Source organism: Mesoplodon densirostris, chromosome 9 (genome assembly GCF_025265405.1).
Source record: "Mesoplodon densirostris isolate mMesDen1 chromosome 9, mMesDen1 primary haplotype, whole genome shotgun sequence".
NCBI lineage: Eukaryota > Metazoa > Chordata > Mammalia > Artiodactyla > Ziphiidae > Mesoplodon > Mesoplodon densirostris.
This window is the reverse complement of record NC_082669.1, coordinates 99,736,618-99,953,616: the sequence shown is the minus strand read 5'-3', so window position 1 is coordinate 99,953,616 and position 216,999 is coordinate 99,736,618. Positions and strand designations below refer to the sequence as shown.

Below are 216,999 nucleotides of genomic sequence, written 5' to 3'. Positions count from 1 at the left end.
AGCAGCCCTGTGAGGCACACTCCAAGGTTCCCAGGCTGGATGAAAGAGACGTGGGTGGTGTTTCTGAGAGAAACAGGGAAGATGGAGGGAGAGCCGTTTTTAAGGGAAGGAGCATCCCGAGTTTCCTATGTCTCTAGTGCAGCGGTTCTCAAACTTGAGTGGACGTCAGACACACGTGCGGGGGCTTTTAAAACACAGACGACTGGGCCTCCCCTCCCCCCATCACCTTCTGATTCTGTAGGGCTGGACTGGGGTCTGAGAATTTGCATTTCTATCAAATTCCCAGGTGACTCTGCAGCTGCTGGTCTGGGACCGGCTCTGTGAGAACAGAGCTTTTGGCCCCTAGCTCTGCGTTAAAAGCACCACGGGAGATTTTCTTTAATGCTCAAGTCAGAGCCCTACCCAAACCACCTGAATCCGATCCAGCTGAAAGATCTCTCCCAGAGGGTTTTCCCTCCACCTACACAGTAGATTCAGACAGCACCTCTGGGGACACCGCAGGTCTGAAGTGCTGCTGTATTTGAGCGGCAGCGTATTAGCAATTCTTTGGTTTTCGTTTATGAATTTCCCCCGTTTTGTCTCTAATGCCCTCCTTTTTCCCTCAGGAAAGGCCTCAGCTTTCCCTCTTTCCCTGACAGGTGTACTAACCTGGCCAGAATTGCCCAATCCTCCCCAAGGATCAACGTGAAGTATTTCAAACTAGGTTCTTTCACAATAGACACTTGTCACTTTGCTTTTTCTAGCTCTTATTCCAGAAATATCTATCCTGCATTTCCTGTGGGTGGACCATGCCTGCTCACAGCAGGCCTGCTCACCTGCTTAGCAGGTGCTACCCCTCCCCCTCCTCCCTGCTGCTACGTGACCTCCTCCTGCCACAGCCCTGCTTTCACCCCACTCTTTAGACGACATCTGTCTTCTCTCCCAATAGGACTATTTGCGGCTCTGCGGGAGCTAAGAGAAGATCTGTGTCCTTTCTCTCAATATGGTAGTGGGAAGATGCAGGAACAGAAGGTGTGTGTGTAAATATGGGTCTGAAATTCCACATAATTACATAATAGAGAGGTATTGCCAAGGTAAATTAATAAGGAAACAGTTGGATGATGTTTACCAACAAAACCAATTTGGGGTGTGTTAGTCTCTGCTTTTGCTTTGTCGAATGAGCCACGAATTAGCAGAATGCACATCAAAACAGGCACCCTCTTCGTGGAAGTGACCGAATTATTCTGCCTGCTTGGTCAGGCTACCTAGAAGCTAGGAGAATTGCCTGGGAGCTGCATGGGAACCTCTCTGCCCACGAGCTTCTTTGCTGAACATCTTCCCATCGGTCTGTCTCTTTTTCATGCATGTCCTGTCCTCCCATCTGTCCTGCTCCCTCTGCTACTTTCACAGCCGTGGAAGAGCAAGGCCAGGTTCTCATCTCAAACCCACAATCCTAATGTCTGCCTGAAATTCACAGCCCATTACATAAAACACCTAGATGGCAACACTGAGATTCAAGTCACACTAATTGTCAGTATCATGCAGACACCTCTCCTTCTCCCAACAAGTTTTGTAAATTGGCCAAGCCAGTTTGAATCTGAGACAGGACTTGGGCTCCAAGCTGAGGTCAGGGGAGCCAAGCATGGCATAGTCCATTAGGAAACACTCTGGGACACCCATGAAGTGAGAGGCTCAGGGACAGGGGCTGGGAGAGGAGGGTGGATGAGGAAAGTGCCTGGGGAGCTCGCCACTTGGTGACCCAGGACGTCAGACCCCAGTCAAGACCACAGGAGGCAGTGTCTGTGTGAGGACTCCGGGTCAGATCTCTTTTGGGCATGAATCACCATCTTTGGAAAAGTCTGGAAAACCACAATCTTTGGAAAAACCAAACGGAGACTCCAGGCACCTAGTCTAACCTTCCACCTTCATAGCATCCCTGGAAGCTGTTGGTCTCTGCTTGAATTCCCCCAATTCTGGGGAGCTCAGTTCCGGCAAAGCCACCCTCCTCTTGTTACACAGCTTCAGAACCTGTGTCTAATTTCCCCACCTGTACTAGGACTCCCACATCTGTTCTTTTATCGGATGGTGACAACCATCCTGGGGTTTAGGCAGGGCCAGAGAATGCCCGCTTGACCAAGCATTTACTTTCCAGCTTGGTCAGGTTCAGTGAACTTTGGCAAAGACAAGACTAGAAATCGGGCCATGTGCCCCCTGGGCCAACAGTGCTTTCAGCACACGGCTCCGCCATCATGTTGAGAGCAGTTGGAGTCCAGTTTCCTGAATCTGGCGTGAACTCACCATCCAAACTTCCCAACAAACCTGAGTGGGAACGTGAGAGCTGGAACCCTGTGCTCCAGGCTTCCCCCTTCACGGAGAACAGACCGATTGCCCAGGCCATGGCCTGAGTGGATGGAGAAGTGAGCTGAGGGTCAGAAGGAAGCCTGCTCTTCACAATGCTATGGAGAGAGATGGACTCAGAGACTACTTTCCTCTTAGATGATGTGTCTGTAGTGAAGGGATGACACATCGTGACGTTGCAGTGCTCCATCCAGGACAGACAGGGAGGGGTGGTGGTGCGGGGGGAGGGAGGCATTCAAGCCACACGAACAATCCAGTAGAAACACTATCCACAGGGGGCTGGACAGAGAGATGAAAGCTGGACCACACCAACAGACAGGGGGCGAAGACTTTGCTCCTGGAGAAGAGAGAGAGCACAGGACCTGGAGGCTCCCATTTTGCCCTCGCCTCCTGCATCCCAGCTGCCTTCGAGACTGGGTCCCAAATGTCATAACTCCCATTTACACCTGCTTTTGGCAGAAAAAGCTATACATCCTATGTCTGTCATCACTGAACCTAGTATTTGCTAACATTTAACACAATTATAAGGAAGGTCTGGAAAATCCACAGAGCTTGAGTTCTAGGGTTCCTGAAACAGGTAAGATGGCTTCAATTACATAATTAGAGAAAAGCAATTATGATGGGATTTGGGGACCCAATCCAGGGTCTGGGGACATAATTCATAAATCTGTAATAGGTGTTATTATTCGAAAGAAGAAGGATGTAAAATAGCTAAACATTTGGACAAACCTAAGGAACCCCGACTTATTCCTCCATCTTGAAAACTTTTCCAGAAGCTCTAAGCAGTCCAGTGGGCAGTAACTTTTCCTCAGCCCGTTCAGCAGAAGCATTTTTTCTTGGCGGCCAGCCCTGTGGTGGTGTGGAATGACTTACACAAGAAGGGAATGATAAGATGCCTCCAAGGTGGGTGGTCAAACATATCCCAAAAGGACATCATTGGCCCAATGCTGGAAGGGGTCCAGAATACCACATATTGGAAGGACTGGATATGAAAAATCCATGCCTTGTCCTCCAACAAAATGGCACCTCCTCAGAAGATTAACCAAGTGACCCATCATGTTCTTTGCAGACGTTCAAAGCACTTCGGCTGAAGTAGAATGTCCATTTTTCACAGGAAGCTGATCAGGTGCCATGTTACTCATGCAGGAGCATTGAGGATCTCCATCCTTTCCCCCCAAGAAAGGGAGTGGGAATGTGGAGAAATGTTATATTCTACTTCCACTCCTTTTGTGACCCTCCTACTCGTTTTGAAACCTGTCTCTAAGAACAGTGCTGTCTTTACTGAGACCTAACCCACAGAATGCAACACAGGGCAAAAAGACATGTTTTTGCATGTACTTATGGAGAAAACAAAGGAAATTTTCTTCCTTATGTTTTGTCTGAAGTTCTTAAAAATCTAGCTTGAATATGTATTACTTTTGAAATGGAAAAAAAATCTTCTAGAAAAACTTCTGATTTGGGCTGCAAACATCTGATAGGAGGATAACTTCATGGAAGGTGTTTATTCCATCTGAGTCTGAGAAGCTCACCCTGGCAGCGTGGGGTCCATATCACCTCCCTGTGCTCGTGCATATTTGCTCAGTAGGAATTCAGCCTTGGCCACAAAGTGTACAACATTTCAACTTAATTATCTTTGCTTCAGAAAGAGCTTCCATCTAGCCTTTTATGGTGTGATGGAAAAAGAGAGCTCTTTTTAACATTCCTATACACTGTGGCTTTTCAAGGATGGTGATTAGAAATACACATAAGACACTGAATTTCCACCTGTGGAAGACAATTCTATGGCAGGAATTCCAGTTGTGTCAAGGCCAGCACTTGAAAACCTTGACTTTGGGGGCTGGAAGCCACTGAGCTCCAGACTTATGACCATTCCCGTGTCTCAACCACCTGTTCTTGTCACGTTCCTGTAATTTACGAAATGCAATTGCTCTAAAGGGTACAGGCCAGGAAGTGCAGGATTGAAATAGTCCACCTGGCCAGACACTGTTGTGTGGACTAATGTAAGGCTTTGCTCATTTTAAAGGGGATATTTCTCATTCATGATAGAGAACTTTCCATGCCCTCTGAAGTAATATAAAGCAGTCAATCCTGCTTGAAATGCTCAGAAAATGTCCCTCACCAAAGGTCATTTGCTGTTTCCATCTTCAGGGTTAACTATTCCTGTGGTTCTTGTCAGAGTGAAAAAGTCCTTTTCCTTTTTTCTTCTTTCCCTTATTTTTTTCTTTTAACAATTAGTTCTCGAGTCTATAGACCACGCCTAGATTTTCCTTCTGGAAGTGAGTTCCATAGTTCCAAGAGCCTCAGTCATGCCAGGGAATCACATCTAGTCCAGAATCATCAAGAACAGGGAGATCCAATCTCCTAAGATGCTGATCTTTTCAAAGACTGGCGAAAAGAGCCTGCCCATGCCATTCTCTTCTCCTCTGATGGCGCTCATTTGGCTGCCAGACAAGCTGTGGGGCACAGCTCTCTTTTGACACATCAGCTCAGAACAGGCACCACTGTCACCTGCAACATACCGTTTGCTCGTGAATCTTAGACTCTTTGGAAACATCTGTCCACCACAGATGGGACTCATTATCCAAGGTGACAAAGAGTGACGTATGTGCAGAGTATATATAGATTTGTGCCCCTCATAGGCAAGAAATAATGTTTCACCTGTAAAAGGAGATATTAAGAAATCTCAATATCCTGTAGGCTGAATCCAGTCGAAAAGCTTGTTCTTTCAAATTCTACTTACTTGCATTAGAGTTAAATCTGAGTGAGCTCAGTCTTTTGATTTTGCTTTTCAGACTGATGTGTGTGTGTGTGTAGAGATAGAATCATAAAGACACCAAACTTTTCTTTAGGGAGACAGTGAAATCGACATAGGTTTCAGAAACACCTAATTCCTTGAAGCGGACCCAGATAACTGGTGTAGTTTGGGTGTGTGTGGTAGTGTTGGGTTTCACTCTGTTATGATTTGCTTTTAAATATTTATTTGTGAAATATAAATCTTGCTAAGATTGAAATCTGTTAGGGAGAAGTGACTACTGCTTTTGCTGCTGCTTAATGGAACCGTTGAATCTTCTTGGAAAACAGAAAGATTCCTTTATATAAACAAGTCATTCTAATGAAGTATAAAATCACAATTCTAGAAAATGCACTGCTACCCCTCCTCAGGCTGGAGCTACGTTCTACAGATGTGTCACTCTAGATTACAGTCTATGTGTTTAATCGGCTACAAAAAATATGCATGACTCTAAAAATGCTGAGAGATTAGAGTCTATCTCATTAAAATGCCAAGCATTCGGTTGAAAAACTGAAAAAAATATCATCAGTACCATCAGGACATTTACAGATTCCTTTTCCATTGATCCATCCCCGTGGCTAATACACTACCTGTTAACGTAAAAAATGCTCAGCCCCTGTTCCATTCTGTCTTCCTGGTGGACTGGTCTGATTTTCTGTCAGAATGATGATTTAGAATGTTAATTTTCATTCAGTAAAAAAAAGACTAAATCTGAGCTTTGAAGTCTGCAGAACATCAAACGTGTACAAGTGCTTTGAATGACCACTTTCCCACAAGTGATGAATTGGCTGGCACCCTATAGGCATGAGCTGTGATGGGCAAGGGCATGGGGACCCCATGTCTGGGGACTTGTTGGGAGAGCACACCCTTTCCTACCTCTAATGTATGTGGGTAAACTATTCCTACCTGTAAATGTTCTCATCCACTCGGTCAGCTAATCCAATCAACAAGCATTGTTTTCACTGAGACCTGGAACACTGTTCCATCGGCAGCCAAAGGCCTTTCCCATAGTAGATGGGAAGGGATATGGATGAGGATAGGATGGTACCAATAGGAAAGGCATCATCAATTATTTAAACGATAGGTTACTGAGTGTCTAGTACGTATCAGGCACTGTACTGGGATTACAAAGACACAGCCTCTGCCCTTGAGACGCTCACAGACTAGGAGGGGAGACAGGCGTATAAATAGACTCAATGTGGAAAGAACAATGATGGAGACAAAAAAGAGGCACGCTGGGCTTCGTTGGTGGCGCAGTGGTTGACAGTCCGCCTGCCGATGCAGGGGACACGGGTTCGTGCCCCGGTCTGGGAAGATCCCACATGCCGCAGAGCGGCTGGGCCCGTGAGCTGTGGCCGCTGAGCCTGCGCGTCTGGAGCCTGTGCTCCGCAGCGGGAGAGGCCACAACAGTGAGAGGCCCGCATACCACAAAAAAAAAAAAAAAAAAGAGGCACATTCCCAGCATGAGCAGAGCTGACTCCTAATAACCCTTGACCAGATGTCAGTGGGGCGGAGGGATCTCTGGGAAAGGGGTCAGTGGTGCCCTGGAGCTGGTTCGAACCAGCTCACGAGGACCAATCGTTAAATGTTCAATCTTGCAAGCTGGTTGTGAAATGTGATCATTATTAACATTTAAATTATATTCTTTTACAATTAAATAAATCACATTAAAAGCAAGGTAACAAATACTAAAAATATATTACTCCCTAATTATTTTCCTACATTTTACTATTATCTATGCCTTGAGGTTTTTAGGGCTATTGTACGTATATGGTGGAAATACTAATGGTTGCTACTTTTCCCAACTTCACGTCATGTTAGTTTTTTTTTTAAATATTTACTGATGTATTTATTTTTGGCTGCACTGGGTCTTAGTTGTGGCGGCATGTGGGATCTTTTTGTTGCAGCATGTGGGCTTCTCTCTAGTTGCGACGCGAGGGCTTAGCTGCCCTGCGGCATGTGGGATCTTGGTTCCCCGACCAGGAATTGAACCCTTGTACCCTGCATTGGTAGACGGATTCTTAACCACTGGACCACCAGGAAAGTCCCACGTCATGTTAGTCTGAAATCTGCCGTGGTGGTAGTATTTACACCAGAAGAGTCACAAATGCTATAGATCAGGGATGATTTGCTCCCCAGAAGGCTATTTACCAGCAGGCAAGGACAAGGCCACAGAAGATAAAGGCAGGGACCTCCAAGCTGTGCAGAGATCTGGGAACAGAACGCAGCAGGGAGCAGGGATCAAGGAGGCCAAATCCCCTGTGACCTTGCAGGCCACCTTGAAGAGCTGGGGCTGGAGGCTTCAAAGGACTTTGGGAGGGGGTGATCATCCTCGCAAAAGTGGGGAGTGTTGTCTGGCTGGAGCCCGGCCGAACTAGAGTCTGCTGCGCTAGATGGACTCGCTCACCGTGCAGGAGGCACATTCTGTGAGAAAAGGTGACTAGTGCAGCTTCTGACATGCTGAGTTTGCGATGTCTGGTCTTTGAGAACCAGGGGAGAATATCCAGCAGACAACTGGCTGTTTAAAGGAAGCTTCAGAGGCATCCGGGCTGGGGCCCTTGGCTGGACACCATCGACGTGGGGATAATAGTGAAATCTTTAGGGCGTGTGAGCTCACCAAGGAGAGTGTCTAGAGTGGAAAGATCAGCAGGCAGAGGATGCAGCAAAGAGGAGAAGCAAGGTGCATATGGAAAAGGAGTGTAGGGAGAGGCTCATCCAGAGAATCTCTTTTGAGAACCAAGCATAATGGAAGGCAGAGGAGAAGAGTGTCTCAATAAGTAGGAGAGGGACTTCCCTGGTGGCACAGTAGTTACGAATCCACCTGCCAATGCAGGGGACATGGGTTTGAGCCCTGGTCCGGGAAGATCCCACATGCCGCGGAGCAAGTAAGCCCGTGTGCTGCAACTACTGAGCCTGCGCTCTAGAGCCCGTGAGCCACAACTACTGAAGCCCACGCGCCTAGAGCCCGTGCTCTGCAACAAGAGAAACCACTGCAATGAGAAGCCCATGCACCACAGTGAAGAGTAGCCTCTGCTCGCTGCAACTAGAGAAAGCCCACGCACAGCAACGAAGACCCAACACAGCCAAAAAATAATAATAATAATAAATTAAATAAATAAATAATAAAGATTCTATTAACTTGCAAAAAAAAAAAAAAGCAGGAGAGAGGGAGAAAAAGAAGAAGGAGGGGGAGACCTGGAAAGAGGGGAGCAGAACACAGGCAGTCAACCCCCAGCCCCCAGAAACCACTGAGAGGACCCCGAGATTCTTTTAAATAAAAAGAAGGAAATCTTGCTTCCTGCCAGAGAAGCACTAAAATCTTCTATGTAATTGTCAAAAAAAATCTAGGGATTTGTTCTACATATTAAGGCAAAGGGGAACCAAAATGAGAAGGAAGACCTAAAATTAGACTCACCAGAAAGTGATGTGTGTCAGCAGATGGCAGGGCACAGACCCTCCTGGTGCTGGAGCTGAGTTATGGTGTCAGGGAGAAGCCGCTGGAGAAGGACACATCCTTCTATCCCATGACCTGCAAAATTTGTGTCCCGGGCCCAGGAACGAGGCTTGGCCACCCCAAAAGGGAAGCCCTTGGGCAGCTGGGCTCCTCCCAGAGGTGGCAGGGACCCTCCCTAAATCCATCTGAGAAAGTGGACCTGGTGATTTCAGCCAACACTGCTGGAGGATGTGACCACAGGTTGACCCATGAGCTGGACCAGGGCAATGGGAGGCTCCTTACCACCTCCTCTGTCCTTGGAATGTTTTGTCCACTGTTCCCACACTAAGAGCTGTTTCAAGGATGCAGCCTTGAGACAGTAAGGTGTTGTTGAAACCATCTGGACTGAATATGTAAATGAGCCCCGTTAAGGTTTCTCTATAAACTTGAGATTGTGGTGGGCTGGTGTGGAGACGTACTCGTCCTGCAGAGCCCAAGACAAGCCTTGCGGGTAAGTTCCTTTGTTTATTCACCCTGCTACCTACCAATCTGCTTCTTTCTTCAGTCTCTCTTTGCCCTCCATGTACCAGAAACAACAGACACAGAAAAGAAACAGGCATAAATGAAGAAAATATACAGAAGTGAGGCAATATAAAATAAAAGTTAAGCACGTGGATTCCTGAACCAAACTCTTTGGGTTTGAATCCTGGTTCTACTAATTATTTGCTTGGATAATTTACTTCACTGAGCCTCAGTTTCCTCATCTATAAAAGGGGGATAATGATGAAATACACCTCATGGAGTTATTGTGAGGATTAAATAAGGAAATACAGGTGAATGTCCAGAACAAGTCCTGGTATATAGTTAGAGCTATCAATGATTATGATTGCCTGAACTCAGGTGTGGTGACTGTGGAGATGCAAAGGGGGAGATGGGTGAACGCACTGGGGGGAAATCTGCAGGGCTTGGTGATGGATGGTTTAAGGGAGAGGGGGGAGTACAGGATGATCCACAAGTTTCTGGCGTGAAACCTCGCTCCCCGCTGGAGAAGATGCAGTTGGAGGGTGCCCAGAAATGAGCAGATAAGACATATAATGAGTTGGTGGGGCAGGCTAGGCTTGCGGCCAGGGCAACTGGGAAAACTCCTGGGCTCTCAGATCGGATCCAGATGAAAGCAGTGTTGAGAAAGTTGTTCTAGGACGTGTGTGCTGTGAATAAAAGGAGTGGAGAGGGAGGCCAGTAAATAAGGACCTGGGCTTAATTCAGGGCAGTGAGAATGGTGAGGAGGGACTGAGAGATTTTGAAGAAATATTTAGCAGCCCATGGAGATAAAGAAGAGAGAATCAAAGGTGCAATGAGAGATGAATGGTGCCAATGTTCCAGAAAAGGACAGGTGGAGAGATGAGGCTACTTCTTTTTTTTTTAAATAAATTTATTTATTTTATTTTATTTATTTTTGGCTGCTTTGGGTCTTTGTTGCTGTGTGAGGGCTTTCTCTAGTTGCGGCGAGTGGAGCCTACTCTTCATTGTGGTGCGTAGTCTTCTCATTACGGTGGCTTCTCTCGCTGTGGTGCACGGGCTCTAGGCATGTGGGCTTCAGTAGTTGTGACACGCAGGCTCAGTAGTTGTGGCTTGCAGGCTCTGGAGCACAGCCTCAGTAGTTGTGGCGCACGGGCTTAATTGTTCCGTGGCATGTGGGATCTTCCCGGACCAGGGATTGAACCCGTGTCCCCTGCATTGGCAGGTGGATTCTTAACCACTGTGCCACCAGGGAAGTCCAAGGCTGTTCCTGATAATGTTTTTGAATGACGACAGGGCTCTCAGACAGAAATGTCCACTAGACAATAGATATAGTTACAGACTTGGAACTAGGATCTAAGGTCCAGACTGGTTGCCAAATGAGCTGCATGCTAGGTAATTGAGGGTGATTCTATCTTTCACATGTGGATTCACAATCTTCCAAAAACAAGAATATAGCAACACACACTTAACATTCAATTGGCATTCACTAGTCAAACTGCACTCAACATACCTAATCTTTGAAAATTCTGAAGTTTCCTTTAGGTTCTTGACATGCTTCAGGGTTACCATTAGGAACATTAATTATGGTTGGTTTGAAACAACTTTATTTGAAAGAGAACTACCATGGTTTGGGGAAATCCTCTTTGAACCTCGATATATAAAATGTACAAAGACACTGACCTCCCACATTGAGGGTTCCTATTCTCACACCTCTCAAAATTTACAGATTCTTTTTCAGTGTTAGAACAACTGAAGAACATTTTATGTTCTGCCTTTGCTTTCCCCACGTATCTCAGAAGCCATATGGTAGGCAGCTAATAATGTGGTTTGCAGACCAATATACCTGGCTGCCCCTGTTCACAGCACACGGAAAACTTGGCCCACCCACTCAGTCTCCCTGGTCTCTCCCTGGTTTTCCTCCCCTGCTGACAATTCGCTTCTCCCCCTCTGCTAGCTTCCATTTCTTATCTTCCTCCCCTTTAATGCCTTTTTCTCTTCCTGCTTCAGCAACTTCTTCCTTTCCCTCTGGCTCACTTGTCTTCTCAGTTTGCCTGCTCATCCATCTTCTTCCCTACAGAGCTCAGAGATTCAGAGCAGCACTTGCTGGAATCGCATTGTCTGAGCAATGACTGCCCTCCCTGACTTCTGTCTGTTAAAAAAAAAAAAAAAATCCTCATCATCCAAGCTTCATGACTGCCTGGATTCCAGATAAACTAAGATTTATTGTGTGTATACAATGGCGACCCTAGGCTACACACTTTGAAAGCACATCACGAATGATTGAGAAGAGTTGAAGCAAGTAGTCTCTTTGTTTTATCTGGAAAACATTATTTTTATAATTATTGAAGGAAATAATAAGCAGAATCAAATTAATGCTTCGCACGGCCAGAACCATGGTTGAGGTCAAAAAGAGTCACTGAGAGGGCAGCGTGACCCTTCTTGGAATGCTTGACTACTGTGTCCACTGTCTCCTCCATTGTGAGTGGCCCCAGGGGACTGCAGAGCAACCCACTGACCATGTGGGAGCCTTCATTTGCTGACCCTTGACTTAACTCTTCTCTCTTTCCCTCCATTCCTCCAAAGGCCAAACAGCAAACAAGAAGGTCAAGAGCTGGGAGATTTGTTTAGAATAGAAAAGGATGGCCAAGGAGAGGGAAAAAACTTTCATAATGGATTACTTTCTACCCAACCAGCTGAATCGCTACATGCTTAACTTTATTTGTTAAGATGGACAGAACACTAGGACTTTGGAATGGTTCATTCCTTCAATTCGAGCTTTTTAAAAACCAAACAAGATGATACTATGTAAGAATCAATGTGGGGTAAATGGCTAATACTGTGGCCAGCATCCTTGGCTGACCTCAGAATAATCAATTCAGGCATAAACAGCCTCGGGGGAGAAGTTTCCTGGGTCAGTCACCCCTAACTATGTTCCTTCAAAGTTGAGAACGAGACACTGAATTTGGCCCTTTACTTACTAAACTGATGTTCTGTGGCTCCAGATATTCATTTTGTTCCAGATAGATATGGCTTTTCCTCAAAGCTTCTGTTAGGAATAGAGACACAGACCAAGAAAAAAGAACTCTTTTAAATAACTACCATGTCTTGGTGGAGTTTCTTTCTGCTTATGTCTAAGACTCACTAGTTACATGCTAATAGTATTTTTCACATTGAAATGTGTGTGTTAAATATTGAATTTTTCATTGACATTAGGATTGGGCTGAGTCTATAATATGAGAACACATCTTACTAATTCGGTTAGTTCATTTAAAAATCCTGGATATTGTGTCGACATGATGTCAAGCAACAAGTTTAACTGAGTTTAACATCAATAGATACAACCTTTGAAAACCTAAAATACACGCATTGCATTAGGAGTTGCCTATTCTTTATCCCAATAGTCATTAGAGGCTACAGTCAAAATCTGAAACTCTTTGTTAAAAAAAATTAATAGACTTTATTTTTAGGACAGTTTTAGAAGTTTAGAAATTTTACAGATAAATAAGGAGAAAATACAGAGAGTTCCTATTATTACCCCCTCCCCGGTTTCCTCTATTATTAACATCTTACCTTAGTGTAGTACATTGTACAATTGACAAGCCAATATTGGTACATTATTATAAACTAAAGTCCACAGTTTATACTAGGGTTCACCCTTTGTGTTTGTACATTCTGTGGGTTTTGACAAATGTGTAGTGACATGTATGCACCATTATAGTATCAGACAGAATAGATTCACTGCCCTAAAAATCCCCTGTGCTCTACTTTTTCATCCTTCCCTCCCCCTGTATCCCTGGAAACCACTGATCTATTTAATGTCTCCATAGGCTTGCCTACTCGAGAATGTCATATAGTTGGAATTATATAGCATGTGGCCTTTTCAGACTGGCTTCTTTCATTTAGCAATGTGCATTTAAGTTTCTTGCATGTCTTTCTGTGGCTTGATATCTCATTTGGTTTAATCACTGAATGATATTCCATTGTATGGATGTACCACAGTTTGTTTATCCATTCTGTTTTGTATTATTATATACCTCCCATGTGCTCTATATTCTACCTAGTTCTAAGAGGGTTACCAAAAATTTCTAAAATAGCTTTACTTTCAAGTTTAGTCTCATTATGACAATAAGACATACATTAGACAAAATAATATAAAAGTATATTTGAAAGCATTGAAGTATATGGTTTGCACCAAACAAATGTGTTCTATAAAGTGATGTTTTCAGAGAACCATGAGTCTCTTGAAATTAGGAACACTTTTTGTGTATATGTGTATATGCGTTCATCAGATTCTCAAAGGGATACGTTACACCTCCTCCCAATAGTAACAAGCATTGCAGATGTGAGGAGGGTGCAAATAATCACCACTGGCACTTACAGATGGAGAAGAGCTTGTGAAGGTGGTAGGGCCTGATCTAAAAACTGAAGGGTGATGGTAGGACCTGGTCTGGTGGAGCAAGCAGCATATAGCAAGAGTAGAAGTAGAAAAGCCAGATGGGGCTGTGAAATAGGGAGGAAGAATAGATCTACTTTGAACTGTGAAGGGATGAGAAGTAAGATTGGCTAAGAAAGAGAAGTCCTTCAGAGTCCAGGAGTTACCTAATTTGGGATTTTAAGCTGTAAAATGTCATGTTCACTCCAAATAGAAAGTGTCCCATGCCAACTGTTACTTGGCACACAACACAAACGTGAGATATCCAGAAGAATACAGCTTCCTGCTTCCCTTTGCCACATCTGTGGGGAGAAATTCCCCTGTAGAAGGGCTTTAGATTAGCAAGTTCATATGAAACCATGAACCCTGATCAGGAAGGAAGGGTAGAGGGGAAAGGAGGGATGGTTCCCTTCTGATAAGTCAGCTTCATCTCAGCACTTGACTCTGAAAAAACTTTGCTCATTTTCACCTCTACAGCATGGACGAGAAAATGCTCTGCAAACTGTAAAGCACTTTTAAATGTTCCCGCTATTACGCTGTCCCATCTCGTGTGAAATATGTTTCCTTTTCTTCTCTGCTTTTCTAAATCAAATCTATCCCTAAATGTATGGCTCAAAATTTAAGCCTTTCTTGACTATTTCAGCAGACTGTGATCTTTCCATCCCTTAAAAGTCAATAGAATGTATAATATGAATCTTTCATTTGGCCAGTATCACATACCGCCTGGATATTATTTGTTCATTTCTTCTGGGTTTCTGTTTTGTCTTGCACTACAAGCTTGTGAGACAGAGGTGTTCACTGATGTATGCCACGCACTAAAACAGTGTCTGGCACATAGTAGGTGTTCAATAAATACTTTTAAAATGTACCAATGACTAATAGGATACCTGCAGGCATGTTTTATGCTATTTTTCTTCCTCAAGAAGTGTTAACTTAGGCCATCCACCTGGTAGATAACCATTCGATTACATATGTAGAAACTGGTGATCTGATCTGAACATCTTGCCTAGTTAGCCATGAATTAGGCAGGCTGCAGGCAAACAGCCGACATGACCCTTCTTGGTGTAAGTCAGATAATGTTGCATCAAACATTCACATCGGTCCTCTTTTCCTTTACTGTTTTGCCTTATTTCTTATTTATGGTCTCTTATCTGAGCCTCAAATAATACCAAATGATGCTTACAATTTAAAAAGTGCATTTTCCAAGACACCCCTTTTGGAGGAAAGGAGTGACGGTAATCCTTTCTCTCTTCCCTCATTCATTCTTTGCAGCAGACTTGACCTAGTAGCCAAAGCCCTGGCTCAGAGCAAACTTGGCTCCTATGACTGTGTAAATAGATGAGGTACCTGACCTCTCTCACTGCCCCACATCCCTGGTGGCTGAAGCGGACCAGCTAACCATTCATCCAACTTTGTTTCATGGAATTCCTGAAAGATAACCACCTACGTGGCTATCACTGTTTTCATTTGTTTGTTTTGTCGATAAACTATACGTAGATGCTGGGCTAAGTTCTCTAGTAAATTGGCCTAAAAAATAGCGTCTTCAACCTCCGGGAACTGCAGAGAGAATAAAGACGAGAGTGGGTGATAACACAGGCCAGAAACCAACCACCAAACAGATCATGGGTGAGGCTGGCTGGCTCTTTGGTCTCATAGGGATTGTATCTCTGCAGAAACTTGTGGAGCCGCGGTCCAGGTCTCAGCCTTGTGGTTTTGGTAACTCTATTTTTTCAGTTTACCAAACAGTCATCAGGATCTGATGAGTTGATGCTTTCTAACCAAACCACAAACTAGCTTTGTTTTTTCTCCCAAATCACAGCACGAGTGTATTAGAGTGAGAGATCTACAGTCCAAATATTTAGGTCCAGGGCACTTACCTTCTGATATACACAAAACTGGAAAATGACATTTCTAAAGAAGAGATAGCTTGCTAAGCATGGAATCAGAGTCTTGGGCTGCACTTGCTGTGGAGAATAGCATAGGCTGATACACACACCAGCCCTTCTTGGCTTTGGAAACTGCCTTCCCAGGGAAAAGAATATTATAATGTGGAGACACACAGACACACTCTTCCTCTTCACTTTTTTTTTCTAAATTTCATGAGAACTACCACCCATTTACGTATGTCGTTATAAAATACATCTTTGTTTAGCATCTTTAAATCATACTTTAAATTGTTTTACTTCCAAAGTATGCAATCATTCCAAGAGATGGAACAAAAAACCCACTCCAAAAATGAGTAAAGAAAAAGTTAATAATCTCACATCTCCATTCCTGACCCTTGTCATACTAGATGTGGAAAGACTGGGGTTATCAGCCTTCTGCACCTTTCACCAGGATCATACTAAGACACACAGCACAGTTAGGGATTTCCAAATTCTTCCTATACATGTGGGCTTATATGAGGCACCTTACTCTGAAACCTACTCTTCTCACTTGATATGTTGATGAATATAACTCAAACACATTATCTTTTGGTAGCTGCATCATATCCTCTGGTTTGGGGAGATTTGCCCGGTGTCCTGCTTCAGTCAAGTCTAGTCTTTGGCCACTACAATAACAATAAAGAATTAAATAATAAATTGTTAAATACTTCTGTGCCCATATTGTTAGATATTGATATTTTTGCTTCTATAAACGGTATTCCCCAAATTGGGAATGCCTTTTTTAAAGAAATGGTAGTTCCAGTTCTATAAGCTGTTTTTCATGAATTGCAGTGAATTTCGATGATCATTTCTTAATGACACAAAGATAAGGACCTTATATTTATCAGAAAAATCTATTTCCTCATTACATGAAGGGGCTGTTAAACAACCCCGTGGGGTATGGATTCTCATAAGACTTCTGCCACTTTGAGAGAAAGTCCCTGATTTAAGCATTTTGCCCTTTTCATAGCATCTGAGAATGCCTGAGCTGGCCTAGCCCAGTGGGCACTTAATAAATATTCACTGAGCGTTGAATACATGAAGGTCATCTGGTTCAAGTTTCTCATTTCACAGATGGGGCAATCGAAGCCTAAAGGGCTAACTGAGGCACAGGTAGGGTGAAAGGGAGGAAAAAGTCCAAGCGATCTAAGTTGCAAAGCGATTCAGGAGCTTGGAGTAGGGAGGAGAGGACTTTGGGAGGTGGCTGCCATGTGTACGGGATACACACATGCAAAGGTCGAGACGCAAGAAGACTTACAGAGTTTGTGCATTTAGAACATAATTCTTCTCTGAAGTTCTCTTGAGCGACAGTAGCCAGGGTTTAAACTTACCTTTCTTACTGTGATGATTTCTTGAGGCTGAACCTATGTTTCTTTGAACATGACCCAGTGCAGAACTGGGCCCTTGGCGGTTCAGGGACTGTATGGTGTTCCTATAACTTGCTCTCCTTCTCTTGGAGAAGATCCGTTTCCCAGCCCACTCTTGTTAGGTAGAGCCACGTGACTGAGTTGTAGCCCTTGGAGTGAGGATGGAAGACAGGGACACCACCCCTAGGCCTGGCCCACAAAAACCTCCCATTGGGACTCCCCATTCTCTCCTGTCTGCCAGCTGGAAGCAAAGGGCTCTGAGGTCCCACACACCAGTGGGGGAAGCCTCGGTCCCTGCATCACTGCACGAAAGGTCGCCTGCTGAACACCCACTCTGGACTGTTAGGAGAAATCAACTTCCATTGTGTTAGGCCATTGTTAGCTTTGATCTGTTACAGCAGATGTGTGACGTAACCGAGGCCATGGCTTCCCCTGTACGTATTAGGGTTTCGGTTTGTTGTTTGTTTGGGTTTTTTAAAATGAATAACCATATAGGAAATCCAGAACCTGTCTCAATCAATAGTGCCATCACTGTTACCCATTCTGTTAACATCCACTAACTCATACAAATTTCATATAGAGACCTAAACCTCCCACCTTATCCATGAGAATGAATGCACAGGAGCAAGGGGAAAAATGGTCTGACATTAAAAATTTTCCTTACTACCATGTAACTTAGTTTAGTCTGATCACAGTGCAAACTTGATTTCTTTTCTCCAGAAGTTTAAGGAATCATGTCTCTTTTTGGAGCACTTTTTGTCAATTGCTCTTGCCTGAGAGGTTTTGTTGTCTTGACAGGAGGGGAGATTTTCTAAATAATTATTTCAGTTTTTCTTGCTTTAAAAGTAGGATAAAAGATGAATAGAAAACAGTTGGGGAGGAAAAAGAAAGGAGGATGAAAGGAAATTAGCAGGACTTGAATTGTTCCAGTTGTCAAAAATCATCAGCATGCTGTTAGTGGTTGTAGTAGAAGTGGGGGACGTTTGAACACTTCATTCAACCATGAACCCCAAAGGATCCCCCTGGTCCCTACTTGCATTTTAAATTAAAGCTCCACTGACTCTGTAGCTAAGACAAATTATTTAGTAAGCCTAAGATCTTGATGCAGCTGTTTGGGATAGAATGATTGCCACGTGGTCACAGGTATGTGGGATAAAGGGGAAGTTATTTTAGAGAGATATGTACACTTGATGTTGAGGAGGAAATGATGGAACATATAAACAGATGCCTTGGCATTTCACCCATGGGCCTAACTAACCATACTGTTCAGATGACGAAGCAGCAGTTAAAGCTCAGTGTCAGTCGAAGGAGGAATTGACCTAGAACTACACATACAGACCTAAAAATACTCTAGAAAAAAATACTCTAGATAAAAATACTCTTACAGGATACAGTGAGCTGAGACCATAGTAAAAAGATCAACAAATCCTAGTCACTCGGTTGGCCATTTCATTAATAAAGAGATACTAAAAGGATAGGCATTTTCTGTAATTTGTCAAATTATTACAAAGCAGACCAAAAGGTGAGTCTGTGTGTCTGGGGTGTGGGTGTGCTAAACCCGGTCAGAATGACACACCATCACCCCAAGGACCATCATTCAGCATATAGGCAGGTGTCATGCATAGAGAGCTGGGGAGAGGGGTTAAGTCGTCTTCTGATAATAGTTTACAAGGTAGGATTGACCTGGACTCAAAACCTTATAGCTTTTGTTTCCCAACCCTTCCTTTCCGTTTTTCACTCTCTACCAACTTGGACTCCTGCTGGAAAATATTCAGTGCTTCTCCATTGCTTATAGAAATAGAGTCGAACATCTCTGCTTGGCACTAAAGGCTGTCCCCAGTGCAGGCCCAATGTAACTGTCTACATGTGTGTTGTATTCAGTCTTGCCTAACCTCTGTCCCCTGCTGGGCAGGGCACTCTCCATTCAATGCACTACGTTCATCCCTCCATTCTCATCCCTGAGCCTTTTCTCCCCGTTTCTTCTCTTCCCTCCAGTCCAATCCTATGGTGCTCTGGGCACAGCTCAGCATTCTAAGCCCCACCCCACCCCCATGGGTCTGGCTGCTCCTTTTCCAAGGGCAGGTGCACAGGACCATGTGCTTGGCTTGATGCTCTGCTGACACTGTCCTGAAATTCTCAATAATTTCTGAACCAGGGGCTCACATTTTCAACTTGCACTGGGCTCCACAAATTATGTCACCAGGCCTGTGGGTGGGAACTATTTGTGTGGGCAACTCCAACACATGACCTTGTGTTTTGATTTAATTAAAGTGAAGACAGAGCTTTCACACACCCAGAGCACTTTACGTGTACAAAACAATTTTACGCGCATCACCTCATCTAAACCACCAGGCAAACCCAGGGGCTGAGGAGACTGAGTTCCAGCAGCAGCTGTGGGGCTTCAGGCATTTCTGAATTGATGTGAAGCATTTTGGGGTTTTCCTTTTAATTTATGTTCATATTTTCCAGCTCCTCTTTCTCTGTAATGGTTGTAATAATAAAAGTTCAGAGTAGCCTGCATGTTCACCGCTCTGGTGTGGCTTAACCGCCTCCTGTACGAGTTTCCTTTAGCTGCTGTAACAAAGTACCCAAGACTCAGTGGCTTAAACACCAGAAATGTATTGTCTCATAGTTCTAGAAGCAAGAAGTCTGACATCAAGGTGTCTACAGGCCATGTTCCCTCTGAAACCTGGAGGGGAATACTTCCTCGCCTTTTCCTAGCTCCTGGTGGTTCTCTGGCAATCTTCGGCATTCCTTGACTCATGGATGCACCCCTCCAATTCGCTGTCTCCACATGGCCTTCTCCCTGTGTCTCTGCCTTCACACGGCCATCTTCTTATAAGGACACCAGTTATATTGGAGTACAGCCCACACTACTGCACTATGACCTTATCTTAATTGAACTAATTACATCTGCAATGGCCCAATTTCCAAATAAGCTCACATTCTGATGGTTAGGACGTCAATATGTCTTTTTTTTTTTTTTGGTGGGGGACACAATTTAACCCGTAACACTCCCCCTTCCTCCCCATATGACTAGTCATTAAGGCCTATAGATTCCAGCTCTGGAATGTCTCTTTTTTTTTTTTTTTTTTTTTTGTGGTACCTTGGCCTCTCACTGTTGTGGCCTCTGCTGTCCGGACGCGCAGGCTCAGTGGCCGAACACGGGTTCGTGCCCTGGTCTGGGAGGATCCCACATGCCGTTTGTGCCCCGGTCCGGGAGGATCCCACATGCCGCGGAGCGGCTGGGCCCCTGAGCCATGGCCACTGAGCCTGCGTGTCCGGAGCCTGTGCTCCGCAACGGGAGAGGCCACACAGTGAGAGGCCCGCGTACCAAAACAAACAAAAAAAAGTTTAAGAACACCGGGTAAGGGAAATGGGGTTCAGTGAATGACAGCGGGGGTTGGGGGACAAGGTGGGCAGGGTTGGTCTCATACCTAATGCCCTGTTGAGCCCATTTCTAGCACATGTTCTCCAGGCATGGCCCTGGCTTTGCCCAAAGTTCAGACTCAGGTGCCCAGTGATGTATTCTTGTTACTCACCAGCCTATTTTCCTGAAGAAAGAACTCTGACCCCTCCCTGCTGCTCACCACCTTCCCCTCTCAGTGGTTATTTAACCCAGAATTTAATGTTCAGGAGTTAGAATCAGCAAAATAGTGTTGAAAGAACACAAGGAAATTTAAGAATATTAAAAAGAAATCTTACTTTTTGTTTTTGTTCTGCCTTCTATTGAAACATCCAACTCAACCAGACAAACTAGCTCAAATCAGCCAGGCAGTATATGTCTCCTCAAGAAAAGATAAGCAAATCAGCAGTTTCTGAATGTTGATTAAGTGTATCACCCACAGCAAACAGAACGTGAGCTGAAGATACTGCCATATTTCAAAAGAAATTCTTTAAAAATTCAAATTTATCTCACATGTACAGTGAAAGTCCTCAGAATTCTATGACAAAAGAAGCTTTTTTTTAAAAGAAAAAAACTAGGGCCTCCCTGGTGGCCCAATGGCTGAGAGTCCACCTGCCGATGCAGGGGACACGGGTTCGTGCCCCAGTCCGGGAAGATCCCACATGCCGCGGAGCGGCTGAACCTGAGAGTCATGGCCGCTGAGCCTGCGCATCCGGAGCCTGTGCTCCGCAACGGGAGAGGCCACAACAGTGAGAGGCCCGCGTACCTCAAAAAAAAAAAAAAAAAAAAAAAAAAAACCTCCCTCCTCTCATTTAACAAGATTCTTGGAAATTAGTGGTTCCAAGTCAGTTCATCTCCAGGATGTCAGGACTCTGGGGTAGCACCTAATCCTAGAGAAAATTACACAGCCTCTTGAAGGATTAGGTGTTCCCCTTCTGAGTTCCATCCTTTAAACTCTTAGCTTCTCATACCAGTGGCTGCCCCAGACCAGTGGCTGTTGAACTTCCCTATTATAACTGTATTCTCTAGGGGGTGAATTTAAAATGCAGATTCCCAGGCACTGCCCTCAGAGATTCCTGAGTCAGTAGGTTTGGGGTTCCCCCTGAGGAATCTGCATCTTTAGAAAGTCCCTGTGTGGTTTTGATGCAAGTGACCCAAGGACCACACTTTGAGAAACACCACCATGTATATATAACCTCTCCCTGTGTGATCTCCCTGCTCCCATGGGATTAGCCACCCATGATATACTGACGACTCAAAAATTTTTTTATCCCCCAGCCCTCTACACCCACTTGGCAACTGAGCATTCCTATCTGAATATCTCATAGGAACCTTAAACTCACCAGTTCAAAATTGAGCTCATTTTCTCCCCACACCTGGCACATATAGAATATGTACCCACATTCCTTGACTTGGCTTCCCTCCCTGACCACTGCTCTTTGTGTTTAGCAGTATTCTGACTTCTTACAGATCCTGGACACACATGCCTTTCTACATACTGTCCCCAAGCCAGAATTCATGCTGCTGGGCACAGACACCCATCTCCCCCTCTTCCTATAAACACACTCCTTGCCATTTGTCCCTCTGTGCCAGCTTTTGACCATGTGCATCTTTTAATTGTTGTACTCACCATACTGTATTGTACACTCTACCTGGTAGTTTTGAACTGGAGCTCCCTGAAAAGGGGTTCTGTGGCTTATTCCCTTTTTACTCCCAGCTCCTGCTATAGACTCTAACACATAGTAAGCAATCACTGAACATTTGATGAACGGAATTTCTTGGTGCAAAGAAAGAAAAAAAGGGAAAGAAAAAAAGAAAGAAAGAAAGAAAGAAAAGAAGGAAGGAAGGAAGAAAGAAAGGAAGAGAAAGGGAGAGAGAGTGAAAGGGAGAGAGAGAGAAAGAGAGAGAGAGAAACAAAGGAAGAAAGAGAGAAAGGAAGGAAGGAAGAAAGGGCGAGAGAAGGAATGACCAGGAGAGTTGAAGGGAAATTTTAGAAGTGCATTGTTATGAAAAGGGAGGGGATTGATTCAAGAACAATGAAGGGATTAACAGCATCTAACTAATGTTTTTCTAGAGATCAACCAGGGGAGGAGCTGGAAAAGGGCACTGGATTTGGCATCGAAGCGTTCAGGGCAACATCAGAGCAAAGAGCTAGCCCTGACAGCCCTCTGCCATTCCAGTCAGTCTCCCTCTGGGGGCTGCCACAGAGGGGCAGGCTCTTTCATGCCGGGGGAGGAAACTTTATGATACAAACTGTGCACAGCACAGAAATGCTCAATCCCACTGATGAATCACTGAGCTAGGTTTAACTTGGCTTAACAGGACCCTCGGGCTTTTAAAGGAGCTCTTCCTGTGTCTGCCCTCCTTTCTGCATCCAGTCTTGAGCTAGAGGCTTCTCTCTGTGCCGTGTCTGCCTAGTTTATCCAAGTTCAGCCTGGACTGCAGGTCAGGCAAACCAAGCTATTACCCATCTTCCCTCATCACAGAAATTTCCCTGCAGGGCTGGATTGCTTCTTTTTCTCCTGCAGATCCACCCTAATCTGCCATTCCTGAAACCTCCAACAAAATCACCCTATCTTCTGTGTGTCTACATCATAGCTTGTTTTATATTCACAGGCTGATTGTGGTTTTGGGTTTTTTTGTGAGTTTGTTTGTTTGTTTGTTTCTATAACTCTTTTCTGCTGAATGCCATTCCTGCCTCTCTTTACCCTTCCTGTATCCCCGTTCAGGTGTCTGATCATTTTTCTGGGAGCAGAAGCAGAAAATGAATGGTTTCCCTATTCCCCTGATTTTGCTGGTGTAATTCCTCCAAGGCTGCCATTTCCACAAACAGATTCCCTTCACCCTGCCAAGCCTCACTGTACCCTTTGCCCTTAAAGCCATAGCTCCTGTTTTTCCTGATTTGAATGCAGTGTCCAGCCTTTCACATCCTCTGTGGTATAATGCCCTGCCCCTGAAGCTTTTGTTTAAGGAGTCCTGGTGTTATCAAACACCAGTTCCATGCAAAATGTATCATTTCAGACGATCGAAGGTTTAAAGCAGAAATAGGAAGTAATTTCTTAAGAATAACTAAAACAAATATAGGCCTGCATTGTGACTTGTTAAGAAACAGAATCATAAGAAAGGGGAAAGGAGAGAGAGAAGAAATAATGTGCGGAAGAGGTAGAAAGATACAGAGGAAAAGAAGATGAGACAGATACATTGTCAAAGAGAGAGAGGAAAACACACAAAGAGCAAAACGCCAAAAAAGAGGTGAGATCTGGAAAGACGAATCCTGAAAAGTGAACTGCCTCCCGCTGGCCACATCCTCAAAGACAAAGCCACAGCCTCTGACCCAGAAATAAGGCTCAGGAAGGCAAATGAGGGCAACACACACCAAGTCTGAATGAGGTGCAACCTGCAGGGGCAGCAGACGGTGAGCACGCTGAGAGTGAGAGCAAGACATGCACACCTGAATGTATACACCACAAAGAAAAATATCTCCATCTTGTGGCCTTGAGGATATTGTGATGCTGTGCATTTTCACAACTGCAGGCATAAATGAAGAAAAGACCCTTTGTTACTTGTCCCGTGAGCAAAATGAATTTGAAACGAGGTCCAAGCTCCCCCATGTTTACTCTACTGATCCCTGAGAAAGATATTACTCATGCCATTTTGTAGAAAGCAGATTTAGAAGAGGTAACTGCTGTAGGTGGTTACTAAATCCTTTCCAGTTCTCTTGCCTTTATTATGTTTCTCACAGCATACCGAAGTTGAATGGTCTTTCGGCAACCTAGAGTTCTACGTAGTGTAAATTACTGGATTTGTTAAGTGAGCTAACATTTGTAAACATCTTAGAACACTGTCTAGGTGCTAATGTGTTTATTAAATAAATAAGATACAATGCATACGATCTCTAGGCCAAATGTGCTAGCCCCTGGGCCCATCTCATGTCTCACCCCGGGACTTTGGTCATGCTCTGGGTCTGGAATGCTCTCTAGTGCCCTCTTCTGGCGCCTCCCTGACCCTCCTCCCTTCTTCCCATCTCTCCCTATCAAACACTACGCATTCTTTGGAGGCTGAATTTAAGAACCCTATACGTGCCACATATTTAGTCTTAGTAAAGGCACTAATGTAACTCTTGTGGCTCAGTCCTTTGGATGCTCCCCACCCGCGTCTTGTGTGACCCCTGATTCGCACGCAGCACTGCTGACCTCACCTCCCTTTGCAATGGTCTCTGCCCTAGGATGTCAAGGGACCATCCATCCAGGTTTTCCTCCTCCTTCCCTTTCTCTCCTGTTCTTTTCCCTCTTCCCATCTTTCAAATACTGGTGCCCCCTGGGACTCCGTGCCAGATTCTCTCCCTTCCCGCTCTCCCTCAGTGGAGTTTCGCTGTTGGGTTTATATCCCCCTCTCAGGGAAGGGAGACAGGCAAGCAGATTCAATCTGTCAAATCATGAAAACGCATCTAAATTCATTAAATAACATTTCCCATCTATACGATGCCAAGTACGCTAGCTCAGTGGAACGTTTTCTACTGAAGTTGTGCATCACATGGGTCAGCTTTGGTCACCGTGATCTGAAGAGCAGGTGGGGGGGGGCTTGTCTGTTGGGCTCCATCTTCCTCTTCTTTCATGGGACTCCATTTCCACACCCAAGACGGTTCCCTTCCGGTGGGAAGGAGGCCACCCTCAAGATGTTTTCAGTTGACGCAAGTGATCTTTCTTCATTTGAATTTGCCTTCTAGTGGGGTGTATTCATTTGCTTGGGCTGCCATACTAAAGTACCACAAACCGTGTGGCTTTAACAACCAAAATTAATTTTGTCACAGTTCTGGAGTCTCTGAGATCAAAGCGTAGACAGGGTTGGTTTCTTCTAAGTCCTCTTTGCTTGGCTTGCAGAGGGCCTCCTTCTCCCTGTGTCTTCATATGGTCTTTCCTCTGGTGTCTCTGTCTTAATTCTCTTTTTATAAGGACCCCAGCAATATTGGATTAACGCCCACCTGAATGACCTCCTTTTAACTTAATGACCTCTTTAAAGAGCCCCATCTCCAAATACAGTCACATTCTGAGGTACCGGCGGTTAGGGTTTCAACATATGAATTTTGGGAGGACAGAGGAGGTGTTCCAGAGAGTGAGACCGCCTAGAATCACTCATGGCTAGACAGCAGGGGGGACGAAGTTAGAGGCAGCTACAACACATGAATCAGTGCAAGACCTGAGCCGAGGGACATCCAAACAAGTATGCCATGGACCTTGCCCCAAGATGCTGCCCACCCAGTTGTGGGGACAGGGTGCCAATACAGAAAAGGAGAGTCAGCCATCTAGACTGGAGTGTGCTGAGTCCAACAGAGTGTGTGTGATGGGCAGGAGAAAGAAAAGATAAAAAATCAGTTGGATTTTGGTCACAGGGAGGTTTTCGTGATAATAAAATCCACCCTTCATGGAACTCTACTATCTGCTAGCCCTCTGTACCAACTCTGTCTCTAATCTAATCCCACCCCAGGGGCTGTAGGGAGGACTGTACGAAATAAGTTACACCAAGCTCTTGGTGTTGTGTTTGACATGAGGGAGCATGCTATAAATGGTAGCTATTATTCATCGAACAAATATTTTTGCAGTACCTACCATGTGTCAGGCAGTGTGCTCATTGCTGGAGATATCACGTCAACCAAGATGGCCTCTGCCCCCACTGAGCTTACAGTTTAGAGATGCATTATCCAGTATGGTAGCCACTAGCCATATGTTGGCTATGAAAATCAATTAAAATGAAAAATTCAGTTCCTCAGTCACATCAGCCACATTTAATGCACTCCACAGCCACAAATGGTTACATTCCCAGCACTGCATAAAATTCTATTAGATAGCGCTGGAAAGGGGACGAGAGATTATACCTGTATGGTAAAGGTCATGATAGAGACTTGCAGGTACAAGGGAAGAATATTATTATTATTACTACTCTCATTATAATCAAGATGCCGAAACTGAAGATCAGAGAGGTTAAATAATTTGATCAAGTTCACACAGCTACTAAGTGGAAGAGCTGGGATGGGAACCAGGTCTGTCTTAATCTCACGCTACCTCAGGCCATTTTGTGGAGGAAATGAGTCAGGCACAGGTGGAATCTGGTTAAAGAGAGAAGATGGAGAAGGCATCCTCGGTGGGAAAACAGCAGCTTGGACAAAGGCACAAAGGCACAGCTGGGCAAGGTTGGGAGAGGACCACGAGTAAACCAGTCTGGCTGGAGAGGCAGGGACTTGCTGAACTCATGTGCTTAGAAAGGTAAGTCGGAGCCTGCCTGCCTTGATTCAGAGCCAAGGAGCTAGGAAACTCAGCCCTACGTGCACAGGTTGACTCCTTGAAGGTTGTTAGCAGGAACATGGCATGGTCAAAACTGTATGTTTTGAAGGTGGAAGTGTTCAGGGTGAACTGGGCTGAGGACCAGTAAAGGATGGCAGGGGGATAGAAAAAAGGGAATGAATGAATGGTATGAAGCAAAGAACACCAGAGTGGGAGCCAAGAGCTTAACCCTAAGATTGACTGATTGATTTATTTTTGTTTTCTCCCTTTAAAAAAAAAATTTTATTGGAGTATAGTTGCTTTACAATGTTGTGTTAGTTTCTACTGTACGGCAAAAAATCAGCTATGCGTATACATATATCTCCTCGTTTTTCATTTCCTTCCTATTTAGGTCACCGCAGAGCATTGAGTAGAGTTCCCTGTGCTATACAGTAGGTTCTCATTTGTTTTCTATTTTATACATAGTATCAATAGTGTATATATGTCAATCCCAATCTCCCAATTCATCCCACCCCAGCCCTTTCCCCTTGGTATCCATATGTTTATTCTTTACATCTGTGTCTCTATTTCTGCTTTGTAAATAAGATTGCCTATACCAATTTTTTCAGATTCCACATATATGCATTAATATATGACATTTGTTTTTCCTCTTTCTTACTTACTTCACTCTGTATGACAGTCTCTAAGTCCATCCACATCTCTGCAAATGACCCAATTTCGTTCCTTTTTATGGCTGAGTAATATTCCATTGTATATACGTACCACATCTTCCTTATCCATTCCTCTGTCAATGGACATTTAGGTTGCTTCTGTGTCTTGGCTATCGTAAATAGTGCTGCAATGAACACTGGGGTGCATATATCTTTTCGGACTATGGTTTTCTCCAGATAAATGCCCAGGAGTGGGATTGCTGGATCATATGGTAGTTCTATTTTTAGTTTTTTAAGGAATCTCCATACTGAACTCTAAGATTTAATACTGTGTTAACACTGGGCAATATACTTCATTTCCCTGGGCCTCATCCTTTCAATTCTAAAAGGGCATGGCTGGCCCACATGATCTCCGAGACCCCCTTTAGCAATGGTAATCTAGGATTCTGCAAATGTGGGTGACATTAGGCTAAGAGAAGCAGTGTAAAGTGTAGCACTGAATATAGGGGCAAGGAAGACGGCAGAGTCAAAGGTCATCCTGAGACAAAGGGGGAATGATGTGCTACTAACAAAACGAGGTAAGTGTGTGAAAGGGCTTGTCTTTGGGGTTTTTTTGGGGGGGTGACAGGGTATGGAGGTTGGAAAGGATAAGAGGTAGTGGGAAAATAATGGGTTTGTTCATTATTTTATATGCCCCAAATACAGATTTCAAACTTTTGACCTATGACCCACAGCAGGAAATACAACTTGTATCCTGGTCCTGCACAGTTGTCCAGTATATATAACCGAAACAAAAGGTTTATGAAATAAACAGGTACTCTTACTAAGGGCAATGGGTCTAATCTTTTCTATTCTAGTACACTTCATGTTTTTAAAAAGCTGCTTGCCATCCACTGAATATCTTTTATGATCAATCTATGTGTCACTGACTAAGAGGAGGCTCCAGTCTTCTTAAGTTGGGGGCGATGGCAGGGCATCCCATCACAGAATCCAAGAAGAAGCTGCAGCAGTGAACTGGCGAGGCTTCGGACTGGGGAGAGTCTGGAGCGTGTTTAGTTGAAGCCCCGTTCGGAGAGAGGGTTGAGGCAGGTAGAGGGAACCACCCGTCCAGGTTATGGGGGTTGGGGGGGGTGCCCTCAGGACACCATAGGCGTGAGAACCGGGCGGAAACCTGATTCCCGCAGGAATCCAGCGACCACCCGGGGGCTGCATTTCTTAAGCGTGCTCGGAATGGCTTCTGCATCTGACCTCATTTGGATTTCAAAAGCTCCTCCGCTTACTCATCCTCCCCCCGAGGACGGCGTGCGCCCACTCCTCCATTCATTCATCGCACACCGATCTCAGGGAGCGCCAACCAGGTGCGAGAAGGGCGAGCCGCTGCCGGCCGGGGCTCCCCTTCTGGTCTGTTCTCCCTCCCGCCCAGCTCGCGCGCACACACAAAGTTCTGGCTGCTACCCCTGCGGACCGGCTCCCCTTTGCCAATCAGAGCTGAAGCGTGTGCACACCGGGCCGCGCCGAGTCTCCCTGGTCTCGCCGAGCCTCCCTGGCCTCGCCCGCTCCTGCCCTCGGCTCGGCCTTCCCCGCCTCGCATCCGTGCCATCGGCGCTCGATTGCGCGCGGAATCCGCTCTCCGGGCTCGCTCGCTTGCTCGCTCGCTCGCTCGCGCTCGGCCGCCGCTCCCGCCTCCGCCCCCCGCCCCTCCCCCGGCTCCTCCCGCCCCTCCTCCGCCTCCCGTGCAACTTTTGCCGAAGCCCCCACACACAGCCATGCTGAGCTGAGCCCCGGCCGGGGACTGGCCGCGCGCTGCCCGCCCCGGCTCCCGCCCCACCGCGGACCCGCTCGGGGGCCGCGGCCGCTCGGCCCTCGGCCTCGGCCGCTGCGCCCGTCCGCCCGTCCGCCCCGGAGCCCCGCGCAGGGCCCGGGCCGCGGCGGCGGCGGCGGCGGCGGCGCCCGGCCCCCTCCCCCGGCGCCGGCCAAGTGAGGCGGTGATGCGGGCGCTGGCGGCCCCGGCTGCGCGGAGAGCGGAGACACAGGCTCAAGATGGCAGATTCCGACTGAGGCTGGGGGGGCCGAGCTCGCGCGCCGCGTTCCCTTCTCCGTTGCCATGAATCGCGGACACCCCGGCCCCGATGGCCCCCGTGTACGAAGGTAAGCGGCGCCGGCCCGCCGACCCCGCTCGCCCCGCGCCGCCTCGCTGCCGCGGCCCCCGCAGCTTTGTTCTGCCCGCCGCCCCTTGCCGGGCAGCCCCCGGGCCCGCAGCCCCCGGGCGCCCGGCCTCCGCGCCCCACCCCCGGGGCTCGAACCGGCTGCCCGCCCCCTCTACGCCGCCCCCACCCTCGCCCAGCAAACGGCCGGGATCCGGAATCGAACAGATCTTATTTCCAGGGTGGAGAAAGAGGCGCGGGGGGGGGGGGTGTTGGTGGGTGTGAGGGTGGGCTCCTGGCCGAAGAAAAGAAATTAGGAGGGGGCGCCGGGGAAAAGACAGACCCATGACGGTGCTCTTTATTTATTTGGAATAAATAAAGGTGATACGGTGTAGCTTTCCTCCTCCCCCCCTCCCCCAAAGAAAATTACCTTTAAGATGATGTGCTTTCCACTCTCTGTCCTCGCAGCTCCCTTCCCATTTCCCTCCACTCCCACCCCACGCTCCTTTATTCTTCGCGAGTCTCTGATTTTGGGGGGCTGTCGGGTCGGAATGTACGGGGCTAGGTGATGAGAGGGGGTAGAGAGGAAAAGTCCATTTCAGACCCAGGCAGAACAATGCAGTAGGCTAAAATCTCCCCGCATTAGCGTGTGTAAGGGAAAAATGTAGTTTAGGTTTTCAAGTCGGGGAGGCAGCCAAGACGTCTGTTCGTCTCGATCGGTCTGGGTAAACCTGCGTCGTGCACCTTCACCTGGCGTCGGGTCCTTTTTCTGATCTGTCTTTAGGAAGAAAGAAAGGAACGGAAGGCACGAGCGCTCCGTTTTCCCCTGCACTCCCTCTCTCTTTCGTTTCTCTTCAGTCAGTTCTGTCAGCTTCCAGGCAGAAATCAAACTGAAATCAACTAAGTTTTTACACTTCGGTGTGTTTTTTGTGTGCTTGTAGTAGGAGGAATTTTGAAGCAAAGGGTGCCTGATTTTTTTCAGTCATTTTCGTCGTGAAAATGTTTTCTCGTGCAATCACTGAAGTAGCAGCCTTTACATACTTTTAGCGTCAATCTATCCGGCTTTCTTTCGGTTTTGTTCAGATATTCTGTGGATGAAATAGCAAATGAGAGGGGCAAGGGTTTGTGGGGGAACAGAGAGGAGGGGCGAGGAGATTTTAATCCTCTGTAAATCCGGAGAGCTGTCCTGGCGAGTGAGACAGGGAATGCATTAATAGTTTTATCTCTGTTATAAAGGCAGATTTAAAAAAACTTATCTGAAAAGAAAATCTGTTATTAGTTCCAGGGCTCCAAATGAATTAGGTTTCTGGGTGGAATAAAGTTACCAGTCAGGTCCTGGATAACGAGGCTGTAAATAACCTATGGACTGTAAATATTTTTTTTCAGACTCTCTTAGAAACAAAGGGGCCTGTTTAGAAGGCAACAGAGAGATGTTATTCCAGGGGCTTTCCTCTTTGATTCTGAAGAACACAAGGTCCATTTAACCATTCAACAAAACAAAACGAAATTTCTGATCACTCCACCACGCAGAAAAAAGCGAGCCGGTGGCTCTGTGAACACGCTAGGAGGACCCAGTCGGGCGTTCATTGTTTGTCTGTGTCTCTGGGAGGGGGCTACAGTCAATGCTTCCACTGTCTGTGGAGTGTTAAAATGAAACAATTTTCTCTTTATTAAGTACCTCTTTTGAGACTCCCTCTGCTGGACACTCCGGGTGAGCACTGGAGAAAGAACTTGGCATTGAATTCAGAACTATAGTAAAGGGCTGCTTTCCCTTTTCACAAGGGGCTGGGTATGTGGGTTGGGATGTATTTAGTCAACTTTGTGGAAAGCCATCCTGGGAACTGTGCTGTTCTCCTCCTGTCCCTTGCGTTCTAAATCCATATGGAATGTAGGCCATACCCCTGAGGCCAAGACTTGGCACTCCTGTTCTTCCAACAGTGCTCTCCTAGTGCTTGATACCAGATAAAGACCTGTGGGTGTGTAAGATCTTGTGGTGTAAGAATCATCACCAATCTCAAAGGTCTCAGGAGCTCACTTTTAAAATTTGCAAGCCTGCCGTCTGTGTCCCAGGTGACCTGCGTGGTCACCCCGTCCACCCTGGGTTTCCCTCAGTCTTGTCTGTGTGCTCTCTTAATTATTCCTGTGCTTTGTGCCCTTTGATTCTGAGACAGTTTCTGCATACCTTTGTAATTCTTCTCCTAGTCTTCTCACCCCTCCTCAAGCAGTCCCAGCTTCACTCTGCACAAGCTTAGGTCTGGGTCTTTTTGGAAAGAGACTGTTGGTCATGCTCTAAAACAGACAGGTGACCTCTATAATCAGGCATTGTATTGCGGAACCCACATTCCCGTCCTGCTCTGAGTGCCTCTAAGACTCCAGTGACCTCCTTTTTCCCTCCTTGGTGACGTCTGCTTGATTTAGCGAACCTGATTTTTACCGTATCCCCATCAGAGCACATGGACTCCTTGCGTGTATCCTGGAGGAGCAGGGCTTTTCCTGTGGAATTCTCCAAGAAGAGTGATTTCTAATAGTTTTTAAGCTACTGAAAGATTGAACATGGGGTTCTCAGGAGAAGGATAATGACAGGTGAGGCATTTCAGCTGGAATTCAGGGGTGTACTCATTTGTTTAAATGGGATGCAGTTGCCCCAAGCTGGGATTTGGTGTGAAGACCCGAGTGCATTAGTGGAGCATTCTGAGCTGCCAGGTTTTTAGAGAGAAATGCTCTGTTGGAAAGAGGGTATGTTTGATAATACAAATTAATGGGTAGGAAAGTATAATCAGTCTTCTGTGACTTGCTTTTAAGGATAGGTTTATAAATAGCACATTTGTTTTCAATGGCTTGGTACTGATCAAGGTAAACTTCTTTAAAAAGGTTTATTTTCTTTAGAAGGTTAAACATTCGCCTTGCAATTATGTTTACTCCATCAACTTGCTTAGCAAGGCTTTTTCCAATATGTAGTGCAAAGGCCAACCACAAAGGTCTATAGTGCCGTAGGTTCTGAATTAGAGGACCCTAAATCCCACGTTAATTGTGTTCCACTGTCCCTGGGCTGTACCATGTCCACTAGTGTTGGCTTATACAGTCAGAGTTCCCAAAACTGTAGCACTGAAGTCTATCATCAGATGGGCCTGAAGACACCTACCAAGAAGTGGATTCTGAATCATCTTCCATTAAAAGAATTTGATGACACATGTTCAAAAATATCTTTTCCTGTGTTTATGTTTTATATTTTTAAAATGAGGAAGTATAAATATTGTTTTCATTCTTACCACACTTGAGGAGTGAATCAAGGCTCATTAATTTTATCCCTGATCCTGGACAGTGTGGTACGATACTTGAATCAGAGAAACCTGGGGTTTGAATCTAGCTATATGGCTTTGGGGCATGTTACTTAACTTCTCTGAGCTTTTTTTTTTAAAGCCTTGTTCGATTGTGCCGGGGCTCCATTAGAAGCGAGTACAGGTAAAGCGCCTGGCTGTAGTAGGCATTTTCTCAGTGCATGTTAAATCCCTCTAGCTTTTGAGCTGCTTACAGGCATGATGACTCCAGGGAAAGAATAACCCACAAATAGTTTAGAAAACCAATAATAGCAACATTCCAATTATTGATCTCCTGCTATTCCTTTTCCAGTTTGGGCACCAGCAACAATAAACCCCCTATGGCCACAGAAGAAAGAGCCTTTTTTGACCCCCTCTGTGACTTTTCTAGATTCTTTATTCCCACTGAGCTTCTGCTGGTTTCAGGTAGAGGATTTCTCTTCTCTAGTGGCACATTTTATTCCACTTTAAAAATGAGGCAACAAGCCGTTAGAACAGAGTTTCAGGGGCTGCAGCTGTGCCTCTGGGAAACTATCCCAAAGTATGAAAGATAATCTTTGCCCTTAATCAGGATGCATTCGTAACCCAGGCAGCAGGCCAGGAGAGGGAGCGCCCAGAGGTGGCTTCCCTACCAAGGGCTCCTCAGAGGGGAGGCACCCGCCCCACCATGAGCCAGGCTCTGGATCAGTGCACCAAACAGTTTTCCTACAGAAGAAAATTGGGTGCTTTATGCAAGTTGCAGATGCTCATATTCTTCATATTTTATTTTATTTTAATTTATTTATTATTATTATTTTATTTTATTTATTTATTGGCTGCGTTGGGTCTTCGTTGCTGCGCGCGGGCTTTCTCTAGTTGAGGTGAGTGGGGGCTACTCTTCGTTGCTGCACGCTGGCTTCTCATCGTGGTGGCTTCTCTTGTTGTGGAGCACGGGCTCTAGGCGCTCTGGCTTCAGTAGCTGTGGCATGCAGGCTCTAGAGCTCAGGCTCAGTAGTTGTGGCACATGGATTCAGTAGTTGTGGCCCGTGGGTTCAGTAGTTGTGGCTCGTAGGCTCTAGAGCACAGGCTCAGTAGTTATGGCGCACAGGCTTAGTTGCTCCGCAGCATGTGGGATCTTCCCAGACCAGGGCTCGAACCCGTGTCCCCTGCATTGGCAGGCGGATTCTTAACCACTGCGCCACCGGGGAAGTCCCTGTGTTTTATTTTTTATGTTTCTTTATTTCTCTCTTCCTTCCTCCCGTAGAGACCAATCTTAAAGGAACCGCCTTTGAGGTGTATATGGAACAAAGTAGTGACAATCAGGAGGGTATGATACATGAACATTTTTATTGTTCTCTGAACGTGTCATTTGCCAATGCTTTCTGGTGGTCTTACGATGACAATTCAAGCTCTTCGGGTTGCTATCAAAGGCGAGGTTCAGAATAATGCCAGCAGATGTCATATAACCTCTGATGGAGTGTGAACTTGAAAGGCCCAAACTCATAATAGTTCCATTTTGTATGGCAATACCCTATTGGGGGTGGGGGAGGGATTGGAGGTAGAGAAAGAAAATGGAAAACCTGGAATATAGAAAGGTCTTTTTTTTCCTCTAAAAGAAACCAAGATGCCTGAAGTTAATGGCAGTAATTGCGACTTACACCCCACTTAGTTTGTGGCACACGCTCTACCCACATTGACTCGGTTGTCCTCCTAACAGCCACAAAATAGGCACCGTCACGCCCACTTTACAGGCAGGGCATGTCTTTAAAACATCCATTTCACAAACGTTTATGCAGGGTCCCTGTCCTCGAGTTCAGGGTGCATGGGAAGTGAAAGTCAAAACTAAACATGAGCTCACCGGACCGTGGTCTGACTCAAGATGGAATGCCTTTAATGTGTGTGTGTGCGTGCACGCACCCTTGCATCGGTTCTTAATTCTTAGGTGCTCATGTTTCTTGAGTTATAAAGGGAAGACCCCACTTCTCTATTTTCTCTTGAAATATTTTCTGTATTTGGAATCAAAAAAGTATTTCTGAATGTAGAAAATAGCTATTACAAATTTCCTTAGAAATATCCCTGGAAATTACCATCTCTCATTTGCAGAAGAGTCCATCTTCCTCTTTCATTCCTTACATCTTATATCTTTGTAAACATATTACACTTCTGATTTGCACATGCTGCTCAGAGACTTTCTGTTTTTGGCATTTGGCATTACCAGCTCCGTTGCCAATGGACCCATTCATCTTACGTGGCTGTCGGAGAATTAATTCCTGGCTTTGCTGCCTGGCTGAGATCTTTAATTCCAGGTAGTTTTGTGGTACTTATTGGTGGGGATATAGATCGGGTGGTCACTCAGCAGATCCCTCAGGGAAGGAAGTTGTAGAAAAAGAAAACCTAGCTCCACCTGTTGGGAGCGTGGAGCCCAGAGCAGGAAAGGACCTTGGGAGAATTTAGTCTGACAAACAGAATGCAGCTGACATAAGTCATAAAAAAAAAAAAGTTGAACTACTCTCAAAAGAAGAGGAGAGAGTGCACAGAAGAATCTTGACGATTCGGTGTAATATTCGGTGTAATTCATCCAGGTTTAGAAAGGACAGTTCATCAAATTCTTTAGAGGTTCTGAGTCAACGAAAGCCATACCTGTTTTTCCAGGTTCTCTACGAGTAAGTGAGGTGTTCATGAGAGTGGCTACAAGTCAGACTTGCAGCCCGTATTCCTCTGTCTTTGGTCTAGAGCCAATGGAAAAGGCAAAAGATATGATGGGCAAAGCCATTCAACTTGTGATTTTCTGATGGGTAACTTTGCCATTAGAAAGTAAGCTAGTGAAATAGTTGCCAATAAAAAAAAAAAGCAGCAACCTTTTTTTTTTAACATCTTTATTGGAGTATAATTGCTTTACAGTGGTGTGTTAGTTTCTGCTTTATAACAAAGTGAATCACTTATACATATACATATGTCCCCATATCTCTTCCCTCTTGCGTCTCCCTCCCACCCTCCCTATCCCACCCTCTAGGTGGTCACAAAGCACCGAGCTGATCTCCCTGTGCTATGCGGCTGCTTCCCACTAGCTATCTACCTTACATTTGGTAGTGTATATATGTCCATGCCACTCTCTCACTTTGTCACAGCTTACCCTTCCCCCTCCCCGTATCCTCAAGTCCATTCTCTAGTAGGTCTGTGTCTTTATTCCCGTCTTGCCCCTAGGTTCTTCATGACCATTTTTTTTTTTAGATTCCATATATATGTGTTAGCATATGGTATTTGTTTTTCTCTTTCTGACTTACTTCACTCTGTATGACAGACTCTATGTCCATCCAACTCACTACAAATAGTTCAACTTCGTTTCTTTTTATGGCTGAGTAATATTCCATTGTATATATGTGTCACATATTCTTTATCCATTCATCTGTCGATGGACACTTAGGTTGCTTCCACATCCTGGCTATTGTAAATAGAGCTGCAATGAACATTTTGGTACACAACTCTTTTTGAATTATGGTTTTCTCGGGGTATATGCCCAGTAGTGGGATTGCTGGGTCGTATGGTAGTTCTATTTTTAGTTTTTTAAGGAACCTCCATACTGTTCTCCATAGTGGCTATATCAATTTACATTCCCACCAACAGTGCAAGAGTGTTCCCTTTTCTCCACACCCTCTCCAGCATTTATTGTTTGTAGCTTTTTTGATGATGGCCATTCTGACCCGTGTAAGATGATACCTCATTGTAGTTTTGATTTGCATTTCTCTAATGGTTAATGATGTTGAGCATTCTTTCATGTGTTTGTTGGCAATCTGTATATCTTCTCTGGAGAAATGTGTATTTAGGTCTTCTGCCCATTTTTGGACTGGGTTGTTTGTTTTTTTGATATTGAGCTGCATGAGCTGCTTGTAAATTTTGGATATTAATCCTTTGTCAGTTGCTTCATTTGCAAATATTTTCTCCCATTCTGAGGGTTCTCTTTTCGTCTTGTTTATGGTTTCCTTAGCAGCAAACCTGTAAAACTGCAAAATAATTTTGTGGTTTTACAGCCACTTATTTCTAAACATGGCATTTAAGAGATTTGTAGTGTTCTTGAAAGTGGCCTGTTTTAGCAATTCTTGCCTAACTTATTTTGCTCTAGTAGGTTCTGATTAATTAAATGCCACCGTGTTTAAGTAGAATTCAGATTGATTGACTCTTGCATGTGCTAATGCTGTAGACTTTATAAAACCTTCATTGTCACAGAAAGAATACAGTTTAATCTATGAGTGGACAAGGGCATTTCCCCCCAGGTTGTGCTGTCCATCCTCAGTGAAAGATCACTGTAGAACCTGCCATAACATTGGGTTATGACACTTTGGATTCACAGAGTGACAGATTGCATTCTGATGAAATAAGGTTTTTTCCCCCCTATATTTTTACCATTTTCCTCTAGATCAATATTACCCTTTTGATTCAACCTATGGAATGGTTATTCACAATATAAAATGATTTTCCAAGGGCTCATCATAAGAAAAGTGATCCATCATGCCAGTTCTGTATAGAACTTCTAGTTTCATAGCATTAAGGAAGCGAATTTTAATGATATGTGTGTCTGGAATCCTTTTAAAAGTCACATGGTAAGGCAATTTGGAAAACTCTGGTTCATTGCTTGTTATGGAAGTTTGATCCTTTTTCCCCTAATGAAGAATTTACAGAGCTCTGACAAAAAGCAGCGTGTAAGTTCTTAAAATTGTGCAGAAAGGCAGCAAGTTACACCCTCCCGAGTTCTGTGTCACTGCACCTACTCCACCAGCATCCAGGCTGATAGCAGGAGCTTCTGCAGGAAGGTGAATTTCAGGGGGACTCATAATGGGGGCGGGGATTGGGGGGGGCACATGCCCCTGAGGCAGGTGCATTTGAAGTTCCTGCCTGTGAAGCACAGTGTGATCACTGTTATTCATTAAGGACGACCTGCACCATCAGGAAAAGATTAATCAGTATTCATTATGTTCTGTTAACTGAGACGGGGAGTTTCTCTAACGTATTACAGAAATGTTTCCATAAGAAAAGGGTTAAAATAAAGAAACTCTTTCGTTTAATTAGACCATGACTTACTCCCCCGAAAGGATTTAAGGCCTCTTAAAGGGTTAAGTTTACTGGAAGAGGGAAAATTAATTTATATAGATCAATTCTGTGGATCGGCCTATTTCCAAAGACGTTGGATAAGTGAGGTTTTCCTATCCAGAGCGACAACAGAAACAGTCAAAGCTCTTGTGCTGGTGTCACCAGGTGAACAAGCAGAGTGCATAATGGAATTCATTTGCAGGGTCGTTTTTGCTTGGCCGGAGGGGTAAGCACAAAACAGTCCAGCAGCCGATAACGGTCAGCGTTTGGGATCCGTTGTTGAAAGGCTTAAAACGGGTTCTACTTCGAGAGATGTTTTGTGGTGTGGAAAAGGGAACCAATGTAATCAAAACGACACTTGAACAAGGTCATTTTTTTCCTGGCCTGGATGTCATAGCGGGGATGAAGCAGCAGAGGGTGAGCCACGCGGTGCGGGGGTGGGAGGGGGGAGGCGAGCCCGCCGCGGTGATGGCGGTGGGCTGTTGCTGAGGTCACACGAGACGGCGTGGCGGAGCACCTGGCCACGTGCCTGATCCGGGCATTCAGTAAATATTTGCTCCTTTCCAGTTTCCTCCCCACCCCTCACGGCCGTGATCTAGGACCAGGGAAGCTTGCTGGTGTTAGCAGTACCATGATACGTAGAGTCTGCCCGCTATATCCACAGCCTGCACATCCATGGAGTCAACCAACCATAGATTGAACATATTTGGGGGAAAAATCCAGAAAGTTCCAAAAAGCAAAGCTGGAATTTGCCGTGCACCCGTCAACTATCTACGTAGCATTTACATTGTATTAGATATTACAAGTAATCTAGAGATGATTTACAGTAAACAAGCAGATGCGTGTAGGTTATGTGCAAATACTGCACCGTCTTATGTAAAGGACTTGAGCATACTAGGCGTTTGGTATCCACAGCGGTCCTGGAACCAGCACTCCTCAGACACCGAAGGACGACCGATTCTGTTTTTCTCAAGACTCTCTTCTTTTGGTAGGCTCTCTTACGTTCTGCCCTGGGATCACAGTATCTCAGGATCTTACTGGGTCAGTCTTCACACACTCGTATCAACCTTTGACATTTGAGGAAACTGAGGCCCAGAGCACTGAAGAGGCTGCCTCAACATTGCCTTGAGAGTCACTCCGGCCGTGGGCGCAGAAACTCCAGGACAGTGCCCACTGAGTGGGGCTTCACTGGGCCGCACTGCCGGTGGGAGCTCCATGGTGTGCTTCCCACGAGGCTGTCACAGCTGCGAACCTTCTCCCAGACCTGGGGGAGGTCCTGGGCCTGGTCCTCCTGGGTGCCCTGCCGCCCACGGTCCCTCCCCGAGCCCATCCCTGGGGGGCTGTTTCCCACTGTCCCGAGCAAAGTAAGGCCACATGCCCTCAGCTCTGGTTTTTTCTGTTAGGAAGTTGTTCCTTATGTTTCCCTGAGAAAGTTCGCAGCTTGTCACCATGAACTACTTATTAACAACAACAACAAAAAAAATCACAGAAGAGAAATCGGTACAATTGTGATGAGTTTCACAGAACCTCAGAGCACTTTTCAGTCATTAAGTGGCTTTAAAAAAAAAAAAAAAATGCTGGGACTTCCCTGGCAGTCCTGGGGTTAAGACTCCACGCTTTCACTGCAGAGGGACCAGGTTCGATCCCTGGTAGGAAAACTAAGATCCCACAAGCTGCGCTGCACAGCCAAAAATAAAAAGTAATTAATTTTTTAAAAATGCTGATTTCCCAGGGTAGAGCTTTGAGTCATTCTTTCTCTTTGATGTGACCAAAACTTGAACCCCATCCCTGTTGTCAGGCATGCCTTTCTGACCCCACAGAGGATCCTGTTGGGGTCCCTTCCGTCTTGCGCTTCCCACCTCCTTTGGAAGCTCTTCCATCCCAGTGAGTAACCCTTCATAGTATTTGAACACACAGACTTTCACACGAAGGGATGGCTTGACTTGACATTGCTGAATCCCAGGGTGACGGTGCAGGGCAACCTGCAGCCCGCTGATTCCTGGTTTGTATGTCCAACCTACGACCACCTCCACCTCCCCGCGGACCTAGGGGTGCCTCCTGGCCACCTGCTCGGCCCCTGTGTGCACCCCACAGGCCCTGCCAGGGGAAGGCCGGCCTACAAGTGGGTGCGAGGCCTTTTGGACGGGGATTACCAGGGTCCCAGGGATCCGGAACATGGTCTGGAAGAGGACAGGGGCCCAGCTGGTGACCCTGGGGACACCTCTCCCCTTGGGGAGGGGTGTGGCTGGGGTCTTGAAAGTATGGGGCTCAGGGCTGGAGACTCTGTTGCCCTGTTCTCAGGGCAGTGCTGATAAGGGGACTTATTGCTGTACAAACTTGGGCAACAAAGGCACCTCAAAATGTTTCCTGTTGACACAAGTCATGGCTGGTGATTGCTTCACTGGATGTTCTGCTCCCTTCTGTCCCTCCTCAGCCTTGATGTTGTGCTACAGTTGCTCCATAAAGCATGGTTGATGCAAGTGCCCATTTCCCGTTGCTGCCTAAGGAAAGCCCGGGAACCAGTATGTTGTTCCCACAGTGAAACGTGACAGAGAGCCTGGTCAGTCCAGCAGCTCTTCCGTTTTGTCTGTTTCAGCCCTTGACGTTCGCTGCCTCTCCCACTTCTGTCCTCCCTTGACGTCATCTCACCTCCCTGCTTTCACCTGCTTACTATTCCCCACTCACCTACCCACAGTGAGCCCGGCTTCTTACCTGCCTGCTCATCGTTTGACTCTGTGTATCTTGGCTGTGTCTCTGCCTTGTCATACTCGTAGGTCGTCAGGGTCCAAGTGCAGGTACACTGGGGCTCACTTTGGGGAGTATTTGTGCAGGGGGCTGTTTTGGAGAAGCGCTTCTCCAGCTTTGGAAACCGTCAGTCACCAGGAGGGCTTCTTAAAACAAATCGCTGGGCGCCATGCTCAGAGTTTCTCTTTCAGTAGGTCTGGGGTGGGGCTGGAGAATTTGCATTTCTAATTGAGAGCCCCTATTTTAGAGGACTGCATTCAGAATGAGAAATCAGTGTATATTTAAAATCAGATGTAGTTGCTTTGATGAAAACTTTCCTTGGGCATGTGGGAGTCGGAGACCTGGCCAGGGTATTAATTGCTGGTGGCTGAGCCGGCCTCGAGCCTCCAGCCTTTCTGCCTCAGCTCCGGGAGAGCTGAGGCCCCATCTCCTCCAGGGCCCGTCCATGCAGGGGCTACTTTCTCTTGTTCTCTCTCCAGAGCCGGCCAGTCTGTAGTTCATCCAGTTTGGCCTGGGGCCTCAGAGTAGAATGGGCAGTTATCATTCTCACGGTAATAATCTATTATTATTAATCGACATAAAGAGCTCTGTGATTGTCTCCATTTACGGAAGAGGAAATCGAGGCTTAGAGATATTAAAGGACCTGTCCAAAGTCTCCTGAGCCAGGCCCTGAGCCCTCCTGACGCCGGAGCATGCTCTTGTCTTGACCGGCCAGCCGGCCGGCCGTCCAGCTCCTCACGGGGCAGTTGGAGTGGTCGGTGCAACATGCAGCACGGGAGAGCCACAATTAACTCGAGTAGGAAGGATCCGGGATCCTTCCCTGGAGCAGCTTAGCCACGGCGGGGGGCTGGCGGTGCTGGAGCGTTGATGTTGCCAGACACACATCCTCCCACCCCACGCTCACCCCCGCTCTGCTGTCCCATCCACCTCTTCTCCATCCATTAGGGACAAACGAGATGGTGAGTGTAAAGCACTTAGTCCGGGAGCCGGCATGTAGGAGGGTATATAGTAAGGGGCAGCCACGCCATGAACCCATTTGAGCAGCTAAACCAGATATCTGAGAATAATCTGCCTGAGACCTCTAAGAAAAAAAGTTATGAAAAGGTGGTAACAGCTCATACTTATCAAGCCCTTGGTATTGCCAGTTCTGGTCTAAGGTTTCAGTTATATGAATTCATTGAATGCTGTAGTAATGCTGCAGGGTAGGTTCTGCCCAGCTGTGTTACGCTGCGGAGGCCCTGGAAGGTTCGGCCGCTCACAGGCGGCTGAGCTGAGGTTGCCCCCCGGCAGCCTGGATCCAGAGCTCCCACCCCTGCCCACCAGGCTCTAGCTGCAAAGCGGAAAGTCTTCCCAATCCCTTCCTTGATAAGAGAGCGAAACTGGTAAATCCGCTGGTTCCGCTCCCAATGTAAAATGTTCTTTGTTTCAATCAGAATCTGAACAAGTGTTTTAAAATTTGAGAAGCTGATTTCTGTTGGTCTTCTTGAAAGATAAGGTGGCCGGCGTAGAACAGTCAGGTCTGAAAGGTAAGAGCAGAGGAAGGGCCAGCTTTGCCATGTGTTAAACCAAACCATACAGGTTCAGATTCAGCACGAAACTTGACAGATCCATCAGTGGGCAGAGTAGGTGTGCCAGACTTAAGATCCTGTCGTCTGTGAGCATTTAATAGATGATGAAGGAGGTTCCACGAAGCGGTGGGGCAAGGAAACCTGATTTAACAAATGGGAATGGGACCACGTGATAGCAGTTTGAAAAATCGCAACGGGTATTATCACCTCACAACATTATACCAAGATAAATTCTATGTGATTAAAATGTTAAATTCAACAAAAGTCTGCTGAGCACATTAAGTATGCCAGAGACTGTTCTAGGTGCCAGAGGTGCAGCAACGAACAAAACAGATGTACACCCCTGCCCTGAAGCAGCCTGCATTTTAATGGATAAAGGTAAATTTATCAATGGATTAAAAAAATCCGTTTTTTAAGAAAGCTTGAAGGAAACAGAAGTGGATATTTATTAAACCTCTGGAGGGGTTGAAATTTCTAAGCTTAGAATCTGTTGAAGAAATCGCAGAGGAGAATATCGGTAGTTTTATTAGTGTAGCATTCCCCAAACGTAAGGTTGTTTCTGGTTTTTCTACCATGAATCATTTCTCAGTGTCATTCAGTGTACCATTAAGAGCTGTCTGAATTTTAGGATCGGTTCTTCAAAGAAGCATTACTAGGTCAAGGGGTGTGAACATTTATCCAGTTCTAGTCATAGACCACTGGATTAGTTTCCTCCCCTAAGTGTTTTTATATTAAACAAATCAAACCACCTAGGTAAGATTTAAATTCACCTGCTGTTGATTCAGGAAGGCACACAGTTCCTCCTGCTCGGGGGTCAGGTGGGGGGCACATACCACTCCCAAGGGCTTTCAAACACCATCGTCTCTGTATGTCAGTGACTCCCAAAGCTGTGCCTTTACCTAGACTTCTTTTCTGAGCTCCAAAGTCATAAAGCCAACAATCTACACGACATCTCTATTTGGATGTCTCACAAGCATCTCAAACTTAACATGTACAAAGAAAAAAAATCTTGGTCAACCACCTGAAATATGTGCTTCTCCCAGAAACCTTTATTTCCATAAATGGCATCTCCTTCCACCCAGTCGTTCACATCAGAAACCTGAGTGTCATCCTCGACTTCGTTTCATTTCATATTTAATCCATCACCGAATTTTATTGATTTTTGCTTCCCAAATATAGCCATTCTTGTTTTTCGCTATAGTTATGTTCTATAAAGTCACCGCAGAGGCTGGATTAGGGGATGATGGACCACCACTCCTAGGATTAGCTTCCTGCGAGCCTCTGCTCATATTTTCACCAACTGATCAGTACATAACCTTGTTTTATGTGTGTTTTTGTTTAAAGACACCTTATTTAATATATATCGTTGATTGATTAGCATTGAATCACAGCCCACAGCACTGTAACTCATGCCCGAATGAAGCTTACCTAACATGCATTTTTCTATGAGACACGTCACAGCTTCCTTGCACTTAGGAACACTAGACAGCCCTTCATCACTATGCTTGGGGGTCATTTAAAAATCCCCAGCAAAAAAGTACCAAAAAATGTGAAAAACGTGGTACTAAATAGACCACGGAAAGTAGGCTTGCTTATAGTATAAGAGCTGAAGCAAGAAGGCAGAGCCTGACCTCTTTTGACCTCAACTGGGAACACAGGCATCAAGCATCGTGCAGCCCAGGTTTTTCCTGGCAGCGTGCGCGTGCCCAGGGATAACTGTGAAAGCACCTGCTGAGGATTGGTTTTGAAGTTACAAATAAATTTTAGCAAGGTGGTGAATTCGCAGATACGGAATCCACAGATAAATACAATCTGCCTTGTATGGTGAACCTGTTTCTCTCTCCACTGCCATCCGCTAGTCCATCGGTCAGCAGGCGTTCTGTAAAGGGCCACATAGTAGATCTATTTTAGGCTTTGCAGGCCAAATGGTCTCTGTCACAGCTACTCAGTTCTACTGTGGTAGTGAAGGCAGCTGTAGACCAGACGTAAATGAGTAGGTGGGGCTGTGTTCCAGTAAAGCTTTACTTACACAAACAGGCTTTGGGCTGAATTCAGCCTTCAGGCTATAGTTTGGACCCTTGCAGCCTAGTCTAACCCACCTCTGTATATCGTCTGCACTACCTGCCTGAGCTGTCCCCACCCCGCCCCCCATCCATTCTTGAGCCTCCAGCCGGTTTCCATGTGGATTTTAAGTGTAACAGATCTGATCACTCTCCTACTTCAGATGGCCAACCGCTTCCCATCACACTTCTAGTAAAATCCCAAATCCTGAGTAACACGGCGACAGCACGGCCCCTGCTGATTTCTGCAATCTCACTTTAGGTCAGTCTTCCCCTTTGTCCCCTTCGTGACTGTCCCTTGCTGCTTCCTGCTTCAGCACCTTTGCACACAGTCTCCCTGCTTGGAATGCTCGTCTGCCCTCTGCCTGGCCAGCACCTGCTCACTCTGCAGTCACAACTGAAATGTCACTTCCTCCTGTAAATTAGATGCCCCTGTTCTGATCGCAGGGCACGCCGCTCTTTTCTCTCGTGACACTTCGGGTGTTCAGGTGTCTGTGTGTTCGGGTGTATTTGTTTTCCACCTGCCTGCCCCATTGGACTGCAGGCTTCGGGAAGATGGGCCGAGTCTGTCATTTCTGTCTTCTCTGCTCGTGTCACCTTCACATGCATTGTAGACACTTTCCAAGACTTGTTAACTCAGCACATGATTGTACAGCACACTTTTGTTCGTACAGATCTTTGTATGATGCTGCAATATAGAAACCTGCAAAAGTCACCCTTTTAGAGCCTCTAGTATATCTTCTCAGTTTGAGAGTGATGATTAAAGAGAAAAGAAATCCTGATAAGTGAGTTTCTAAATGGGTGTGAATGTGTCTTTATTGTCAGAGGGTGATTCTCCATCAGGTACACCTAGTCCAGGGCTTTCTCCCTGGGACTTGAGTGCTGTGTTCAGTCCTGCTGGTCTCCCTTTTCTCCTAAAGAGTTTTTTGAACTTTGCTGGTAACGTTTTTCACACAGGGAAGTGGAGGTGAAGCGTGCTTGAGGAGCCATTTAGGTACCCCTTTTAAAAACTGACTTTCGTTTCTTATCTTAAACCATCACCTCATCCCTCTGAGACCTTAACTGGTATTAGTTTTTTCCTACAGCATTGCCATCATCTGAGGAAGAAAATCTTTGATTTGTCAGAGAATCATCCAAGTAACAAAGCTGCAAATTGAAGAACATCCCAAGAATCCTGTGTGCTCTCAGTGGACAGACCACTTAGCATATTTTAGGAAGATCATGCATCATTTCTTAGATGGTCTTTTGTAGATTAGCAGTGATGAAATATAAAGACTTATTTAACTACTTTTATTTTTTCAAGAGATGTATTATAGAAACACCACTTGTGCATTACAAAAATTAGAAGATAAAGGCAAGCAAAACATACACACACCCTTTCTCTTTCCTTTCTCCAGAGATTACCACTGTTATCCTTGTAGGTCTTTTTCTGTGCATATATATGTACGCATACTTTTTTCTTTAACACCAAAATGATGTAGTACTGTTTTGTAATCTGATTTTTTCAATGAACAATTTACAGCCTTTATTTCAGTAAACTTTATTTCCTTTAGTTCCTTGTCCATATTCAGATTTCCAATATTGGCCTTCAAATGTCCTTTGAAGCCAGTTTGTTGAAATCAATATCTAATCACAGACCACGCACTGCATCTGGTTGTAACTTTCTTTTCATCTCCCAACCTGGCAGTCTCTCTCTAAAGAAATAGGCCAGTTGCCCATAGAAGCTATCACCTTCTAGATGTGTGGGGCTGCTTCCTTAGGGTGGTGCCGAGCTTGATTCTTCATCTCCTTTATTTCCTGTGTCTTAGGGGCTCAATGAATTCAGGTTCATCATTTTGGGCTAGAACACCCTAGAGTTGATTGTGGGTGCTTGCTTCACCTTCCAGGGACCCACTGTTAGTGAAGCTCAGATTGACCCCTGGATGAGGGTTATGGCAGCCTGAACCCTTCCCTGTCCAGTTCCATTTTCCCCCTTGAGACCAAAAAGTGATCTGTGAGGTATAACTTTGGCATACAGACCATTTACCGAATGGTTTTAGCACCAAATGATAATTCTTACCTGAACTCATACATTTCATTAGGTTTTGTAAAATGATGTTTTCCTAATTCTTTCCTAATTCTTATATAAAGTAGAGTTTTTCCTCTTCAACTGGGGCCAACTGGTTACCCCGAAATAATAGTTCTCACTGGAAAAGCAGGATCTTTGCTAACACTCACCCTTTAATGATTAATTTTCAAATTAAGGAGTTGCATAGTAGCCATTTCAAATAGTGAGAAATGAGTTTTTTCTGCCTTTTCTTTTTTATCATTAAGTAGTCGTGGATTTTTATTGATTTGGTATGTTTTGATCATTAATCTTTTTGTTACAACTTTAGGCAGTGAGGCCCCCTCAGCTAGCTCCTGTGACCTCTTGACAGGACCTCACAATCGTGAAAAGCTTTCTTGCTAAATGGTACAGAGGCCCCAGGCTCATCTTGGACTTTGTAGTGGTATTGGACAATGGTGTTAGGGACCACGATCTGGGCATTAGAGGTGGTTATTACTACAGAGGTGACTTTTTTCTAGAGAGTTTCAGTGGACAGACCTAGAAAGTACATGTTGTTAAAAACGAAGAGTTCAGACACATGTTTAGTTTTAATTACCCTGAGCATTCGCTTACTTCCCTCAATTTTATCATCATAACTCCTTTCTTTTCTATAAAAAAATCTTTATTTCTTCTATAACCTATAAATATAAGAATAAAGTTTCAAAACACCAACATTTATATTATTACAAATGCTGAAACTACAAAAGAAACTTTAACACATCTTTGTAATTTTGTCTTCTCTTTAGCATGCATGCAACTAAGGATATACAGTTGACCCTTGAACAGTGCAGGGGTTAGGGGTACCAGCCTACACCCCCTGCACAGTCACAAATTCACATACAGCTTTTGACTTCCCCAGAGCTTAACTACTAATAGCCTGCTGTTGACTGGAAGCCTTACCAACAATATAAACGTTGACTAACACACATTTTGTATGTTACATGTATATCTGCATATATCTTATGCATTCATGACGTACCTAACTTTTTCTTGATTTTTTTTTGTGGATATTTCTAGGGCTACACAGTTCATCTGCAGGTTTTTTCAAATTATTGCAAATCTCTAAAAAAAAAAAATTCCAGTATTTTTACTGAAAAAACTCACATAGGTCAAACCTGTGTTGTTCAAGGGTCAACTGTATAATTAAAAGCTGCGTTCTAGGGCCTCCCTGGTGGCGCAGTGGTTGAGAGTCCGCCTGCCGATGCAGGGGACACGGGTTCGTGCCCCGGTCTGGGAGGATCCCACATGCCGCGGAGCGGCTGGGCCCGTGAGCCATGGCCGCTGGGCCTGTGCGTCCGGAGCCTGTGCTCCGCAACGGGAGAGGCCACAACAGTGAGAGGCCCGCATACCGCAAAAAGAAAAAAAAAAAAAAAAAAAAAAAAAGCTGCGTTCTAAAATTTCTAAAAATAAATTCTTCTTCAGTGTGACTGTGTCACCAGTTTGACGTATGGTTAGGTTCATATCTTTCAGTTTCTTTTCAGTTTAAGAAATTTTTTAATTTAGCTTTTTTTGAGAGAGGTGATGCGTTTATATGACCGCAACGTCAAAACTACACCAATGTTAAACGTAGATGACAGGTATATAGGAATTTGTTAAGTTATTCTTTCTACGTTTCTTTTTTGTTTGAAAGTTAAAATAATTAACCTTAAACCATACAGGGACTTACCTGGTGGCGCAGTCGTTAAGAATCCACCTGCCAATGCAGGGGACATGGGTTTGAGCCCTGGTCCAGGAAGATCCCACATGCCATGGAGCAACTAAGCTCATGCGCCACAACTACTGAACCTGCTCTCTAGAGTCCACGAGCTACAACTAGTGAGCCCGTGGGTCGCAACTACTGAAGCCCGTGTGCCTAGAGCCCATGCTCTGCAACAAGAGAAGCCACCACAATGAGAAGCCTGCGCACCGCAACGAAGAGTAACCCGCTCACCACAACTAGAGAAAGCCCACGGCCGCAGCTAGAGAAAGCCCATGGCCACAACTAGAGAAAGCCCACGTGCAGCAATGAAGACCGAACACAGCCAAAAAGAAATTAATTAATTAATTTTTTAAAATTTATAAATTTAAACCATATAGAAAGATATACACAATAAAGTCTTTACTTTGTTCCCTCATAGATAGCCATTTTTATTAGTGTCTTGACCCTCTTTGAGTCTTTCATTTTGCATATTCAAATTGTGTGTGTGTGTGTGTGTGTGTGTGTGTACACTCTTACTCATTTATACAAAAGGTAACATACAATATATATTGTTCTACATCTTAACTTTTTCTCTTAACAATGTATTCTGGAGCTCTCTCTATAGTAGTACATAGAGATTATCCTCAGGCTTTTTTACAGCCACAGAGTACCTATTTTGTTGACATACCACGTTTATGGAACATTAACATAATCTTGGATTGTATCCAATCCTCTGCTATTTACAAACCATCTGTAGCATGTCACCTTATAAACTTGTCATTTCATACTCATGCAGGTGCATCTGTAGGATAGAATCCTGTAAGTGGGATTGTATGGTCAAAGGATAAATACATCTGTAACTTTTAAAAGGTATTGACAAATTCCTCCAGTTAGGATTTGTACCATGTTTCACTAAAACAAGCATTCTACGAATGTGCCTGTTTCCCTAGAGCAGAGCCCATAGAATCTGTTGGGAAACTTTTGTATTTTTGCTGGTAGGTGAGAAATGGTATTTCAATGTAGTTTTCATTTATATTTCTTTTATTATAAGTGAGGTTGAGCATCTTTTCATTTGTTTAAATGTCATTTGATATTTATTTTATGCAAACTGTGTTTTGAACTTTATACGTTTTCCTACTATATTGGTCTTTTTCTTCTTTATTTCTAAGGGCTCTTTATATATTTTTTGTGATATAAGTTGCAAATATTTTTTCCCAGTTGGTCATATATGTTTTTTGTATGTGTGTATTTATTTATTTATCTTGAATTTTTGAATTTTATTTTATTTTTTTTATACAGCAGGTTCTTACTAGTCATCAGTTTTATACACATCAGTGTATACATGTCAATCCCAATCGTCCAATTCATCACACCCCCACCCCCAGCCCCCCACCGCTTTCCCCCCGTGGTGTCCATACGTTTGTTCTCTACATTTGTGTCTCAATTTCTGCCCTGCAAACCAGTTCATCTGTACCATTTTTCTAGGTTCCACATATATGCGTTAGTATATGATATTTGTTTTTCTCTTTCTGACTTACTTCACTCTGTATGATAGTCTCTAGATCCATCCACGTCTCAACAAATTACCCAATTTCGTTCCTTTTTATGGTTGAGTAATATTCCATTGTATATATATATTCTACATCTTCTTTATCCATTCATCTGTCAGTGGGCATTTAGGTTGCTTCCATGACCTGGCTGTTGTAAATAGTGCTGCAATGAACATTGTGGTGCATGTGTCTTTTTGAATTATGTTTTTCTCTGGGTATATGCCCAGTAGTGGGATTGCTGGATCATATGGTAATTCTATTTTTAGTTTTCGAAGGAACCTCCTTACTGTTCTCCATAGTGGCTGTATCAGTTTACATTCCCACCAACAGTGCAAGAGGGTTCCCTTTTCTCCACACCCTCTCCAGCATTTGTTGTTTGTAGATTTTCTGATGATGCCCATTCTAACTGGTGTGAGGTGATACCTCATTGTAGTTTTGATTTGCATTTCTCTAATAATTAGTGATGTTGAGTAGCTTTTCATGTGCTTCTTGGCCATCTGTATGTCTTCTTTGGAGAAATGTCTGTTTAGGTCTTCTGCCCATTTTTGGATTGGGTTGTTTGTTTTTTTAATATTGAGCTGCAAGAGTTGTTTATATATTTTGGAGATTAATCCTTTGTCTGTTGATTCGATTGCAGATACCTTCTCCCATTCTGAGGGTAGTCTTTTTGTCTTGTTTATGGTTTCCTTTGCTGTGCAAAAGCTTTGAAGTTTCATTAGGTTCCATTTGTTTATTTTTGTTTTTATTTCCATTACTCTAGGAGGTGGATCAAAAAAGATCTTGCTGTGATTTATGTCAAAGAGTGTTCTTCCTATGTTTTCCTCTAAGAGTTTTATAGTGTCTAGTCTTACATTTAGGTCTCAAATCCATTTTGAGTTTATTTTTGTGTATGGTGTTAGGGAGTGTTCTAACTTCATTCTTTTACATGTACCTGTCCAGTTTTCCCAGCACCACTTATTGAAGAGACTGTCTTTTATCCATTTTATATCCTTGTCTCTTTGTCATAGATTAGTTGACCATAGGTGCATGGTCCATAGGTGCTCTGGGCTTTCTATCTTGTTCCATTGATCTATGTTTCTGTTTTTGTGCCAGTACCATATTGTCTTGATTACTGTAGCTTTGTAGTATAGTCCGAAGTCAGGGAGTCTGGTTCCTCCAGCTCCATTTTTTTTCCCTCAAGACTGCTTTGGCTACTTGGGGTCTTTTGTGTCTCCATACAGATTTCAAGATTTTTTGTTCTAGTTCCATGAAAAGATGCCATTGGTACTTTGATAGGGATTGCAATGAATCTGTAGATTGCTTTGGGTAGTATAGTCATTTTCACAATATTGATTCTTCCAATCCAAGAACATGGTATATCTCTCCATCTGTTTGTATCATCTTTAATTTCTTTCATCGGTGTCTTATAGTTTTCTGCATACAGGTCTTTTGTCTCCCTAGGTAGGTTTATTCCAAGGTATTTTATTCTTTTTGTTGCAATAGTAAATGGTAGTGTTTCTTTAATTTCTCTTTCAGATTTTTTTATTTTTTTTGCGGTACGCAGGCCTCCCACTGTTGTGGCCTCTCCCATTGTGGAGCACAGGCTCCGGACGCGCAGGCTCAGCGGCCATGGCTCACGGGCCCAGCTGCTTCGGGGCACGAACCCGTGCCCCCTGCATCGGCAGGCGGACTCTCAACCACTGCGCCACCAGGGAAGCCCCCATCTCTTTCAGATTTTTCGTCGTTAGTGTATAGGAATGCAAGAGGTTGCTGTGCATTAATTTTGTATCCTGCAACTTTACCAGATTAATTGACTAGCTCTAGTAGTTTTCTAGTGGTATCTTTAAGATTCTCTATGTATAGTATCATGTCATCTGCAAACAGTGACAGTTTTACTTCTTCTTTTCCAATTTGTATTCCTTTTATTTCTTTTTCTTCTCTGATTGCCGTGGCTAGAACTTCCAAAGCCATGTGGAATAACAGTGGTGAGAGTGGACATCCTTGTATTGTTCCTGGTATTAGAGGAAATGCTTTCAGTTTTTCACCATTGAGAATGATGTTTGCTGTGGGTTTGTTGTATATGGCCTTTATTATGTTGAGATAGCTTCTCTCTATGCCCACTCTCTGGAGAGTTTTTATCATAAGTGAGTGTTGAATTTTGTCAGAAGCTTTTTCTGCATCTATTGAGATGATCATATGGTTTTCATTCTTCAATTTGTTAGTACGGTGTATCACATTGATTGATTTGTGTATATTGAAGAATCCTTGCATCCTTAGGATAAATCCCACTTTATCATGGTGTATGATCCTTTTAATGTGTTGTTGGATTCTGTTACTAGTATTTTGTTGAGGATTTTTGTGTCTATATTCATCGGTGATATTGGTCTGTAATTTTCTTTTTTTGTAGTATCTTTGTCTGGTTTTGGTATCAGGGTGATGGTGGCCTCACAGAATGAGTTTGGGAGTGTTCCTTCCTCCGCAATCTTTTGGAAAAGTTTGAGAGGGTTGGGTGTTAGCTCTTCTCTAAACGTTTGATAGAATTCACCTGTGAAGCCATCTGGTCCTGGACTTTTGTTTGTTGGAAGATTTTTAATCATAGTTTCAATTTCATTACTTGTGATTGGTCTGTTCATATTTTCTATTTCTTCCTGGCTCAGTCTTGGAAGGTTCTACCTTTCTAAGAATTTGTCCATTTCTTCCAGGTTGTCCATTTTATTGGCATAGAGTTGCTTGTAGTAGTCTCTTAGGATGCTTTGTATTTCTGCGGTGTCTGTTGTAACTTCTCCTTTTTCATTTCTAATTTTATTGATTTGAGTCCTCTCCCTCTTTTTCTTGATGAGTCTGCCAAATGGTTTATCAGTTTTGTTTATCTTCTCAAAGAACCAGCTTTTAGTTTTTACTGATCTTTGCTATTGTTTTCTTTGTTTCTGTTTCATTTATTTCTGCTCTGATCTTTATGATTTCTTTCTTTCTCCTAACTTTGGGTTTTGTTTGTTCTTCTTTCTCTAGTTCCTTTAAGTGTAAGTTTAGATTGTTTATTTGAGATTTTTCTTGTTTCTTGAGGTAGGCTTGTATAGCTATAAACTTCCCTCTTAGAACTGCTTTTGCTGCATCCCATAGGTTTTGGATCATCGTGTTTTCATTGTCATTTGTCTCTAGATATTTTTTGAGTTCCTCTTCGATTTCTTCAGTGACTTCTTGGTTATTTAGTAACGTATTGTTTAGCCTCCATGTGTTTGTGTTTTTTACGTTTTTTCCCCTGTGATTCATTTCTAATCTCATAGCATTGTGGTCAGAAAAGATGGTTGATATGATTTCAGTTTTCTTAAATTTACTGAGGCTTGATTTGTGACCCAAGATGTGATCTATCCTGGAGAATGTTCCATGTGCACTTGAGAAGAAAGTGTAATCTTCTGTTTTTGGATGGAATGTCCTATAAATATCAGTTAAATCTATCTGGTCTATTGTGTCATTTAAAACTTCTGTTTCCTTATTTATTTTCATTTTGGATGATCTGTCCCTTGGTGTAAGGGAGGTGTTAAAGTCTCCCACTATTATTGTGTTACTGTCGATTTCCTCTTTTATAGCTATTAGCAGTTGCCTTATGTATTGAGATGCTCCTAGGTTGGGTGCATATATATTTATAATTGTTATATCTTCTTCTTGGATTGATCCCTTGATCATTATGTAGTGTCCTTCCTTGTCTCTTGTAACATTCTTTATTTTAAAGTCTATTTTATCTGATATGAGTATTGCTACTCCAGCTTTCTTTCGATTTCCATTTGCATGGAATATCTTTTTTCCATCCCCTCATTTTCAGTCTGTATGTGTCCCTAGGTCTGAAGTGGGTCTCTTGTAGACAGCATATAGATGGGTCTTGTTTTTGTATCCATTCAGCAAGCCTGTGTCTTTTGGTTGGAGCATTTAATCCATTCACGTTTAAGGTAATTATCGATATGTATGTTCCTATGACCATTTTCTTAATTGTTTTGGGTTTGTTTTTGTAGGTCTTTTTCTTCTCTTGTGTTTCCCACTTAGAGAAGTTCCTTTAACGTTTGTTGTAGAGCTGGTTTGGTGGTGCTGAATTCTCTTAGCTTTTGCTTGTCTGTAAAGCTTTTGATTTCTCCATCGAATCTGAATGAAATCCTTGCTGGGTAGAGTAATCTTGGTTGTAGGTTCTTCCCTTTCATCACTTTAAGTATATCATGCCACTCCCTTCTGGCTTGTAGAGTTTCTGCTGAGAAATCAGCTGTTAACCTTATGGGAGTTCCCTTGTATGTTATTTGTCATTTTTCCCTTGCAGCTTTCAATAATTTTTCTTTGTCTTTAATTTTTGCCAGTTTGATTACTATGTGTCTCAGCGTGTTTCTCCTTGGATTTATCCTGTATGGGACTCTCTGTACTTCCTGGACTTGGGTGGCTGTTTCCTTTCCCATGTTAGGGAAGTTTTCGACTATAATCTCTTCAAGTATTTTCTCTGGTCCTTTCTCTCTCTCTTCTCCTTCTGGGACCCCTATAATGAGAATGTTGTTGTGTTTAATGTTGTCCCAGAGGTCTCTTAGGCTGTCTTCATTTCTTTTCATTCTTTTTTCTTTAGTCTGTTATGCAGCAGTGAATTCCACCATTTTGTCTTCCAGGTCACTTATCCGTTCTTCTGCCTCAGTTATTCTGCTATTGATTCCTTCTAGTGTATTTTTCATTTCAATTATTGTATTGTTCATCTCTGTTTGTTTGTTCTTTAATTCTTCTAGGTCTTTGTTAAACATTTCTTGCACATTCTCGATCTTTGCCTCTATTCTTTTTCCAAGGTCCTGGATCATCTTCACTATTATTCTGAATTCTTTTTCTGGAAGGTTGCCTATCTCCACTTCATTTAGTTGTTGTTTTTCTCGGGTTTTGTCTTGTTCCTTCATCTGGTACATAGCCCTCTGCCTTTTCATCTTGTCTTTCTGTGAATGTGGTTTTTGTTCCACAGGGTGCAGGATTTTAGTTCTTCTTGCTTGGTCATATATGTTTTGATTCACTGATGGTGGTGTCTTTTGCCCTTCAAAAGTCTTTTTAATTTTATGTAATCACTTTTACCTTTTTGTTTATGGCTTCTGTATTTTGAGTCAGAGTTAGAAAGACATTTCCTATTTCAGGTTTTAAGTTCCCTCTGGTACTTCTGTAATTTTATTTTTCCACTTACATCTTGGTTCATTTGGTGTTTATACTAGGGTATGTTCTGAGATTTTGGTGCCAACTTTATATTTTTCCAATATTCAGTTGTCCAAACACCATTTATTAAAAAGTTTATATTTTTTCCACAGTATCATGATGTCTACTTTATCATATATTAAATTCCTGTAGGCCCAGGGGTCTATTTCCAGATTCTGTATTTTTCCACTGGTCGATCTGTTGTTAATTATTGAGGTTTATATTGTCTTTTAATATCTGAAAGGACTAGTTCTCCCTCATTGCTATTTCTTTTCAGAGTTTTCCTGGCTATTCCCCCTGTTTGTTTTTCCATATGAACTTTGGAATCAGCATGTCTTGTTTTCAGAAGAAATCTGTTGGTATTTCCATTGGGATCACATTAAATTTATAAATTGCTTGGGGTATTAACATCTTTATAAGGTGTTGAGTCTTATCTAAGATCATGTTTTCCTTCCATGTGTTCTTTTTTTGGTGTGTACTTTAGTAATGTTTAAAGTTTACTGTATATAGTTTATATATATCTTAAGTTTATGCTTATAGTTTTTCATTGTCTTCTAATTGGTTGTTGTTTGCATGTATGAAGATTGTTGATTTTCATATATATTTTTAGCAGCCTTATTGAGCTGTAATTCACCATTTAAAGGGTACAGTTCAGTGGTTTTTAGGATATACACAGCATTGTGCAGTCATCACCCCTATCTAATTTTATAACATTTTCCTCACCCCAGAAAGAAACTCTGTGCCCATTAGTAGTTATTCCCCAGTCCCATCTTCCCCTCATTCCTTGGAGACCACTAATGTATTAATACTTTCTGTTATGGAATTTCATATAGATGAAATCATACAACACATGGTCTTTTGCAACTGGCTTCTTTCATTTAGCATAACATTTTCAAGTTCTTCCATGTTGTAGCCTGTGTCCATCTTTTTTTTTATCATAGCCATCCTTGTGGATGTGAAGTGGTATCTCATTGTGGCTTTGATTTGCTGATTTCTTTACGTATTTAGTTTCCTTTTGCCACCACCCACTCTAGTGAGACTTCATGAGGGCAGGGAGTGGGCTTTCAGTTCTTATTGAATGAATGATTGGATCTATTATATTTCTAGACCACCTCTACTTTTGAAAATTACTGTGTGGTTTAGCACACATAAATTAATTATTTTACCCTAGGCAGAATATAATTAGAGAGTGGTTTTTTTTTTTTCCCACTAGGAGAGAAGGTCATGTGTTATATCCAACAGCCCTGTAAAAACAATTTTGTGTGATATATGGTTTGTGATGGCCAATGCTACCTTCTCTTACATTAGAATGAATGACTGAGAGTTGCTGGAACATATGTCTAGGAGACTCATTATCTTTGCAGGAGGATGATTTTAAGCCCTAGATTCTATTGTTGTTGGAGACTCCTTGGTAAGATATATAAGATAAACATGAGAAATTAGGTAAAGGTGTTCTGAGCCTGGGAACAGGGAGTTTTGAGTGAGGTAGATCAGCTCAGGTATATTTAAGAAGTCCTAAGCTTACCGGGGGGCTGTGTTCCAGAATTTCTTTTATAAGGTGGTTGTGTGGACACAAATCACATTTAACAATAGAAAAAAGTGGTATTAGTTAAGATCAGGGTCTCAAGCAAGCCTTAAAGAACATTAAAGAGAGCGTGGCTGATGTGTGGGTGGGGGCAGGGCATATGTGGGAAATCTCCATGCCTTCTGCTCAATTTTGCTGTGAACCTAAAACTGCTGTAAAAAATAAAGTATTATAAAAATTTTGAAAAAATAGCGTAGCTGAAATACATATATTTTGTAGGAAAAGAAATAATTTAATGTCAGAAAAATAAGATTGAATAAGAAATTATTTGTCTTTAATGTCAGTGTATGAAGAAAGATATTTTAATAGCAGAAATAGGTGAGATCTTGTGTGTGTGTGTATGTGTGTGTGTGTGTGTGTGTGTGTGTGTGTGTGTGTTTGCAGGAGACTTTTGATCACCATCCAAGGCTGACAATACTGGATTTTTATATTGCTCCAATTTTGTTCAAAAGATGTGACTTTTAACAAGATTATTACTCTCATATTATTATTAGGCATGTTTGGGTTGAGGGTAGGAGAAAGAGAGAGATTGATAAGTTCACTGATTCCTTCATTTAGATAGATTTTCCTAAAGTACCTGAACCTGAGGAACAGGGATGGTAGAATATTGTTCTAAAGCATCTGCATTTGCTGTACGAAAAGATTCATCTGAAAGGCACTGGTTGAGAATTGAAATGTACGAGATAGAAGCCGTACCTGAAGGGGAGATGGATCAAAAAAGGTAGCTGTGGACCCACCTGGAACCAGTGATTTGAGGAGCTACAGAGAGCAGAGTTAATCAGACTGTCAGGAAGAACGTTTTAATGCCCAGATCTCTCTACAAATGGACAGTCCTGGGGATCAGAGACTCCTTTCGTGCTGGAGGTGTTCAAGATGAGCACCTTTTGACGGGACTGCTGGGGAATAGGATCCAGTTTAAGATGGACAGTTGGGCTAAGGGACCTTTAAAATTCCTTCTGAGAGAGACGGTATAGTCCTGATATAGAGGACTGTAGAGAGAAGCTATACACTCCTGATAGGAGGGAATGTGTCTGAAGTGTGTGGGTCCAGCCCTTCTCATGACCTCCACCAAACCTGATGCATCGGTTCTCTTCTCCAGCAGCGCACATGAAGCTTCAGCTGGGCATTTCCTTGACCCAAGGCCAGGTGACAGCACCGAGCACCTCCCGATCACGCTCCTTCTGTCAGGAGAGACTTAAAACTGTTTTTCTTTAAATGGTTCTGAAATGAAAGGACAGGGCCTGGTGTGCCGTGCCCTCTTTCCAGCCCTCAGTTCAGGCCTGACCTGCAGCTTTTCCCCACCTTCTAAGGGTGTAGACGCAGAGATAACCAGGACGCGACCCTGAACTGGAGCAGGGAGCACGGCCCCGAGCGGTTCTGGCTCCGGCGTGGCGCCCGCCTCTGAAGTCCAGTTGAAGCCCAGCAGCCCGGGCTGCTGCCCTCCTGCTCCTTGGTTATTCAGTGCAACCTTTAGTCTAGGAAACGTGCCAGTCTTCCTTTCCAAGAATCATATCTCCCTAAATGGGGCAATCTGCTTTAAATGCCTTCTCGGCTGGCGCCTTCCCCATCCTACGATCGGCACAATTAAAGCAACAGTTTCACCTTTTTAACTGCCTGTACTGTGCTAGATTGGGTGGGTCGCTGTGGGCGTGTGTGTGTGTGTGTGTGTGTGTGTGTGTGTGTTCCTGCCTGCCCGTGCGTACATGCCCATGTGCACCAACACGTCATCCTTCCACCCTCAAAATGGTCATTTTCAGAAGTGCTAAGAGTCACAGATAAGCCCTGCATTTGCATTTTCCCTATTGTGCTCAACCTAAAAAAAAATTTTTTTTTAAAGCAGGCTGGCTACTGTGATGCACAGGCTTTTTGTATCTCGCTGGGAAGACCTTCTGCTGAGCTGAGAGATACCCTTCTCTCTGCATGGTCCCAAGTCGGAATTTGCTCTCTCACTCATGACATTGGGCATCTTTCTTCAGGCTCTCCCCTTTCTCCTCCTGCACTCACCGTTCACCGTCCGAGGGAGAGTTGGGGCTGCTCTCAGCATGATGTGAAGAAGCCTCCTGTGGTTGCTCTGCGTTCTCTCTGATTCCCAGCTCAGCTAACAAGCCAGCCCCTGTTCAGCTGAGCTCCTTTGGAACCTGGTTTTTATTACCTGCCACTCGGCTTGAACCAGAGGCTTCTATCAGGGCATGCCGGTGACTGCTTTGCTACCCCTCTGTGCCATGAAGGCAGCCAGTTATTTACCAGCACTTCACCCTCAGAAGTCAACCTTTCAGCACCATTTGAGGCCCACTGGGTGTAGAGCCCTGTGTTAAGTGGTTCAGCTGGGAACAGAAGACACCACCTTACCTTCTGGGTCACCTAAAGAGGGATAGAAGAACCTTGGGGCAGACCCCCACCAGTGCTCTCCCAGTAACGTAGATGGAGACACCCTCCTGTGGGACATGGACTTGGAGTTGACTTCCTGGTCGTGGGGACAAACCTGTACTCACTTCTGCCTTGTTTGTCACCTAGGTCCCCGTGTGATTAAATCAGCTGTGCAGACGTTCAGCCTCTAGCAGTGGCATTGGACTCATGTTGTAAGTTAAGTAATTTTCAGCCTGGCGAGTCTGGCGAAGTAAAACCCCTCACATTTCAGCCGAGCAGGTGTGGCCAGTACCCCACGTGTTTCAGCAGAGTTTACTGTTTTGTTTTGGTTTGGTTTTTTCTGCCGTAAGGAAATACAGGTTAGTGAGAAGTAGGATTTGCTTTGCAGAAGATGACTTTGGAGAATCATTTCCTCCAAAGCAAAAGCCTAAAGGTGTGAGCACTGAGGGGCTATTGGGTGTAGTGGTCCTGACCCCAAGGAGTTAGCTTTGAGTGCCTTCAGGAAGATTTCTGGCTTTTCGGCGGTTCAGAAGGGCAGTGGACGTGGTTTGGTGCAGAAGGGAGAGAGGTGAGTGTGGAAGTGAGAAAATCACATGCAGACTCCACACCAGGGGAAGGACAGGAAGGGTCTGGCAGTGGGGATTACTGGATTACTGGAATATATAGGAATGTTACTTTGTTCTGCTGTGTGCGAGGCCATCTGGGGAGTGGGGAAGAGCTGTGTGAGGCTCTACATCTCAGGTGTCTCTGGGGCAGCAGTATGGCGTCCTCGGGACCGCTAGGGGAGCAAAGACTCAGGGTGGGAAGCGACTGACACCTGGGGGCAGAGGACGCAGGGCGATGGCGAGGAAGGAGACACAGCCCCTGCCCAACCAAAGGAAGACGCATTTCTGCAGGAGGGGGCGGGCGCGTGGGTGGGTTGGAGAACATTTAAAATATTGGAATGTTTCCGAGCGTGTGTGTGTGTGTGTGTGCCGCCCACGGGTGTCTGGTGTGGAAAAGATAGAAAAGGCAGCGTTACTGGTGACCTGAGAGCAGTTGATTTAAACGTGGGGGCAGTGGTACCTGGTCCAGAGAACGCACAGAGTGTACTTCCCGGCGGGGTACTAGGTTCCCCTGGCCTCCACCATCCCTTTCCTCTGTTTTCCTTTTGTGGAAGATCGAGAGCTGTTCCTCTGTTGGTGGTGGGGAATTTGGTGCTTGTGTAGAGATCCTGAGAGCGCTGATCAGAGGTGACCCTTTAGGGCTCCCTATGTTCCCGGGAGAATCTGGAGAGCTGCGTTTGGAGCAGCATCCTCAGGAGCGTCTCAGCCCTTAGGGCGTCTGCCTCCTTGAGCCCTTTGTCGTTTCTCACTCATCCCAGTATCTCCCAGTGGGTGTGCTTTAGTATCCAACACTTGGTGATGGTAAAAATTAGTATGTTTGGTTGGCCCAGGAGAAATCCATGTTTGTTCATCCATTCACCCATCCATCCATCTGTCTGCGATTCTAGCCGCACCGATAAGCCACTCATCAAACAAGGAGGCTTCCCCATGGCCCCCAGGTGTTCTCCTCTCCCTTCTTACAGGTAGAACCAGGTGTGTGCCCCGCCCAGATCCCTGACTGGCAGGCACAGGAAATGATCAACTTAGACTCATCAGGATTGGATTCTGAGTCACGAGGGGGAAGGTGGGAGGTGGTTGGCGGTGGTGACGGTTGGGGGCATGGGGCTGGTGACGTCCGAACCAGATCCGGGCTTTGCCAGAGGAAAAAGTGGAAGTGGCTGTTAGGAAGGCAACTTACAGTGTCTGCTTCAACATGTTAATTTTTTTTAATGTTTTGTTCTGATTGTGTCACTTTTTTTTTTTTTTTTAACTAAAGCATTCTCTAAATTTGACTATACTTACTATGGTAATTATTTCAATTGAGTTCTATCCAATTAATTATTTATACCTCATCCTGATCTGTAAATTCTGATTGGTTTTATAGTATAATAAAAACATAGACTATAATAACCCATACAATACAAAAAAGAATTTAAGAACAGGACCAGGAAAAATGCAAATCAATATAGAAGCTCAAAGCCAGGAGGAAAAAAGAATCACAGATGTGCCAACAATGAGACCCTTGCATTGCTTTAGCTGAGCCTCACATTATCTCTGAGCTTCATAGGATCAAAGAGAAGTGGTCACTTCAGTAATTCTTGCTGCCAGACAAGGAAGACATACCACGTCCTCAAGAGAAGCAAAGAGTTTTTTGTCTTTTAAACTCAATTTTGCATGTGAACTTTTATCTGGGAAGAACTGAGTGGTATCACAATCGGGCTGTTCCACATCCCCACAGCAGACAGACAGCTGAGCTCTTACGGCTCTTTCTCACATCGGTCCTCTGCGGAAGCGTGAGGCATAACATCAGAATGCGACTCAGCAAATGGAATTCTAGCCTTCTGGTGTGGTGTGATGCAGTGCCCCAAACAACCAGTGGAAATGCTGCTCTGGGTGTCCATCAGACAGTCTTTACAACCATTACTTCTTTTAACTGGTGTGTGTGTGTGTGTGTGTGTGTATGAATAGGTATATATGTATACGTGTGTATATACATATATAAAGTACTATATATATATATATATATATATATATATATGAAGAGATAGTTTGAGGTTATATTCCATCGCCTACCATGTTGTTTTCTAGCTCACTGATTGAGGCTTTAGGAATCGACCTTGTAAGGTTGACATCTTTTGTAGAAATTAAGGATTCTATTTGAAACACTCACGGAGGAGAGTTCTATTTTTGTAAATAGGATAATTAGGTGGAAAACTGTGCTAATCTCTATCTTTATTTAACTACTCCCAAGGACGAAGCCTAGCAGTTAAAACCATGAGGTTATAACCAAGAAACTACCATTCACCCAGGGTCAGTGTCATCTGTATACAGGCTAAGTAGATAAAAAGAGTGGGGACGTCAAGAGCCATACCACGCAGTCTCATCCTGTTGTCTCAGGTGTGTGAATGAAGGGTGGGAATGAGTAGGGAGACTGAAGCAGGCTGTGCGGTGAGGGGTGGGGTACGGAGAGGCACCACCCCTAAGTGCCAGGAGTGTTCTGTAGTGAGTAGGAGGTTACAGAGGAGGGAGGGTTTGGGGAGGTGGCAAATGAGATAATAATGGTGTCCTGACAGAGGTGACATTTATTCTAACTGACGTTTGATGATCTTTTACCCTTGTGCAGGTGTGAGGAGTGGTGGCTGGCAGCACGGCGTGGATTGTTACACAGTGTGTTCAGTCCCACGGAAGAGAGTAGGGGTGGGATGCAGAAGGGACAAGCATTTATAGAGCTCCCACTGTGTACCAGACCTATCATGAAATGGCTAGGGGCGTGGCTTTGCCATCAGAGAGACCTAGCTCTAGGCTCTAAGTCTAAGTTTGCGCATTCAAACATGGGGATAGGGACTTCCCTGGTGGTGCAGTGGTTGAGAGTCTGCCTGCTGATGCAGGGGATGCGGGTTCGTGCCCCGGTCCGGGAGGATCCTGCGTGCCGCGGAGCGGCTGGGCCTGTGAGCCATGGCGGCTGAGCCTGCGCGTCCGGAGCCTGTGCTCCGCGGCGGGAGAGGCCACAACAGTGAGAGGCCCGCGTACCGCAAAAACAAAACAAAAACAAAAATGGGGATAATGGCGGCACCTTACCCCACAGACCGGTTGGGAGGCATCATGAATACATCGCCAGTATTCAGTAAAAGTCGTTATTAGAATGATGGCCATCAGCAGGTCTTTCTCAACATAATATGAGGTGGGTCTCGTGCTCCCCCTTTTACAGATGGCTAAACTGAGGCTTAAGGAGGTAATTACCTTGTCCAAGATCTTTCTTCTCATAAGTATTGAGGCTGGGATTCAAACCAGGTTTTCTAGCACTAAAGCCTGTTTTTCTCTGCTCCAGGCTGTCCGGATTTGTAGATAACCCTCTTGTATCTTGTAACTCAGATGTGTGGGCTGTGAACCAAAGCGCCTTTCTGGGTCCGTGTGCTGGTGGGTGACTTTCTGTCCCTTATGATCACATTTGATGAGCTCGGACAGTGATTTGTATGACGACTGTGAAAAGCAGCCCTGTGTTAACGAGTCTGAGTGAGGAGAGATTTTTCTGCATCTGTGTTTGTCACACTGCCTGGAGATCATACCTGTACAGTGAGGTGGCTTGACGGAAGGAACGTAGAGGGACCTCCCAGCACTGACTTTAGGACCACGAGAGTTGTGACAGTCTTCCTCGAGCACTTCTGGCAAAGTCCACGTTTTGGTTTTTGCTCTTGGACCTGATTAAATCTAGTATCGTGAGCTTGAATTGCCTCGATGGATAATGGGAACAGTGTTACGTAGTACGAGCTTCGGCCTGGCTCGCCACCTGCCCCCACAAAGCTCAGTAGCCAGTAGCTCCTTACGGGTTGTCTCATATTAATAGAATAAGGGAAAACAGTGTGCCAGGAGGAGTGCTTTTCCTTGGAGGCTTGAGGGCCCATGATGGGTTGAGTTGTGTCCCCTTCAAGTTTATATGTTGAAGTCTTAGCCTCCAGCACCTCAGAATGTAACTTCATTTGGATATAGGGTCACAGCAGATGTAATTAATATGAGTTCCTACTGGAATGGGGGGACCCTAATCCTATATGACTGGTATCCTTGTAAAAAGGGGGAGATTTGGACACAGACATGCATGCAGGTACTTCATGTGAACATAAAGGCAGAGATCGGGGTGATGCATGTACAATCCAAGGAGCACCAAAGGTTTCCAGAAACCACCAGAAGCTAGGAGGGGGGCCTGGGACAGATTCTTTCTCAGAGACTCAGAAGGAGCCAGCCCTGCTGACACCTTGATCTTGAACATGTAGTCCAGATGATAAATTTCTGTTGTTTGAAGCCACCCAGTTTCTGGCACTGTGTCCCAGCAGCTCTAGCAAGCTAATACAGGGCCCGTGGAGAAATAGTGACTTATAAACTCCAGAAGAGGAATGAGAATCACTCATGTGCTTTGGTTAATGTTTCCATCGGAGAGTGGGAGCTGGATGTAAGGCTATGAGGTCAGGAAGTAGAAAGAAGAGAAGCACAGACAAGCAGACCACCTTCTGAAGAATGTGAGTGTTTGTTGTATGAGGGACATTGCTCTGAGGTGACCTTTTGCCTTGCTGGGTTTTTTTTTTTAAGGAAAGCAATTTGTCCATTAGGGTTGGAAATATATTTTCTTCAAGACCACAAGGTGATGGTTTAAAAAAAAAAAAAGTCCACCTCTAAGTTTAAATTTCACCGTGTAGAACTGCTTTGTCTAAAGAACCTTCTGTACTGATTATAGTGTTCCAGATCCACGCCATCCACCCTGGGAGCCACGTGCTGCATGTGTAGCTGTTTGGCACTTGAAATGTGGCTAGTGTGGCTAAGGAACTGAATTTTTAGTTTTTAAAATTTTAATTTAAGTTTCCACTCGTGGCTAGTGAACAGTTGGACAGTGCGGATCCAGAACATAAGGGCAGCGGTGGGAAAGGACCCAGAGGAGAAGACTGAGGTGTGGGCTCTTTACTGAGGCTCAGGGGACGGTTGGGTTAACGGGTCACCGTGGGTTTGCTGGTGCCCCTGAGCGTGGCCTTGTCCTCAGCTAATGGAGCACTGGTGGCAATAAAAGTGAACTAATGCAAGCAGACGTTTCTAGGTGCTTTGCTAAAAAGATGCTTAATACAGGGCTTTCTTTTTGGAGCCCAAATCGTCTTAGACGGTTCAGTACTCAGTAGAGAGGCGGGGCAGATGAACGAACAGAAGAGGAGGGGTCCAGACGGGCCGAGAAGTTGCTTTCAGGTTGTGTGTGCTGACCCTCGACCTGTCCTGAGGGACCCGTCGTCGCAGATTAGGAAGCCAAGGATGCCCAGGTTAGACCGCCTTCTCTGACGGCAGAAGGTTGCGCCTGGAGTATTTTGTGCTCGATTTGCTGTGTGTGGATGCCCAGGAGGAGCTCCTGGAGCCCAGCCCCCCCACCCCCCCACCCCTCTGCACTGACGGCCGCTGCATGGAGCGTGTGGCCAGAGGATGCTGGTTTGGAGAGAGTGCAGGTGGGAGGTTTCAGAACCTAAAATGGAGCCAGAGCCGGGCGTTCTCAGATGCAGTTTCACACCGAACAAGAACGGGTCCCCACGCCTGTGTTGGCCAGCCCTGGACAAATGACTGTTGTCATTGCTCACCACTGGCTTTGGCTCAGGGCCCCATATAATTTTAAAATTGCTCCTTTTTCCAACTCTGCTTAGCTATCATTTTGATTTCACAGAGAAGCAAACGGTTCATCAAGTCTTGTGATTTTTCTAAACCCTGAGTCAAAGGAGGGGCGTCATGCGGAGACGCTTTATGTCAGGATGGTGCCTGCCTCTCGCCCTGCCCCCTTCACTCCAGCAGACGGGACTCTTAACAGTGTAGGGGCTGCCGTGGAAGGAAGGGGCGGGCTCTCCTGACTGAGCAGTGAGCTGCTGGACGTTCAGCCGGCACGTCTGGGCCTTAGAGGGCAGGGGTTTTCGTTGGAGAAGAGGTTAAGGAGAGAAACGGGGTTGAGGGAAAGCTGCTTGTCAACCGCGCAGTCGGTAGCTTGTACCATGTGCGCGGCCTCGTGCTCCGGGGCTTGGGGGCGGCAGTAGGTAGTGCTCGCTCGTCGTGGCTCACGCCCACACAGACGGTGTGACAGTGCCCGCCGAAGCACACGCCTGCTTTTCGCCAAGAACTCATCAGCTCATCGCAGACGGGATTAAACAAAGCAACAAAAGAGATCAAGGGATGCAAGGTAAGATGTGATGAGCACCGGCAGCGAGACACAAAGAAAAAACCCTGAGGTCCCGAATGACCAGGGATGCTTGATTCGATCTGGTCTTTGAAGGATGGCCTTGATTCGGACGGGCGGCGGGGAGCCCGAGGTCGCTGCAGGCGCGAGGCTCGGCTGGGGACAGTGGGTGTCTACTTTGGTCCAGCCGGCGCAAGTTATAGGTCACAGGTTTTTCCATTTGAATGTAATGATTTGACTGTAGTAGCCATCAGCACATGGAGAGTTCGGGGGACCACACGGAAATAGTTAGTAATTTACAGGTTCAGGCAGTGGCCCCGCTGTCTTGGTGTGCCTTTCCGTTCCAGCAGAATACACGCAAAGAGCGGCATCTGCTCCGCTCTTCCCGGCTCTGTCGTTTATTTAATAACCTCTCTGTGACCTATTCATGTGAGGTCACCCATCTCCTCTTTTTCTGTGTTGCAGTCATCTTGGCCGCCACTTGCTGGGAAGGGCTCAGCTAGTCGTGGATGGGATTGGCCTCTCAATTCAGTGAGCATTTATTGAGTCTGGGACAGGGCTTGCGGTGAGCACACGTGGGCGGAGGTGGGCCCTAGTGCCCAGTGGGTGGGGACGTAGAGCCAGGGGACCCCAGGCAAGCCCCAGGGGTGTGTGAAAGGCAAGCAGCGTAGTTCGCTTGGGCCACAGGGAGAATGGTGATGATCGTATAGTCATGGGAGAAAGGGAAGACAGAAGGAAGAGCAGGTTTGTGGGATGGAGAACAGGGCTGTGAGCTTGATTGGGGACATTTTAACTTTGAGACAGGACATCCCCATGGAGCCATTAAGCAGGCATTGAAAAGACCCCCAACTTAGAGCATTCGAGACCCCATGGTTGCAGCAGCAATTCCTTTGGCTTCAGCTTTCCTCCCCTTCCCTTCTCAAGTGGCTCCCCATAGTGTCACTTCAGACTAGGGGGGAGGAAGTTTCTTAAGTCTCCAGTGCTTTATCCTCACACTTAAATGCTAAATCCAGAACTCCCTGTTCCTGCTAAGTAGTTCAAAAGCTCTGAGGGATCCTTGGAACAGTTGCACCCTAGTGGGACTTTTCAGAGCACTCCTGGGGTTGGGAGAGAAATTTCAGGGTAACCGTAGAATAGTGTTGAGCTATAACCGGCTTGAGTGATCTTCTGGCTGGGATACGGGTGTGAGGCCAGCATGTTTGAAGGTTGCTGAATACCTGTTGACCTGTGTGCCCCGACTGGGTGAACTCCAGCTACCTTTTCATTCCTGGCTAATTGCAGCGAACAATACGCCAGCTCGTCTTCTGTAAAAGGAGAGGGGTGAACGTTCCCACCAGCCTTGCTCCCTTGGTTGGGCAGGTCAGTTGACTGCCTTGAAGCCCTACTTATTCATCTGTAAAATGAAGGGACTTGGCGAGATGCCCCGTAATGTGACTTCCAACACTAGCATTTTATGTCGGTCAGTGATTCTTTGTCCAGGGAGTGCTATTTTTTCCATAGGAACCGTTCTGCAGTTGCCAGTTAGCTTATCATCTTGGCAAGAAGCAGCATGATGAGGTGGCCAGAATGTGGCCTCTGGAGCCAGTGACCCAAGTTTAGACCCCATCACCCCGTCACCTGGCTAGCTGGGCACTTTTTGGCAATTAGCTCTTCCTCGCCAGTCCTCAAGTTTCCTCACCTGCAAAAAGTGAATGATAGCACACTTCAGCTTCACTGGGTGTTAATATGTATCAAGCATTTACCCTTGTGCCTGTTTTTCAGCTTTATTGAGATGTAATTCACATACCAGAAGGTTTATCCTTTTGAAATACAACTCAGTTTTTAGTCTGTTCACAGAGTTGTGCATCGATCACTACTCTCTGATTCCAGAACATTTTCCTCACCCCCAGAAAGAAATCCCAGCCCCATTAGCAATCAGTCCCCATTCTCCCTTCCCCCTGGTCCTTGGCAACCGCTCTCCGCTTTCTGTCTCTATGGATCTGCCTGTCCTGGACATTTCATATGAATGGAATTCTAGGACATGTGGGCTTTTGTGTCTGGCTTCTTTTGCCTAGCATAATGTTTTCACATTTTGTTCACGTTGTAGCAAGTATCAACACTTCATTCCTTTTTATTGCCAAGCAGTAGTCCATTGTGTAGATGCACCATATTTTGTTTATCCATTGATCACTTGGTGGACATGGGGTTGTTTCCACTTCCTGGCTATTCTGAGTAATGCTGTGAACGTTGGCGTACAAGCTTTTGTGTGGACATGTGTTTTCCCTTCTCTAGGTATCTCACTGTGGTTTCTATTTGCGTTTCTCTAACAACTAATTACGATGAGCGCTGTTCAAGAGCTTATTGGCCATTTGTGTGTCTCCTTTAGAAAAGTGTCTACTCAGATTCTTTGCTCATTAAAAAAATTGAGTTATTTGTCTTTTCATTGTGGAGTTGTAAGACTTCTCAATATATTTTAGATACTGTGCCTGGCTTTTAAATAGGCATGCAGTCAATGTTAATCACTCTTACCAGGTTTCTTACAGAAATCTGTAACCTTTTAGGTGACATCTAGAACTAACTGCCCAGATATTGAATGCCCAGTATCCTGAGTCTTAACGCCTACCCTTATGTCTTGTCACGAGCTCTTCTAAGCACCAAGCTCTCATCGTAGAGCCCACATTTGGAACCTAGAGCAGCAGGGGTAGCGAGGGTCTGGAAGGGAGCTCTGGCAGATTCTGTAGGGCAGTGGCTATTTCTAAGTCCTGGTTTTTTTCTAGATGGAGAACTTAGGGGGTAATTGTACAGCTTTTTTAGTTTCTGCAGCACCAGGGTATCCTCCATCCTGCCCCCATGCTCTGGGCACCTGGATGTCGGGGCTGAAGACCCCATGGAGGTATACCTGAGAACATCATCTTCCTTCCACAGTGCCGCTGCCACGATGAGTAATGTATTTTCCAAGAGTGATCTGGCAATTTTAAGTCATATATAAAAATGTCCCAGGACGTCCCTGGTGGCCCAGTGGTTAAGAATCCACCTGCCAATGCAGGGGACACCAGTTTGATCCCTGGTCTGGGAAGATCCCACAAGCCCCGGAGCAACTAAGCCCGTGTGCCACAACTACTGAGCCTGCTCTCTAGAGCCCGCGAGCCACAACTACTGAACCCACACGTCGCAACTACTGAAGGCTGCATGCCTAGAGCCCATGCTCCGCAACAAGAGAAGCCACTGCAATGAGAAGCCTGCACACTGCAGTGAAGAGTAGCCTCCTCTCACCACAACTAGAGAAAGCCCACACACAGCAACGAAGACCCAGCGCAGCCAAAAAATTAAAAAAAAAAAAAAAAGTCCCAAGGAAAATCATGGGTTTATTTTAAGGAGAAGGGAGTTTTATGGGGAACCCTTGAAGCTGCCAAGAGGACCTGGAAATTATTCTCTGTTCTGAGAACTGTACTCAGCATCCCCGAGCCATGTTCTGTACTTGCTGCCCCTTTGCCTTTGCAGCCATCATCCCCTCTCTCCATCCCCCCAACCTGACACTTATAACCGTCCCTTTTCTGCCAGTTCAAATCCAGGTCATCCCTCAAGGCCCAGCGGGGTTTCCTGCCCCTCCCAGAAGCCTCTCGGGGCCTCTATAGTTGGGGCCCCTTCTCCCTGCACACCGGGGGAAGGGAGCCTCCAGAGAAGTGAAGGCCTTGGCAGTCTGGCCTGGACTGTCCTCTAGAGAGCCAGCGCCACCAATTTGTGAAACTGCCGAACCACACATGTGCCCTGACAACTTAGCCTTTCCTTCAATGTGGATTTGAAGTGTCGTGGACAGACATTATTGATTCCTCCTCTTAAGTCAGTCAGGACAGTTTTAAATCTCTTTAATACCCAGCAAATTTGCTTTGGAGGCCAAAGCCAGTCCAGTTGCATTTGGATGATGGTTACTTATTTTTAAAGGGTAGGAGGTCCCTCCAGACATGCACGTCCATTATTGTGCAGCCATCTGTCTCCTTTTGCTTCTCTGATGAACATTTGGACCTGCCTCTACCTGGCTGCCATCTTCTTGATGTCACAGAAAAGCACATTCTACCCTCAGAACGTGTGTTGTCTACTTGGAAGGGTAAGATAAACCAGAAAATTATTGACTGTTAGAGCTAGAAGATTCCTTGGAGATGATCCAATCCAGTATTTACCAATCTCCCATCTTGACCAAAAACCATTAAATGCTTTATGTGGAAAAGAAAAAGTTGTCCTTTGATAAATAACTTTGGGCTGTGGCGCATATTGTGTGGCCCTCTTGGAGATTCAGTGTGCACTGGTGCATTAAAGGCTCTGAGAAGTCTTGCAGTAAAGACAACAGCTTAATTTTATTTAACCCAGCCTTTCTTAAACTGTTTTGGTCTCAGATTTTGTTCTTTTTTTTCATAACAGATATTAACAGTTCCCAGGTCACAAAGCACACTTTGGGAAATGTTGCCTCGTTCACACGAGGAAACCTGCGTTCAGAAATATTAAGTGACTTACTCAAAGTTAACACAAAGCCAGACTTGAAACCAACCTTTCTAACTCCTACTCCATTGCTCTTTTTACGAATATTAACCATATCATGCTCGAAAGGGGGTGTATGATGTTTAAAACGTTGTCACTTATGTTATTAATGAAAACCACACAGGCTTTAGGGTATAGTGACATGCATGTGAACACTGGCTCTGTCCTTTTGCTAGCTTATGACCTTTGTCAGCTAAGCCTGTGAGTCTGAGTCTCTTTCTTCTTCTGTAAAGAGAAGGTAACGATAACGGCCTCACAGTGTCGGTGTGAGGATGAGGTGAGATAGTAATGTAAAGCTCGAGTCTATGTTCTTATTGGTTTCCTCAGACTTTTCTCCTTAGATCAGGTGTGGGACCCACTTATCTATGATATTAAAAGGCTAGGCATATTATAGACACCACGAAATTAATAATGGTGATCGTAATGGATATTTATTGAATGCTGACTTAAAGAGTGAAGGCACATGGGATAGGAGTAGTTACCTATGGAAATTCAGAGCTGTATTGAACTGCTACCTATTCATGGAACTGAGGAGAAACTGTTGGAGGGATGGACTAGATCATGTAGATTGCATGGGGCCTGGTGGGCAGACTCTGTCCAAGTAGGAGCCATTCAGGATCTCAAGCCACCTGCCTTCCCTTTTTCCATCCCCACAACACAAAAATGTGGTTGAGGTATCTTTTTTTTTTTTTTTTTGCATTACGCAGGCCTCCCACTGCTGTGGCCTCTCCCGTTGCGGAGCACAGGCTCCGGACGCACAGGCCCAGTGGCCATGGCTCACGGGCCCAGCCGCTCCGCGGCATGTGGGATCCTCCCGGACCGGGGCATGAACCTGCATCCCCTGCATCGGCAGGCGGACTCTCAACCACTGCGCCACCAGGGAAGCCCGAGGTATCTTTTAAAATAGATAGCAGGGACTTCCCTGGTGGCGCAGTGGTTAAGAATCCGCCGGCCAATGCAAGGGACACGAGTTCGAGCCCTGGTCCGGGAAGATCCCACATGCCGCAGAGCAACTAAGCCTGTGCGCCACAACTACTGAGCCTGTGCTCTAGAGCCTATGAGCCACAACTACTGAAGCCCACGCACCTAGAGCCTGTGCTCCGCAACAAGAGAAGCCACCACAATGAGAAGCCCACACACCACGACGAAGAGTAGCCCCCACGTGCCGCAACTAGAGAAAGCCCGCGCACAGCAACGAAGACCCAACACAGCCAAAATAAATGAATTAATTAATTAATCAATTAATAAAATAAAATCGGTAACCATTTTCCTTTGGAATACCATTTATTTAAAACATTTGGCAGCAAAGTTTGTCCAAGGTGGGAAAGGTAAAGGACAAGTGACACGTTGCAAGAGAATGGGACGGTGCAGGGCCCAGAGTTCAGGATGGCAGAAGGGACCCAGGGGCTCCCCAGAGCTGTGACGGAGCCACAGAAATCATCCTCACCTCAGCAGCCCATCACCCCAACCTCAAAACTTGCTGGTGTGGCTTCGGAATTTGCACTTCTGCCTAGGAATTTAGTCCGGTGCCCTAACATGAAGCTCAGGCATTTGTCTACCACCAGCTTGGCGGGGGCCACAGGCCTATTACTGAGCCTCCAGTTGCATCGGTGGGGGCCTGGCTGCTTTCCTGGGCTTCTGTCTTAGCCTTCACCCTGGAATGTGTCAGGACTCACAGGCCCCGAAGGCCCTGTCTCTTTGACATCGCCCCCCCGCCCGCCCCGTCTGATTGCTCTCTGGATCCCTGGTGGCCCTCACTCTCTTCACGTCTTTCTCTCTGCCAGTTTCTCAGTGGGCGGTTGTAGGAGCTCAGTCTGCGGGTGACAGTAAATCACTCTCCCTGGGCTTTGACCGGTAGCAAGACAGCCTCGCCATGGTGAGGGGACCGGCGGAGAGAGTGCCAGCTTGCGTCCTGCTGCAGCTGCTCTATGCACAGAGAGCCTCTTCATCTGGCACCAGCGCGAGACGTGCCAGCCTCGCCTCCCATGCCAGGTGCTGGCTCGGCCTCTGGACGGTACGAGGCTAAGCGTGCTGCTGGCACCGAGCGAGTCACAGCTTCTCTAATTTATTTACCTCGAATCAAACAAACCCGGACTCCTGCTTTGAATGGAGACTGTGCTGTTTCACAGGATGACAGAGGGCAGCCGTGTCTGTGGAATTGCCTTCCGTGGGCTTTAACCGGGACCACTGTCTGCCATGACTCTCGGGGACTTCGGAGTCCACTTTGGAAAACAGTGTGGCACTTCCTCAAAAGGCTAAACCTGGAGTTACCACACGACCCAGCAGTTCCACTCCTAGGTCTACACCCAAGAGAATTGTGGATGTTTTTCCACACAGACTCTTGCACGTGAGTTCTCAGCAGCATTGTTCATAAAGATAGCCAGAAACGAGAAACAACCCAAATGTCCACCAGCTGATGAATGGATAAACGAATGTGCTATATCCGTTCAGTGGAACATTTGGCAGTAAAAAGGAATGAAATGCTGATACACACTACAACATGGGTGCACTTTTAACAATTAGGTTAAGAGAAAGAAACCAGACACAAAAGGCCACATATTGTATGATATTATTTATATGAATTGTCCAAGATGGGTAAATCCACGGAGACAGAAAGTCGATTGGCTGTTACCGGGGACTGGGGAAGAGGGAACTGGAGGGACTGCTAATGGGTGTAGGATTTCTGTTGAGGGGGTGAGACCGTTTTGGGATTAGATAGTGATGATGATCACCCAACTCTGAATATACTCCAAACCACTGGACTGTATGTTTTAAAAGGATGACTTTATGGTATGTGGATTATCGGTCACTAAAGCTGTTATTTAAAACACTGCTCTGAACTTGCCGCTGCAGTCAAGTCTTCTGTGGACATAGACGTATAGGCTCGGAACCCAGTGCAAAGAGAGGAGAAGCCCTGATCCTGCCCCTGGGGAGAAGCACCAGGTGGTGGGTGCGGATGAGCCATGCTGTGAGGACACATCAAGGGTTGTCTGGGATCCACGACATCTGTTCAGAATTTTGGGATGCCCTGAACTTCCTGCTTCCAGCCCCCTACCTGAAAATAAGTTCCAGTTGGACCCTGTTAGGTTTCAGTGATTAATGAATAAATGTTCACCCTCATATATTGAAAAAACATTTTATTTGGAAATAATTGTAAACTTACTGAAAATTTGCAAAAATAAAAATAATACAAAGCATAGCCCCCGTACCTTCACCCAGTTGCACCAGTTATCCTTTTGCACCATTTGCTTTATCATCTGCCTTCACTCGCGTGCTCCCTCCCTCTCACTTCTACTCTGTGGTCGCACGTGTGTGTGTACGTACGTATCTAGATACACATAAATGCTACTTTTTCTGAGTGATTTGAGCATAAGTTATAAATGTCATGGCCCCTGATTTCTGCACCATCCAATACGGTAGCCATTAGCCACAAAGGACCATTTAAATTAAAAGTAAATAAAATGTAAAAGTCAGTTCCTCGGTCATACCAGCCACACTTTCAAGTGTTCAGTAGCCACCTGTGGTTAGTGGCTACTGTGTGGGACAGAAAGAGTTACGGGCATTTCCAGCGTCGCGCAGAGTTTGAGTGAACAGCACTGGCTCCCCCGCCCTCCTCGCGTGTGTTCTGTGTCCTGAGAACAGGACGCCATGCGGTTCCCAACTCAGGAAGACTTAGCCCTGATTCAGAACTCCCACGTAACCCGCGGTTCGTACTCCAGTTTTGTCACGTGACCCAGTGATGTTCTCATTCCTTTTGGAATGAGGTCTTCAGTCTTGTTTGTGGCCCACATCAGCTTGGCTTGTGCTCAGGGAAAAGCACGTGGATTGTGTATAGGCGGTTAAGCTTTGAGTCGGGGGTTCCTTCACTGTGGCCCTTCTTTTCGCAAACTTGAACCCTTTCTCTAAGTCATGTGCTGGGGCCGGCTCGCGTTCCCTTAGCTCAGGAGTGACTTGGTGTCTTCGTCACTGGCTGAATAACTCAAGGTGCAGCTCCCCATCTCACCCCCCCATTCTGCACTGACATTTGGTGTCTGAGCAGGTGCGACTCTGCTCTTAAAGCAGCAGGAAAGATTTCCTGTGAGAAGAAGGAAAGCGACCTCCCCGGCAACCACGGTCTTTTGCTTTGTTCTGATAACTTTCCCCAAATTTTAGCCTGCAACCAAAGAAAGGCTCATCTTGTTCCCCTTCATTTTCTGTGTCGTGGCTGAGTGGTGATCCCATGGCTCTGAATCGCTTTGCGGGGCCCAGGACCAATGGGGCGTGGCACCTTCCTGCCTGACTCCTCGTGGAGTGGAGGCCAGATGGTCACAGCCCGGGCTGCCCAGCCCACATTCCCAGGTGCTACCAACCCTGGCCCATCGTCAGCTCACTTTCCTCCAGTCCAGGGAAAAATGGACTGTGGTGATTTGCAACCATACTTTGGACGAAATGCAGGGAAGACAAAGAAATTGCAGAGTGGTTTCTAGTTCTGAGCTAACTGGTGTTAGAGCTTTTCCTCCAAGGAATTCCTGGTGACTTCCTGGAATTTTACTGCAGGGGTAAGTGTGGAAAACAGATTCCTGGGCTGCTGACTTCACTTCCATGGGGCACTACCCCCATGACTCTTAACATACGGAGGGGAGTAAAAGCTGGGAAACAAGAAATCCACAGGCTTATTCGTTTACCTTTCTTATATTTCCATTTGCCCCTTAGAATGTATTCTCATACCGTCTCCCACCTTTTATTTTGATTCAGCATTTCTTAGAAAAATATTTAGCAAAGTAAGAGTCACTGAAGAACTCAGTGGGAATCTTATATGAGCCATATAGCTTGAGCCAAGAAAGAAAGAAGAAATGGATTCATGCAGAGAGAGTGGAAATGGAGCTGAAAGCTTCATTTTCTGCTTAACTAAAAAAGAATGCAAAGGGCTTGAGTGGCAGGGCCAGGACCACACGGCGTCAGCTGAGGGCTGTGAGGTGCAGCGTGAGCAGTGCAGTTTCTGTCCTTCGCCGCCTTTTGAGAGCTGCCTTAGAACAAACTTGCAGCACCGGGTCCCCTCAGCCCCTCTGGAGGAGTAAACAGGGCGCATCTGATGCTGGTGAAGGAGCCAGAGCACTTCCGCTGCCTCTGGCCGTCAGCAGGAGAACACACATTCGGATGTTCTCCGCTCACATCTTCTGTGTAAGATGAGGTGCCCTAACTGGCCGAGTTGTTCTGATCGATCCATGGGCTTCTATAAGGGTTTCCGTGTGTTCTCACTCAGGGCCGTAGGTGCCCAAGCCTAAGGACTACGATTCTGTGTTCTCTGAGAGTGTTCCCAGCTTCAGCTGAGGCCAGCATCACAAGTCAGTAACTCGTAGGCTCAGCCTAAACGCTGATTAGTTTCAGGTCACCTCTGGCTTGCGAAATACATGCACCGAGAATCGGGCAGGCTGGGGGTTAGGGGGGCAGTCTTTGCCAGCGAGTACCTCTTGCATTCTGCTGTCTGGGTTCCCTGGGGGAGCACTGCAGCCACCCGGTCCCTGGTGTGTCTGAGCTCTTTCTGGCAGCAGAGTCGCCGTGCCCCGCAAGCCCCTTTGTTCCCAGGGCCCACCGCCCAGCCGGCCTGGCCGTGCGCACCACGCCGTGCCTCCCTCTGCCACGCCAAGAAAGGGACCAGCCTTCCCCTCGATCTGTCACCGTGATCTACACGATATCCCAGACTCCTCTCCTGCCCTGTCTTCCCCTTTAGTTGCCCAGGTCTTTAGTTGACCCTTCATCTCCTGTCTGTGACCTTGCTTTAGTTCCCACTGACGCCACGTTTCCTCCAGGATCTTCTCTCCCAGATGCACCTCCAAGGTGAGCAGGTTACCTCTAGGTTTCTGCCACAAGTCCATTTTCCATCCAGAAGCCCTGCTAACCCTATCCTCCCCCCGCCCCCACCAAACACCCCTGAGACTCCTCACCACCTCCCAGCTACAGGCAAAGCCTGGTGCCGAAGGCCCTCCGCATCTGACTCCAGTCTTTCCAAGTTCATTTGCACTCTCTCTGCAGGAGCCCTCGCTGCAGTCAGACCCTTTCTGTTTCCTTGTGTTCCCTTTAAACAGCTTCTGTCCTGCTTTATCTTAAGTTATCTTATTTTTATATTGTACCTGCAAACTACCCCAGGTCCTGTGGGGAGTACATGGCTTATAAAATTTATATAAAACCAGGTCTCGGGCTTCCCAGGTGGTGCAGTGGTTAAGAATCCGCCTGCCAATGCAGGGAACACGGGTTCGAGCCCTGGTCTGGGAAAATCCCACATGCTGCGGAGCACCTAAGCCCATGCGCCACAACTACTGAACCTGCGCTCTAGAGCCCATGAGCCACAACTACTGAGCCCACGAGCCACAACTACTGAGCCCACGTGCCACAACTACTGAAGCCCATGCACCTAGAGCCTGTGCTCCGCAACAAGACACTGCGATGAGAAGCCCTCTCACCACAATGAAGGGTAGGTAGCCTCCGCTCGCTGCAACTAGAGAAAGCCCGCACGCAGCAACAAAGACCCAACCCAGCCAAAAATAAAGAAAAAAATAAGTAAAATAAATAAAAATTAATTAATTAAAAAAAACCAAACAGGTCTCATCTTATTCCCTAAGCCCGCTGTGTGTCCCCTGGCCTCTGTGCTTCATTTGCCCCCTTCTTCCTCTTGGGGTGCTCCCCTGTGCCCCACTCTCCCTCTGACCCCTGCAGTCAGTCGGTAACCGTTACGCCGGCCTTATATGGTCAGTTATCCTTTCCCATGTCACCCATCTCGTCTTGTTGGTCTCTTGAAAAGCAGTGGTACTGTTTTTCACGACGCCTGTAGCCTTCCTACAGCACTTGGGGTGGTGCTTGGGCATAGCAGGCCCTCAGCTGATATTTCTGGCTGACCACCACGGCCTCTAGAATCCTCAGCTTGGCAGATTTGGAAATGTGACTTCATAAATTCGTCAAGGATTATGACGTTCAGAAGGACGGATTCCTACTAACCGATGTTATGGAACAGGGATTCCCCAGCCCCTGGGCCACGGACCGCTACCGGTCTGCGATCTGTTAGGAACTGGGCCGCACAGCAGGAGGTGAGCAGCGGGCGGGCGAGCGAAGCTTCATCTGTATTTACAGCCGCTCCCCATCGCTCGCTTCACCGCCTGAGCTCCGCCTCCTTCTTGTCAGTGTTATGGTGAGTTGCATAATTATTTCATTATCTATTACAACGTAATAATAATAAAAGTAAAGCGCGCAATAAGTGTAAGATGCTTGAATCATCCTGAAACGATCTCCTGCCCCTCCTCCCCCCCGCCCCGCCCTGCATCCGTGGAAGAATTGTCTTCCACGAAACCAGACCCTGGTGCCAAGTTGGGACCGCAGTTACGGAAGACGATTAATCTGAATTATTTAAAGAAAGATAACCCTAGACATGCATATACAAGGGCATTTCCTCCTTAGAAGGTGCTTCCTGGGGTCCCTGTTAGAAATCAGAGATTGCTTTACTAAGCATAGAATTTGAGCAGAATGCATTACGTGCTTTTATGGATACCTATAAATTATGAAAACATTCTCTGCTTCAGGGATATTTCTCTCTAAAGAACCTGTATCCGGCATCTAGGTTCAAATACCTTCTTTCCCCGCTAAACAATGAAAAATCTCAGACTCTTTTTTTATAGACTTCGCTGAGACAGCTATCACTTATCATTGTAACATCAGCCCTCTTTATTTTGGTATGTTCGGCATGTTTGGTATAGTTCCCAAATTTATATATATTCTGGCTATTTATATTTTAGGTTCATCATTTTTGAGTCACAAATAAGATGGCATCTTAAATCCTGGTTTGTAGTTTTGAGAATTCCTTCTTTTAGGATCTGCAGATCTCTATTTATAAGACAGTACAGCGTAACACCCCTACTAGGGGAATGACAGATGCTGTGCGTACCTCAATTCTAGGCATCTCAATCCAAAATCCCATATAAGTAAGGAGTCCAGAATAGTGTTTGTTCTGCCATTAATGAATCAGTGGTACCCTGGGTGTGTGAGAAATGCTATTTTTAAACCCATTGCTGACTTCAGTGATAAAGAGGGTACAGACTGTGCCTTGCCAGGCTTGCGAGCTTCCCATGAGTAATACTCATGGTTATTATGACGTCGGAACTTGACTATTCCTTACCAAGAACATAACCGTTGCATCATGCAACTGGGGGCAGGGTGTGAAAAGTCCATTTTTCCCAGAGAACACGGCAGCACAGGGCATCAGCTGGTTCTCCCACGAGGGCACGTAAGCCTAAATTCTGTGGTGCCAAACTCCTGTTTGGGTTTGGAGAGCAGCTTCCCGTTTTTGTCACTGCAAAGTCATTTGCCTCAGAGTTTCCAAACCAAACGAGAAGCATTTGTGATGGGTGATCCTATACCTTCCACTTGTTCAGGAAAGTTATTGGGTGGGGATTAATGCATGTACACCTGAAGTCACTTAAGAGCTGTAAGGGTCAGAGCTGTTCCATCATTTGACCCACTGATCTCAGGAAACCTTTTCACAAAGCCCGGAAGTGATGCTAAAATATGGAAGCCAGGGACTGAACTATTTAGAATTTTTTAAGTTGTCTCTAAAAAATGTGGGCTCTGATTTTGGTGGGTGAGGATGCCGAGCGTCAAAAGGTAATTACAGTCAACCTCATTAATTCAGGCTCATTAGGGATAGGAGCATTAAGGAAGGTTATGGGGCTGGTTAGGATGGGCTAAGTTATACTGTGGCAGCAAATACCCCCCCCCACATCTTAGGGACTTAAAATAACAAAGGTTTGCTCCACCATCTTGCTGCCTGTGCCCCTTGAGTCAGCTGGGGTCTCCGCTCCTTCTGACCCTCATTCCATCCTTCCACCCACCCCGGGATCATCTCTGGTTACGTTCCCAAGGAGAAGTGGGACCAAGTAGGCAAACTGCACACTGGCTGTAAAAAGCTTCTGCCCAGAAACGACACTTGTCACTCCCTTTTTATTGGCCAAGTTTAACCATATGGCCAAGACTAATTCCAAGTTGCTTGGCTTTAGCCACTTGGGTTATAACACAACAGATTTTCAAAATGCAGGGCTCAGAACAATTTATTGGGATGTAGAAGAAAATATTAGAATATGTATATTTTATCTCATCCTTTTAAGTTCTCTATTTTTGTGTTTTTAATAAGAGTAAAGTAGAACATATATAATTTATTAAACATAATTATCACATGTATTAGAGTCTTCAGTTTTTTTACTGATTGTCAATCAGAAATGCTTGGGTCATAGTTTATACAGTAGATACATATGTGCAATGAGTACACTGCATAGAAACTGGGTCCCGTTTATGACCAGGAGTAGTGCTTTTTTTTTTTAGTTTTTTAAAATTGAAGTATAGTTGGTTTACAGTGTTTCAGGTGTACAGCAGAGTGATTCAGTTATACATAAATATGTATATATATTTATGTATTTTTCAGATTCTTTTCCATTGTAGGTTATTACAAGATATTGAATATAGTTCCCTGTGCTATACAGTAGGTCCTTGTTTATCCATTTGGTATATAGTAGTGTGCCGGAGTAGTGCTTTTGATTAAAATGTTACACAGAAAAGAAGGACATACGCTTTTAAAGTAAAGTAGGTAAAATATAGAGTCTGTATCTGAATCTTCTGAATCCCTCCACGTTTCCCCGGTGTCCTCTTCAGAATCGTTGGAAGTTGCTTCCTCCTGTCCAAACCTGCCTTCCCTCCAGGAATAGCATTTGAGATAGGTGACAAATGAGCTCTCGTCCCATTTCATTGTCTTTTCTGTCTTTCCTCGTCCGGCCATTCAGAAATAGGGTACCGAGGCCCTCGTCCGGCCAGGCGTGGTGCTGAGGGGACCCCTGGTACCCTGTGAACTTGGTTCATCTCAAGCAGCCGGCGTGTTGGCCGTGCTGCTTGTCAGATGGGCCTCGGCGAGCCAGCTGACCTCCCCCTCCCCCTCTGTCACCGGACACTTACGTAGAGCTCACCCTGGACCAGGCACTGCTCTAAGCGCATGACAGACACTCATTCCCTTCACACCAGGACCCTATGAGATACTGTCTCCATTTCAGAGAGGAGGAAACTGGGGTGCCAAGGCTGCATCACTTGCTGAGACTCTCTCAGCCTGCAAGGGGCAGAGCCCACATCTGACACAGTGGCTGGGAACTCAGGAACGATCCGAATTGAGCCCTTGGAGCACAAACCACTGTTAAGTTGGGACCAGCTATGTCACCAGCTGCCATCCTCTGTGCCCCAGAGCAGGACACGTGAGAGCTTTCTGCCGCCTTCGCTGTGCTCCGGGGGAGGGAAGCAAGACCCGGTATCATCAGAGTGGGCACCTCCCCTCAGGCCGTGTGCCAGTGGCCAGCACTGTGGGGTTGCTGGGTCACAGCAACACCAGGACTGGTTTGATGACAGTGACTCACAGCATAAAAATGTCCTCGCAGCGGCCCAAAGAGCCTGCTTTAATTTGCACGGCTTAGAACGGGCTATTGGTTGTCCTGCCAAGGGATCCCTGTGCCAGCTGGTTTTTATATCTGCAACATCCACACACAAATACATGCCTAAATATTGTGAATAATGCCATGTAGCATTTTTCTTGTGCTTCATAGTTTACAAAACACATTGCAGTGTTCCTTAATTATTCTGCATGTGCTCACAATACCATTTCACTTGCATTCTGTGTTCTCCCTTTCTTCCCGTCTTGTATTTCTTTCCCCTTTTCCTCCTCCCCAACCTTACTCCCTCCCAGCATCCCAGCCTGCTTTTCCCCCATCCCTCCGGCTTTTCTTTATGTCTTTCCGCCCCCCTTCCTCCCTTTACACCATCGGGCGGCGCTTCCTCCTTCCTCTACCTTTTCCCAAATTCATCGCTAGTTGAGTTTCATCAGACGTCAGTGAAAGGCAACTGAGAGTGATGAAAAACTTCTCCGAGGAGCAAAGGAGCTGTAACGTAGAGTTACTGTTGTAAACAGCAGTCACCATTTAAATCAAGTAGGAAGGATTATATTACTGTGCTTTTAAGAGGAGGGATGAAAGAATATTGTCTCTGAAGAGAACCCAGGAAAAAGAGCTCTGTGCACTTGGCCTCATGGGCATCCCTGGGTCTGTATGACATCTTCACAAAGTTTTCTTTGCAGGTAGGTAGCAGCCCACGAGAGAAATGTTCAAAGAAATACATAAACATGAGTACAAGAGGCAGCGACAGGTGTTGCACTGAAATCAGGACGCAGGTGGTGGTCTCTTGTCCTGGTTTGTCTGTACAACAGCAAGAAGCTGAGGTTTAGAGAGGGCAGGTCCAAGGAAGTGCTGGCCGGGACTCCTTAACTGTTGCCGTAGCTGGTGAGAACAGACTGAACTTTTCTGTGCCTTCCAGAGAAGTCACATGTTGATCACGAAGAACAAATATACTTGCATAAAGAGAAGAGGTGTTTAGCAACCCCCTTCCAGGACTCGGACTTCAGATGGGGGCGTGTGAGGCTGAGGATGCTCCTCCTGTCTTTCAAGTGGGAGGCTGCGAAGACAGGCTGTCAGGGCAGACTGCTGTTCGGCCAGCGTGACTCTGCAATTGTTAGAAATACTTTATCGTAGCTTGAGTACAAACATGTTTTTTCAATGAAATATATCCTGAGTTACATCACAAAGAGTATAGTTTCCTAGGGCTCCGGTAATAAAGTACCACAAACCGGGTGACCTAAAACAACAGGTATTTATTCTCTCAGTTCTGGAGCCTGTAAGTCTGAAACCAAAATGTCAGCAGGGCCATGCTCCGGCTGAGACTCAAGGCAGAACCCTCCCTCGCCTCTTCCTAGCTTCTGGTGGCCCCCAGCCATCCTCAGCGTTCCTTGGCTTTTGCAGCTATGTCACTCCAGGCTCTGTCTCCGTCCTGATGAGGCATTCATTCTCTCTGTGTGTCTGTGTCCTTCCTCCTTTTCTTATAAGGACACCCGTCGTATTGGGTTAGAACTCACACTACGGCCTCATCTTAACTTGATGACACCTGCAAAGAGTCTCTTTCCAGATAAGGTCACATTCACAGGTACTAGGGGTTAGGACTCCAGCCTACCTCTTGAGGGGTCACTTCTTAATAGAATTTACCCAGAGTAACAGAGTAATAGATTTACATAATGTGTCGGTGTAAAAGAACGTTGACAGTGGCTCAGTAATAAGAACACCAAAATGGAAAAGAGTAAAGTAGGTTTTCAGTTCCGATTCTGAGTGCGCCAAGCATTGCTGTAGGAGAAGCTAATTAAATTCACAAGACAGATGAGTTGTGGGCTGGGCATAGGATGGGTAAGGTTAAATAAAACACATAATTTGGTAAGGGGAATCTAAGAATAACTACTTTTTTTTTGCCTAAAAGAGAAAACAAGCCTACCAGATGTTTAGTCTTGATTTGGACCTCATAAACCATTTCTGAAGGGTAGAAAAATTCAATCTGAGGCTTACCCTAGCATCGCCAGACACGTAGCTAACCCCTCAATACCTGCCCCCCACTCCAGCTCACCGCTTTCTTGAGGTATTCAGTCCGGGGACACAGTGCTTTTGTAAAGACTTGTTGTGACTCAAACACCTGAAAATTAATGCTGCTGAGACTTTAACTGCCTCATTTAGAACATTTCAGGGACAATGTGAGCAGCCTGCTAGATCTTTGAAAAATGTGTATTTCAATGAAATTCTGGGTTAAACCCAGAAGTACAGCTGATTTTGTTTTTACGGTTTGTGGGTGTGTTACCTTTTTCATCCCACCAGATGTGTTTAAATGTTATCTTCTTGAGATCCTCAGTTGGAAAGAAGATGCAAAGTTGAAAAATGTAAGCCTCTACCACCTTTGGACTAAAAGGACAACATGGGTAGCAGAAGGGAAGTAGAGTGTGTCTGAGAAAAGACCCATCCGAGGCTCTATTAAGGCGAGAGTGGCCCTGAAGAAGGAAAGTTCCTCATCCTCGCCCAGCCCTCAACTGATTTGCCTCTCGAGTGTACCCATGTCTCCTTCAGAACTGTTTGGAGCACTCAGAATCTGAGCTAGGAACTTAGTTTACTTTCCCATTTTGGTGTTATTAATATGTGACTTTCAATTCTCTTTTATACCAGAATGACTACTATTATCCCTCGATATACATTGCAGAGACATTCCTGCATGGCCTTTTCCGGAAGCACTGCATAAGTAACGTAAACTTATGCAGAATTTAATTTGAAATAATCACTTTGCTTTTGCTTGTATAATATTTGACTAATTGAAATCCCCTCCAGGGTCCATTGAGGCAAGATATAGGGAAATTACAACATGGAATGTCTTATCTCCAAGGAGGGAAAAACAGAGAGAGTTCTTTTAAAATATGACAATATATCCTGAGACAGTTATGCGTTAGTAAAATGCATTTGATTTCCTTAAACCTTCTGTTAAGGGTTGAATTGTCTCCCTAACCGCCTTGCCTGTAAAAACGCATGTTTAACTCTTAACTCCATTACCTCAGAATGTGACCTTATTTGAGGAAGGGTCTTTACAGAGGTAGTCAAGTTACAGATTATTAGGGTGGGCCCTAACCCAATATGATTGGTGTCCTTAAAAAGGGGAAATGTGGACCTAGAGATATGCACAAAGGGAAGACAGCCCCCTGCAAACCATGGAGAGGCCTGGAGCACATCCTTCCCTCAGGGTCCTCAGAAGGAACCAATCCTGCCAACACCCTGATTTTGGACTTCCAGCCTCCAGAACTGCAAGACAACAAATTTCTGTTGTTTAAGCCCCCCAGTCTGTGGTGCTATGTTATGGCCATCCTAGCAAATACATACACCTATGTTGAGAAGTTTTTTTTTTTTAATAATTAACATTCTTAATTAATGCAATTATTGCTTGAAAACAGAGTTTTTGAGGTTTTTTTTTTTTTATACACTTGTTTTCCTTTCATTGATTCTCCAGTTTCCTGGAGAAAGAAACTGAAAAGCATGTTTGTTTTATCGGTATCATTCTTTTTTTTCACCAGAATTATCTTGGATTGGTAATTTTCAGATTGCTTATGAACACTTGGTAACATGGCCTCTAGATAATCAATTTATAGGCTACATTTACTTACCCGCTGCAGTGAAAGGCTGGCACATCCATAGTGATTTATGGCTTAGTCCCAGGCAATGAGGAGAGTCACAGGAAGGGGAATTTGAGAGAGGCTTGACTCTGTTATAGGTGAGGTTAGCGACTTTCAGAAAGAGAAAATAAGTCTGAACATGGATAAGGGCTGATTTGGACAAGTAATGAGCCAGTAGGTAGATAGATATGTGGAGAATTTGCAAATGGTAGGAAAAGGATGTTTTCTCAACTGGAGAAACACAGCTTATGGTAGAATTTGCAGATTCAAGGCAGATGACGTAAAAGATTTTGAAAGTCCTTAAGAGAATCATATTTCTTGGGAAAGCAAGGGGCATAACATGGTGCACTGGTTCTTTTCCCAGGGGAGTGCCCCTTCTCTCTCTCTCTCTCTCTCTCTCTCTCTCTCTCTCTCTCCTCCTGACCCTGTGGGAAAAGAGGGCTGGTGGCTTATTCCTAGCCAGGCCCAGTAGCGCTTTCTCTGTTTTCATTCTCCTGGATCAATCCCTTAATTGGTTTTGTTTTTTTTTCATCGTTTTGTACTTGACTTCTTCACTGTGACTCATACTGTCCTCCTCATACTGTTTGACAACATCTGTGCCCCCGAGGATTACTTTATTTGCCATCTGCTCTACTTTCTACACCATTTCTCCTGGGAAACAGCTTTACCCACATGGATTCCATTTTCATCTAGGTGTTGTTGGCGGCCCTCAGGTCAACGACCCCTCACCCATTCTCCCATCCTGGTTTTTCTGTTGGTACATACAGCACGTCGTCTCCTCTCTGTTGTCACTAATGCCTTCCGTGAAATCTCTCCAACATTGAGCTCTTCCTTGGGACTTCCCTGGTGGCACGGTGGTTAAGAATCCGCCTGCCAGTGCAGGGGACACGGGTTCGAGCCCTGGTCCAGGAAGATCCCACATGCTGCAGAGCAGCTAAGCCCGTGCGCCACAACTACTGAAGCCCGCGCGCCTAGAGCCCGTGCTCTGCAACAACAGAAGCCACTGCAATGAGAAGCCCGCGCAGCGCAACGAAGAGTAGCCCCCGCTTGCCGCGACTAGAGAAAAGCCCGCGTGCAGTAATGAAGACCCAACACAGCCAAAAATAAATGTTAATAAGATAATTAATTAATTAATTAATTTTTTAAAAATTGAGCTCTTCCCGCTCACTTGGCTCTCGTCTTCAGCAACATCGTTCCTTTCCCAGTCTCTTTGGGATGTGCTCCTTTGATGTCAGTCTTTTTCCCTTTCCATATTTTTGTCACTCTGCCCTACTGATCTTTGTTTAGCCATATTTTTGACTCCACCCCTTTGTCCCTGGTCTTATGCATGGGCTGGTTCAGGGTCACCTTGCCCTCTCCCCGCTCCGATTCCTCCTGTGCAAGCTTAGCCCATCTTATTGATTTCCATTGTCTTTTCAAAATGGTTTATCTTCATTCAGGATTCAGCTCAGCAAATGGGAACTAGATGCTTGATTGTCAGTGGCCAGCGGCTCCTGACACTGTAACTTTGGTAAATTAAGCACTTCCCTGCCTCAGAGTTTCAGTATGAATAGCTGCACAGTGAAGGTTTCAACTTGGATCTCTTGTCAGTGCTTGTAATTCATCTTGTTCAAAACCCATTCCATTATCCCATCCCCCAAGAGAAACAACACTTTAAGACCACCTCCCATCTTCCATGTCATGGTCTGTGGAACCCCCACTCCTTTCAGGCCCCCAGACATATTCGATTGCTCCCTCGCCTTTGCCCTTGTGTCCCGTCTGTCCGTGCGTCTTGCCCCTCTTCTCTGCACAGTCTTACGTTTCTGCTCCTTGCTTTCTGTTTTCTCAGGCAGGGTCCTTAGTCCAGGTCCTCCTCACCTCCCCGCTGGACTGCTAGGGCAGCCCCGGTCAGCTCACCCAAGACCGGTGCTCTCTCCACTGCGCCACTGTACATCAGAGAGGTGAAGTTTACCTCTTTCAGGAGGTACATTTATTTTATTTGAACAGTTTTGAGTGGTTGTATTTCCCAAATGTCATCATAACCAGAGGATAGAGAAATGCAGGTGACTTGGGAGTGCTGTCGTGGGGTCCATTGTTTTACCAGGTGGCGTGCAGTCTGTGTGCCCCGTACTTTAGATCAGTCTCCTCTCACACACCAGCTTTCATTCTGCCTTGGCTGTTTTGGTACCTGTCTCCTTATTTGGTGCTTTAACTCCGAGACCCTAAAGCATGAAGGAGAAGGGTTAACAGCACAGATTTGGTAGTCAGGCAGACCTTAGTTCAAATCCCAGCCCTGCTGGTAGTAGCAAGGTGAGCTTGGACAAACTGTGTCATCTCCCTGCACTCCACTTACCCATCTGTAAAATGGGAAATGCACCTGACCTTACGGTTGTAGGGTGTGTGCACCTGGAGTCTGACACAGAGAGCAAACCCAGTAACGACAGTCCCTCTACGACTTGTTAATTGAGTGTTAGATGACAGTCAGTATAAAGTGAGTGGCTTTAGTGGTAGGGCTTCACACCAGCCTTTTCAGTATTTAAAAATTACTTCTAGAAGATTGAAATTATCAGAAGAGGACAATTCTGGGTAAGTAGGCTGTTGGTGCACACAGTGTAGACTGGTAGTTACGTTGGGGGTGAGCATTTGTTAATGTATTAAATGTTCCTAAGTCGTCTCCAAGCAAAGCTTCAGCTTCCTGAGGGCAGAGACCACAGTGCTGGCTGCAGGCCCCCAACGCCCAGTTAGCAGGAGCTGGAACACTGTCCTTATGCCCTTCAAAAGATATAACATCTTTCTAGTCGCAGCTCAAGTCTTACTTACCTCCCCTGTAAACCCTTGCCTAACCACAGCCCATAGTGATTCCTGCCTCTGAACTCCTGTTGCATTTACTTTGTCAAGTTGCTTATGTTGCCCAGAATTGCCAGTTGTCCTTTTTACTTTGCACTGAACTTGGCACCCCCATGAGATTTTCAGCTCCTTTAGCACAGTGCCGATGTCTTAGATGTCTTGTGCTTCCTTTTGTCCCCAACTCCAGTCTTTTTATATAGAGGGCCCTTAATGGAATCAGTAGTATTGTGATTGTCATTATTGATAAAGAATTCTGTAGAGCTTGTGGTTGATCCTAAACTGTGCTCTGGTGGAATATACTACACATTTAACATTACACAACTAGCAGATAAATAGACTTTGATGGAAAATGATATACAAGCCCCATAGACATTTAGGATACACTGTTTTGGAAATGTATTATTTAGAAATGGGCTAACCTGAAATTATCTTTGTACTACTTGTGAAATATATAAACTTGACAAGCAGGATTACTGTCATTAAAATTTTATGAATATTGTTACATATATCAATGAAGAAATTTTTTCTATTACTTTTCAACCCCTGAGGCATCTAATTATGGTAATCAATGATTATACAGATTAACCCTTTTTAGGCATTTTTAATGTCCATTCAGATGTGTATTTCTAACATTCATATATTTTTTGAAATATTCTATAATGTTATTATACCTTATGTACATAATGTGATATGTAAGAGATATAGCAGTCAGCTGGGTATGGGAATTAATCTGTCCTTTGAGTTCTGGATTACAAAAAAAAGAAAGATCTGTAGCTTCTATCAAATACTTACTATTTGGTAGAAATGTGTGGCCAAAGAACTATAGGAAGTGGGGAAGTTGGCACCTCCTAAACTAAGGTGTTCTTTTTCTTTTTTTGGTCATACTGTGCAGCTTGCCAGGATCTTAGTTCCCTGGCCAGGGATGGAACCCATGCCCACAGTAATGGAAGCATGGAGCCCTAACCACTGGACTGCCAGGGAATTCCCAAACTAAGGTGTTCATGATTCTGTTCTCTTTAATAATATAACTGGATTCTGAGTGGTGATCTGCAACACCAAAATTAAACTTTACATACTGATAAAGATGGTGCCACTATTTCACTTATAGTTCCTTCTCTCGAGCTTTGATAGAGTCCAGTGAAATTGAATTCAGCTTAATTATTTTTTTAATCATAGTTGAACCCTCACTCATCCCTGTAGTATCAGCAGAGTCTGATCTTCCAGTAGATAATTTTAGGATGGTGAAATGGAAAGGAAATGTACTCAGATGTGAAGCAACTTTTCAGTTCATCTAATTGTGAAATATAAAATTATGAAGAAACTAGGCAAATATGTGGAAAAAATGAACTAAATGAGCCAATCCTTTAACAAATGACCTTTTAAAAATTCTTGTGACTTAAGAGCTCAGGAAGATCACGAAGATTTTTAACTATCCTTTTTTTTTTAAGGTGGAAAAAATTATTCTTAACCCTAGAAAAATAAATTTCTCTTTAAACTATTAAGACAAAGCGGCACATAGAATTATCCAGATTTGAACTTCTGGGGTCAAGTTCTGGTTTTTCCACTTATTATAGGAGCCTGAACCCATCACTTGACTTCCTAGTTTTCAAACTAGGAGCCTCGTAAGAATGAAAGTGGAGAGGGTGCTCTTACTAATTCATTTGGAATAACAAGGGTAATTCCGGATTGTCCCAAAGTCAGATGTACGTTTACCCTGTTCGTAAAATATCCTGCCCAGAGCCTGGTACTTCCTGGGTGCTCAAGATTTTAAAATCTGGAGAATCATGAGACTCCTGAGTAATAGGGTTTGAATTCAAGTGTGATAACATTTTATGGACGTAAATGGCAGCTCTAATAAAGAGTAGAAGGCAAATGTTTTAAAAATATTATTTTGAAATGCAGACTTTTGTGCGTATCTTTTTAAAAATGCAAAGTGAGCATGTGAATAAAATGGCTAAAAGAGGGCCCAGTGCTTTCACTGCCTTTAGCAGCGTCAGAAATGCACCCTGGGTAGCTGGGACCTGGATTTGTTTGGGGCATGAAAGAAGCAGTCTTTCATCTTTGTGGTAATAAGAAATGACTTCTTACAAATAATGGAGTTTAATTCTGCTAACTATAGGATGTATTTTAGTGCCTATTTTATAGGAGCTGTATTTCATTTGCCATATGCAAGGAAGGACATATTACATACAGTTGTGTAGTACCAGTTGACTTAAATTTTAATAAATTAGTTTTTAAATGCTTTTTACTGGTCACTTTTATAACATCTGCACAAACTTGTATCAGTAACATTAAAAAGCATGCAAGGCCCTGATGAATATCTAATATTCAGTGTTTATAATTTTGACCTTCTTATGAGACAGGTGGTAACAGTGATGTGCCTTTTAGAAAGTTTAGTTCTAAATTGTGGTGACTCACTGTGCTTTCACATGAGTGACAATGCGGCAGTCATGTCAGGAGTTATTTTGGGAGGCTCCTCGGGCTTTTGTGGAACGGCCTGGGTCTCGTGGCGCCCTCTAGGGAGCAGGTGTGAGTTTTGCAGATTTATCTTACAGTGATTTCCCTGGTGCCTCACTCCCCATGGGCTCAAAACCTGCCCTCACACCCATATGGTAATAGCCTCCCAGTCTCCCAAGGAAGGTGGAGAAAAATTCACTTTCTCTTCCAAGAACCAAATAGGAAGGGCAGAGATGACTTAAAAAGTGATTGAAATGGTGCCATAGGATCAAACTGAAAATGCCCATTAAACCCCCTGCCTTTTCTGAGCAGAAAATTGACAGATAAGGAGGGCAGCAGGCCTTGAAGAGCACAGAGGTCAACACAGAAAGAAATGAGAGGAAACAGCTCTTCCTAGAGTGGAAAACACAAAGGTCCTCGCCTTCCTTGGCCCCAGCCTTGGGGATCTGAATAAATAGAATGCAAAGGGTGTAGAATGCAAAGGGTGTCACCGGAATCTCCATGAATCAGGAGAACTTGTTCCAGAAAAACACTCTCAAGGAGACATGTTTGGCGATAAGTTTGGTTATTCCTGTAGGATTGTTTCAAGACTAAGCTACGCAACTATCAGCCACGGTTTATCACTTATAAGATAGTTTAGAGATTTAAAAATAAGTAACAGTAGTAGTAGTAATAATAATTGCTATTATTTTTATTATTGAAGACTTTCTTTACCTGTATTTTCTTTGAGCAGTTTGCTTCGCAGAACAAAATGGCCTCTGCTACAGAATAAAGGTAATAAGACTGTAATGGCAAACTTCCAGCTCTAAGATAAATAAGTTCTGGGATGTAATGTACAGCCTGCGACTGTAGTCAACAACGGGGTATTGTGTACTTGAAAGCTGCTAAGAGAGTAGATCTTAAATGTTCTCACCACACACACACACACACACACACACACACACAAAGGTAATTTGGTGATGGAGGTGGTAACTAACCTTATTATGATCATCATTTTGCACCATATATGCGTATCAAATCATCACGTTGTACACATTAAACTGCCATGATTTTATATGTGTTATATCTCAGTCAAGCTGGAGGGGGAAATAAGGCTGTATCGGGAATTGCTAATCTAGTTCTTAGAAGAGTGGCTGCTGACCTTATAAAAGAGCAGCAGTGGCCACACCAGGCCAGGCCAGAGTCTGCAGCAGGCGGTGCGGCGAAGGGTGTCTCTAGCCATGCAGGTCTCCTCTCTGATCCCGCGAATCTGTCACCAGAGGTACCCAGTGACAGTTTCCACAATTTTATGACCCTTGGCTGTCATCCCAGTAGCAAATAAGTCATAAGCCATTCTCTTCCCCTCTGTAAAATTCCACTGCTACACCCTGGCCTTTCCACCAAGATTTTTCTGAAGCAGTGAAAACAGAGAATAGAGCTACATCTCCTTTATGTAACATCAGCATATTTCTTCTGCCACCTCTGACCCCTCGCTGCCCCCCTCCCTGTCCTCATGCCACAAAGCACTGAGGATGGAGCAGTAAGGGACGAGCTCGATACCAAAGAAGAAAGGAAATGCTTATTGCTCTGCCTTTTCAGTGGATACGTTACTAAAAGCTGAGGGATTGGTCATTTCTATATTGTATAAAATATCTAGAACAATGTGGTTATTTAATACGGATAAATATAGAAAAGCTATTTTCTGTGTTATTATAGAATTAAGGGGAGATTGACTTGAACAGAAAGTACCATAGGAAGAAACAGGTAAAGTGTGAATTCTGAATGAGCAAACCAAAATAGTCTCTGTCAGGCAGAAGGCTGTCTACAGAAGTATAGTCATATTACACAAGTAGATACTGGAGTTCAGGAACCAAACAAGAAAGGAAGCTTCTGTCAGATCTGTGGGATCAGGGTCAAGGTAGGGTTCAGAGCAGGTGCTGGGTGTTAAGACAGGTTGAGGTTGCCCTTCAACCTGAGGATGAAGTGCAGACAGAACATGACTGCTGACCCCAGGACAGGAGCTGCCTGGACTCTGCCTTAGTGTGGGTGGAAAAGTATTGGCAGGTTTTTCTTTATTCTCCAGAGTGAGGCCAGGTTCCATAGGTGCTTGTGACTGGTAATTGCTCTATAGCTAGAAAACTAAGCTCTCCTCGAAGCCTGATCAGTTAGAGTGCTTTATTCCATCAACTGAGTGCCTCCCATAGGTAACAAACCCGGCTTAATGCTAGGGGGAGAAAAGAAGTATAACCTGTAGCTCGCGCCTTCTGAATATAGCCTGGTTATGGAAACATGACTTAAACGTATAAAAAGTTATATAGCACAAAAGGTAAGTAATTCAATTCAAGACAAGAGATTCCGCAAGGCAGAAATGCAGTTTGTGGGCAAATGGGCAGTGCACATGGTAAGTGCCTTAGGAATGGAGAGTTGGGAATATCAGTGTAGGTTAGAGTTGTCTGGGAAGAGGAGGCACCTGAATTGTCTTATCTTCGGATAAGCCGAGAGAAGAGGTGAAGGCATGTCGGACGGGGGAATTGTGTAAGAGCATGGAGGTAGGAACTGTAAGAGACATTCTAGAAACAGTGAGTAGAACAGCTTAATTAAAATTGAGGGTTCAGGAAGGTTAATAGTTGGAGGTGAAGCCAACAAAGCAGTTGAAATAAAAATGTGAAGGTGTTAAGAGTCCTCACATTTATCTTCTAGACACTAAGGAATCATTGAAAGTTTCTGGACAGAGACGTGACATGCTTAGAAATGTTCTAGGAAGATAATCTGGTGGCTGAATATGGGCAAATTAGAGGAAGAAAGAGTGCTCAGGTAGACCAGATGTCTGTGCTTGCTTTTGTCTACTGGAGAGTCATAAATGCTTTAACTATGGAAGAGGCAGCAAGAACAGAAACAAAGAGATGGTTACAAGAGACATTTTGAAGGACAGAGAAATGAGACTCCAAATCTTCTTGTCCATCCATGGAGGCAAAGAAGAATCCTCAAAGGTTTGGAACCAAGTGACTAGAAGAATGTTTTATGAACAGCCATGGGGACATTATCATGGAGGGTGAAATGGCTAGATTTTTAGGAAAAGGTAAGGAGTTCATCTTTGGAAGATCATCCTTGATTTTGTAGCAGGAGGTAGAAATACGTCACTGGAAGGCACGAGGGAGCATTTCGCCTGTGATGAACGTGTCGGGGTCGCCTGCATAGAGGTGACAGCTTCGATCCAGAGAGAACAGAGTCCAAACATTGGAGACGCCCACATTTTAAAGGAGGAAGAGGAAGAGGAACCAGCCAGCACACAATGTGCAGTCAGACGCGGGATAGGGAGGTTACAGATTCACACAGCCCAGATAAGAGCATCAAGAAGGAAGTCGTGGTCAGCAGTATCAGATTGGTCAGTTGCCGAGAGGTCAAAGAGATTAGCGGCTGAAAAAAGGCCATTGGATTAGGCAATTAGGAGGTCGTTTACCTTTAAGAACAGAGTCCTGTAGTGTGTGTATGTGTTGGGGGAGATGGATTAAGGAGTGAGCCTTGAAGAAAAGGGAGCATAAACGATTGATTACAGGTGAGAAGAAGGAAAGTATCGAAAAGGAAGAATACGGCTGTTACTCCTCTCACCTTCCAAGTTGGGAGTTTCCATGTGCAGCTGTGAAGGCAGAAGAGAAAGATTGTCACTGATCCTTTTGGCAAAACTTTATTAAGTACCTACTAAGGACTTGGATCCAATTAACAGGGAGAAATTGAAAGCCATCAGAGTGGACAGCGGAGGGAGCATAGCATTCAAGAGAAAACGAGAGAGGCTGAATCGTGAGAATAGGGGGAACTTTTAGTGTTGGAACAGAGAGACACCTCTTCCTCTGAGACCAGAAAGATGGAAGAGAGGATGGAGGATGGATGCAAATTCAGGAGTGTTTTGAAATGAAGAGAATAAAGATGGACAGCAAGGCTGCTGGCCTCAGGCTTCTGGACAGAGTGGAAGGTGGGTTGTTGCTGAGAGAGAGGGTGGACTAGGGTGATGGGTGACGAGGAGAAAAGGAAAATGTTAAATAACCCCCCTAGGTAATGCCAGGGTGTCAGAGAGACACGAACACTGGGATCGCGAAACACCAACGGCGCTTGATAGAAACCCCACTTTCCTTATGCTTTTATAGGAAATGTTTCTCAACTGCAGCTTAGAAGATGGGCAGTGTTTCTGCTTTTACCTGTAAGGACTTATCCTTCCTCATCACCTTGTTACTTTTCCTTAATTCACTTTTATGAATTTTTGTTTGTTTCCACTATCACCATAATTATAAATTGTACAGCCATTCCAGAGTTATGGTCTTACAGATTTCTGAGGTTATCTAAATTGTGGGTGAGGTTTTGATATGAAGTAGTATTACTTTCTAGATAAATGTATTGATAGATAAAAGCAGGAACGCTGAGTGAATAGAGCCCATGAATTGTGCTGTCCACTCCTCCCCTCCAAAAAAAAGCTGATAAAATGATTCAGACAATCTAAATGAAAACGTCGGACCAACTGCTGGTTGATTCAACCCTACAGAATTATTTAAGGTGACTGAGATGCCAGGGGGTAATTATGGTTCATCCAGAAGCCAGCAGATCACGAGTGACTCTGTGATCGGACCTGTATGGAAGCTGTTTCCTCAGATGAGTAAGCCTGACAGTCTTAGGGCCTGTGACAGAGAGGAGCTGGCCACGTGAGACAACTAAGTACATGACAGCTGGGCCACCTGATACAGTCTTCAGTTTTAATAGGATTGCAGCCCAGTGAGAACTGAGGAAGAATTTGTTTCTATCACAAACGATATTTATTAAAAAAAAACCACTACATAATGAACTAAGTTCTGGTATTCTAATTGTGTCTCTGAGTCTTGACTGTATTCCCACCCTTCAAGCCTCCCACCCTCCTGATGGTGGCGGGCACAACACTGGAACCCCTGGAGCCCGCAGACCGAGCGACCAGCCGGTGCTTCTGGGTGGAATAGATTCACTTTTCCGACGTCGTTTCGAAGTGAGAAGACAGTATACACTCTAGGACCCACGCCGCCGGTCAGCCTGAAGTGGCTCTGCCGCGTTCATCCGAGTAAGGGTGACTAAGCTATTTCTTTTTGCCTTTCACTTTCTCACAGGTATGGCCTCACATGTGCACGTTTTCTCCCCTCACACCCTTCAATCAAGTGCCTTCTGTAGCGTGAAGAAACTGAAAGTAGAGCCGGGTTCCAACTGGGACATGACCGGGTACGGCTCCCACAGCAAAGTGTACGGCCAGAGCAAGAACGCGCCACCATCCCAGCCAGCCGCCGCGACCGTCAGCGCTTCCCTGCCCATCCCAAACCCCAGCCTACCGTACGAGCAGACCATCATCTTCCCAGGAAGCACCGGGCACATCGTCGTGACATCAGCAGGTAGCACTTCCGTCACGGGGCCAGTCCTCGGCGGGCCGCACAACCTCATGCGTCGCAGCACTGTGAGTCTTCTGGATACCTACCAAAAATGCGGACTCAAGCGGAAGAGTGAGGAGCTCGAGAACACAAGCAGCGTGCAGCTCGTCGACGAGCACCCACCCATGATCCAGAATAACGCCAGCGGGGCCACTGTACCCACTGCCACCACCTCGACCGCCACTTCCAAAAACAGTGGCTCCAACAGCGAGGGGGATTATCAGCTGGTCCAGCATGAGGTGCTGTGCTCCATGACCAACACGTACGAGGTCTTAGAGTTCCTGGGCCGAGGGACGTTTGGGCAAGTGGTCAAGTGCTGGAAACGGGGCACCAACGAGATTGTGGCCATCAAGATCCTGAAGAACCACCCGTCATACGCCCGCCAAGGTCAGATCGAAGTGAGCATCCTGGCCCGCCTGAGCACAGAGAGCGCCGACGACTACAACTTCGTCCGTGCCTACGAGTGCTTCCAGCACAAGAACCACACGTGCTTGGTCTTTGAGATGCTGGAGCAGAACCTCTATGACTTTCTGAAGCAGAACAAGTTCAGCCCCTTGCCCCTCAAATACATTCGCCCGGTCCTCCAGCAGGTTGCCACAGCCCTGATGAAGCTGAAGAGCCTAGGTCTCATCCACGCCGACCTCAAACCAGAAAACATCATGCTGGTGGATCCAGCTAGACAGCCGTACAGAGTCAAGGTCATCGACTTCGGCTCAGCCAGTCACGTGTCCAAGGCTGTGTGCTCCACCTACTTGCAGTCCAGATATTACAGGTAAGGCCGTTTGCCCCGAGACAGGAGATGCTGAGTGCCCAGCGGCATTCACAGAGCACGTGCAGTGTTGGTCACTGCCTGGGAGGTAAGATTGCTGCCCTCAAGTGATCATGATGTAGTCGGGAAATTTAGGACATGTGCACATTGAAATGATGATTAGAAGCCGTGTAAGAATGGAGCCAAGTGTAGAGGTTCAGAGTTGGGAGGGATTCCCGGGGGGCTGTGGGCAAAGAGCAAAGGCATGGTCGGGGGGTCAGGTTGTCACAGATGGGTGGAATCCAGACACGGGTGAAGGAGCGAGAGGGACACGCATTATGAAGTCACTCTGGCAAGAATGCGCAAGACTCGCGCTGCAGACCAGGAGGACGCCTGCCTGGCAGAACAGAGAATCCGTGGGTGGTGGAAAATCTGATTGCAAGGATAGGTTGGGACCAGGATGTTGGGGTCTTAGATACCAGATGAAGGGGTTGCAACTGTGTCCATAAACATGGAGCAAGTGCGGAAACATTTCAACAACAGAGGGTGGGTGATAGGATGAAAGCGATGCTCTGAGAGGCTGGCTCTGTGTCCGTGTGGAAAGGGGATGGGAGGAGGGAGGGTCTGTAGCCTAGGGACCAGTCAGCGGGCTCCGGTGGTGGGAGAACTTTGGGGTCAGGAAGATGAAGGATTGTAGCACCCTTGGTGGGAAAGTGTGACGCTTTCATTCCTTCACTCGTTCAACAAGGATTTATTTCACCTCTAACATGAGCCGGTCACAGCACTGGGGACCGGGACACAGCCAGGAGAGCAGAGGCAAGGCCCTCGCCATCCTGGAGTCTGTGGCATACTGCTTCCCACCCTTGGCTCCATGTCAAAATCACCGGTGTGTGGAGCGGGCTTTAAAAAATAACCTGATTTAGGTCCCAGTCCCCACACACTGAATCGTCGACATCTCTGGGGGTGGCGTCCTACATGGGTGTTTGTCACAGCTCTCCTGGGGCTCCCAGTGCGCAGCCAGGGTTAGGAATCGCTGCTCTGGTGGGACCCAGATGAGAGCACTGGCTCTGGGGTCAGGAAAGCCTCAACCCTCCGCTCGCTGAGCTGTGCGACTGGGCTGGTTGCCTCGTTTCTCTAACCCCTTTGTCCCTGACCCCTAACCTGGGAGAGTCCGGGCAGCAGCCGTGTTGGGGCTGTTGGATGACGGAGCCGGGACGCAGCTGGGTCCTTGGCTCCGTATCTGGCGCGCCGTCAGTGCACAGGGCTTGGTTGGAAATGGGAAGCGAGTGAATCTGTTCTGGGGAGATGGTGATGGGCCGTGTCTGCGGGGATGTTGAACGGCCTGGTGAAAATGGAAGTTGGCAAAATACGAAACTAAAACGCCCATGAGAAGATGGGGCTGACAACACATTTAAGAGGTTGACACGTGCGCAGTAGAACCAGGATCCCACGACTCCTCCGTGCCCGAGCCCTGCTGGCCCGACCCCTGAGTGAGCACGTGCTTTCCCCACACCTCCTTCCCGGCCACGGAGAAAGGCGGGGAATGTGCTTGAGCCGCGTCAGCACAGTGGGCCCGTCACACGTTCTGAGGCATACCCGTCCCCCCCACACCTTGTTTGCCGATTTGCTCACCCCTCCGGCCGGCCGGCCCTCAGCCCGTAGGTCTCTGACCTTGACCTCGTACCCCTTCTGCTGGGAGGTCTGTGGCCACAGGCCACACATCCACACTGCCCCCTCACCTCCCTCATCTCAGTCCCGAATTAGACAAGTCTCTAAGCCCCTCCACCCGTGCTGTCCTCCCCCCAACCCGCCTGCCCTGAGCATCCAGGGAGGAGCCTCGCATCTGCGTCCTTGCTGGGCTCCGGGAGGGGTGGATCTGTACTGCTCACCCGGTTCCTCTCCGCTCACCAGCTTCTTAGACCTCTGCGGTCTGCTGTCAGGCCCGCAGCCCCGGGGCCAGGCAGAGGGGGAGGCTGTGAGCCCAGGGCTGTGGCCACCGAGGAAGGGGAGCCTGGGCCTGAAGGTGGAGGGAGCAGGCCCTGTGGACCCCCGGGAGAGGGTGAAGGAAGACGCTGGCTAGGGGCTGGAACCACAGGCGTGCTCTCGACAAAGTGCCCTTCTCTGAACGCAAGCTCTGGTCATCTAGGGTCACCAGCCCATCCGAGGGATAGCCAGTGCCTTGGCCAGCCCCCCGCCGCCGCTGTCACTCTACACTTGGGGGTGCCAGTTCAGCATGCCAGGCCGCTCCTTCCTAGGTCTTGGCCTGAATTTAGGGTGAACTGCAGTGAAGTCAAGGCTGCTCGGGCTTTTATTATTTTGTTAACTTGATGCCGTTTAATGGACGATACTGGCTTTATTCATGTTTTCTAAAACTTGAGCGGAGCAACTTGTAAAAAGGCTTTTAAAAATTCTATTTAAAAGGCAATGCAGGGGCTTCCCTGGTGGCGCAGTGGTTAAGAATCTGCCTGCTGGGCTTCCCTGGTGGCGCAGTGGTTGAGAGTCCGCCTGCCGATGCAGGGGACACGGGTTCGTGCCCTGGTCCGGGAAGGTCCCACATGCCGCGGAGTGGCTAGGCCCATGAGCCGTGGCCGCCGAGCCTGCGCTCCGCCATGGGAGAGGCCACAACAGTGAGAGGCCCGCGTACCACAAAAATAAAAGGCAATGCATACTTACAGCCAAACTTGATGCACTGGGTAAGCTGACTTCGGGACTCTTGGCCTCACTCGTGTTCTCACCTTCCTGTGCCTACGTGACACGTGGCACCCCTCTCGCAGCAGACAGACTCTCCAGGCTTCCTGCGCTTTCATGTCGGCCCTGGTGCCCAGGTACGGGGGACCCCAGCGCAGGAGCTCTGGGCGGCAGGAGAAACCGCCCCGCCGGGTGTGGAAGGCTCATGTGCCGTGAGTCCAGGGCTCTCCTTAGGCCCCCTCTCCGTCTTCCACTTCCGGCCCCGGTGCCCCCATTTGCCTTGGAAGGCCCTCCCTCTGGTTGTGATGTGACCCCTTTCTTTAGACCTCATGTGACTGTTGCATAAATTTCTGAGCAGGACCCCTTCCTCCTGTGGTCGGTTTGACCAAAAAGGGCGAGTGTCCTTCGGGTCCTCCTGGTGGCCCCCCCTGTGCCCAGCTCTGCTTTCAAGGGCACAGTCAACATGAAAGCCAGCCCAGTGTTTCTGCCTGAAGTGATGCTTCATCTCTAAATTGGTCACAGCGTCCTGTTCCTCCCCCGGGTCTCGTCTGAACCCCGGAGTAGTTTGCTACCACACACGGCAGTTTGAGGGTTTGAGGGCAGCCTCCAGCCCGGTCGGCATCAATCCTTGCCGTGGGACAGCCAGCTCCCGGCCACATTGGTCCAGTCGATTTTCCTGATTGTGTTGCGTCTTACAGGGGAGAGGAGGTGGGTGGAGAAGGCTCCTCAGTGGTCCGTTGTTATCTGAGAAGGTCGGCGTTTTCAGCTGCGTCGTGAGAGACTCTGTTTGAGCCACCTGACGTAGAGGAGTCATCACCCTGTGGATCCAGCCTTCGGCAGGGCCTGGGTCCCCCAGGCCCCCTGTATCTGAGCTGGGCCATCATCCCCTGGCGACCTCACTTTCAAAGAGGAGGACATTTAATGTCCTGCCCTGTTTTTAAATGGACAGTATTAAATGTCTCAACCCACCGTTGTCCCCGCCTAGTGATGTGGAAACAGTCTGATGTAAAGAGGTGTTCCTGTCCTCGTGGGGGGGGGGGGATGTACCTGGAAAAGTAGGTGTGTCTCGGGGAGCAAACGGTTTCCCCCGGCTATTAGGCGCGTGCTTGGTCGAGGCCGGGCATATTGCCGTAGGTATCCTGTGAAGCAAGCCTGACCGTGTGTTTTTCAGGAAGCAAAGGCTGCTTTTTTCATTGTTTAACCCTGATGCGTGGGTAGCCCCGTCCAACCTGACCTTCCAACTCAAAGGTCAGTTACCTAGTTAAACCATCAAACCACGCTGGTCACAGGCTTTATTGTGCATAAGAATCACTCGGAGAGCGTGTTAAGAACACAGTACCACCACGGCCCTGCCCCAGACCCACTGCACCCCGGTCTCCAGAGGGGTGTCCCTGGAGAAAGTCCTCGCCCTGCACGTACCCCAAGACTCGCCACGGGGAATCAGAGGTGAGCTTGTGCAGGTTGTTGGAGGCCCACTGAGAGAGAAAGGGGTCCTTAATGGTGTCTCCTTTGAAGTGTTCACACCCTAAGAGATGGAACTGAAGCAGATCCTGTGCACTTCTGTGAACGTACCTTGGAAGTCCCTGCCATTTCCCTACAGCAGCCCTGCCTTATCCTCCAGGTTACGTTCCAAGACCCCCAGTGGATGTCCCTGAAACTGAGGATAGTAAAGAATCCTATGTACACTGTGTTTTTTCCTATGCATACATACCGGTATGCATAGGAAATTTACAAATTAGACACAGTAAGAGATTAACATTGATAACTAATAATACAGTAGAACAGTTACAACAATATACTGTAATAAAAGTTATGTGAATGTGGTGTCTCTCAAAATATCTTATTGTACAAATTCAGTGCCTTTTCCATCTTAACCAAGCCCTATCACACACTGTGGCCGTAACTTGCAGTTTGAGGTGCGAACAGCAAAACTAGCACGCATTTCTTTTTTCCTTCTTCACAATTTAATGGATAGAAGATTCATTCTTCATTCTTACCGTAGATCTTAGCAACCTCAGCATACTTTCTTTTTCTTTCCTTATTAAATGGAGAACTTTCACCTTTTCACTTAGAGGAAGCACTTTACAGGCTTCTCTTTGGAGCATCTGGATCGCCAGCATCCGTGTTCTTGCCATTTGGGGCCATTATTAAATAAAATAAGGGCTACTTGAACACAAGCACCACGGTGCCCTTCCCGTCCTGCGTGGGATAGAACGGGACTTTGTGAGACTTTATCACGCTCCTCAGAACAGCAGGCAATTTAAAACTTAAGAATGGTTTGTTTCTGGAATTTTTCACTTAATATTTTTAGATCGCGGCTGACTGTGATTAAGGGGGGACTACTGCATTTGATTCTACATTGATGCCAGTTATTTTTTTGGAGCAAGCAATAAATTGATGCTGGGGTATTTCCACTGTCAGTGTGACCAGCAAACTGAAAACAAGACTAAATATTAAGCTCTACTCAGGAAAAACAAACAAAAAGACGTGCCATTCAGGCAGGAAATAGTGATTAAAATGTGTGGATTTTTTTGTTTCTGCTCCGGTTATTCAAAATGCTCTTGTCTAGACTTAATTTGAAACACTTAAGACCATTACCAGGACCAAAGAAAAAGGGTGGAGCGTGCATAAAAATTTAGGACATGAAGGCCAGTAATCTACTCTTTCAGAATAATGTAACCTTTTTTGCCTGGTTCTTTTGGTTTCAGACACTATCTTCAAATTGATTCCATGGTTGTTTTAGGTCGGGGGGAGATAAATTTTAATTCCGTTCAATTCATCAAACATTCATTGGGTGCATACTGTGTGTCCTGTGATGTACTGACGGGTAGGAGATAAGGCGCAAGATTTCTAATCTGGAGGAGTTTATGGTTTCTCGGAGGAGATTAAAAGACACAAATTGCCTAGAGTGTATTTCTGATACTTTGATATTACAAATGTTTGATCACTCATCAGATATTCATTGAGACTCTAGGGAACCGGTGATGAGAAAAACCAGTTAAAGAGATTCAAAGTCAGTGAAAGATTTTGCGAGATGGGTTAATAGGGAGGGTTTTTAGAGAATAGGCTATATTGAAGTACTCTTGAGGTCCATCTTAAAGGAAATGTGAGATGGGGATGGGGGGAGCCTGAGAGGCACAGAGATTGGAATTAATAAGGGAAGATGCGGGGAGAGGGCATGACAGTGACACCTGCAAGGAGTTGAAGGCTTGGGCTGGCAAGTAAGGATTAGATGAGGGAGGCCTGACCGTGGAGAATTTTGATGGAGGCTTGAGGGGCTTGGACTTAACAAAGGAGTAATTCAGTGAAGTTAAGGATATTAGTGAAGTTATCAGTTGAAACGGGGGCAAAAAGTTGGGGAGCACCCAGAGGCTAGGAGATAATAGTAGTTTTTCATAAATAAAGGGAAGAGGCCCTAGATTATAATGGGGATCCCCTCCCCATCCCCCGCCATTAGCCAGTATAAATGTGAACACTTTTAATGCTTTTAAATTCTGGTACTGTGATTGCAGAGTTGGCTTAGAGGGAATAGGTTTTGTTCCTTTGTTTTGTTTTGCTGTCTTTTGTTTCTGGACTTTGCTTTCCCTGAGGCACAGTTGTGAAGCTCTGGCCTCCAGAACCGGGTTTCAAGTCCCACCACTGCTATCAAGTAATAGCCTCTGGAAGGAGAGTTAAGAGACCGTAGCTCCAGTCCTGGCCCCATCCATCCCCAGCTGACTGTGTTCCACTGAGTCAGTATATTGGTAGAATGTCAACTGTGGGCCATCCACACCCCCACGTCTGGATCTCATTATGACCGGGGCCTGTGCTTAGTCCATGGCCAGGGGACAGTGTTCTCTCCTGTGGGCTGACCTTGGCCTCATTGACTCACGCCGGGGACCCTCCATCATCTCCTCCCCATCAGCAGGGAACACGGCATCTTCCAAAATGTCTTTAGCTAAGTCGCTTCAAAAAAGGGGCATAGGGCTTCCCTGGTGGCGCAGTGGTTGAGAGTCCGCCTGCCGATGCAGGGGACACAGGTTCGTGCCCTGGGCGGGAAGATCCCACCTGCCGTGGAGCGGCTGGGCCCGTGAGCCATGGCCGCTGAGCCTGCGCGTCCGGAGCCTGTGCTCCGCAACAGGAGAGGCCACAACACTGAGAGGCCCGCGTACTGCAAAAGAAAAAAAAAAGGAGGCGTAACTTAATAAAGTCATAAAAATAGTTTCCAAAATTGCGTAGCTTGTGCAAATTCCTGACTAGAAGTTAGGTTTGATTGAAAATAAGAGCTCTGAAAGCATCTGCATTGCAGGCATTAGCTTTTTAAGTTAATTTGTTTTTTATTACTAGTAGGTACAACAGGAAAGGGTTCTAGTTAACCCTTGAGAATATTGAGTGAAATATTCAACCCACTGACAGTCTCATTCACCAAGATGAGGGAGGTGGTTATAAATATGTAAAAGCTTTTAGAGGTGCAGTGTCTTTTCTGAGGGGAAGTAATCAATAAGTTATCTGGGCTATTAGGTTATCTTTAGTTTTCCCTTACTTATCTCTAGGACCTTGAGTTGTGTGGTGAAATAATTTGAAATCGAATTGTTTTTTAGTATGAAATAATTAAAGGGAGAACCTCTCTGTGTATTTGAGTGTATCTCTGCCCTGGTGTTCCAGTCCTGCCTACATACACGCACGTGCACAGTCACACGAATAAACCCAGATAACACAATATAAGCCCATGCATGACATACGCACAGCTAGGTGGGCTTGCAAGCACCTTGGTGACAGAAGCTAATGCTCAGCTGTAGCAAAGATGCTGATGTACATAGATGCCTGCCACATGGAGGGAGACACGCAACAGACATGCGTATACACGCAAGGACACACACACAACTTCAAAGACATTGAAAAACCATGTACTTTCACAGACCACATGAACCAACCAGAGCAACCCCAGAGGTCAAGGGCCCAGGTGCAGAAGCAGTGTTGATGCCCCAGAAACTTGGCCCAGTTTTCTGCCTTGCTGCAGAATTGCCATCGACATGTCCCCAAACCTGAGGACAGGAGGGCTGGAACCACTCTTGAGCTCAAGGTATAAACCAGTTGTTTTCAAAGGGTGATCCAAGGACCCTTCTGCCAAAGTATCACCCAGGTCCTTGTTAAAAATGGAGATTCCTGGGTTGCAAAAGAAATCTAAGGAACAGGCTCTCTGGGGGGTGGAGCCAGATGACAGATTTAAGCAAGCTCTGGGGCGAATTCTTTTTTTAAAGCCACTGTATTGAGGTATGATTGACATACAAAAAGCTGTACATATTTAATGTGTACAGCTTGGTGAGTTTGGAGGTAAAACCATCACCACAGTTTATGCCTTAAACAGATCCATCACCTCCAGGAGTTTCTTCCTGCTTTAGTTATTTATTTACATTTTTTAAATTATTATTTTGTCCCTTAAGAACTGTTGCCAGAGGTGGCTTGGATCCCAGAGTCGGTTGCCCCACAGAGGGGGTTACCACCTGCCCCGTCAAAATGGGAGAAGTGGGGTGCCGTGGGCAACCTGGCACGGGGCTATTGCCCCTTTACCTGGGTGGCTGAGAGCCCCGCCGAGGGGCCCAGTTGTTAGATTCCTTGTGGTCCAACCCCTTACGCCTCAGTGGTGGTGACAGTGAAGATCCAAAAATCATTGGTGCGTGCGACAGGAGGGGTTACTGGGTGGTCTGGTGAACTGGCAGGTGGGTGGTTGGGAGAGGAAGCAGATGGACAGAGGAGACATGAACACACGTGACTTTTTGCATAATTTGCAGTCAACGGAGCACTTACCACTTAGTAGCTACTGAACTCTCCCTGTAGCCACAGCTGGGTTTGGAGCTATAATCCTCATTTATGCATCGAACAAGTAATTTTTTGAATTCCGAAGATGTGCCAGACACTGTGCTTTGTGCTGAGGTTTCAAGAAATGAGTAGGAGTGCCCTCAGCTATGCAGCTCTGCCCCCGAATCTGTCATGGAATGAGCTGTCCCTGGGGAGCCAGCGGTGGGCGTGCCAGGCTCCACTGTCCTCGTCTACCCTGGTGTCGACGTCTCTCCTTGAGCCGAGAAGGCAGAGCATGTTGCCTTTGAATCACTTTGCCCAGTCTCCCTGGGCCGCTTGTATTATATGTTCTGAGTCCTGAGTGCCCTCCCCAGTGAATGGGCCCCCTCCCCCCTGCCCTTGGCCTCCCCCGGCTGCGGGTCTCTGCATCACAGCTGGGACAGATCGGGCCAGCCTTTCCCCACCGCCTCACCAGCTCCCCAGAGGAGGAGGGAGCACCCAGCCACAGCCTCGCCAGGGCAGCTCGAGCCTGGCGTTCCCTTTCTTCCTTGGCCCCATTGGCCTCTGGCTCACTGGGTCTTAAAGCCAGGTGGAGGAGCAGGGCCCTTGGTGATGAGTACTGGGCTGTGGCCCTCATTCCTGGGCAGAGATGGAGATGGTGACATTGTAGAAGCAATTTGCCGTAGGTGAGGTGTCCCCAAAGCAGAGCCTGAGGCAGGGCTTGGGTGCAACATGTCTGTTTGGGAGAAAACCTCAGGAGGCAGGAGGAAGGGAATGGGGTGGGGGGATCCCAGGAGGAGTTAGGGGGTGGCTACGTTCTCCCTCCAAGGGGCCTGCTGTAGGCCTCAGGGACTGTGCCCCAGGATGGGGGAGGCTGGGGCTCTAGGCCCTTTGAGACCGAGGGCCCTCAAGGGTATTGACTCTCCTGTGCCTTTGTTTGGGCCGAGCTTGTTCGAGGACTGGGGGGGCTTGAGGAGACTCGGGAGACTGCGAGGCAGAACAGACCACATGACTGTGGCCGAGATCAGCGGGAACGTGACACGAGCCCAGAAGGACCCAAAGTATGAGCACCAGCCCTGTGCTCGGGGATCCGCTCTGTCCTCCCCACCGATGACCTGTGTGTCGTTTTTACATGGAAAGGGAATACAGGGGAAATGTCTTCGTAGGCAGATTTAAGTATTGCAGGCTAAGAATTCAGAGTTGAACTCCAAATTTTGGTCTTGGGGGGAGTTGGGAGATCTGAATGAAACGCTAAAAAAAAAAAAAAAAAAAAAAGAATCTTGCCTCCACCCCACTCTCCTTTTTATCTGGCCAGCCTGCCCACTAGAGGTGGGAGATGGAGGCTCTGTGAGAGAGAAGATAACCTGAGCAGGGGGAGGTGCCTGAAGCGTGAGTTTGTCAGAACCGTGGGGTGAGGTGGAGGCGGGTTACTGTCTGCTGGTGCTCGTAGCTGTTGTAGGTGTGTTCCCCAAGGCGCCTTTGTTGAATGAGCGAGTGACTGGCCGATTGAATGGATGAACGGATGAATGGATGGATGGATGGATGGATGGTATCAGTGGCCTCATATGTTTATAGCTCAACTCACACTGTCACAGCAGAAACACCCACGTGCCCAGCTTCTTGTAGTCCTTCCTACAGTCCTTTCACTGTTGCCCTAAACCTCAGGCCCATGGCATCCAGCATCTCCAAACCCTGGATCATACGGGCCCCCTTTGTCAGCCTTTTGGGGAGCAGACACATCTCATCAAAAATGTTCATTCCGTCAACCTGTGAGATTTCAATTTAAAACCTGAAGACAGCTGACTCAGCTTTTAACAGATTAGTTCCCTGAAATCAGCCAACATCTGTCATGTCCCATTACACCTTTACAGAGAATTAGAAATGACTTCCCGGTATGAAGAAAGGGCCGAGCCCGGCAAGACCTGACTAGGGAACCTTGCACGTGTGGAGACAGCCCTGTCCTCTGGGCCGCTAACCCCTTATCTGCTTTTCTGTTTCTGAGATGTTAACGGACATGCTGGTCGTGTGCCCCATGACTTTGTCTTCATACTTAGGAACTGAATGAACAAAGATCTCCCACAGAGGATAAAGCTCCTGACACACTACTCAGCGTGTGCCTGGCACGTGGCAAGCGCTCAGCCCATGTTAGCTGCTATTATTACTTTTACTGCCACGACTGTTATCATCGTTATCATTATTCTTATCGTCATCACTCTATTGGCAGAGATCTGGATTTGAATTCCACATCTGCTCCTTTATAGCTGTGTGACCTCAGGCAAGTTCCCAAACCTCTCTGAGGCTCATTGTTCTTTCTCTTATGAGGGAAGTACGACAGCAGTTCCCGAGGTTGTTCTAAGGACTAAGCGAGGTGGCTGTGGGGCGTGCTCCCCTGGGTGCACCTCGCCTCTGCTGTAAGTAACCATCACGCTCTCCCCTGGGCCCCCTTCCCGGTGTATGTGCCTCTGGCTTAACATTTATTTTATTTGGCCTGGTATCATTGTAGGCTATTGACATCCCCAGTATTCCCGAGCTCCTTGGGATCACGTGTCGTTTCTTTTGCATCTCTGTGGACACGTGGAGGCCCAGCATGTACTTCACATCCAGTAGGTGCTAACGGAGTGTGTTTGGTGGGTTTCCTCTGGTGTCGGGACGGGACAGTGTCCAGTGCTGTGGTGAAGGGGTTAGCGCTTGAGGAGAGGAGCATCCTCTCTTCCTCTGAGTCAGGAGGGGGACACGGGTGCAGCATCCTTGACCGGAGGGCACGGGCCCGGCCCTCTCCTGCCGCTGCTCGTGTACCTGCAGTGAAGCTGTGGATCCTGCACTTGGGCTGGGCACACAGGCCTCACGGCAGTGGGGAGCGGGCATGGGAAGCCTCAAGAGGTTACAGTGCGTTTGCCACCTGCCGTGCTTCCCGTATCCACTGTCCGTCTCCGCCGACATCAGAAGGGTCCAGGAGCCAAGACTGGAGCGATGGGCGGGGCTCTGCTCAAGGACTCCCTGAAGGTGTGCGTGCGTGTGCGTGCTGGGTGTGTGAGTGTGTGTTGGTATGTACTATACGTGTGGTGTGTGTGTTGGATGTGTGAATGTGTGTTAGGGTGTGTCGTATATGTGAGATGTGTTGGTATCTGGGGGGGTTTGTGTTGACTGTGTGTGTTGGGGTGTGTGTGTTGTATACGTGGGGTGTGTGCATTGTATGTGTGGCATATATGTTAGTGTGTATTGTATATGTGGTGTGTGTTGCTCTGTGGGGAGAGTGTGGGTGTGTAAGTTCAGTGGCAGCAGGTAGGCTGGTCCCTAGGGTTCCCCGTATTTGGAGCCCCTTCTGATCCTGCTTCGTGTGACTGGGGAAGTGTACTCCCCAGTCACAACCTTCTTTATGTAATTATTGACTCTAAAAATCAAAGTTGTTTGGCCAGAACATGGGGGTAAACAGTTGGTGCCGCTTCTTTGTCATCCACTGACCACCAGTGAAGGGTTTCTAGTCCTCTTCTCTTTGTCAATTAGAACTTATATTGGCAAAAATGAACTAAGTGTGAACCCCCAGAACAGAAATAGCTCTGGCCCTGAGAGTCAGATGTTCTCACTGTGAAAGGTGAATATTCACCCCGCCGAGCGGCAGGGAGGTCTTCGGGAGGTGGCGCTGCTCTGCGTCCTGACTGCCGTGGTGGTAACAGGCTAAAACTCCCAGAACTTACATCCGAAAATTAAATTTAAAAAATTCCAAGTGAAAATTTAGAATCCATTTACCCTTAAAGATCTCTAAGAAACTGGTGGTAATATGAAACCCTGCAACTTTATCTTGCCTAGTTTTTCTTCCTGTTTTTGTTGTGTTGTGTTTGGGTAAAAGAGATACCTTTGTTCATCCTGGAACAGGATGGCCAGCAGGGCAACAATCATTTCTGGAAACTGCTGGGCCAGGGAACTATGAAAACAACTCTGGGGAATAAACAGCTGTTGATGACGGAAGCATTTCTCTCCCCCAGTTTCTTTACTTTACATCTGCCGTTTCATGTATAGGTCATGGACTTGCCCTCTAAAAGTGAAGGACAGTGACCGCTAGAAACAGAGAAGTGAGGGACTGTTCCCCCTGAAATGCCGGAGTCCAGGAGGAAGATGATGTCTGTGGAATTTGGTCATCCAGCCTTACTGTGCCTACAGCGCCCTGCCCTTGGCTCTTACATTATCATGGCCATGGCCAGCAAACCCAGCTGTGAAACAACATCGTTTTCGATAAAATAGCTTTCCTAAAACCAGCTTTTCCCAACTGCAGGCCTCTCATCTGTGGGGACATTCATGCTTATTACAGAGAAGTGGCTGGTTTTGTAGGAAAGGTCTTTTATCCCCTCTAAAGAGAGGGCACCTGCGTGCCATCTTGGATGCAGTGGGTTCTATTGTCTGCATTCTGAGTGATGGGCCTTGGAGAGGGGCTTCTGTCCCCAGCGGTGATCCCAGGCGTGATGAGGCCAGTTCCCTAGAGCACGGCCTGGGCCACGCACCCCAGTAACTGGGCCGTGACCCAAGGCCACATGCTGGGCACAGAGCCACGTTCCTTCCGTTCCCTCCCCACTGACAGGAACTTTTCACTTGTTTCCTTGGAAGAAACAAGCCCACAGCATGTAAATGTCGTTGCATGGTGTCCTCTGCAGCTCAGAGCGGCCGGTTGAAGACAGGGGTTTTCTGTGACTCTCCTGGCAATGAGAGGTCCGTGCGTTTGCAGATCTGAGCTCGTGGCCACCCCACCCGTTTCCCATGCCCCGTGATGCCACCCAGGCTGCTCTCTACATTAGAGTTCCGAGGAGAACTGGGGCCTCCTTCCTTGCTCTTCCACATGCCCTTTTCCTTCTCAGAAGACAGCCCCTTCTCCCTCCAGCTCCCTCCTTGATTCCATCTTCCCTCCTCTGTTGCCTGCTCTGGCTCCCACATCCCAGTTCCCAGCCCGGAATTCGGAGTCCTGTTCCAAGGCCCCAGCCTCGCCCTCAGCACCCGTGTGAGCCCACAGTGTTCCCAGGATGCCTCCCCTGCCCGCCGCTGCACCCAGGCCCCAGAACCCAGCCCTGTCCGGCTCCTGTGGTGGAGCCCAAGTGCCAGATTTGCCACAGACAGAAATGTTTTCTTCCTCTGGAGACATTCGGACGTTGTATAATCTGGCATGTTATGCACTTGTCCCTTTGACCTCCAAGGAAATTATGCACTTCCTGGGGCCAGAGTCTGGCGCTTAGACCCTGTGAAAGAACCAGGGCTGATGTTATCAACCCACTTTACAGTGACCTGAAATGACCAGCCACCACTGGCATCGTCTAGGGAGGTGACGCGGAGACAGAGACCCGGGTCTCAGTGTCCCACCAACCGTGTGACTCAGGTGAATCTCCTAACCTCCCTGACGTGCCATCTCCTTAGCTGGACCAGGTGACGTAACACACCAGGGCCGTGGGCACCTTGAAGGTCTATGTGAGTTCGCCCCACTGTACTTAGCCTCACGTAGCCCCTCCGAGCCTTGGGCACAGTGGAGACTGTAAATAGGTTACTATGTCTAACCATGCCCAGCCTTTCCTTTCTATTCTGCCTTTTCCTTCTTCTTCTCTTCCCCTACCTGTGTCCCCAAGGTTCTCCCACACTAATCCAGGTGGACACAGCAGTGGTGGGACGTCTCCAGGCACCAAGGCACCACCATACGTAGACTCTGGGGACACAGTTCAGCGAGAGCTCGGTTCTTAGAAGGTTGCCAGTTAATTGCTTTGCTGCCCCTGCAAGAAATGTATTCATGTGTGGCTCTCAATTTGGGGCCATGCGGACCCAAATGAGGTTACTGCTGGCGCTGACAGAAACAGTAAGATTGAAGATAGATTTTTCTCTGAAAATGAGCCATTAGAATTTTTTTTCCAGCTTTTCCTGTTCATATTCTGTGTCATGGTTTGTATAGAAAGACCCATATCCTCATCTCGTTGCTTTACTTTACAAGCTCTCTTCAGCAGGCGATGTCAGACACCTGTGTGCATGACACTGCAGATGCTGTGGGTACCGCGGGCCCCCTACCCCCACCTCTGGGGAATGTGCCACAGCTCCTCCGTAAAGAGCATCTCTTAGGAACACACCCATTTGGACGCAAGTCTCAGGAACACGAAGCCACCGAAGAAATCAGCAGAAGTGCCGAGTGGGGCAGACCCTGTCGGAGGGGGGAATTCACCGTTCGTATTTGCCTGGGCCTTTGGTTACGATGGTGACTCGCATTTTCTGTGTTCCAGGAATTTTAGGTGACGGTTAGCATAGCTCCGAGGGTAGCTCGGGCAGCGTTGTTGTCCCCGTCTCACTGTGCGGTCAGTGCCTTGTCGGGGGTCACCCACGTGTTGGTGACCAGCCCCACGAGTGCAGCCTGCATGTCCCACTCTGCCCAGGCCATTCCTGCCCTGGTGGAGGGCCCCGGGCCAAGACACCTAGAACAATGTCGGATGCAGAGGCACAGCCTCTAGCTCCCGTGCACAGGCCCCGGCCGCACGCAGGCCCGGGAATGTGTTTGGTCTGAGCAGGCTCCCGTCCACCCTCCTGCCCTCCCCACCCTCATACAGACTGGCGGCCTGTCCTCTGCAGGGGGGGGGGCACGGAGCCATGATTCGTTTTCCCGTCACGTTGGGAGTCTGTGCTTGGTTCCGCACGCACACTGGGATTTGCATACTGCTTGGTTTTGTTTGTTGCTCCCTCCCTGTCCGGGTGGTAGCGAAAGGTGGTGTCCTTGACTCGAAGAAACGGACGGCATCTACGCCAGCTCGGAAATGAACGAGTCCGGGTGGGAGAGCCCACGGGGCAGGCGCGCGGCCACAGTGCGCATGCGCGTCCTCCAGGGCGTGCTGCAACCACGCACCTCGGCCCTCGGTGCGTTCGGGGACCCGTCAGCCTCGGCCCCAAGAGCCTACACCCCCCAAATGTAAATAGGATGGATGCAGGCAGCGGCAGTGCCAGGTAGAGAGCAGTTGATCTGTCAACGCGCTGAAGTTCAAGTGCTGTGGAGGACCGCGCCCGGGCGTGGGGCGCAGGGACCCGCACTCCAGGCCCTGCCCGGCCCTCGGACGGCAGGGTGTGCCCGAGTGTCACACTGACCTGCGCCTTGATGAAGCGTCCCTCCGCACAGAAATCTACCTTCTTGCTGTGGAAGGAAGGCACACGCAGCGTAGGCGCGGTGGAGGTGTCCAGGCACTGCGGGGGACGCGGGGAGGGACCTTGTACACACTCATGTGATCCCTCCTTCCATCTAGCAAGCCAGGCTCACCGCACTTAAATACTTAGTTTTGCCCGCACAGCGTGAGAATTGCTGGGTTTGTTTTGCCACAGAAATTGAACATTTCTAACGAAACACGACAACGTCGCCTTTCTTAGCAGGTGGGAGGGGGTTCTTCTGCAGGAGATTTGCTCCCTGCCGCCCTTGGGAAATGTAGGGCTCTGCTGGCGAGGCAGGTTGAGGATCCCAGCTCTTCGTTTCCTTCCCAGGACGCTTGCTGCCCAAGCTACCCTGAAGTAACAGAGCAGAGTACCCCTCAGTACATGAGGCGGCCGTTGGATGGAAGCCAGGGGTTATTGTGTTTCTTATTTATTATACCCATCCTTCAGGGTCTTACTCAGGCTCCATTTCTCTATTCATCTTTCTTTGGCCACTTTGCTCTCCGTGCATCTCTCCCTTGTCTGCTATAAATTCTTGTTGCATTTAAAAATCTGTATTTTATGCCTCCTTGCACTTGATGGAACTTTTGGACTTAGATTTGTTTTGTAATTGTGTCCTGAGTGTTAGTCCTGGGCAACTACCTAGATTGTAAACGTCCTGGGTGTCCGTTCTGGTGATTAACATATTCTCCATACTTGGTGGGGGGGTGGGGGGGGTGTTGAGGATTAGAGATTTCACAAGGACTGTTAAAGGAAAGCTGTTACATAAATCCCCTAAGCCTTTCATGAGCTGCAAAGGTCAGCATTAATAAAAAATCATTTCAGGAATTTTTTTTCATAAATTAGATATGTTTAAAAGAACTTTCTCAGGAACCTTCATACATTCCTGGTGGGTATGTAAAATGGTGCAGCCACTATGGAAAAGTTCAGCGGTTCCTCAGAATTTTAAATGTAGAATTACCAGATGATACTCACAGTTCCACTCCAAAGAAGTTAAAAACAGGTACTCAGACAAATACTTGTACGTCTATAGCAGCATTATTCACAATAGACCAAAGGTGGAAACCACCCAGATGTCCAGCAGTGGATGAATGTGGTATATCCTTACAACGGAATATTAGTCAGCTATGAAGAGGAAGGAACTTCCGACACACCCTGCCACATGGGTGTACATCCAAAACACCGTGCTCAGTGCAAGGAGCCAGACACAAGAGGCCTCATGTTGTGTGATTCTTTTTATATGACGGGACAGATAAACCCATAAAGACATAATGCAGGTTGGTGGCTGACAGGGCAGGGAGCGGGGAGGAATGGGTGAAACTGCTGAAAGGGCAAGAGGGTTTTCTTTGGAGTGATGGAAATGTTTTGGAACTGGGTAGAGGTAGTGGTCACACAGTATCGTAAATATACTAAATACCACAGAATGGTAAATTTTATGTTTTGTGAATTTCACCTCAATAAATTACTTTTTAAAAAGGAAAAAAAAACTTTTTCAGGCTAAAAAGTTGGAGTGGGATGAGATTTTACTGGGAACTGAGATTTAGGCCCTTTTTGGTTTATTTGTACGTGGGACCCAACATTGTTAAAAATGCCAGCTTGAATATGAGTAGCTTTGAGAACTGTATTTGTGCAGTAACTATGGAGCTGATTTTAAAATCCTTACAAAAGCAGATTTTTTAGGATCATTTGTACTTTTCTGGTGCTAGGCTGAAACACTAAAGAACATTTTGTTTTGTTTTTTCCTTGACTTGGGAAGAAAAGGAACAGCTTTATCTTCACTCTCTTTGAGGGCCCCAGGCACCAAGTGTGCAAAAGTGGAGGTTGGTGCTGTTCTGAGGAACATGATCTTACCTGCAGAGCAGGTGCAGTGTGGATGGTGAGCCGGGGGTGGCTCTCGCTCTCTCCCTCTGTCTTATAAGGGAGACTAACCTTGGTCTAAAAAAAAAAAAAACACCTTTGTTTATGACATTTTTAGTATTCTTAAAGTATATGGTATTGCTGGTTTTAGAGCAGGCAAACCTGAAATAAAATTCTAGTTCTGCGCCTTACTATGTCCTTGGGCAGGTTATTTAACCTTCCTAATCCCTACATTTGGGACAACAACCCTGTTTTAGAAAAGTGAGGATTAAATGAAATCCACGCATGCAAGGCCTGGCCCGTGGAAATGCATGGAAATGTCAACCTCTCTGAAGAAGAAAATGCTGAGAGTATGTCCCCTGGGGAGTGTGGACCCCAGGGAGACGCAAGTGCTTTCCTTTCATCCTTGCCTCCCCCTGGCCCTTTCTGCCCTTCCTCACCTCTGTGCCCGTTGTGTGTCACACCCTTTCTTGGCCCTGCCATTTAGAGGATGTACAAAGTACCTGGGTTTTGTTTTCACATTAACTGTCTTCCCTAATCAGTAAAGACTCTGCGTTTCACCCTCCCCCACCCCTGGATTGCCGCGTAGATAATTAGATTTTATTCTCGCAGGCCTTTAGGTGAAAAAGGAATTTGCATATTACCACATGTAGATTTACGTATTTGCTTTTTTCCCCCTACTCTCCATAAAACCAACCAAAGTTCCACAAACATTATCTTATCCATGGCTTTCCAGGTACCTGCTCCTTGCCTTGGTGTCTGCTGGTCTGCAATGCACTTTCCCCTTCTGGCCAGTTCTCCCAGAACTGTCGTAAACATTCATAATACGTCTGCTCTTCTCCAAATCTTGACTTGCAGCTTTTCGTTCCCCCTTCATTCAGGAAACGTTTATTGGATACCTGTCATAAGCCAGGCAGTGTGCCATGATGAATCAGAAGTAGACCCCTCTCTCAAGGAGAATCCAGTAAGGAAAATTAGAAATCACTGTGATCAAAGTTAAGCTGTCTTAAGTGGGGTAAGATTTCATTAAACTCTATTTTTACCGCCATTTTATTCCCCAGTCATGCTTCCCCATGATTTGGGGCAATTTGTCCAAACCATCTTTTATGGGGGATACTTAGTGACTATTTGTACATCTCCCTTCCCTACAGTTTTCTCTTGAGTGTACATTCTTTGCCCTCTTGGGAGTTTGTATTGGTTGTAACAAACTTGCCGTCCTGTAAATTGTCCAGTAGAACAGCTCTGATTTGTTCTGGTTCTTTGCTTTCCTCTGGCCCCCTTGGAAAACTTTCTAATGTCCTCAAGCTCAGCTAGATCCATTTCTGTGTCATGCGTACAGAAGTTTTCCTCCTGGTAGCACTGACGTCAGGTAACTGGGTTGACATCATCAGTCCCATTTCATGGATGGGGTGGCCCCAGGAGGTGGTGTGGTGAACCCCCCAAGGCCACCCAGCTGGCCGGTGATGAAAGGTGGCTTCCGACCTCTCGATGGCTGTGCAGTTGTATTTAGGCCTCACCCTTGGCTCTAGAGCTGCCCGCTGTGATGGTCCCTTTGACGACAAGGACCGCTGTTCCCGGAGAACTGGCTGCCAGCAGCCTCCCCCTCTAATGCTAGAACACATGTGGCTGCTGGCCCACCAGTGGGAGACAGTGTGAATATTCATAAACTGTATGTCACTTTTAATTACTTTCTCCTTGGGTTTTCATGGAGATGGTGTTGGTGAGGGAAGCCCATGCGCTGAGCTGAAGACGGGCATTTTGTTTTCTTGACGAATTGGCGAAGTCGCGGCCAGAGGAGGGCGTGTTGAGGAGCAGCTAGCCAGGAGAAGCTGGCTTCTAAAATGGGGTGACCCTGGGAAGTTTTTTTTTTTTTTTTTTTTGCGGTACGCGGGCCTCTCACTGTTGTGGCCTCTCCTGCTGCGGAGCACAGGCTCCGGACGCGCAGGCTCAGCAGCCATGGCTCACGGGCCCAGCCGCTTTGCAGCATGTGGGATCTTTCCAGACCGGGGCATGAACCCATGTCCCCTGCATCGGCAGGCGGACTCTCAGCCACTGCGCCATCAGGGAAGCCCGACCCTGGGAATTTTTATATTGTGACCGTCATCTGAGGCAGATAAGTACCACCGTTCAGCAGTTTTGCAGGGAATTTCTCATGTGGCTGCGGCAGCATCTCACCCCATAAATGATTCCCAGGCACTTGCCCCGGGTTTACATGGGACCATCGCCCTCCTCCCAGCCCTCCTCCCCCACCTTCCTCCACTCATCAGCATCCTTCCACCAACTCAAAGCGGACACCGCTTCCCCCATCCCTCACGTTTCACCATCTTTCTCTGTTCTCGTGTGACCATGGACAGCACTGGAATGTACAGGAGTGATCGGGCCGGCAGGTGACGGTAGTCTTGTCCAGACCGCTGAACCCTGGCCCGTGGCCCTTTGAGACTCAGGTAGACCAGGACGGTGTGCCCACGTGTCTCCAGAGACAGGAGGTGGTCCTGCGCTGCAAGAATGTGCCTTTGGTCCTGCCCTGGGGGAGGGCACCCCCCGGAGCTCCGAGCCGAGTGTGGCTGGGATGTCACGGTCAGTCCACGTTATCTCTGTGGTGGAGAGGAGGGTGTTGCTCGCTGGGCTGGGTGACAGAACCTCACTCTTGCCCTACATCTGGTGTCTGGTGGCACTGTGAGTGCACGTGTGTCTGGGCAGGGCAAACTGTGTGAGAGCTGTGAGGGCGCGGATTTTACTGAATACATCTCTTTCATGAGTCAGGAAAATGAAGTGAATTTCTGCTAACTCGAAGTTAAACAGTCAGTGTCAGCCAGGTCAAAAGAGAAACTTGAGAAACCCAAAGTACTGAGTTGTGCAGAGCACCTAGACTTAACCATTCTTGATTATTTATTGAATAGGAGAAAAACTATTGATTATTTATTGAATAGGAGAAAAACTATTGATTATTTATTGAATAGGAGAAAAACTATTGATTATTTATTGAATAGGAGAAAAACTATTGATTATTTATTGAATAGGAAAAAAACTATGTTCCTGCTTCTTCAGTTCCAGATTTTTTTTCTCAGTTTAGAACGAATTATTGGTTTTTTTAAATAATTTATTTATTTTATTTATCTTAGGCTGCGTTGGGTCTTCGTTGGTGCGTGTGGGCCTTCTCCAGTTGTGGAGAGTGTGGGCTACCCTTCGTTGCGGTGCGCATGCTTATTGTGATGGCTTCTCTTGTTGCGGAGCACGGGCTCTAGGCTCACGGGCTTCAGTCGTTGCGGCACACGGGCTCAGTAGTTGTGGCACACGGGCTTAGTTGCTCCGCGGCATGTGGGATCTTCCCGGACCAGGGTTTGAACCCGTGTCTCCTGCACTGGCAGGCAGATTCTTAACCACTGCGCCACCAGGGAAGTCCCAAGACTGCACTTTTTTTTTTTTTTTTTTTTGCGGTATGCGGGCCTCTCACTGTTGTGGCCTCCCCCGTCACGGAGCACAGGCTCCGGACGCGCAGGCTCCGGACGCACAGGCTCAGCGGCCATGGCTCACGGGCCCAGCCGCTCCGCGGCATATGGGATCCTCCCAGACCGGGGCACGAACCCGCATCCCCTGCATCGGCAGGCGGACTCTCAACCACTTGCGCCACCAGGGAGGCCCAAGACTGCACTTTTTATGCACATAAAAGTTGCTTGTTTTTTGGTTGGATTATCACTCCTTTCATGTATTCAATTTGCAGCAAGTATTCATTAAATGCTTACTGCATGCTGCATACTGTGCTTTAGTGCTCTAATGAATGCAGATTTTTTTCAGAAATGCTCACACGAGTCACACAATACTGAAGACTAAAGAATATCCTGTGTGTATAAGTTTTCCAGGTGACTGAAACTTACCCATTTCAACACCATACTTAAAAATGTTTTCATTTTCTGGACAGAAATCTAACAAGAAGACATCAAAGCACCCACTGCCGTCTGATATGGAGTAGAAGACAAAGGGGGAAAGGCCCCGACATTTAATAAGCACCTGCTAAAGGCCAGGGGCCTACATTTAATTCTCATGACAACCGTTATTATCCCCATTTAGTAGATGAGAAAATTGAGTGTCAGGAAACCAATGGCCAGTGTCACAAGGCTAGTAACTAGGGCTGCTGGGATTGGGACCAGAGCATCAGACTCCCAAACACAGGTTCCTCCCACCCAAGGGTGCTCTCCCCTCAGCTGAGCCTTTTCTGAATCCCTCAGGGTTATCATTATGATGTGATGAAATGTGCTCAACTACAGAGATGCACTTATGTATTCTATGTAGATGTTTCATTCTCTTTGCTCCAGAGTTAAAAGGCTCCCGTTAGCTCTATTCATTGAGTTCTTAAGATAATAACTAGAGCTGCCATTTATTAAGTGCCCATTATGTGCTGGAAACTTTACGTACATCATCTCTTTTCTGCACAACTCTTGCAGCTAGTTATCATCGCCGTTTTATAGATGAGGAAACAGGCTCAGAGAGGTTAAGAAAACTGCCCGTGATTGTGTAACCACTAAGCCATAGAGCCTCCCAGGGTTCAGTCATCTCCGCTCACTGCCGTCAGTGTGCCGAGCCTTCCCCGCTTCCAGTGCGATGTTCTAATCCATTCATGACTGCAGAGTCAAGTAGCCACCTTGTTAAAGGTAATGAAAAAATACTGACGCAGGAACCAAAGGACCTGGATTCTGGCCTCAAGGCCGGATGTGTGACCTTGAGAAAGTCATTAACTCCTGGGATTTCAGAGCTGGAGGCCCATAGTTTCTGCTTCCCTGCCTGGGCCTTGGTCACAAATGTAGGGGGACTCTCTATGCTCCCCCACATAGTGTGTGTACACTAGTTATGTTTGGTACAGGTGCACAGGACTTTTTTTTTTTTTTTTTTTTTGAGGCATACAGACGTTCTTGTGATGAATATATTGAAGAGAATTACTTGGCTGTCATTACTTGGCTTTTTGGCATTTTGTATTATCTCAGTGGGAAGATAGTAAGAAAAGTAAAATTACTATCACGTGGCTCTTACTGCCCCCCCACACCCATTTTGCAGAAAAAGACAGAGTTCTCCTGAATGTCTGGGGCCACAGTCCCCACCGCGGGGAGAGTACCCGCCCTGTACCCCTTAGCAGGATTGCTGTGCATGTTCAGGATGTGGAACATTGCAGGGGGCACCGAGCCAGGCCCATGGCTGTGCCCTTGCCCAGTGGCGTTTGTGTGAAGCAGGCTCTTGGGGAGGGCCTGACCCCCTCGCCATGCGGCGCGTGCAAGCCTCACGTGTGGACTCCAGGACACCTGTCTGTGGCGCTCTAAGGCCTTTTGGAGTTCACTTCCAGTTTCTGGATTATGTTCTAGGTCGTCGTTGAAGCCAAATACGTGAGCTCCAAATGTTACTACATTTATATATCTCAACTAAAAAGAAAATACTGTTTCAGATACTTTATGGTTTGAGATTGCATCCGACTGGCATTGCTCTGAGCACTAGTTTTTTTTTGTTTTTTTTTAAAGTAGATTTTATGCCTGTCGGTACATTTTACCTTTCTTAAGTTTTATTTTTGAATAGAGAATTTTCTGGAAACTTCTTTTTATACAACCGGGTTGTGATAGTTTCAGTACCTTCCCTGAAAGGAGACATAAGTGTACCACATGCATATTTCTATTCCAAAGAATATCTGGATTTCTTTCATAGGACACAGTTCTTAATTTATTGCTTGTTTTTAATATATAAATATAATTGTATACTTTACAGAGCACGATCTTGTGTACAATTCCCTTTACTCATCAGAACAGCTCCGTTTCATTATCCCCACTTACACATGTGGAAGCTGAGAACCTACCTTGCCCCAGGACACAGAGCCAGAAAGGAGGCAAGCCAACGGTCCCCAGCCCCAGCCTGCTCCTCCGACACCCAGGCTTTCATGTTAGTCCAGTTTCTCATGCATAAATTGTGTTCCATACAGTGGTGCCAGGTCAGAGTTTAAATGATTCCAAGCAACATATTACTATGAGGGGCGAAAAAGATCTCTAAAGAGCAAGCCTCAGTTACATTGGATATCTAGTGTGTTGTCTTATAAAAAGAGAACGTTAAGTTCGTTGGCACTCTCTCCGCAGACCTGGACGCTGAAGTTTGTTAATGCTGATGGTAAAGGGCTCATCCGAGTGCTAAATGACCAGCAACTGCCATGTTGCTGGATGCTCAGTTTTATCAGCAGTGATGCCAGATGTTTGCACGATAGAAACTATAGAACTCTAGGGGCTCTGCAGCTCACCCCATATATATCCAATAGTGGACGGTGATAGCAAGGAGGGGAATTTGCTTTTGTCTAAAGAGAACCTTTCCCACAGAGTCCCAGCACCGGGGCGCCAAAAGCCATCTGACAATTGTGTAATCCCACCTCCTTCGGTGTAGGTCCCACTCAGCACATTTACGTCTAAAACATACTAGGTTTAGGTTTAGGGTTCAGGCCCCCGGCCAGGGGCTGAATAGGAGTAGCTGGAAGGGCTGCACGGCCGAGTTTGGCCGGGATCAGACCCCAGGTTGGGAGGGGACTCGGCATCCATCAAGGGCCCGAGTGTGTGTGTGGGACCACAGCCCAGCTCCCCTGACGCCGTGTCCTGTGCTTATGACACTAAACACAGGCAGGCGTTTCCACGTTGGTGTGGTCCCTGCTCCTTTAACCGGCCAACGTGCACTCTGGTGCTCCAGAGGCCCGCCGGGCACGCCTCCTCCAAACACTTGCCCTGCTGGCCCTTTGAAATCTGTTGTCTTTGCTGCTTCCTGTCCTCGGGTCCCTGACAGTGGACCCCCATGTGCCCCTGCGCCCCATGCCACCTTTGTCTCTGACCCCATCAGGGAAGCTCTGTGTCTCTCAGGGTTACTGACTCATTTGTCCCGACCCTTTCCTCCTCCTCCTCTTTTTTTGATTTCAAGTTAGGTACCTCTAGACCCCAGTTAGTCTCTAGCAAAGTTCAAGCCATGACATTGGAGTTCTGAGCCACGTGGTTCAGTGGAAGTCAGGCGTCACCCTCAGACCACCCTTGGACCAGCGGGACATGGGGGACAGGCAGGGATGGGCAGGTCTGTAGCGGGGGAGCTCCGGTCTGGGCTCATTAGGTGGGAACATTTCTGAACAGCTCCCCTGTAGCAGGCAGAGTCCTGGGCACCTTCAGCAGTTCCGGGAATACATGTAAATGTCGTTGTCTGAAAATAATTTGGGACCATTTCACAGGCAATATTTATTTTCATTCCAGAACGGATAGCAAGTTGATTCTTCTCATAAGAGAAGATGTGACATAAATAACTTCAAGGTGATGCACTTGTACTGGCTAAACCTTAATCATGAGAACTTCAGGGTTCTGTTCTGTGCATGAACTTCATTGTGGTGATTGGATTAGGCAGCCCCATGAACACTAGCAAAATGGGGCCACTTCTCTCTGATTGCCTGGGCCCGACTTGGTCAGTGTTCACCTGTAGCAGAGCAGGCCTCCCTGACAGAAGTCCCTTATTTCCCCAGCTCTTGGGGAGGAGACCACAGGGTCCACGGCTACATTCACACCCTGGGCAAATTTGGCACTCAAAAGGCACCTCCTGGCTATAACAGGATTAATCTTTAGCTATTGCTCTGAGTCACCAACTGGCAATTACGTTTTTTTCATTTTGAGAATTTCTCTTCATATGCCTTGCAAATACTGGGGTTTGACTTACAATGATACCTGAAGACATGAACTTAATAAAACTAGAAGTAAAAGTATATTTTAATACACGAAAACTCCTGAAAGTACCCCAAAGTCTTGTGTGTTAACGGTCCTTTTCACCAACTTTTTTCAAGTTCTATACTGGTAACATTAAATATACACATAAGCAGAACTCACCTTGTAGTGAACGTTAATATTTTTAAGTTGGTTCTCCGGGTCTCGGTTGGATGGGAGGTAAGAAGAGGGAAAATGGGTCTTCCCTGGTGGCGCAGTGGTTGAGAGTCCGCCTGCCGATGCGGGGGGCACGGGTTCGTGCCCCGGTCCGGGAGGATCCCACGTGCCGTGGGGTGGCTGGGCCCGTGGGCCATGGCAGCTGAGCCTGCACGTCCGGAGCCTGTGCTCCGTGGCGGGAGAGGCCACAGCAGTGAGAGGCCCGTGTACCGCAAAAAAAAAAAAAGAGGGAAAATGATTGTACATGGAAATTCATCTCTGATGTTAAAAAAAAATAGTAGTCAACGGAGACATACAAGTGATAGGCAAATATTATCTCATACCACATTATTCAGGGAAAGATTTGATGCCAAAATTGTAGGCTGTAGTAGAAAATAAGTAGAAGACCAGCCCTCTGAGATATGTACCTGTAGCTGGGAGCAGACCCCCCAGCACAGCCCTTGGAAGAGACCCCGACGGCACCCGTCAGCTCCCACCTTCTGGTTCTTGACATCTGACCCAGACTCTAGAGGTGGGAGAGTAAGAAGCCAGTTCTCCCAGACCTTCCTGCGTCTTCCAGTCTCGGGCTGCCCTCCACTGCTTCTGACATTCAGAGGTCAGGTCATCACTTCCTCGACACACCCAGTTGGCGGCAGCGGCCAGAGAGGAGCCAGAGAGGATGAATGTGGAGACGTCTGAGGGACCTGTAGAGCCAGGAGAGCATCCGGAGGATGAGCGTCATCCGTGCCAGACCCACACGGCCAAGTAGGAGCAAGACCTCCCCAGGCCGGGTCCGGTCAGGCTTCAGGGAGAGCGGGAGGGACTCAGCGTGCGCGGGTGTGCACACGCGGTGGGCGCTGGACTTGTCCCTGCAGGCCCAGTGGGACGTTTGTGTCTGTCTGCCAGCCTTGGCTGCACCTGGCAGTGGGTTGGGCTGACAGGAACCCGTGTGCTGGAGAACAAGGCCAGACTTACCCTCGGGTGTGCTCAGACTCAGCTGTTCAGAGCATGGCTAGGAAGGGCCCTAGCTGGCTTCTCCTCAGAGATCTTTGCCTCTCTGCGGGAAATCTTGTTTCATCTCGTATCTAGATTGTTCTCCCATCCACCCATCCATCCACCAGCCCCAAAACTGTCTCAGAATATTATTGAGTACAAAGCTGGGCTGTTTGGGCCAGAATTGTGTTTAGTTTGGAGCAGGAGGAACTGATAATGAGACCCGCTCCGTACTGCTTGATGTTTGCAAGTTTAGGCATCCAAGGAACTAGTATTTCCTCCCAAGTGCTGGCCTCCTGGTCCTGGCAAGGGTGCCTGGTGGTGGACCTGACACACGGAACGGGGGGGATTGAGACAAAGCTTGGAGATAAGTTATCACCCACGCTCTTTGTTAAAATTAAAACCGAAATTCTTAAATAACGTCAGATGTCCTGTGTTCAGCACATTTGTCTGTTTTCTTCACCAATGTGCTCCATATCCCAAGTACCTAACAACGCCTGGCACGTTATAAAAATTCAATAACTATGTTGTCGAATGTTACAAATTAATTTTTTTAAGTGGTAGGCATTTAGAGTTTTGAAAAATACGTAAAATTCCATCACTGACCACTGATCTTTAATCCTTATCATTGACAGCTTGATTAAACCCTAGATGAGTGGATATGCCTTTAGACACCTGCTCCGTCTTCTGTGGAATGGCCCCAGGGCTTTGGATGTTCTGGCCTCAGAAGCTGTCTTAGGCAGCGGCTCTTTCCCCCGTCATTTACACGGAGCCCTGTTTCACCTTGTGACGGGTACCCATGGCCTAGTAAAGGAATTGTTTCATAGGCCAGATGGCCGTAGTTTGCTTTCCTACTGGAAAAGAGGGAAGAACTTTTCTCTTTATATATTTATTGATTTTTTAATTTTAAACTTCCCACCCCAGCTGTTTAGTATCATTATCTGAGTTTTGTAAGAGCCAAAGTTGGGTTATAATTATTGATATTTCCTTTGCAGAGGCTCTAACTCAGGATCTGTTGTAAACTTGTCTCAAGAGGGCTGTTTGTTTGGATTTTGAAAGAACACATATATTTTACTATAGAACATTATTTTTTTAAGTGTTAACCAAAGTGTTACGTTTTTAAATAGAGCTAAACCTGAGTTTCTTTATGGTCATTCTTGATACTCACCAGGTTGCCATGCCCCAGCCTGCACCAGGTGGAGAGCCAGGTGGAGAACCAGGTGGAGCCCAGCCCAGGGCGGGTCCAGAGAAGATGTACCCTCATTCCTTAAAGTTTCCCAACCACTAACCTTGGCATTAATTCAGAAACAAGAATACTTTCTACTGAGGTCTTGAAATGATACTGTATCAGTGACATGGATGGTTGAAAATGTTTACAATGTTTACATATTTAAAAACATTTAAAAATAATCTTTGTGGACTTCCCCGGTGGTTCAGTGGTTAAGATTCCACCTGCCAATGCAGGGGACATGGGCTCGAGCCCTGATCCAGGAAGATGCCACATGCCACGGAGCAACTAAGCTCATGGGCCACAACTTACTGAGCCTGCACTCCACAACTACTGAAACCCTTGTGCCTACAACCCGTGCTCCGCGACAAGAGAAGCCACTGTGATGAGAAGCCCGGACACTGCAACAAAGAGTAGCCCCCCGCTCGCCGCAACTAGAGAAAGCCCACACGCAGCAATGAAGACCCAATGCAGCCAAAAATAAATAACTTAATAAATTAATTTAAAAAATAATAATAATCTTTGTAGGGAATGCCCTGGCACTCCAGTGGATAGGACTCGGCACTTTCACTGCAGGGGTCCCGGGTTCAGTCCCTGGTCGGGAACTAAGAATCCTGCAAGCCGTGCCGCACAGCCAAAAATAATAATAATAATAATTTTTGTGCACCCATGTTCATAGCAGTATAATTCACAATAGCCGAAAGGGGCAAGCAACCCAAGTGTCCATAGACGGATGAATAGACAAACAAAATGTGATATACCTATACAGCGGAATATTATTCAGCCTTAAAAAGGAAAGAAATTTTGACACGTGCTACAACTGGATGAATCTTGAGGACATTACACTAAGTGGAATAAGCCAGTCACAGAAGGACAAATATTGTATGATTCCTCTTACATGAGGTACTGAGAGTACCAAATTCATACAGACAGAAAGAATGGTGGTTGCCAGGGGCAGGGAAAAGGGGAGGGTAGGTTGTTATTATTTAATGGGCACAGAGTTTCAGGTTTACAAGATGAAAAGAGTTCTGGAAATGGATGGTGATGGTGATTGCACAGCATTGTGAAAGTAGTTAATGTCACTTGCCTTACACTAAAAATATACATACATACATGTTTATGTGTGGGGGGTAGATATAAAAATATACATACACACATGTTTATGTGTGTAGATATAAAAAATATACATACATGTTTATGTGTGTGGGTAGATAGATACAAAAATATACATACATATATGTTTATGTGTGTGTGTTTGGATAGATAGATAGATATCCGTCCTCAGATTCTGAGCCTATTAAGTATTTCACAACCATTCTCTAAAGCATCTACAGCCTTCAAAATCACAGGAGGGAAAAAAGAAATGTATCTGTGTTTGTTGTGAGCAGCCCAATAGAGTCCCATGTAGAAAGAAACCGAGGCCTCCAGCCAACAGCCAGAGAGTGACTGAGGCTTCCTGCCAGTAGCCATGTAGGTGAGCTTAGAAGCAGATCATCTTAATCACAGCCTCATGAGACACCCTGAACCAAGCCACACAGCTAAGCCGCTACTGTATCTCTGACCTATGGAAATTATGAGATAATGACTGTTATTTTAAGCCACTGAGTTTTGTGGTGATCTGTCACCCTGCACCAGATAGCTCGTGCAGCGTCTTACAGTATTTTTATCTCGATACATGTAGCATATGCGTGTATAGGAAACACATGAGCGTGATGTGCTCACAGTGGCCGTAGTCCAGACTCTGAGTTTGAAAGCCAGGCCCCCCTGGGTAATGCTCAATATCACACAAACAGCAAGGTTTTGTTCAGTAATTAGCGAATGACCTTATTGAAGGGATGGTGTGTGAGTGGTGAACATGCTTTGTCTCTAAGGGGAGAGGTGCGTTCTCCATCCACCACCAGAAAGTCTTGTCCTGCTGCTGTGTTGCTCCCCTGAGGCCTGGACCTCTCCTGCCACCTGCTCCCCATCTGGGGCCTCTACTGTCCTACAGATACAGATGGGGGACAAGGGCCGGAGGGGTCTGAGGAGAGTCTTTGGAAAGCACACAACTCAGAGTGGAGAGCTGGGGCCGGCAGGCAGGCTCCTGACTTCAGTCGTCTGGCACACTTCGCCCCTTCCATCAGAAGAAGGAGGAACGTGGGTTCTCAGTGCAATACTTTGGGAAGGTTGCTGTCGACCCTGAGCCTGAGATTTACTATTAGGTACATTTGAATCAGCCGTAGACATGCACGGAGCATTTGCCGTGTACAAGCCAGGGTGCCAGTTGCATCAGAGAGCACAGTTCCTGCTATTGAGGACTGTTCGTGCCTGTGCGGGCCGAGGTTGAGCACATTCATTACTGCCCTGCCCCCCAAAAGGACCCAGAGGAGGGTGGGTGATGAGGGAAAGCTTCCCGTCAGAGGTGGCATCCAAGCTGGGCCCTAAGGAGCCAAGAACTGCCATCTCCGTCCTGGTGCCTGGATAGAACCCTTCGTCCGGACCCTTTACTGCACATACATGCTTATAGGTCTGACTACCACTACTCACGTGTGAGTTTCTTTTTGTTTGTTTGTTTGTTTGTTTTTTTGCAGTACGCGGGCCTCTCACCGTTGTGGCCTCTCCCGTTGCGGAGCACAGGCTCCGGATGCGCAGGCCCAGCGGCCATGGCTCACGGGCCCAGTCGCTCCACGGCACGTGGGATCTTCCCGGACCGGGGCACGAACCCATGTCCCCTGCATCGGCAGGCGGACTCTCAACCACCGCGCCACCAGGGAAGCCCAAGTGTGAGTTTCTTGAGGAAACTCAGCTAGAGATGCGTGTTATTTAGTGTCTCTGGTGCCAGGCACAATGCTTGACTTGCTGTAGGCCTCAGGGGATCTTTATGAATGAATGAACAGATGAAAAAGGGAGTGAGTGAATGTACGTGGTGGTGATTGATGAGACTGGCAAGGTAGCTTGGACTGAATTATCAGGGCCTGGGATGCCCTGAATATTGAGCTGGTAATTGGCAGTCAAGAGTGTTTTCCTTCTAGGGTGGAAGCAATGTGGCCTGCAATGAGCAGCACCAAGGAAAGTTGGAAGCTGGGGCAGTGGCCACGTCGGTGTGTTACCACGAGCCCAGCATCACCCAGGGTCTGTACCAAAAGTGGCACAAGCTGTGGGCCAGCAACAGAGGTGGCAAATTAAGGGAAGGAACCAGACTTGAAGAATGCAGTTGTGATTCCTGGGCTAGAAAGAACAAAACCCACTCAGGCCAAGCAGCTGTGGGCTAACACAACTCCCACTCCACAGGGAGGCTGTCCTGCAAGCGAGGCCCCGGGTCACCGGGCAAAGACCTATGGGGGGATTCTGGCTCGGAGAACTTGAGGCCTTCCACTCCCAGGAGCGGTGGGTGCTGCAGTGGACTCGGCTTGGCCAGCAGAGAGTCCAGGCTGCATTCTGAGACTTTTCTTAAAGAAAACCTTTTGTCCCTGGGGTACCGGGACATGTCATGTGAGAATCTTTAAATGTGCTTCCTGGGAGGGGCTGCGGCATCCTTAATTTTCATTTAGAGCAAACAGCTTAGTTTGGGTTCACAGAAAATGTGACTTTTTTCCTACGTGGCATTTAGCAATCGCTGGAGATAATTTTCCATGGTCGCCTCTTGATCGTCCAGGCCGAAGGGAGGAGGAGATGGGAGGGTGGGTGGAGCATTGGGGCTCAGTGTGTAAAACAGCAGATAATCCAGACATGGGCTGTGGAAGTGGATTTGTGCTTCTGTTTATATAGAGGGATTATATCTGGCGTTCTGAAAATTCACCACAAACTTTTGAAATCAACTTTTAATAAGGACAACTCAGAAGGACCCAAAAAGCAGGGTTTCTTCCTCCCTCCTCCCGACTCGCCCCCATCCGGTCCCCAGTCCTCACTTCGGATAGCAGTGGGCTTGCGTTATCAAAACAGGCCAAGAAAGAGAACGATTAAAAGCCAAAGTCCGAGAAAACATCGCAAGTTTAGTTTTCAAGTTGGTTATGGGATGTGGCAATGAAGACATTGACCCAATTAAAACGTCAGAGGCCTGCATTTAATGGCCTCTCCTGTACGTTTATATTAGGAGAGGTGTGTTACCAGCTCCCCGGAAGTGCATAGTCTACCCGAAATAGAGATTGAAGAGTGGCTTTATCATATAGTGAGTCAACATCAGCCAAGAGAAGGATGAATATAGCATCATGATATTCTCCACGGGAAATTCACGAGCAGGTACCCCGGGACAGGGGGTGCTGTGTAACCCAGGGGCCCTGTGGTCTAAGCAGAGTCCTCGTGACAGGCGGGAGACACAGCCCGTGGAAACGGCCTTAAAAGGACACGCAGAGCCGCCATCGGTGGCTGTCCTCCGAGCTTTATCAGGTGCCGTGTTCTGAACCCGGGGTGGGGGGGCTGTGCACTTCTGTCCTGGCTGGGAAGTTCAGCAAGCACATGTAAACGTACACACACCCACGGATGTGAGAAAGATTCCGTCTTCTGAAGACTCTTGGCCGATCTTAATATCAAGTTAAAAATGGTTTGCCACACTTGAGGCATTCTTCAAGCCAGTTTTGGATATAGACTCTGATAATTCTGTTACTGGGGACATTCAGTACCCATGTCTGTCACGGTCTAGACTTTTCAAAACAACCCCTTGCCGCCACAAAAGCCTTCATAAAGCAGCATCCCCAAAACACCCAAGGCACCCTGTGAGGCAGGATTTTAAGTCAGCAAGATAAACTCAGTATTGGGTACCTGAGCCAGAGGCTGCTCCCTCCCAGGTGCCCCAGGTCAGGGCTCTCCTTCTGAAGGCCCCATGCCCACCAGAGCTGTCAGGGCAGCAGCTAAGCTGGGGTGTAATGAGCTTCCCAGCTGGGAGGAGGCTTCGTGGAGTCGGGTCCTTGGGAAGCAGTCTGGATCCAACACAAACAATTCTGGGGCAGAGAGGACCTTCCCTGGGACCTGCATCCAGAGTGGTTTGAAAACACAAGACTGAAAGAGTCTTGGGGAGGGGGAGGGGTGCTTTTCAGAGATCAGTTTGCCTTAGAAAATTCTATGTTCACCCTTGCTTTCCAGCCTTCATACCCTGTACACACGGTCCCTCGGCATCATCTGCAGAGAACTTTGCACCTCCAGGGTTCTGGCTTTGGGGACCGAGAGAGACTAGTGTCTGTCTCAAAATGTTTCTTGATAAAGGCGTCCTAGGTGTTAAATATTTACTTTAAGCGGAAGGTTCTATCTCTGAGAGGTTAAAGAACAAATGAAATTTCATGCAGAGCCTTTTACTAGTCAGGGTATGAATGTCTTGAGGCTTTTCTTTTTTTGGCGCTGCAGCAGCCAGCTAACAAAGTACATTCCTGAGATGAGCTGACAAGAGTGCAGAAATGAAGAAATAAACAAAAAGCCAGGTTAATTTCAAGCTTCAGTAGGAATACAAAAAGAAATAGTAACATTTGCTGAATGACAAATATTGAAACGGCTAGGAATTTTCAATGCTTCTAGCGAGGTTTTGTAAGCTCTCATGGAATTTTCTCCCAGTCGAGTATAGCACATTTATAACTGGCAGTGCCCCGTGAAGGTGTTTTGATAGGAGGTTTAGTTTAAAGGTGGTCCCTCCAAGCATATGACGTTCCTAATATGATTCCATAGCCCCATTTGCGCTTCTCTAATCTACTCGGAGTGGCCACGTCTCCTCAGGGTAATCTTTGCAAGTACATGTCCACAAAATAAGAGTCACTTCGCCAGCTAGAAGGATGGTCACAGAGCTGTTGTGTTGTTGTTTGACACATGTGTAAAAAAATACGTATGTCAGCCTCCAGCTCCTACTTAGTTCCGGTTTCTTTTATGGTCCTGTTCTTTGGAAATCGGTCCCCTCACCTTAACATTGTATTATATTTATTGAAAAATATTAAAGTTCTAAAATTTTTTATTATTTTTTTAAAATTTATTAAAATTCTTTTCAGCCTTACTGAGATATAATTGACGTATAGCATTGCTTAAATCTGAGGTATACAACGGATTCAATACACCTTTTTTTAATTAATCTTTATCATAGTACAGTTGATTTACACTGTTGTGTTAGTTTCTGCTGTACAGCAAAGTGAATCAGTTATACATGTACATATATCCACTCTTTTTTAGGTTCTTTTCCCATATACGTCATTACAGAATATTGAGTAGAGTTCCCTGTGCTATACAGTAGGTTCTTATTTAAAGTTCTAAAATTTGTATGCGTGTGTCAGGTAGACATAAGGCACTATTAATTTAAATTTTAATTAATTTATTTTAATTCACTTTATGAACTGTTTTTTGAGTACCCACTGTGTGCAAGGAACCGTGTGAGGTGTCTTCTCCGGAGGGGCCTCACCTCCAGGGTGTAGATGCGGAAGCGTGAGGTGTTTCATTGTAGAGAGCAGGTGCTGTGGCAGGTCCGAGGCAGGGGAGCTTCATCCGGCTCCTCCATGCTGCTGAGATCATCCTCCCCTGTCTGTCATCCCTACTAGACTCTAACACTCCCACGCGGGACCAGCCTTCCACTCTGCATACTTGGCGCTGAGCACACAGTGTGCGGCCACAAATGTCTGCTGAAGAGGCTGGTTGGGGGAGCAGACAGGTGTAACGGTGGAGGGGGCTTTGAGGCAGGCAGAAGAGCGTGTGGGATGTTGACAGCCAGTAATGAGTGTGAGGGGACTCCGTGGAAGGAGGTTGGTCTCTCGGCTGGAAGGCCCAAGGAGGACGGCCAAGGGCTCAGCATGGCTGGGCCCAGCCTTGGGATGTCTACAGAAGGGTCAGCAAACCACGGCCCACAAGGCAGCGCCATCCACTCATTGCCAGGTGTCTGTGGCTACTCTTACGCCAGGCCGGCCAAGGTGAATAGTTGCAACAGTGTGGCCTGAAAGCCAAAATTATTTGTCACCTGTCCGTTTGCAGAAGGAGATTGCTGGCCTCTACTCAGACGAAGGAACCAGGATGAATACAGTTACCTTAGGACCATATTTTAGGGTGACAGCCTGTACTTGGTCCTCCAGAGCAGGGGACTGACCTGATGGGAGGTGTAGTTTGGGAACGTTGCTGTGGGAGTGATTCATACTGGGGAAGGAACTGGGTGTAGGAAAACCACCGAGGAGGAGCGTACCACAGCCATCTGTTGAGGCTTCATTGAAAGAAGTAGGTTGTTTTGAGTCTCATCAGAGAGTTGGCTTGTCACACTTTGTCCCTGGACTGGAAACCCTTGCCTTCTCCTAGCTCTTAGCACTAGCTTGAGGGTCCACCTCAGAGCTCCTTCCAGAAAACTCAAGTCAACCCCACCCAGCTGGCCAGGCCCTGACTTTTCATGTTGTTTGTTGGTAGGTGTGTGTCCCGTCTCACAAGCTGTCCACACCCTGGGGCCAGGGACTTCAGCCCGCCACACCTCTCTCAGTGGTTAGCTGGTATTTTTAACATAGCTTCAGTCACTTTGAAATGTTTGGTGATGATACAGTCACTGAGCAGGGTGTGTTGCTGGAGAAAACGTACCCTACCTCGTTCCCATAAATTAGTCAGAAAGCACCAGGCTAATGAGTGTAGGAGCGAGCATCTGTCCGTCGGATGAACCAACACCCATCTGAGAAAGCAGTTAAACCCACATCAGTCATTTTGGTACAATAAAACTAAAATTAGACACGGCACAAATACAGAAAAGACGAGAGCACATATCCCAGTGTTAGTTTGAAGACTGATAGAGGCAGACGCTAAGGCACCTGGATTCCAAGGACAATTCAGTTCGATGGTTCTTACAGAGAAGAGCCTGGATGGATGGAGGGAAGGTGATGGCCAGGGCTGGAGTCCCAAGTTCATATCCTGCACTTCTTTCTCGTCTTGACTCTAAGCCCTATCAAGCGTATGAAAAGCGAAAGTTGTAGACATACAAATCCAGTTTTACTTAGTAATATTCATTAATGACTGAAATCAAGGGAGAATCTCCTACTTAATGAAGTAATTAATTTGCTCTGGTAATTGAGGTTGAAAACAGAAGACTAATTGATGAGTATGATTACCGTGTTCCTTTTTCTTCCTCTCATGGAAAGGAGCAGGATTCGGTCCATGCCAGGTTTGATACTCGGGACCAGACTAGGTCAGTCTGCCTGGGATCTGCTTTTTACTGTTCTGTTCTAGCCGGTCTGGCTCCCCTCTCTGTTCCCCTGTTGCTACTTTATCCACAGGCAAAGGCCCTCTCTCTACCGCGTTCCCTCCAACCCCTTCCTTGCTCAGGCTCAGCTCACACCTCGCTCCCTGGATGGATTCGGGCTGTCTTGTCCTTATGGATCTCTCCTTTGTTTAAGTCACCATTTTACCTAATCAATACCAAGCAGTTTCTCGTTTAATTTTTCTTGCTGCTTTCTATGTGGCATAACGGAAGAGGATTAAAAGATGAAAAACAAAAATCTCCCCTCACTTTGCATAGTGTGAAATCTGACCTCACTGAACCCATAAGCCACCGTCAGCACAGCTCTGAGGGACGGACGAGGGGGTGTCGGGGAAGACACCTTATAAACTGTGAAGGGCCACACAATTTTGGTTATCGGCATCACTGTTATTTTTGGCTATATATAGCTTCTTTACTACGTTTATACCGAAGATCCCAAAACCGAAAGACAGCAGGTGTTTGAGCACCACCCTCTATGAATGGGCTTTACCCGGTGCCAGACAATGTGCTGGAAATAAACATTTAAAAAATAGACTTCTTTAGGGTACCTACTGCCCTTGCAGGTAGAAGCACAGCAAAGACCCACTTGAAACAGTGAGAGGGAATTCGAATGCAAACACCTGGGGCCACCGCCCGGCCAGCATCTCCACCCGACCCCCAGCCCGCCCAGAGCCTCACACAGGTAGCCCCACAGACCTCAGTCCCCAGGGGCTCCCGCAACCTCATCTTCCTCCATTTCGTCTTATAAAAAGAAGCAGACGATGCTGGGCTGCTGCTCGGGGAGGGGGGATTTGGCAGTGTGCTCAGAGCACTGGTGGCTGACTGACTTTTCCTCTGTGAGGGAGAGAGAGAACTAACAGAATATGAATGAGAGCGAGAGTACATCACTGTCAAGGTCACGAGACTGCCACCACTCCCTTCATTGGCTGCCAACCAACATGCTCCTTCTGTTTCTTCCCGACTGACACTCTTTTCAGTCTCTGGCATTGTCAGCTCATCCTTTGCCCACTCTTCACCTCTACCCGGGCCTCAGAGCAGGTGGGGTGACTCTGTAGGTCTCTAATGTCATTTACTGGCCATCCTCTCCCCCAACCTCCCCTCCCCCCCTTTATTTTTTCCATAAAAATGTTCTAACCACTGCTTTTCTAATCACCCCTGTTCTATCCACTAGGACTTTCTGTTCTAGACAGATTTATGGCTGTTAAAATATTTGTCTTAATTGTTGCAGGTGGTAATTTTGCCTTCTAGGCTTTGTTCCAACTTGCGTTAATTTTTTTGCAAGGAGGATACTGACTATGTTATAAAATACTAAATCATACCATGTCTGAGGATAGTAAAAGTGTAAATTCTTTATAATAGGAGTTAAAGATGAGGTAGTCATGTAGAGGACAACCCACAATGACTAAATAAATCATGATTCTGGTTTAATGATCTTAATTGACCCCAGAATTAATAAAAATTAATAATAATTACTTTTATTTTTTTAAGTGCTTATGTTCTGAAGTCAGGACTTGAACGGACCTTTCTACAGTAATTAATGACTAGTTGATATGACATATTTAAAACTTTCCCAGTTATTCTTATAAACCTGACTGGTCTTCCATATCAAAGATATTGTATAATTTCATGCCAACTTAAATAAATGTAACGTATTTTCAAATCACTAAGTCAACAGCTAATCAATTCTATTAACATGCCGTGTATTATATGAGGTAAAATGTAAATTCCATGAGGGCAGGGAGGTTTGCAGTGGGTGTGTCTATTTTATTCACTGTATTATCTCTAGCATCTAAAACAGTGCCCAGCATGCGTTGTGCTCACTAGATAAATATTGAATGAATGAATGAATGAATGAGCTGTAGACAAACTATAAGAAATTAATAAAAATTGTTTTACAAAAATCCAGAACAATGTATTATAATGTTAAAATTCAAATGTGTCATTTTTTTTTTTTTTTTTTTTTTGCGGTACGCGGGCCTCTCACTGTTGTGGCCTCTCCCGTTGCGGGGCACAGGCTCCGGACGCGCAGGCTCAGCGGCCATGGCTCATGGGCCCAGCCGCTCCGCGGCATGTGGGATCTTCCCAGACTGGGGCACGAACCCGTGTCCCCTGCATCGGCAGGCGAACTCTCAACCACTGCGCCACCAGGGAAGCCCCTCAAATGTGTCATTTTAAACTAGATCTATAAATGCAAGCATACCCTGATTTATTGCACTTCACAGATATTACAGTTTTTACAAATTGAAGGTTTGTGACAACGCTGCATTGTCAGATAATGGTTAGCATTTTTTTAGCAATAAAGTACTTTTCTTAAGCACAATAGACCACAGTATAATGTAAAAATAACTTTTATATACACTGGGAAATGAAAAATTCGTGTGACTCACTTTATTGCTGTGTTCTGGAATCAAACCTGAAATATCTCTGAGGTCTGCCTACAGTGAACAAATGGGAATAATTAAAATAGTCTGCGTTGCCCATCTGAACTATAGCACTCAAAGCTCAGAGTCTGGCAAAGCCCGTTTCTAATAAATACATTGAAGTCACTTCATTACAACTTTACTCACAACTGAAAGCACTGTAAGGGAGTCCAATCCATTTGGGCATACAGATCGTATAAATAGTTCTCAATCAGCTTTGATTTTCTGATCTGCATTCAGCACTCTTTTTTTTTAACATCTTTATTAGAGTATAATTGCTTTACAGTGGTGTGTTAGTTTCTGCTTTATAACAAAGTGAATCAGCTATACATATACATATATCCCCATATCTCCTCCCTCTTGCTTCTCCCTCCCACCCTCCCTATCCCACCCCTCTAGGTTGTCACAAAGCACCAAGCTGATCTCCCTGTGCTATGCAGCTGCTTCCCACTAGCTATCTGTTTTACATTTGGTAGTGTATATATGTCCATGCCACTCTCTCACTTTGTCACAGCTTACCCTTCCCCCTCCCCGTGTCCTCAAGTCCATTCTCTACGTCTGCGTCTTTATTCCTGTCCTGCCCCTAGGTTCTTCAGAACCACTTTTTTTTTTTTTAGATTCCATATATATGTGTTAGCATACAGTATTTGTTTTTCTCTTTCTGACTTCACTCTGTATGACAGACTCTAGGTCCATCCACCTCACTACAAATAACTCAATTTCGTTTCTTTTTATGGCTGAGTAATATTCCATTGTATATATGTGCCACATCTTCTTTATCCATTCATCTGTCGATGGACACTTAGGTTGCTTCCACGTCCTGGCTATTGTAAATAGAGCTGCAATGAACATTTTGGTAAATGACTCTTTTTGAATTATGGTTTTCTCAGGGTATATGCCCAGTAGTGGGATTGCTGGATCATATGGTAGTTCTCTTTTTTAGTTTTTTAAGGAACCTCCATACTGTTCTCCATAGTGGCTGTACCAATTTTAGAGACTGGCATAAAGATGGGTTCAGAGCAATCACAATATTAGAGAAAATGTCACATTCGCAGTTCTTTTCAAGTCTATAAATACAAAGTTAACCAGTGTGGTTTTCTATAGACCTGTCTTGGGTATAATTACTGTTTCTTTTAGTTATTCTACCTTTTACTCTTACAGCCTTCTATTGTGTTTGATGTGCCAATTTCACTTCACCAAATTCCAGTTGTAATACTTCGTTTTCAAGTATTATGAAAATATCTTAATGTTCTTTCTGTCACAAATTACTCCTTTGGTTCACTGTTCCAAATTGTGGGTTTTAAGAATGTTGCTTTTCAAGTTATCATCAAAGCCAGAAGATACTTAAACTTGGCTGAAAACAATCCGATTTGAGTATCAGGAGTGAGCGGTGCAGCTCCCCCTCCACTGCCCACTACGGGAATGATCAGTCATGACATCATGTCGCTCCTGCCCCCTGAGAGTCCAGAATCTTAATCAGGGTGCAGACCTGGGGGACCCTTTCACTCTGCACCCCTCCACCAGTTGTGCGGGGAGAGATGTCCACTGAAGGAAGAACAGCTTCTTGTATGACTTCTGAACCTTCTCAGGCCAGCCTCTCAAACCCATTATGAGAGTTGAAAATGTTAGCGTTTACCGTATCAGTTCTCACTTGCCCAGTGTCTGAAAGTAATTTGAGGGTAATTTAAACCAAATCTTTTAGTAGAGCTAGTAAAAAATACATTTAACCTGTTAACTGTGCCGCATTTTGCTCTGTCTTGGAATCTCCATAAATAAAAGATTAAAATGATGGGCATTGCAAGACATAAATAAAGCTTAATTATCCCAGTTTAAGATTCAGCCAGGTGCGCCTGTGCCTGGCTCTTGTGCTGACCTCATTGCCGTATGACTGCTGTCAATAGCTCTTTATATTTCATCCGTTTCCTCTAAAAGCCACACTGACACATTTATAATGTTTGTAGATTATTTTTTTCCATCATAGTTGATGTAGTTTCACATTATTGAAGTCTTTTTTGAGATATAATCTATTTGGTTAGCCTAGGCTTTAGTGCTTGTCTACTTAATTTTTGTGTGTGTGTGAGTGTGGTAGTATCGTTGCTCGTGAAACAATTCAGTGACATCTAGGAATTTCCCAGTGCATTTATGTGGTTTCAGGTCATCCCTCCATTTGCCAAATATCATCTGTGTAAGAACCATACTCATCAGATAATTTATGGAGAACCTTTTATAGTCTTGTTTTCTCATTCACAAATGAGTCTTGAAAAGCTGGATTTAAGAAGACAATTTTTAAGATCTTTCCCTGTTACAAAAGAAAAAAATGGGCTTATTAATGGTACCGCTGTCTTTAATTATGTGAAGTCAGTGTAGCTATCTCCCCTGCCAGATCACCAGCTCCTCAAAGTGAGAGATCAGGGCTTCTGTTTATGGTTCATCCTTTTAAATGACTTAACAGCAGGCTGAGTACACAGTGACCCACTGGCCTAGGGGATAGACTGTGACCTCCTAAGTGGGAGGAGGGCTCTGAGATTCTTCCAGAAAGGTGGCTCCCTAGTCAGAATGATAAACCTCCATTATTTAAAGTAGTTGTTAGCTAAAGGGATTAATTAACCCAAAGGAAGGGATTTTAAGGCCATGTTCTTGGTTTTGTTTTTGATAAGAAAATTGAATTGGCCCTTCTGTAAATTCTGCACCTCACATTAGAAAGCACAGGTTAGGTTGATCCTGCCACTTCATGAATTCTTCCATGGTCTGTTATTTTCAAAATATCTTGACAGTTGAAAGGCATATAGACAAAAGCCAATCAGTGTAAATAGTTACATTTAGAGGAATAAAAGATAGTCATCAGTCCTTTTTTTTTTTTTTGCTGTATGCGGGCCTCTCACTGTTGTGGCCTCTCCCGTTGCAGAGCACAGGCTCCGGACGCGCAGGCTCAGCGGCCATGGCTCACGGGCCCAGCCGCTCCGCGGCATGTGGGATCTTCCCAGACCGGGGCATGAACCCGCGTCTGCATCAGCAGGCGGACTGTAAACCACTGCGCCACCAGAGAAGCTCCATCAGTCCTTTTTTACTTCACCATTTTTAACCACTTGGATTCAAAGCTGGATTTTGTCTCAATGAAATAGAACAGCTAATATCCAATCAAATGTGCAATTTTAACATTAGCCAGACAGTCCCAGAAAATCTGAATTAACATTTGTAATTTTAATCACAAAATTAATGGCATTAAACTCTAATAGAATTGATTTCATTTATTAATTTCTTCTAGTCAATCTAGAAGAAATAAATGTGATAAAGCACACTTATCAGTGCTTTACGTGAGTGATGTCTCACCAGACACCCAGTTAAATAAAAAGTAAATCATGTCTGTTTCCCACAACATGTAGCATTAATCAGACTTACTTGGTTAATAGTAAGTTATCTAACTATTGTTGCATAAGATAGTGTTAATTTTAATTTATGTGTAAATAAATGCTCTCTTCTGTCCTACCTAAAAGATAACCCAGGTAAAATAGAAAGTATTCACAACTTATTACATATGAAACCTGATTGTTCTGTGTGTAAAGGAGATTAACCAATATGTTTTGTACATTGTACAAATGTACAAACTTTTTCCAGGATATATGGCTTTTTTTGTCAGAGCTTTCCCTTTGTTATTGTTTTTCTTATTACAAAAGCCAGCAAGTCAGTGCCGTTTCTGAAATGGCAGCCACTATTTTAGGACCCTGCAGCAGTGACTCAACACAAGAGGTAGATCAAAAATTATAAAATTGAATTTAAAACTATATGTTTGTACAGTCCTACTAAAGATCAACTTGGCAAATTATAACAGCAGCCATAAATATATTTATATCCTTTCACCTGATAATCTCATTCCTTAAAATTACAAATAATTGATTTTTAAAAACTGTATGCATATATATAATTATCCAACTTTTTTTCTAAAAATTGACTATTAGGGACAACAGAATCAGCAAATGAGCAATGAAGAATAAAAGTTTGAAAATGGAATATTAATAGTTGGGTGGAGTCTGGGTTATAAGTATAAAGATCAAAAGTATACAAGAGTAATTACAAACTATCAGTGACAAAAGAAAGCGAAATTGTACGTGGACTGTGATTACAACTATATAAAAAATTGTAAGTGACAAACTTGTGTGTGAGTGGCAATACAGATTTTTTTTAATATAGTTTTTTAATATTGTTACAAGGTTGTTGAATACACTTCCTAGCATGTTTTTGTTCCGTACCACTTTAAGGAGGAATTGAAAGGATCAGTCAAAATGACTGCAGGTCATAGCATCAAAAACAAGGTGTCTCATGGTGCCATTTAGCAGATGACTGTATCTATTTGTGGCATCCTCAAAGAATGACTGCACTTTCTAGGAGTCCTTTACCAACTCCCAGAGAGTCACTTACACTGTGGGACAGTTCCTTCTGAGTGTCTTATCTGTCTAGTTAAAACTTCAAGGAAGAAGATGATATTTGCCAGTCCATAAAATGACATTTGGTCACCTGACCTTTGACTTTTAAGAAGTGCCAGAGGGGGTAATAAGATTTAAAGAGGTGGATAAGCGTATACAGTGAATTCCTTTCAATTAAAATCAGACATCTTTATAATGTTACAAAAAAAAATAAGAAGAAGTGCCAGAGTATCCTTAATGGTTCCAGTGAGGCTTGGGTTTTCTGTGACATAGTGACAGCCCATCTCACAAGGGTACACCTTGGCCAGCCCCCTCTCAAGTCTCAGAAGGCCCAAACTCATGGTCAGTGAGTTGCAGGTTAAAGATAGCTTGGCATTCCTATCCCATTTAAAACTCTGATTTACCTAGTACTCATCTTGACCTTTTTAATTAAAGGAGGGGAAGCCCAAAGGGTAAAATATTTGCTCTTCACGTAGACCAATGAATAATTTTGAAAAATTGCAGCGTCCAGAAACATGCTCACCTCTATCCTTTTCTAGATGTCCTTTTGATTGTGCATTATTGCTAGCCCTCGTAGAAACTGGCTTCTGGCTACTAATGGTCACTGCCCATCAGCAGAGTCTATCGAGTAGTTGCCATATCGAAACCACCATCTGGGCATCTCAGTGTATAGATCTGCTTACTGGCTTACTGATTTTTTTTTTGGCTGCATTGGGTCTTCGTTGCTGGGCGCGGGCTTTCTCTAGTTGTGGTGAGTGGGGGCCACTCTGTTGCAGTTCATTGGCTTCTCCTGTTGCAGAGCATGGGGCTCTAGGCACACGGGCTTCAGTAGTTGTGGCGCGCAGGCTCAGGAGTTGTGGCGTACGGGCTTAGTTGCTCCGCGGCATGTGGGGTCTTCCCAGACCAGGGCTCGAACCCGTGTCCCCTGCATTGGCAGGCAGATTCTTAACCACTGTGCCACCAGGGGAGCCCTGACTTACTGATTTTAAAGAGCTTACAGTCTCGTTGGAAACAGAACAACTGAAGAACGTTCTCAAAGCTCAAAATGAACAGGTCTCACCGTAAGCATTTGCACTGAAATCCCAGTCCTGGGTGATCCTCAGATGAGCAGCAGGGTCAGATTAGCTGAGCCCTGGGTGTCCCAGCTGGGGTGACTATATATGTAAGGGAAAGTTAAGTACCAGGTACTAATTTAACAGGGGATGAGTTTGGTAATGTAGTGAGAATAAAGGGCAGTTGTAGATTTCTGGAAAGTGGGTAATGGAATAATAATTGTGACTAGGGGGCGAATTGATGGATGAATGTGACCAGGCAGAAGAGCTGGGTCAGTGCCTGCATAGCTTGGGTGTCTGCTGAGAAAATGGGGAAGACACAGCAATGTTAGATCTTTTACAGAAAAGGAATCTGCTGGGTTTCGTAAAGTATTGAATGTGAGATAAGGAGAAGGAAGGGTAACCAAGGGAAAGGAATTTTAAGCATTTGGAAACCGTTGTTGTGTTGGTGTTGATGACAGGCTGGGGAAAGAGTACCTATAATAAGACAGAAGAGGGATTCCGAGCTGCCTGTTTGGTGTGTTGTCTCCATCCGGTATCAGCAGAATGTTCATCTGGACAATTAAGGTATAGAATTCAGGAGCAGTTAGGAGCAAAGATTAGATTTGTCAGTCTTGTGTGCTTTGGACGAGTTTGCACTCAGAAGGAAGACGCAGTTGAAAGTCAAGAGGAGGATTAAGTCTGTGGTGGAGAGGGGAAAAGGGACAGCAGAGAAATAGGGCCATAGTGTGGCCTCAGACGCACATCACTGCCGCCGCAGAGACCATCAGAGGGGACGCTCCGTGGCCTCCACAGGAATGTCCTAACACAGCAGCGCAGGCAGAAGCCATGCTGTAGGGATGAGGGAGAGAGTTTTCAGGGGAAAAAACTTACTGGAGTAGTTGAGAAAGGAGGACAAGAAAAATGCAGATGACAGGGGGAAAAGGAAGATGAAAGCAGGGTGATTACTACCCCCGTGAGGGTCTTTTCAGTTAGGGGAAGCCTGGGTGTTTAGGCATGAAGCGGGGGTGGCAGTGAAGCCAGTGACCAAGTGTGAGGAGAGAAAGTCCCCATGGGAGCAGCCTCTTGGAGAGAGACCCAGGCACCACTTCATTCTGCTGGTGACAGTGGCTGGACGAAGCACTCTCAAAACAAAGGTGGGCTTGAGGGCACCTGGAGATAGAGTGTAGGAGGTTTCTGGGCTAGTTACTTCTTATCAGCTACTCTGTCGCTAGTTTCCAGGGTTGGAAGGTGGAAAGTGCTAGTCTCTCAAGGTTAAATTGTACCCCCGAGTCTAACTGAATTTAGCTTTCACATGTTTTCTGTTTGTTTGTTTCTAATGTCTCATGAACCCAGTTTTACCTGTAGCTGTTATTTAAAGTTTGGCCCCTAATGCTTATAAATAGCACTATTTAAAGCTCAATAAAGCCCCCCTCCATTCGCAGTGAACTCTACGGTTTTCACCCCCTAGCTGAGGGTACTAGTAATAACACCGGCAGCCAAGGGCCGTGTGGCTCTTTCTAAAGAACTTGCTCTGTAGTCTCGTATCTGAGCCTCGGGCAGTTGAGGAGCATGGGGTGTGTCCTCCAGCTCCTATGGCAGCGCAGTCGCTCAGGCCCAGGTCCTGGGGCCCTCCAGCTACACGTGCTGCTGCTGCATCTCTGGGTGTAAACTCCCTGCTGAGCTAAAGGGAGAGCTCGGCCTGGTGGTCTCCAGTCCAGTCTTCCAGGTTGTAAAGGCCATTCTTCTATGACTCCACAGCTGTAAACATTCAAATGAATATTATATAAAGAAGGCAAAGGTCAGTGCGGACCAGAATTGAGAGGAAAGCTTCGTGGAGGAAGGGGCTTAAGGTGCACCTTGTAGAGCAGGTAGGAATGAGCAGGGCAGAAGGCAGGGAGAGTTTACAGGCTGAGGATGGTGGAAGCAGGACTTAGCGTGGCCAGCAGTGGACAGACAAGAGGCGCCAGGCATAGAGCCGAAGGGGGGCGGTGGCCAGGTGGGGGGGCGGAGGGCGACATAAAGAAAGTGGCATTTTAGGAAACTTGGTTTGGCTGTAACACACAAGAGAGTAAGCTAGAGAGATCTGTGGGAACCTGGGTGAGAACCTGGGTGGTAAACCTGTTGTTAATTCCCAGGAAGATCCTAAAAGGGATTAACTGGAAAGTGGTTTATAAGCAGCTATGGAACCATCATAAGGTCCCCGTTATTTTCTTCGTAACGTTTCTGGAGGGATAGATCCGCAGGGGAGTGGGGTGGATAATAGGCAAATCCTTACCTTTATATAGTGCTTTTCTGCTAAAAGTACATTCTAAATTTCAGTGCAGCATTTGACAGGTGTTTGAAACTCTAGGAGCAAGATGAAGAAATATGGACTGGACAGTGGTAGCGTTGGTGGATTTTAGCTGGTGGGAGGAACAAGCTCAAAGATCGTGGGTTAAAGAATTGTTCAGTTCAGAAGGAGGTCTTTTACAGCTGCTGCAGAATTCTGTCAAAGTGAGTGAATTGGATGAAGACGTAAACGGCTTGTTTATCAAATTTGTGGGTAACACAAACTGTGGAAGAATAACTACATTACTGGAAAATTGGAAAAGATCTCAGTAGGATAGAAGCATGAGCCAAGCTCACCATATAACATTTAGTAAGAATAATATAGTCATAGCATGGTTTTTTTTTTTATTAGTTTCTGCTTTATAACAAAGTGAATCAGTCATACATATACATCTGTTCCCACATAGCATGGTGTTTTTAAAAATCAACTAATGGGGGCTTCCCTGGTGGTGCAGTGGTTGAGAGTCCGCCTGCTGATGCAGGGGACATGGGTTCGTGCCCCTGTCCGGGAAGATCCCACATGCCACGGAGCGGCTGGGCCTGTGAGCCATGGCCGCTGAGCCTGCGTGTCCGGAGCCTGTGCTCTGCAACGGGAGAGGCCACAACAGTGAGAGGCCCGCGTACCGCAAAAAAAATAATAAATAAATAAAAATCAATTAATGGAAGAAACCTGAATTAGTTGTGGAATATATTAAAAGACTTTGGGATGCAGGGTTGGCCGGGTTGGGGGGCTTTGGGAAAGACCGTTGTGTAAGGATGAGTCGTCGGTATAGGATGGCTGTCAAAAGAGTTAATGCAACCTTAGGACAGAGTAAGAGAAACGTAGTGTTTAGAACAAGGGAGATGATAGGGATATGATTCTCATTGAATCATATTTGGGTCATGTTACGTACAGAACATTTTCTTTTCATTTTATTGTGGGGGGCCAGTTTTACTTTTGATGTGAAGGATGGTGATTGAAGAATCTGAGGATGTTTGTTTAGTAAGGAGAAGAAACACCTCCGGGTTTATGGTAACCGTCTAAATATGTAGAGGGTTGCCATGTTGAAGACACCACCCAGACAGGTAGATTTATCCTGCACTCTTCCAATGGGCACACTTACGGGATTCTAGGGTGAGCAGATTTGGACTCAGTGAGCAGCTCATCAGTGGAGGATTAGACAGAGCTTTGATGAATAGTTGCCAGGGATTCTGTAGAAGAGACTCTTATTGGTTGTAGGGTTATACTCCATGGTTTCTAATGTGTTATCCAGTGGTGTGCAGGTGGCTTATACCAGCTTTCAGGGGCTAGTGGTTAAATAATGAGGAATTTTGCAAGCCAGGAGTTCAACTGTTGGTGGCTTGAAGTCAGCCATGGGGGCAGTTTTTACACCACAGAAGTCCACAAATATTACAGATGACCTACTCCACCCCCACCCAGTGCCAGCGTACCAGCACACCCCAGGATTGTCCCAAATAGAGTGTCTGTTAGGGGCTTCCCTGGTGGCGCAGTGGATAAGAACCTGCCTGCCAACACAGGGGACACAGGTTCGAGCCCTGGTCTGGGAAGATCCCACATGCCGTGGAGCAGCTAAGCCTGTGTGCCACAACTACTGAGCCTGCATTCTAGAGCCCGAGAGCCACAACTACTGAGCCTGCACTCTAGAGCCCGAGAGCCACAACTACTGAGCCCACGCGCCCTAGAGCCCACGAGCCACAACTACTGAGCCTGCACTCTAGAGCCCGAGAGCCACAACTACTGAGCCCACGCGCCCTAGAGCCCACGAGCCACAACTACTGAGCCTGTGTGCCACAACTACTGAAGACCGTGTGCCTAGAGCCCATGCTCCATAAGAGAAGCCACCGCAATGAGAAGCCCAAGCACCACAACGAAGAGTAGCCCCCGTGAGCAGCAACAAAGATCCAACGCAGCCAAAGATAAATAAATAAATAAATAAATAATTTTTTAATTTAAAAAAAAAGAAGGGCTTCCCTGGTGGCGCAGTGGTTGAGAGTCCGCCTGCCGATGCAGGGGACACGGGTTCGTGCCCCGATCCCGGAGGATCCCACATGCCACGGAGCGGCTGGGCCCGCGAGCCATGGCCGCGGAGCCTGTGTGTCCGGAGCCTGTGCTCCGCAACGGGAGAGGCCACAGCAGTGAGAGGCCCGCGTACAGCAAAAAAAAAAAAAAATTAAAAAAAAATTAAAAAATAAAAATAATAAATAAAAAAAATAAAAAAGAGTGTCTGTTAGAAGCCATGAGCCTGCGGAATGTGAGACAGCAAATCGGAGAAGGGAACGTCAACGTTTATGTTCTTTGGACTTTTCAGATTCTGTTTCCTTCCATTGTACACAGCTCCCCTTGTTGGTGCTCAAGCCACTTCCTATCTCCTGCCAAGATCTGAGGGCTGGGAGTTTCTCTGTCACCGGATCTGCCAGGGAAACTCAGATACCTTCTGTTTCTTGGAATAATTCTTTGCTTGTTAAATATCTAGACTGGCTAGCCCTGGGCACGAGGCAGCCCCACTCCGTTCTCAGCACCAGCCTAAAGAACTGTGAGTCACAAACGAGTTCAGCCATCGAAACAGGACTTGGAAACACCTGGGCTGTGGAGGACAAGTGATCACAGGTGCAAGGTCCAACTCACAAGTGTAACAAAGCCCTGGAAGCCATATGGCAACAGCAGACCTCAGATCAGCCTCTGTCCCCGTGGCTTGTGGGCAGAGAGCAAACAATGATTTTAATTCTGTTTCTCTTACTTCTTTTTACAGAAAGGATTTGAAGAAAGTCTGAATCGTGTGTAAGGGAAAAACACATGTCCTGTGGTAGACATAACAGCAAAGTCAGCTGTGGTCACGCCAATGATACTATTTGAGTGTGTTCTGAAGTTCTAAGTCAAAAAATTTTTACTTTTCTCATACGTCTACGATGTCCCACTTGAAGCCCCCAATGCTTTTCTTTTTCCCCCAATGCTGCCTTCTCCCCACTCCCACCCGTTATTGGTTCCCCAGGAGACAGACAGTAGCACCCAGGAATGGTTAGGCTGTACACGGGGGATGGCCCTTCCGGAAACATTCATATGGCCAGCCAGCGAACAGCTTGTATTTGATAAAAAGTTGTTTTGCCAAATAAAACTATCCAAAGGTGATTTTTGAGCTGTGGAGCAAGCGACTCTGAATCCCAATATCCAAATTATAAATAAGGGAGTTGAAGTATAGGGGTTGCTCTTACCATTCAGTAATGTGTTGTGAAGCTGTAAAGAGGTCTGTTTTAGGAGTGACAAAACCCGTGAAGATGAGCTATATCCCCGAATGGAGATGGAGTGTGAAGAGGGATCAGAGAGAACTGAATAAAGGAATAAAGGCAAGACAGGAAGGGCAGGAAAGAGATGGAATGCAGCTGTAGCACCACAAGGTTACAGGCTAGGGACCCACCCTTAGAAAGGTGTAGGCCAAGGACAGGGAATGAAGAGAAAACGGGTTCCTACTTCAGAAGCTGTAGGATGACAGGAGGTGGTGACTTGATGATCATTTTAACCGCAGGCCGGGCCTGGGACCCTAGGAGCCCAGGGAAGAGCGTCACTCTAGACTTAGAGAAGCCCCAGCCTGGGCTTGGAGCTCTGCCGAGCCCTGGGCTCAGGGCCTGGAGAACCTTGCAAAAGGATGGACTCGAAAAGGATGGTTTAAGACTTGCAATAAGTACAGAAAGAACTGAATGCCGTGCCGTTGTGCCCGTGGAAATCTTCAGCTGCGTGAAATGCATACCTGAGTGCAGAGTAGAGAGTTTGGTTTGAATGGCCTGATGGCGATGCAAGTCAGGGAGAAGGTGAGGAAAAGGGATGCTCCCAGGAAAGACGTAGGGCAGCGAGGGAAATGTGGACACAGGGGTGTAGAAAATCGACTGAGTTCCTTAAGGTGGGGCTCTTGAGTAAAGAAAGTCCCTCCTGCCCCCTTGCCCTTGGCGGCAGCAAAGAAACAGGGACCCTGTTGGTTTTGGTCAACCACATGCTGTTGGCCTCACTGAGAAACATATCCACTGGTCAGCATCTCACCTTCTCCAGCCAGGGCTTCAGGGCAGAATGAAGCCCTGCCGCCCTAGACGTCCACTGTGTGTAAAGAGTCAGCTTCTCCCCTGGACACCTGGGGTGCTGCCTAGAAAGGGGACAGTGATCATTTTCGGTCTTCTGTGGTTCAGGTGGAGAACCCTCCTTGAGGAAGACTGGCAGTGCCTGGCCTTCTGATATAAAATCATCAGGTATTTTAGCAACCTACTGGGGTCCTGCCTAAAGAGGACAGCAGAAAGCAGCTGGCCTAGTGGGCACTCGGGACGGGGAATGTACAAAGCAAGGTCTTACCCACCTTTGAAGCATTTCCCAACTTTGCTGTACCCATCAGAACCCCAACTGTCCCCTCTCTTTACCCAAAATGAAGTCTTTTATTTTTATTTATTTATTTATTTATTTTGCGGTACGCGGGCCTCTCACTGTTGTGGCCTTTCCCGTTGCGGAGCACAGGCTCCGGACGCGCAGGCTCAGCGGCCATGGCTCACGGACCCAGCCGCTCCACGGCACGTGGGATCTTCCCGGACCGGGTCATGAACCCGTGTCCCCTGCATCGGCAGGTGGACTCTCAACCACTGCACCACCAGGGAAGCTCTAAAGTCTTTTGTTAGTAAACCAAATCTATGCTTCCAAAGGCTCACCCCTGTCAAAACTTTTAGCATTTGGTTCCAGTCGTGTTGGTATTAAGTTAGTTTCTATGAAGGAAATTTTGGTTTTGCCTTCCCATTATCTCATGGAAATTTTTCCATGAAAATAACTTAGTGGGATTGAAAATTCTTGGCTCATCATCCCATAACAGCTTTGCCATTTCTATAGTGTACATTGAATAATTGAGTGAGTGAGCGAACTGAGCTTACGGTTAACAGTCTTTCACGTATATTGACGCTCTGTTGATCTTTACCCCAATATATAAGGTGACCAGGTAGGAATTATTCTTACCATCTTCCATTTGAGAAAACTTAGGCTCATAACAATGAAGAGACTCAACCAGGAAAACAAAGTACGTACATGGCAAAGTTGGGTGTAGAACCCAGGTCTCCCGATCCCTGATCCAGAACTTTTAAAGGGAATCTAGAAGAATGCTGGCCAGGTGCATGGTGTGAGACAAAATAAGACAACCAGGGGCTTCCCTGGTGGCGCAGTGGTTGAGAGTCTGCCTGCTGATGCAGGGGACACGGGTTCATGCCCCGGTCCGGGAAGATCCCACATGCCATGGAGCGGCTAGGCCCGTGAGCCATGGCCGCTGAGCCTGCGCATCCGGAGCCTGTGCTCCGCAATGGGAGAGGCCACAACAGTGAGAGGCCCACGTACCGTTGTGTCTTGGTGAGCACCTAGTATATAACACTGTTCTGGCCTGGGTGTCCAGGAACAGAAGATGCCATGGTCTCCCATCAAGAAGCTAGCAGCTTCATGGGAGGGCTCAAACTGCTACACCTACAAACAATTAGGTTTAATGGAAGGTGAGTGAAGGGAGAGAAGAAAGTTCTGGAATGCACCAAAAAAGTTCCTGGGGGAAGAAATGAAACTGAATCTCGGGCAGAGATAGGACTGCATAACCATACACCAACAAGAGCAAGGGTCTAGCAAGCAGGGCATTCTGGCCAGGGGTCATTTGGGTGCAGGCAGACTGTGCAGGTCCTGTCGTATCTAGAGATGAGCTAAAGGTGAGGTCTGAAAGCTCCACAGAGGTCAGGCCCGAGAGTTCGGACCAGTAAAGTGAAAAATTGAGTAGATGAGGTCTGAAGGGACATTTGGGTCAACTCGACCCACTGTAAACAGCGTGATCATGAGCTGTCATGGCAAAGCAAACATTGTCTAAAGAAGGCTTGGGGCTGATGTAATGCCTCCTGTGGAGAGACCGTGGCAAGGGGGCGCAGAGAGCAGTCTGGGGCTCCTGATGGGGCAAGCCTGGAGGAACGGCCAATAAAGGGGGTGGAGCTGAACCCCGAGGATGTTTCAGATTTGAATCGGAGAGGGGAAGGCCTTTCAGTTGGAGAAGGCAACACGCACAAAAGTATGGAGTAAGAAGGGAAGATTCTGGCCTGAAAGAAGAAGTTATGAATTGAACAGAGACAGGATGGGGTAAAGAGACGGGAATGGCTGCTCAGGGGCTGGGAAGCACTTAGAATTTGGATTGCATGTGATAAGCAAATTGGTTCTGGAGGAAGGAAGTTGGTATGATGAAAGCGGTTCTGGGAAAACAAGTCTGGCAGCATCTTCGATGGGATTGGAAGGGAGAAAGATTAGAGGCAAACCAGCCAGGAGACTCTGTCAGACATCTGGATAAAGCCACGGGGGTCGTGGCACTGAGAAGGAAGAGGAAAAGGTGACTGAGGAACAAAGAAAGCAGAAACTTGCGACTTAAGGGAAGATGCCATGGGCAGAGATGACTTGAGGGTCCTAATTTTGGAAATGAAAAAATAATGGTTCTACTGGGATAAATGGGGTGGTCTGGAAAGGAACCCCATTTCGAAGGGGGAAGGTGATAGTTCAGTTTGAGGCATCCAAATAGAGATACTTCCGTCTTTGAGAATATGGACCTAGAGGCCGAGAGGTTGGGGCCGGGGATGCATCTGTCTGACGGCCAGTGCCGGACAGTGAACCACAGTGGACGAGTCCCACAGGAGGGGATGGGGGTCCAGAGTGAAGAAGAGAGAGAAGGAAGAGGAAGGCAGCAAAGGAAAGAGAAGAGCGATGGGAGAAATCAGTGGAGAGCCAGCAAAGCACGTTATAAATGTGAACGGACTTCCGAAGAGTCGAAGGTTATCAGGGTCTGTTATCAAAGAAAGACGAGGCTAAGGGTGGGAACTGAGGAGAAGGCCAGCGGGTGTGCGCAGAGGGAGGTCAGGGCTGGTATGAGAGCAGTCTCCCTAGTTTCCTTAGGGTGGGCCTCCCCGGAAATTATCTGCCGGGCTCCACACTCCCTGCCCCCAGCCTTCTCAGCTCTGACTGGTTCTCTGGGGGCCTGTCAGGAGAATGCTCTTGCTCTAAAATCTTAATCATAAGCTATTAATAGTTATGTTTCTAAACTACAGATCTAATGATACATCTTAAGTTGGATGGGTGAGTTACCTGGGCAGAGGAGGAAGGTCTCGTGGGCTCTAGGTCGGTGGGGAGAAGAGTGTGCCGAAGAAAGGGAGGGCGGCGCAGGCAGTGCTGCTAACAGGGAAGAAGGAGGGACTTCCCTGGTGGTCCAGTGGTTAAGACCCCGAGCTTCCACCGCAGGGGGCGCAGGTTCCATCCCTGGTCCGGGAACTAAGATCCCACGTGCGTCGCAGCGCGGCCAAAAACGAAAAGTAAAAAAAAAAAAAAAAAAAAAAAAAAAGGAGAGAAGGGAAAGGAGAAAAGAAAGAGGGAGCGAGCACGTCTGAACCCGAAGCAAAAACTTTGCAGCCCGGGATGAGGTGCGGCGGCTACAGCAGGAGACAGACGGCCTTGCAGGTCCCTCGTTCCTGCATCTCCAGGAACCCAGGAACTGGCCGCCACCTCCGGTGGAAGGCCTCTCCCACCTCGTCTCCCCGCGAAGCTCCGCTAACCTCCTCTGCACTGCGGCTTACAGCTTACCTGATGGTACATCTTCCCTTTGTTCCAGAGGGAAGATTGACATTTGCTTATCGATCATAAATTGCTTCATCTGCTCTTGATTTGTTTGCCTTCTCAGTACTTCCGTCCGCTCTTTCCCCGGTTTGCATTTATCATGAAGGTGCTCCCTCAACCAAGTGTGGTTATTGCCGTTGACTCTGCACTTTGTGGGCGCCTGGAATTCAGTCACTTGCTCACAGCCCTCAGCTCCAGCCTTAGACCCTCATTCCCAGGGACACTTTCTGCTCGTGGTGGGTTCTCTCTGCAGTCATACAGCCCTTTGTGCAAATGCGTGATCTTCCGCTGATCTGTGTTGCCTGTGCCTGTGTAACTGTGTGGGATCAGAAGGAAAGCAGAATTGAATCCTAGAACCGTGATGTTGGCGAGGACTTGAGAAACCGCCCCATCCCGGCTCCCGCTCACAAGGAGCCCCTTCAACAGCCTTTGTTTAACTTATTAAATAAATAGCTTTTCTCTTGATTTAAACTGTTCCCAAAATAAATATTGGGTGGGTGATCCAAGGAGTGGTTTGAGAGTTGATACTACCAGGAATATCGAGACGAGCGTGCTTTCTGCAAAAACAGAACCTCGCTGAATTTGTGAGAATCTGAGTCTCACTTGCTGCCACATCCCCTCCGTGGAGACGGCGCTGGTGCTTTCGTGGGGTGGGGGGCGGAGGGGACCAGATGACAGGCTCAGTGAAGCCCTAGTCCAGAACAGACCCACCCCTTCCTAAATGCCCGAAGCAGCTCCAAAGATGTGAACGATGTTTACCTTGAAGAGCTGCATTCGTGCAGCAGCCGCTTTTCTGTGTGTCCCGTACCATTAAGCCCACGTGAACACGGGCCCCGTCAGGTCTCTGCGCCGTTGGGACCCCCGTTTTGCCTCTTTGTCACCCGACATGCTGGGCCGCACGTGCGTAAAACCGTCTCGGGTTGTTACAGACGCAGTCTTCGGGGTGGGGAGTGGCGTGGTTTGCCTCTTGCCTCCCCACCTTTGAGAGGGAAGAAACACTGCCCAGGTGGAAAAGCCTTGCTAACGCGACAGAACACTTGGCAATGTGCATCACGCGGGGCCGGGGGTCCTGGGCTGTGCTCCCCGAGGCCGTGTGGCTCACTTCCTTTGTCACTTCTCAGCTCTCAGTGGCATCTCCAACAGGAGACCTTGGCCTCCTTCCAAGGTCGGTGTGTCAGGCGTTTACGGTATGTGCTAGGAGCGTGGGAGTCCCATCAGATCTCTAATCCCACCATCCATCTTACAGCGTCTAATAAGCCTCAGTACCACCTTTCCCAGTTACTCATATTTAGAGACAAACACCCTTGTGTCTGTACTTTCTGAGTAAAGGGATCAAAGAATAGCTTATTGTCTTACCTCAGGGCTGGGGCCCCAGAAATGCAGAGTTAGTGTTTGCTGCCCTGGTATCTTTTGCCCGTTACTCACGCCGGCCTAGCCCATCATGTCCCTTGCTTGTCCTCTTGGACGTTCCTTGTGTCCTCCTGCCTCTGCGCCGTCGCTTATAGTTTTCCAGTCTGCAGGCCCCCTGCCTTCTCTGGACCCTCTCAAGTCAGCTGAACGTCTCCCCACCCCTAGCGGTCATAGTTAAATCCTACCTTCTTGTGTTCTTCCACGTTCTTCCCAGCCTGGAGTGAGTCACTGAAGTCCCCTAGAGTGTAAGCCCCGTGAGGGCGAGACCACCTTTTTTGTTTATTGCCAAATACTCAGCGCCCAGGACAGAGCAGATGCTTAGTAAGTTTTGTGGAGTGAAAGACAGTGATTGCTGTCTGTAAACTTGGTGGCCATCTCACATATATCCCTTCTGTCTGTATTCATCCTTCTCTACACGTCCACCAGATGCTAAGCTTCTTGAGAACGGAATCCATGACTTTGTATCACCCTGTAGCAGAGTCTGGAACACGCCAGGAGCTCAGTAAATACTGGCGATTGCGTTTACGACATAATCACTCAGTCATATTTCCTGAGCGTGGGGCGGGGTGGGGGTGGGGAGGCAGGCAGAGTGTCTTTCTCTTGCTCTTATATAAAGCCATCCTGAGCCGCTTTCTGAGCCAGTCCAAGGGCCCCTGTCCTCCCACCCAGCACTTGAGTGTTTAAGAAGGACATTCTTAAGAGCATGATGTCGTTATCATTTCATTCCTCTTCCGGTAAATTAGCGAAGGACTGTATAGAATTGTTCAAGAATCAGTTATCCAGGGGTTGGCTAGTTAATTCCTGAGTAAGCCACTCTGAAAACTGATCATAATCCTATTTCAATTGGAGAGTTGGGCGAGGGCCAAAAAAGGGTATATTATTGTATCTTGTAGGAGGGAAGAATCCGGCAGAGAGTCACTGAGTCATGGCGCCAGAGCCTTCCTTTCTTCTGTTATTGTACATTATTGTTATAGTAGAAAGCCAGGTCAGCAACGTGATACCCCAGCATCACACGTCCTCTCAGCTGAGGTCTTGTATGATGGAGACTTTCGTAAACACACACTGCATACACTGCACGTGGGATCTTGTTCAAGTTCATGCTGTTCAGTGTAAAGGGTAATAATTGTTTTATATTCCTTCTAAGTTCTGAAGTGTCCCTTGCTTCTGGGGTAGCTGCTGTTGACTAAACCTTCTTTGTTTAATCAAAGAAAACTAGTTTTATACCATCAAAAGTCCCCAGTAGATAGCTAAAAGCAATCATTTTGCTTAGCTACCCCATTTGTCTGGCCTCTCGCCTCTTTCTTAAGGGTTGCAAACTCACATGCCTGTAGGGCCAGGTGGGTAAGGTCAGCGAAAGTCAGCGAGCAGTGACGATGCAGCAGGGGGCACACCTGGGTGCCATTCAAGGGGGCAGCGCTACTTGGCCCAAGCTGATGGCTACCAAGCACAGACATGTAGCCCTGAGTTGGGAGAGCTCTGAATTTTCAAGAGAAGCTGGAAATCCAAATTTTTAGGAGAGTTCACTTGATTTCTAAATGTTAAGAACTAATTCCAAAAAAAAATTTAACTCTTTACAGGCCAAACAGTTTATGTGTCTGTGTCAGACGCTTCCTATGGGATAGCAGTTTGCAACCTTGGCTCTATCCCTCAGGCCTTCCTGCCTTTGGGCACTTGAAAGTCCTCCTTGGGCATCACTTTCATTGTGCCACCTACCTTTTTAAGAGGGTGATCGGGGCTTCCCTGGTGGCGCAGTGGTTGAGAGTCCACCTGCCGATGCAGGGGACACGGGTTCATGACCCGGTCCGGGAAGATCCCACATGCCGCAGAGCGGCTGGGCCCGTGAGCCATGGCCGCTGGGCCTGCGCGTCCGGAGCCTGTGCTCCGCAACGGGAGAGGCCACAGCAGTGAGAGGCCCGCCTACCGCAAAAAAAAAAAAAAAAAAAAAAAAGAGGGTGATCGTTGATTGACATCCAGAGTGTCTGTCCCTGCAGGGGAGGGACCAGGTGGAGCGTCAAGTACAGCATTGGGCACCAGGCAGATGCGCAACTGAGGCTTGTCAAATGAGCAAGTCTCAAGCTTCTTTTGCGTGATCCCTCCTCTCTTAGAGGTATGGTCACACGTGGGTCTTAGTTATTTACCGCTGCATAACACAGGACCTCAAAATTCATTGGCTTAAAACAATAATAAACATGTATTATTTCACAGTGTCTGTAGGCCTGGAATTTGGGAGCAACTTGGCTGGACAGTTCTGCTCACGTTCTCTTGTAAGGTTGCAGTCAAATTCTCAGCTGGGGCTGCAGTTGTCTGAGGACTTGCCTGGGCTGGAGGATCTTCCACGGTGGCTCTTTGTCATGGCTGGCCAGCTGGTGCTGGCGGTTGGCAGGAAGCCTCAGTTCCTTGCCGTGTGGGTCTCTCCATAAAACTGCTTGAGCGTCCTCACAGCGTGGCTGCTGGCTTCTGCCGGAGTGAGAGATCCAAGAGGGAGCAAGGTGGCAGCTGCAACATCTTTTATAACCTAGTCTCAGAAGTCCCATGTTATCATTTCTGCAGTATTCTGTTGGCTACACACATTTGCCCTATTCATGTGGGAGGGGATTCACTGTTGAATACCAGGAGGTAAGGATCATCACTAGGGGCCATCTTGGAAGCTGTCTGTCACAGCCGTGCTCACAATAGTCACTAAATCCTTTTTAAACAAATGATCAAACACTGAGAGTAGTGTTTGATCTCCCCAAAAAACCTAAGGGAATAATATTTATGTCCTCGTGATTTGTACCTAATATTCATCTCATTTACTACTGTGTTCTTGAGATCAACCTCAGAAATTAAATATCCTATTTTCATAGCCCATCTTAAAACTGTCATCCCTGAATGTGTCAAAAATCACTTTTTAAAAGTAGATTTTAAAATTCTGCCTGTTTCACCTCTTAGAGTGATAGACTCAGGTGCACCATTTGCTTTTCAAGGAAGCCCTTTCAATTATTGCTTCCCTCTGTCTGCTCCATGGGGTTTCCTTGTTCTCGTATTCTCTCGGTTGCCTGAGATGACACTTCTCTACTGAGCCTAATGGTTTTTTTTAAGATTTGAAAGGAAAATCCCCAAGAAGTAGTGTCCTGAACAAAGAATAGTACTCTCTTTGATATATTAATAGCATTTGTGAAGACAAATAGCCCCCTGAGATTCCCTGGGGCCCTCTGAATTGGTAGGAGAGGGGTGCCAGTTATCGGAGGGTCAGACAGAGAGAGGGGTGACCTCAGTTCCTGCCACAGGATCTATTTCAGGTACCCCCTGTGCAGCTCCCCACCCTGACTCCAGCCGCAGGACCAAGTGGGAGCTGCTACTGCTTCCAAACATACACACACACACACACAGAGTCTCTCTCTCTCTCTCTCTCTTTCTCTGCACCTTTCCTCTGTTGGAGCTGCTGCTACTTTAAACATAGACACACACACATCCTGCACCTTGCCTTTGCCTCCTTTAAGACCACCCTAAATACTCATTTTAACCATATTTCACCTGAATACAAATGTTCAGGGGAAGGAAAAGTGCCCCACTGTGATTTCCCCTAAGAAAATCCCCGCTGGTAGCTAGTGCTTATTTGTTCAATAAACAAAACCTTAGGCTAAGAACTGAAAGGGAGCACAAGGCGAGTCCACGCGTACACACTATGCGCGGGGCTCAGGGGCGTGGAGGGGGCAGCGTTTGCGCGCGCACCTGGGGGCGGGGCCCACTCCGCCCCGCCCCGTCCCATCCACTCTGCCTTAGCGGTGGTCACCGAGAAGGGTGCTGCTAAATGGAAATGACATGCATAATTCATAAGGCCGTGATGGCGTGCGATCTGTGGAAAGCGGGGTGGTAATTACCGAATTGAGAAATGACGCTGCAGGCGGGTAAGTGACCTTCTAGGTTAGAGGCTGCTGTGATCGATGGCCGGCATGGTTCTCTTCCTGACCTTCTTCTGAACTTCCCCTTAGAAGAACAGAGGAAATACAGTTCTGCCTTTTCCCGTATTGTTTTTGAATAATACCTTCAGATGCCAGCTTTTCGCGTTTGCGTTCTTCCATTTGGGGTTTTGCTTTCCTGACCGCCCCCCCCTCGGGCACCCCCCTACTCCATCCCCGCCGCGCCCCGAGCTTTGCAGCTTCTCCTAGTAAAATCTAGTCACTAATTACTTCATCCCGGTATTAATGGTAAATACAGAGGCTACACAAGTATTTGTCCATATTGAACACAGTGTGTACAGGGAAAGAAAAATACCCATGCAGCATCCTTTCCCCACCTCTGCCCCCTGCCTTTCCCTCCCAAAGCTGGCTCCCCCAGCCAAGTAAGACAGGCCTGCGAATGGTCCTCAGGGATGATGCAGATGGGCCGGTGAGAAATGTGTGGGACGTGGCCTCTCAGTAGGAGGGATGACGGAACCGATGATGGACCTGAAGCCCCAGCTTGCAGAATAGACTCATTTTCACCAGATGTTAAGGTGCATGCAGGAATGAGACTCATCTAAACTACTGATGCAATCGCAGAGAAAAAACAAACATAACTAGGCTGGGGAATATGTGCCATATTTCTTTCATCAACCTTTCCTCTCTGAAACCCGAAATACTCGGTGTTGTACACTCCACACTTCCTCCACTGGTATTGATTTCCTGGTCTGAACTGTGAGTCCACGGCAATGGCCCGTAACTTTGGGCTCTATGATCATCTGAAGCCTATCAGCCTCTGTAAAGTCAGGGGACCCCAGAAGAGAGAAGAAGGAAGACATCTGTTTGATTTTCACGCAAGTAAGCATCGTTAAAGAGTCAGGCAGAATTGTTCCACTTAGCCTCAAAGTTGAATCTAGAGTTGAATCTTTGGGGTATGTGGTGTTGTTTTGTTTCTTGAAAAACCGACCCTTTTTGAGGCTGAATGAAAAGGAACTAGACGGTTCTGTGTCAGAGGCTTTCAAACCGGAGGGGACGGAATTTGGTGAGTTCCATTTAGTTGGTTAATGCCGATTGAACACCTGCTGTGTGCAGGGCACCACCGGGCTGCACGGCAGCTCAGCACTTCCTTAGGAGGCAAATATAGGCTCTCTCTTCTCAAGGAACTTTGGATCTCGTGGGGGAATCCAGGACAAGCCTAAATGTGTACGTACAAAAACCTACTTACACAGCTGACACTCTACAGAGGCGAGTGTGACAAGCAGCCGCTCGGTTACTTTAAATGATTTTTCAAAATTTTTATTCTTTGGCCAAAAAAAAAAAAAACCCAAAAAACTGAGCTCTTCATACCAAGGATGACTGCCGTTCTTTCAAACATCCATTTAATTGCTTGTGGTTTTTTTAGTTGTATTTTTAAAAATCTCCCTGGCTGCCTCTTCTCTTCCCATCTCCATATGTTATTCCTTTCCTCAATTCCAGATAAATAGTTTCTCCTTCTCTCCCACCATTCCTCTGCTTACGTATCTTTTAAGGATACAAACTTCCTGTGTCAAGCTTCTCCCACTAAAAATAAATAAAGCTTTTTAGGTTTCTCTTCGGATTTCTCCATGGAAATCCCCATTGTCAGAGAAGTACTAGAAAGGGCTTGTTTGTTCCCTACCCCTTCTCTTTCCTTAAACGTAAACACATACATCCATAAATACATAAACAACAAATAGTAGGAAGTCCCCGTGTTTACTTCTTTCTCAGATCATCACTTCCGTTCAGCACGCATCTGTATGTTGAGCATTTACTGCGTCTTGCGTGGGGCTTGTGGTAGGAAAAAGAGTGAGCCCGTCGCTTCTCCCGGCCTGTGAGTATGAAGCATGACCACCCATATCTGTGGAGGACTCACCCCACAGCACCTGTGCCAGGTGTACAGATGAATAATGAACAATCCACTGCCTCAAGATGCTTCCAGTCCAGCTGAGAAGCTGCCAAAATATTTTTCTCATTTTAAGAAATAATTATCAGGGCAGGGATGAGTGAAAGACGGAATCGTCAGGAGATAGATGTGGGACACAGAATAGGAGAGAGCCTCAGGGCAGAGTTCTGGAGGAAGCAGGATTCGAGTTGGAAACCTTGCCGTCCGGAGGAGTGCTTTCCAAAGAGGCAGACTGGGGGTGGGAGTGGCGGAGGCGGGGGATGCCTGAGGGTGTCCAGGGCCTCGTCCTGACCACTCTGGCGAGTCTGGAGGGTTCTGCCCTGTTTCCTCTTGTGCTCCCAGCGGGTCAGTGCCTCCCTCCCTCTCGAGTCCTTTCTTCCCTTCCTTTGACTCCCCCTCTTGAGCCCCAGCTGACTGGCGTGCAGCGCCCTGATTCCACAGGCGGGTTAGCTCACTCGGCTGGAGTGGGGTTCGGTGCTCGAGAGACCAAAGTGAATATTTTCGTCTCTTTTGCTGAAGGCTGCTCCATTCCAGAGGCAAGATCCAAGAGTCTCATCCCTTGGATTACAAAGAAGCCTCCTTGTTATGATGAGAAAAACAGTTTCTGGGCAGATGAGCAGTGGTATCCTCGTCTGCGGGGACAGCCTACCCCTCTTCCACCGCCAGAAACGTCTTCCGGGCTCTAGTCTGCAGTGTGCTGTGCATCTGCCACCGTGAGGTCCCGGGCTGTCCCCCGTGGGCTCCATCCCTCTGTCCCGCAGGAGCCGAAGGTCCAGGGGCCTTTCAGAGGGTGTGTCCGCTGCCCTCCGGCAGCCCTTGATGTCAGCTGCAAAGAGGCAGCTTCGTTTTCCCTCCGTGACCCAAGCGAGCACAAGAAAGCAAGCTTGAGTTTTGTTTTGTTCTGTTTTCCAGTTCCATTAGGAAGAGGTGAATATTGGAAGGTTTTCCCTAAATCAGCTGCCCTTGGTTGGAGACCTGGCACGTATGCCCACTTTGTTTGGCGAAACTCTCCCGTCCTAACGCCTGCCGGAACCGACAACCAGCCGCCACGGGTGCGGCCTCCTTGTCCTGACCGTGGCGGGTCCTAACAGACCGTGGTTCAGTCCACTCTGCAGCATGTCCTGTTGTAGGATTGGGTGAAGGATGTGTCCTCAGTCCTCTTCTGCCCGTCTGGTCTCCTGGCAAAGCCAGGACGGTGTGCACGGCCCCAGGGAGCAAAGCCAGCCTCGCCTTCCCCTGCTCACGCCTGTCCGCTTGGAGACGGGACGCATCCTGCACTTTGTGGGCCAGAACCTACCCAGTCGGCCAGGATGGCCCCTGACTTTAGTTGAAAACTTGCTTAGGTAGCGCATTAGCTGGCTTTGGCCCTTCTTTCTCTGTAATTCTATACGAACAGCGCAGTATCGGGAGGGAAGCCTCCTCTGAGGAAATGGGAATATCCCTGTGGCTGCAGGGGAAAGTCACCCCCCAGCGTGCATTCAGCATCTTTACACAGCGGATTGCTTTTCATGTATCAGGTTTCGGCTCCCGCTCTCTCAATTGGTAGTTCTCCAGTCAGTGGCACCAAATGCATCTCCCTTTCAGAGAAAGCAGGTTTCTGTCTTCAGGCCCTGTCTTCCTCACCCCCATCCATCAGCCATAAAGAACGCCTCGGGATTTAGCCCCGCGAGCCACAGGATCAGCTGGTGCTGCTGCAATAAAGGAAATAACCCGAGGATGAGCGTTGTCTTTGGTGCCGTCCACTTGCTGAGAGCTGGGCGCTCAGGGGCCTCTATGCAGGGCAGGCCCAGGGACCCCTGGGAGGACAGCATCCTGATTCTCCAGCCTTGTGCTGGTCCAGCCCTTCCCCCGACAGACGTTTCTGAGTACTCAGTATGAGCCAGTCGAAGCTAAATGTTAACCAATAGAAAGTTTTACATTTAAATGGATAATTTGCACATACGTAAGTAATAGTACCTTCTCAGTGTGCTTCCCCTGGGGTAGAGCGTGAGCTTTGAATTCACTGACTCAAAGGTGTGAAGGAGGCCCGCCTGCCTTTCTTGCCGGCCTGATGTCCCACTTTCACTCCACTTGGGGGTGACACATCACCACTCTGAATAAAGTGGAGGGGCTGCATCTACACCTGGTCCACGGGAATTGAAATTCCAAATTCCCTCCTAGCGCAGAGAAAAGAGGCATGGCCTCAGGAAGCCAAGGGTGACAGTGTGACAACATGAGTTAGGCCTTCCTGGTATCAGCATGCTTTCCAGGGAAGCTCCAAATGCACGGTTTTAACCCTCAGCTTCAGTCAGCAGACTAGCAACAAAGCAGAAGAAACAATCAACCAAAAGAACTAACGGGAACGTCTGAGGTTTTGTCTCCTTCCTCTCCCTCAGCCACCCGCCCCGGGCCTTTGTGCTGAGCCCCTGTTACTGCAAGCCGGGAGAAGGCAGAGCCCGGTGGAGGCGTGCGGTCTGCACCCCCATGTACGTCACCACTGCGTGCGGAGAGGGGACCGTGTACGGGAGGGGCTTTGTGATGCCAACCGCATCTCTCTACCCGGCTGGGAGTGACACTGGGCGTTGCCTTCTGATAAGTCATGGAGCTGTATGTCTTTGCTCTGTGCACTTCTTGGTACGTGTGTTATCTTTCACAAAGTTTTTTTTTTTAACTTTATAAGAACCTGGAGCAGGACATGTGTAACATGAATCATTATGTGTGCATAGTGCTGAAACCTGAGATTCCATTTCCCTGGCTGACAGGTGCTTCCACAGACACTTACTGAGCATGTTCTTTGGCCAAAAGTATGAGTATAAGACCTGATAACATTATAGTCCTTTGGGGTGTTAGAAAGCAAGATCCGGCTTTCTCCAGCAATCCTTGGCTTCATGGTAGAAGCCCCAGAGACCAGACTGAGAGATACAGGGCTTGGGACAGGCCAAGTAGACAAAGTACAGTGATACGTGTCAAGAGGAAAAGGAAGGCCAAGGCAGTGTGCATGTCTTTGAAATGACCCATTGTGGATTCCAGGTCGTTCTTCCTGTGAACATTTCTTACTGAGGTTTACAAAGAAATTAGAGGCTGATGTCAGATTATCCTCCAGATTCCTGAGAACTGATTTCCAGTTTACACCAGCATCATTTAGAAGCCTTTGGAGATTTTAGGCATTTGAGTTCTAGATCCAACCTTTTTTTCTGGTATATAATCAAGAAGGTTAGATTTTGGCACTGCACTTCGCAGCGTTGAAGCAGTGCTGGGAACCAAGGGTCGGCACAGGGGTGGGCGATGGGAGTGGAGAGATATATACGTTTATTTAGGGCACACCAGGAAAGTCTTATTCCGAGCCAGGATGTTCATTGCCAATCCAAATCCAAAAAACTTCCACTCTGATTCTAACATTGTACTGAAAATGGTCAGTTGAACCAAGGAAGCTCGCTTCCTTTGGGAGGCTGTCCAAGTGTGGCGTGAGAATGACGTCAACACCACAGCCAAACCCACAATCAACTGAAGTTGATTATATATATATAATCAACTTCCCATATGGATGTGATGCTTCATTCTGATGTCTTGAGCATTTCTGTTGGTGAGAGCTGGAGATATTCAATTACAGCAGATCACCAGTGAGGGTCTTTAATCCTCATCAGCTCACACACAGTTTTATGGATATCAACAGTAGCCCCGAGGGAGAACTTCTAGAACCTCTCTGCAGCAATTTTGTTGCATATGTAACATCAAGCTGGGACCACCACAGGCACGAGTGGGGTGTCTTTCCTGGCTTTCCTTCTAGAGTCAGAGCCATGGTACTGTCAGATGACAGTGCCATCCTCAGCTTATTACAGGGCTGAAATACTCTTCTGTGGGGTGTGTCTGGAGCTCTTAGGGTGCACAGCGTTTGGCTAGGCCGTTGCAAGGACAGTCCCCTTATTACCTTGGCTCAGTGCAGGCTCACACAACAAGGGGGCTCCTGGTCAACCACACCCTGTGTTTTGTCCCAGGAGCTCCATCTCTGAGTCCCTTTGTCTTTCACCTCATCTTTCTAGCACCCCAACGACAGAGCTGTTTCTTTCATATCTCCTGTTCACTGAGGAAGCTGTGTCTTTTTCAAAATCAAGTCCCAGGTTGACCTGAGATTAGCCAGGCCTCTCTTGCTATGTTGATCTCCACTTGGACCTTTCTGGATCCCCCAGACATGGTATGAACCCATGCTGTCTTCCATGCAGATCCTTTGGGCTTTGGGATCCAATTTCTCTAAAATAGCCTCCTCGTAGCCCTCAGATTTCTGCCATTTCTAGGGTCCTGTGTTGCTCTGATGTAATCCTTTGCCTTCTACTCCGGGTCACCAGCTCAAATAGTGGCTCCGAGAGCGTGTCAGCATTTCCAAGTCTCCTTATTTTTGTGGTGGAAACATAAGATTTAACAACCCCTCTGAAATACAGTTTTACATTTTGATTGCTTCTGCCCTAGCCATACCGAGGTTACTGTCAATCTACATATATTTGTGGGAACAGGCTTTTTTCACTGCAGTTCAGTTCAAGTACACCTTATAATATCAGTGAGTATAAAATACCACGGACTGACAAAGTGTCTTGCTTCCAAGGAGTTCAAAATGCCTTGTAATTCTGCTGACCATAATTTATCTTCACAAGCTGCTGTAGAGGCAAGAAAAAAAAAAGGCAAGATTAATAATCACATTTTATAGATGGTGAAATAAAAACTCAGAGCAATTGAGTAACATTTTTCCAGAAATGCACAGTTCTTCCTGTGCTCTCTGATTAGTGTTGCAGATTTATTACCCAAGCTGGGAGTGGCCGTGAACCTTGCACTTGTTTTATTAGTGTGCTGTGTGGTTGACGGAGACATGGACTTGGCCGGGGAGGTTGGGTGAGGAAGAGACTGTACCGTGAAAGGCAATGCAGACTTAGAGCTGTGCTTCCCGGTGGGAGGAAGGGGGCGGGCTGCGGGTGGGCAGTTTTCTTTCTAAAGCTAAACGGTAGCGACTTAGTTGTTGGTCGTATTAATCTTTGTACCTTTTTCTTATAAATAAATGAAGCAAAATGTTTAATGTGTATGCTTCAATATACTTAAACGGTTTTCCTAATGTCTCAACTTATAAGGAGGAAATGGACCTTAAAAATGAGGAAAAGGGATGCTCTTTACTGAACTGCTGTGCCATGGACTTAGACACGTTAGAGACAAGCGATGTGCTATCTGTTGATTGCCTGCTCCATGCCGGGCCCTGTGCTACGTGCTTCCTGTGATGCTGTTTCGTTTCATCCTCCTACCAACGTCAGGAAATCGGTCTACAGCCACAACCTAATGGCACTGGATTATTCTCCCTGTGAACACGGGATCTTGAGTGTTTCCTCTGAACTCGGGTGGTGTCCACACCTCAGTTGGGTGTCATTCCCCTATAGGGTCACAGGATCTGGACATCTGGGAATGCCTTATCAGCCACATACACTGTCAGGAGAGCCAGTGGAGTGAAATATCGAAGCTTAATCACTGGTGTGTCGAAAATGATAGTTGTCCATTCTCTTTCTATAGAAAAGTAGAATTTCCCATGTCTTGCTATGGGAATGTTGGAAAGGAACAATCTCTCTCTTTCTTAGGTGCAAATTTTGTCTGACACTTCATGTATGTTTAAAGTATTTTTGATGTTCCAAAATAGCACCAAAGAGCCTCTGTAAGACGATTCCACGGGCTGGTGAGTGAAGGGTGAGTCACTGACAGGACCTGGGCGGTTCTGAGCCCAGAGGGAAAGGCCGTTTCCCAAGCCAGCCATCCTACCTGCTGCAGAGCCGAACGGAGAACAGAAACGGCCCCCATGCAAGAAACTGGAATGTGATTTTTTTTTTAAGCATGTAAACTTTGAAGCAGAAAGGCCAAGTAGTCTGTCTTTTGTCATAGGAGGTGTTGCCAAGGAGAAGGTGCCAGCTTCAGGGAAAACTGGCACCTGCTGAGGGTGTGGGGTTGAAACAGAAAGATGCATTCCTTCTACAGATGTATAGTGAGCACCTACATGCCCCAGGCGCTGTGCTAGGTGCTAGAGGTACAGCAGCGACATGGGCGAGAAGCCAGGGAGGGACGTGCACTCACCCTGCCCTGTACCTGGAGGCCACCCCACCTGTCCACTTCTCCTGAGAAGCGCTCTGGGCTTTGCCTCTCCTCCCCACGGTACCCCCTCTTCCGTGTGCCGGGCTCGCGTTTTGTGTTAGCTGTAGGCCTGCTGTTGCCTCTGACTAGATGGTGAACTCCTAGAGGAGCCACAGGGTCTGGCTTCTGATCTTCAGCACCCAGCACGGTGCCTGGCACATAGTAGGCGCTTAGGAAAATGGCAGTTGAACTGTTCCGCTAGGTGAGTGAATGAGTGACGCTGAATTCTGGCATGGAATAACCCTTGGTAAGAGTGGTTTCTTCTTCACTGAAGAATAAACGCACCTTAGCAACCATCGAACGTGCTTCAGGTGTGCTAAACAAAAAGAAACAGATTTTAGACTTGACTTGGAACATCCAGGAGCTCAGAGCCTTATGGACCAACAGAACAGGGGCCAGGCATCTGCCAGGCCACAGCAGAAGGGTCTTCATTCCCCCAAGGATTACTGAGGGGACAGAGAAGTGCCTTCCTTACCCGAGGGCTCGTGGCCTAGGTTTTGAGCAGATTATTATGGAGCATCTGCTGTGTGCCAGACTGAGGATCAGAACGCACGAGACAGGGCTTCCCTGGTGGCGCAGCGGTTGAGAGTCCGCCTGCCGATGCAGGGGACGCGGGTTCGTGCCCCGGTCCGGGAAGATCCCACATGCCGCGGAGCGGCTGGGCCCGTGAGCCATGGCCGCTGAGCCTGCGCGTCCGCAGCCTGTGCTCCGCAATGGGAGAGGCCACAACAGTGAGAGGCCCGCGTACCGCAAAAAAAAAGAACACACGAGACACAGACTCTGCCCTTGGGAAGGTTTAGTAGAGGGCAGACACACGGACATATATCTCCAATAGTAGGTGGTCAGTTAATATTTATTGGACCGATCTGGTGGTTCGTGTCGATATGTTCATCACGTGGTCCACCAGCACAGAAAACAGGGTGTGTTTGAGTGAGGAAGGCGGCAGGGAGGGGACAGGCTATATCAGAAATATGACCAACGTGTCATGCATGCAGAGAAAAGGACACAGCCTTTGAATGAGGGGGAGTTTCGGGGTAAATTGGAAAAGGTTGAAATACAAGGCAGGAGGCCAGTAGGGAGTTACAAGAGAGGCCTGGATTGCAGAGGGCACCAGCAATCCCGCAGCCGTGGAGCCGAGAGGGTGGTGGCTTCAAGAGGGAGGTGAGAAGGGATGGGCCTCTGCAGCCCTGTGGTCCTGACCCTATATTCTCCTGGTGCCACCTCCAGCGCCCCACCACCACCCCGCTACCTCCGCTGGCTTTTTTGCTGTAATTCGTGCGTGAGCCCCCTACAGGTAGGTGTCCTCCGTCCCTCGGTGCCAGCCCCGCTGTGGGTGCCGTGCTCGGCTGAGCAGGGCCGCATGCCCACGCCTGTCTCTGGGCCTCCACTTCTGCGGGTCCCGCCCGCACAGAGGCCTGCTCTTCCCCGGGCGAAAGCCTCGTGCCCTGGCTTCCATCCTCCTGTGTTTTGTGCTGCCTTAGAACTTTCCATCTGAATCACGTATCTCAGCACTTCCTTATATTTAATAAAGGTTTATTCAGTCAACCAGTCCTTACTGACTGAGTGGCTGCTACATGCCAGGCACTGTGCTGCACTGTGCTGCCCTCGTGGGCTGAGCAGGGGAGACAGACAGTAAGCAGGTTATTGGGAAAGTGCTGTAAAGTGACATTTATGGCACTGTAGACGGAGACTAACTGGTGCCGAGGGACGCCTGTCTGTGGCGGTGACGATTAGGCTGAGGTTTGACGGATGAGAAGGAGGCCACCACCCGAGAGGCAGCGGAGGGAGCATTTGAGGCAGAAGGAACAACACTGCATGAAGGCTCCAGGTCCAGAAACTGGAAGCTCGTTAGCCTGGAGCTTCTTGAACCTGGACAGTGCCAGGCTGGGCAGGGCCCGGCCGAGGAGGTCTCCGTGGGCCTGGAGGGCACTGAGACCTCATTCTAAGTGTGGCAGGGAGCCTCTGAAGGGCTTCAGGCCGAGGGACGTGTGACCTGTTCAGCCAGTAGACACTGGATTGGAGGAAGGGGTGACGACGTGGAGAGACCAGATAGGAAGCTCCAGGTGAGATGGGTGGCCAGGGCCAGAGCAGTGGCAGTGGCAGTGGAGAATCAGGGGCCAATTGGAGATGTACTTCGGAGCTGCCATGTTGATGGATTGGGTGATGAGGATGGAGAGGGAGAGAGGAATCGAAGGTGAATTCCAGGTTTCCAACGTGAGTAACAGCGGGGTGGGGTGGTGATTCCATTGAGTGAAACAAGGACAGAGGGAGGAATTATTTGCAGGCGGGGGGGGGGGGGGGGCGGGTGCGGAAGGGAAGAGTTCCCTTTCAAACGTAGTAAGTTTCAGATGATTGTGAGACATTCCAGTGGAGATGCCAGGCCATCAGAAACATAAAGCTGGAGCTGAGAAAAGTCCAAGATGGAGATAGACATTTGGAAATAACACAAAATGGGATTTAAACCTGTAAGAAGAGATACAATGACTCTCTCAGTTTCCTAGCACTGCAGAAACAAGTACCACAAAATGCATGACTCAGCATAACAGATATTTATTCTCTCACAGTTCCGGAAGCTAGGAGTCCAAAATCAAGGTGTCAGCAGGGCTGTGCTCCCTCTGAAGCCTCTAGGGGAGGAGGCTTCTTGCCTTTTCTAGCTTCTGCTGGCTCCTGGCATTCCTTGGCTTGTGGCAGATCACTCCAATCTCTGCCTGCATCTTCACCTGGCCATCTTCCCTCTGCGTCTGTGTCCAAATTTCCCTCTTCTTCTAAGGACACCAGTCACATTGGATTAAGGATCCACCCTACCCCAGGATGACATCATCTTAACTAATCTGTAATGACCGCATTCCCAAAGAAGGGCACATTCTGAGGTAACAAGGATTAGGACTCCAATGTGTCTTTTGGGGACACAATTCAACCCATAAGAATTACCTAGAAAAACAAAGAAAAGAGAGAAGAGAAGGGGTCCTAGGGCTTTGCCATCAGGTAGCAGTTGGATAAAGGAAGACAAGCCATGAGCAGAGGGGCAGGACAAACGCGGCAGTGTGTGGTGTCATGAAAACCAAGACTGTGTTTCAGAACAAGGCAGAACGGTCGACTGCGTGGAAGAAATGCGGCTCTCGGGGCCCAGAGCTTACAAGCCGACCAGGGGACGTGACGTGGTCCCTGCTGGTCTTGGCGAGCTCTGCACTTGCGTGAAGCAGAGGGGAAAGTTCAGTTAGAGGAGGGGGGGAAGATGCGTGAGGCAAAGCGGTGGAAGCTGCCGGAGACGACTCTTTAGAGGTTCAGCTTTGGAAGGAGAACAGAGAACTAGGGCAACAGCTGCAGGGAGCTGAAGGGATTAGGAGAGGTTTGGTGTTGGGTTTGGCGTGTTTCGTCCTTGCATTCTGCTTGATTTTTTTTTTTTTTTTTTTTTTTTTGCGGTACGCGGGCCTTTCACTGTTGTGGCCTCTCCCGTTGTGGAGCACAGGCTCCGGACGCACAGGCTCAGCGGCCATGGCTCACAGGCCTAGCCGCTCCGCGGCATGTGGGATCTTCCCGGACCGGGGCACGAACCCGTGTCCCCTGCATCGGCAGGCGGACTCTCAACCACTGCGCCACCAGGGAAGCCCTGCTTGATTTTTTAAAACGGGAGATGCTGGAGCGAGTTTGTGTGTTTGGATCAGGTCTGTTTTCATATCTGTGTGTGTGTGTGTGTGTGTGTGTTGTGTACGTTTTGTGCTCGACCTCACTTGCCACGTGTGCTTTAGTGCTGCCTTCCCAGCATTGGGGCCCCCATGGACAGGGCTGCGCCCTCTGTTTCTTTTGTCTCCCGGCCGCCCTGCCTGACTGACGCTCAAGCATTTGTTCACTATGGTCACGGCAAGAGAAATCCTCCGCTGTATATGTCACGGTACCACGAATCGCTGCCGTTTCCTTTTCTGATGGAGAATGGACTGAACAATTTTCACCTGCCCTGTCCCTGTCAGCCGACGGAATCCACGTCTAGTGTTTCCCTCCAAAGAACATTGCTGGAGAGACCTTTGCATGACAGTCTTACTTGTTGGATTCTGCTAGGCAGAACATCAGGGAACAGAGTCTGGAAAATGGGTTTCCAGAGGTTCCCAGTGGCCTGCTTAGGGGCATGAGGACCAGTTGATTAACCTGATCGGAAGGGCAGCCCCATGGTCACATCCAGAGATTCCCCATATGGAACAGCAGCAGCCTGTTCCTAAGCCCCAACCTGGAGACTGGAGTGTCCAGGCTGCAGAGTGCAAAGGGACAGGTCACAGGAAGAGGGGACAGAGGTGCCGAGATGCTTGATCCTCAGGCAGCAGTGGCTGCCACAGGAGGGGCTTCTCAGGACCAGACCAGAATACCTCTCCCAGGGAGAGGAGGCAGGTGGACACATCTGACTCTAGAACAGAGAGGGCAGAAAGCAAAGCAGCTTCTGATACATATGTAGGAAAAGCACGTTGTTCTCTCCATAATGTTCTTTTCAAATATTCCCTTCTTTTCTAAAAGATGTGTTTTTTTAAATAAACCAAAACCACCTCTGAAGAGATTGCATTACCAGAGGCAACCTGCAATAATTTGGTCGGTTACACACAATGATCGGGTGGCTCCGGAGGCCCTGGTGTGGGGCGGCAGCGCTGGACACGGTGACCTAGGCCAGTTGTGGGATCGGAGGCCCCATGACACGGGACAGTCCAGCAGTGATGTGTCGTAAAACCACCCCCAGCGTCCCCAGGGCATCAGTGCCAGAGGGCAAGAGCAGCCTCCCGTATTCACAACAGACCGTCAGCTACTAGGCTTGGAGGAGAAAAAGACCAAAGACAGGGCGAAGTGTCCGGCAAACACTGGCAGCTGAAGACTCCCAGCAGTGAGGGGATGGGGACAGGGCAGACCCATTAAGCAGCAGCTCGCCGCCCCCGCCCTCTGCAGCAACTCCCTTCTCCCAAGCCTGGGGAGACCCAGCCTTGGGCTTCAGGACAGGCACTCTTACCTCCCAGACCGTGACTGTGGAGCTCTGGAAGCACCGGCAGCAGTCAGTGCTGACTCTCCAGCTCCAAGGAAGTGAAGAAACTCCTTTTTACACCTGAAAAGTCAAAAGACTTGGTAGCAAGACACTTTGGTTCTTGTTGGGTTTTTTTTCAGTACCATGATGTAGAGAAAAAGAAGATTCGCACTGAGAGCAAATTTAAAGGAGCAGGTGGGGGCTTCCCTGGTGGCGCAGTGGTTGAGAGTCCGCCTGCCGATGCAGGGGACATGGGTTCGTGTCCCAGTCCGGGAGGATCCCACATGCTGCGGAGCGGCTGGGCCCGTGAGCCATGGCCGCTGAGCCTGCGCGTCCGGAGCCTGTGCTCCACAACGGGAGAGGCCACAACAGTGAAAGGCCCGCGTACCGCAAAAAAAAAAAAAAAAAGGAGCAGGTGGTGAGATGCTTTTTAAGCAGGGAAAATTCAGCTTAAAGCTCCAAGTGGAGGTGTCTCTGACGCCACCTTCCCTGCCACCCCCCACCTCTCGTGCTAGCTGGGCGAAGATAACGTAGGCAGAGAAAGGTGTCCCCGCTCCCTGCGCTCCACTCCAGGCTGCTGAAAGGGTGGAGAGTAGCATCTTCCTGTATCGCTTAATCAAGGGGACAGTTCAGAGAGAAAACAGAAGTTGGGCTAATGTATCAGCAGAGTGCCTCGAGCCACGTTTTTTAAAAAAACATAAACTGGGTTCGTATCTCATACTCGGAATGTGATTTTCTCCAAAATGTACCCCTAGTGATCATGACCAATTCCTAGAAAAGAAGAGGTACTCTGTGGTCTTTGGTTTTGATTACCAACTGCATGTGAAATTTTCTCGTTGAGTTTAGGTGATTTCCTTTAGAAGTTCCAGCATGTAACCTGGTTTATCATGTGAAGGAACATAATTTCTACAGTTAGGAAAGGGTTTATAATGGAATTCTGATTGCTACCCAAACTAGGTATCGCGAACAGGGTTCTATAATTGTCATAGTAGAGAACTTTTTAGAAGCTAATGAAAAAACACAGTGTTTCCTTGGGAAAGTGATACAAACTCCTAAGGATTGTTGACAAAAACAGATATTGGATTTAATCCCATTCTGGGTGGAGGCAACTTGTTTTATATATATTACTGAAAATAGAATACCTGTACTTAAGAATTCCTTTGTAAAAACTGGGCACTCTAAAGGTTGGTTTCCTGAATTTTCAGCTACAAAACATAATTCCCCAAGTGTCTCTGAAATGATACTTAGCTCATCTGGCTGGAGTGTAATGGTAATGAAGTCAATAGCTGTGGTTCCCTGGGGGTCTGTTCTAGAGCCACAGACCTTCCCTTCTTCTCAGCCAGTCATTCAGCCAGGCTCCCTGCTGATGGGGAGGACCAAGTCAAAGGATGGAGGGGTCATTTCAATCCAGCTCGAGAATGACAGGCCCTTCAGGGGGTCAGTAATGGTACCTCGGGTTTGAAAGACTGGATTTTATGTACAATTCATGTAGAAATAGCTGCCTGCATTTCCAAATTGCTAATGATTTTTTTCCATTCTTCCTCTTCAGGGCCCCTGAGATCATCCTTGGTTTACCGTTTTGTGAGGCAATTGATATGTGGTCCCTGGGCTGCGTCATTGCAGAGCTGTTCCTGGGCTGGCCGCTGTATCCAGGAGCTTCAGAGTACGATCAGGTGGGTCCGGAGAGCACAGGTGTGCACAGCAAGCCCTCATTCTTCATCTGGATTGGCACCTCATTTATAACCTGACGTATGGACGGGGCTACGCAGTGTTATATTGTCTCCTGAACCTTGCTTCCTTTCACCTCACTTTTCTTTCTTTATTCCTCTTTCTTTCCCCCTCTCCTTTGATTACTTCTTTCTCTCCCGATAAAATGGTTGTTTTTCTCCAAGACACTAGAGCCGTTAGTGTCCCACAGGTATGATGACAGGAAAAGCCCTGACCTCATTCTCATCTTTTCTTGCAGATTCGGTATATTTCACAAACACAGGGTTTGCCAGCAGAATATTTATTAAGCGCAGGGACAAAGACAGCTAGGTTTTTCAACCGTGACACAGACTCGCCGTATCCTCTGTGGAGGCTGAAGGTAGGAAGAGCGTCCCCTCCAGCACCCAGCACGCAGGGAAGAAGGTCCCGTCGGTGGGGAGCCTTTGACAGCAGCCCATTGGTCCTGGACCTGATTGTGATTCGGCCACGGGGGAGGCGCAACTGTGGTTGATACATGGTGGGGATGAATCTGAATGTTCAAAAAGCACCACTTTGCTTGACCTGCTGCCTTTTGCGGCTCAAACTCTGATCGCTAAACTCCTGAGATTTAATCCAGTGCATCTTAATGACCTGTCTGGTTGGTTACTAGACAGAGAAATGAACCACCCCCTGCCCTCAAGGAGCTCCCAGTCCAGGGGGAGCCTGAACCTGTGTGGCAAGCCCTGCCTCCTCTCCGTGACCAGCGCTGTGTTCCTGGCAGGAACAGAGCGTGGGAGGCCAGAGGAGGGAGCCTTTAATCCCGCTGTGGCAGAGGGTCGGGGAGGAGCATTCGAGCCGGGCCCTAAAGGATGAAGAGGGCCTTCCAGGCAGAGGAAGCAGCCTAAGCAACACAGCATCCGAAGGCTCCGGGGAGGGGTCTGCTGGTCCCGGCCGGCAGGTGGTGGAGTGCACCGTTGCACACCATAAACTCTGGTGGTTTGACTTTAACAGAAACATATTTTGCTTTCACTTTGATTTGTGCCTAGTAATTAAAATTAATGTTTTTTTCCTGGGAAGGAGAAAATAATACAAGTCTTAAGTGTGTTTTGTGTTCATTTTAGGTGCTTCTTTTTTTGCAAGAGTGTGGGTGGGTGTTTTTTTTTGACAGAAACCACGCTATATTCTAATACATTTAAAGATAATGTGTGGCCAATGGTGGCAAAAGACTTTGAAAAGAGATCTGGAAGCTAAACAAGGGTCTTAAGCTATTGACGGGAGGCTGGCGTTGGGCAGCTGTGAGGGTGAGCAGCTCAAGGTCAGGTCCGGTGAAAAAGAGTCCCGGTGGGGAGGAGGCCGAGGCCGGGCAGGGGCAGGGTTCACTTCTACGTCTTAGTTAAGAACCTCAGGCCCACTTGGCCAGCTGTTCCCAGATCGAAGCCTGGATCTTAGCAGCTCCAGGTGTGCTGTCCTTGAGTGAGATCTGAAGGGTTAATTACCTGTGATCCATGAATGAGTCCAAAAATCCATAGTAATTGGAAACAGCAGCTTCCTAGACTGAGGCCAGTTCGGGAACTGGGTGTGTGTGCCCCGGGCCCAGGCGGAGGGGACACACAGAACAGACTCCGGAGCCAACTGCCATTTACTGGCCCTGGGACCTTGGCAGGCTCCTCAAGCTTTCTGTTCCTGTTTCTCCCTCTGGAAAATGGGCTGGCACCTGCCCTCCCTAAGATGGTTGTGAAGGGCATTACATGAGTTCACGTGCTTTAGAATAGTGCCTGGCACATAGGGAGAGCTCGATGTATACGAGTTTGATAAATTAAATTAAATTAACATTGTAAGACAAGTGGAAAAAGGGCTTCTGCTTTTCCACATATGGAACCTGACCTTATTCCTTAAACTTAGGGGAGAATGCAGGGCTGTCAGGGTTGTGGCATATCTTGCTCATCTGGGGATCCTCCAGACCTGACTCAGAGCAGGCCTCCAACAGGTGTTCATGGGAAGGAAGGAAGGAAGGAGGAGGGATGAGTTAGTGTGGAGGCTGAAGAGAGGAAGGAATTCGCACACAGGTCACTTTAAGAAGAATCCTAGACTCCTTCTCTGAAAGGTGGGAAAAGACCCTCTGGGAGAAGCAGAAGCTGGCAGGTTTGAGTCACAGTGACTAGGAAATAATTCACATTACCAATGGGCTTTTGCCTCTCTTGACCAGACACCAGATGACCATGAAGCAGAGACGGGGATTAAGTCAAAAGAAGCAAGGAAGTACATTTTCAACTGTTTAGATGACATGGCCCAGGTAAGCTCCGTGGGTGAGTATGCAGTGTTAGCCCTTTAAAAACCAAGCACAGCAAGACTTCTGGGAGAGCAATTAATATAGGATGGCGGGTAGAAATCCACATTACTCAACTGTGGTGGTTGACCTTGACCTTAAATAATGATATGCCAGCCTTAGGAAGAATACCATTGGGTTTGTGGAACATTTTTAAAACCTTACACCAGGACTTCCCTGGTGGCGCAGTGCTTGAGAATCTGCCTGCCAATGCAGGGGACGTGGGTTCAAGCCCTGGTCTGGGAGGATCCCACATGCCGCAGAGCAGCTAAGCCTGTGCGCCACAACTACCGAGCCTGCGCTCTAGAGCTCGCGAGCCACAACTACTGAGCCCATGTGCCACAATTACTGAAGCCCGCGCGCTGAGAGCCCATGCTCCGCAACAAGAGAAGCCGCCGCAATGAGAAGCACGAGAAGCCCGCGCACCGCAATGAGGAGTAGCCCCTGCTCACCGCCACTAGAGAAAGCCCGTGTGCAGCAATGAAGACCTGACGCAGCCAAAAATAGAAAAATTTAAAAAACCTTACACCAGCTCTTTAAATATGGCTTCAGTTTATTGGTTCTCAATTGTAAAATAGTACTGGCCAATCATACTGATGTCTTCCTGAGAAGACTTCAAGCCCATTAGTACATTTGAGTTTAATACCCATGATTAGTTCCCTAGGGCTACCGTAACAAGGGGCCATAAACTGGGTGACTTAAGACAACAACATTTATTCTCTCGCAGTTCTGGAGGCTGGAAGTTTGAAATCACAGTACCAACAGCCCATGTTCCCTCTGCAGGCTCTAGGAAAAAACTGTCCATGCCTTTCTCCTAGCTTCTGGTGGCCCCTGGCAATCCTCGGTTTCCCTTGACTTGTATCTGCATCCCCCCAGTCTCTGCCTCCTTCTTCATGGGTCTTCATCCCTATGTTCCCTCTTGTCTCTGTGTCCCAGTCTCCCCTCTTTCTCTTATAAAGACGGCAGTCATTGGATTTATGGCCCACTCCACTCCAGTATGACTGTAACGTGGTTGCATCTGCAGAGACCCTATTTCCAAATGAGGTCCCATTCACAGATAACAGGGATTAGGAGTTACATCTTCTGCGAGAACACAATTCAGCCCACTGCACTCAGTCTCTCTCAGCTCACTGGAGGGACCACAGGCTCTCACCTTTGTGCCCAGAGAAAATTCTAGAACGTCAGCTATTTTTAGGGTAAAAACTAGTCTGAAATCAGGGCAACCCAAAGTGAGTTTTTCTTCAAAGCAATGAAAAATAAAGCTACAGACCAATGAACACTTAGCACACCTCTTATGGAAGAGAAGTGTAACCAAAAATCATGACTCTGAGTAAAGTGTACTTGTCAGTTGATTAGAAGCTTAGATTGTCTGAGAAAACCGAAATTGCTTTCCCGTGCATGTCTTGGAAAATATAGAAAGCACCACAAAACAAGGCTTTTAAAGGCCATCCTAGTATAAAGTTGCTCTTGGAAGAAAAATCCTGTGTTCAGATGTCCTGCCTGCCTTGGCCAGAGGTGATCCCAGTGAACCCAGGGACTTGAATAATTGGGGCCCTAGTTCAGGACCTGCAAGAGGACCGACACACCGTAGGTGTGGGAAGAGGGTGCTGAGGCCCCAACATCGCCCTCGGAAGGTTAAATAAATAAACCTTTTTGCATCTTACTTTTTACTGCTTGGTTGTAATTATTGTTTTTTTAACTGTGAGGAAATACACGTAGCATAAATTTTATCATTTAAACCATTTGTAAGTGTACCATTCAGTAGTATTCCATGCACTCACATTGTCACGCACTCCGTCTCCAGGACTCTCTTCATCCTGTGGTTCTTTGCAGTGAGGCGTGATGTGAGGTGCATTTCCGCCTAAGTGATGAACAGGAGCCGGGTACCCCCGGCACGTTTATACATTTGCAGGTGCCGGCAGTGGCCTCTCCCTTCCCCGCATGCCCTCCCTCTGTCTCTCCTGCAGAGAGAACAGCCGCGTCCGGTGGGCAGTGATGACCCGAGGCAGTGTCTCCCACGGGGCAGATACAGCCTTCCGGGGGTTGGGAAGGGGTAACCGAGAGATTAGGATGGAGCTACAGGATGCAAAATAAGAGGGGTTAGGGGGAGGGAGACCGCGCGGGGTCTTGGTAACCTGTCCCCGCTTGCTTTCAGGTGAACATGACGACGGATTTGGAAGGGAGTGACATGTTGGTGGAAAAGGCGGACCGGCGGGAGTTCATCGACCTGTTGAAGAAGATGCTGACCATAGACGCTGATAAGAGAATCACTCCGATCGAGACCCTGAACCACCCTTTTGTCACCATGACACACTTACTCGATTTTCCCCACAGCACACAGTAGGTGTCCCATGCGATGCTTTATTCCAGGGCTCGGCAGACTTTTTCCTGAAAGCCCCAGATAGTAAATATTTGAGGCTTTGCATCCATACGGTCTCTGTCACAGCGGCTCAGCGCTGCCATTAGAGCTGAAAGCAGCTGTAGACGATACATAAACCGATGAGGGAGGCTGTGTTCCAGTAAAACTATTTATCAAAACAGGTGGCGGCCACATTGGGACCCTGGGCCGAAGTTTTCTTGACACCAAAGAGGGGGAACAGTGGAGCGTGAGAGGGCACGAGGCCGGGTGGGCCGGACCCTGGGGGTCTGTGCACGAAGCAAGGTGCTCAGAATGGCAGTGTCTGTGACGCAAAGCCACGTGCGGGGGCAGAGGTCACGAGTGGACTCGGTCCAGTTTGGATCTGGGTGTGTTCTTTCGTTTGTTCATTCATTCATTCGCTGTGCGGTGTGCTGTGCCAGGGGCTGGAGTATGTGGGGAGTAAAGCAGATGGGACCCCTGCCCGCTGGAGTTTACAATCTATAGGAGAGAGGAAGGTACTAAACCAGCGGTCCCCACATATCCAGGATGCTATCAGGGGTCACATAGGATGGGGAGAGCATGTAACAAGGGCGCCTTGCTTGGGGCATGGCGGGGAAGACCCGAGGACAGGACCGCCAGAGGAGAGGGAGGTGCCTGGTGGAAGGGCCGGCGAGAGCGGAAGGGGCGTTGCTGTATGGAGACTCCAACACGGGCAGGACCAGCACAGGAGCTGGAGGACGGGGAGAGATGAGGCCCCAGGATAGGCCAGGGGCGGGCCTTCCGTGTTACGGATTTCAGCCTTTCTTCTAAGAGCAGCGGGAAGTCATTCAAGGATTGACGGCGGGGGAACGGCTGGTGAGAGTTGTGTGTAACAGAGATGTGTCTGCTGTCGCTTGATCAAGTCAAATAAGCCTGGAAAAAAATGCCCATCAGATTTGGCAACTTGGAAGTTGTTGGTGACTTAGTGAGAGCTGTTTCAGTGGATGGTAGAAGCAGAAACCAGTTTAGCAGGTTGAAAGACTGAGAGGTGAAGAAATCGATAGGACCCTTTCAAGAAGGAAGGCTGGGAAAGGGGAGGGAAAAAACAGAGGGGGGCCTAGGGAAGGCCTAGGGGTGGGGTTTCCTTTCATATGGAAGGGACTTGAGCAATTTAAGATGCTGATGGGAAGTGTCTGGTAGTAAGAGCTTAGAGATAAAGGATGCTCAGAAGATGTTTCCCAAGGTAGTAGGAATGACCGGGATTCAGAGGGCAGGTGGTGGACTAGGCCAACCGCATGGGACGGGCGGATGGAGGAGGGGCGTGTGGCTGGGGCAGGGGAGGAGAGGTGCGGGGCTTCTTCAGCCGGCTTCTGTCTCCTCCTGCTGAGAGCAAGGTGGTGGTGGTGGTTTAAGGAGGGTAGAAAAGTTGAGGCAGTGGGAGGTGGCAGAGTAAATGGAACAGAGAAACAGAGCAGAACCGTTGAGCGCGGAGGTTGGACATGAATAGCGCGGCTGTAACTGAGCTCCCCAGGTGCAGGCGTGGAGAGACATGGAGGGATGGAGGTAGCTGGGTCCGTCAGGTGGAGTGTTGCCGGGCTGCTGAGAGAAAAAGGTTGACATGGAGTTAGGCGTTGGCAGTGGAGCAGCTGAAATCCAAAGTGATGGCTACGGGAGGCTTAGCCAGAAGAGAAAGGAAGTAAAGATGGGAGGGGTCCAAAGAGACTGAGTGGTCTGATCAGCTCCAAGATCGGTTCGTGTAGTAATAGTCGAATAGGCCAGGTGGGTAGAAAATGTGACCAGATGGGAGGCTTGAATTTCTAGGCTTGAATTTGGGGGAAGCGAAGCAGTTTCCGGTTGGACAGTCTAAGGAATGGGTGGCTGGAATTGACCACAGGTCACTGGAGGTGAGAAGGAACTAAGAAGCCGGGACGTCTGACGAGCAGTCAGGGTGACCTCTGAAGTCGCCCAGGTGGGCAGGACTGAGCTAGTGGCCCAGGCCTCGGCGAAATGAGGAGGAAAGGACCACTGAGTGGCTGAGTGTCTTAAACAGCAGACATTTATTTTCTCATCATTCTAGAAGCCCAAGATCTAGGCGTTTGGTCGAGTTGGCTTTTTCTGTGGCCTCTCTGCTTGGCTTACACATGGCTGGCTTCTGCCTGTGTCTTCACATGGCCTTCCTTCTATGCGTGTCTGTGTCCTAATTTCCTCCTCCTTCTGAGGAATTGGATTAGGGCCCACCCTCATGACCTTGTTTTACCTCTTTAAAGATCCCATCTCCAAATTCAGTCACATTCTTAAGTACGGGGGCGGGGGGGGGGGATTAGAACTTTAACTTAACGTGAATTTGGGGAGCACAGTTCAGCCTATAACAGAGAGGAATGAGGGACAGCACTTCAGCCTCTCGACCCCGAGGCACTTGGGGTGTGAAAGAATAAACAGTCACCTCCCTGGGTGTCTGCTGGGAGAAGCAGGGTGCTCGAGAGAGCAGCAGCTTTTAGATAGGGTCAGGAGGGAGAGGGAACACACGGGAAGAGGCCGCAGATCAGAGACCGCTGCAGGTCATCAGGGGCCCTGCCATGGGCACAATCAGATTGGGCTGATTAAGGCTGGATTTGACCTTAACCAGCATATGAGAAAGGATGGTGTGGCACCTACCATAGACGGTGCTTCCTCAGTTTTAAGTCTGTTCCTTATTAGCTGTTGTTGAGCAAGTCAAATTGTATTGCAACGACCAGACATTGCCTCTAATTTAGAAGCACGTTTGAAACAACCAAACTCCTATATAAAGAAGGAACTTGGACCCATCCCTTGCAAACTCTCATTACGGGATTTGTCCTTTTTCTGGGTGTGGTAGGGGCAAGTCAAGGGGTGTCAGTCTATACCACAAAAGAAAGGCAAACTTGGTGATTTACTGGATAGGGCCCCATAAGATGAGTCTTTGCGTATTCGGGGTGAAGTGAGATGACTGAGAAACAGCTATAGATAGGAGATGGAGGGGTGCTGACTAGAGGGCTCCCGTTACCATCTGCACCAAGTCAGTGAGACAGTCCCCTGCATAAAGTTGGGGGCTTGGTTGAATGACCTCAGGGTGCTGTCTGTCTCTGGGTTCTGTAAGGAAACAGATATATAGGGTGCTTCACTGTGTGGGATGAAGACCAAGCGTGGAATCCATGGGCATCAGCTTCCAATTCAAAACTTGGTGTGAGACCAAGAGAAGCACTGACACCTTAGATTTCGGAAAATAAGCCTCGGAAGGAAAGAAGGGTCTTTGCTCATACCCAGGCTTACCCGAGAGTAGGCCTGATCCCCAGGTAACCCTAGAACTTGTTGGGCAGACCATGGAGAACTCTGGGGCTAGAAGAAACCTCCAGGCCACCACCCCCCGCTAGAGACCCCCCCTCTGGGGCTCGGCCAGGGTTACCCCAACATCCAGATTAACAGGTGAAAGAGACTCCATTTATTTCTCCATGCCAGGATTCTAGTGCACAAATTCCTTAAAAACCATTCTCAGAATTAACCCAACGTGAAAGTGCTTTCCTCTAACTGAAACTAAATACTCAGACTAGGGCTTCCCTGGTGGTGCAGTGGTTGAGAGTCCACCTGCTGATGCAGGGGACGCAGGTTCGTGCCCCAGTCCGGGAAGATCCCACATGCTGCGGAGCGGCTGGGCCCGTGAGCCATGGCCACTGAGCCTGCACATCCGGAGCCTGTGCTCTGCAACGAGAGAGGCCACAACTGTGAGAGGCCTGCGTACTGCAAAAACAAAACAAAACAAAAAAAACCTCAGACCATTTCAGTTAGAAGATTCTGAGTCTAAAAGCTTTGTGTTGAATTGTCAGAAAACCGTTGATGCATTAAATACAGTCCAAAAAGAACACAAAATCTATTGTTTTATTCCTTCAGCCTCCACGTGAAAGCACTTAGCAGTGGGCTTGATACTTAGTAGATGCTCAAAACATGTTGGCATTACCAGCATTAGTAATAGTGTTTCTAGCTCTTGGTTACTGGAGATACATTTTCCTTCCTCTCCAGGGTTGTCAGTCAGTAAATGTTTTTTTAGTGTGCATTGTGTAGCCAGTGTAAGTAGTCATTAACTCAGAAAGAATGTCTAAGTCAGTTCAGAACATCTTTCACAGAGAGGATGTTTTGGGATAGCCCACAAGCACCTGCCTGGCCCAGAATATAACTTACCTATAGTATGTGGAAACAGTATGCATTTGTAATCTTAAAATAGTAGAATTTTATATTGTTATTAAACTATTTATAATTAAAATAAGTGTTTTAAATTGAAATGTAATATTCATTGTCTTGAATATTACCATTTGAGGAAAATTAAGTTTAATTAGAAGAAGACACAAGTGAATGAAAAACGATGTATAAATTCTAACGGACACTATACGGTGGATTTTCAAAAACTTGGTCAAGGCCACTCGTGGCTTTCCTTGTCCTTGATGCTGGTGTCAGCAACACTTTTATACTTGACTTTCATAATTAGAGTTTTGTTTTGATTCACAAATGCAATGGAGGAAGAAAAAGAGGAAGAGAAATTTTACTTCATGTAACTGGGCAAGAATTAGAAAGCTGAAAGGCAGAACGCAGGAAGGTAAAGAGAATGTACATGTGTATGTGAAGACTGCCAATAATTAGCTCTTGATCTTGACAAATTACCCATCCTCTGTCTGCTTCAGCCTTACTCATGAAATAGGGCCAGCAGTCGTATCTCTTCCCTTCGTGGTTGCTGTAGGACTGAACGAGACAGTGCTTGCAAACAGCTACCACGCTGTCAGTAACGTTAGCCACTAGCAGTGATCATTAAAATCACTGCTCTCGTTCCATACACAATCCAGGGAGGAACAAGAGCGGCAAGAGGTCCCGATGCTGGGTTGGTTAGTTCCTTGGCTGACCCCTAGATGGCGCCGGTGCCCTAAACTAGCTGGAAAGGGGGAGCGCGAGGAAGGTGGAGGCAGGTCATCACCTGCTGTTCAACGCTCCCAATCAGAGAACTTATACGTTTGTTTATGCGCCAGAAACCACCTTGAAAGCTGAGAATGAGCAGTGAAGGTGGAGGCAGATCAGCAGCATGAGGAAATGCAGTGAGAGCCAAGAGGTCTGTTGTGCTGGTGGAGAACCTTTACCCACCGGGATGGGGAGAAGAGGTAGTGAGACAATGCGGGGATTCATCTAAGTACCGCCGACTCTTGCAAATGCAGATGCTGCATGAGAAATCCAGGAAATTGAGACCTAACGTTTAGTGTCCCGGTTGTTTTGTTGATTAGATTAACTGTTCTCTCTTTTTCTCTCTCCATCTTCTCCCCTGTATTCCACCTTACCCTCTTGTCTTTCCCTAATGCCTCTGTCTCTGCCTTTTGCATGAACAGCGTCAAATCATGTTTCCAGAACATGGAGATTTGCAAGCGTCGGGTGAACATGTATGACACGGTAAACCAGAGCAAAACCCCTTTCATCACACACGTGGCCCCCAGCACATCCACCAACCTGACCATGACCTTCAACAACCAGCTGAACACCGTCCACAACCAGGTGAGTGGGCAGCGGAGGGGAAGGCAGGTGGGGCTGACAGTGTGAGCAACAGGAATTCTACTTTCCCACCAAACCGAGTCAGGAGACAAAACTCCTCCAATATCACGTACAACAGACAAAATCCCTCTGCTGTCGCATTCAACTCTGTAAGAACGTGTGTGTTCCCAAGGTTATTTCCTTTGAGAATCCCAGGCACTCTTTGTATTGACCACTGGCTCATCGAAAGGTCCCAGAAATGACTCACTAAGGGAGTTACTTCTGAGATGGTATCTCTTACTGCTCTCCTGTCTTGATGTGGGAATAAGGTAAAGGAGATGCTGTGATCCTTTTATGACCGACATCTGCCTGATACAGAATTCTAGAACTGGAAGGGATGCTGGCAGCCCCCCAGCTCAGGCCCCTGCTCCTGGTGTCCACACTGCTGGGTCCACGTGATCTCCTTGCGAGACAGATAAAACCTGTCCTTTTCCAGTTCTTGGGGAGAATCAATTCATCAGTCTTGTCAGCAGAATTCCAGCAGTTAGAACTAAAAAGGGACCGGGAAACTGAGCTTTTCTTCCCACAGCTTTCCAACCTTTTGCAGAAAATTAGCAGAATCTAGCACCTAATACACTGCTCGAAATATGGATGACACCCAGGAAATAGTTACTGAATGAATAATCCCCAAGTCCTCACTCAGGCTGCCTCTGGTATCTAAGAGACTTTTACTTTTATTCCCACCAACCAGCCTTACCAGTTCCACCAAATAAATGTCCCTAGATTTTTTTCAGTCTTAATATCAATCTTTAATGACAACAGCACACCTCTGTGTGTACACACACACACACACCCCACCCCATAGGAAAGGAGTGTATATGTTCTAATCCTGAAGTGTGAATACTCTGCCTGGCCATTTACTCTTTTCCGACAGGTCCCCTACTCCCACGGAAGAGTCATTGACCCTGTTTTCCAGGCCATTCCTGGCATGGTGTGTTGCTAAGGCCCAGCTTTACTTCCCAGCCTGTCCTCTCCTGCCTAAACTCTAGGAGAGGCTACCTGGAATCTGCTGCCCCCTGGAGGCCCTTGGTGTTCTTACAATTCTCCTTGGTGGGAAGAGCTAATGTTCTCTACAGCCTGGAGTCCAAAATAATAAACATTCCCACCCGGTGCCTAGCTCAGTCCTCAGGCTAAGGCAGCCACAGCCAGTCAGGTGAACTCCTTGACAAAATATCCCCGTGGTTTTGTTCTTCATCACCAGAGCCCCATCACAGTGAGTGGACTATCTTGCTGGTGCCGTAAGCAGGGAGAGTAGAAGACACGTTGAAATGGGAAGGTTGGCCTAACTGTGAGGAAGGAGGGCCAGACTAAGGTGCATATACAGCATTCGTTAGGCAGCAGTTGGAGATTTTTGAGCAGCGTGGTGACATGCACAAAGTAGTCTTTTGGAAAGAATGTTCTAGCCTCTGTGTCCAAGAAGAATTGGAAGAGAAGAAGCGGAGGCCAGAACATCACTAGTCAGGGCCTTACAGGTCCCAGGCACCAGGACAGGCCTCAGCTAAGGAAGTAGTGATTAAAAAGAGGGTTCTGGGGACATTTCGAAGGAAGGAGCAGCAGTACCAGTGACTGGCCAGAAGGGGGAGTAGTTGAGCACCAGCGTAGGAACCTGGAGGAGAACGGTGCTAGTGCCCTGAAGAGGAAAGCCCAGAGGCAGGAGGATGTGAGGAGGGTCTGGTCTCTGGTGTGTAGAGTGCAAGCAGGTGGTGGGAAGTGTGTATGTGGGGAAGCCTCCCGGAGAGGTGAGGCCATGGAGAGAACAAAGAGGAAACACAAGTCGTGCCATTAGTAGCAACACAGATGCTGGCCCAATACAGACGACTGTATATAAAACAGATAAACAACAAGGACCTACTGTATAGCACAGGGAACTATATTCAATACCTTTTAGTAACCTATAATGGAAAAGAATATGAAAAAGAATATACACACACACACATATATATAACTGAATCACTTTGCTGTGTACCAGAAACTTAACACAGCATTGTAAATGAACTATACGTCAATTAAAAAAAAAAAAATTAGATTGGCCAAAAAGTTCGTTCAGGTTCCTAAGATCTCATGGAAAAAGTTCATAAGATCTTACGGAAAACCCAAACGAACTTTTTGGCCAACCCAATAAAAGATGCTGGCCCACACGTGTCACACGTGCATTCCCAGTCACACTACCTGGAGGCCGATTGTGTGGTGCTGCAAAAACAGACACTTATTGTTACAATAATATCTTAAAATCTAAACATGGGCGCCAAATAATTTAAGTGATTACTTTCAAATTCTTTTGCTTTGCACTGAAATTCAGCATCAAATATAAGTATAAAAATCATGTAAAATGAGACTTTATCCTTTTTATCACATTTGACACACATGCATACCCTTCTTGAAATCCTAATTTTGTATGTGTCCACGATATCCTTGTGGCTCTTTCCCTCCTTACTTTTTTAGTCCTTGTAACCTCTAGTGGCAAAACCTCTTAGAAACAAGGTTGAATTTGAAGCCATAGGTAACTCCACCTATCTTGCTAAAGGATCAGCATGAAGAAGACTAAGATGGGGTGAAACTGGAGAATTCCCAATTTAGAATTTCTTTTCCTTCCGTGTGTGGCTTTGCTTCACGTGGAATTTCAATCTCAAATGCTGTCTCTTTCTGGAAGAGAAAGGAAAGAGGACATAAGTTCAGTATCTGTCTAACCCATCTCCATTTAAGTTCTCTTGGCCCACTGGCATCTTTTCTCCCTGCCTTCCAGCTTTAGTAGTTGAACACCAGCATGAGAATGCACCGAATTCCAACAAGTAACCCCAGTCTCAGCATGTCCCTCTCCGTCTCTGTTTCTGCAGCGTATTTCTTTACAGTAACGGTGCTCTGCAGACATCTCAGGGCATCTGTAAACAGTGCTGCCCTTAGACCTGAGAAAAAGGGCCCCCTGCCTGGGCCCTCCCCAGGTATGTGTGCTTCCATGCCAAGCCCTGGCTACCTGGCACCCCAGGCTTGGTTTCATCCATCCCAGTATGGACTGTACCACCAAGTCCAAATACATGCACTCAAAGGCCCTCAAGTTGTGGTACAGAGCTGGGACAGGGAGAGAAGGAAGGCAGGCATTCAGCTCCACGTTCCAGTGGCCAAGCCAAGGAATCCAAGAGGGATTCAAACTCAAACCCAGTCTTCCAGGTGGTTATGAAAGTGTACGTGTCCAAGTGGAAGGGCAGAATGTAAGTCCTTTAGCCGATCTTTAACTTTGCAGTATTTAGACGTGATATGCAGGCGTCCATTTGCATTTGCAGGCCCCATAAATGTTAGGAAGAGGCCTGAATGTAAGCACCGAAGGTGGTTCTGTGTCTCATGGGGCTGCAGGTGCCTGCTTTTCCCTGAGACTTTCCAACTGTATTTCCACTCCCGTTTTTGCTTTTTTGCTCTTGGTTTTCGTTTGTTTGTTTGCTCTTCTTTGAGTTCATTTATTTGATTTAGATTCGTGTCTCCCAACGTGCCACCTCCCTCATTTTTTATTTGTGTTTATTTTTGTTTAATCCCCACCATTCCTTTAGGCTCCCACCTCCACCAGTGCCACTATTTCCTTAGCCAATCCTGAAGTCTCCATACTAAACTACCAATCTGCACTCTACCAGCCCTCAGCGGCATCCATGGCTGCGGTCGCCCAGCGGAGCATGCCCCTGCAGACGGGAGCGGCCCAGATCTGCGCCCGGCCCGACCCCTTCCAGCAAGCGCTCATCGTGTGTCCACCCGGCTTCCAAGGTAAGGCTGAGCGGACACAGCTTCTCACCTGCTTCCAAGAGGACCACCTCTGGGGCGCCGGCCCCTAAACTCTTCTGTCCTGCTAAAGCCCTCTTCATTTCTTTTCGTGAGAGCACTGGCATCACTGAACTGGAGGGCCCCCGTACTGCGGTGGCCAGCCTAGAAACGGTGGGACTTACGTTTCGGCACCAAGTCAGTGCCTTGTTATTCTCATCACCTGCCAGTGGTTTCGTCCCAGGCCCAGCTGCTGTCTGTAAATCAGCACATTGTGTGTGTTCTCATTGTTATGCTGATGTCAGCTCTTGCATTTCCTCACATGGAATATCCTGTGTGGCTTATCTGTAAAAAATTGCCGATCTCCAACAGCCAACTAGTCCCAGTTCTTGTGAAGAATATAAATCTGTCTGAAAAGCATTTCCTGGACACCACCCCCTGACCACGTGCCCACCAGGTGATCCTTTGGCCATGCACCCCGGCACTCTTCTCCTGAAAATTCTAAGCTGGAGTTGACTGCTTGGTTACAGTTTACACAGAAAGCTCAAGAATTTGTTTCTGAAACCCTCCTGGTGTAAGTCTACGTGGTTCAGTCTGAATCAGTGCAATTCCAGCCGCCTCACTCCTCCCCCAAGGCCTGGCTTTGACATACGCAGATATATCTTCATGTCGAAAGCAGTTGTTTTCCTGCTGTAATTTGCCAGCATAACTGTTCCACTTTTGGCTTTAAAGATTCCTTAATTTGACCTAGTCTCTGAAAACATTCAAGGCTGTTTTCGTGGGTTTTTTTAAATTTTAAGTTAGAGGGAATTCCCTGGCAGTCCAGTGGTTAGGACTCCACGCTTTCACTGCCAAGGGCCTGGGTTCAATCCCTGGTCGGGGAAGTAAGATCCCGCAAGCCATGCGGCACGGCCAAAAGAAAAAAAAAATTTTTTTTTTTAAGTTAGAAACTAAAGGGGAGACTTCCAAAGGACCGGTCGGTATCTAGTGCCAAGGGAAGCTGAGAGCTGACACAGCAGGCCAGGAAGGTTCTCCTCGTCCAGCTGTTTCCAGTCACTTAGCCCTTTTCCCCCTTGCCCGTTGTCTGGACTAGGATTGCAGGCCTCTCCCTCTAAGCATGCTGGCTACTCTGTGAGAATGGAAAACGCAGTTCCCATCGTCACTCAAGCCCCAGGAGCTCAGCCTCTTCAGATCCAACCAGGTCTGCTTGCCCAGGTAATTCTTTCTTTATTATTACTGGTATTACCATGGTCCATGTTAATGTTGTTCACAAAAGAGCCATATCTTTGCTAATTCCCTCCCTGGCAATGAGTTAGATGCTTCAGATCATTAGAATATATCAGTAATATTCTGAATGATCCCCCCAGTGAATTACCTTCCTAAGTATCTGGCTTACAATTACAAGAAGAAATTTAGACACAGGGAGAGCCTGGGGAAATTATCATTGTATCTTTGTAATGCAAATTAATATGGGAGACCTAGGGTTTAATCCTAACTCTCTGTGACCCAAGGCAAGTCAGTTAGCATTTCTTCCTTGTAAAATTGAAATTATTTTTTTAAAGCCCGAAAGAGCCTTGGAGATTATCTCTTTGTTTTATAGTTGAAAACCAGGATCACAGAAGCTTTGGGATGGAACCTTCCTTATCTGTTCACACAGGTACTCTGACAGATTCTTAGAATGAAATCACAGAGGTGAAACTGGTTGAAAATTTGCAAAGTGTCGTGGAAATTTTAGGTAACCATAGTGGTGTAATGATAATAGTAATCAATCCTTAATGTCACTTGAACCTTAATAACAAATACATCCTCATTTTGCCAGGCACTTTACAGTTGTTATTGATTTAATCCCCACAACATAGTAAGGTATTTGTCTCCTTCTGACAAATAGGGGAAGTGAAGCACAAGCACTGGCTCAGAGTCACACGGCAATTAGGTGGCAGAACCAGAATAGAAACCCAAGACACCAGCATCTGTATTTTAACCGCCATGCTGTACTGTTTCTGTTGTTGGGCGTCAAGGACAGCTTGACCAAAATGTTAGTTTAGAAGCACTTTTGTTTTTAAATAAAGTTGGTTCCCAAAGACACTTACTTATGGTGTCTTTTGCTGAATAGAAGTTTGGGGTTTTAATTTTAATATAGTCACATTGCATAGGTCTATTTTGGACTCACTCTATTCTATTCCATTGTCCGCTCCAATATCGTATTGTCTTAACTATTATGACTTTAATATATGTCTGGTATCTGGTCAGAAAAGCCCTGCTCCTATATTGTTCTTCAAAATTTCTCTGTGTATTCTTTTTTTTTTTTTTGCGGTATGTGGGCCTCTCACTGTTGTGGCCTGTCCCGTTGAGGAGCACAGGCTCCGGACGCGCAGGCTCAGCGGCCATGGCTCACGGGCCCAGCCGCTTCGCGGCATGTGGGATCTTCCCAGACCGGGGCACAAACCCGTTTCCCCTGCATCAGCAGGCGGACCCTCAACCACTGCGCCACCAGGGAAGCCCCTCTCTGTCTATTCTTATCCCTTCCCTTTTCCATGTGAATTTTATCATCACCTTTACATAAGAATTTTGGTGCCAAAACAAGCCAAAACAAAACCCAAAACCCTGGTTTGTATTTATTGGACTTGCATTGGATTTATATTTACTTTTAGGGAAATTGACATCCTTATAATATTAAGTCATCCCTGAACATGGTATAACTGTATATAAATTACCTTTTATTCCTTTCACTAAAGTTTTCTTTTGTTAGAGTAATTCCTAAATATTTTACAGTTTTCTTATTAATAACTTTATTAACTATATGTTCTAATTATTTGTCTTTGGTTCATAGGAGTGTAACTGATTTTTCTTTATTGAGTTCGTTATCTAGCAATCCTTCCAAACTCTGATTAGTTCTGATTGTTTCTGTGAATTCCCTTGGATTTTCTACGTAGACTTATCTTTTCATTTACAAATGATACAGTTTTGTTTCTTCCTTTACAATCTTTATAACTTTTATTTATTGTTCTTATATCACTGTGATGACAGCCCCTCCAAAACAACATTTAATAAGTGTTAATACTGAGCATCCTTAACTGGAACCTAACTTTTTTTTTTTTTTACATCTTTATTGGAGTATAATTGCTTTACAATGGTGTGTTAGTTTCTGCTTTATAACCAAGTGAATCAGTTATACATATACATATGTTCCCATATCTCTTCCCTCTTGCATCTACCTCCCTCCCACCCTCCCTATCCCACCCCTCTAGGTGGTCACAAAGCACGGAGCTGATCTCCCTGTGCTATGCGGCTGCTTCCCACTAGCTATCTATTTTATGTTTGGTAGTGTATATATGTCCATGCCTCTCTCTCACTTCATCCCAGCTTACCCTTCCCCCTCCCCATGTCCTCAAGTCCATTCTCTAGTAGGTCTGTGTCTTTATTCCTGTCTTACCCCTAGGTTCTTCGTGACATTTTTTTTTCTTAAATTCCATATATATGTGTTAGCATACGGTATTTGTCTTTCTCTTTCTGACTTACTTCACTCTGTATGACAGACTCTAGGTCCATCCACCTCATTACAAATAGCTCAATTTCGTTTCTTTTTATGGCTGAGTAATATTCCATTGTATATATGTGCCACATCTTCTTTATCCATTCATCCGATGATGGACACTTAGGTTGTTTCCATCTCCGGGCTATTATAAATAGAGCTGCAATGATGAACCTAACTTTAAAGGAAATTCTTCTAGCTGCTTGCCATTAGGGATTTTGTTTACTCTGAAGAGTTGATAGGGACACTTAATCAAGTTTGCTAATTTTTTTAATGAATTAATATTAAATTGCATCAAATGTTCTTTCTTCATCTATTGAAATACTCCTGTGTTTTTGTTCCTTAATCTGTTAATGTACCAAGTTACTTAATAGATTTTGTAATGTTAAACTATCCCTGTATGTCCAAGGTGAACTTTATTTAATCATGTTGTGCTTGATGTGTTTGTATGCTTTTCAATTCTGGATAGTCTGCAAACACTATAGCTAGTATTTTTGCATCTATGTTCATAAGTGAGAAGTGGCATGAATTTCTCTTTCTTGTAGAATCTTTATCTGCTTTGGGCATCGAGATTACACCAATCTCATAAGATATGCTGGATAGTATTACCTCTTCTTCTGTTTTCTGGAACAGCTTGTTTGAGATTGATCTTAGCCATTCTTCATCTCTGTTCTTATGTCCAAATTGAGACTGCAAATGACCACTAACACCAGCTTCTGATGGCACAGGAAGCTGTGTCTTGCTGAAAGTTTGTAAACAGAGAACCTTCAGTGTATAAAGCACACCTTCTATTCCTTCCTCTGTCTCTGGTCCTCATAGCTCCCTTTTGTTTGCACAGTTTGGTAGTAGGGAGTTCAGAAAAGGCCCTGGTAGATCAAGAGAACCACAGCTCCCTCCAGGGGCAAAGCAGCTTGCTCATACTTTATGTGACTGGCAGAAATCCAGGCCACTTTCCCACTGCTGCTCATCTGTGAGCCAAAACCTGCAGAATTCACATGTACTTTAAAGGGTACTTATAGATCCTTTTTTGTGTTTGCACACTTAACTCTAGTAAGCCAGGAACCATCTCTGAAAGAAAGAATACTTGGCATCTCTTACTAGCTAAAATAGACATTCTTCATTGTTCAGTTTGGTGGAAACCAACATGCTCAGCATTTCTGAATTTGTTTCAGTCCTTTAATCGTAGCAGGGAAGGGCTTTACCTATTGCGTACTTGAAAAGGAGTCCCGAACGTGCTGTAAATCTCCAAGTGAATTTAACCTAAAGCACTAAGTGGGAAAGTGAACCAAAAAAAAAAAAAAACATGTACAAGGATTTTAATTGCTACAGTGTTTATAACAGGGAACTGCTGGGAGCAATTTGAATGTTCCTCAGTAGGAGATTTGTTAAATAAATTGATACATGCATAAAACGGAACACCATGTAGCCATTAAAAAGGGCACGGTAGGGCTTCCCTGGTGGCGCAGTGATTGAGAGTCTGCCTGCTGATGCAGGGGACACGGGTTCGTGCCCCGGTCCGGGAAGATCCCACATGCCACGGAGCGGCTGGGCCCGTGAGCCATGGCCGCTGAGCCTGCGCGTACGGAGCCTGTGCTCTGCAACGGGAGAGGCTGCGGCAGTGAGAGGCCCGTGTACCGCAAAAAAAAAAAAAAAAAAAAAAAAGGGCACGGTAGACCAAAGTGTCTTGACATGCAGAGATGCCTAAGAAAGATTAAGTTTAAAAAAAAAAGTCTTGTCCTATCTAGCATCACTGTGTGTCTTTTTGTTTATTGGTTGCTTTTGATTTTTCTGTCACTCAATTCATGCCAATATGTTAGCCTATTAAGGTCGAGCTTTCCTAGGTTTTGGGGCTTTTTCTCTTTTTTTGGCTTCGTTGGATCTTTGTTGCTGTGCACAGGCTTTCTCTTGATGCACACAGGCTTTCTCTAGTTGCAGTGAGCGGGGGCTACTCTTCATTGCAGTGCGTGTGCTTCTCATTGCGGTGGCTTTTCTTGTTGTGGAGCCCGGGCTCTAGGCGTGCGGGCTCAGTAGTTGTAGCTCGCGGGCTCTAGAGCACAGGCTCAGTAGTTGTGGTGCACGGGCTTAGTTGCTCCGCGGCATGTGGGATCTTCCTGGACCAGGGCTCGAACCCGTGTCCCCTGCCTTGGCAGGCGATTCTTAACCACTGCGCCACCAGGGAAGTCCTCTCCTAGATATTTTTAATGGTCCCTTCAAAGGACGAAAATAAGCTAACTTCTAAAACTAGTAGGGCAGCTATAAAAAAAAAGAAAAAAAGCAATAATTAAACATGGAAGCTGCCGCCTTCATTTTTCTTGGGTAAATTTCTAGGTATCAGGCAAAGGCACTCCAAAGATTATTACTTTAAATATATCCCAAAATTCTGTGTATTTCTTTTTTTTTTTTTTTTTTTTTTTTGCGGTACGCGGGCCTCTCACTATTGTGGCCTCTCCCGTTGCGGAGCACAGGCTCCAGACGCGCAGGCTCAGCAGCCATGGCTCACGGACCCAGCCACTCCTCCCGGACCGGGGTACGAACCCGTGTCCCCTGCATCCGCAGGCGGACTCTCAACCACTGCACCACCAGGGAAGCCCTGTGTATTTCTTTTTATCTAAATAGTTATACCTTTTCAAGGAGTTTATCTGTGAAAGTTTAGAGAGTCTTTTAAATCCATCCCTCATGTTAGCTTTGTTTGCTGTGCCCTTTTCTGCCCCACCTCCCAGCAGCATCACATGTCCCTCAAAGGGAAACACTCTCTCTGGGGCACTCCAAAGATGTGTTCATGGAAGAAGAGGGTGTAATCACACCCTCTCATTTCAGTGACAGGGGGGTGATATGGATTGCCTTACCAGTAAGGCTTTTTTGGTACCGCCTAAAAGGAGCTGTCACCTCTGTCCTTCCAAGCCCCAGCCCAGAACTGGCATCTTGACCACCATCAGAAACTGTGAATGAGTAGGTAAAGGTAGAGAGATGGGAAGTACAGTTCTTGTTTGATGCAGTATTGAATTTACCTCACTTTTCAAATGGCAAGATCCCAAACCCCCTTTGACCTTTCAGAGCCCCCAGGATATGGAGATTTCTGTTTGCCAGATCCTTGTAGACTCTGCCCTGCCATGAAGTTTTGTGCATTCTTCTAGCCAATCAGCTTGTATCACCTGAACCCCTTTAAATGTTTCCCTAAGGATAAACCACTGGCTTGGACTCTTTAAACTGTTAAAATACAAAACTTCGATGCTTCTTAAAACCTTCTCTGGTTATTTTCAGCCAGTCTTTCCAACCATTCTGTCTTGCTGTCTGTGTCAGTCTTGCCTGGTGCCTGGTATTGTTAATGAATAAGGAAGACTTTTTCATACCACTTTTATGCAGTTACCACCAACACCTGATCCTGAATAGGGCCAGCATTTTTATGTATCATCTCCATAAAAAGAGGTGGTAGCTTGGCTGAGAGCATGGGCTCTAGAATTTGACTGCCCGTGTCCAGGTGCCAGCCCCACCACTTACTGGCTCTATCACTCTGGGGAAGTTATTTTTGAATTTAAATTTGATTAATTATTATCATCGATACTGTATCATATTATTTTCAGCTGAGCCTCATAATATACTATGATTCCATTTCTTTTCCTGTACAACTTGTTTTTCCTGGAATTAATGGTTGTCTCACCTTTTCATTGGGTTAGTTTCCTCTGTGTCTATTATTATGCAGCCCCAAACTCTTCCAGAGTTCTACAAGGCGTGTGTGTTTGGTGTGTTGATGTGTTTGAGCATATTGAGAAGTTCAGTGGTTGTTATTTTTCTCTCTTTCTGAAATCTTTTAAGACTCTCCTTTTCTACAGTGGTCTGAGATTTCATGACTGCGTGTTTCCTTGTGAGTCTTTTAGAATACATTGTCCTGGACAACCTATTTGCCCTTTTTACCTGGAGAATTTTCTTTTATTTTTGACCTTGTTAACTTCTTCCCTTCCATTTTCTCTGTTCCCTCTTTGCGGAATTCTTATTAATTAGGTGCTGGTGTTTCTGAAGTGATCTAATGATTCTCATATCTCCCCCCAACCCTGCCCACTTTTTTGTCTCTATATATTCGATCTGTGCTACTTCCTAATATTTTCTCAACTCTATGGAATCGTTAATTTCTGTTGTCATAGTTCTCATTTCCAAGAGTTCTTTCTTGTTCTATGAATATAGATATATCTTCTTATACATGATCTTGTTTCATGGAGATAGATAGATAGATAGGTAGATAGATTTTTTTTTACCTCTATGAGGACATTAATTACATATGTTTTTGAAATTTTCTTCTGATTCCTACACTGTTGTTGTTTCCTCTGAGTTTCATTTTTTTGTTTTAGTCTCTTTCATGTTAGAAGTTTCCTTTAAAATCTGGCGATCCCTGGCTGTTCATTCATATCTAAGACTGAAGCACTAAAATAACTGGAGAGCTTCATGGGCAGGGCGGTGGACTTCTCCATAGCTGAATGTGGGCTTCTTTATAGACCAGTAAGGAGTGAGCTCAGCATTTTCACTGGCAGATCCCCTCTCGTCAAATGTATCTATATTTTTTTCTCTTGGAATAGTCAGTTTCCCTAGAGAGAATCCTCCAGGCTCCTGCTTTGAGACTGGGGAAGCCGGGTAATAATTCTACATACCAGGGATCTGGGGGTGAAGGCATCTCATAGTTTAATATACAGACTTGTCCTTAGATTGCTTCAGTCTGTGAACTCAGTAATCGCCCTTCAGTTTAACAGCTTCTAAAATGTTGTTAACTGTTATTGTCACTTCCTGTTCTCTTTGTCCTATGGATCTATATTTTTTTTCATTCCTTCACTGTCATTTTAGTTGAGCTTAAAGAGGAAGAGCAGTAAATGTACGTTTAATTTACCATATTTCCAGGCAAGCTATTTAACTTCTCTGTGTTTCAGTTTACTCATTTGAGAAAAGAGAGGGGAAAGCAGTCCCTACCTCACAGGATTGGTCTTAAGATAAAGTCAGAAAATCTATTTATGGTCTTAGTTCTATGCTTGGCACACAGTATGCGTCCAGAAATATCAGCGCTAATCTTATAAATTATAAAGTAGTAATAAATTATAGAAATATCTGATGAAGTGTTGTCTGAAATGAGTTGAACACATCAATCAGTGATAGAGGTACAAAAATATCTCTCTTTGAAGTAAAATGTTAATATTCATTTTAGGGAAATAGGGAAAAAATAATGTCCTTAGCTTGATATCAAGATTTATTATTTAAAGATGACATTAGTCAAAACACGTGCTTTTTATGAGATCTGAAATAAGTTCCAGGCAAAATCAGTAGAAATCTTACTGCCAGTGAAACTGTTATTCATTTAAGCTTTTGAGCTCATAACTGTTTCAATCAATTAAATTATTTTTCTGCTCACTGTGTTTGAATTCAGTAAACCTGAAATACAGTTAAGTATAGTTAATTGCCTTGGTAGCACTGCTTCCTTCATCAACAAACATTTATTAAGCATTTACTGTTTTATCTGTGGTCCCTGAGCTTTCTGCCTCTATCAAAAAAGATCAATAAGCAAACAGGCAATATCTACGAGGTATAAGAGATTTCACTGGGTCTCATCTGCAACAGAGATGACAGGATAGACCAGGTGAACGATCCACTCAGGTCTAAACTGCGGCTATATCATTTTATACACATCACTGTTTATTAAGTCTTGACTCAAATTTGTAATCCATTTCCAGAAGTGCTTTTTTGTACATGTGAGCCACAACACACCTATTAAACACATGCACAGTTTGTGGAGCACTACATTATATTCATTACCCAGTGTCAGCCATCTCCATCCTGATGGAAAGAGAGATATAACTAAGATCCCAAATGTTTAAGTCCTTGACCTGCCCAAGAGGAATTTTACCTTAGTGGTGTTCCTTCAAGTGTCCAACTTTGGACAGCTGTATTCATTGTGAATCATTTAATAACCAAAGGCAAGCAGAATAGTGATTGAAGATACAGAGAGTTCAAAACACAATACACGCACATGCACGCACATGTGTAAGTCTGTTCAAGGAGGAGTCAAGAAAGTTCATTTTAGACTTCTTAGAAAAAGCTTAATATTTACGAAGAATTAAGCTGTGACTTCCTCACTGTCTCATTTCTGCTTTGAGGAAGTCAAGGTAATTCTCAGTTAAGCTTAAGGTTCCAGCTAAGAACTGTACTGCACGCTTGCCTGCCCTCAGTTGCAGGCAAGTATCGGATACTTGGTGATCTCAGAATTATGTTAACTTAGATTCAGAAGATAACACAAGTTGGACCTCTAGATTCTAGCTGCTAAACAAAAGGCAAAATATTAAATAAAGGATACTAGACAGAAAACTTCTTGAGGGCAAGAAGTTACCCTTGTATGGCCCAATTCAACTACCTCAATCTCTTGCACATAATTGTGTGACAGAATAAATCAATAAATGAACTCTTGGAAATTTTAAGCATTGTTCATTAGAGCAAATTTATAAATAAATCATTCTCCTATGTGAATGAATTGCTTCCATACAGTTCTTTGCCCATATACTTACTGTCTTCTACTGACGTCCCATGTGCTAATTTTATCTCCCCTGGTTTGTGAGGCCAGAGAGCAGGTCTCCAGTTTCACACCTATCACAGGGTCTAGCACAACCCTGGGCACAGAATAAGTGCTTGACTCATGCAGATTGATTTTATGACTAACAGACATGGTGATAGCAAACGTCCTCTGTCCTACAGCAGGCCTGGCCAAGTGGGACCCAGCAGATCCTGCTTCCCCCGGCGTGGCAGCAGCTGACTGGGGTGGCCACGCACACGTCGGTGCAGCATGCGACTGTGATTCCCGAGACCATGGCCGGCACCCAGCAGTTGGCCGACTGGAGGTAAGCAAGGCAGCAGGCATGTCTGGGATGGGAGGCACGTCTACCACTGACCCAGAGAGCTGCCGGGCTCGCCTGTACCAGAATCCCCTGCTTTTTAAATTAAAAAGATTATTAGGTGGAATAAGACTACAGTGTAATGAGAGGTTATTTTTAAATAAATGTGTACCAGGACACTAGAAAATCAGCTTCGTTACATTATGGTCAGTTGTCATTTTCAACCCAAAATTCAGTTCCATTATTTGATCACCAGTGTAATTCACCAGACTTGGCATGGGATGATTTTTTGGTTGTTTCTCAGAATTAAATTCCACTCCCAGAAAACAAAGATTTGTCACCAGTGAAAGGATGCGGAAGAGAGTCCCCGGGGCCCCTATGCAATTCCAGGAAGTGTTCTCGAGGTGTTTTGAGACGCGAGCACACTGGAGTCATAGCAGACCTCCCAGGGGAAGGCTTGACAGAAAGGGCTTTATTTTGGGATGATAAACTCTGGTGTGTTTGCTGAGTGTGTCTCTTCAGTTGATAGTCATATCTTCGAGATCCAAGTGCACTTTCCGCAGACCCCAGAGGCAACCAGCTGACAGCCGCCAGCATGCCACACCCCCTGCATCTGTTTCCAGAGCCCCCCACCCCATCCCACTCGCCAGCTTCATCACTGACACATTGCTCTGTTGTTTTTATGGCTGCTTTCCACTTTTCCTTGTACCTGCCACCCACCCCATCCCAACACCACCACCATGCCCCCCTGCACCAGGCAGAGCCAAATGGCAGCCCCCAAGTTGTCCCCAACTTCCTGTGGCCCTCTGCACTGTCTCGCTTTCAGCCCAAACATCAGGGCAGGTCACACCCCTCACCCTCTTGATAGTCTCCATACAACCATGGAGCCTCCTGACAGCTCCTTTTCTGACCTGAAAGGCTACTGTGAATGAAGAGCTCTGGATGAAAGGTAGAGAGGTAGAGAGGCCCCCAGTCCAGCCTCAACTGCAGCTTCCTCTGTTCTGCCAGTTAATTTTCTAATTACTAATATACTAATTCTAATTTAATTTAGTAAGAAGAGAGGAACACGGGCTGTTTGTCACAGCCCCATTCACTTCCCACTGACAGCACTCCCCCTACACCTACCCCCACTCATTTTGGAAGCACTTTCAAACCGGGTAAAACTGGGGTCATGTCTGGCCCTGCATGACCTGGGAAAAGTTACTTAACCTGTATGAGCCTTGGTTCTTCTTCAGTAAAGCGGGGATATTCATGTCTATTCATAGGATTGTTGGGAGGGTTAAATTTAAGGTAAAGAAACAAAGCACTTGACTGAAGTTAACGTACCGTACCAGCGCCTGGTACGTGACAGGCAGTAAATAGATCTGTTATCTGCCCTTCCCCCATTCACACTGGTTCGTGCTCAGCAAGACCACCTTCCCTCTTCAGCTCATTAGGGACAGCAACCAAGTGGAAAGCTGTTTGACCAGCTGTTTTTTTTCCTCACCCCTTCTCCTAAAAGACCACACATAACGCTGTACTCCTTCTTTGTCTTTCAGCATTTCTAGCTCATTGAATTTCAGCAATACTCACATACTCACTCACTCATGCATATTTTCTTACCCCTCATCCCTCTTTCCTCCTCATCTCTTATCTGAAGACACCTAAAGCCAACAGTTTCTTTTCAGTCTCTTCTCCATTTCATGTGTGGTCCAAAGAACATCCGTAATCATGGCTAATAAACAAAAGAGAAGTACCAGTGCTAGACGTGTATCAAAGGAAAAAGAGTGCCATGTCTGTAGATGAAATAGCAACAAAGTAAAGAAGCTACAACATCAGTTTCTAAAGTTCATGTAAATGTCCAGAAGACTATCAAAATCTCTACAAAAGTGTCTCCCTACTTCTTTTTTTCCTATTCATCTTTCCCCCTAAGTTTCAAAGATAAATTTCATAATTTAAAAATTCAGATGAATTCTATACCTTTTCATTTTATTATGTATTAAATGGGCTTTTATGGGCAATTCTCTTAATTCATCACTACTCTTAATATTTCTGTGGGAAAGTAAGCCTTTGAGCGCCACACAACCCAGATCCCATATAACCCATTTTCAGGATAATGGTGGCAGTATTTCTTATCAACATGTGTCTGACGTTAGTAATTTTCACTTAGTACCAAACTCTATACATGTCTAGTCAACCTTCAGTTAATCTGATTGTTCATTCAGGAAGCGTATAACTCATTAATCAGCTGCTACACGCCTAAGCATTGTGCTAGACGCTGAGAAAATTCTAAAGTGTTAACACTTCCTAACGCCAGAAACATACGGCTCCCAGTCTTCGAAGTTTGTTTTTCACATAAACTACAATATCCTCCCTTATAAAATGGTATTACTAAGGTATCCTGCCTCCCTCACAGAGTGGAATCACCCACTGAAGGCACTTGGTAAATTCTAAAATAAAATACACAGCACAGTCACCTGTTCAGGGACTTGAAAAGCTGGAGGGAATATTTATTTTCTCTCCCCAGAACTTAAGCTGAGTCTGCCCACTTGGCATTCTCCCCGCTTGAAATGCCCTCACTCTCACTCACCAAGCTGTGTCCCTGCCACTTAAATGTTACTGCACCAGGGAAACACCTGTTGAAGTTATCTGGGGTGGCTCCTCCCTTCAACAGCTCTCTGGGTAGTGAGAGACCCATCTTTTGGTTTTAGTTTGCCTTTTAACTGGGGAGGGAACTTTATCTTAAAAATGAGCTCTGTTTCTATAAAACCAGTAAAGAGCCTATTTTCCCATCTTTCTTTTAGGAACACGCATGCTCACGGCAGCCATTACAATCCCATCATGCAGCAGCCGGCGCTATTGACTGGTCATGTGACCCTTCCAGCAGCTCAACCCTTAAATGTGGGCGTGGCCCATGTGATGCGGCAGCAACCTACCAGCACCACTTCCTCCCGGAAGAGTAAGCAGCACCAATCCTCTGCGAGGTAGGTGGTGAAAGGGTCTATCCCTGCAGGAAGGAGACCTCAAGGAGCTTGGAAGTTAAAGATCTGGATCCCTGGAGTGGGACAGAAAGTGGCCGGTAGAATTTGCTAGACCATGTGGGGAGCACTAGGGTTTGAAGGAGGCACTCATTCTGAGGTCTGAGTGCTGACCCTGCCAGCACCCAAAGGCTGGGGGCCTGGGACCACAGTGTTCAGTGTCTGGGCCTTGAGCGGTTCTCCACTTCTCTAGAAAACACTCAGGCTGACCTCTGAAGTTGCATTTTCAAAACCATAATAACTTTATTTAAAAGTAGTAGAGGGAATTCCCTGGCAGTCCAGCGGTTAGGACTTGGTGCTTTCACTGCCATGGCCGCCCTGTCAATCCCTGGTCCTGGAACTAAGACCCGGCTTGCGGTGCAGCCAAAAAAAAAAAAAAAATGGTAGTGCAGAAATGTGCTTTTTTTGAAATCTAAGGTCAGAAATTTAACTCATTTAGCTACTTGTTTAAATATAAGCAGTAACTTTGGTTAATCCTAGACACTAACCAGCAGAACAATAATCTTTCCCATTTCCTTTAAATCCAGTTTCATCTCCATGAACTCTTAAAAATCAAAATTGACAAAGGCCATGTGCTGTTTAATTCCATCGATAAGGTATCTTGGAAAAGGTTAAACTATAGGGACAGAGATCAGATCAGGAGCTGCCAGGGACTAGGGTTGGAGAGGAGAGGATTGACAAGCAAAGAGCATAAGGGGATTTTTCAAGGTGATGACAGAGTTCTATATCTGGATCGTGATGGGGGTTACCTGACTACATTTGTCAGAACTCATCAGACATTTCAAAACGGTGTCTTCCACTGGATGTAAATACCTCAAGAGACCTGACTTTTAAAAAATAGAGATTTCCAAACAAACGAACAAACAAAAAAATCAAGATCAAGATTGTGTGGATGCAGAATTTTTCCTACATCTCTCTCCAGTGGCACTGGCTGGGAGGTACCTAATTGCTTATTTGGAATAGGCTAATGAAGAGAAGTCTGGTATAGGAAATGTCTAGTGAATTTTGGTTTTCTACTTCCTTCTATAGGAAGGTGCCATAAATTAGGCCTGCCTTTTTTCATTCTTTTTCACTTGAAAACTAATCCAAGAGCTGACTTCCTTAAGTTGTCATCTTTCCTGAACAAGATTCTTATTTGGATGTTTCTGACAACTTAGGGAAATTCATGTCAGATCAGTGGCAGGCTTCCAGAATGCTTTTGTGTGGCAGCCCTGTGAGAGCACACCTGTGTCTTTGTTAGATTGTGTGGCAACAGAAGCCACTGTCTCGATCCTCACGTGCTGTCATGCTCACCCTGGTAGGTGGTCGCCAGAACCCTGGTCTGGCCGGGAGGTGGGGTTTAGCCTCCTTGTAGCTCACCTTGGCCAGGTAGGGGCAGGAAGAACCCTTGGCCTCTGACCTGCTGGCGAGTCCCTCTTTCTTGCCTCCTCACCACCCAGCTGCCTTTAGGAAGGCTCATTGCCAGTGCATTTCAAGATCAGTATCACTATAGTGAAAATTAGGTGTTTTCCTATTTTTAAGACCAGTGCCTTAGGCATAACAGTTGGGAAGACCAGAAGGCTTTCCCCTGTCAGGTGGTGCCATCAGGCATACTTTTCTTTAACAACACCAAATGGACCATATTTTAACTGCTCGAGTAGTGAAAACATAATCTCAAAATTGTAACATATTAGTAATAACAAATACATAGTTCTGTGGTAAGTACAAAGAATGGAACAATCTTATCAGTAACACTTCTTATTACGAGCCCCCCAAAAGGAACAAGCAACATATCTGATATCAACTAAACAGAAAATTAAATAGATCTGCCTTTATGGAATTATTTTCATCTTTATTGCCATCCCTTTAGCTAGAAGATGCTAGAATCTCTAAGGACATATCACAGTCTTAAGTTTCATTATAGGCTGGCTTTGGTCTCACTGTACAGATATGACCAAGGTCAACAGGGATTGATGGGGAGGGGAAAAGGCAAGGTATTTTTTTCTCCAAAGTTACCAGAAACTACATTGGCTGATTTGATAAGTAATTTTGAGTTGATCAAAATCAAGATTAAAAGGTCCCTCTTGGGCTTCCCTGGTGGCCCAGTGGTTGAGAGTCTGCCTGCCGATGCAGGGGACACGGGTTCGTTCCCCGGTCCGGGAAGATCCCACATGCCGCGGAGCGGCTGGGCCCGTGGGCCATGGCTGCTGAGCCTGCGCGTCCGGAGCCTGTGCTCCGCAACGGGAGAGGCCACAACAGTGAGAGGCCCGCGTACCGCAAAAAAAAGGTCCCTCTTTAAGCATACATTTTCCTCTTGCATTTTTCCTGATTTTTCATTGCAATTGAAACAGACTGGTAAGCTTCCTGTGACGCCCATGTGTCAACATCCAAAAAAATCGTTTTTTGAAAAATTATAGCCACACAGATACTTTTATGGTCATGTCCATAAAAGGAGGAAGAAGGGAAAGCTGAACTTTAACATTAGATCCTTTAGATCCAGGAACTCTTAGGAAGTGTTTTAGTTTAATCAGTGGTAAACCAGCCATTAGCAAGGAAACTAAAGCTTTCTGTGCAGATACCTTTTCTTCCACCTCTAAAACAAGAGCTAAATACATTGGGGAGGGTGACCAGATTGAGCTTAGGAAGTTGGGCCTTGACCCTGAAGACGGGGCCGCATTGGGGCAGACACCCCTGAAATCCTGGGCGTTACGTCTGCCCCCTGTGCCCTCTCCTGAGAGCCCTGACTACTCCCTTTGTCCCGCTGGGGGCGGGTGCAGGGGGCCAGGCTGCTGCCCCCGTCTGTGTCGCAGCTAGCTGGAAGAGAGAGCTCCACAGGCAGCCGCTTCTGCAGTCACATTAAGTCTGAGTGCCCTGGCCCTCTACCTGTTTTACGGAGACTTGGCAAAGCTGGTGTTTCTAGACAGTTGAGCTCCTCGGAAGGAGCTGCCGAGTCTGACCCTCTCCGTGAGTGTGTGTGGCTTTGTCGTTCCAGAAACGTCTCCACCTGTGAGGTGTCCTCCTCTCAGGCCGTCAGCTCCCCGCAGCGGTCCAAGCGTGTCAAGGAGAACACGCCTCCGCGCTGCGCCCTGGTGCACAGCAGCCCGGCCTGCAGCTCCTCCGTCACGTGCGGCTGGGGCGACGGGGCCTCCAGCACCACCAGGGAGCGGCAGCGGCAGACGATCGTCATTCCTGACACCCCCAGCCCCACGGTCAGCGTCATCACCATCAGCAGCGACACGGATGAAGAGGAGGAGCAGAAGCATGCCCCTGCCAGGTGAGGCTGTGCCACCTTCAGACTCCAGGAAGGAGCGCAGTTGCGTTTCCGTCTCGCACGGAGACAGTTATGGTGGATCTGGACCACCTTCCATCGTCCAGCATGATGACCCCTCTCTCTCGGCCCCTGAATTTTGGCTTTGCCGTGTCCTGGAGCCCTAAGGTGATTTCAAGGGAATGTCAAACAGATTTTCCATAATTGTTGAAAGCCGAGATAATTTTGAGTCACTTTGGTCTTAAAAAATAGTTACAGGGGCTTCCCTGGTGGCGCAGTGGTTGAGAGTCCGCCTGCCGATGCAGGGGACACGGGTCCGTGCCCCGGTCCGGGAAGATCCCACATGCCGCGGAGTGGCTGGGCCCGTGAGCCATGGCCGCTGAGCCTGCGTGTCCGGAGCCTGTGCTCCGCAACGGGAGAGGCCACAACAGTGAGAGGCCCGCGTACCGCAAAAAAAAAAAAAAAAAGTGATAGGCCCTTTACATTTGAGGGACGTGAGACCATAAAAATCAGGCACACGGTGCCAGTGTATTTCAACCCTCGTATGCTAAAAATCTCTGCCTCGGACTATTGAATTTATTCCTAGTCGGTCAGGCTGTTTCTCTAACACTGCCTTGGCTCTCTCAGAATTTGAGGTAATTGTCCAATTAATCAGAAAGTTTCCTGTGTCTGATTAACCCGGTCTATCGAACTGCCAGTTGGCTCTTCCCTCAGAGAGCATTACTGTTTATTCCAAAGTAGTAAGAACTCACTTTAGTCTCTATACGCTTCCCGGGGAGAGGGAAGAAATATTTATTATATTTGCGAGACTGTTCACCCTAGTGCTAGAGCCTCTTTTGTACACTTTCCAGCCAGACTGCAACGGAGCGCGGTGTGAGCTTGGGCTGTCTGATAGTCCCCTGGAACTTGCCCCTCTGAACAGTCGGTCCCCTGGCCTTCAGCACCCCCGGGTCTCGGGACCTTGTAGATCCAAAGTCTTACAGTCCCAACCTGCTGGCTCCTCCCTTTGGGACCCAGGACCTGGGAAGGGAGGCCTGCCCCACGCTGCCAGTCAGCGCACATCCCATGACCTGTTGTGAAGCTTAACATTCACAGTTAGGCCCAAATTACTAATTCCTGATTGGATACAATGTCCCTGATTATAATCACAAATCCTTTTGATTAGATAATAAATTCCTACACTTAAAATCATTACAAGATATGCAGATAGACTGATTCAGACATTCTCACTACAGCTATTTCTTCCTGCATGGGGCATCCACTTCCCATCTTTATAATGAACTCAGTGTCTTACCTTCTCATGATAGGGCTAGTGTATCTTTCATTCCAGTGTCCTCTTTAGTGGCCCAGCCTAGTCTTCAGTGTGTCTCAGAGAAGCATATCGTGGAGCATTTCTGGTCCTAGCATTGGGCCGGGTGCTAGACGGGCCACGGGGCCGGGGGGATGGGGCTCAGTGCTTCATTCCCAGGCTGCCTGTTCCAGAACTGGGCTCAGTTTCCTTTTGGAGAACAGTCCCAAGTTGAGTCAATACCCCGTCCTGCCCAGTGCCTCGTGCCTCTCAGGCCCTTCCCAAAGAGAAAGGCTCGTCCCGGCTCCGGCCCGGTCCCCGGCCTGGAGCAGCTTGTGCACACATTTGTAGCATCAGGCACAAGAAGGACCAGCAACCACACACAGCCCTTTGCCACAACTGGAAAAAGGCAACTTTAAAATCTGACAACTGACTAGATTGGAATATCATTTTGACATTTGAATTGACACAGAATCTCGACCTATGTGCTCAGGAGAGAATTGAATAGTGGGTCTGAGAAGAAGGGGGATGAGAGAGGCATCTCTCCACCTGTCAGGCCGCTGCCAGGGCCGTGAGCGCAAAGCGAGCCAAAGCACAGGCTGCTTCCGCAGCAGCTCCGGGGCCCAGAAAGAAGAGAACTGGAGTACTGGACAGCATGTGAGGACCTTGGTGACTTCACAACTGAGTCAAGACGTAGGGGAGAGCAGGGAAGGAGCTGACTGGCAGGTGCATGTGTAAGCGACAACCACAGACAGCGACAGTGGGCTGCTGAGTACCAGAGCTTCATACAGTGGAAAGTGCAGGGGACGGCCTGCCTGCCCAGGGGAACGAAACGCACCTGAGAGGTTCCGCCAAATGGGGGAAGCTGCAGGCAGGCTGAGGCCAGCGCGTAATTGAGACGGGAGGCGCATAGAATGGGATGATAGTGTTTTCTGGATAGTGTTTGATAGTGTTTACTGTTGCCTTAAAGGAATGTTTTAGGACCCAGGAAGACAGGAAAGTGTGTTTGAGTCTGAGGAGGATCAAACAGAAACCAGTAGCTATTTTATTCATAGCGAAACCACCGTGTAATGTGACCACGTTAATGTGACTGCATTTTGTAATGAGGGAAAAAACGGGGAAATACGATTACTCGTTCTTAGCTATCAGAATTATGGCAAAATTTAACACAGTAAATATCTATCGGCCCCGCTGGTAAGATATTACGCTCAGAACCACAGGTGCTGCATAAATGATGTAGACAGCCTCTGTCCTCAGGAGGTTTGCAGGGTAATAAGCCAGGTAAGACGCGTGCAAATCATCATAACACAAAACAGAATATCAGCCCCCTAAAAACTAGCAGAGGCCTGTGGGGATTCAAAGGGGAAATAGCTTGAGGAAGTAGCAGGGGAGAGGAGGCTTTTCAAGGTCAAAGGTCCTGATGGGTGTGGACAGTGGGTAGAGGAGGTGAGACTTGCAAATTCCAGCGAGATAGGTGGTGGGCGGAGCCTCAGAGGTGGGCAGAAGGGATCAAGAGCACGTGGGGCCACTGATCAGAGAGAAAGCAGGAGGCAAGGAGAGAAGGGACTTCAGATTGGAAAGGGAGATTGAGGGTCTCTCCTTAGGTGGGCGTGGCCAACTTTGCGAGGAGCTGGTGGGAAAGCATCAGTCCTGGGAAAACAAGGACGTGCCCCCAGGTGCAGCCCTCCAGCCGGAAGCTTCTCTCCCTGTCAGTGCTCCAGTGTGAACCGTGGAGACTTCCCTCCTAGACCCTGACCGTTCTCGTTCCCAAACCTGATTTCTCCCAGCCGTGAGCATCTTGATTCTGATCTTCTGTGTTCCTGACCTCATTTCCTATTTGCGGCCCACCCCCAGCGCTAGCCCTGTAACTCTGCCTGAAATGCCGATCACTCCCCCTCACGTGACTCAGCCTCCACACAGCAGCCAGAGGGCGGGGTGGGGGTTGATGATGCGAACAGGGTTGGTGAGCGCAGACCACAGGGCAGCGTCTTTTAGAGCCAACGTGAGGCAAATAATGGTCAATCCACATTTTTTAGGACTAAGCTTGTCACTAAATCTCCAGGACCAGCTGATAATTGCCTAGAATTTTCAGAAGAATGCCAAAGCAAAATTATCATTCCTGACCCCTCTCACTGTTGTGGCCTCTCCCGTTGTGGAGCACAGGCTCCAGACGCGCAGGCTCAGCGGCCATGGCTCACGGGCCCAGCAGCTCCGCGGCATGTGGGATCTTCCCGGACCGGGGCACGAACCCGTGTCCCCTGCATCAGCAGGCGAACTCTCAACCAGTGCCACCAGGGAAGCCCTGGCAGGCGGATTCTTAACCACTGCGCCACCAGGGAAGCCCGTGTGCTCAATTTTTAAGCTGACTCGTTTAACAGCTTCTCACTTGTTCTCTAATCTGCATAGTACATCAGGTAGAGCACAGAGATTTCTAACAATAGAAGAGATTAAAAACAGAGCTATCAAATTAATTCACCTTTTCCAAACCTGTCACATGTAAATCCAAAGAGGCAGGTAAATCAGCATTAGACTGTGTTGTACCTATCTGCTCCCTGGGCATGGGGACTGCCAGATCAGAAAAAAGGGATGGGACCCATGAAGAGTTCGGAGAGGTTTTCTTCCACACTCCTTAGTGTAGGTGACAAGATACCGACATGCAGAATTCCTCAACATTTCCGTCGGGAGATGGCCCCCAGTTCTGAGGGGTCATCTAGACCAAGCTGTCAGTTGTTAGATTTTTGCCAGAAAGCCTTCCTTCAGTGACAAGAAGCTCACTGAGTCATTAAGCGGCCCATTGTATGTTCAGATAATTCTAGTTGTCACGAGAATTCGTACTCGTATTGAGCTGAAGCTTCTCCACAATTTCTAAAATTGAGTGAAGAATTCCAAATATGTCCAACTTGAATTTTATTGCAGCTTGGCCAAACTCAGTGGTGTGTGTGGGGGGGTGTATGTGTGTGTTTAATTTGCTCATTTTCTAAACTATTCAGAACCTAAGGAGGATATATAGTCAGCAGGAATTGTCTGGGTCTGGGTCTACATATAAGGTACACTTACTAAAAGGATTTATTTTCTCTCCAAATTAGGAGTAAAGCGAATCCTATTTTAAGTGTCTTTAATAATAAACCTTCAAGGGACCATCACAATGGCTCCTTTAAGGCCACTCTCCCTAACGGATGTCATAGCAGGTTAGAGCTGGAGGGACATCCAGGGTCACCCCAATATCCAGGCCACTGCCCGAGGTCACACCAATAAATGAACAGCAGCGCCAGGACTAGAGCACGAGCTCCCAGGACACATTTGGGAGCAGCCAGCCTCTGTTCTTCACGTGGGGTCCGCCACCCACAGACCATGCATCTGCAGCAGAACATTTCTGCGTTTTGTGAAATGACCAGATGAGTCACTGTGTGTGTGTGTCATTTAATCAGGCAGAACTGGCTGTGACCGAAGCTGAGAGTGAAGGTCAGGACACTTGGAGCTGCATGCTCATGGCCTCCGGCGCTGACCCTGGTCCTGGGAGCGTTTTGTGATGGTGCCAGGGGTGGAGGTGGAGGGCTGGGCGTTCCTTTAACAGAGTCTTACTACACAACAGCCTGCTCGCAGGCCAGCCCTGCCCCCCGCACAGAAAGCAGTTGCAGGTTTCACCTGTCTATGCTTTTTTAAATTTTTTTAACATCTTTATTGGAGTATAATTGCTTTACAATGGTGTGTTAGTTTCTGCTTTATAACAAAGTGAATCAGTTACACATATACATATATCCCCATATCCCCTCCCTCTTGCATCTCCCTCCCTCCCACCGTCCCTGTCCCACCCCTCTAGGTGGTCACAAAGCACCAAGTTGATCTCCCTGTGCTATGCAGCTGCTTCCCACTAGCTATCTGTTTTACATTTGGTAGTGTATATATGTCCATGCCACTCTCTCACTTCGTCCCAGCTTACCCTTCCCCCTCCCCGTGTCCTCAAGCCCATGCTGTAGTAGGTCTGTGTCTTTATTCCCGTCTTACCCCTAGGTTCTTCATGACTTTTTTTTTTTCTTAGATTCCATATATATGTGTTAGCATACGGTATTTGTTTTTCTCTTTCTGACTTACTTCACTCTGTATGACAGACTCTAGGTCCGTCCACCTCACTGCATTCATTGCAGCTCTATTTACAATAGCCAGGACATGTCTGTGCTTTTTAAGGCGGCTCTCCTTCCTCCCAGGGTTCCTCCCACTTCTACAGCTTTCCACAATTCCTGCTGCCCTTGGGTCCCTTGTCCCTACTTTCCAGGCATGGGGACCTTTCCCTGGCGCCCCACTTTCTAGTTCTTCTGCCAGATCTCAGTCGTCCCCTCCCCGCTGATCCCATTTGCTTCCTTTTTTAAAAAATTTATTTATTTATTTATTTATTTATGGTTGCATTCCATCTTCGTTGCTGCACACGGGCTTTCTCTAGTTGCGGCGAGCAGGGGCTACTCTTCGTTGTGGTGCACGGGCTCCTCATTGCGGTGGCTTCTCTTGTTGCAGAGCACGGGCTCTAGGCACGCGGGCTTCGGTAGTTGTGACAGGTGGGCTCAGTAGTTGTGGCGCACGGGCCCTAGATCCACGGGCTTCAGTAGTTGCAGCAAGCAGTCTCAGTAGTTGCGGCTCGCGGGCTCTAGAGCGCAGGCTCAGTAGTTGTGGTACACGGGCTTAGCTGCTCTGCGGCATGTGGGATCTTCCCGGACCAGGGCTCGAACCCACATCCCCTGCATTGGCAGGCGGATTCTCAATCAGTGCGCCACCAGGGAAGCCTGCTTTCTTGTTTCTGAATAAGCATATGGACTTTTAAAAACTTGAGATAGAATTTGCGTGCCATACAGTTCACCCATTTAAAGTGTACAATTAAATGGTTTTTGGCCTATTACCTTAATTTTTTAAGTTGTGATACTACATATATAATAAAATTTGCCATTTTAACCATTTTTAAGTGTACAATTCAGTGACATTAAATACATTCACAGTGTGTGCAGCCATCACCACTATTGCCAAAACTTTTCATTCACCTCAAACAGGAACTCTGTACCCATCAAGCAGTAACTCCCCAAACTCCTCTTCCCTCAGCCCCTGGTAACCTCTAATCTATGTCTGTCTCTATGAATTTGCCTATTCTAGGAACCTCATATAAGTGGAATCACACAGTATCTGTCCTTTTGTGTCTGGCTTATTCCACTTAGTGTAATGTTTTCAAGGCTCATCCATATTGTAGCATGTATCAGAACTTTATTCGTTTTTATAGCTGAATAATATTCCATTGTGTGGATATATCACATTTTGTTTATCCATTGATCAGTTGATGGGCACTGAGGTTATTTCCACCTTTTGGCTGTTGTGAGTAATGCTGCGGTGAACATTAGCATACAAGTATCTGTTAGTTTCTGCTTTCAGTTCCTTTTCATACTTAACCTAGAGCAGAATTGCTGTGTCATACGGTAACTGTTTACCTCAAACTATGTTTGAGCAACAAGCATATGGGCTTTTTGGATTTAAACTGTTATAAGTAGGAAGTGTAGCTCTTTATTAATTAAGATATACCCATTTTATCAAAGTTAGCATGAAAAACTATAAATATATGCAATCAATTCATTCCTCACCTTCTTTTGAGTTCTTAATTATCATCTGCACAGCTCATTTGACAGTTCATCGTGGAAGTCTTTATGACATCCCTTCTCTTTAACTGATTATTTTAAAGCTTTTACTGTTTAACTTGTCATGTTTTTATACAGTCCCCCACTGAGATGTTAATCTCTTCCAAGAGTGGAGACATGTATTATATTTCTTTATACAGAAATTCCCTGTAGCAGCTAGCATCGATCTCTAAGATACCTAACTGATGAGTTTTAACTTCTTTCATATCAATCTCTGGTTTATTCCTAGACTAGAAACTTTTCCAGCAAGTATGTACCTTCATAGAATTCATTTTGCCTAGAGGTGTTTTTTGCAAACCTCTTTTCACCTGTTTTTAAGTGAAGTAACCCTAATAATAATCATGATAGAAGAAGCTAGCTTTTTTTTTTAACTGGAGTATAGTTGCTTTACAATGTTGTGTTAGTTTCTGCCACACAGCGAAGTGAATCAGCCATATGCATACATACATCCCTCCCTCTTGGACCTCCCTCCCGCCCCTACCCCGCCCCCATCCCACCCAACTAGGCCATCACAGAGCACCAGGCTGAGCTCCCTGTGCTATACTGCAGGTTCCCACTAGCTATCTGTTTTACACATGGTGGTGTATTTATGTCAAACCTAATCTCCCAATTCATCCCACCCTCCCCTCCCTGCCGTGTCCACACGTCTGTTCCCTACGTCTGCCTTTGTATTCCTGCCCTGCAAATAGGTTCATCTATACCATTTTTCTAGATTCTACATATATGTGTTAATATATGATATTTCTTTTTCTCTTTCTGACTTACTTTACTCTGTATGACAGATTCTAGGTCCATCCACATCTCTGCAAGTGACCTAATTTCATTTCTTTTTATGGCTGAGTAATATTCCATTATATATATGTACCACATCTTCTTTATCCATTCATCTAGAAGCTAGTTTTTTGGGTTTTTTTTTTTTTTTTTTCTTTTTGCGGTATGCGGGCCTCTCACTGTTGTGGTCTCTCCCGTTGCGGAGCACAGGCTCTGGACGCGCAGGCTCAGCGGCCATGGCTCACGGGCCCAGCCGCTCTGCGGCATGTGGGATCTTCCTGGACCGGGGCACGAACCCGCGTCCCCTGCATCGGCAGGCGGACTCTCAACCACTGTGCCACCAGGGAAGCCCAGAAGCTAGTTTTTATAGTATACTTACTGTGTGTCGTGCGCCATCCAAAGCATTTTGCATGTATTTTCTCACTTCTCAAAACAAGCCTGTGACATTGGTACTATTAATATACATCTTACTGATAAGGAGACTGAATCGCTCAGAGGTTGGAACAGCTACACCACCAGCACATGCTGAAGTTAGACATCTGTCTGCCGGGCATGTGTCCTTATCCACAAACACAGTTAGGGAGGGACCCTTCTACCCTGAACCGGGGAGGACAGAATATGCAGCCCCAGAAGAATTATCTGGGCCAGATGTCAGCAGGGCAGGGTCCAGGGAGCAGGGCGTCAGGCCCCCTGCGAGCTCACTCCCAGCCCCTCAGCCTGTTGTAGGCTAGCAGCCCTGCTGTCCTCCCACTTCCTGGGGCTCGAGTTCCCTCATTTCTCTGCCGCCCTTAGTGGTGGTAGGATTGACCTTGGAATCTGGCCTGTGGCTGGCTGTGTGACCTTGGGCAAGGCACCTGGAGGGGGTGTGGCGGCTGCATTAGGTGCTCTATATAAATACCAGCTTCTTCTCTTAGCCAAGTCGTTGCAAACTGACCGTCTTATTTAGGCAATCGATATTTCTTAAAAATAGACCATCAATATACAAAAATAGATGAAAATCCATTTTTAAAACCTTCCCAATAAGCAACAAATTCCATATTCGTCATCCCACCAGCCTCTCACTAGCCTGGAGGCAGACAGAATTGGTTCCCAAAGGAACCAAACATAAATATCTCCGGAAAAAATGTACTGGCCCAGAGCCACTGATACCTCCTGGTATCAGTGTATTAAGTCTCAGTTATAGGATGAAGACCAGGGATTCAGAGCCACGCCCTCACAGACTCAGCATCTCTGCCCTCACCCAGACGCGGTGCCGGTCCCGCACCCCGTCGTGGGCCAGGCAGAGGGGAAGCTGCAGGAGGGCCGGGCCTCTCCTGAGCAGGGGACCCGGAGGTCTTGGGTCGCTGCTGTGTGCGGGAATCAGCGTGCTCAGAACCTCACTCTCTCCCGTCCCTCTCACTGCGTCCTGGTTCCTCTTGGATGTCCTCTTCCCTCCTGCCTAAATTGGCTGGCTCTTCCAGGTCCCGAGCCTCACGAGCTTATGTTGTTCCCTTCCCGGCGGTGTTTTTCTCCTACACCTGGGCCTCAGGTTGCCTGGGTCTGGCTGGGTTCTCTGTTTGCTTTCGTGTCCCCTTCCGGCGGCTCAGAGGGCACTGCCACACAGCTCTGTGCTGCACGCACCTCCCCGGTAGGTCAGCTGAGCCCGGCTGCACAGGGGACAGCCCAGGCCTGCCCGGAAGTTTCTCTCGCCCCCATGTCCAGAAGCTTCTGTGGGCCCCCCTCCAGCCCTTTCTCCCGTCCTCGCATATTCCCCCACCCCCACCGGTCAGACTGGTGACGCTTGTGCCTCCCCGTTAGGGTTCTGGAGAGCAGAAGTCACCCCTACCCCGCCTCCGGCTCTGCCTGCCTCGGCCCCTGCCCCAGAGCACAGAGAGGCTCTTCACCGTCAGTTTGGTGTCTCCCTCCCCAGCCTCTCACAGTCCTGCTTTCTCCCTTTCCATCTCCAGCCCTGTGTCCAAGCAGAGAAAAAACGTCATCAGCTGTGTCACGGTCCACGACTCTCCCTACTCCGACTCCTCTAGCATCACCAGCCCCTACGCCGTGCAGCACCGCTCCGGGCACAGCGCCGCCACCTTCGACAGCAAGGGGAGCCTGGAGTCGCACTGCACCGGGAACCCCCGAACCATCATCGTGCCGCCCCTGAAAACCCAGGCCAGCGAGGCGCTGGTGGAGTGTGACAGCCTGGGGCCAGGTAATTTGGGGCCGGGGCGGCCAGCAGCATTTCTCTGGAGGCTGGTTTTCTGGTTCCCTGCTGCTCGCCCTCCTGTTACGGGGGAGCTACTAAGCCCCGGGTGGTGGTAGATCCTCACCCAAGGATCCTGTTGTCAGCCCAGGAGGCCAGAGCTGACCTCACATCTGTCAGAAAAAGTGCTCCCTGTGATGGCCACCTCACTTCTGAACTGTATCTCATGAATGGATGGAGGGATGGGGTAGGGAGTTTGCAAAGAGTTGGCCGCCTGAGCGAAAACAAGCCTGGTCAGCCCTCAGCATTTCCTACTGAGAGTGGCTTGTCTTTGCTCTCACGGGACTGTCCCTCAGGAGCCATTTGTTCTGGAATTATCCCATTTGGGCGCCCCTTAGGGTTCTCACGCCTGGAGGCAATGCACCATTTTAACATTCAGGAGAGTGAGAAGGAAGCCTTTCTTTTGTAATATGGGAGAAAAGGTGAATGTGAGACAGAAGGCGAGTAAGGGAACCCGCGGGTCCCAGGGCCGGTGCATCTGTTTAGGAAAAGATACATCTGAAAGGTGAGACTCTGGACCCCTCAAACCTCTGCTTGCCGTGCACCCTCAAGTCCTCAGGTAGCCCCGCACGTACCCCAGTTATAAAGATCGCAGCCTTAAGTGCGCACAGCTTGGTGTGAAGGGCTCTCCTGCTTAATTAACAGTGAAGGTCTCAAGACTATGTTGTTGAAAACCTCAAGACCGGCCCTTTTACCGAACAGGAAGAGAAGGAAATATTCCTTTTCATCTGTAATCTAAAATCCAGAAAGCTCCAAAAACCAGATTTTTAAGTTTACAGCAAAGTCAGTTGGTAAAACCTGACCTGAACTAACCAGAGGCTATTTATAGTCCCTTTGTCATATTCCTGTTTGTCTCACTTGGTGAAATGTCCCAGTATTCTGTAGCAGAAATAATCACTTTTTTTTTAATTACGTGGTAGTGCACAGGACTCCACTGGGGCTAACCTAATATGTTGAATATATACCAAATGACCTTCTAAAATCGGAAATTCTTGATTTCAAAAGTGTCTGACCCCAGGGATTTCAGGGAGTTCCCTGGCGGTCCAGTGCTTCGGACTCCACGCTCTCACTGCCGAGGGCCCGGGTTCGATCTCTGATCGGGGAACTCAAATCCCACAAGCCACGCAGTGTGGCACAAAAAAAAAAAAAAAAAAAGTGACACCAGGGATTTCAGATCAGAGACTGTAGACCTACAGGAGGAGACGATGCGTGTTGTAAATCGAGGATGCCCATGTTCCAGGACATCTCGGGGGAACTCTGTAGTAGTAACAGTCCCTTTACACTTCAGGACGATGGTCTATAAGAATTGGCTCAGGAGCGACCTTACGCAGGTCCTCTAGGAATTGATAAACGGGGGGGAAGGTAGATGGTGTTGAATTTCCCTTGGCCTTTTAAATACGGTGGAGGATGCACAAGGCAGCGGCCAGATCATTGCAGGCTAGATGTCTTCCAGCTCGGAACTTTGTTGGCCTGGGTGCCTGCGCCACAATGTGGAAGGTGACAAAATTGAGAGCTACTGAAATTTTAAGACTAGTCCAACCCCCTAGTTAAGACAGGTCAGGGGACTGAGGGCCAGCTTTGCCCCACATAACGCAACAGTTTTCTGTGGGGAACCACGACGGTGAGGGGGGGAGGCAGGTCTGTGGAGCCCACAGGTCATGCATTTCACGCTCCGTTGCCCGTTTCCGCCATCAGCCGTCGGGCTGTGGGCCGCCCATGGCGGTTTTGAGCACTCACTCCACTGCATTTCCACAAGGACTGCTACAGCTGAAGGGCTGAGACTCTCTCAGGGATGTTTTCAACCAAAAAAAAAAAAAAGGAAGGTTATTCTCAGTAAGGCTGCTGGTTCTAAGGCACCTAGTGCCACTGTCTCTGGGGAAGCCCATGGTATAGTTTCCCATTGTAAAGAGAGATTTATGTTCCCCTGTGAGGACACGCTGCACGGTCTTTCTAGTGACAGGCAAGGGGCAGGAAGGAACTTCATGCTGGTGCCTGTCCGCCCCCAGAACGTGGTCCTTCTCAATGCTGATATCCTCCGTTATCTCAGTTGTCCTAGGCTTGGAGGAATCAAGCAAAGCAGCCTTCCTCAGCCTCCTGGGGCCCCGCTGGGCTGCCAGGCTTCCCTGAGCCCCATCAGGTCAGGACGGAGGCTGTGCAGGTGACGGTCCATTTTCCCTCAGTGCTAATCCCCTCTGTGGGTCTCCGCTCAGGAAGGATCCCTATTTTTCACGTAGCCTCCTCGGGTCTCTTGGGTCAGTTAAGGTTCTTCTGGGAGGTAACAGAGTGAACTCTGCACTGCCTTAAGGCAAATAAGGAATTTATTGGAAGGGTGCAGGGCTGAGAGAAAGTTCAACAGCTAAGTCCCAGGTGGGACGGGAACCAGAACTCCTTGATCTGAGCCACTGGGGGCCCGACACCTGCTCTCTGGACACTGCTTCACCCTGACCCAGTGAGCCCCGGGCTCCCAGTTTCCCAGTCCCAGGAAACAGAACTTGCTGGTCCCAGCTTGGGGCAGACACCTGTTCCTTGAGCATCCACTTTGGCCAGGGGACAGGGCGGTAATAAAGACATCAACCGTAGTTAGCACAGCTAACACCTTTAAGCGCTTAACACGTGCCAGATACTAAGCGTTCTATGTGCATTAACTCACGTAATCCCCACAACGACCCTACATGTAGTCGCCATTACTTTCCCAGTTTTCCAGATAAGAAAATGGAAGCACAGAGAGGTTAACTAACCCCACCACAGCCATGTGGCTGTCCCTCCAGGGCTCACCCAGGATTGAAACACTCTCCCATCCGCCTTGTACAGACAGGGCCACCAGGGGCCATCCGTGAACCCAGGGCTCTTCCCGGGCAGCAGATCTATGAGAGCAACTAGGCAAGGCTCCAGCAGAGAGCTCTGTACTGTCCTCCCAGCTCCGAAATGCGCCTCCGGAGCTTGACCTTCGGCACTTGCCTTCTCCACTCCATGGTCACTTTCTCTGCAGGAAGAAATTACTATTTTAATCTCTTGGTCCCTTTCAGGACCCCCTCCCTGATTCTGGGGTCCCCTGCTCTGGCAACTTGACAAGCTCCGACCCCACTTCCTGTCCCCGCGATGACGGTAGCCTGGCTCTGTCACACCCATTTCATCTGAAGCCCTCTAATCTCTCCGCTTGCAGCCTCACGCTGTGGATCCCTTGCACTCAGAGTTTCTCCCTCAAATATAATTACCACAGAATGCCCAGAGAGTTGAAATAGGAGCAGAGAGGTGCCATTCACAGCTGGGCCCAGGCAGCAGACACAGCTGGTGATCCGCTGCAGGGCAGGAAGGAGTTGGATGCCTGCACAGTGGCACCATGGCTGATCGACGGCGACAGAGTTCTCCTGATGGGCAGCACTTGCAGCTTTGCATCCCTCACCCTACAGTGGGTCCCCGGAACCCCGCACTCCGCCCCCCTGGCCTTGGAGGGCCTTTGAGAGTCTAACCAAGCTTGGCCTGAGCACCAGACCCCAATTGCACGATGCAGGTCAGCTGTGTCCACCAAGGCCTGGCTGGCTCCTGCTCTCCTGGGAAGCTTGTGAAGAATACGAATTCCTGGGCACCCCCGACTGGGGTGCACTTCAGTGGGTAGGATGGGAGGGCCGCTGGGCCCCAAACCACGGTTGGATTTGGGGTCTCTGTTAGGACGTGCTGCCCCCTTCCCAGTGAGGCAGCTCTCCCTTTACTTGAGGGGGACTGTTGCATCGGGGAGGAGAAGGCTCCTCTTGACTTCATTGTGCTCCCCAGTCTCCTGTCCCCCGGTTTCTGGTTTGCCCTCTTTTCAGCTTTCTCTCCATCAACAATTATCAGCATTCTCTCTTGCCGGCCCCAGCCTCAGGCGTCTCCTCTTTGACTTTGACCTCATCACCCTGGGATTCGCAATAGAATTGATCCAACCCAGTTACGTCAAGGGCCTGACCCTTATTATGTGTGCTTCATTAATTCTTAGCATCCTTCACCCCCAAGAACTGCCAGATTTGCCCATTTTACACTCGCGACCCCAGGGTACCTGATTGATACCATATCAGGCTTTTGTGTTTCCCAACGATGCTCAGCCCCAGTAAATCTTCTGAATTCTCTGCTGAACAGCACAAGAAATAGACCTGCCTCTGAGGTCCTGTGTACGTCTTGCCGGTTCTCCCTTAGCTACCAGGGTCTCCTCTTGAACTCCCCACTCTGGGCAGCTCCTTCAAACGTGAGTGGTTTTAGAGTCGGGGAGTCTGCGGAGGACAACGCAGGTTTGGGCGGATGTCTGGATTCCCTGTGCCAAAGGCTTCTTGGCAGTCACTGTGGATCACTTCCTCTTGATCTAGATAGAGCTTCAGCACAGAGATGTCTGACGTCAAGAGAGACACTGAGAGACAGGCGAATAGTTGCACTTGATTCTGCAAATCCTGTACCCGAGCGTACAGTCCTCTGACTTTGCCCCCTGGAGACATGAGTCCCACTCCGCCAGGAGCTGGTGTTCACAGACCACTCAGCACCGAAACTGACTAGAATGGTTTCTTTAATATAAACCTCCTTGCCTTATTCATTTTATTCCGGTTGTTTTTCCCCCTGGGACACGTAGTCCCTCTTTTTGAGACTTGGTTTTCTGTACCCTGCTGCATCTGTCAGCGTGTCTCTGCATCTCAGCAGATGGCCCCCTGCTGCACCCCTGGCTGGGACACGAGGAGCTGCAGAGAGTTCTCCTTCTGTCTCTTAGACTCTCCTTATGCTTTTCGGTCTCACCAGATAGTAATTCTAAACTCCAGCAGGGTTTGCTCCCAAGCCACAGCCCAGGTGCCAGCCCAGAGTCGGCATTGTCACCGGGTCTGGGGGCGATGCTGCCGAATGGTGATCCCCCAGTCTTGGGAAAGGGTTCTTGGAAGACCACTGTTGTCCCCCAAGGAGTAGGGTCTTCCGGGCAGCTGAGGGCCTGTGACGGACCTGTGACCTTTTCCTCCTCCCAACACAGTCACCACCAGTCACCACTCGTCCTCCTACAAGTCCAAGTCCTCCAGCAACGTGACCTCCACCAGCGGTCACTCTTCAGGGAGCTCATCTGGAGCCACTGCCTACCGGCAGCAGCGACCTCTCAATCTCAGCCAGGTAAGCCCGCCCGACGGCCGCTCGCCAGGGGCGCCAGGGTGGACCCTTGGCCACCTCCCGGAGCCTCAGCCCCTCCCGTGGCGGCAGGAGGCGCCCCGAGTGACCTCTGGTGTTCTCGTTCTGCTGTGGGTCACCTTGGGGAAGGCGGATCCGCCATTCACAGAGAGCCGGCCCAAAGCAAAATGACTCGTCTGATGCTCCGAAGTACTTAGTGACGTGGTGCCAGAGCTTAAAAATAGGCTGGCCCACGTCTTGCTATTTCGGCCCAGCAAAGGGTAAAACACTGTGTCTGGGTCCCATAGTCCGACCGTGCTGGGTCTAGTGAGTCATTACGGTGAAGGAGGCCTCCCACAGGGACCTCAAACCCAGGAAAAGAGCCGGAGGATTCGGAGAAGGTGGGTGACATTCAGGGGGAATGTAAACAAGACAGAGTCTCCACGGGCAGCGCTCAGCCTGTGTGTAGAGGGTCACTCAGGTCTGAGTTGCAAAGTGGACTCCGGGCCCTGTTTCCTTAGAAGCTCAGAGGTAAGATAAGGGGAAGTTTGTGTTGAGAAGCCCTTCATCGGAAGCGGTGCCCCTGGGCTGTAAACCGGGGCCGCGTCTATGTCATGACTTAGGTTCTCCAGGTTAGAGAGGGCTGCTTCATGTGTACCTATGACTTCAGACAGCGAAGTGTCTGAGAGCCTGCAGTTTAGGGAGCAGGACTTCACGGTGAGAGAGAAAGCAGTCTGCACTCAAAGAGGGGCTCCTTTCGACACCTCACAGCTGCAGGATGCCCTTGGGGGACCTACTGGCTCCCGTTCCCTTTGCAGCTGGCTCTGAGTGTCACCCAGCCCGGCGCATGGCGGGCACGGCCTTCCTTCTCAGCCCAGGTTAACTGATACTTCGCGGGCGCGTGACGGAGGCGTCTTCTGTTACGCCTGCCGCTCCTCTCCCTCCGCCTTCCCCCCGCGCCCTCCTCCCCTCCTTGCTCTCCTCCCCACTCCCCGCTTCTCCCTCCTTTTCCCCGGCCCGCGCCCTCTCCCGTGCATGCGCGTGTGTGCGCATGCGTGCGCGTGTCCAGCCCCGATGATGCAGCCCTTTCCTGGTGCTTCTCCCCCTCCAGGCTCAGCAGCACATCACCGCAGATCGCACGGGGAGCCACCGACGGCAGCAGGCCTACATCACCCCTACGATGGCCCAGGCGCCATACTCCTTCCCACACAACAGCCCCAGCCACGGCACCGTGCACCCGCACCTGGCCGCCGCCGCCCACCTCCCCGCCCAGCCCCACCTCTACACCTACACGGCGCCCGCCGCCCTGGGCTCCACTGGCACCGTGGCCCACCTGGTGGCCTCCCAAGGCTCGGCGCGTCACACCGTGCAGCACACCGCCTACCCAGCCAGCATCGTCCACCAGGTTCCCGTGAGCATGGGCCCCCGGGTCCTGCCCTCTCCCACCATCCACCCGAGTCAGTATCCAGCCCAGTTCGCCCACCAGACCTACATCAGCGCCTCTCCAGCCTCCACCGTCTACACTGGATACCCACTGAGCCCCGCCAAGGTCAACCAGTACCCTTACATATAAACACTGGAAGGGGAGGGGAGGGGAGGGAGGATGGCCAGAGGGGAGGAGGGAGAGGAGGAGGGACGAGGGGGGAGCTGGGCTTTTTATACTGAAGGTGCCGCACAGAAACAATGCAAACGGGGCAGGGGAGGGGGGCAGGGGGCAGGGACGGGACACAAATGAAACTTGAACTAGGAAGTAGGAGGACTGAGAGCGGAGAAGAGAACATTTTAAGAAGGAAGGGATTTAAGGAGGGGGGGAAATCTATGCTTTTTATTTTAAAAAAGAAAAAGAAAAAAAAAGAAAACGTCAGTAACAAAAAACCACAGCTCACGAACCCATTCTGCACCAGACTGGAAAGGAGAAGAAGAAGAGAGGCACGGCAGATTCCAGAAATTGGGGGGGGGAAGGGGGGGCCGCCCAGTGTTTGAAGAACTTTATGAATTTTTCAAAGACTATTTTCATATGGCAGCAAGTGGCGTTTAAGAATTTGCTGTCAGGGACACCTGATATGATTTTTAATCTATTGGATTAAAAATCCAATAGATTTTTAATGATTGAACGTAAGAATTAGGGATTTTTCCAGAACTCTAAAGGGTCAGCAACCATCTAGAAAGGTCAGGCCATGGCCGGAGGAGGCTGGTATCTGGGGGCGGGTCCGGGGTTGGGGAAGCCCCGATCTGGCCCACCTGCTGGGAGCAATGGGGGCAGCCAGGCTGCGAGGACCCCTGGGAGAGGAGGGCGCGTTTTCTCTTTCTGAGCACTCTGGATAAAATCCCT

General features: G+C 47.0%; 1 protein-coding gene across 4 annotated transcripts; it reads left to right on the top strand.

Moving 5' to 3' along the window:
- The first annotated feature begins 29,126 nt into the window (after positions 1-29,126).
- Positions 29,127-216,240, top strand: HIPK2 (homeodomain interacting protein kinase 2). 4 transcript variants are annotated; one of them, XM_060107539.1, is made up of 15 exons: positions 29,127-29,289; positions 94,223-95,306; positions 168,814-168,937; positions 169,231-169,350; positions 171,157-171,243; positions 173,432-173,616; positions 178,993-179,155; positions 182,812-182,938; positions 184,026-184,147; positions 193,191-193,330; positions 196,108-196,287; positions 199,313-199,594; positions 209,263-209,507; positions 214,540-214,673; positions 215,779-216,240. In XM_060107539.1, the coding sequence occupies exons 1-15, from the start codon at positions 29,271-29,273 to the stop codon at positions 216,238-216,240; spliced, it is 3,474 nt and encodes a 1,157-aa protein (XP_059963522.1). In that variant the 5' UTR covers positions 29,127-29,270. The 4 variants fall into 4 exon arrangements, with proteins under 4 accessions (XP_059963522.1, XP_059963521.1, XP_059963520.1 ...); XM_060107538.1 differs by having other exon boundaries at positions 193,188-193,330; XM_060107537.1 differs by having other exon boundaries at positions 182,731-182,938.
- The last annotated feature ends 759 nt before the right edge of the window (positions 216,241-216,999 follow it).

Coding starts and splice junctions, on each gene's coding strand:
- HIPK2 (XM_060107536.1), top strand. Junction 169,351..171,156: donor ATCCTCTGTGGAGGCTGAAG/GTAGGAAGAGCG, acceptor TCTCTTGACCAG/ACACCAGATGACCATGAAGC. Junction 182,939..184,025: donor GTGTCCACCCGGCTTCCAAG/GTAAGGCTGAGC, acceptor TGTCTGGACTAG/GATTGCAGGCCTCTCCCTCT.